Here is a 271,222-nt window from a genome sequence, read left to right as displayed (position 1 = left end):
CCTCCCACCCACCGATAGCCCCACTGATCAGCATCTCCCCCTCCCTCCCCACACCTCCCGATCAGCTGTTTCGTGGCATGCAGGAGGCTCTGGGTAGGAGGGGGGAGGAGTGAGGGCACGGCAGGCTGAGGGGAGGGAGCGGGAAGGTGTGGAGTGGGGGCAGAGCCTGTGGCAGAGCCAGAGGTTGAGTAGTGAGCAGCCCCCAGCACATTGGAAAGTTGGCACCTGTCACTCCAATCCTGGAGTCGGTGCCTATACATGGAGCCGCATATTAACTTCTGAAGAGCCGCATGTGGCTCCAGAGCCACAGGTTGGCCACCCCTGGTCACGAGGGTATTTTTAATAGACAAAGCAGGAGCAATAATTTTACTGAATCCTGGAGTCTCCTTTCACTTTTGAAAAGTAGTCCTATTTTTTTTTGTTCTCTCCACACCCATGAGCTTTGACAGCAAATCACATCTAATTCTCCAGTAACGGCATTTTCATAAGCATTTTATTATTGAAAACTGCCTCTTGCACAAACTGATCATTATTATTATTATTTTAAATCCATCTATCCAGATTTTCTGGTATAATGTGATTTCAGTTGGTAGGTAGAGGCAGTTAAGTTGCAACTATTACAACAAGGAGCCATGTTAATGGGATTTTCAACGAAGCCTAAGTAAGGCAGGTACATAAATCCCACTGAAAATGCCAGCCCTATGCATTTAGTCAATTTATTAGAAATCAGTGATACTTAATTCTAATCTGAAGGCACGGTTGTTTTGTTTTGTTTTGTTTTATTTGGGGGTTCAAAATCAGTCTTATTAGAACAGGATTAGTGGCTTGAACATTAAATAAGGAAAGACTATACTTCCAATACTAAAACAGCACACACCTGAAGAGCTGGGACTAGCAGCTGGCTCTCTAATGCCACACACCACACTTTACCCACTTGAGCTAAAGTAAGATCTTTGTCAGTTGTAGAAATAACCTTAATCTCTAAACTATAACCAGCCCTTAACACACATTACCTGAAGTCACTAGGAGTAGGAATTGTGCCCATAACTATACACAACAACAATCATTCATAACTTTGCTCAATTACAATCTATTTTGATCACCTATAGCCAGAGCACAGGTTTTAAAGACAACTTAACTAGGTGGAAAGTTTGAAGAGGTAATAAGCCCCTTTTGAGCAAGAGGGAGAAGCAAAAAACATTTAAAATCAATGTAATTTTTAATGATCTGTATTTCAACAATACTTTGAACTACATTGAAGCTTTCAGAAATACTCTCTTGTCTTTAGTGTAAATTATGCAACTCTTAAGCCACTCCAATTTTCTATGCCAAAGTTAGAAGAACTAGAATTGGGCTTTACAATGGAAACAGGTTGCAGCTATCTCTTCTCTGTAATAATCTGAATGCTGGAAAGGTAAATGTGATTGTCATAGGTGGGACTGCTCCATAGCACCTCCAGGGGAGCCAAATGTTGTACTGCAGCCATGCCCTGCCTTAGTCCAAAAAGTTACAGCTGCCTGCTTGAAACTGGGTGGCCTGTGCTGTAAATTCAGCATCAGTCTCTAAACAGTTAAATAAAGAGAAGATCAGAATGTGGCTGTCTGCACTTTTAAATAAACACAAATCCTGAAAGGCAAGGGCTTGTTTGAAGCACTTGAAGACAAGGCCCTGACCTGACTCTGGGGTTCCAGGTTAGCACTCAGTTGCTCCTTCTCTGTTCCAGTCTCACACAGCACTGCTCTTGAGAAGAAGCAAGCATGCCTTCTTAACTGGCCTGCTAAGTCCCAAGTGGTCAGGGTCTCCTCCTGGCCCTTCTAGGCCTCTGGAGGACGAAAGTCTTATTGGTAGCTCAACTTGAGTAGGTGGGCATCAGGGTGCCAATGCCTTCAGCAGGTGGCAGAAAAGCCCCAATAGACTCCATCACATTGGTTTTGTTGAAAGAACAAGCTCCTGAATAGCCACTGGCTGATACTGTGAAACCATAGCACTACAGTTTAGATTGAAGAATCCTTAGGAATTGGACAAAGAGTCATGCCAGGGATGCATGTCCACAGTCTTCCTCCCGTGAAAATGTTCTATATATTTAACCATTGCCAGGAGTTCCTTTTGGATGATGTAAAGATTTCTCTCTGGAGAACTTACATTTTTTCTGAAATAAGCCACCACTCTCTCAAGTCCTTTGTTCTTGTGTCAATAATGTCCTAAAACGATAAGCACTAGCACATGCGATGTGTCCAACATGACTAGAGTTTTGAAACATGGTGTCATAAATATAAAGGGAAGGGTAACAACCTTTATATATGCAGTAACATAAATACCTTCTGGCCAGAAGTACAGACAGAGGTACAGAATCATTTTACCTGTAAGGGGTTAATCAGTTCAATTAACCTAGTTGGCACCTGACCAGAAGGACCAATGGGAAAAGAAAATACTTTCAAATCGGGGGGAGGGGCATTGTTTGTGCTCTCTTTGTTGGTTCCCTCTCAGAACAGAGTGAGAGACCAAGCAGGTAAACCAGCTCCTAAAAAGATCCTGGAATGATACATCTAAAATTACAGAAATTGTAAGTAATAGCAAGGAAATCATAGAATATCAGGGTTGGAAGGGACCTCAGGATGTCATCTAGTCCAACCCCCTGCTCAAAGCAGGACCAATCCCCAACTAAATCATCCCAGCCAGGGCTTTCTCAAGCCTGACTTTAAAAATATCTAAGGAAGGAGATTCCACCACCTCCCCAGGTAACGCATTCCAGTGTTTCACCACCCTCCTAGTGAAAAACTTTTTCCTAATATCCAACCTAAACCTCCCCCACTGCAACTTGAGACCATTACTCCTTGTTCTGTCATCTGCTACCACTGAGAACAGTCTAGATCCATCCTCTTTGGAACCCCCTTTCAGGTGGCTGAAAGCAGCTATCAAATCCCCCCTCATTCTTCTCTTCCGCAGACTAAACAATCCCAGTTCCCTCAGCCTCTCCTCATAAGTCATGTGTTCCAGTCCCCTAATCATTTTTGTTGCCCTCCGCTGGACTCTTTCCAATTTTTCCACATCCTTCTTGTAGTGTGGGGCCCAAAACTGGACACAGTACTCCAGATGAGGCCTCACCAATGTCGAATAGAGGGGAACGATCACGTCCCTCGATCTGCTGGCAATGCCCCTACATATACATCCCCAAATGCCATTGGCCTTCTTGGCAACAAGGGCACACTGTTGACTCATATCCAGCTTCTCGTCCACTGTCACCCCTAGGTCCTTTTCCACAGAACTGCTGCCGAGCCATTCGGTCCCTAGTCTCTAGCAGTGCATGGGATTCTTCCGTCCTAAGTGCAGGACTCTGCACTTGTCCTTGTTGAACCTCATCAGATTTCTTTTGGCCCAATCCTCTTATTTGTCTAGGGCCCTCTGTATCCTATCCCTACCCTCCAGCATATCTACCTCTCCTCCCAGTTTAGTGTCATCTGCAAAATTGCTGAGGGTGCAATCCACTCCATCCTCCAGATCATTTATGAAGATATTGAACAAAACCAGCCCGAGGACCGACCCTTAATCATAGAATATCAGGCTTGGAAGGGACCTCAGGAGGTCATCTAGTCCAACCCCCTGCTCAAAAGCAGGACCCATCCCCAATTAAATCATCCCAGCCAGGGCTTTGTCAAGCCTGACCTTAAAAACTTCTAAGGAAGGAGATTCCACCACCTCCCTAGGCAACGCATTCCAGTGTTTCACCACCCTCCTAGTGAAAAACTTTTTCCTAATATCCAACGTAAACCTCCCCCAGTGCAACTTGAGACCATTACTCCTTGTCCTGTCCTCTTCCACCACTGAGAATAGTCTAGAACCATCCTCTCTGGAACCACCTCTCAGGTAGTTGAAAGCAGCTATCAAATCCCCCCTCATTGTTCTCTTCCGCAGACTAAACAATCCCAGTTCCCTCAGCCTCTCCTCATAAGTCATGTGTTCCAGCCCCCAATCATTTTTGTTGCCCTTCGCTGGACTCTCTCCAATTTATCCACATCCTTCTTGTAGTGTGCGGCCCAAAACTGGACACATTACTCCAGATGAGGCCTCACCAATGTCGAATAGAGGGGAACGATCACGTCCCTCGATCTGCTGGCTATGCCCCTACTTATACATCCCAAAATGCCATTGGCCTTCTTGGCAACAAGGGCACACTGTTGACTCATATCCAGCTTCTCGTCCACTGTCACCCCTAGGTCCTTTTCCGCAGAACTGCTGCCTAGCCATTCGGTCCCTAGTCTGTAGCTGTGCATTGGGTTCTTCCGTCCTAAGTGCAGGACGCTGCACTTATCCTTGTTGAACCTCATCAGATTTCTTTTGGCCCAATCCTCCAATTTGTCTAGGTCCTTCTGTATCCTATCCCTCTCCTCCAGCGTATCTACCACTCCTCCCAGTTTAGTATCATCCGCAGGACTCCAGTCATGTGAGTTATCCCACCAAGTCTCTGTTATTCCAATCACGTCATAATTCCTTGACATCACCAGGACCTCCAGTTCTCCCTGCTTGTTTCCAAGGCTTTGTGCATTCGTATATAAGCACTTGAGATAACCTGCTGATTGCCCCTCATTCTCAGTATGAGGCAGGAGCCCTCCCCTCACAGACATTCCTGCCTGTGCTTCCTCCCGGTATCCCGCTTTCCCACTTACCTCAGGGCTTTGGTCTCCTTCCCCCCGTGAACCTAGTTTAAAGCCCTCCTCACTAGGTTAGCCAGCCTGCTCACAAAGATGCTCTTCCCTCTCTTCCTAAGGTGGAGCCCGTCTCTGCCCAGCACTCTTCCTTCATGGAACACCATCCCATGGTCAAAGAATCCAAAGCCTTCTCTCCGACACCACCTGCGTAGCCATTCGTTGACTTCCACGATTCGACGGTCCCTACCCAGGCCTTTTCCTTCCACGGGGAGGATGGACGAGAACACCACTTGCGCCTCAAACTCCTTTATCCTTCTTCCCAGAGCCACGTAGTCCACAGTGATCCGTTCAAGGTCATTCTTGGCAGTATCATTGGTGCCCACATGGAGAAGCAGGAAGGGGTAGCGATCCGAGGGCTTGATGAATCTCGGCAGTCTCTCCGTCACATCGCGAATCTTATCCCCCAGCAAGCAGCAGACTTCTCGGTTTTCCCCGTCAGGACGGCAGATAGATGACTCAGTCCCGCGGAGTAGAGAGTCCCCGACCACCACCACCCGCCTCCTTCTCTTGGGAGTGGTGGTCGTGGAACCCCCCATCTCAGGACAGCGCATCTCATGCCTTCCAACCAGCGGAGTCTCCTTCTGCTTTCTCCCCCCAGACATATCATCTGGTCCACTCTCCGCAATGGTACCTGTGGAGAGAACATGAAAGCGGTTAGTTACCTGTGTCCGCGTTGCTGGAACCCGGACATTCCCCCTTCTTCTTCTGGAGGTCACATGTTGCCAAGCTTCTTCACTGGCCTCTTGGCTCCGCTGTGCAACCTGCTCTAAATCTTTAGAGCTTTGTGCCCGTAGAAGCATATCCTGACTTTTGTCCAGAAAATCCTCCGTTTCTCATATGCAACGCAGGGTCGTTATCTGTTGCTCCAGACCTTCAATCTTCTCTTCCAGTATGGAGACCAGCTTGCACTTTGTACACACAAAGTCGCTTCTGTCCTGTGGAAGAAACACAAACATGGCACATCCAATGCAGGTCACAACAGCTGAACCCCCCGCTTCCATATCACCTTCCTACTATGAGCTTCCTCAGAGCAGTTTGCAAGACGTAAGCCTCACTGGGCTCACTCCAGGCGAACTCCCAGGCAAACTCCTGCTGTGTGCTGCTCTGCTGTCCCCTGCTGCTCAGCCGCCACTCAGCTGGTTCGCGAAGCTCTGGCTATTTTTAAACTGCCAGGCTCCCCTGAAACAGACAAACAGACAGCCCCAGTGCCCGCCCCCTGCAGGCTACCAGCCAATCAGACACTCGCTCAGGCTCTCACACTGCCCTCCCAGCAAACACACACTCGGATACTTACTCAGCAAACACGCACTTGGATACTCACCAATCCCAGGCAAACTCCTGCTGTGTGCTGCTCTGCTGTCCCCCGCTGCTCAGCTTGGGGCACTTCACTTGATACCGGCTGCCAACTAGACATGGAGCCATGGAGCCATTGATCACTATCTTAGATTATCTTTTGATTTAGCATGTGAATTTTCCCTATGCTAAAAGGGAGGTTTATTCCTGTTTTTGTAACTTTAAAGTTGAGCCTAGAGAGGAATCCTCTGTGTTTTAAATCTTTTATTACCCTGTAAAGTTACCTTCCATCCTGATTTTGCAGGTGTGATTCTTTTACTTTTTTCTTTATTATAAAGTTCTTCTTTTAAGAACTTGATTGGTTTTTAGTGTCCTAAAAACCAAAGGGTTTGGTCTGTGCTCACTTTGTTAATCTATTCGTTAGTATATTATTCTCAAGCCTCCCCAGGAAAGGGGGTGAAGGGCCTTGGGGGAATATTTTGGGGAAATAGGGACTCCAAGTGGTCTTTTTCCTGAATCTTTGTCTAAATCACTTGGTGGTGGAAGCAATACCATCCAAGGACAAGGAAAGGATTTGTGCCTTGGGGAAGTTTTTAATCTAAGCTGGTAGAAATAAGCTAGGGGGGTCTTTCATGCACTCTCCACATCTGAACCCCAGAGTTCAGAATTGGGAGGGAACCCTGACAGATGGGTAGGCCAAGAAAGTCACAAAAGCCTCTTTGCACTGAAAATTCTAAATCACTCTTTCAACCGCTGAAATGGTTTCCTTTTCTCACCCAACCTATTCAATGGTTTTGCAGTATTGGCAAACCCACAAATCAGCCTTCTGTAATAGAAACAGGGCCCTACCAAACTCTACACATCTGAGTGTGGGGAGTCAGCCAGTTTTGTACAGCCTTTTTCTTTTTTTATTTTGAGTGGAAATGTCCCCCTCTCTGACTCTGTACCCAAAGTTAATTACCTCTTTTTGAAAGAACTCCCATTTCTTTTGGTTCAATTTCAGACTGGCATCCTTAAATTTATCATGAACCATTTGTAAATGTACTCTTCCTGTTCAAAGGTTTAGCATTCACCAAGATATCTTCTAGGTATAACAAATAGGCTGAGGGTGGAATGCAATAAAATACTCTCCTTTAGCCTTTCAGACATGGCTTGTGATTTACACAGGCCAAAAATAAACATGTTAAATTGCCACAGGTTTTTGTCCTGCTCTGAAAGCAGCCGTCTCTCTCATGTGGATCTACTTGCATTTGCCAATACCCACTAAGCTCAAGTATGGAAAACAAGATTGAACCTACAACAATATCTGGATGACCTTGTAAACTGGAGTAATAGGATGAAATTTAATAGTGAGAAGTGTAAGGTCATGCATTTAGGGATTAATAACAAGAATTTTAGTTATAAGCTGGGGATGCAGCAATTAGAAGTAACGGAGGAGGAAAAGAACCTTGGAGTATTGGTTGATCATAGGATGACTATGAGCTGCCAATGTGATATGGCCGTGAAAAAAGCTAATGCGGTCTTGGGATGCATCAGGAGAGGTATTTCCAGTAGGGATAAGAAGGTTTTAGTACCGTTATACAAGGCACTGGTGAGACCTCACCTGGAATACTGTGTGCAGTTCTGGTCCACCATGTTTAAGAAGGATGAATTCAAACTGGAACAGGTACAGAAAAGGGCTACTAGGATGATCCGAGGAATGGAAAACCTGTCTTATGAAAGGAGACTCAAGGAGCTTGGCTTGTTTAGCCTAACCAAAAGAAGGTTGAGGGGAGATATGATTGCTCTCTATAAATATATCAGAGGGATAAATACCGGAGAGGGAGAGGAATTATTTAAGCTCAGTACCAATGTGGACACAAGAACAAATGGATATAAACTGGCCACCAGGAAATTTAGACTAGAAATTAGACAAAGGTTTCTAACCATCAGAGGAGTGAAGTTTTGGAATAGCCTTCTAAGGGAAGCAGTGGGGGCAAAAGATCTATCTGGCTTTAAGATTAAACTTGATAAGTTTATGGAGGAGATGGTATGATGGGATAACATGGTTTTGGTAATTAAATATTCATGGTAAATAGGCCCAATGGCCTGTGATGGGATATTAGATGGGGTGGGATCCGAGTTACTCAGGAAAGAATTTTCTGTCGTATCTGGCTGATGAATCTTGCCCATATGCTCAGGGTTTAGCTGATCGCCATATTTGGGGTCGGGAAGGAATTTTCCTCCAGGGCAGATTGGAAGAGGCCCTGGAGGTTTTTTGCCTTCCTCTGTAGCATGGGGCACGGGTCACTTGCTGGAGGATTCTCTGCTCCTTGAAGTCTTTAAACTACGATTTGAGGACTTCAATAGCACAGATATAGGTGTGAGGTTTTTTGCAGGAGTGGTAGGTGAAATTCTGTGGCCTGCGTTGTGCAGGAGGTCAGACTAGATGATCATAATGGTCCCTTCTGACCTAAATGTCTATGAATCTATGGTATCATCTACTCATGGTGATGGATAAGAATCCCTTAAAGCAAGGATCTCAAACTCAAATCACCACAAGGGCCACATGAGGACAAGTACATTGGCCCGAGGGCCACATCACTGAAACCTTTTCATACAACAATACAAAAGTATAGTGAAAAATGAAAAAAATGAAGAGTAATATAGTATGCTATTAAAAGTCAATGTATTAACTTTTTAAAAAGTGTAATGCAAAGAGGGGTTTTAATAAAATATAAACACTCAATAATGCACCTCACTCAAATGACAAAACATGCATTTACTTTTAGAATTACTTCATTTAAAGCCCCCCCTCTGATCCCAGCCCCGCCCCCACTCCATCCCTCCATGAGGCCCAGCCCCTGCCCTACCTCGCACCACCCCTTCCTCACCCCCATTCCAACCCCTTCCCCAAAGTCCCTGCCCCAACTCCGCCCCCTCCCTGTCCCTATTCCCCAAATCCCCGCCCTGGCCTTGCCTCTTCTCCACCTCCACCCCTAAGCGCGCCACATCCCTGCTTCTCCCTGCTCCCTCCTGGAAAGTCCTAAGCGCCGCCAAACAGCTGTTTGGCAGTGGGAAGCGCTGGGAGGTAGGCGGAGGAGCGGGATGTGGCGCGCTTGGAAGGGGGAGGACAGCTTGGCTGTCAGCACCTATGGCAGGCCGCATGTTTGAGACCCCTGCTTTAAAGTGACTTCATTTAGTTTTATATGATCCACACAGAATCTGCTGCTGCCATTTTTTTCTTAACAAGAATTATGGGTAAGGCCCCATGACTGGTTAAAAACTGAATTATTTTACTTATTTTACATTAAATTCAGCAAATATACATTATAAACAGCAAATAAAAAGCTTATTTCTACCAGCTTAGGTTAAAAACGTCCTGCTTCAGACCTACAAGGTCTCTAGCAACTACGATTTCCCCCAAGACCCTTGTTCGTAAAGTAGGTCTTAACCCTTCCTAGCTTTCTGTTACTGGAAAGCTACTACAGCATATAGCTGTTATAATCATCTCTGCTCCGGGGCAGGACAATTTGTTCACCTGGAACCAATTACCCACAAATCACTTGCTTCACCTGGGTCACATCTTTAAAGGAAATTGCCATAGACGGAATTTGTCAGACAACTTTTCCTGGCATGTATTATACATTTACTAATCCTAATGAAATTCAAATGGACCATTAGCTCATCCACTACCTTGGCTGCCCAGACTTCTTTCTCAAATTCCAGAGATCACTTTCTGTATTTGAGACCAATTAGGTGGTTCAGTTTTGGATCCCTTATTCCCTAGAATTTTGTAACATGTCGCATATAATGTTGATGTAAGCAGAGTCTGAATAAGCTTTCCCCTGACATCTAGTGGCAAGCTGTGGAAAAAGACTTCAGGAGCTGATTTCGTCTGCATGGTCACACCCACCCTGCCTAGGTGCTCAGCATGATGGGCTGGGATGATTTAGTTGGGGATTGGTCCTGCTTTCAGCAGGGGGTTGGACTAGATGACCTCCTGAGGTCCCTTCCAATCCTGAAATTCTATGATTCTATAATGGGATTGCTTGCCCAAATGGTCACTTTTAGCTTGTGTGGGATCCCCAGTCTCCTGGTTATTGGGGCAGGAGTAATAAAGGGTTGTAATCCTTGTTGTATGAATCAAGGGCAGCAGAACCGTACTTGGCATTTCCTGATTGAAGGACCCACCCTCAACTAAACAGCACTCGCTAGGCAGGGGGCATGGATTCCAAAGCCCAGTGAGTTGAGAGAAGAAGGGGAAGTGGGTGCCTTTTGCCCCAGATGCTATTTGATCCTTTCTCTCTCCACTGTATAACAACAGAGCTAATTTAGACTCAACTGAGAGTCTTGTTACATACTGCAGAGCTGAAATCACTGATACCTAGTTTAAGTATTAGACCTGCTTTGGGATAGTGTCTCTGATGCAAGAGACTTTCCAGTGTACACCAGCAGTGAGGCTCCTCCACTAACAGCTGAAATCACTAAGAGTTATGTTAAGTGGGCGGCCCTGAAGACATCTTGGCCCAGGCAGCTGGTGGAGAGTGCCAGAGGAGAGCCCATCAGAGAGTGGTGGTGAATGAGAGCTTGAGCAGCAGAGTGAGTAAGGTGCCTCCTAACCGCCTGCCCCCGCTCCATCCAGGGTGGGAGGCAAACTCTGCAGATGCACCTCTAAACTCTGGGTCTGCACTGTCCAAGGGCAGCAGTTGGGAGAGGGGTGTAGAGAAGCGATGGGCATGTTGTCAATGTTCCTTCCCCATGCTGAACTCTAGGATACAGATGTGGGGACTTGCATGAAAACCTCCTAAGCTTACTTTTACCAGCTTAGGTTAAAACTTTCCCAAGGTACAAACTATTTTACCTGTGGACTTCCACTGCAACCACCAAACTTTATCAGGGTTCCTGAAAACACATAGTTTGGACACATCTTTCCCCCCAAAATCCTCCCAACCCTTGCACCCCACTTCCTGGGGAAGGTTTGGTAAAAATCCTCACCAATTTTCATAGGTGACCACAGACCCAAACCCTTGGATCTTAAGAACAATGAAAAAGCATTCAGTTTCTGAAAAGAAGACTTTTAATATAAGTAGAAAAGAATCATCTCTGTAAAATCAGGATTACCCTTACAGGGTAATTAGATTCAAAACATAGAGAATCTCTCTAGGCAAAACCTTAAGTTACAAAAAAGACACACAGACAGAAATAGTCATTCTATTCAGCACAATTCTTTTCTCAGCCATTTAAAGAAATCATAATCTAATACATACCTAGCTAGATTACTTACTAAGTTCTAAGACTCCATTCCTGTTCTGTCTCTGGCAAAAGCATCACACAGACACAGACCTTTTGTTTTTCTCCCTCCTCCCAGCTTTTGAAAGTATCTTGTCTCCCCATTGGTCATTTTGGTCAGGTGCCAGCGAGGTTACCTTTAGCTTCTTAACCCTTTACAGGTGAGAGGATTTTTCCTCTGGCCAGGAGGGATTTTAAAGGGGTTTACCCTTCCCTTTATATTTATGACACACGTTAAAGGGAATTTTGGGTTGCTGGATTTAAGAACATGAGGGGAAAAGGACACTGCCCAACTTACTTGGTGGTGGGTCTTTTGCTCATGGTTTATGTTTATAAACCCTGTTTGCAGTGTTTCCCCCAAATTAATGCCGCATTATTTCCCTCCTTTTATGAAAAGTTTTGTGCTACACTCAGACTCTGTTCTTGCAGGAGGGGAAGGCACCCTCTTAAAGGCGCCCAGAGGGTGGTGTGTAATTGTCCCAGGTCACTGGGTGTGCGCTCGAGCCGGTTTGTGTTGTATTGTTGAAAAGGAACCCCTAGATGCTGAACCCAGCCCTTGTTGCTGCCAAATCTGACTGGTAGAAGGGTTACATTATGTTTGAGCCAGTACCCACTACTTATTTCCTGTACTCTTTTTTCAAATTGGGTGAGAGCCTTTCACTAGACACTTGTGACATTCTGTCCTGGCCTACCTTATATTTATAACAATCCTATTTATGCCATTTTTTTTTCACAGTACCAATATTTAACGGAACTGCTTTCCCTTAGTTTTTGCATTATTGGCTTTTTTTAATAAAGTGAATTTCACTTTTTGTAATAAAAAAATGTCATGGATGAGATTAGAATCCCCTCTTGCATTCTACATATTAGACACAGAACTGTACTTGCAGAAAGCTGATCACCACAAGTCCATCTTCCTCAATAGTGACTGCTTCCTCTTCTGGTGCACTGCTGCCAAGAACATGTGTCTTTGCAGGTCTTTTGCCAGTGCAGGTGGCATCTCCTCTTTCCCACTCTTTCTAGCGCTGGGCTCTGCCCTGGCCAGCTCACATTGATGGCTGGCTCCAAACTGCACATTAAGTACTTGTACCAGATCTGAATAACTGAGTCTCTTTTTGAGGATAAGTTTTGCAGCACCATCAGAGTTGGGCCACTCAAGCTGGCGGCTAGAAATCCCCCTTTCTGTTCACCTTCTCAACCATTTATTTGGGCTATGATTTTGAACTGAGCCAAATAAGTGTCCAGGGGAGTTTCCCACTGGAAGACTGTGGGGTTTTGCATTATTTGAGCGGGGAGAGATTGACGTCTCACCTCTGGGCCTTGGGGTGGAAGTTTACAAATCAGGTAGAAAAGTTTGTAAATGTCTGGTCTTAACCAAGTCCTCTGACTGGCCCAGTTCCACATCCAGGCAGCTGACCACTGTGGTTTCTGATTCTGATTTCCTTCTCTAGGTGATATCTCAGCTCTTTAAGTCCCTGCTGCAACTCATCTCTGTTAGCAAGTTCCAGTTTAGCTAAGGCTTTCCTGACCTCCTCTCTTTCATAGAAAACCTTCTGATCTCATGGATCCATCTTGCTCATCATCTTGCTGAGATCTTTGTAGCTGGGCTTCCCAATCTGTCCAGATACTTCGTAGTTGCTGCTCCAACAGAGATTTTTCTTCGATTAGTGTGCCTGTAAGTGCTCTACTCTAGGTGTATCCACGTCCTTGCATCTCAGATTGAGATTGTGTCCGTTTGGCCCGCACATGCGCTCTTCTCATCTCATGCCCTGCCTCAGGGCTATATAGCGCTGCACAAGCTAGCAGCTTTCAGTACCTTCTCAACCGCCTTTGGCCTGAGATGGAGCCTCAGCAGGGTCCGATTTGAGAATTCCTCATCTATATCTTGCTTTCTGTTCTTGATTAATAATGTTAGCTCATAGAGTTTCCATTAGTTAGTTGTAATACACCTCCCTTCTTTTCCATTTTCCCCCTAAAAAACAAACAAACAAACAAACAAACAAATAAATACATTTTCCTTTATTTTGTTGATAGAATAGCCAACTACCTGTCCTTAGTTAGTTTGTTGTCTCTTCCCTCTGGGGAAGTGACTCGTGGAGCGGGTACGCCCAGCTCTCCTGGGTTTAAGTGTTGCCTTTCCTACTGAAACAACAAGGAGTCCGGTGCCACCTTAAAGACTAACAGATTTATTTGGGCATAAGATTTTGTGGGTAAAAAACCCACTTCTTCAGATGCATGAAGTGAAAATTACAGATGCAGGAATGTTTTTGTGGATACAGACTAACACGGCTACCCCCTAATACTTTCCTACTGAGAAGCAATTCCAGTCAGCGATGGACATTCTTGCTGCATTCACTGCCTCAGAGAGTCACATGTGCCTCAAAAGTGCATTTTCTGGATGAAACTAAAATCGAGAGCTAGGAAGAACCACGTACTAAACCCTAAGACTTCTAATGACGGAAATTTCACTCAGACCAGCTCCAGGACAAGCCCCCTTCCCTTGTTACAACAGCCCCCAACAAGTCTGATTCCATCTATGTCCTCAGCTCAACATTCTCCAGCGGGTTCGAGAAAATGTTTGGATTCCTCTAAAAAGAGTTGGAGGGGGGACACCTACAAGTCTCCTGAGTAGAGAATCTACCGTAAAGAGACAATCCCTGAGAAGGTTGATTACCTTGGTACCATCCAACCTATGACTGGATACCCATGAAGCTGCAGGCTTCTCAGGTACTGGTACCACTAGTAAACCCGAAGACCTTGAGGGCACAGGCTCACAGAGATTGGTACCATCGAGGGAAAGGAGCAGTAGAGAGCAAAGCAGCTCTTCTAAGACAGCACTGACAGAATCCTCTAAGGCCTTGGTACCGAGTACTTTGGGCCTGCAGAAGATCAAAATGACACCTCCTGGCCATCCATCAGGATGCAGAAGACTCCTGGTACGGTCAGTTTCCATCTACATCACATGCTCCCACTCAGCTTGCCTCAACGATACCAACTGCTATTCTGGTACTGCAGAAATTTCATTTCTCCAAAGACTTAATAGTCTGAGAGACACTTGACTCACCCTTACTCGGCACCAACACAATCTCAGTACCTGCCACATCTCAGTCCCTTGACATACATATAGTACCAAGAGAGTCTCACTCAGCATACATGATGGCTCCACCTCTGTCAAGCAGCTATAAAGGGGATGATGATGACAATTTATATTCAGTCTCTGTGGAAGGTTCTCCATTCCAATACCAAGGAGCGAGCCAACCAGTAACCTCTAAAGAACCAATTTACCACCACGAGAGAAACCCAGTTGGTACAGACACCCTTGGATGCCCCCACACATGCCACTCAGTGGCCATAGTGGGACCTCTGGGTGGCCTATAGGCACCAATTCTCAAGGGCCCCCAGTGTCGCTCATTGGGATAGGGGAAGACAATCTCCTTCAGCTTCTCTATCAGACCTCATGATCCACAAGAGGAGATGTCTGAGGAACAGGAAGTGAGGCTAGACAAAGATTACTCAAACAACTAACTTCATCCTCTCCTGATGAAGCCATTATATCTTCTCCACCAACCTTGGCAGATGACTTCAAACAGTTTCAAGATCTCATTAAGAGTAGTAGATTTTCTACAAATTCCAGCTGAAGAGGTGAAGGAACACAAGCTGCTCAACATCCTACATACACCATCATGGACTCGCATTGCACTCCCTATCAACGAGACCTTGCTGGACTCAGCAAAAACGCTATGGCAGACATCAGCCATAATAACTCCTACATTCAAAAGACCAGACAAAAATTATTATGTTCCCTCTAAGGACCCGGATGTTTTATTTTCCCACCCATCCACAAATTTCCTTGTTGTCAATGCTATGTGGCAGAGAGCACCACACTAAAATCAAAACCCTATGATAAGGGCTAGAAACAACTGTATTTATTTGGACAAAAATCATATTCATCGGCAACCCTACAATTTAGGATCACTAATTACCAAGCATTTATGGCAAAACACAATCATATAATTAATTTTTCTAAATGAAACACCTTCATTGAACACCTTCCAGCTGATCAAAAGGAACAGTTTCAGGCGGTCATTTCTGCGGGTCAGCTTCTCACAAAGACATTGTTGCAGGCCTTTCTAGACTCCACTGACACAGATGCTTGCTCCATCTCAACAGCAGTGGTCATGTGCAGAGCTTCCTGGCTTCACCCTTCTGGCTTTCCGAGAGAGATTAAGACTACCGTGGAAGAACTTCCATTCAAAGGATCCAAGTTGTTTACAGAAAAAATTGATGAATCCCTCCACACACTAAAAGACTCTAGAGCCACATTGCATTCCCTGGGAATTTACACACCTACACAAAAAAGGAGATATAGTAAATCCCAGAGCACAGAGATCATAGAATCATAGAAGATTAGGGTTGGAAGAGATCTCAGGACAACCCCCTGCTCAAAGCAGGACCAGCCCCAACTAAATCATCCCAGCCAGGGTTTTGTTCAGCTGGGCCTTGAAATCTCCATCCTTAAAGGTTTTACCACCCTCCTAGTGAAAAAGTTTTTCCTAATATCCACCCTAGACCTCCCCCACTGCCACTTGAGACCATTGCTCCATGTCCTGTCATCTGCCACCATGGAGAACAGCCAAGCTCCATCCTCTTTGGAACCCCCCTTCAGGAATTTGAAGGCTGCTAACAAATCATAGAATCATAGAATCATAGAATATCAGGGTTGGAAGGGACCCCAGAAGGTCATCTAGTCCAACCCCCTGCTCAAAGCAGGACCAATTCCCAGTTAAATCATCCTAGCCAGGGCTTTGTCAAGCCTGACCTTAAAAACCTCTAAGGAAGGAGATTCTACCACCTCCCTAGGTAACGCATTCCAGTGTTTCCCCCCTCACTCTTCTCTTCTGCAGACTAAATAACCCCAGCTCCCTCAGCCTCTCCTCATAAGTCATGTGCTCCAGCCCCCTAATCATTTTTGTTGCTTTCTGCTGAACTCTCTCCAATTTGTCCACATTCTTTTTGTAGTGAGGGGATCAAAACTGGACGCAGTACTCCAGGTGTATCCTCACCAGTGCCGAATAGAGGGGAATAATCACTTCCCTCGGTCTGCTGGCAATGCTCCTCCTAATGCAGACAAATATGCCATTAGCCTTCTTGGCAACAAGGGCACACTGCTGACTCATATCCAGCTTCTTGTCCACTATAATCCCCAGTTCCTTTTCTGCAGAACTCTTGCTTAGCCAGGTGGTCCCCAGCCTGTAGCAGTGCATGGGATTCTTCCTTCCTAAGTGCAGGAGTCTGCACTTGTCCTTGTTGAACCTCACCAGATTTCTTTTGGCCCAATCCTCCAATTTGTCTAGGTCCCTTTGTAACCTATCCCTACCCTGCAGCATATCTACCTCTCCCCCCAATTTAGTGTCATCTGCAAACTTGCTGAAGGTGCAATCCAGCCCATCATCCAGATCATTAATAAAGATGTTGAAGAAAACCGGCCCCAGGAATGATCCCTGGGGAACTCCGCTTGATACCGGCTGCCAAGTAGACATCTAGCTGTTGATTACTACCCATTGAGCCTGATGATCTAGCTAGATTTCTATCCATTTTATAGTCCATTGATTCAAGCCATTTTTTTTCACTTGTTGGCAAGAATACTGTGGGAGACCGTATCAAAAGCTTTGCTAAAGTCAAGGTATATCACATCCACCACTTTACCCATATCCACAGAGCCAGTTATCTCATCAGAGAAGGCAATCAGGTTGGTCAGGCATGACTTGCCCTTGGTGAATCCATGTTGACTGTTCCTGATGCTGGCCTGCTCAAGTTCCTCCTGCCCACAGGCATTATGAACCCCAAAGAAAAAGACTACAAAAGCGGAAACCAGCTGCCTCACAGTCATCAACATCACAGCTATCTACATCTAAACACCAATTTTCATGTGTTACCACCCCCACATTTATTTGCTGCAACAATCCAAACATCTTTGGCAACCGCCTTATTCTTTTTCTTCAAAACTGGGAGCATAGAACAACAAACAAGTGGGTATTGGAGATCATCTTCACAGGATAAGCAATCTACTTGACCTCTCTTCCCATCCCACTTCAGGGACCCTTCCCATGAGCACTTTTTACATCAAGAAACAAACCATCTTCTGAACCTAGGTGCTATAGAACCAGTTCCCACTAAACACAGAGGGAAGGGCTTCTATTCCAAATACTTCTTGCTATATAAAAGGAATGGTGGTTGGAGAACCATTCTGTATCTAAGGTCATTCAATAGATTGGTAAAGATACAATGCTTCAAGATGGTTACTTTGGCAGCAATAATCATATATTTAAACCAGGGGCACTGGTTCTTGGCCTTGACCTACAAGATGCTTACTTTCACATCACAATCCACACATCCCACAGGACTGTTAGCATATAAGCCTATTTGTCAGCCTGAGATAGAATTTTGGGTTTGACCTTTTGATACTCTTATATCTCATACTAATATATGTAAACAAAGGACAAAGACACTGGGTTACATCTGCCCACAAGCAGATGGGGTGAAAAGAGATAAGAGATGGAACTAAAGTGTTACAGGGTGTCAAGGCTGAATCCCCACTCTGGCACCTCGAGTAAAGCAAGGTAAAGTAAGCAGAGAACAGACATCAAGAGGGATTTTACAGCTAATTGGCTGGCCATAAGGGAGCTCCCCCACTTCAGTTATCACACAGGGTATGGTGGGAGTGTAATATATGAGTCAACAGTGTGCCCTTGTTGCCAAGAAGGCTCACGGCATTTGGGGCTGTATAAGTAGGGGCATTGCCAGCAGATTGAGGGACATGATCGTTCCCCTCTATTCGACATTGGTGAGGCCTCATCTGGAGTACTGTGTCCAGTTTTGGGCTCCACACTACAAGAAGGATGTGGAAAAATTGGAAAGAGTCCAGCGGAGGGCAACAAAAATGATTAGGGGGCTGGAACATATGACTTATGAGGAGAGGCTGAGGGAACTGGGATTGTTTAGTCTGCAGAAGAGAAGAATGAGGGGGATTTGATAGCTGCTTTCAACTGCCTGAAAGGGGGTTTCAAAGAAGATGGATCTAGACTGTTTTCAGTGGTAGCAGATGACAGAACAAGGAGTAGTGGTCTCAAGTTGCAGTGGGTTTAGGTTGGATATTAGGAAAAACTTTTTCACTAGGAGGGTGGTGAAGCACTGGAATGTTTTACCTAGGAAGTGGTGGAATCTCCTTGTGTCATAACCATACAGCGAAGGGTAGCCTAGAATTCCTCCTTACCTATAAGGGGTTAAGAAGCTCCAATAACCTGGTTGGCACCTGACCAACAGGACCAATGGGGAAAGAAGATACTTTCAAATCTTCGGGGGTGGGGAGGAGAGGCTTTGTTTTGTGTGTCCTCTTGGGAAGCAGAGAAGCATCAGGTCAGAAAACTCCTTCTCCTATAAACCATCCTAAAAGTCACTCTTATTACAAAAATTGTAAGTAAAAGCCAGACAAGGCGTGTTAGATTATCTTTTGTTCTGCTTGTGAATTTTTCCTTTGCTGGAGGGAGGTTTATTCCTGTTTTTTGTAACTTTGAAACTAAGCCTAGAGGAAGTTCTGCTGTGTTTTTGAATCTTTTGTTACCCTGTAAAGTTATTTTCCATCCTGATTTTCCAGAGGTGATTTTTATTTAAAAAAAAAAATAAAATCCTTCTTTTAAGAACCTGACTGATTTCTCTATAGTCCTAAGACCCCAGGTTTGGGTCTGTGATCACTTTGTAACCAATTGGTTAGGATATTAGGAATTATTCTATTATTCTCAAGCCTCGCCAGGAAAGGGGATGTAATGGCTTGGGGGGATATTTTGGGGGAATAGGAACTCCAAGTGGTCCTTTCCCTGATTCTTTGTTAAATCACTTAGTGGTGGCAGCATACCCTCCAAGGGCAAAGAATTTGTGCCTTGGGGAAGTTTTAACCTAAGCTGGTAGAAATAAGCTTAGGGGGTCTTTCATGCTAGTCCCCACATCTGTATCCTAGAATTCAGAGTGGGGAGGGAACCCTGACACCTATCTTTGAGGTTTTTAAGGTCAGGCTTGACAAAGCCCTGGATGGGATGATTTAGTTGGGGATTGGTCCTGCTTTGAGCAGGGGTTTGGAATAGATGACCTCCTGAGGTCCCTTCCAACCCTGATATTCTATGATTCTATGATATACTGAAAGGCTGCCTGGCTCCTTTCTCATGTAACCCTTCTGCCCGTCAGAGTTGGCAGCAACAAGGGCCGGGTTCAATATCTAGGGGTTCCATTCCAATAACACAATGCAAACCGGCTCGAGCCCCCACCCAGTGACCTGGGACAAATATATACCACCCCCGCTGGGTGCCTCCAAGAGGCAATACTTCCCCTCTCGCAAGCACATAGTCTGAGTGTAGCAAAAGTCTTTTAATAACAGAGAGAAACAATGTGGCATTATGTTGGGGAAACACCACCAACAGGATTCATAACACAACCCATGAGCAAAAACAACCCCACCCCAGGCAAATTGGGGCATGCCCTTTTCCCTTTGGTTCTTGAGTCCAGCAACCCCAAATCACCCAAAGTCCCAAAAGTCCAATGCCCCAAAAGTCTCTGTCCCTGGTCAGGGCAGCCCCAGAGTTTGAAAGTTTATCGGCGGAGCTTTACCTCCCAACCTGGGTGGAAATGGGATGGGGGTAAGAGGCACCTTACGTGATCTGAAGCTGACCGCCCCATAGCTCCATAGCGGCGCTCCGCTCCGCCAGCCGCCCCACAAAACTCCTTCGCTCAGCTGCACTCCGCTCCACCAGCCGCCCCACGAACTCCTTCGCTCAGCTGCGCTCCGCTCCGCCAGCCGCCCCACGAACTCCTTCGCTCAGCTGCGCTCCGCTCCGCTCCGCTCCACCAGCCGCCCCACGAACTCCTTCGCTCAGCTGCGCTCCGCTCCGCCAGCCGCCCCACGAACTCCTTCACTCAGCTCCACGGCCCACAAGCAGCTCCTGCCATCCACACACTGCTCCGTGTCGAACCAGCCATCCCGCAACCTGCTCCACAATATATCTTCAGGCTCCCCCACTACTTAACACAACACTCAGTGATTTCAGCTCTTAGGTGAATTCAGCTTATAGTAGGGGAGCCCCAGTGATGGTGCACTGTCAGCCCAAAGTGAGCTCAGCAGCCTATAACTAGACTTCTAATGAAATCAAAATTAGCTCTGATATTCCACAGTGGAGAGAGGAGGAAGTGCAATCAGCATGTAAGGCCCTCACCAAGGGGCCCATGCCACCAAGTATTAATACTTGTCCCCAGCCTCTCTCCATTCACACAGTTTTGGAACCCATGACCCTTGCCTAGCGAGTGCTACTTAGTTGATGGTGAATCTCTCCATCATAACAAAAGGCCACGTACAGTTCCAAGCACAGTTCCCATAATCAGGGTAATAACAATTTATTCTTCCTGCCCCAATAACAGAGACACTGGGGATCCCACAGCAGCCAAAGTGACCATTTGGGCAGCTATGGTCTCATTCTAGGCGTGGTGGGTGTGCCTATGCAAATGAGATCAGCCCCTGAAGTTCTTTTCCACAACTTGCCACACCTCACCACCAGATGTCAGGGTGGAGCTCATCCTGACACTGCTTACACTCAAGCTAAGGTCAAGCAACCAGTTAGGAGGGGAAATGGGGGAAGCAGGAGGCATAAGAAACACTAAAAGGCCAAATAAATGCCTGGCCTTCACCAGAACACAACCTCACTCCTTACCCCTTCCATGGGGTACAAAAGAGGTGGGATGAAGACCCTAGACTCATGACCCTCCAAAGCAGAACATAACCATAAATTTTAAGGGGTGGGACTGTGGGCGTGCATTGCAGGTATGTATGGGCCTGCTAAGAAGGAGGAAATGGGAATGGGGAGAGGGGGCAATGGGGACACAGGTAAGGCTCTGTGGTGTCAGAGCTGTGAATCGAACATGGGAAAACAAGACTTTCATAGAATATCAGGGTTGGAAGGGACCTCAGGAGGTCATCTAGTCCAACCCCCTGCTCAAAGCAGGACAAATCCCCAATTAAATTATCCCAGCCAGGGCTTTGTCAAGCCTGACCTTAATAACTTCTAAGGAAGGAGATTCTACCACCTCCCTAGGTAACGCATTCCAGTGTTTCACCACCCTCCTAGTGAAAAAGTTTTTCCTAATATCCAACCTAAACCTCCCCCACTGCAACTTGAGACCATTACTCCTTGTTCTGTCCTCTTCCACCACTGAGAATAGTCTGGAACCATCCTCTCTGGAACCACCTCTCAGGTAGTTAAAAGCAGCTATCAAATCCCCCTTCATTCTTCTCTTCTGCAGACTAAACAATCCCAGTTCCCTCAGCCTCTCCTCATAAGTCATGTGCTCCAGACCCCTAATCATTTTTGTTGTCCTTCGCTGGACTCTCTCCAATTTATCCACATCCTTCTTGTAGTATGGGGCCCAAAACTGGACACAGTACTCCAGATGAGGCCTCACCAATGTCGAATAGAGGGGAACGATCACGTCCCTCGATCTGCTCGCTATGCCCCTACTTATACATCCCAAAATGCCATTGGCCTTCTTGGCAACAAGGGCACACTGTTGACTCATATCCAGCTTCTCGTCCACTGTCACCCCTAGGTCCTTTTCCGCAGAACTGCTGCCTACCCATTCGGTCCCTAGTCTGTAGCGGTGCATTGGGTTCTTCCATTCTAAGTGCAGGACCCTGCACTTACCCTGTCTAGGTCCCTCTGTATCCTATCCCTGCCCTCCAGCGTATCTACCACTCCTCCTAGTTTAGTATCATCCGCAAATTTGCTGAGAGTGCAATCCACACCATCCTCCAGATCATTTATGAAGATATTGAACAAAACCGGCCCCAGGACCGACCCCTGGGGCACTCCACTTGACACCGGCTGCCAACTAGACATGGAGCCATTGATCACTACCCGTTGAGCCCGACAATCTAGCCAACTTTCTACCCACCTTATAGTGCATTCATCCAGCCCATACTTCTTTAACTTGCTGACAAGAATACTGTGGGAGACCATGTCAAAAGCTTTGCTAAAGTCAAGAAACAATACATCCACTGCTTTTCCTTCATCCACAGAACCAGTAATCAGAAACCAGAACTTTGCCAGCATGTAGAGCTATAACTATACTTGCTTGGAATTAACTCTAATAAACATTGCATTGCCTGCACTTTGGACTTCTGGTCTTCTGCTTTCTGTCTGCATGACAAGAACCAGGGAAGACGGTGAAGGGAAAGTCCTCTAACAAGGAGGTTTCTAAGATTCATTCTGGGTCAAGACCACTTTCACTACAAGATGCTCTCATTCAGTCTATCATCTGCATCCAGAGTGCTCTTAAAGGTCATTTCTGTGGTAGCAGCACACCTTTGCAAACAAGGAATTAGGATATTCCCATATCAAGATGATTGCCTGTTCAAAGCACATTCCTTCAACAAGGCCTTGAGAGCTACACAAAACACTACTGATTTATTCCTACATATGGGACTACAACTAAGTGTCGAAAAGGCTACTTTAACTCCAGTACAACATCTGGAATTCATAAGGGCCTACTTAGATGCAGTAGAGGCCAAAGCCTTCCTCCCCTCACAGAGTTTTCAACACTTAGCCAACTTAATCTCGACAGTCCAGGCCAGTCCTCAGACCTTCACCAACAACTGTCTTCAACTACTGGGACACATGGTGGCAGGCACCATTTTAATAAGTCTCATGAGACTCCACATGTGCTGCTTTCAAAAGTGGCTCAGAACGGTGTATGTACCAAGCAGACAGGCTTAAACAAACTTCTATCAATGCCCTCAACAGTCAAAAACTTCTTCTACTGGTGGTAAGAGCCCCACAATGTCTGGGCAATGTCTACCCTTCACTCAACCATCCCCAACATTAAAATTGGCAACAGATGCTCCCCTCTTCGGATAGGAAGCCCATCTGGACACCCACACTACTCAAGGCAAATGGTCCCTGTTGCAGGGCAAGTGCACCCCATCTCCCCTTTGGCACGGGGAAGGAGCATTATAGCTCTGTGGCTGAGCCCACCCTTTGACCACCCTTTGCCTCAAGGCTCTATGGCCTAGTGGCCAGAGTCAATATGGCTGCCTTTCCTTGCAGGGCTGTGTGGACAAGTGGCCAGAGCCAATAGGCTGCCCTTTGCAGGGCTTTGTATAGCTTAATGGCCAGAGTCAATATGGAAAAGAAGGAGCCAGGTTATTCTTTTAGCTCCCAAGTGGCCAAAACAGACATGGTTTCCGTTATTCCTCACCTGACTCCACTACTGTGTTCCCTCTAAGCTGTACAGTTAGGCAGCCACCCAGGAGTGATTCAAGTGCTGTGCACTTGATTAGTGGAGCTGAACACATCTGGCAGTGTGTGGTCAGGTGCCCCTTCCCCCGTTGCTTTTCAGCCACGTTGCTCCTGCAGCTGCTCCTGGGACCCTTCTGCTGGCTGTGCAGAGCGTGCGGGATCGTGATATCAGGATGTCCCCTTCCCCTACCCCTGCATCCCATCTTCACAGAGCAGGAGACAGGGGACAGGGCTCAGGACTTGGAGTAGGAGAGAGCTTCTGAGGTCTGAACAAACCTTCCAGGTGGTGAGTAAATGCCTTAAATAGACAGCACACAGTCTCTCAGAAACTTCCCCAGCACCAGTACACACACTGTCTGTGTGTGTGTGTGTCTGTCTCTCTCTCACACAGAGAGAGAGAGAAAGAGTCTTTCACACTCACCTCCCAACACACACTTGCATTATTGTTGTTACTTGGTACTTCTTACAATGCACATATATTCTCTGTAATTTTATTCTTTTTATTATTTATTTTAGTGTTTTGACTGGTCTATGCATTTCATAATTTTTATTTCTCTCTTACACTTAACTTTAATTCTTTGAGTAGTGAATTCTAAAATGCCTAACCTGTCCTGGCTGGAGTAATTATCCCTATGGAAACTTTTTAAAAATATATATATTATATCTAAGTTTTTTGTTTCTACTGGTGGTGCACATCCACATGTTACCTCAGTGCACACAACAAAATTAATTCTGCACCATGGATGGAAAAAATTGGAGGGAACATTGCTCCACTAGTGATTTAACTGCCAATCACTCTCCAGCCTGCTCCTCATCTTCTCTCTCAGGACACTGACCAGATCTGTCACCCTAATCTAGAGGTTCTTTGATTTAAGGCATGGCTCCTCAATGGTTCCAAAGTTTAGAAAATATCTGCTCTGAAGATGTACAAGAGTTGGTGTTGCATAGCAGGAAACAAACTACTCGTCATACGTATTCAGACTAGATGATCTGAATACGTCATACGTCACTTCTGAATACGTCATACGTATTCAGAAGTGGAAGAAATTCCAATTCTGGTGTGACTCAAGACACATTAATGCTACCATCCTCTCCAGTACTGCTTGTGCTAGATTACATCCTAGAACTAAAAATATCAGGATTAGCTCTAAGCTCCATAAAAGTGCCTCTTGCAGCCATCACTGTCTTCCATCATAAGATAGATGGTTATTTTGTTTTCGCTCATCCTACAACAAGAAGGTTTCTCAAGGATATGGGTAACCTCTTCCCACAAAGCAGATGTCCTACATTGGCATGGGACCTCAACCTTGTCCTCAAGTTCCTTACAAGGCCTCCCTTCAAACCCCTGGCCACTACTCTCTTCTACACCTCTATGAAAACTACATTCATACCTCTGCTTGGAGAGTAGAAGAGTTAAGAGCTCTAAGGTTGTACCATCCTATACAATCTTTTTCAAAGACAAAGTTGCATTATGATCCCAAATTCCTACCAAAAATATTTTTAGACTTCCACATAAATCAGCTTATTCTCTTCCCTGCTTTCTTTCCCAAACCACACAGGGACAGAAGGGAGGTGGCACTATACACACTCAGTCAAGAGAGCACTGGTCTTCTTTTTGGATAGGACAGGACAAAACCTTTTAGAAAATCTCCTAGACTATTCCTCTCCATTGTAGACAGATGCAAGGGATCTGCAATCTCTAATCAAAGACTCTCTAGTTGGATATTGGACTGCATCACCTTTGCTATCATGCTCACAATCTTCAACCTCCTTCTGGAGTTCAAAATCACTCCACGAGATGTCTTTACATTTCCATAGCCTTCCTCAAGAATGTTCCGATCCCAGAAATATGCAGAATCACAACTTGGACATCTGCTCATACATTTGCTCAACATTATAGAGTATTGTGATTAAATTGTACAAAACTATTATCAATGTTAGGCCTCAAACTTCCAGATGCTTCAAAAAGCAAGCCTTGCAAAATTAAGCTTAAACTTGTAGTCAGGATGCGCTGCAACCAGATAACATTTTATGCGACTCCCATGTACTTATCAAACCCACATTTAAGACACAATTGGCTACAGAAGATAAATAGGCCTAAATTATACGACTAACTGATAATTGCCTACAAGGAAATAAATATGCATCAATTATACAATTAAGGCAACCACAATAACAATGTGGTCCACTCTGATTGGCTGGTCTGTTTTAAAACACGGCCATCAGACCAGATAAAAATTACTAAGGCACAGAACCAGTGTGTGTTTTCGGTCACAAGGAAAACCTGACCCACACCTCCTGAACTGAAGGGACGTGCACTTCTCGACTGTCTGTACCTGGCCAGTGCGGAAAACGGCCGACTGAAGGGTAATATATTTTCAGACAAATGCAGAGTAAGATTATGGAGTAAAGAAGTCTGGTCGCTCAAACTGATTTGATCTTATAGTACTGATACTGTAGTGTAAAACCAGTGATAGGTAATTGGTGGATAATAGCTTTACTTATGCTTGTCTTCAGGGCTTCTATTATAACCTGCCAGGACCAGCATATGTAGGGATCCTAGTCATTAACTTCCAAATGGTCCACAACTTTACATGTACTTCTGCTTGTCTTCAGTATAACCTGCCATTTATATTTATTATTCAATGCTGGTATTTTCTTTTGCTTTTCTTGTTTTGCCTGTGTTGTGTTTATAGTAGAAAATCATTAAAAACCTTTTCGAGGAATAGCCAGTAGTTCTTGTTTATCTTATACGGACACTACTCGACCTCATTACATCTGTGTTGGGTGGTGGGAAGTAGCAAACACCTAGGGCTGAATTAGGGCTCCAAGGCGTGTCTCTTTTTTCCTTTATCTCCCCAAGTATCACATGACTTAGTTTCCAAAGCCATATTTGGCTTCACAGTCTTATCCTCAATTTTAGACTTGTCTCTGAAGCTCAACCTCTCCATTAGGGGGGTACTACCACAGAGTCACTTAGAGTGAAGCATCCATAGGATACAAGAAGAAGAAGAAGAAGAAGATGAGTTACTCACCTTATGCAGTAACTGTGGTTCTTCAAGGTGTGTCCCACTATGGGTGCTCCACTACCCACTCTCCTTCCCTCTGCTTTGGAGTTGCCTTGTTATTCACATTCTAAGATGAAATGATGCTCACTACATGAGGAGAACAGGTATAATCCTTTCTCAAATGGTACCTTCATGGTAGATGGGCATGCATAATCTAAAGTCAACAGAAAAAGAGTACTTGTGGCACCTTAGAGACTAACCAATTTATCTGAGCATAAGCTTTCGTGAGCTACAGCTCACTTCATCGGATGCATAAAGTGGAAAATACAGTGAGGAGATTTATATACACACAGACCATGAAAAAATACACATTGTAAGGAGAGTGATCACTTAAAATGAGCTATTACCAGCAGGAGAGTGGGGTGGGGGGAGAGAAAACCTTTTGAATTGATAATCAAGGTGGGTCATTTCCAGCACATTTCCAGGAGTTAACAAGAACGTCTGAGGAACAGTTGGGGGGGGAGAGGAATAAACAAGGGGAAATAAAGAAACTACAGCATTTGCTCAAGAAACTCCCTGAAAAAGCACAAAAACAAATCCGCACAGACACACCCCTGGAACCCCGAGCTGGGATATTCTACCTGCTACCCAAGATCCATAAACCTGGAAATCCTCCCAGGCATCATCTCAGGCATTGGCACCCTGACAGCAGGATTGTCTGGCTATGTAGACTCCCTCCTCAGGCCCTACGCTACCAGCACTCCCAGCTATCTTTGAGACACCACTGATTTCCTGAGGAAACTACAATCCATCGGTGATCTTCCTGAAAACACCATCCTGGCCACTATGGATGTAGAAGCCCTCTATACCAACATTCCACACAAAGATGGACTACAAGCCATCAAGAACACTATCCCCGATAATGTCACGGCTAACCTGGTGGCTGGACTTTGTCCTCACCCATAACTATTTCACATTTGGGGACAATGTATACTTTCAAATCAGCAGCACTGCTATGGGTGCCCGCATGGCCCCACAGTATGCCAACATTTTTATGGCTAACTTAGGACAATGCTTCCTCAGCTCTTGTCCCCTAATGCCCCTACTCTACTTGCGCTATATTGATGACATCTTCATCATCTGGACCCATGGAAAAGAAGCCCTTGAGGAATTCCACCATGATTTCAACAATTTCCATCCCACCATCAACCTCAGCCTGGACCAGTCCACACAAGACATCCACTTCCTGGACACTACAGTACTAATAAGCGATGGTCACATAAACACCACCCTATACCGGAAACCTACTGACCGCTATTCCTACCTACATGTCTCCAGCTTTCATCCAGACCACACCACACGATCCATTGTCTACAGCCAAGCTCTACGGTACAACCGCATTTGCTCCAACCCCTCAGACAGAGACAAATGCCTACAAGATCTCTATCAGGCATTCTTAGAACTACAATATCCACCTGCTGAAGTGAAGAAACAGATTGACAGAGCCAGAAGAGTACCCAGAAGTCACCTACTACAGGACAGGCCCAACAAAGAAAATAACAGAACGCCACTAGCCGTCACCTTCAGCCCCCAACTAAAACCTCTCCAACGCATCATCAAGGATCTACAACCTATCCTGAAGGGCGACCCATCACTCTCACAAATCCTGGGAGACAGGCCAGTCCTTGCCTACAGACAGCCCCCAACCTGAAGCAAATACTCACCAGCAACCACACACCACACAACAGAACCACTAACCCAGGAACCTATCCTTGCAACAAAGCTCGTTGCCAACTGTGCCCACATATCTATTCAGGAGACACCATCATAGGGCCTAATCACATCAGCCACACTATCAGGGGCTCATTCACCTGCGCATCTACCAATGTGATATATGCCATCATGTGCCAGCAATGCCCCTCTGCCATGTACATTGGTCAAACTGGACAGTCTCTACATAAAAGAAAAAATGGACACAAATCAGATGTCAAGAATTATAACATTCATAAACCAGTCAGAGAACACTTCAATCTCTCTGGTCACTCAATTTCTGATCTAAAAGTGACTATTCTTCAACAAAAAAACTTTGAAAACAGACTCCAACGAGAGAATGATGAATTGGAATTAATTTGCAAATTGGATACAATTAACTTAGGCTTGAATAGAGACTGGGAGTGGTTGAGTCATTATACAAAGTAAAACTATTTCCCCTGGTTTATTCCTCCCCCACTGTTCCTCAGTTAACTCCTGGAAATGTGCTGGAAATGGCCCACCTTGATTATCACTTCAAAAGGTTTTCTCTCCCCTCACCCCACTCTCCTGCTGGTAATAGCTCATCTTAAGTGATCACTCTCCTTACAATGTGTATTTTTTCATGGTCTGTGTGTATATAAGTCTCCTCACTGTATTTTCCACTTTATGCATCCGATGAAGTGAGCTGCAGCTCACGAAAGCTTATGCTCAAATAAATTGGTTAGTCTCTAAGGTGCCACAAGTCCTCCTTTTCTTTTTGCGAATACAGACTAACACGGTTGCTACTCTGAAACCAATCTAAAGTCAGTGTGCTATCCTTTTGATATTCAGTTATAACAATATGTCTATTTGGGCCAAGAAATTAACATGCACCACCATCAGAAAGGTGAACTTGCGCAAAGAAAGAAAGCTGGTTGACGCACATGCAAGTCTATCAAGGATGTCCTCCAAGGAAAAATCAACAAGGCAATACACGCCAACCTCTTCAACTTAACAGTGCTGCCGGCTATGTTGTATGGCAGCGAAACATGGGTGCTGACAAAGATAGAGGAGTAACAACTGAATGTTGTGGAGAGGCCAATGGAAAGAAGAACTCTGAGGATTTCAGTACGTGACTGAGTGCTCAATGAAGTGATCAGACAGCAGAGTAGAGTGCAGGATGTTGTTGTTGAGAGCAGGTACAGTAAAATGTGATGGGCTGGGCATATAGCCAGGCTCACTGACAATTGATGGACTATAGCTGTCACCGAGTAGTACCCACAGGAACTGAAACAACCACTCGGCCAACCTCCAAAGAGATGGGAAAATTTGATCATGAAAAAAACATGGCCACACATGGAGAAGGAAGGCCAGGATAAGAGAAGAATGAAAGATGAGTTGTAATCAGCGCAATCCATATGAGGACTGAAGGACCGACTGATAAAGGTGATCAAGGTTATAACAAAACCCCCTTAATAATTAACATTAAATCCACCTTTTACCATAGCTATATTCTTGTTACAATAATTAAATATTTTGTACTTTCTCATTGGCTATTCAACATTAAATTTGATCCTAATTAAAATCAGTGTAAATTCCATACCAGTATAGATAGCATTTTCCAAAACATTAACATTTTATCTAAGACACTTGTAAAAACCATTTAAGACCAAAACATGTTTACAACATGAACTGGGGTTATGATCTGCCTTATCTTCAACTTGCTTCTTAACTGCCTTACTTCACTTTACTCATATTTTACCAGGCCTCACTTGACTATTGTCAAACCTATTTTTAGGAAATAGATTTTGGGCCTACTTACATTTCATAGATTCATAGATATTTAGGTCAGAAGGGACCATTATGATCATCTAGTCTGACCTCCTGCACAACGCAGGCCACAGAATTTCACCCACCACTCCTGCAAAAAACCTCTCACCTATGTCTGAGCTATTGAAGTCCTCAGATCGTGGTTTAAAGACTTCAAGGAGCAGAGAATCCTCCAGCAAGTGACCCGTGCCCCATGCTACAGAGGAAGGCGAAAACCCTCCAGGGCCTCTTCCAGTCTGCCCTGGAGGAAAATTCCTTCCCGACCCCAAATATGGCGATCAGCTAAACCCTGAGCATATGGGCAAGATTCACCAGCCAGATAACCAGGAAAGAATTCTCTGTAGTAACTCAGATCCCACCCCATCTAACATCCCATCACAGGCCATTGGGCTTATTTACCATGAATATTTAATTACCAAACCCATCATACCATCTCCTCCATAAACTTATCGAGTTTAATCTTAAAGCCAGATAGATCTTTTGCCCCTACTGCTTCCCTTGGAAGGCTATTCCAAAACTTTACTCCTCTAATGGTTAGAAACCTTCATCTAATTTCAAGTCTAAACTTCCTGGTGTCCAGTTTATATCCATTTGTTCTTGTGTCCACATTGGTACTGAGCTTAAATAATTCCTCTCCCTCTCCGGTATTTATCCCTCTGATATATTTATAGAGAGCAATCATATCTCCCCTCAACCTTCTTTTAGATGGCTAAACAAGCCAAGCTCCTTGAGTCTCCTTTCATAAGACAAGTTTCCATTCCTCGGATCATCCTCGTAGCCCTTCTCTGTACCTGTTCCAGTTTGAATTCATCCTTCTTAAACATGGGAGACCAGAACTGCACACAGTATTCCAGGTGAGGTCTCACCAGTGCCTTGTATAACGGTGCTAAAACCTCCTTATCCCTACTGGAAATACCTCTCCTGATGCATCCCAAGACCGCATTAGCTTTTTTCACAGCCATATCACATTGGCAGCTCATAGTCATCCTATGATCAACCAATACTCCAAGGTCCTTCTCCTCCTCCGTTACTTCTAATTGCTGCGTCCCCAGCTTATAACTAAAATTCTTGTTATTAATCCCTAAATGCATGACCTTACACTTCTCACTATTAAATTTCATCCTATTACTATTACTCCAACACATTTCTATATAACATAAGCAAGAACCATCTCTATAGGCTACATAGCTGGTCACTAATTCAATTACCTGGCTTATTCTTGACTGTTCATCAGTCCTGGATGATCATCATGAATCCAGTAACTGATCCTTCAGTACTTTGGGGATGCCATAATTTCATTTAAGATCGTGTCAATTTCACCACCCCCAAGATTTTCAGATTTTATCAGCTCCTGATTATGAGTATATTCCGGGAAACTTTAAAGAAAGTTCTTTTTTGTAATCTGTCATATAGACTCTTACTATCTTATTCTGATCATAAGACTCTCTTGGATATGATCCTAATTGCTCTCCTCAGACTCACAAGAATCAGTTACTTTATACAGATTTGTAGCAAAGACTTCATATGTCTCCTTGTCCTTTAGCCAATGCAGTTAAAGTCATGCTCTCCCATTTAGTTCTCTTTGGGACAAAATACACATTATATTTTGGTACAACTTCATCATTATCACCCTCATTCTTTTCTAGTGAAGTGTATTGATATTAAAATATACTTCCCTTCATATTGCAAGAGGTGCAAGAGCTTATCTAAGCAACTCCTGTTTCTTTGTAAATGGATTAAAGCTGACCAATCTTTGTTGCCATCCTAGCCACTCTGAAGGATGAGAAAAAATGAAGGATTTTCAAAATTCTCTTTAGTCAGTCACCACAGGCACCAGGCCACGGGGGAAAGAAAAAAAAAAAAGAGGTACTCTGTTTTTTAGCAACCATAGCTTTCTTGCAGTACAAAAGATTCTTCACACACACACACACACGATTGCAGCATATAACCTCTAATTAGCTATACTGTAAACCATCATTTGATGGCAATCATTAGTACAGCATATGGTGCTTTTATTGACTAGGTCCTATTTGTCTGATAACACAATTCTGAACTGCATGAATCCAAGAGTTAGCTATCTGAACAAAAGTGTGATAATATGACTTTGCCACAGGAGTTTTTTCTGAAGTATTCCATTGCCCCAGTGTTCACTATGGAAAGATTTTATCACTCAGGAAATAAAGCTATAATAGTTTTTTCAAATATTGGTTATCACTTCAGCCCTTAAATGATGTTGGATGAGAGGGCTTTCTGTGATGCTCCAACTCGAAAGGTCACTACTGATTTTCATTCAGAGTGGAGGTTGGATGGTGTGCAATGAATGAAGCTAGGTCCACTCCCTGAACAGAAAGGATAAACATAAATACTGAACAGTTTCTTCATACATTGCAACTTATCAATCTTGTGCCTGGAATGAGGTAGGGGTCTGCAGAAATAATAGAATGATCATTCCTTAAAGACCGCATCCTAATGCATATGCATAAGGGGGCAGAATTAAAGTCACCTATGCAGTTTCAACTTAGGCATTTTCTGCTTAGCCATGAAACCTTACAGTTCTTTTAACTCAGATATTTTTAAAGTCAATTTTAAACAGTCCCCTACAATGGTTTGTCACTTACTGAGGATATTAAAAGCCTGGTTTTTATATTTAGATCTATATTTTCTTTGTGCATCTAGTTCACCATCAGCTATGAAGGAAAGGCCTGGGTTGCTTAGTTTTTGTTTTTTTAAACACAGCAATTAGGTAATGAGTGAATCTCCAAGAGTCTTCACATGATGTAATTTTAAGGGCTTCGGTGATAACCCATCTGTGGATAATGATGTTTTTATTCCCCTCAGATAAACAGAATAACCTGCTTTTAAAATCAAAGATCACCTCCTTTTAACAACTAAACTATATAATTACAGCAAGGCTTATCAATACACTCTTGTTTCAAAAGCATCGGTTTTCTTAGCTAATCCTACTTTCTAATGAAGCTAGAAATAAACAAACAAACTTAGGATCCAACTAAAAACTGCCCTCTCCATGGTTCCCATCAAGGGCATCATGGGGTCAGTTGCACACCAAAGACTTTGATTTGCTCTCCCCTCCCAGACTTTTCATAGGTCTATACATTCCGCTCCCCTGACTTAGCAGGATATAATATAATCACATAGAATATTATATGTGCTGACAACTGCCCCCTCCTACCCACCAAAAAGATCTGAAATGGCAATGCTGGTTCTCATAGATCTCATCTCTTCCAACTCATTTTCCCTCTGCTCATCTAGCTCTAAACTCCTCTCTGTTCCTTCACACAGTCTAACCACTGTTCGTGCAAGACCCTCTTCCTCTAACCTCCTTTCCTTTTGGAAATTATCCCCATCTCTCTCTGCTTCATTAATTTGCCAACTATTTTCAGATCTCTTTGGAAAACATTTCTTTTCTCCCCCACCTCAATCCTCAAAAGGATTCTAAAGGGAGCGGGAAAGAATCCCCTAATTATCCTTCATGTGGGAACAAATGATACGGCTAGATTCTCACTGGAAAGTATTAAGGGAGACTATGTTAGGCTGGGGAGGACGCTTAAGGAAATTGAGGCTCAGGTGATCTTTAGTGGGATTTTGCCTGTTCCTAGAGAAGGGCAACAAAGGTGTGACAAGATTATGACTATCAATAGATGGCTTAGGCAGTGGTGCTATAAGGAGGGCTTTGGGATGTATGGCCATTGGGAGGCATTCATGGATAGAGGACAGTTCTCTCGGGATGGACTTCATCTGAGTAGGGAAGGAAATAGACTTCTAGGATGGAGGCTGGCACAACTGATTAAGAGAGCTTTAAACTAGGAATTTGGGGGAGATGGTTGGGAGATGTCCAGGTAATCTCCACGCCAGAATTTAGCATAGAGTGGAAAGAAAATGAAGTAAGAGTGGATACAGCTGTAGGTAGGAGGAAGGGCAGTGTAGATACAAGTCTAATAGGTTATACTGGTAGTAAAATAACCGTGCCTAATAGGGTACAGAATGTGAGTGAGGCCAAACAGCAAAAATTAAGATGTTTGTACACTAATGCAAGGAGCCTAGGTAACAAAATGGAGGAACTAGAGTTACTGGTGCAGGAAGTGAAACCAGATATTATAGGTATAACAGAGACCTGGTGGAATAGTAGTCATGACTGGGCTACAGGTATTGAAGGGTATGTGCTGTTTAGGAAAGACCGAAATAAAGGTAAAGGTGGTGGAGTAGCACTGTATATCAATGATGAGATAGAATGTAAAGAAATAAGAAGCGATGAAATGGATATGACTGAGTCTGTCTGGGCAATAATTAAATTGGGGAAGAAAACTATTAGAGCCTCCCCTAGGATAGTGCTTGGGGTGTGCTATAGACCACCGGGATCTAATTTGGATATGGATAGAGCCCTTTTTAATGTTTTTAATAAAGTAAATACTAATGAAAACTGTGTGATCATGGGAGACTTTAACTTCCCAGATATAGACTGGAGGATGAGTGCTAGTAATAATAATAGGGCTCAGATTTTCCTAGATGCGATAGCTGATGGATTCCTTCAACAAGTAGTTGCTGAACCGACTAGAGGGGATGCCATTTTAGATCTGGTCTTGGCGAGTAATGAGGATCTCATAGAGGAAATGGTTGTAGGGGATAATCTTGGCTCAAGTGATCATGAGCTAATTCAGTTCAAACTGAATGGAAGGATTAACAAAAATAAATCTGCAACTAGGGTTTTTGATTTCAAAAGGGCTGACTTTCAAAAATTAAGGAAATTAGTTAGGGAAGTGGATTGGACTGAAGAATTTATGGGTTTAAAGGTAGAGGAGGCCTGGGATTATTTTAAATTAAAGCTGCAGAAGCTATCGGAAGCCTGCATCCCAAGAAAGGGGAAAAAATTCATAGGCAGGAGTTGTAGACCAAGCTGGATGAGCAAGCATCTTAGTGAGGTAATTAAGAAAAAGCAGAAAGCATATAGGGAGTGGAAGAAGGGAGGGATCAGTAAGGAAAGCTACCTTATTGAGGTCAGAATATGTAGGGATAAAGTGAGACAGGCTAAAAGTCAAGTAGAGTTGGACCTTGCAAAGGGAATTAAAACCAATAGTAAAAGGTTCTATAGTCATATAAATAGGAAAAAAACAAAGAAAGAAGAAGTGGGACCGCTAAAAACTGAGGATGGAGTGGAGGTCAAGGATAATCTAGGCATGGCCCAATATCTAAACAAATACTTTGCCTCAGTCTTTAATAAGACTAAAGAGGATCTTAGGGATAATGGTAGCATGATAAATGGGAATGAGGATATGGAGGTAGACATCACCATATCTGAGGTAGAAGCGAAACTCAAACAGCTTAATGGGGCTAAATCGGGGGGCCCAGATAATCTTCATCCAAGAATATTAAAAGAATTGGCACAAGAAATTGCAAGCCCATTAGCAAGAATTTTTAATGAATCTGTAAATTCAGGGGTTGTACCATATGATTGGAGAATTGCTAACATATTTCCTATTTTTAAGAAAGGGAAAAATGTGATCCAAGTAATTATAGGCCTGTTAGTTTGACATCTGTAGTATGCAAGGTCTTGGAAAAAATTTTGAAGGAGAAGGTAGTTAAGGACATTGAAGTCAATGGTAAATGGGACAAAATACAACATGGTTTTACAAAAGGTAGATCGTGCCAAACCAACCTGATTTCCTTCTTTGAGAGAGTAACAGATTTTTTAGATAAAGGAAACGCAGTGGATCTAATTTATTTAGATTTTAGTAAGGCGTTTGATACTGTGCCACATGGGGAATTATTAGTTAAATTGGATAAGATGGGCATCAATAGGAAAATTGAAAGGTGGATAGGGAATTGGTTAAAGGGGAGACTACAACGGGTCCTACTGAAAGGTGAACTGTCAAGTTGGAGGGAGGTTACCAGTGGAGTTCCTCAAGGATCAGTTTTGGGACCAATCTTATTTAATCTTTTTATTACTGACCTGGGCACAAAAAGTGGGAGTGTGCTAATAAAGTTTGCAGATGATACAAAGCTGGGAGGTATTGCTAATTTAGAGAAGGACAGGGATACCCTACAGGAGGATCTGGATGACCTTGTAAACTGCAGTAATAGGAATAGGATGAAATTTAATAGTGAGAAGTGTAAGGTCATGCATTTAGGGATTAATAACAAGAATTTTAGTTATAAGCTAGGGACGCATCAACTAGAAGTAACGGAGGAGGAAAAGGACCTTGGAGTATTGGTTGATCATAGGTTGACTATGAGCTGCCAATGTGATATGGCTGTGAAAAAAGCTAATGTCGTCTTGGGATGCATCAGGAGAGGTATTTCCAGTAGGGATAAGGAGGTTTTAGTACCGTTATATAAGGCACTGGTGAGACCTCACCTGGAATACTGTGTGCAGTTCTGGTCTCCCATGTTTAAGAAGGATGAATTCAAACTGGAACAGGTACAGAGGAGGGCTACTAGGATGATCCGAGGAATGGAAAACTTGTCTTATGAAAGGAGACTCAGGGAGCTTGGCTTGTTTAGCCTAACTAAAAGAAGGTTGAGGGGAGATATGATTGCTCTCTATAAATATATCAGAGGGATAAATACCAGAAAGGGAGAGGAATTATTTAAACTCAATACCAATGTGGACACAAGAACAAATGGATATAAACTGGCCACTAGGAAATTTAGATTAGAAATTAGACGAAGGTTTCTAACCATCAGAGGAGTGAAGTTTTGGAATAGCCTTCCGAGGGAAGTAGTGGGGGCAAAAGATCTATCTTGCTTTAAGATTAAACTCGATAAGTTTATGGAGGAGATGGTATGATGGGATAACATGGTTTTGGTAATTAAATATTCATGGTAAATAGGCCCAATGGCCTGTGATGGGTTTTTAGATGGGGTAAGATCCAAGTTACCCGGGAAAGAATTTTCTGTAGTATCTGGCTGATGAATCTTGCCCATATGCTCAGGGTTTAGCTGATCGCCATATTTGGGGTCGGGAAGGAATTTTCCTCCAGGGCAGATTGGAAGGCCCTGGAGGTTTTTCGCCTTCCTCTGTAGCATGGGGCACGGGTCACTTGCTGGAGGATTCTCTGCTCCTTGAGGTCTTCAAACTACAATTTGAGGACTTCAATAGCACAGATATAGGTGTGAGGTCTTTTTTAGGAGTGGTGGGTGAAATTCTGTGGCCTGCATTGTGCAGGAGGTCAGACTAGATGATCATAATGGTCCCTTCTGACCTAAATATCTATGAAACCTCCTTAATCTAGGTTTTTATACTACCCTGGTCACCATACAACTTCAGCCCACCATCAGAGGTCACCTTCAAAGCTGATTGTTTCATGTCTACACCATGCCCTGCCTCCACTGTCCTATGCAGGCATCCCAAGTTAAAATCTGGATTTCCAACACAGCATAATATGCAGCTGCTAAATAACTAGGTTACTTTTGCTACTTATCTTGAATATTTTCTATTTCTGATGTAGAAACAAAAAAGTTGAAATCACAGTATATGAAAAAGCAACAACTTCCTACTGTGCTGCTAAAAGCAGCACCTTTTAACGCTTGGTGTCAGCACTAGTAGCAGGTCCGTCAGGAAGCCAGCAATGGCTATGAAATCTGCAACAGATTTATGGCTCCCAGAAGGAACAACATTTATCACGTCTACACATCTTGAACTACTCTACATTAAAATTCACATGGATCTGTTCATCCTATTGTGACCCTAGGCACCCCTGTATTCACACTCTACACATTACTGCAATGATTTTTGTACAAAATAGGCCTTGTGAGGTATAATTTGAAAATAACAAGCTTGTCAATAATATCAGTATTTATATATATATATATATATATATAAATAAATAAAATAATACTATATGTGAAATTATGAATACTCACTTATGCCCTGGCATCTGTGGCTAAAAGATTTTTAAATCAGGCTGTGATGGGATATCCACCACACATAGGACTGGAGGGGTTAAGATGGCCAGGTGGGCCAATAACTTAACAGGCTGTACCTGGAGGAGGAGCCAGGGAGCAGGGAATTGATTGAAAACCACCTCAGCTGTAGGGGCCTATATAACCCAGGAAGCTGGCAACATAAGGGGGTACAAAAAGGTGGGTAGCAGTCACCCCTGGGAGGAGTGTTGGGATGATAGAGGTATTCTACAGTTGGTCCCTGGGAGGAAGTTAGAGGCTAGTAATCCAAAGAGGAGGGGAAGCTAGGAGAAGGCTCTGGGGAATAGCAGCAAGGACTAGCAGTGCAGTCCTTGGCTGCTAACCAGAGGGCCCCTGAGCTGGAACCTGGAGTACAGAGTGGGCCTGGGTTCCCCTATGAGCCACTGGGGATGTGGCAGATACCAGGCAGAGGACTGCCTGGGATGATTTGATTCCCCTGCCTGTGATAAGGGGGAACTATGTTGTGACCTGGCCAGAGGACTGAGTCACGAAAAGGTGGTTGTAGTTTCTTGAGAAAGAGGGGCTGCAGGATGAGAGGATGGTGGGAGAGATACCACCCATAGAGGGTGCACCAACTGGCCAGAACTAATTCTCAGAGGGACCAGGAGGAGGTCTCACCTGCAGTTAGTAGAACCCATGACATAGGCATGTCCGCAGGAGTACGATAAAAAGGTTTTCTCCAAAGGAAAGAGGCCAGCACCTCAACCAGGTGTGGCCCAAAGTCAATGGGCTATTGCTTTGTATCAAAGGTTGCAGCAGGAAGAGATAATTTGCATAGTAGCAACAACTAGCAGGGAAGGAGCCAGCATTGAACTTTATCTTCCAGACCTCTTGGCTCCTTTATTTGAGGATACCCTTCAGAAGAATACATTTCAAAGGTTCACTGTACTATAAAAGAGAGGGTCAAAGAACGGGTCAAAGAACCCAGTTATCTTTCACCTAAGAAGACAAAGGAACTGAGCACCTTGGACTTTGTGAGAGATACTGACCAAGGGATTGGTCAGCCATCTTGATGGTAGGAGGTGTTGTGAGAATCTTACCTTGAACCAAGATTAGTTTTCTCAAGTCTTGGTCAGTAAAAAGCATTTTTCACTTGTTTGTAACTATTTCTGACTTTATCCCCTTATAGAATCATAGGACTGGAAGGCACCTTGACAGGTCATCTAGTCCAGTCCCTACACTCAAGGGGAGTCACTTAAAACCACTTTATTATTAAATGAACTTATTTTGCTTTTATTCTAAATCAGCCTAGTGCTGTGTTTGACTTGCAGTGATTAACTCCAGTAAAAGCAACAAGCTGCTGTGTTTTTTCTCTTTAAAGGAGTAATGGACCTTTATTACTCTTTTTCAAATGTTCCAGGAGAGGGCTAGACATTTCAGGGCAATGGTTTTGGGAAAATTCAGGACTGGGAGTGTGTTGGAGTCATTTGGTTAGTGATTAACCAATGCTGGTGGAGACCAGAGTGTGGCTGTGGTGTAACAAGCAGGCTGCTGGAATAAAAACTGCTGAACCAGGGCTGCCCAACACACAGGCACTCAGTGCATGCTTTATGCTGACTAGGAGCATCCAGAGAGGGAGCTACAGGAGCAGTGGATTTTAAGGCACGAAGGGCTACAGAACAAGCAGTGACACAACCTCACACTGGGTTGAACCCCCATATGCAACAGCTGTGTTGTATACAAAAGCTTTACTAGAGCGTTCTGCTCAATCGGTGAGATCCATCCCAACATCCAATATAAAAAAGATTGATTTGTATGCTGTGTTGGTGAAACATTCATGGTCTGTGTATGTTGGTAAGAATAACAGTGTGTATACATGTGTACAGTAAGGGTCAATACATTTATTATAATGCTAGTCAAATGAACTGTGACACACAAAAACAAGCGTAAACATTACATGTGGTGGCCTTTTTGGAAACAATTTGCTTCTTCTCTTGGAATGAGACACTAGTACAAAACTAAAATGGTAGGCATGTTGCCAGAAATTTAGGCATTTTATTGGTCTCAAAAGAAATGTTAGAAGTATTGTCCCATTTTGTTGACCTCTGAAGCTGTGTAATACATATATTTTTCACTTTCCAGTCCTTGAGTGAAATAAAATAGAGTGCACTCTACAATCTCAGATCACATCTGTTTAGATAAATAAATGCTGAATGAATAAATGTTAGTTACTACATCAAGTGTTTGTTTTCTTGTTTCCTAATGCCTTCTCTAATTTTGTGTTTCTTAAGAAGAGATTGATGATGGCATGTCTAAGAACAGCTTCCACAAACACCAGAGGTTAACTCAGTTGTTTAGGCTGCTGGAAGTCTGCTCAGTTTAGAATAACTGAAAACAAGGAGAGAATGACTCTTACAAGTTTTTAAGAACAAAGCTCTTGGAAGGAAAAAAATAATCTTGGTAAGTTTGAAAAATACCTTAAGTAGAAATTGAATTGGCTGTTTGGGTCATAGGACTGCGAAAGTGTGGCCAGAATTTTAATTGTGAAAGATTATCCAATCAAGATTCTCAGGCAAGCTTTTTGGCATGAGGGAATGTCACACTGCAAGGGTGAAACTGGCTTGCTCATGAAACAGAGAATGAATATGTATTTGGAAGAAGTTGTTTGACCCCAATGGCAAATACACAACAAGCTGTTTTCTTCCCATCTGTAGTGTACTTTCTCCCACCTAATAAGTGTTTCCAAAAAGCAATAATACTTCAAAGTATCCTAATGTCTAAGGAGTTTATTCTGGACTTTCAGATCTGGCCTACATAAGGTATTTGGATAGAAGAGGGGATGCAGAGGTGCTCTACCCAAGCAGGTGTACTTGATCAGGGGGTATCAAAAGGAATGCAGTGCATTGGGGTTTGTGACTTTCAAGGGTATCCTCCTTCCTACAGAGTGGGTTTTGAGAAATCTCCCTTCTGGGCTTCTAAGTCAGGTTTAGTCTGTCTGGCTCACTTTGGGAGTTCACTGCATTCTCCCTAGGGTCAGGATGAAGGTCTCCTGCCTAGGAATTCTCTCCATGGCTTCAGGAGTCACTCCTACAGTCTGCTGTTAAAGGCAATCCTGCTCCTCCATCTCCCCCTCTCCAGCTGACTACAGTTACCTCCCTTTTTAATAGTTTCCCTCCTATCATGGGTGATTGACAGGGCCAGGAGGTGGGGCTAGCCCTGCCCCAAGCACCTCTGGCACCTTCCTTGTCTGTGTGGGATCTATACACCCCATCACAGTAATGTTTAACACCAACTTTGTACTGGTGTAAGTGACTCCAGAAGGTGCAGAGTAACAGTAAATTAGGGTCTTATGAGCAGCAGAATAGCAAATGCTAGTACAAGAGATACTGCCCTTTGAAGGGCTGTGCAATGTGGGCTATGAGCATGCACAAACAGCTTCTTACTGCATTTTGATCTACTCTTGTTTGAAAGCTCATTTGGGAACTGTTAGTGCACATCAGTAGGGGCCACATGGACAGATAATTTGAAGCAGGGTTGTGTGGGGTAAAATTACAGCTTGCCGTGAACTAAATGGTCATGTAGACAAGCCCATATGTCTGCTGTGTCTGCCCAGTTGTGAATGGTTAATGCAGAAGGGGATAATTTAAACTAAGTGTATTAAACCAAACAATCTTATGTGCAAAATAAGATAAAAGCAATAATGGTTTAGAATAAGTTAACAAATAGTAATGACCCAGCTCCACCCTACCTATGTTACTCTTTCATATTATATGAGCTAGACACACCAATAACCATGCTTTTAGAGTGTCTCTCTCAACATGCTAGCCCAATGAGTATTTAGGCTTGACCTCCATACATGGTAATATTTATCCTGACTTCACTATGAGCCCACAGAGCAAGGCATAAACATTTTGTTCCAAGACTTTTCAATTACATTTTCATTGCAACTAGATCCTCATCCTCTGGTTTGATTGCTTTACACTGAAGAAGCAAAGAACAACAAATCTGTGGTGTTCATTTTTATCAATATGAACTGTAACAACTTTACCAGATAGATTTGGTGCTAATTAGAGATGGGCTTGAATTAAATCTCCAGACCAAAGCAAATGCAGACTCTGAATTTTGGACTCTACATGGCATTTTGTAGCTTGAATCAACCCCTCTTATTGATCTTCTCTCTCATCTCAAGAAAATTTAGATGCTAACTCTTCTGCCAGTCTGGCCCTAGGATATAATAAAGCTATGCTTTTTTTTTTAATAAATAGTTTGCTTACTGTTACTATGCTGCAATATCATTTAAGGTCTGGTAACACCCTGAATTTGGTCAAACACTACAGATGGGTTGTCTGTTTTAGGCATGTCGATGCTCTGCATGAAAGGAAAGGTCCGAGTGCAGTCCTCACTATACTCACCCCATTGAGCATTTGCCCTCACCATTTTTTTATTGCAAAGATTAAACAACAAGTGATACAGAATGTTTAGTATTTAATGTTGTCATGAAAAAAGGTACCAGGAAAGACTTCCTCTTCTGTTCGGCTTTTTCTGGAGCACTACTTTAAAAAAAAAAAAAAAAAAAAAAAAGAAGGGTCAATCATGATCACCAACACATTTTCAGGAGTGTAGAATCCTGTCTATACTTGTGTTTTAAAACATTCTGAAAGCCATTAATCATACAGGATCGACTTATGAGTATAGGATTCCCACCAATGGCTCTGGCAAGAAGGTAACATCTATATTTTTTATAAGACACTTAAGCCTTGATCCTGCAAGTTGTTCAGTGTAGGCAGAACCTTGCACTTGTGGTGACCTCATTAACTTCAGTGTTGCTCCATCTGGGCACAGAGATTCATCTAAGTTCAGGGCCAAAAACTGTAGCCCTCTTCATGCCCTGCAGATCGGTCTTTGAATTAGTTTGTGGGAAGTCTGGGGGAGGATTTCAAATTAATGTCTAGTTTGCTGGAAAGCAGAAAGTGATCCCCTTTAAAAAAACAGATTAAATCATAAACTCAGATAAAGCCATAGTGCTAATATATTTAAGAAAGATTCATGATGGGCCTACATAAAACCTCACCATCTTCAATGTGCACTAATTCTATCATCAAATTTTAAAAGGCACAGGAAGTTATTTGGCATCGTCATCACCCTTTCCCCATCAATTTTGTCAGTGGGATAGAAAAAAAATAATGTTCAGCCAAGTCAGTCCAAAACACATCCATCATATAATATTAAGCAGGATATTTACACTTTCAATAAAAAAATTTGTCCTTTAAGCCTACCTTAAAAAAACCCTGAAGAAAAACCTGGTTGATAAGAGTAATTTTACACATATCAGGAAGGCCTCAGGGTGTGACTTTATTTCAATGTAGGCACACCTCGTTGCCTCCGGGCTACCTCTGTGCCCAGAGACAGCTTTGCTGGCCGCTTGCCACCCCCGCTTCCCACCCCCGCTTCCTCTGCAGACCACACATTCAGTCTCAAGGATAAGCCCTGGCCCAGCCATCCTCTGGCCTCTCTGCCAGGGTCTTCTGCAGCTCAGCCCCCTGGCCAAGTCACATACAGTTCAGTACCCTTCAGGGTTAATTAAAAGGTCTAATGTAAAGTCCAAAACCAAATACCCCAAACTAATGGTCTTTCTGCCTGTGTGGCTCCACCAAAACCTCCTGTTTCTTCTCCAGTAGGATTCCCCTGCTACCTCCCTTCCCCAGGGATTCCAACTGTTTTCCTTAGTGTTCTCCCTACTGCAAAGATTCTCTTATAACTACTAGCTATTCTGCCCCATCTCAGCTGCCCTTCCAGTCTCTTCCCATTTTAGGCCCTAGCTCCAGGAGCCTACTCTGCTCCCTAAAAGTTTCTCAACCTGTCTTCCTCAGGCTTCACCAAAGGGTCTCCTCCCTTCTGCTAAGTTCTCAGCTCTATTTAAGGCATAGCTCCATCTCTTCTGAGCAGGAGGCAATCAATCAATTGACAGATACAGAGCATGACTAAATGGGGTTAGTTTCTAAATAGGCCCCATTACACTCAGCTGGAGTCACTAATTAGCTCCAAGGCTGCCAGCTCATGGGAGAGGCTGAGGGATAGCTGCTAATGAATTTATGATGACGTGGGTCAGAGCAATTCCCAAAGTCTGTTAGGTACCCATCATGGTTATTTGCATGTTATGGGCTTGCTGGCCCTTTGAGGCAACCTGGGCTCAGCCTGGGCCATAACTTAGTAGCTATCCCTCAGCCTCTCCCATCAGCTGGCAGCCTTAAAGCTAATTAGTGACTCCAGCTGGATGTAATGCAGTGTAAATTCAGCTTCAGTCTCCAGTGTCCCCAGATTTGTGACATTTGGTATTGGGGTCTGAGCATTCTCCCTCTCACATGCTGATGTTATGATTTCATATATCTACAGATATGCATTGGGGATCTGAATTAAAAACCTAATGATGAGTTAGTCACTAGCCAGGCCCAGTATTGATTTTGTAAACACATAACTTTGTGGTTTCAAATCAATTTTCTTCAAGCAAGTCAAGGGTTCCAATCCTCATCAAAATGCTGGATCTAGTGCACTGCTAACAATTTGCAATAAACAATGTATATTTCTGTTCACAAATTATCTCTAAACATACTATGTTTTTTTTAAAAAAATTGTTTACAAATTGCATGCATTCAGCAAATAACATTTGGAAAATATTTTCCAAAAATTAGCTTATGGATTTCTTGTAAACTGTTTGCTACAAGTATTCCTTCGAATATCTGATATTTGCAAGTCACTTTGTGTGCTTGATCAGCTAAAATATTATTTTTGTTTCGTCCCTGGAAAATCTAACCCAGATTCTTCATTATTGGCAAGCTTTAAGTGAAGAATGGATGTTTTTCTAAGAGATATAGTTCAAACAGGAATTAATTCAGGGAATTGCCATGGCATGTTTTACTCATGAGGATGTATGATCACAGTGGGCCAGATCCTCTGAGTAAATACTTTTGAGGATCTGGGCCAATGGTCACTTCCGGCCTTATAATCTATGAAAAATATTTTTACCCAAAATGAATTTCATTTTGTCACAATGTGTTTCAGTTAGTGATTATTTGAATCTCAGGGACAAAGTTCACTTTCTGCAACCATTCAGATAAACCAAATTACCTGATGGTGGCCACTAATAGGAGCTTGTTTGCTTGGACGTGGGCTGAAGGCTGACAAGTGCCCACCATTAGACTTGAGCATTTGTGCTAGCTGCCCTCTTTGTTTGCAGTTCTAGCCAAGGCTACACGAATATTCATTAAAAGGAAATCAAAGGAGGCATGCAAATGATCAAAACAAAATGTAATTTAGAAGTTACCCAAATGTTCTCAAATAATTTTTCCATGTTCTCCTAACTGAATCTATAGCTTAACCCTGAAGAGATGAAGCTTTACTGCTGCTAAAGTTGTTGATATCATGCTTTTTAAAATCAAAGTGATGTTTCTGCAGGGATGTTACTGTGGGAGAAGACAGCAATGTTTATATGAGGCATTCAAAGGGAGTTGCCAGGTACTTAGTTGAAGAAGAATTTGGCCTTACATTTGATAATAATTTACTTTTAAAGTATGTTCTGGAGGGCCAGATAATGGCTCAAGACACAGCTTTTTGAGCTGCTTTGTTGCCATAGGGGCCATAAAGCAAATCTAATTGGCCAGCCAAGGAATCTCCAGCAGGTATACAGCCACCTCTTACCTTTACTCTACTTTTTCCCAGCCTCTCGCTCTATCAGGCATGGCCCAAATACTGCTGAATAGTTCTCATTCCCCATATATGGAGATGGGGTGTCATCTGTGGTAGTGTCCCCAGCCCCTTCCAGATTTTTCTGAAGAAATACTTGGGGACTGTTGTTTTATATTCAAATAATCAAATGAAAATTCATTGCTAGCAACTTAACAGCCACCTTTATTAGAGATGTAATTACCACGTATACAGAACATCTGAACTTGCTCAATCTAACCTAAAACCAAGAGCATCCTCCAGCTGTCAGCTCCCACACCCTGGAGATTCTAGTCCAGCTCTTAAAGCCACAGTAACACCACAGGGACTTTTTCCTTGGTCATCTCAAAAGGTCTCCAGTCCAACATCTCCCCACATAGAGAAAGGGGATTTCATCAATGCACAGTTCACCACAGTCACTTTATAGATGTCCGAGTAAACAGAAACCCTGAGTATTTCTCAGGATAGGTCTCATGCCGGCATCCATGTATAGGTCCAGACAGCTGTTTCGGTGAAGCTAGTATTTTTTTCCCTGCCAGTTGCAGGAAGACTGGGAATGAAAGAAAGAAGGTGGCAAGCGAATCAACTACTGTGCAGCTTTGATGGCTGATGATTTATTTCCAATAGACATTAATCCATGCTTTGAGTTTACTCCAAACTGTTGGTGGCAAAGATCCCCCTCTCCCCCCAGACACACACATAAGCCAATCCTCCAGAAGAAAGCTCACATTCCCAGGCTGTGATTGGTATTTTCTGCCTACCTGATATGGCCTTCTGCAGCTGGTGGTAACATCAGCTCTTATTATTCACTTGCACAACTCAAATGCATGTTTTGTAGTACTTGGACAAATATACTGAAGATCATCTTCTTGAGGCAGGGGGAACATTGATGATTGCTGGGGGAATTAGGTGAGGGTTTCTGTTGCCTTTTAGTCCATATGGACATATACTATGCATCAACATAAAGATTGAAAGAATTGGATATGTTTAGTCTAGAGAAGAGGGACATGACAACAGTCTTCACAGTGAAGCTGGAAGGGCATATTGAATGGGGTCCTATAGGAATCTGTCCTGGGGCTGGTTTTAACCAATATCCTCAAATCACTTGAATAGTGGCATAGAGAATATACTTCTAAAGTTTGTGGATGATACCAATCTGGGAGGCGATGCAAATGCTTTGAAGGACAGGATTATAATTCAAAAAAGATCTTGAAAAACTGGAGAAATGATATGAAATCAACAAGATGAAGTTCAAGGACAAATGAAAAATACAATACTTAGGAAGGAACAATCAATTGAACAAATACAAAATAGTGAATGACTGCCTAGAAAGGAGTACTGCAGAAATGATCTGGAGTTATAATGGATCACAGACTAAATGAGTCAATGTAATACTGTTGCAAAAAAACAAAACAAAACAAAACAAAAAGATCATCATTCTGGGATGTTGTAGTCAGGAAGCAGGGTCTCCTACCTAGTGGTTAGCACAAATGGCAGTGGTCGCCGCTAATGGGTGTGGTTCAGGTGGCACAACTCCACCTAGTTGTGGGGTAGGGAAACTCAGGCCCTCTCATTTCATTGGGTTCCAACCCAAGGCACTGGAACACTGGTTTGGCTCCTCATCTGACAGCCTCAAGTCAATTTCCTTGAGGCACTTCCTGCATCGGTCTGCACCCCCTCTAGAGACCGCTTATCCCTAGGGAGCATTGCCTTTGGGTTTCCAGCTCCAGTCCCATATCTGGGTGCTTGGCTCCTCTGCTCCCCAGCTCAGTATGGGCTCAACTCATGTTCTACACTGGAGCTCCCAGGGCATGCCCTTCCCCCTGGCTTGCCAGCCCCTGACTGAGCTGCCTGGCTGGCTTTTAAACTCCACCTCCAATTTCAGCATGTTTGGCATGGGCAGAAAGGCAGGGCCTCCTTGGCCCAGAATTGCTCCTTAACACCTTCCTGTCCAGTGAAGTGTTTATACACTCCTTCAGAGATGTATTAGCAGAAGTGGTGTAAACAAGACAAGAAATAATTCTTCCACTCTACTCAGCACTGATAAGATCTCAGGTGGAGTACTGTGTTCAGTTTTGGGCACCACACTTCAAGAAAGAGGTGGACAAACTGGAGAAAGTCCAGAGAAGAGCAACAAAACTGATTAAAAGTATATAAAACATGAGCTATGGAGAAAGATTGAAAAAACTGGGTTTGTATAATTTAGAGAAGAGAAGACTGAGGAGGGACATGATAGTAGAAACACAAGTGGGTGAGAGAGACAAGCATTCAAGCTACACAAAGCTCTCTTTCACCAACAGAAGTTGGTCCAACAAAAGATATTACCTCACCCGCTGCCTTTCTAATGTCCTGGGACCCACATGACTACAACTACACAGGGGACATGATAACAGTCTTAAAGTTGTTATAAAGATGATGGTGATAAATTGTTCTCCTTATCCACTGAGGACAGGACGAAAAATTATATGTTTATATGCAGGAAGGGAGATTTAGGTTAGAGATTATGAAAAGCTTCTTAACGGTAAGGGCATTTAAGCACTGGAACAAATTACTTAGGGATGTTGGGCAATGTCCATCAGTGGAGGTTTTTAAGAACAGGTTAGATAAACACCTGTCAGGAATGATCTAAATATACTTAATCCCACCTCAAAACAGGCGAATGGACTAGACAACTGAGTCCCTTCCAGACCTATATTTTTATGAGTCTACATCTCTCATCTCTTCCATCTGCCAATGAAGTCATACAGTAAAGATTATGCTTATATTAATAAATTAAGTCTCACCTTTGTACAGAAGTACTTAATCCCAGAGCAGAGATAGGTTACTTTCTGCAGCTCTTCCATAAGATTTGTGAGAAAAATTATCTGTAAACATTTCTACTCTAGCAACAAACCACATAAAATAATGAAAGGCACCATTAATTTTGTTGTGTCTGTCAAGGATTCAGGAAACAACTGAAAAACAGAAAAACCCACACCCACATACAGAGAACCAGAGTGCCAGAAAATTACTCAGGATCATGAAATTCAATGGAATGCAAGCTCTTAAGTCATGTAGGACCAGATCTGTAAAGGTATTTAGGCACCTAACTCTGGAATTAGTATTTTTAAAAAGTTAGTACCTTAAACATCAACTTATTACAAGTAGATCTTTTCTAAAAAAAATCATTTAATGGTAAAATTCAACATTTCAAAATTACTTTCCATTCTAAATTAGAACAAAAAGTTTTAAATTTTCACATGACAAAAACTGAACTGAAAATGTCAAAATGGAAATTTGAAACAGAACATTTCAACATCTTTGAATAAAGTGCTTGTTTGAAATCAACATTTCAAACTTGAGATTGTTTTGATTCACTCAACAGGAAGATTGAAAAAGTTTATTGAAATTGACATTTCCCCCTGGAAAACCACATTTGCTCTCAGGGAAAAAAAAGTCATTTAAAAAAAATTCAACCAGCTCTAATAAGAATCCTAGAGAAACACTACTACTCTACTGTCACAAACCTTTCTGAAAATGCTAGTTTCCCATCTGCTCAGTTTCTGCCCTCACTGTCACTGGTATATATATATATATATTTGTGTGAATTTGCAAAACAGATAATTGATTAAAAACACCCATAAACATTCCTAATCAAAACTTCATCTGGAAAACTCTGCACACATCTAGTGGTTTAGGTGTAGAGAACTATCATTTTGAAAATTGTCTGTATGTTCATTTGATGGTATTATGTGTTATCATTTAATTTAATCTACTCTCTCCACAAGAGCCTGCAATTACTATATCTGCAGTGGTTGATATAAGGACCTTCCAGCCCACTTTTCTGCCCCAAACCTATTGGGACCAAAGGATTTCACCCATGGTGCCTAGCCTTACCCTACTCCCTCAACATAGAGAGGAGCAGCAGAAGAAGACAGGAAGAGCTTTCATAATTTTGATATAAGATTATATTTCAATGACATCAGTTTGTTAGTATCATTTAGTAAGTATTAACCCTTTTCATCCTTGTTTAGAATCTTTAGGATATTAACAAAGAGCATGTTGAATTCTAAGGCCCAGAACATGGTCCTTAACCAATAAGTAACCATACTCAAGAATTCGATGTGTTAGAATGTATTTAACAATCTTGGGTATCTCTATGTCCATAGAACTCTAGATAGACTGGGAAACCATTCCTTTAATGTATATATTGGTTACATAAGCATATAAACCTGGGAAACTGATAAGGGATAATTGTTACATCAGATAGAGTAATTATGGGACAAGAAAGACCCACTGAAATATATTATCTTGATAGTCCTCTCAGCTGTAAATAATTATGCTTCAACAAATAAATCAGGTAAATGGAAAACAAATAGAAACGACATCAAAACTTGGGTTTCTTTGGCAACAGAGTTTTTCTTTGTTTGGAAACCCTATATAATTAGACTGGAATAGCAATTTAGTTGGGAAATTGATCTGCTGCATCCTTCCAGCTTCAGTGAAGGAGAGACACAGACACAGCTCTTTATCATCATCACATCAAAGGGTGGTAATGTATCTATTATTTCTGTATAATGCTGTACTAATCTCTGATTATTCAATCAAAGATTATCAATTCCAATTGAGCCTGTTATTTGACAATCTTGAGTTGTAATTAATTCAGACATGCAACAAGTTTTTAAAAACTGTATCAATAGATTTCAGAGTAGCAGCCGTGTTAGTCTGTATTCGCAAAAAGAAAAGGAGTACTAGTGGCACCTTAGAGACTAACATGAAGTCTTCATCGGACATCCGATTAAGTGAGCTGTAGCTCACAAAAGCATATGCTCAAATAAATTGGTTAGTCTCTAAGGTGCCACAAGTACTCCTTTTCTTTGTATCAATAGAATGCATCTTGCAATCATTTTCCAAACAAATGTCATCTGGTAAAGAAAACGTTGTAAGTAGGCTTTGAAGGACTTGACTTTATCAGTAATTGTCAGTAAATGTTGATTTCACGGTAAAACAAACCAATGAAAAATATTTCCATAAATAATCAAAATTTAGAGATAGGCAAAGTAAGAAAAATGCCACCTGAGAATTTAGAATTTGATGTACAGTAGAGATCCATTTACGCGTGAATCTGCTTAACACACGGTAGCGCCATGCCTCCCAGTGCTACCTATTTAAAAAGTGAGACTTGTTAACACGCGGTACAGGAACTTGCTATGTAGTGCTACAGATTTGCTCACTAACTCACTGACATAGAAATTGACAGGAAGTGCGGAGTGGAAGCGTGTTGTCCATCTTTACCAATATTGGTAAAGACGCATCATGCACACTTAGTCATTGTCACGCTAGAGAGATGTATAATATACAGTAGTTATATAGTAATATATATGTACTACATTAGAAAATTTTAACCATAGGCCTAATATAATGGCAGAGGGCAAGTGTCAGTGTTCCTATACCGTAGAAGAAAAGCTAGCTGCAATAGATTGAGTAAATAGCAGAGAAACCCAGTCCAAAGTTTCAAAAGATACTGGGATTGCCGAATCTACTCTGCAAGCATGGCTAAAAAATTAATCTAAACTGAATGGCTTTGTACAAAATATTGATTCTGCTGCAGGGCTTAAGTGAAAACGTGTGCGCTATTCAGCAAAACCCACAATAAACAAAGCCATGCGCATGTGGTTTGCTCAGGAAAGGCTGAAAGGAATGCTGCTAAGTGGGCCAATTCTTCAAGCACAAACGACAAAATTTGGAAATTTAATGGGGGATGAATCATTCCAAGCCAGCAAGGGGTTTATAAGTCGTTTTAAAAAGCATCATGGCATAGCACAGGTATTGATTTCTGGAGAAAGCCGATCAGCTGATGAATCGGTCATGAACGCGTTTCATCTGAGGTGAATGACAGACTTCATAAGAAAGAAAAAAAAAATGTGAGCCAGAAAGAGCAGAAAATAATGGCGTTTTTTTCTAAGAGAATCTTAGATACTTTTTTCAGCATGGACCTCTTAACCCGCAGTCTGTTAACATGCGATTGTGACGGCTTGACTCCTGACAGCGGCGCGTAAATGGGTCTGTACTGTAGTGCCCACCTGTGTGGTTCCAAATGCAGTCTGTGTCTCATGACTGGTTTGTTTTTTTGTTTGTTTTTGTGGGCTTTCCTAAAACACAAGGCAGGCGCAGCATAAATTGGAGAAGAGAAACCCATTAGCTACAAAAAGCCGTAACATTGTTACTGTTCTTTTCCCTCATTATCCTCACCCAGAGACTCTCAGTAGGTTTGTCAGGGTTCCCTCCCCACTCTGAACTCTAGGGTACAGATGTGGGGACCTGCCTGAAAGACCCCCTAAGCTTATTTCTACCAGCTTAGATTAAAAACTTCCCCAGGGCAAAAATCCTTTCCTTGTCCTTGGACAGTATTGCTGCCACCACCAAGTGATTTAGACAAAAATTCAGGAAAAGGACCACTTGGAGTCCGTATTTCTCAAAATATCCCTCCAAACCCCTTTACACCCTTTCCTGGGGAGGCTTGAGAATAACATACCAACCAATTGGCTTTAATATAAGTACAGACCAGACCCTTTATCTTAAGACACTAAAATCAATCAGGTTCTGAAAAGAAGAACTTTATTATAAAGAAAAAAGTAAAAGAAGCACCTCTGTAAAATCAGGATGGAAGGTAACTTTACAGGGTGATAAAAAAGATCTAAAACATAGAGGATTCCCCTCTAGGCTCAGCTTCAAAGTTACCAAAAAACAAACAAACCCCAAAACAAAAAAACCAGGAACAAAACTCACTCTTAGCATAGGAAAAATTCACAAGCTAAAACAAAGGCTAATCTAATGCATTTCCTTGCCTTACTTACAATTTTTGTAAACTTAGATGCTCATTTCAGGTATGTTTCTAGGAGATGTTTTTCCTGCCTGGACCCTCTCTCTCTGTCCAGAGAGGGAACAAACAAAGAGAGCACAAACAAAACCTTCCCCCATCCCAGATTTGAAAGTATCTTCTTTCTCCATTGGTCCTTCTGGTCAGGTGCCAACTAGGTTAATTGAACTGATTAACCCCTTACAGGAAAGGCAATTCAGTACAGCTTCCCTGTGTATATTTATGACAAGGTCCCTCACCAAAGGCTCTTAAGCAAAGTAAGCTGTAACAGGATAAGAGGGAAGGTCCTCTCATGGATTGGTAACTGGTTAAAAGACAGGAAATGAAGGGTAGGAATAAATGGTCAGTTTTCAGAATGGAGAGAGGTAAATAGTGGTGTCCCTCAGGGATCTGTGCTGGGACCAATCTTATTCAACATATTCATAAATGATCTGGAAAAAGGGGTAAACAGTGAGGTGGCAAAATTTGCACATGATACAAAACTACTCAAGATAGTTAAGTCCAAAGCAGACTGTGAAAAACTACAAAAGGGTCTCTCAAAACTGGGTGACTGGGCAACAAAATGGCAGATGAAATTCAATGATAATAAATGCAAAGTAATGCACATTAGAAAACATAATCCCAACTATACATATAAAATGATGGGGTCTAAATTAGCTGTTACCACTCAAGAAAGAGATCTTGGAGTCACTGTGGACAGTTCTCTGAAAACATCCACTCAATGTGCAGCGGTAGTCAAAAAAGCAAACAGAATGTTGGGAACCATTTAGAAAGGGATAGATAATAATACAGAAAATATCATATTGCCTCTATATAAATCCATGATATGCCAACATCTTGAATACTGCATGCAGATGCGGTCACCCCATCTCAAAAAAGATATATGGGAATTGGAAAAGGTTCAGAAAAGGGCAACAAAAATGGAACAGCTGTCATATGAGGAGAGATGAATAAGACTGGGACTTTTCAGCTTGAAAAAGAGAAGACTAAGGTAGGATATGATGGAGGTCTATACAATCATGACTGGTATGGAGAAAGTAAATAAGGACGTGTTATTTACTCCTTCTCATAACACAAGTACTAGGGGTCACCAACTGAAATTAATAGGCAGCAGGTTTAAAACAAACAAAAGGAAGTATGTTTTCACAGAACACACAATCAGTCTGTGGAACTTTTTGCCAGAGGATGTTGTGAAGGCCAAGACTATAACAGGGTTCAAAAAAGAATTAGATAAGTTAATGGAAGATAGGTCCACCAATGCCTATTAGCCAGAATGGGCAGGCATGGTGTCCCTAGCCTCTGTTTCCCAGAAGCTGGGAATGGGCTACAGGAGATAGATCACTTGATTACCTGTTCTGTTCATTCCCTCTGGGGCACCTGGCATTGGCCACTGTCAGAAGACAGGATACTGGGCTAGATGGACCTTTGGTTGGACCCAGTATGGCTGCTTTCATATTCTTATATTCTAAGAGATTAAGGGGGAATATAATAACAGTCTTCAGATACTTGACAGGCTGACGTAAAAACGATGGAGAAAAGTTGTTCTCTTTTCCCACAGAAGGCAGAGCAAGAGGCAATAGGTTCAAACTACAGCATAGCAGATTTAGATTAAATCTCAGGAAAAACTTCCTAATTGTAAGAACAGTAGGACAATGGAACAGACTGCCTAGGGAGGTTGTGGAAGATCCTTCACTGGAGATTTTCCAAAGGAGGCTGGATCGCCCTCTATTTTGGATAGTTTAAACACAACAAATCCTGCATCTTGGCAGGGATTTAGACTGGATAACCCTTGCAGTCCCTCTTACCCCTATGATTCTATGACTTTGTCAAAGACTTTCTCTAAGTCCAAGTTCTCAACACCACTGGATCACCCTTATCCACATTTGTTGACACCCCCGAAGAATTCTAATAGATTGGTAAGGCATGATTTTCCTTTACAAAAGCAGTGTTGACTCTTCCCCAACAAATCATCTTCATCTATGTTTGAAAATTCTGTTCTTTACTATAGTTTCAACTAATTGGCCTGGTACTGAATTTAGGCTTACTGGCCTGTAATTGCCAGGATCACCTCTGCAGCCTTTTTAAAAAAAATAAATTGTCATTACATTAGCTATCCTCCAGTCATCTAGTACAGAAACTGATTTAAGTGACAGGTTACACACTACAATTAGTAGTTCTGCAATTTCATTTTTTAGTTCCTTCATTACTCTTGGGTGAATACCATCTGGTCCTGGTGACATATTACTGTTTAATTTCTTGATTTGTTCCAAAACCTTCTCTATGGCCACCTGAATCTGAGACTGTTCCTCAGATTTGTTACCTAAAAAGAATGGCTCAGGTGTGGAAATTTCCCTCACAACTTCTGCAGTAAAGACCAATGCAAAGAATTCATTTAGCTCCTCTGCAATGGCTTTGTCTTCCTAGAGTGCTCCTTTAGTACCTCAATCATCCAGTGGCTCCACTGTTTGGCAGGCTTCCTGCTTCTGATGTACTTAAAAGAAGCCAAACACTGGATGTTAAATTACCAAGCGATTCAGCTATATTCAGCTCTTGGACCAGATTCTATGCTCCACTTAGGACTAAAATCAACAATTGCCTCCCCTTTTGGGTTCCAGGAATAGTTGTTTCAAGATGCAGTCACTAACGGTGTTTAGAAATTTTCTCTCTGCATCCTGTCCTGAGGTGACGTACCCATTTCAATATGGGGATAGTTTAATTCCCCCATTATTACTGACTTGTCTATTTTTATGGCCTCTCTTATCTCCCAGAGCATTTCACGGTCACCATCACCATCCTGGTCAGGTGGCCAATAGTATATTCCTACTGCTATATTCTTATTATTCAAGAATGGAATTTCTATCCGTAGAGATTCTATGGTACAGCTTGATTCATTTATGATTTTAGTCTATTTTATTCTATGCTTTCTTTTATATATAGTGCCACTTCACCCCCAGCATGACCTACTCTGTCATCCCTATATGTTTTGTACCCTGGTATTACCATGTCTCATTGATTATCTTTGTTCCACCAAGTTTCTGTGACGCCTATTATGTAACTATCCTCATTTAATACCAGGCACTCAAGTTCACCCATCTTAGTATTTAGACTTCTAGCATTTCTATATGAGTATTTACAAAATTTGTCACTTTTTAGCTGTCTACTATATGTTATGCAATTGAATGGGACTCGTTTGAATTTTTCTCTTCAGTTCCTACCTATACTTTATCTCCTCCTTACTAGGATATAGAGAATCCCCATTGTTAGATTCTCCACAACGGATGTCTCTGTTTGAACCAAGTGCTCCTCTGCACCTGTCGGCTTTCTCCCAGCCCTTATTTTAAAAACTCCTCTACAACCTTTTAGATTACTACAATAGTGTGTAGGACGTGAATGTAGTGTTGCATTCTGTCACATTGGAGCTTGCATAGGAGGGGAGGTGATAAAAGAAAAGAAAAATAGGAGAATAAAAGTAGGGGACTGGGAAGTGAGAAGGAGGAAAAAAGGAAAACAGGAAAGGTTTCAGAGGACAAGCAGAAAAAAAAATAGACTTGAGCATTTGAGCAGATACTGTTAGAAAAGAGAAGCAGAGGGAAATAAAATCTTCAGACTTACCAGGGAGCTGATATCAATGGCAAAAACTGAAAGGAAATATAATTGGTGACAAGGGAGATTGATCAAAAAGCTCTGGACAGAAGCGGTAAATGAAAAGCCCATCCACAATGGACCTGAAGATTATGAACAGAGAGAATGACTGAACATCTATTGACAGAATACAGTTCAAAGGTGCCTAATGGACAAGGGAGGGCCCACTAAATGAAGAAACCGCACTTGTGAATAAACTTGGTAAAGAGGTACAGCCACAGGAACATCAGATCTAAGGAGCACTTCAAGCTGAAGAGAAGCAAAGAACAGGACAGCAAGAGTGGAGCTGGACTTACAGCCAGGGACAGGAAATATTGATTCTTCTGAAATGACAGAATATTGTAGAGCAATCTCTTGTGTTCTTGTTAATCACAATGCGTTTGGTACTAATTGCATAGCGTGCACAAGCTCACAAAGGTTAATGAGTTGGTAACATATAGCTTATTATTATGAACAGTAAGTCTTTGGTAATGTTCTATATCATTTACGCTCCTGGTACAATTTGGGGGTTTTCTCTTACAAAGTACAAAAAAATTAAAATGTTCCCTTTTGTCTTGGTTTGCCTTTCCTCAGAGTTAATATAACCTAGCCTAGCTGGGTCACCACCGTTTCACTAGCATATCAGATAGACCTGCTACAAATCACTCTCACAGTCACTGTTTAGACTAGAATGCACTTTAAGAATTAGAGGTTGTGGAAGTGTAGACTCATCACTGGAATGCCCCCTTGTGGCTAAGCATGGCATAATAGGCTCTTTCATTTCTAGAAATCCTTTCCAAGGGTTACTCTGGTAGTCTCTCCTTGTGTGACTTGGCCCTCCAGCGAGGTCAGGTTTTGTCCCACTCCTTCCAGAATAACAGAAAGTCCAACAAATAATTTCAAAACATTGTGTCAGGTCTCTGGCTCCTGACACACTCTCCAGCAGTCTGGCCCCACACTACGGTCCCAGCAGTCATCATGTCCTTTGGTCCAGGTTCTGAATTGTCCTTATCCCTTTACACCAGGAAGCTTCATGCTACTTTCCTAATGACTGATAGGGGAAACACAGGCCCACCTGCTACACTGAGTTCCAGTGCAGGGATCCTACAACAAGTAGCCAAGGTCTGCTCCATTCAACACCTTGCTGCTGCCTCCCTGGACTCCTTCCTACCATTAACCTTTCTTCAGGCTTTCATCCTTTCCCCCTTCCTGGGCTCTTTAGAGTAAGCAACACTTACCCAGGCTTCTCCCCAGAGGTTTAGTTCCTACCCTTGTATCAGGGCCAGCCACAGAATTTTATCCTAATCCAGAGGTTCCAAAACTTGGTTCGTGGCTTGTTCAGGGTAAGCCCCTGGTGGGCCGCGAAATGCTTTGTTTACTTGAGCGTCCGCAGGTATGGCCGCTCGCAGCTCCCAGTGGCCGCGGTTCACCATTCCCAAGTTTGGGAACCCCTGCCCTAATCCTGTGTGTTCTAAGCATCTTCCCTCATGAGCCTGTCTATTCCCCACAGGTCTCTCCACTTTTAACTACTCTACTTCCCAGAAAGTGACTGCAGAGTTCTTCTTCCTCTCCCTGCAGCCCTTCAAACTTCAATCCCAAATGCAACCTTAAGTTTTATCATCACAGCTTCGTGGGCATTACTGCCTGCAGTTTCCTATGACAGAGGGCCTCACTAGCTCAGGCTTCTCTCTGCCTTTAATTCAAGTGAGGAAACTCCCAGCTGCCCCTCTCCTGAGTTTTCTCCCTGGTCTCTGTCCCGATGCTCTGTGCTCCTCCCTTTATGAAGACCCAGCTCCTGCCACCACTACAGATGCCACCCAGTGGCCTAATTGGGCTCAAGCTCCTGTTAACCCTTTCGTTGCATGTGTGGGATACACACCCTATCACATATGTTAATAATACATTTCCATTCATACAATAATTCTTGTTCAGCTGTGTACATTTAGGCTCAGCTGTGTAAATGAAACCCCAGTGTCCTTGGGTGAGAGATGCTGTATTATTGTCTTTGAGTGGAAGGAGTACACAGGTAAATAAATGAAGAGTTTTTTCCTGCTGTCTTTTCAATTAATGGCCTTCATGTATTTCTGCAAATATTTTATTGGTTATAACATTTTATTAGGAATAATTTTTAAAAATAGAAGCAAAAATATTGTAGTTAGACTTCTCAGAAATTTTATCACTGGAGATGGCTGTTTTCTTGGGCTTCTTTTAGGAAAAAAGGCAAAATGAGAAATTATATTAAAAGGTTACTTTGACATAATTCTATTTGGAGTTATGCCACAAGAGTCTATTGTGTATTGTTGATTCTCCTATCATACATATAAATGAAAATATTTAACTTATAATCTGTATTCCCTGTAGAAATATTTCACTGACTATTGAAGGGAGCCTCAAAGTATCATATTGGGATTCACAAGGGAACTGGCATAATGACAAACCATGTTGTGAATATGAATGTGCTTTTCCTCTCCAATTTGTATTCTTAAAATATGGATTCCTAAGTAAGTGTTGTATAAAGTCTCCTCTAAGGAATCATTATAGTGGCACTGCTGCACTATAAGGTTGCATCACAACTTCTGTTTAAAGGTTGATCTTTGTAAATTTGGGGTCATTTGAGCTTGAGGTTGTGGAGATATAAGTCATGAAAAAAGGCATTTTTCAAAAAGTTTCTAGGTGTTTTTTGTTTTTGTTTTTTGCAGAGCTGGAGATCAAACTAAAAATGTGATGTGGGTAAAAATATCTCAGTTGGTCAAGTTTTATATAAGATAGTGCATGGCACTCACTAAATCTTTGGGGAATCCAAGAGAATGGTATTTATGAAAATGTATATTTTATTTCTTGCATGTGCCACAATTAAACAGCTAAAAGGTCTTCCTTCTAGACATTTTATATGCTTTAAAGCTTGACTTTTGTAAGTGCTCTAAAATTTAAATGGTTACTCAGATTGCTTTGAAATTTGTGGTGCTTCATGGGGGCACAAGATAGCATTATTGATAGAACCCTCAGGGGTTCCTGAATTCCATCCCCCCACTCCTCTCCAAAAAACCTGGTTCCCTTCTGCTACTTTCTACTGTTAAATTGAGAGGTACTAATGACTGGATAAATCACAAGACCTCTTGATGCCTTTGAACTCACCCTTCAATCAACATAACTAAGAATAAAGTAATCATAACCACCCACTAACACAAAAAGAATTTTGGACTTAAGGTATGTCTATACTACAATTAAACACCCATGGCAGGCCCATGCCAGCTGAAATGGGCTTGTGGGACTCAGGCTAAGGGACTGTTTAATTGCCAGTGGGCTCCAGAGCCTGGGCTCCAGTCTAAGCCTGAACTTCTATACTACAATTAAACAGCCCCTCAGCTCAAGTCCTGAGTCAGCTGGCATGGGCCAGCCCGGGGTGTTTAATTGCAGTATAAACATACCCTGACTGGCTGGTGATTTTTACAATTTGTGAGTCATGGGGGGTAATTTTAGTTTGGGAGGAATGTAATCCAAGTCTTTGTGGGGAAATTGGGTGGGTGACTGCTTCCTAGGAAGGGATGGGTATTAGGGGGCAAAGGAGTTGGGAAATAGGGGGAGAGGGATTTGGGGCTTCAGCAAGGGAAGGGAGGTTATGGAAAGGGAGGGGGATAAATGGAGATGGGTGGTAGGGGAGGGGAGAGAAGTTGGGGACTTGGGGGGCGGGGAAGAGACTTGGCATCCCAAAGGTCTCCCAGTGCTCGAGAGCAGTCCCTGGCCCATGTCCCCACCCCTTGGGGTGCACCACCCAGGACAGGTGGAAGGTTCGGGGCTCCCTACAGTGGCCTGGGCTCCCTGGGCAGCTCTTACCACTGCCCAGCTCCAACTTCTGACCTGGCCAGGGCATGGGGTGAGGGGACGGGGGAGCAGAGGTGGGGCCATGGAGAGGGGCCAGGCCTCATGGTGAGGGGCAGCTAAGGCCCACCTCATTCCCACCACTGGGAATTAGCTCCCCCACCATGAAGCACAGCCCCTGTCGGCACCACTCTGTGCTAGCCTGAGGCTTGCAGTTTGAGGGGGCAATGTGGCCCCCTGCCCCCCAAACTACACCCATGTTAAAAAGTGGATGGGCATGGCCCCCCGGTCCCAACACCCCTGTCTGCAGCTAATCCTGGAACTGGGGGTTGCTGATTCAATAAGCTGCAACCCAAGGCTGGAGCTCTGCCAATCAGGCTTCAAAGTGAAAGTGGAGAAACATAGCAGGGGCAGGGAGGAGTGGAGAGGAGTGGGGAAGGAAGCAGGTCTTCTGGATCTTTTCTCTACAAAGCACTGACCTTTCAGGTGACTAAAGGGAGCTAGGCAGGGAGAGGAATAAAAATAATAAAGTGGGAAAGAGGATAGTCAAAGAAAAGTAGAAACATTAATTGTAGATATAGCTGATATTATTGCCTATACTTACAGTTGCCCAGCATTTTTCTTTATAAGACCCTATTTTCAGTTGCTTATAATTTTGCCAAACTGTAACTATTTTGTGCTGAAATTCTCCATGCTGGGTGTTTGTCTCCCATTGAATTTATTATTTGTTTATTGTTGAATTCAGGTAAAATGGTTCACCCATTTCCAAGGAGAAGACTTGGGGAAAATACTGTTTTGCCAAGGTTAAAAAAATTCATTAATTATTTCACAGAGAAGCTCTAGCACTTCTGTGCTTTGGAGCAGGGACTTGAAATTCAGCAGTACGGTTGCACTGTGTCAGGGATATGCCTTAGTTGCTCATATGAACAACTGCCAAATTTGGTTAAGCTATAAATTTCAAAGAAAAAAAATCTCTGTTCACTCATGCTCAGTAGAGACTTGTTAGAATTTGCCTGTTAAATCCCCCAAAGATTCTATGCACACACAGCATGCTCCAGCCCTTCATAGTTCCCATCTTCTGACTGAACAGAGTATGTGCCACCCTCTTAGAGCAACTGAGGAACACCAGCATCTGTGATGCTCTGTACCTCGGGGGAACACCCTACACACCCATGTTCATCTTTATAAAATGATGGTGTGATATCCAATACAAAGTTTGTCATGTTGGGTGTCTTCGGAAGGCTCATAATGCACTGAGCATGGTTGTTACAGTGATGTTATCGTAATTGTTACAGTAATGTTGTAATAAGGTTATAATTTCATGTGTTATGAGGCTAAAAGTGTATCCTCATGGCTTAAAGCAAGCCCAGACAAAAACTCTCCAAGAGCAGAGAGGCGGTTCACACCTCGGCAGGGCAGGTATGGGAAAAACCCAGCCCAGCTTCACAGGAACAAAAGATGCTGGCCTAGGCAGCAACAAAAGAATCCGTTAGACTCTCGAAGGAGTCATCCCCCTTCCTTCGGTCAATTTGGAACTGCAATGAGATAATGCTCACCTGACTCTGAAAGAGGGGGGCAAAGCCAAGAGGGAAGAAAGGACATAATAAAAGGGAGAGACATTTGCCATGCTCTTCCTCTCTATTCCACCTACCTCTACAGACACCACACCAAGCAACTGAAGGGCTGATCAAAGGGGAGATTCTGGCTGAAGTGCAACCTAGGGGCAAAGAGGCAGAATGTTCTATGTTGACTAGAATACATTCCCCTAGAGAATCTGGAATTCAACCCAGGAATCTCAGTCTTGACATTCCTTTACTGTCAGCAAATAGCTGTGAAAATCACTGGCAAAGTGCCTCTCTCTTGCTTTAGTGACTGGTCCACAAGGTGAATAACAGGTACCTACTGTAGTTCTGGGAGACAGCAGGCCTAAACCTGTCCATAGCTAAAGTCCCTCCCACAGTGGAGCTGACAGACAACAAATGAAAAAACAGCGATGTGAGCGACGATCACAGGGCAAAAATCAGGTAAACAGCTGGAGAAACTGAGCAGAGAGGCCCCAACAGCACCCAATGCTCCTCAAAGGCTTCTAGGGAGTTAGTGGACACTGCCCAGAGGAGCTCTACTCGCAGGAGTGATTGGACAAGAAAACAGAAATAGACCCCACAGTCACAAAACCAACTTCCTCCTCCTGGTGTGATGGATGGCCATCTTGGCCAGCACCAGGAGGAGGTTGACGAAGAGGTCCCATGATTTGATGTGCCCATGGATGGGGTATGCCAGGATGAGGAGCTGCAGGGAAAAGTGAAGCCAGAACATTAGTAAAAGATTCTGGAGAAGCTGGAAGAGGGGCTGCAACCTGATGCACTCTATGTAAATCTGCACCAGGGTCTTCCTCTCACTGCAAAAGGGACAAGTATCGGGTGAGTTTGTGAACTGCCCCGGGTACATCCCCGTGCTCATAGCTCCATGAAGGAGCTGCCAGCTGATGTCCTCTGCAGGCCATGGGACCAGAGTGGAGTACAGGCTGTCCCACTGGGGATCCTCTTCCTCCTCAGGTTGCAGCAGGTCCTGCCACTTGGGGTGGGACACAAAGGTGAGGAAATGAATAGAATGAAGCATGAGTTTGTATAGATGTTTCCTGGGTGCAGTTCAGAGGTGGATCATCTGGATGACATTCAGTCAACTTAGATTTTGTGTTAGGGCGGCTGGGGAGGCTCCAGGGGCAGGAACCCGATGACAAGTTCCCAGAAGGCCTCAGGTAAGAAGGGGGTAGGGAACACCCTCATGCAGGACCCTCTAGAGGAAAACAAGAGAGGAAGGAGGCAAGGTTGCCCTCCCCTCCTGGAGCACACAATGGGGGATGTACAAGGTGGGCAGCCCCATGCACTGGCTAAGTGCCATGGGATCCACCCAGTCCCTCTGACCATAGTCCAGGAGGTCTCCAACTCTGGTGGTACCAGCCCTGACCAACCTCCAGAACACTGGGATTATTTTTCCACCTGCACAAGTAGATGGGGGTTGTGTAGCAGGGGTTCTGCAAGGAGATTCTCCCCCTCAACAGCTGCTCTAGACCTGGTCTCTGAGACTAGCTTCCAGGTCCTGAGGAGGTCCTGGTAGAAGACTAGTGGCTTAGGAGAGACCTCTCAGGTAGTGATAAAAGAGCTGCTGGTCATATTGTAGCCCGTGGAGGTGGTGGAGGAAGGCATGCACCAGCACACTCAACACCAGACTACCTGCAGGGTGAAGGAGCCACTGAAGGGCCTGAAGGCAGAAGGCTTGGACCTGGCTGCGGATGCAACCAGGCCCTGTTTGCCCTCCCACCCAGGGGGAGAATCAGGAACTCCACAAAGAATCAGTGCATTCCTGGCCAGAAAAACTCCAGGATTTTCTTATGGAGACTGGCCAGAGCTTCCAGGGATGGGCTCAGGGTGTTGGATAGGTACCAGAGCACGGACAGGACCAGCTGGGAAAGGCACCAGAGCATCCCTGTCCTCCTTCGCAATCAGTCAGCCACCCTGGCCTCGAGATCACTCCAGTTCTCCAGCCAGGATTGGTGGCAGAAGGATTGGTGGCAGAAAAGTAGATGCTCAGATAGAGCAATGGACCTGCACCCAACTGGATGGCCTGGTGCAGGTGGGAGGGAGCTAACCTGTCACCCATCCCCAACCATCAGGCCAGAGCTTTTGACCAGTTGACCCAGGTGGAGGAGGCCACCAAACAGATAGTTTGGCAAGCCTCCATCCATATCAGGTCTCCTGGGCCATGAGGAGCATGCTGTCAGCATACACCAACAGGACCACCCACAAGCCAGTTCTCAAAGCATCAAACACATCATCCTCTTACAGTAAAGATAGAGAAAGGGCTCCCTTGTTATGGTATGGAGCTGGCCAGACAGCAGACAGCCCTAATGCACCCCTCGACCAAAAGTGACGAGTTCGCTCAAGGCCCAGTTGAGCTTGACCAGACACCCCACAGAGGCATACAGAACCTAGAGAAAGCCCACGAACAGGGCCTGACGCCAAAAGCCCACAGAGTGCCCATGAGATACCCATGCTCCATCCTGTCAAACCACCTTCTTCTGGTCCAGAGAGAGGAGGGTGAGAAACAGACTATCCCTACATGCTAGAAGGAGTATGTATTGGACCGGAGAGAGGTTATCAAAGATGGTCTGATCTGGGATGATGTAGGTCTGGATGGGGTAGATGACATCCACCAGCACAGACCCCAGATGCTGTGAGATGGCTTTCACTATGACATTGTAGTCCATGCTGACAAGCAAGACTGGGTGCCAATTCCTTAGTCACATAGGTCCCCCTTCTTAGGCAGCAGAGCAAGCACAGCCTACCAGCACAACTCCCTATGGACTCGGCCCTGTACATGGCAAGGTACAGGCTGAGGATGTTCCAGAATATGCCGTAGAACTCCATGGTCAGCCCATTGATGCCCAGAGATTTATTAGTTGGCATCATACGGAAGTCTTCCAAGAACTTGGCCAGATTGAAAGGTTCGTCTAGCTGGTCCCCGTCACCCATATGGACCATAGTGAGTTCATCCCACAGAGCCCCACAGGTGTTGGTTGGATCCAGGGAGAAGAGGCTGTCATAGGTCCTGGCTCTTCCCTGTATTTCCACTGGATCCGTGAGAGAGCGGGGCGGTCCTCTGGTAGGTGATGTGCTTTTTGGACCCCATCTTTTTCTTCATGGCATAGAAGAAGCAGGACCTGCAATCCATCTCCTTAAGGATTGGGCACCCTGGGCCCAATGGTCATGAAGGGCCCAGAGCTCATCCCACTTCCCCTGATGCTCTCTGCAGAGGAATGGATCATAAGGTGAGTGACCAGTTCCAAAATCTCCCATTGCAACTGCTCTATCACCATGTCCTTCCTTCAGCTAGCCACCCCCCACTCCCAGTGTAGTTGCAGCAGAAGAGCCAGGCACATAGTTGCCCCACGTCCCACCACCCCCTCACTGAATGAAAAGCATACCTCCACCTCTGCCAGGCCACCCAGAATACCTGGAAGGATGCCACAAAGCCCACATCCTCCATCAGGCTGTTACTGAAATGCCAGTAGGCCCACCCCAGCCTCTAGGGTGTTAGCAAGGCCATCATAGTCACCAGATAGTGGTCTGAGAAGTTACTCACCTTGTGCAGCAGAGATGGTTCTTTGAGATGTGCGTCCCTATGGGTGCTCCACTGTAAATGTGCTTGCATCCCTGTGCTACAGATTGGAGAACTTTGGTCCCAGCGTCCATTGGGCCTGCACATGTGCTGTCTCTCCTTGTGCTCCACCATGAGGCTAACCAGTGCATGTGAGCTAACCCCCTTTAGTTCCTTCTCTACCACAGAGCCAAAGACAAGAACTTCCAAAGTAGAGGGGAGGAGGATGGGTTTTGGAGCACCCACAGGGACACACATCTCGAAGAACCATCGTTACTGCACAAGGTGACTTCTTTTTCTTTGAGCAGTGTCCCTTTAAGTGCTCCACTGTATGTGACTTCCAAGCAGTATCCCCCACTCTATCTGGAGGTGTCATGTTGTGAAACTGGTAACATTGTCTAATGCAGTTTGAGACCCACTTGGAGAGTCTCTGGGCTCATATTGCTTAGGGGACTTCTTAAAAGCCTTTCTCCTGTCGAGATAAAAGGCTAGGGCTCTCCTAACATCTCGCTTGTGTATAGAATAGCCTCCCTACTATCATGAAAAGAAAAGGAGTACTTGTTGCACCTTAGAGACTAACCAATTTATTTGAGCATAAGCTTTCGTGAGTAACCTACAGCTCACTTCATCGGATGCATTCAGTGGAAAATACAGTGAGGAGATTTATATACACACAGAACATGAAAAAATGGGTGTTTATCATGCACACTGTAAGGAGAGTGATCACTTAAGATGAGCTATTACCAACAGGAGAGTGGGGGGAGGAGGGGAGAAAACCCTTTGTAACCAGAGTGCTAATTTGATGATTTTAAATATCATTGATGAACAAAGAGATAAAGAACGATTGATATGTGGAACCCAGTAATTGTTGGTCATTGCGTAGCTTGACCAAAAGGAGGGATTGTGAAAGTAGAATGAATTATATTGAAATTATAATTCATTAAAGAAACGCTGCTTGAAGGGTTTGTTGAAATATAGTTGTCAGGAAGAGAAACATTAAAGAGTGTGAGACAATGGGTCCTCAAACTAATTAACTTAGAGCTCCTACTGAGCTAGGACATTGGTAAATGTTAGTATGCAAATACGATATGTATGTATATTTGTCAGTTTCTGCTTCCTTTTGTCTCTTATGTTAAATTGGCTTTCCCTTATCTGTTTAAATAAGTTAGCTTGAGCTTTTGCGGGAGGCTCACATATCTGGGTGCATTGGCAAAGCGCTTTCCTAATAAACAGAGTGGTCTGACAAATTTTGTGAGTCTTGAATCTGACTTCCTCAGACGTTCTTGTTAACTGCTGGAAATGGCCCACCTTGATTATCACTACAAAGGGTTTTCTCTGCCCCCTCACCCCCCACTCTCCTGCTGGTAATAGCTCATCTTAAGTGATCACTCTCCTTACAGTGTGCATGATAAACACCCATTTTTTCATGTTCTGTGTGTATATAAATCTCCTCACTGTATTTTCCACTGAATGCAGCCGATGAAGTGAGCTGTAGCTCACGAAAGCTTATGCTCAAATAAATTGGTTAGTCTCTAAGGTGCCACAAGTACTCCTTTTCTTTTTGTGAATACAAACTAACACGGCTGCTACTCTGAAACCTGCTATCATGGTGAGCCTTGGGATAAAAGGTCAGAAGATGTATCAGCTGGTTCATGTGAAAGAGGAGGGTGAATTTCAAGTGTAGCCTGAGTGTGATTTTGTCCTGTAAGAATACTGTGTAGGGGTTATGTACCATCATAGATGCTATTTCCCCTATTCTCCTGGCCGAAGTGATCTCCACCAGGAAGGCTCTTTTCATTGACAAGTATGTAAGAGTCACCATGGTTTCAGAGGGAGGTCTAGTCAGGGTTTTCAGCACCAGGTTATGTCCCATGTAGGGATGGGAAGTTAGGGTTGTGGAAAAAGGTTTACTATACCCCTTAAGAATCGTTTTGTGATTGGGTGTGATAGCACTGAGTATCCCTCTACTGATTGGTGGAAGGCTGTTATAGCTACTTAGTGGACCCTGAGCGAACTGAGAGACTGTATGGACTCTTAAAAAATCAGGACTTAGTCTAGGATCTTTGGAAGAGTCACAGATATCTGATAAATTTGTTGAGAATTACACCAAACCTGAAACCTGGACCACTTTTGTATGTAAGTATGATGTGTTGAGGACTGTCTACAGTGTAGTAATACCTCTTGTACCTCCTTCATGCTTTCTATGCACTCGAACCATGAAGGAGCCAAGCTTTGAGGCAGAGAATCCCTGGGCTGGGATGTAGAGTGCATCCTTCATTCTGGGAGAGGAGTTATCAAGTGGATAGGAGAGAGATCAGTGGGCACCTCACAAATTGTGACAGGTAATGGTACCAAGTCTGTCTCGGCCAAGTGGGAGCAATCAGTATGATGTGTACGCCTTCTCTTTTTAATAGGACTTTCAACAGTGGGGAAACAAGAGGAAAGCCATAGAGAAAGCCCCTGTCCCAGGGAAGATCATCGCCCAGGGAGTGTTGCCCAATCCCAGCTCTGGAGCAATAGCATGGACATTTCTTGTTCAGATAAGTAATGAACAGGTCTGTGGTTGGTGTGACCCAGTATCTGAATAGGTTGTGAAGTACTGCTGGGTTTATCTCATATTTGTGATCGTGTGGGAACTTGCGACTGAGACTGTCCGCTATCGAGCACTGTGTGCCCATGTCACAAATATAAAGGGAAGGGTAACCACCTTTCCGTATACAGTGCTATAAAATCCCTCCTGGCCAGAGGCAAAGTCCTCTTACCTGTAAAGGGTTAAGAACTTCAGATAACCTGGCTGGCACATGACCAAAAATGACCAATGAGGGGACAAGATACTTTCAAATCTGGAGGGGGGAAAAGGCTTGTCTGTCTGTGTGATACCTTTGCTGGGAACAGATCAAGGATGCAAGCCCTCCAACTCCTGTAAAGTTAGTAAGTAATCTAGCTAGAAAATGCATTAGGTTTTCTTTGTTTTGGCTTGTGAAATCACCGTGCTAGAGGAAATGTGTATTCCTGCTTTTGTGTCTTTTTGAACGTAAGGTTTTGCCTACAGTTCAGAGTGGGGAGGGAACCCTGATTTAGTGGCAGAGTGCTGGGATCATTTTGAATCAGAGATCATTTTGAATCAAAAGCACAGACCTGAAGAGGTTTTATTTTTTTACTGAGAGCAGCTAGAGGGTTTTCTGTCTCTTTGTCTGGAGGCAGAGGTGTTAGTTTTTTAACAAAAGGATTTTTCTGTAGGCTGGGAACAGCTATCAGAAGCAAAGGTATCAGGTTACAGCACAGCGAATTAGGAATTCACAAGCAGGTTTTTTTTTTCTTTCTAACTCTCGGGTACAGCTAGGTTAAACACAGAGAGGCTAGGATGACAGAAAGCAATGTCCAACAGAAACTGGAATTAGCCAGATTTGAAGCTGAAGAAAGACCGAAGGAATATGAAAGACAGGTAGAACTCAGACAGATGGAGATTGATGCACAAGCAGCCAAAGAAAAAGCAGCTAGGGAGGCAGAAGCAGCCAAAGAAAAAGCTGCTAGGGAGACAGAAACGGACAGAGAAAAAGCCAGGGCTAAGACAGAGGAAGCTACCCAAGAGGCTGCCCACAGGAGAGCTATGGAGACAAAAGAAATGGAGAAGAGGGAAAAAGAGAGGAAGCATGCCCTGGAGATAGAGAAGGCAAGGGCTCAGCAGAATATACCGAATAACCCTAACAATCCTTCCCCAACAATCCACAAATATCACTGGATATCCACAAATGGGAGCGACTATGTCCACAGTATGATGAATCCAGTGATATTGCTGAATATTTTCTCACCTTTGAGAGACGGTGCACACATGCCAGAGAGTGTTCCTTTCAAGTAGGAGACCAGGTCATGGTCTTGAAGGCACTCCAGGCCCATAAAATGGAAGCCTCGTGGGAAGGGCCATTCACGGTCCAAGAGCGCCTGGGAGCTGTTAATTATCTCATAGCATTCCCCACCTCCAACCAAAAGCCTAAGGTTTACCATATTAATTCTCTAAGCCCTTCTATTCCAGAGAATTAAAGGTTTGTCAGTTTACAGTCCAGGGAGGAGATGATGCTGAGTGGCCTGAAAGTGTCTACTACAAAGGGAAAAATGATGGTGGCGTGGAAGAGGTGAACCTCTCCATGACCCTTGGGCGTATGCAGCGACAGCAGATCAAGGAGCTGTGCACTAGCTATGAGCTGACATTCTCAGCCACCCCAAGACTGACTGAACGGGCATACCACTCCATTGACACAAGGTAATGCTCACCCAATTAGAGCTCAACCTTATCGGGCGTCTCCTCAAGCTAAAACTGCTATAGAACAGGAGATCCAGGAGATCCTACAGATGGGTGTAATCCGCCCCTCTGAAAGTGCATGGGCATCTCCAGTGGTTTTAGTTCCCAAACCAGATGGGGAAATACGTTTTTGCGTGGACTACCGTAAGCTAAATGCTGTAACTCACCCAGAAAACTATCCAATGCCACGCACACATGAACTATTGGAAAAACTGGGAAGGGCCCAGTTCATCTCTACCTTGGACTTAACCAAGGGGTACTGGCAGGTACCGCTAGATGAATCCGCCAAGGAAAGGTCAGCCTTCATCACACATGTCAGGCTGTAATAATTTAATGTGCTCCCTTTCGGTCTGCAGAATGCACCCGCCACCTTCCAAAAACGTGTAGATGGTCTTCTAGCCACAGGCAGGTGCAGTATAAACTCATGGGGCATTGCTCTATTAAGATGTTTCCAAAAGTTAAATGATTTATTCCAAGTTTGGTGAATTGCAACAAGTAAGTAACCTATATTACAGAAAATAATCTAGATTTTTCTACAATTGTTTCAATTGTTGTATTCAAAAGTTGGTATAACGAAGTAAGAACATACTTTAAAATTTTAAACTGAAGCAGCATCCCTTAAGTGACCTGCCACAAGATGTCAGAATATGTTAGAATTAGAGTTGAGTGGGTCTAATATTTATTAAGGCTGTCAACTAATTGCAAGTAACTCACACAATTAACTCAAAAAAATTAATCACGATTAATCACAGTTTTAATTGCACTGTTAAACAATAGAATACCAATTGAAATTTATTAAATATTTTTGGATGTTTTTCTACATTTTCAAATGTATTGATTTCAGTTACAGCACAGAATACAAAGTGTCCAGTGCTCACTTTATATTATTATTTTTGATTACAAATATTTGCACTGTTAAAAAGATAAACAAAAGAAATAGTATTTTTCAATTCATCTCATGCAAGTACTGTAGTGCAATCTCTTTATCATGAAAGGGCAACTTGCAAATGTACGGGTTTTTTTGTTACATAACTGCACTCATAAACAAAACATTGTAAACCTTTAGTGCCTAAAAGACCACTCAGTCCTACTTCTTATTCAGCCAATCGCTAAGAGAAACAAGTTTGTTTACATTTCCAGGAGATAATGCTGACTGTTCCTTATTTACAATGTCACCTGAAATTAGAACAGGCGTTCGCATGGAACTTTTGTAGCCGACATTGCAAGATATTTACATACCAAATATGCTAAACATTCGTATGCCCCTTTATGCTTCAGACACCATTCCAGAGGACATGCTTCCGTGCTGATGATGCAAGATAAAAAAATAATGCATTGATTAAATTTTGCCTGAACTCATTGGGGGAGAATAGTATGTCTCCTGCTCTGTTTTACCTGCATTCTGCCATGTATTTCACATTATAGACGTCTCAGATGATGACCCAGAAGGTTGTTCGTTTTAAGAACACTTGCACTGCAGATTTGGCAAAATACAAAGAAGGTACTAATGTGAGATTTCTAAAGATAGCTACAGCACTCGACCCAAGGTTTAAGAATCTGAAGTGCCTTCCAAAATCTGAGAGGGATAAGGTGAGGAGCATGCTTTCAGAAGTCTTAAAAGAGCAACACTCCGATGTGGAAATTACAGAACCTGAAACACCAAAAAAGAAAATCAATCTTCTGCTGGTGGCATCTGACTCAGATGATGAAAATGAACATGCGTCAGTCCGCACTGCTTTGGATTGTTCTTGAGCAGAACCCGTCATCAGCATGGATGCATGTCCTCTGGAATGGTGGTTGAAGCATGAAGGTACATATGAACCTTTAGTGCATCTGGCATATAAATATCTTGTGGCGTTGGCTACAATAGTGCTATGCGAACACCTGTTCTCACTTTCAGGTGACATTGTGAACAAGAAGCGGACAGCATTATCTCCTGAAAATGTAAACAAACTTGTTTGTCTCAGCGATTGGCTGAACAAGAAGTACAGCTGAGTGGACTTGTAGGCTATAAAGTTTTAAATTGTTTTATTTTTGAGTGCAGTTTTTTTGGTACATAATTCTACACTTGTAAGTTCAACTTTCATGACAAAGAGATTGCACTACCATACTTGTATTAGATGAATTAAAAAATAGAATTTATTTTGTTTTTAAGAGCGCAAATATATGTAATAAAAATAAATATAAAGTGAGCACTGTACATTTTGTGTTCTGTATTGTAATTGAAATCAATATATTTTAAAATGTAGAAAACATTCAAAAATATTTAAATAAATGGTATTCTATTATTGTTTAACAGTTTGATTACTAAAGCTGTCTCACAGCATGATTTTACATGTGGTTTAGCTATGTAGAGGCTGGGTTACTCTCTGTTTCCATATGTGGTTTGGCTAGGGTGAGGTTAGTTTAGTGTATACTCTTACATATAATGTAAGGTTGACAAAGGAGGTGCTGTTGTCATCATGAATAGGTCGGAATATGAACAAGAGGCTGCTCGGCAGCTCTCCAACACCACTTTCTACAAGCCATTACCCTATGATCCCACTGAGAGTTACCAAAAGAAACTACAGCATTTGCTCAAGAAACTCCCTGAAAAAGCACAAGATCAAATCCGCACAGACTCACCCCTGGAACCTCGACCTGGGATATTCTATCTACTACCCAAGATCCATAAACCTGGAAATCCTGGATGCCCCATCATCTCAGGCATTGGTACCCTGACAGCAGGATCGTCTGGCTATGTAGACTCCCTCCTCAGGCCTTACGCTACCAGCACTCCCAGCTATCTTTGAGACACCACTGACTTCCTGAGGAAACTACAATCCATCGGTGATCTTCCTTATAACACCATCCTGGCCACTATGGATGTAGAAGCCCTCTACACCAACATTCCACACAAAGATGGACTACAAGCCATCAAGAACACTATCCCCGATAATGTCACGGCTAACCTGGTGGCTGAACTTTGTGACTTTGTCCTTACCCATAACTATTTTAGATTTGGGTACAATGTATACCTTCACATCAGCGGCACTGCTATGGGTACCCGCATAGCCCCACAGTATGCCAACATTTTTATGGCTGACTTAGAACAATGCTTCCTCTGCTCTCGTCCCCTAACACCCTACTCTACTTGTGCTATATTGATGACATCTTCATCATCTGGGCCCATGGAAAAGAAGCCCTTGAGGAATTCCACCATGATTTCAATAATTTCCATCCCACCATCAACCTCAGCCAGGTCCAGTCCACACAAGAGATCCACTTCCTGGACACTACAGTGCTAATAAACAATGGTCACATAAACACCACCCTATACCGGAAACCTACTGACTGCTATTCCTACCTACATGCCCTCAGCTTTCACCCTGACCACACCACACGATCCATCGCCTACAGCCAAGCTCTGCGATACAACCGCATTTGCTCCAACCCCTCAGACAGAGACAAACACCTACAAGATCTCTATCAAGCATTCTTACAACTACAATACCCACCTGCGGAAGTGAAGAAACAGATTGATAGAGCCAGAAGAGTTCCCAGAAGTCACCTACTACAGGACAGGCCTAACAAAGAAAATAACAGAACGCCACTAGCCATCACCTTCAGCCCCCAACTAAAACCCCTCCAACGCATTATTAAGGATCTACAACCTATCCTGAAGGATGACCCAACACTCTCACAAATCTTGGGAGACAGGCCAGTCCTTGCCTACAGACAGCCCCCCAACCTGAAGCGAATACTCACCAGCAACCACATACCACACAACAGAACTACTAACCCAGGAACCTATCCTTGCAACAAAGGTCGTTGCCAACTGTGCCCACATATCTATTCAGGGGACACCATCACAGGGCCTAATAACATCAGCCACACTATCAGAGGGTCGTTCACCTGCACATCCACCAGTGTGATATATGCCATCATGTGCCAGCAATGCCCCTCTGCCATGTACATTGGTCAAACTGGACAGTCTCTACGTAAAAGAATAAATGGACACAAATCAGATGTCAAGAATTATAACATTCATAAACCAGTCGGAGAACACTTCAATCTCTCTGGTCACGCGATTACAGACATGAAAGTTGCTATATTACAACAAAAAAACTTCAAATCCAGACTCCAGCGAGAAACTGTTGAATTGGAATTCATTTGCAAATTGGATACAATTAACTTAGGCTTGAATAGAGACTGGGAGTGGCCAAGTCATTATGCAAGATAACCTATTTCCCCTTGTTTTTTCCTACACCGCCCCCCCCCAGACATTCCTGTTAAACCCTGGATTTGTGCTGGAAATGGCCCACCTTGATTATCATACACATTGTAAGGAGAGTGATCACTTTAGATAAGCTATTACCAGCAGGAGAGTGGGGTGGGAGGAGGTATTTTTTCATGCTTTGTGTGTATATACAAAGATCTTCTACACTTTCCACAGTATGCATCCGATGAAGTGAGCTGTAGCTCACGAAAGCTTATGCTCAAATAAATTGGCTAGTCTCTAAGGTGCCACAAGTACTCCTTTTCTTTCAGTGTATGTTTGTTTTTTACAGTATTCTCCTTCTAGTTATAGTTCACATGAATCAGCAATGCTTTGGAAACTGATGTAGTCCTAATGAGAAACAAGCTGACTTATCTAGTGCCACAAAATGACCAGCAACAAAAAACATTATAGCCTCAACCTCGCTTCTGTTGCTCATAATTCTGGTTTAAAGCCTCATATTCCTTAACTTGCAGGTGCAAGGTCTGATACAAACCACTGTCTTCTTTCTGCAGGTGGAACCAGAGGGCATCCATCCATCCCTGCCAGTCCATTTCTGGGAGAGACTTTTCAAAGGCACAAAAATCAGTTCAGCTCCCAGTCAATGTGAGCTGGGTGCTTCAACTGCCATTTAAGTATCTTTGAAAATTCCTACCCACCCACCCACCGCATTTGCATCGGACCAGATATGTCTGTGTATGATTATATATTATAAAGTATCTGACTACGGTGACTTCAATTTCTTTATGCTTAGAGTATGTTTTCAAGACTGTTTATAGGAAGAGCTGTGGATTAGGACTAGTGATTTATTTTGTTTAATAAAATCAGAGTCACAGAAATTGGTCAGAATTGACCCTTTGCCACAGAAGGGTCCTCTGAGAGAAGTGACTTGTCCTAGTCTCTTCAATGGGGAAACCTAAAGATATCAATTTAAATGTCAACATTGCTAACTATAAGTTCTGATGATTGTAACAGGAACATCCAGCTAATGTGTTTATCCCACAATCCCAAATTGTCTACATTACTTCTCAAGAGGTAAAAACCTCTGATTGTTGCTCCAATCCTAACTGCTTCTATCTAGCAGCTGTGTGTCAACCCAAAAATCTGCAGAGTTTTAAAAAAATGTGTGGACAGCATAAAATAAATTGAATCTTTTATCAAAATAAATAATACAGTATTAATTGTATTTAATATTTAATTCAATAAGTATAGATTTCTTAATTTAAATGAAACCCCCACAGAACATTCTGTATGCTGCAGAAACCAAAGGTGCTTGCAACAAAACATAGGTCCAGCTCACTATTAAGTATGCAAAGCCTTGAATAAAAGTTATTTTAAAAGGATAACTTGAGTAAATGGACAAGCTGCAGGCAAAGCTCCTCAGGACTGAGGGATGGAGGACTCTGAATTCCATTTAGTGTTGAAGTAATAAAATTAAATAAATTTTGAGTAGGGAAGGGAATACACAGGTGTAAACCCCAGTTGCTCATTAAACACCGACCATATTTGTCTTCAGCGTAGTTGCAGCCAAGTCAGTCATAAGAACATAAGAATAGCCGTACTGGCTCAGACTAAAAGTCCATCTAGCCCAGTATCCTCTCTTCTCACAGTGGCCAATGACAGGATATTAGAGACACAAAGTGGGTGAGGTAATATCTTTTATTGGACCAACTGTTGTTGGTGAGAAAGACAAGCTTGTCTGATACACAGAACTCTTCTTCAGGTCTGGGAAAGGTACTCTGAGCCTCATAGCTAAATGCAAGATGGAACAGATTGTTTATCATAAGTAGGTAGTACATATTCTAAGGGACTTTTCAAGATAGAGTGGCCTGTTAACCCCTCTGCAGTCATAGGACAAAAAGAGGTGGTTAGTGGATTACAGGTTGTTGTAATAAGCCATAACCAGTGTCAGTTCATTATTTTAGTGTCCCGAAGAACAGCTCTGTATGGCTTGAAAGCTTCTCTCTCTCACCAATAAAAGATATTACCTCACTCACCTTATCTCTCTCTTGGAAAGAGAAATGGGATCTAATAAGGAGTTTCCTGAATTATTAACTCTCTATGAGTAAATGGAACAAATTTCAAAGGAAAAATTGACCTATCTTTTTAGTTTTTTGCAAAGTCTGTATGAATCTTTGTATATATTTTTACTTCAGACAAATAATTCAATACTGTTCCCCTACATTCCCCCCACAAAAGAAAACAGTATATGTAGCTTAGCACATAAATACACAACAGACCAAACATATTTCAACAAGAAAATCACTGTATCAAGCCTACAACTACAAATTATTCAGAGTAGAAAAAAGGACTATAAAAATCTTGAATATTACATTGACTGTAAACTTTTATAGCTGAATTTCTTCACTTACTGAAATGAAATCTGAGTACAGCTGTCTTATTGAAGTCAATGGGGGTTTTGCCTTTGGCTTCAATGAGGCTACAATTTCACTATGACCTTTATAGCTGCTGAAATTGTGGAAGGGGAAGCAGATGTTTTCAGGAAATACGTCTTCCTGATGCTTAGTTTCCCTGTCCCTCCAAAATGTAGGTGACTCAGAGTTGGTAAGCTCCTTAGAGAGGAAAGCTCATATAAATATCTCTCCGCTTCCCCATAACCTTCTAGAACTATAGGTTGCTGTGAACAAAGTAAATGACTATGTAAGATTTCCTCTCTTTTAATGCAGCCCATCAAGCTATTCTCTTCTTCAAACTCCTCCCCCAAATCCACTTTGTTCTCTTCTCAGAGAAGGGAACGCCTACACAAAATAATCCCTCCAAAGAAAATATTCACGTGATAGCTCCATATTCTTCATAGAAATATTGTTATGATATGAATATGGGATAATTAAGATATGATCTATGCAAGATTGGTCATGTGAGATGTCATTGGAAAGGTTGTGATTGACTGACTGTGATTATACTATTTGTATGCATGCATTATTTATCTGAAGTTATGAATATGGACTATGTATCATTTACAAAAGTGCTTGCACGCCCACCAGACAGTAAGCAATCAGCCTGGATGGGCCATTAGGAAGGGCACTAGGACTTTGAAGATGCTAATCTCCCTCCTTCCTAAGAAGTTTCCTGGGATACTGCTTTAACAGGGTCAGGTCATCATGTCACCTGGTACTGGACATCATTTAGGACTTCTGGTATTTTTTCACTGACGGGGGTGAGGGTAAAATTAGGAAACAAAGGATTCCCGCCACATGTAAATCCAATTTAAGGCTGGGGAGTGAGTTAATCTAGGCTCTTCTCCACTGCCTCCCCGTCAAGATGGAAGACTGCTGAAAACACATGAAGAAACAAAGGAACTAAGCTGGTGGGGGGTGAGGGCAGGGGCTGAGCCAAGGCAAGAAAGGTCAGCCTGTGAAGGGAATACCTGGAGATTTAAGCTGCAAGCAGTGCAGTTTACCTTCAAGAAACTCTGCAACCTGCATAAAACAACATTTAGGGTTAGAAATTAATATTTATAGCCAAATTCTTTAAATTATTAAGGCTAATTTGCATGTTTGTTTTATTTGCTCAGTAATCTGCTTTAATCTGTTTGCTATCCCTTATAATCACATAAAATATATCTTTTGTAGTTAATAAACTTGTTTTTTTGTTTATTCTAAAACCCAGTTTGTACTACTCATAACTGGGGGTTGGGGCGGAGGAAGCTGTGCACATCTTCCTCCACAATGAGGGAGGGAGCCAACTTCATGAGGTTACGCTGTATAGGTCTCTGCAAGACAATATAATTTTGGGTTTACACTCCAAAGGGTGTGTGCACTTGAGTGCTAAGCAATCCCCGAGCTCAGACTTCCCACACAGAGCTGATTGCAGACTCTGTGTGATTCTACAACTGGATGTGTCCCTACCTGTGTCTGTGTGCCTGGCACAGCAGGGCACGGTGAGGGAGCCCAGGCTGGTGGAACGGGCGGGCTGAGTGGGAACCCAGCATATCAGGTGGCACCCTGAAAGGGGGGTCCAATCCCTCATAGCATGTTGAACTAACAAACTGGCTGCATTTTAAAGAAGCCTTATTGGGAGCACAGGAACATACCATCCCGATGTGCAGAAAGAATAGCAAATATGGCAGGCGACCAGCATGGCTTAACAGTGAAATCTTCAGTGAGCTTGAACACAAAAAGGAAGCTTACAAGAAGTGGAAACTTGGACAGATGACTATAGAATATAAAAATATCGCTTGAGCATGCAGGGGTATAATCAGGAAGGCCAAAACACAACTGCAGTTGCAGTTAGCAAGGGATGTGAAGGGTAACAAGAAGGGTTTCTACAGGTATGTTACCAACAAGAAAAAGGTCAGGGAAAGTATGGGACCCTTACTGAATGGGGGAGGCAACGTAGTGACAGATGATGTGGAAAAAGCTGAAGTACTCAATGCTTTTTTTGCCTTGGTCTTCACAGACAAGGTCAGCTCCCACACTGCTGTCCTGGGAAATACAGTATGGGGAGGAGGTGAGCAGCCCTCAGTGGTGAAAGAACAGGTTAAGAACGATTTAGAAAAGCTGGTCATGCACAAGTCCATGGGTCCAGATCTAATGCATCCAAGGGTGCTGTGGGAGTTGGCTGATGTGATTGCAGACCCATTGGCCATTATCTCTGAAAACTCGTGGCAATTGGGGGAGGTCTCGGACGATTGGAAAAAGGAAAATATAGTGCCCATCCTTAAAAAAGGGAAGAAGGAGAAACCGGAAAACTACAGACTGACCAGCCTCAACTCAGTCCATGGAAAAATCATGAATCAGGTCCTCAAGGAATCCATTTTGAAGCACTTGAAGGAGAGGAAGGTGATCAGGAACAGTCAACATGGATTCACCAAGGGCAAGTCATGCCTTACCAAACTGATTTCCTTCTCTCATGAGATAACTGGCTCTGTGGATATGGCGAAAGCAGTGGATGTGATATATCTTGACTTTAGCAAGGCTTTTGGTATGGTCTCCCACAGTATTCTTACAAGCAAGTTAAAAAAGTACAGATTGGATGAATGGACTATAAGGTGGATAGAAAGCTGGCTAGATTGTTGGACTCAACAGGTAGTGATCAATGGCTCGATGCCTAGTTGGCAGCCACTATCTAGCAGAGTGCCCCAAGGGTCAGTCCTGGGGCTGGTTTTGTTCAACATCTTTATTAATGATCTGGATGATGGGATGGATTGCACCCACAGCAAGTTCACAGATGACACTAAACTGGGGGGATAGGTAGATATGCTGAAGGGTAGGGATAGGGTCCAGAGTGACTTAGACAAATTGGAGGATTGGGCCAAAAGAAATCTGATGAGGTTCAACAAGGACAAGTGCAGAGTCCTGCACTTAGGATGGAAGAATCCCACCAGATTCAGGCTGGGGACCAACTGGCTAAGCAGCAGTTCTGCAGAAAAGGACCTGGGGATCACAGTGGATGAGAAGCTGCATATGAGTCAGCAGTGTGCCCTTGTTGCCATAGGAGCATTGCCAGCAGATTGAGGGAAGTGATTATTCCCCTCTATTCGGCACTGGTGAGGCCACATCTGGATTATTGCATCCAGTTTTGGACCCACCACTACAGAAAGGATGTGCTCAAATTGGAGAGTGTACAACAAAGGGTAACAAAAATGATGAGGGGGTGGGGCACATGACTTATGAGGAGAGGCTGAGGGAACTGGGCTTGTTTAGTCTGCAGAAGAGAAGAGTGAGGGGGGATTTAATAGCAGCCTTCAACTACCAAAATGGGGGTTCCAAAGAGGATGGAGTTCAGCTGTTCTCAGTGGTGGCAGATGACAGAACCAGAAGCAATAGTCTCAAGTTGCAGTGGGGGAGGTCTAGGTTGGATATTAGGAAACACTATTTCACTAGGAGGGTGGTGAAGCACTGGAATGGATTACCTGGGGAGGTGGTGGAATCTCCATTCTTAGAGGTTTTTAAGGCCCAGCTTGACAAAGCCCTGCCTGGGATGATTTAGTTGGCGTTGGTTCTGCTTTGAGCAGGGGGTTGGACTAGATGACCTCCTGAGGTCTCTTCCAATCCTAATCTTCTCTGTATCCTATCCCTACCCTCCAGCCTATCTACCTCTCCTCCCAGTTTAGTGACAACGGCGTCATCTACTGCCTATCAACACCTAGAAATGGTGCAGTATCTTGGGTATTTTTATTTTAGGTTTACTTGTTTATTGCCAGGGAACCTATTTGGTTGGGCCAGGGTTTTAAACTCAAACTGTCAAACCACATCTCACTGTTGTTTCTTATTAAGTTACCTGTTTAAATAAAAGCTGTTATCTGTTTACTTTATTCTTCTCTCTTCTCTATCCATTTGCATCATGGGATAGGGAGGCACACTATCTTTCCCTTCTAACCCCCAGGTGATAGATACTGGATAAAGGTCCAAGATCCTGCTAATTAGCTGCAAGGTATAGCTGGCCTATACCATCCTCACCAACATAGTTAACATTGCAGGGTTAACACTTTGCATCCCTAGTTTTGAACCTATGACCCCTCACTCCTGAACCTATTATTCCTTAGTTGTTCCCCATCATCAGTTTAGTCCTAGGTCCAGTGGCTCCTTCCTCAAGGCTGGGGGAGGGGCCTTTAGACACGGGTGGGCTTGCACCTGCCTGCCTCCCAGAATTTCAATAAGGCTGAATGAAGTCAAGGCTCCTCTCACCCACCTGTGTGTGTGTCACCACTCTGCAAAGATTGCTTCCCCAACCCCCATGGAATAAGCCATGGTCTAGGTAGGCCCTTTAAGTTCGTAAAAGTTCTGCATTAGTAAGGACTGTGACATTAGGTCAGCAAATTGTTTTAAATATAAATTTAGGCTGATACCATAATTACAACTTCTGATTTAAAGGAAAGACTCATTTATGTTTACTATGGTGCAATGCAGGAGGAACCTGCTCCTGGCTAATGCACCAGTCTCTTCCGGGGGCTCTGGCCCTGCCTCTCTCCCACCTCAGCTAGCAAAAGCTGGCGTGGGGCTGTAAGGTGTTTTTGGTACATGGTTATATTCTGTTATGAATGTTGCTACAATTCAAAATGGAGTTTAGAAATTCAAGATGGCGCATATGATAGGAAGGGTTTGAACTCCATCTTGGTACCCTTCTTCATGGCATTTTCCCACCAAAGCTCTGTTTCCCACCAGAACTTGAGGGACTGAGAACTGGCTGGAACTGGTTGGGAGCAGTGCCTGTCAGAGTGTGCCTCAGGAATATGTGCCACAGAGAGCATATAAGGGACTGTCAGTAGTGATGCAGGTGCTGTCTACCATCGAGGCAGCCATGTCCAGGTTCTTTGTGCAGCATCGGATCAAGACTTAGGCTACGAACATTTGTTAAGGACTCTGATACTTACCTGACTCCTGTAATCCACCAAAGGATCCAGTGAAGACTTTGCTATCAGCCCAGATCTGTTGATCTCCTGCTTTGGCAGTAGAAAGCCAGATCCTCCGATGTTCCAGAGATCCTGAGACACACCATCCGTTGCCACTGTCCTCCATCTGCAGCTAGAAGAGAGACAGTAATTATTTTTTGGGCATTTATTAGTTCAACCAAGGGACAGTTTAAGGGTCTGGGCTTTATGACCTCTTGCTGGAATCCATTTGTGGGTATTTGTAGTGTTCCCCACAGTGAATCTTTCCCCAGTTGTATCTATCCTTTAATAAATCTTCTTTCTGTTTAAGGTTATATTCTCTCTATCCTTTATTTCAATGCAACATGGGAAGGAAGCACACAGATTTCTAATTCTCCCAGTTGATAGATGCTGGTAGGAGTTGAACCTGTTGTATATGTCACCTCCTTATTATTCTACTCAGAGATTTTGGGGTAACAGGGCCATGAATACACTTATATGTTGCCCCTATGAGATTTGTACAGCATCTGAACTCCCTGAGGACTGGGGAAAACACTGAGCCTACCTTTCAGAATTGCTGCAGACCTCTGCAAACCAGCCCGTTGTGACTGTGGGAGGCTCAGTGCCTCCAAGAGCTGGTGCTGAAGGGTCATCGCCCCTGTCTGCAGGCTGCAGCTTAAAAGGCTGTTTGACTTAAAGTATGACAGGTTTCAGAGTAACAGCCGTGTTAGTCTGTCTTTGCAAAAAGAAAAGGAGTACTTGTGGCATCTTAGAGACTAACCAATTTATTTGAGCATGAGCTTTCGTGAGCTACAGCTCACTTCATCGATGCATACCGTGGAAACTGCAGTAGACATTATATACACACAGAGACCGTTTCATGGTTGTTGTTTTTTTTTCCCCCGGGGACACACACACACACAAACTCACTCTCCTGCTGGCAATAGCTCATCCAAACTGACCATTCTTCAAGTTTAAATCCAAGTTTAACCAGAACATCTGGGGGGGGGGGGGAGGAAAAAAATGGGGAAATAGGCTACCTTGCATAATAACTTAGCCACTCCCAGTCTCTACTTAAGCCTAAATTAATAGTATCCAATTTGCAAATGAATTCCAATTCAGCAGTTTCTCGCTGGAGTCTGGATTTGAAGTTTTTTTGTTTTAAGATAGCGACCTTCATGTCTGTGATTGCGTGACCAGAGAGATTGAAGTGTTCTCCGACTGGTTTATGAATGTTATAATTCTTGACATCTGATTTGTGTCCATTTATTCTTTTACGTAGAGACTGTCCAGTATGACCAATGTAAATGGCAGAGGGGCATTACTGGCACATGATGGCATATATCACATTGGTGGATGTGCAGGTGAACGAGCCTCTGATAGTGTGGCTGATGTTATTAGGCCCTGTGATGGTGTCCCCTGAATAGATATGTGGGCACAGTTGGCAACGGGCTTTGTTGCAAGGATAAGTTCCTGGGTTAGTGGTTCTGTTGTGTGGTATGTGGTTGTTGGTGAGTATTTGCTTCAGGTTGCGGGGCTGTCTGTAGGCAAGGACTGGCCTGTCTCCCAAGATTTGTGAGAGTGTTGGGTCATCCTTTAGGATAGGTTGTAGATCCTTAATAATGCATTGGAGGGGTTTTAGTTGGGGGCTGAAGGTGGAGGCTAGTGGCGTTCTGTTATTTTCTTTGTTAGGCCTGTCCTGTAGTTGGTAACTTCTGGGAACTCTTCTGGCTCTATCAATCTGTTTCTTCACTTCCGCAGGTGGGTATTGTAGTTGTAAGAAAGCTTGACAGAGATCTTGTAGGTGTTTGTCTCTGTCTGAGGGGTTGGAGCAAATGCGGTTGTATCGCAGAGCTTGGCTGTAGACGATGGATCGTGTGGTGTGGTCAGGGTGAAAGCTGGAGGCATGTAGGTAGGAATAGCAGTCAGTAGGTTTCCGGTATAGGGTGGTGTTTATGTGACCATTGTTTATTAGCACTGTAGTGTCCAGGAAATGGATCTCTTGTGTGGACTGGACCAGGCTGAGGTTGATGGTGGGATGGAAGTTGTTGAAATCATGGTGGAATTCCTCAAGGGCTTCTTTTCCATGGGTCCAGATGATGAAGATGTCATCAATATAGCGCAAGTAGAGTAGGGGCTTTAGGGGACGAGAGCTGAGGAAGCGTTGTGGAGGGGGGTGAGAGAACCTGGATTTGTGCAGGAAATGGCCCACCTTGATTATCATGCACATTATGTAGAGAGTTGTCACTTTGGATGGGCTATTACCAGCAGGAGAGTGAGTTTGTGTGTCGGTGGGTGGAGGGTGAGAAAACCTGGATTTGTGCTGGAAATGGCCCAACTTGATGATCACTTTAGATAAGCTATTACCAGCAGGACAGTGGGGTGGGAGGAGGTATTGTTTCATGATCTCTGTGTGTATATAATGTCTGCTGCAGTTTCCACGGTATGCATCCGATGAAGTGAGCTGTAACTCACGAAAGCTCATGCTCTAATAAATTGGTTAGTCTCTAAGGTGCCACAAGTACTCCTTTTCTTTTTGCGAATACAGACTAACACGGCTGCTACTCTGAAACCTGTATAGCTGCACTCCATTAAATGCTTAAACAGCTACTATGCCATTGAAAAACTTCAGCCTAAATAAGCACATGGTTTGGTAAGTTCGAGACAAAGAACTGGCTGGAACTGGTTGTTCCAGACAGTTCCAGCCTCCCTCCCTCACCACTTAAGCATCTCACCAAATAAAGGGACCCATCCTGCTTCCTTAAAGACAAAGGAATGTTTGCAACTGCTTTATCTGGGATGGGGGTGCGCCCTTATTTATCCAAATCTCAGAGTGGGGTTAATCTGGGAGCTCTCTCCAACATACCAGCCAAATTGCCAATGCACCTTCCTTTACTCACAGGAGGTGACTGAACAGATCGGACTGAAAAACCGTCCTTGCGTGTGGGAAGTGCAGTATAACGCCGACAGGCCGGCCTGGCAGCTCGGGCTACAGTGGGGCTGTTAGGCAGAGCGCTTGGTAGAGATGCTGCAGAAAGGCTCTCGTGAGTAGGGCGCATGGACCAGCCACGCTGAGGCTGCTGCTAGGGCCTGCCCTTGCTGAACACTGCGGAGGGGCTGGCTGTGCAGGCGCGCGCCACACCGCTGCCCCTCAGGGAGTCAGGGGAGCCCACGGCTGGAGCAGAGGAAACCCCGCAGCAGCAGCACGACAGGCCGGACTCCCTCCGGAGCTACATAAAGTTCCACGCGGCAGTGCGCAAGCGTAGTGGGGCAAAGACCCTCGGATTTTCTGAACAGTTCCAAAATTCCACGCGCCGGGAGCGCGCGGGGAGATGCTGAAGGAACGTTCCGAGCCACCTCCCTCAGCGAGGCAGCGCTGCTCCCAGTGCGCATGGTCGGTTGCCAGGGCGGCCGTATCCAGTGAAGGTTTAAAATCTGCTGCGCATGCGCACTACTGGTTCTGGCTCCGGCGAGGGGACGCCACATTAGGACAGCGACCGCCGCGCTTCAGGCAAAGCCGGGCCGGGCCGTTCCGCGCGGCCTCCCCTCTCCCGGGCACGGGGCGCCAGAGCCGGGCTCTCCCTGCCGAGCCTCCCTCCCGTTCCCTGCCAATGCCGCTGCCCGCGGCGCGTGTCTAGCGCCGCTCCGGACCCGGCGCCGGGCAGAGGAGCCGCGGTGAGCGGGGCCGGCCGGGGGCGCGGGCGGGGTGGATGGATCCCCGCGTGGCCTGGATTCAGCCCGAGCAGAAAGGCCCCGCCAATGCGCTGTGGATGCAGATCTGGGAGACCTCGCAGGGCGCGGGTGGCCGTGGCTTCCCTCATTACCTCTGCCTCAACTCCCCGGCGCTGGACCCCGTCGCCTCCCCGCCCACCGCCTGCAGCCACGCCAGGCTTGGGCCGCTCGGGGGCGGCGGCCTGTGCTGCTCCCCGCCGCCCTCACTCTCTCCCCCGGACCTGCTGACCGGGCTGGTCCCCGCCGCCGGCTCCGCGGGGCGCAGCAGCGAGGGAGGGAGGCGGCTGCAGAAATCCCCCTCCGTATCCTCCTCGTCCTCTTGCTCCTCTGTAGAATCGGGCACCGAGAGCCCCGGCTTCTCCTCCTCGGGCTCCTGCAGCAGCGGCTCCTCGTGCGGCCGGGCCGGGGCTCGCGGTAGCGGGGCTGGACCCGGGGAGTTTTTTAACTTCAACGAGAGCAAAGTGAGTAGCCAGCGCCCCGCGCACCAGCCCCCGCAGCCCGCGGCGAGCAGCCCGCACCAACCTCCGCCCGCCTCCCCGCAGCAGCAGCATCAGTATCACCCGGGCCGCAGGAAACGGGAGAATAAAGCTAGCACGTATGGGATGAATTACCTGCTATCCGGCAGTCGGGGGGCTGCGCTGAATAACTGTCCCCGCCAGCAGGCGCTTCGGCAGCCGCCACAGACAGCGCCGCAGAGCCCCGGCACACCCTGGAAAACCAGGCAATACAGCTCGGGGGTACAGGGGTGAGTACCCCCATCCGGGGGAGGGGATCAGCAGCCCCCCTAGGAGGGGAGAGCCTGGAGTGGTGGAGAAACGGGGCTCTGCCTCTTGTCGCCATAAACTGTAGGAAATGGCCTCTTCCCCTGTTGTAACCAATTCGGGGGGAAGAGAGAAGAGTGTTGGCTCCTGCCAGGGGTAGGAGTGGGAGGCACAAACTAGTCTGGAGCGGGCTCCGAGCCGGCTGTAAAAATAGTAAAAGGGCAGGAGGATTAAATGAACCTCTTATAAAAAGCATTTACATAAATTACTGTTTTGGGCCCTGTATTGCGATTATACGGATTTGAGGAGCTCCATGCTGGCAGGACAGCCCCTGAGAGGAGGCAGAATTAAATTTGTATGGCCTTCTTTGGCCACAGACATGAATATTGTAGAGTGGGCATTGGCAGCCAACCTGCGTATTGGCAGCCAACCAGAAGAACTGTCACAGTAGAAGCTGGGCCCCGTTTTCCAAATCCATGAAGGGAAAGGTTGAGATTGAAATGTCATGTCAAACCCAGTTTTGGATTAAAGGTGCATTGTAAGGAAATAATGGCAGTGTACTGAATGATTTGAAAAGCAATTCTGAGTTATGAACAACAATTGTAGATTATATAAAATAATTCATTATATTGCTTGAACAGTTGAATTGATGAATGTTTGAATGGAGTTCTCTTTTTTTTTTTCCCCCTTCAAAAATAGGAAAACACTTTAGCTAGAGAAGTCTCTACTACTCCATAATGCATATTTCTCTTAATAGGTTGATATTGCCATTGATAGGTTTTAAGGCAAGAAAGGGACCATTCGATCTTCTGGGCTCCTGCATAACTAGCTGTAGAATTTCACCTAGTTACCCTTGCACTGAGCCCAGTTACCTGTTGAATTAAAGTATACAATGCACATAAATTAATCTTTCACTTCATTTACTCAGCTTTCCTTCTCTCCCATCAATACTTTTTGTACAAATACATACATTTTTTCTGAACACACTTTTTTCATATCAGCTTCGGAGAAAGGGAATGAATAGTCTTTCATAAACTTACTTTTGGAATGTATGAAATCCAGAGCTGTTGAATGTAGATAGAAGTAACAGATGCAATTCATTTTTACAGAAGATTTAGAAAATAGATAAATGTCTCTTATTGTGGTTAATATACAATGAGAGACAAGGAAGGGGTGGCTGAATGCAATTTCTAGAGGTACAAAAGATTACTCATTAGTAAAGTTAGCAAGATCAAATTAATCTAGCAGCAAGAATAACATTTCCTTGGTTGTGTTATGACTCAACAAATTATGCATCTTGGCAGGGGGTTGGACTAGATAGCTCAGGGTTCCTTCTAACCTGATGATACTATGACTCAAAGTAGGAGGTTCTCATAGTGCTATAGTGCTTGTCAAAAATTGTGAAAGGACAACCTTAGGAGTGTTATTTCTTGTAACTTTAGAGAAGAACCATACAACTTAATTAAATTGAAATAGTTTCACTTATTTAATTTTCTGGGCCAATTTTAGATTTCTACTGAATGATGTTTATCAATGTTACTAAAACATGTTCTTCCTCTGTACCACCCACACTGACACTTGAAAAATAAAAATTCATTGCATGCACTGAAAACAGATAAGGGTGTTTCAGAAAGTATTCAGTTGTGTTCTGTGTTAGAGCTTTGGGTTTAGTTCAGACTTTCTTCACATTGAAAATGCAATTAGCTTCTATTTCAGTATTTCTTTTTACTCAGTCTCACCATTTAAATGTTTTCTGTCTTCGGGCATGTCTACACTTGCCGTTTAAAGCAGAAAAAGTCCTTTTTTGTGAAAAACTGTGGGAACATCCACACTCGCCAATGACTTTTTGTGGTGAAACGCCGAAGTTTCACCACAAAAAGAAAACCACTTCCACGAGAGGTGTGCACTTCTTACCAGTGATGCTTTTGTGGTCCTGTGCAAGTGAAGACATGTCCTTCCTGTTTACATAGCTTTTAGCCGCTGGAGGATATCCCATAGTGCCTAGGTGACCACTCTGGCCAGCAGTTCTGGTGCTCTGATGCCAGGTAAACAGACATTCACTCCTTCCTCCATAGAGCCCCGGGAACTTTGAAACTCCCCTTCCTGTTTTCTTGGCAAGTGCTCACTTATCTGGCCAGTTGACAATGCCTGCTCCACTGAGCATAGGGTCCCCTGCTTGGAGCAGTGCTGAGCTACTGGAGCTGATCAGTGTTCCGGGAGAGGAGGCTGTGCAAGGACCACGATGCCCCATGATGATTCCCCCCCACCACCACCGCCACTTTCCACAAGACCCATCCTCAAAATGGAGAGAGCTGCACTGTGGGATAGCTGACCTAGAGCGGATGGAAGTGCTGCTAATGTAAACACAGTCTGATGCTTGAGGAATTAAGTGAGTACACAAACCAGCGCTTTACTTTCAGTGGTTCCCTAACACCAGTGAAACTTACACTTGCAGAATTTTTGCACTGTAGACATACCCTCAGGCTTTAGCTACACTTGCACGTTATACCGCAATAAAGCCTCCCAGAGTGCTCTACCTTACTTCCCGTCCACACTGGTAGAGTGCTCTGACTCCCTGGCTGGAGTGCTCCTGGTACTCCACCTTCCCAAGAGGATTAACAGCTATTGCTCATTGGTGGAGATGCTCCAGTGTAAATGGGGAGTTACGTTATTATGCACTGATTGTCCTCCGGAAACTCCCCATAATCCTTTTAACTGAAGCATCCTGTCTTGTTTTGTGAACTCCGGATGCGGAAGTGCCCTTTCAGAGCTTCCTTTCAGGGGCTGCTTATCAAACAGCTACTGTTTTCTTTGAATGTGTGAGAGGCAGTCAGGGGACAGCTAATGTTCACTTGAGGGGGGGGAGGGGGAAGAATTGGGGTTTGTTTCCAGGAGTGGCTGCTTATCTCATCTATGACAAAAAAAAGTGGCTGCTTATCTCATCTGTGCCATTTGCTTTCAGTGAGTGTGTGTGGGGGGGAATGTCTGTACTTACGAGACAGTGTGTTGACACACTTGGTACCCCAAAAACCCAGTCTCTCTCCCCTCACGCTCCCTGTCACACTCCACCCCCCACCCCTCCATTTGAAAAGCACATTGCAGCCACTTGAATGCTGGGATAGCTGCCCATAATGCACAGCTCCCAATGCAGCTGCATATGTGGCCACGACAGTGCGCTCTCAGCTGTCGGTGTGGACAGACTGCAGCGCTTTCCCTATTCAGCTGTGCGAAGGCGGGTTTAACTCACAGCGCTGTACATCTGTAAGTGTAGCCAAGGCCTTAGTGTTAACTGCCTTATACTCTTCTTTCCCTCTCTTCTGGGTAATTCACTTTTATTCCTTGTGGGAGTGTGTGGTTTTTTTGGAAGAACCTTGTTAAGTTGACACTGATTCTTGAAAGGATGGGTGAGATATATTCTAACATCCTTTGTGTCTGTCTCTTCAGACTTACCAGTACTGTGAATACTATGCATGTAAGTAGGCATTCCACAGATTTGAATAGTCATATTCATGTAATATAGGATGTCTATAAAAACTTGTTAACTTCTATCAACATAATTTTTTAACTAGGAATAGTTCTTTGACAGGCGGTCAACTCTCCTTGTAAATAGAGAAACCACTACAGTAAAAGCTTTTTTTTTTTTTTTTAACTGGCATGCTGGGGCAAGTGGGGGTGCTGGTAAATTAAAAATGTGGGTTAACTCAGAGGGAGGAGTATGGAGTGTGTGGGGGGATATGGGTCACGGGCAGTGTGTCATGGGCTCTAGGAGGGAGTTTGGGTCTGGGAGGGGGCTCGGGGTGCCAGATGTGCGGGGGGGGGGAGTGCTCACCTTCGGTGGCTCCCTGTCCCTGTTGCTCCCGGCGGAGGCGCAGCTAGGCAGCTCTGCAAGCAGGCATGCTGCCTCTGTCTGCACCGCCCCCCGCAGCTCCCATTGGCTGCGGTTCTCGGCCAATGGGCTGGGAGCCGCAGAGTCTGTGCTCAGGGAGGTGGGATGGAGGCAGCTTGCCTGCAGAGCCTCCTGGCCGCGCCTCTGCCAGCAACAGCTGGTATGGGGAGCTGCTGGAGCGCCCCTCCCCACCATCCGGCACCCTGAGCCCCTCCTACACCCCAATCCTCTACCCCAAGCTCCCTCCCAGAGCGTGATGTGCCGCTCCTCCCACGCCCCAGCCCCCTGCCGGCCCCGCACCAACTGCACTATAAACCAGACTTTTAGTGCAGATCGGAAATGCTGGTTTATAGAGCTTGCTGGTTGAAGTGTTGGATAAAAGAGCTTTTACTGTATTTGTCTTACAGCAAGAGTGGATTAGGGCTGGTTCTAAAGTCTAGTGCAGATGGAAATCAAGTATTTTTACCAGTACGATAAAAATACTGCCCAAGTGAAAAAATATCTGAACCCTTTCTCTATTGTTGTTTACATGGTTGCCAAGATCGGTGCAGCTGCACCATTGGTGACAGAGGCTGTAAGACCGTACTAACATTTGCTGTGTAGACAAAGCTATTGAATTCAGTGTGTGTTGCATTCTAAGTATCTGAAGGTACAATTTGTCCTTTAATCTCTTTAAAGCATTGCAGTGATAGACTGGACCTATTTGGAGAATAATAGCATTTTACTATATAAATATTGAACATCCAATCTGCCTAGTTCATGTTTGTTTTCATAAATGGAGAATGGAATCACTGCAAGTGATGCAGCCACAAGTCTGGTGAAAAGCAGTACACAACTATATTCAATTTATGAAACAATACAATGAAATGTAAACACTAAAACTAAAGTAACTTAAACATGGTCTGAAATTTTGAATTTATGTCCATGTATTGTAATTGGAATAATCTCATTACTAGTAACTGAAAAGTAGCAAATGCCTAGCAACAATTCTTGCAATTTCATAGTTGCTCTTTTAAAATTAACATTTGATGCTTTCATTTATAAGCTTAGGCATATATATAAGGATAGGCATAATGTTCTCACCAGGCTGAAAAAGATCTAGTAGACTGCCCAAGAAAAAGCCAGGTTTCAGAGTAACAGCCGTGTTAGTCTGTATTCGCAAAAAGAAAAGGAGTACTTGTGGCATCTTAGAGACTAACCAATTTATTTGAGCATAAGCTTTCGTGAGCTATAGCTCACTTCATCGGATGCATACTGTGGAAAGTATAGAAGATCTTTTTATACACACAAAGCATGAAAAAATGGGTATAAAAAGATCTTCTATACTTTCCACAGTATGCATCTGATGAAGTGAGCTGTAGCTCACGAAAGCTTATGCTCAAATAAATTGGTTAGTCTCTAAGGTGCCACAAGTACTCCTTTTCTTTTCAAGAAAAAGCCTTTCAGCGTACTCTGCCACTCCTTATTGGAAAGAGAGACTCATTAGGTAAGGTTCTATTAATTCAGATGCCACTACATTATTATTTTTAACTGTTTATAATTGGGGCCTTACCAAATTCACAGCCATGAAAAACGTGTCACGGACAGTGAAATCTGGTCTCCTCCCATGAAATCTGTTTTTTTGTGTGTGCTTTTACCTTATACAATACAGATTTCACAGGGGAGACCAGCATTTCTCAAATTGGGGGCGTTTCCCAAATCTGAAGGTGGCGCCCTGCTAGCAGCTGTGCAGAATTAAAGGTGGCAATACCATGCCATGCCACCCTTACTTCTGTGCTGCTGCTGATGCACAGAGTAAGGATGGCATGGCATGGCATGGTATTGCCACCTTTTCTTCTGTGCTACTGCCTCCAGAGCTGGGCCCTCAGTCAGCAGCCACCCCTCTCCAGCTTCTCATCTCTGAAGGCAGCAGCACAGAAGTAAGGGAAGCAGTACCGCAAATCCGCCCCTTTCTCCCCCCCTCTTCTCCCAATAACTTTGCCGCTGCCCCACAACTCCTTTTTGTGTCAGGACCCCTACAGTTACAACACTGAAATTTCAGATTTAAATAGCTGAAATCATGAAATCTATCATTTTAAAAATCCTATGACCGTGAAATTGACTAAAATGGACTGTGAATTTGGTAGGGCCCTATTTATAATGGTAGTCATTGGTCATTTAAGGATTGCTGGTTAACCAGTAAGATCAGAATTTAAGTGTAAGAGTTCCAGAAAACTTACTTGTAACATTGTAAGAACTTCTGTTGATGACATTGAAGTTCTGGTGATGGAGAAAGTGTCCGGTTTTCTATTTTACTATTTTAATCATCTACTCTTACACTTCATTGGTTTGCATTTAATAGGATTTACTTGTGCCATTTATCAAACTTGTGTTTTAAAGAGAACTCATATAAAGTTTACAGTAAATTGGCCTAACTAAAGCTTGTAAAAATATTCAGTTGCATTTCTCAGATTGCAGTGTTCTAGTCAGACAACTTGGATGTTTCAGCGTTAACTTAAAATATTACATGGCAAGGCCTAGAGGCGTTAACTTAATTAAGTTAAGGGAATTAAGTTAATCAGAAAAGTTAAAAAATTAAAAAATAGATAGGGCCTAAAAGTCTATTTACTTACCCCTCAAACATATAAATTCAAAAAGAAAATCTTCAGCATCATGCGGAAGGTGTCCCAATATTCCTTTTCTTGTGAGTACACTCCAGAGTCATGAGGCCTTCAGCTGAAGAGTCTGCCTTGGTACCTTCTGTGAGGATGATCAAATTGTCCAAATACTATTGACAGGAGGAAGGTGATTCCTTACATAGGTTAGTCTCCTACTGTTTAAGGCATTATGAGGCCTCTAGTGCAGTGGTTTTCAAGGTTTGGGTCGCAACCCAGTACTGGGTCACGGAATGCAAGGCACTGAGTCGCCTTGCCCAGCCCCCAGGGACCCTGGTGGCCGGGCAGTAAAAAATAGTAGTAAAACTAGTAGTCCCTACCCAGAAGCAGACAGTGGCAGGCCCAGCTTGTAGGCAGGGGGCCATGGGGCTCCATGCACTGTCCCCGCCCTGAGCACCGGCTCCACACTCCAGGGGAGCTGGGGATGTTGGTGCCTGCGGGCAAGAGCTGTGTGGAGCTGCGTGCACGTCTCCACCCCTCCAGCTAGGATCTGGGCTTGCTGGCCACTTCCGGAATGCAGCGCAGTTCGCAGTGCCAGGACAGGCAGGAAGCCTGCCACTGCACCCTGGCTGCACTGCTGACCGGGAGCTGCTGGTGGTAACCCCGTGCCCCAATCCCAAGGAGCCCCTTCTTGCACCCCAGCCCCCTCATCCCTGGCCCCATCCCAGAGCCTGCACCCCCAGCCCAGAGTCCTAATCTCCTCCTGCACCACTGCCCCAGGCCTGAGTACCCCCAAACCTGGAGCCCCCTTCTGTACCCCAAACCCCTCAGCCCCACCCAGAGCCCTGACCCCCTCCCACACCCTGCCCCAGCCCAGGCAGGGCTCCCTCCAACATCCCAAACCCCTCATCCTCAGCTCCGTTTGGTCATGGGCATCAACAATTTTCTTCAACTGAGTCGCCAGAAAAAAAGTTTGAAAACCTGTCTAGTGCATTGAAGTTAACCAGTTAAGTTCAGAATCACCGAGTCCTGCCCTTCATAAGCATGTGAGAAACTCAGCTTTTGCACAATGCAATGGTAACAATCTACAACTAGTTTTCAAGTCATTTTATTTAACTTTATAAAACGTAGATAATTGAAGCCCCTGGTAGAGGCTGTGGTGGTAGTCTAGCCTAGAAGTCATGAAAACAAGGATCACCATGGTGCCTAGAAACAAAAGCTGCAACTTTGGAGCTGAGAAAAAGCTGCTTTGGACCACTTTTGAAGCCTAAGCCTACATATTTTGGCTTGTAGTTTAAAACAGGCACTAAGTTACTGTCTGCTTTTATAGGCTTTGCTTTAGTAAATGGAAAGCAGCTACTGAATAGACAAGAACCACCAGTGCTTTTCCTCAAACCTATTAACAATTTTCTCAACCAGTATTAGTCTTGGAAGAATTCTGCACAAGTGTAGAATTAATGTTCCCTGCTTATTTTACTCAATCCCCGCAGAACAAATGATTCACATGCCCCTCCTGGGCAGTGGTCCGAAGCATGTGTCTGCTTCTGGTGTCAGGAGCAGCCAGGGGAAATGTAAATCACTGCTTTGGGAGGCAGGGCTGGCTGGGTGTGCATGTGAGAGACTGTCCCTTTGGCTCGCTATTGCGGTGTGCTAGGGGTTCCCTGGCCGGTAGCTCCTAAAGTGTGCCAGGCTCCAGACCCAGTGTGTCAGACCCACCCCCAGAAACCTCCCCCGACTGCAGTAAGCTCCACCCCCCCACTTCCTGCCCCCCTTGATCCTCAGCTGTAGGGAGAGGGGTCACTGTATGGGGAGTGCACTGAGCCCTGCACTCGAGCCCCAACCCCACTAAGCCCCAACATTTTGCACCCAGACGCTCCCTCTGAGCCCCAGCCACCTTCACCTGGACACCCCTTTTCCTTCCCCTTCCCCCTGCAGAGTCCCATTCCCCTGTACCCAGAACCTTCCAACAAATCCCTGCGTATTCAGATTCCTGCTCCCCCACTGACTTGCCCACACCCAGATTGCCCCCCACAGAACTTTCTTACCCCACACTTGCGGCACACCTGGATTGGAGTGTGGGGGGGCAGGGGTGGAAGACTGTCCTCGCTATTGTGGTGCACCCTATGTGGAGGGGCAGGGCCCTGGGATGTTTCTGGGGTAGGCCCGGCCCTTGTGCTGTGTCAGGGTTGGGTGCAGCTGCACTGCCAAGCCTGTGTCCTGGGGGAGGGGAAGGGGGCTGCAGGGTGATCCCCACCCTCCTCCACCTCTGTGCTGCCAGTGGATCCCCATTACCATGCTGGAGCCTCCACTCCCATTGCCCTTCTGATCTACTGTCTGTAACAATTTCAATTCTAGTCAGGTGACTATACAGTGTCATATACTTAGCCATGTCATTCACTAAGGTCCCATTCTGGCAAAGCATTAGTTTCAGTGGGGATACTCAGGTGCTGCATGTTATGCACATATTTAAGTTCTGTCAGATTATGGCCTAACTTCATTCCTAAGGATGTGTTGCTCTTCAGGATATGTCTGTACAACAAAGAAAAACCCATGGCTGTCCCCTTCCAGCTAACTTGGACTTGCTGGGCTCAGGCTGTAGGCAGTTTCATTGTTGTGTAGACTTCTGGACTGGGGCTAGAGCCCAGGCTCTAGGACCCTTTTGGGCGGGAGGCCCAAGAGCATCAGTTCTGCACCACCTGACTGGAATCTACGCATACTAACTACTCTAAAGCAATCCTATCCAAGCAGTTGGTACAATATGCTCTAATAGGATTAAAAGCAATTGATGTAACAAACCAGTATGGAGCGTTGTCTCCTATCCATTTTAGATCAAGGTTCAACTTTTTTCTTCACTAATTCATTTCTACTTAAAAACAGCTTTCTGATTTAAGATACTGATATCCTTTGCCTGAGGTTGATCAATGTTTGCCTTCTCCCTTTTCCAGAGTGGTTCGGTGTCCAGAGTGTGTCAGGATGGGGTGGGGTGAGGAGAAGGATGGAAGCATATCTTTCTAATTCCAGATCTTCAACTGACTCATATGGCAATAGCGGAAGAATTCTTTACACAGTTTCCCATGTGCCTTCATATTTGATATTGTTACTTTCAGCCGTTACTACAATTGTGGAGAAACAATACAATATATGCCACTTAATAGAGAAATGCCTAACTGAGAATCACTTTATTGGGATGTGCCCAAGGGCAATTCTGCCTTTTAATACCATTAAGATATGCTCAGGACAGTAGTAGCAAAAACTTCACTTTCATAGGACACACTTGGCCAGTGCCAAAGGGTTATGTAATGTTTAAACAGCTGTTGAATCTTAAGATCTTGTATTCTAATGCATTAATAGATAAAATATGTTGACAGTTCACAGAATTTAATCTTTAAAGTGTCTGTAGAGATTTAAAATGGTCTTTTTGCTTTATCTAGAAGTGAAAGTAGGATGATACGCTCTCCACAAGATGTCCCAGTTAGAACGATTCTCTTGTAACATGTTAACAAATTGGCTCATTGTTTCCTTATTAATAATTTTAGTGCCAGACTTTGATGGTATCTGCTGCAAGAAAGAGTAAACTTGAATGAATAAATCAATTTGCTTTTCAGAGTCCCTGTCTTCTGAATGGTGAACTGATTTTAGTAGGTGTGGATTTTAAAGATTTAATGCTGTTTACACAATCCAATAGTAAATATAAGTGTTTAGTTTAAATTTAAGCGAACAAAGAACTAAGGTTCTTTTAAACTCTAACTCTGACTTTAATTTACTACTTAATTCCTCCAGAAACTAAATTTACATTATGCTCTAGTCATTTGAATTAGACTAGAAGTCCATGTCTGAGCACTCAAATCTATCTTTGCACTTCAATTTATCTCCTTCCAATTCATCCCACATTTTAGTCTGTCTTTGACAACCTTTTAATGTGGCAAGGTGCGTGAGGCAATCTTTTATTGGGCCAACTTCTATTGGCATAAGACAAGCTTTTGAGCTACACAGAGCTCTTCAGTTGCTTCTTCAGAGCTCTGTGTAGCTCAAAAGCTTGTATCTGTCATCAGCTGAAGTTGGCCAAATAAAAGATTATCTCACCCACCTTGTCTCATATGACATATTAAGCTAAAACCTTATGGCTTTTTTAATTTATTATTATTTAATCTTCTTCCCAAAACCTCTTCTCTCTAAAGCCAGTTCTGCCAGTGTTGGAACATACCATCTCTGCTGTCACTTAGTTTAGTAACCCAGGAGTTATTAGGTTCCTTCCTCTCCCCACATATTACCACTTCCAAGATGACTACCGTTCTCTCCATTTTTATACTGTTGAAATTTGTGTCAGACCTTAATTTCCTATTTTGATTACTCTGACCTCATCTTGGCTTCCCTGACATCTCTCCAGTTTGCTTGAGGCACAATTGCTAAGGGGCCAGATCCATAGAAGGACTTAAGTGCTTACTTGCCATTTAAGATGTCTATGTCCAATCTTTAGGCGCTTGTGAAATCCCCAAAACCTTTGCTCAGCTGCCGCCCAACCCTAGAAGTGCCAAAAATCCCTAGATGCTTGTGTTCTTGCCAGCGAGCACATGTGCAACCACCTCAGTCTCCACTTCAGCCCCAGGGGCATCCTCACACTAGGGTCTCCCTGCTTATTTTGCCTGCAGGGCCTGATTATGGTAGGTGTTGTTAGAGCGTGCCTAACCCCCCATGATAGCAGGGTGGATGGGGGTAGGGAGTTGCTCCCCAGGAAGCTTTAGCCCATTGATTAGAGTATTCAGGATGTGGGATACCTGGGTACTGTTCCCCACTCTGCCTAATGTGGAGAAGGGATTTGAACTTGCGTGTCCTACCTCTCAGGTGAGTTCCCTAACTCATTGGACTATAGTCATTTCTCTCTGGCCCAATACATGTTTAGTTAATTATACAGTGTGGAACAGCTTCAGCAGTAGAGCGAGAAACCCAGGCAAGAATATCCAGTAGCCCAGTGGTTTGGGTACTCCCATGAGTTGGAAAACCAAGGTAAAATCCCTTCCCCACATAATCAGTGGGGAAAATGAATCCAGGTTTCCTGCATGCCAGTGAGCACAGTGCTAAAAGTTGAGAGAAGCTATCACCATCTCCTCCCTTTCCCCCTGCGTTTATTGCAAAAAAAATGGCTTGGATGCTGAACTCCAGGAGAGGTTCCATGGCTAAGAATACCAAGCAGAGGTAGGCACCTCCCTTCTGCTTGGATTTAAGTACTTAACTCCCTAAGAGGGGTGTAGCTTAGGCTTTTTATCCTTCTCCTTGGCTTTTTCTATTGTCTTAGGTGACTCCCCATTTAGCATGCTGGCTTTTGTGGATCCCATTCTTAGGCACCTATCTCCAAGCACTACATAGGGATCCCGAGTGCCTAAATCAGGATGTAGATTCCATTTTGTGGCAAGTGACCTAAAAGTTAGGTGTAGTAACACCTAAGTCCTGTCGTGGATCTGGGTCCAGATCATTTTCCTACGTGGTTACTCTGTTTAAAATTCTCTATTTCCTTCTTTTCTACCATACCCATTTCTTTGCTTTATGTTCCTGCTTTCAAGATCCAGCCTAACTCTATCCTTCCCTACTTATCAACCTACATCTGTTACTTTGCTACTCTCCTTTGCAATGCCAAATGGTGCCAACTTCTGTGCCACCTAAGTAAGGGATATATCCTCCTTGATCTAATTGTACTGTTTGCATATTCTTACTTGTAGAGGCTACTTTAAAGAAAAACTACTTAACAGCAGCCCTGGTTCTTGAGGTGTTTCTTTTGCATATTCATATTACCTTAGCTTCCCCTCTGCCTCAATTTTGCTTTCATAGGACTCTGGGGTTTGGTTGAAGGAATTTCAAGTTTTGGGTCTGCATGATCTGTTTAACATCTGCTGAACATTCAGAGCCTTAAGAGGGTACTTTAATTCCAAAGGGCACTTTTCCTGGACCTCAACAGCACAGTTGTGTGTATTCCACAAGTGTGAATAATCAGAAATAACTCTATGGACAACAGTTCATTAACATGATGGCTTCATTGGTATGATAATGTTGACACACCAATGAGGAGTGAGGTCCTGTTGTGTTATACAGAGTCCCTATGCTTTTAGGCCCTAGTCTAGGGGCATGTCTAAACTTGCAGTGCTGCAGTTGTGAGCTGTACTGATACAGCTGTGCTGCTGCAGCGTATGTGGTGAAGACTCTCTATGCCAATGCGGTAGCTTTTCCATCTGCAAAACCATCCTTTTGAGTGGTAGAAACTGTCAGTGGGAGAAGCTCTCGCACCGTCATAGCTCTGTGCACATTAGCGCTTATGTCGGTGTAACGTATGTTGCTCAGGGAGGGTGGAATATTCACACCCCTGAGCAAGGTAAGGTTTGTTGACATAAGTGGTAGTGTAGACATAGCCCTTAAAGGCAAACGGGGTTGGAAATGGGGATATAGTGTGAGTTATTGAATATGGTGAAGAGTTAGTACAGCCTTGTTATATATTTTGTTGGCTTATGCATTATTTGGGGGGTAGAAACACGATGAGAATGGGATAATTAGTAAGTGATGAAGTAGGGGAAGGAAGGAAGGCAAAGAAGGGACAGTCACAGCTAGCCACATCCCTTGTCAGGATCAGCAGGTAAGTTTTGTTTTTGTTTTTTTGTAGGTGCCTTGGCAGAGGTGAATTTTAAAGAGGGACTTGGAGGAGGTGTGCCGAGTTAGTGGCTGAACAGATTTTGTCTGAGTCTTTCCCAGGTGTGTGGGAAAAGGTGGTATGGGAAAAAGCACACACTGTCTGAGGGGGAAACTGATTAGTAGGTAGGAAAGGCTGGGAACACTGGTAGAGCAAAGATAGCATTTAATTTGGTGGTAACTCATTAGGTTCTTTACTGTCATTCTTACCTAGCCAAACTTGTATTTGCAGAAGTGAAGGGGCAGCCCATGTAGGGGCCGAGAGAGGACTGATGCACTCTGAGCTATGAACCAGGAAGAAGATGTTAGCAGCAGCATTTTGAATAGACTTGAGAGAAATAACTTGGTGGTCATAGTAAAGACTGTAAAAGAAGATGCAGTAGTCAAGAACATGAAACGAGGGGGACTTGGGGGAGTTGTAGGTGTGTGGACAGGAAAAATGCTTGTTTGGAATGAGTGTTTAGGGAGGGCAAAGTCATAGAAAATGCCTGGGTGAAGAAATATCTTCCTAGTCACTGAGGCCATGTTCTAGTTGGTTATGGAGAAAGGAGGGTGTGGTGGTAGAGGGTGCAGTAAGATGAAGAGCTCAGTTTTTGGGTATGTTGAATTATTGGTGTACACCTCTTCTTGCAGTAGAGCCATGATCTTTTTTTCATAAGCATTGCAATAGAGCTTAACAGCTGCAATCAGGGACCCATTATATGAGGCATAGTATACAAACACATAGGAAGATCTTAAATGGAAGCATATTATCCATTTTGTGGTGTATTAACCTGGTGCTAAATTGTTATCAGGGTGGATTTGATTTAAATCACTAGCCAGGAAGACTCAATTTAATAATGGATTTCTACATAAAAGTACATTCTTGTTGTTTATAACCGTAATACATATTCTTCACAACTTGGAGATAGATGTAGGCTTCATTTTTAGAAGGTACACACTATACATTTTTAAAGTGATTTGTTTTGAAAACTTTTCAGATTAGTTTTACAGCTATATTAGAAAATGAATGATTGTTTGGTTATTTCATTTACCAAAGGTAATTGAAGCAGATATTTATGAAGTCATTGGGAGCTGAACTATCTCCAATTCAAGAGGTTAATCATCAATATTTGGAGGATTTTTTTGCCATGCTGTATTAGGAGGAGAACGTCACCAGACAGACATTTAAAGTGTTTTATTTAACTAAAACAACAATGTTATGTATTCTGGATTTTTTTTCTTCAACAGCAAACATATAATATTTTAACAAAACAAGCATATGAATTTTTGAATTTAGTTAAAGATTAAAGTTTTTAAAATCAGGTTTGTTTTTGTTAAAATTGTTTAACTAAAATAGTTAAAATATTTTTTTTAAAAAAAACAAAAATTAAATAGACTGTGTCAGCCAGGTCAACATGAGGAACTTAAAATACTGGCTTCTGCAGCTAACTCAGTCATCTTCACCTTCATTTTCCTGTTTGTTCATAATCTGGAAAAGAAAAACCAGCTTTCCTGCTTTTTCAGGTCCCAAACGATTTCTCAATTTGGAATGAATTAGTCCAAAGGAAGAAAACTGTCTTTCCACACCAGCAGAAGAAGCTACTGCTGTTAAAAGTGAGATTATCACTTCAACAGTCTCTGAATCCAAGTGCTTAAGTGACTTCCACCAGTTCACTGGTGTGACTTTCTTTAAAATATCATCAGCAAACAAACATATTTCTTGAATGGTTCACACTTGGCTCTGAAGTTTATTATAGTTGGCATTATGGAAGGATGATTGCTGGATGTCCATGTCATAGCCAACTCCTCTTCTTTAGCAGTTAAGGTTTAACCCTGCTACCGAGTATTGAGAATATTTGCAAGAAAATGAGCTGGGGGTAGTGCTTGTCCTATTCATTTTTTAATGCTTGTAATTTAACTCTGTCATTGCATATTTCTCTCTTTAGGATCTCACTCAGTTCCTTCCAAATTTCAACAGTGTCAGCAATAAAACCGCTTTTTCCCTGCATTTTGTTCAAGGCTACAGAAATAGGCTTCAGGGTGTATTCGGCATGTGTTCAACATTTCTCTTAAGCCCAATGTTGAGAACTTTGGCTGTGCCAGTGCCATCTATTTTTCAGGATTTTGTTCAAACTGTCATCCGATTAGGCCAGTTCTTGATATAGTGCTCAAAACCATCCACTGCTGAGTTCCATCGCACGTCTTGTGGGAGAGTTAGCTTGGTTCCTCCCACTTTTTTCAGAGCAGCTGCTGCAAAGTGTTTATTACCGAAATATTTTGCAATTTGAACATTAGCCTTTAGTTCTGGAACACTGAAGTCTTTGGCTAGGAGATGCATCAAATGAGCACTGCAACCATATGTTATTAGCTTGGGACTCTCTTCTAAATAATTTCTTCTCATCTTGAATACATTTGCAGCGTTGTCTGTGACAAAGCTGCGTACTAGACATTTGAATTTTTTTTCCACAGTTTGTTATAGCTTTTGCTGGTACTTCTTGTAAGTATTCTGCTGTGTGTGCATTTCCTGGTGTATCAGTTGTTTCTGTAAGGAAGACATTTCCTTCTGTTGTCACACAAGCACATACAACAGGATCGTTGTGGACATTGCTCCACCGATCAAGACTCAGGTTAACAATTTTATCCTCTAGACCTTTTTCACACTGCTCAATTTCTCTTTCATACACTTTATCCAGGAATTTGCCTGCGACATCTGCTCTGTTGGGTGGTCTGTATCCTGGTCTTAATGACTGAACCATGTTAATGAAGTGTGGGTTCTCAATCATACAAAAAGGAGAGTTTGTTGCATAAACAAACTGGACAATTTTTCCATCAATTACCTCTTTTTGTAATCTGCTGGTTCTTATCACACAAACTTACCTATGGTTGTTTCCGAATGATGGAGATTTTTTTTTTCTTTTTGCCACAGGTGATATACTGTGGCTATGTGACATACATGATGTGACTGAAACACTATCGTTGGCTGATAACTCTGAAACTATAGAAAATGATAGTGATCTTGAAGGTGGATAGTCTTCAGAATCCTGTATGTTGAGGATGGATTCTCCTAAATAAAATAAGTCAGTGCAGTTATTTAATTATTATTACCATACTGCTCATTTAATATGGTTCATTGCATTCACTGACACTGAGTACTACTTTAAAGGTGAAACTATAAAAGGAAGATCTGCCTATTTCAGCTATTTATTTTTTTATCACAACTGCATCTAAAATGATAGTACCATAGAGTAACAACTATATTTTTTGCTTAAACATGAGAATTCAAGAATAGTCCAGAAGGAAGACAGGCAGTCATTAAGAAAGAAGTATAAAATAAAAGTTTACCAACCTGAAGATCCTGCATGTTCAGACATGTTCCTTTCATCATCTTCAACACAGCTTCCTCCTCAGAAGGAACACTTCTCATGATGTTGTTTCATTCGGGAAACCAGGCCTTGCATTTCTTTGTTGCACTGTTTTCATTTTGCTCTCATGCCTGTCTAACCCACAGGTAGAGGAACTTCATTAAAATATTCTCAACTGGGTCTCTCTTACGGCCTGCTGCCATTGTAGGTTTTCCCTTCTAGTGAGAGACTGGTATGGTAGATCTCAAATCAATGAAGGCTACAGTCAGAAAGACCTCAAGACTTCTGGAATATGCTGCTCAAACAGTTTCACTTTTGTTTCTACTGCCTGTTTCTCCCTTCTCACATTTATCTCCAGACTTCTTCTCCGTGTCCAGATCTATTCCGCCCCCAACAATCATCTATTTATTTAACTTTTTGAAGCTTTGCACTTCTAGAGAGAGGTAAGGGATTGACTCTGTGTACTCAAATTTGCAGAGGGACAATAGGGTTGAGGTCTGTTATTTCTCTCCTTTATATATTATTTATTATTTATTTAAAAACATTTTCGCTGTTAACAAGCATGTTATCTCTGGCGACACAAATCAACAGTTTGAGAACTGCAAAACTAAGCACCCCGATAGTATCTTCTAGACTGAGCACTGAATCCCATTGGATAGATAGAAAGATTAACCTAAATAATCTATACAGTAGCCTCTGGAACCTACAAGATTGGGTCCCTAATCCATGAACTATTGGAACTCATTTACAAAACTTTTCTTAAACATTATATGAATATATTGTCTCATGGTATAGAATTAGAATTTATAATCCCTATTCCATGATGAGATATCTTTGAGCTATAATGTATGTTAATTAAAACTTTAGGCTTTTTTCCTCAAAAAGCTTTTCAGCAAAAAAAAATCATATTTAAATTAAAAAAATCTGATTTTTTAAAAAAAAAAAAATTGTAATTAATTGATCTTTTCCACCCTGGTGAGAATCCTGCTAGATGCCTTTAGAGAAGCCGAATTTACAAGGCAAGTACAGGAGAAATTTACATTTCCCATGCACAAATTAGAATCTCTGTAAGACTAAAACTAGCTTAAACTCTGTGGAGCTCACCATTTAAGAACCCCATTGTGTAATACCCAGGATTTTATGCATCTTGCCGTTTCCGCCTCATTATTTTGCAATAAATAACTAGCCAAAGTTGATCAGGATTAAATTAGTGAGCTAACGGGAATAGAAATAGGAATGTCTACCAACAAAAGTATTTGTTGTAACTTGCTTCTGTTAAACTTATACATGTTTCTGTTCTGAATGTATGGAGGCTATATAAACTATAAGGTACCAATACCTTGTGTCTAGACTGTTAGCGTACATAATTAAGGTGATAAAATACACATCAACTTAAATAAACTATTTTTGAAACAAGGGGTCTTTTTTTGGAGAGTAGTATCATAAAACTTAATTCCTAAAAATGATTTTTGGTTGAAAGGTAATTGACTTAAAAACAAAAATGCATACAAGTATGTGGTGTTGGGGTATAAACCATTTTGTTTATTTGTATTGGATAGAGAAGTTCTGTCACCACTGTCATTGCTGATGCTACTGTTTTATTCCCCACCCTCACCTTTAGGCTCCATGAAGAAATAATTGACTTTTATGACTTCATGTCCCCTCGTCCTGAAGAAGCAACGATGAGAAGAGAAGTGGTGAAAAGAATAGAGACTGTCATCAAAGATCTTTGGCCTACAGCTGATGTGAGTATATCTCAAGTTTCAAATCAAATTTACTAGTACGCTGAAGAACAGAGTTCATTTAAGTTACATTTTGTCTTCCTAATGCAACCTTTTTTGAGTTCTCTCTCCATTTAACTTTTTAAAGATGAAATTGTCACAACTCTTGTATTACAATGTAATAACCATTGCTGCGCTGGCGCTCACAACAAGCTACTCTTAATTGACACAATCAAAGGAGTTAGAAGCTTAATACAAGAATTTCAAACCTAGGCTTCAGGTTGCTGAAGCCTAGTAGTTATCTTGCTCTCTAAATCTTCAACAATAGCCAAACTGACTAAAGCAAAATTACATCCAAATAAGAAATTCTTGTGTGTATCATTTCTTGAGTAATAGCTTATGATTAAGTTGGTTACCGACATATGAACTTAATTCCTGATATTAGAGTGTAGACTTGCTTTCGCAACACTAACTAAATGTTGGACATTTGTTTTTTAGAACTTTTTAATTTTTGCAGGATTGGTATTGTAAACTATAAAAGAAACATGTAAAACCAAGCACTGATAGGCAGATAATTTTTATACACTATGTCTTGAAGATCCCTACAGATCTTCCTACATTATGGGAGCAGTAGGATATCAATATCCTGTGGGGAAAATGTGATACAAAAGTATGACTAAAATATGCTTAAGGATTATTGAGGGAAAAGGAGGTCAGAGGAACTAAATCACAATGTATAACCTCTACCAAGAAGCCTAAAGAAGGAAATTAGTAACACCAAGGTGAGATGCTCAATTGCTTGAGGCCATGTTTTGGACAAAATTCTAGGTCCCTTTCTTTTGCTTTTCAATAGCTTAAATAGTAACATTTTTACAAGCCCTTTCTGGAAGACTGTTCTTACTTTTGTAGTTCCTTTTGCTGTTACTTTTGCCTACTATCGGTGAGCCTTATAGGAAGCAGCCTTTAATCAGATTTATTTGCAGCTGTGATGGTCCACTGAAATGACCAAACATGAAGCAGAGAGACATTTTTATATAAAGTACATTAGTGTAATGGCAGGGAATGCAGGAAAAGTTAAGTGGCATATGTCTGAGAGAAGTTTGTCTCAGAAATGGTATTACACATCTACTGTTTGTCTAAGTTAATTATCCCTCTAAACAGATGGAGAAAATTTAACTGCTGTTGACTCTTCTGAATTTGATATGACAAGGTGGGCAAGGTAATATCTTTAATTGGACCAACTTCTGTTGGTGAGTGAGACATTACCCATACACCTTGTGTTTCCAATATCCTGGGACTGACACAGATACAACTACATTTCATACAACAGTTGAATTTGCTAAGTCAGTCTTACATTATAGGTGGTTTATTTTGTTTCTGTTAAACTGTTAGCATTCATGTATTGTGTTTCCTACTTAATACTCATGTGTATGCATAAAACTTAGACAAAACTACTTATTAGACAAGAACTTGTTTTTAATGTCTGTTTAAATTGGTTGTGTTTTCAGCATGTCTACAGCATTCTGAATTAGCTTTACACAGAAGAAATATGATCCTTAGAGTAGTTTCAAAAGAGATCCTGGTGAAAGTTAGGTCTTGGATACTATGTTCTTCATTGGTTTCACTTAAAGCCCATTTGAAGTAACCCCATTTACCAAAAATAACCAGTAACATATCCAGTTGATTAGTTCAACCCCAGGAATTGCCATAGCAGATCGGTGGTCCACCTAATCTAATCTTGCCTTGCTCGAGATTCTAATGGGGTGGCTTGCATATTTCAACCAATAAATATGGAGCTATAATGTGGATGTTTGAAGTCTTTCTACAGTTCACTGGCTATAGAATTAGTGTATTTGCTTTGCTCAAGGTATTTTAAATATCTATTCCAAGACTGGCTTCTTCTCTTGTTTTGTCTTTAAAATTCATTACTACTGTCTTCAGATTCTAGCATCACTGATTTAAAAGTAAAGCTATCCCTGAGACCTGTTTTCCTCTGACTCTCCAATTATGCTTTTCTAAAAGGAAGGGATTGTTCTTCATTAGCATAAACCTCTCTAGGTGGGGTTGAGAGTTAATGTGATAAATAACTTAGGCCAGGTCTACACTACAGATTTCTGCTGGCATGGTGTTTCTCAGGGGCGTGAAGAAGTCACCTCTGTCTGATGTAGCTGTTATAGCAGTAGTTGCTACTGTTTTTACAGTAATACTGGCAAAGCCACACTTTTACAAGTATAGCTTACTTTGCATGTAATGGGTGGCTTTACTGTAGTGGTACAAAGTACAACTTTGCCAGTATAGCTGTAAGCACACTAGGAGGGCTTTGCTGGTGTAGTATACTGGTATACCTTTACCATAAAGTGCTTCTGGAGTAGGCATGGCCTTGGTTGCACTAGTCTTTGTTCTGCTGCTTATGGTGCTAGGCATGGTTTTCCTGAACAGAAGTGACCACGCTTTCCTGTTAAGTCTCCTTACTTTTAAGTCTAAAGATAATATCAAAATTAACATTTTTAGACTTACTGTATTAAACTGCAAACTTCTCTCAACACTTGAGTGGGTTAGGTGGGGGACAGAGTGAGGCTAACTCCACACCACCTCTTCCTTTATGATGTATTAATCTAAACTTGAGAGAACTTGAGCTGGGGTGGGTTAACATTTGTTTACATTGGTCAGATGGAGTCTCAAGGAATAGTTTAAGTAAACTCATGTTTTTCTGGACCTATTAACAGTAAGACTTGTTTGACTGCATTTTGCTTTAATATTAATCATTGCAGGATGTGTTTTAGTATTTAACTTTTCCTTTCAGGTTCAGATATTTGGCAGCTTTAGTACAGGGCTTTACCTTCCAACTAGGTAAGTAACAAGTTACTTTGGTACATAACCTTTTTGGTCTGTCTTATGAAAGTGGTGATAAACCTCTAGAAGAGAATTGGTTTATTTTCAAATATTTGCAAACCAGAATGTGAAAGTGTAACAAACATTACTCAAAGTTTGTATCTAATGTCCCACCTAACCAGGGAAAAACCACTGAACATACTATGAACTTTGGGAAGTACATAAACATTTTAATATTCTTGGTGCCAGTATCCATACCCTCCACTGATTGCTGACTCTTGATTGAAAAAGCTTCTCCTAGATGCACTCTGGGATAACACTTGTTATCCTTTGAGATAATTCATGTCACTTACCCATACAAATTGAGCAGTATTGTGAAATATTTCATACTTGGTGGGATAGCTAATATTTACTGTCTAAGCCATATAATAACTGAGGTAATCATTGAACATTAATCATTAAACAGACAATCATTGAAAATTAATTTCCCTACCTCTTACCAATATATAAATCTTTTTAAAACTGAAATTTAGTTTGTAGAAATTATGCCATTTATCTTTTGCAATTCAGTCAACTCAGTGTTTAAAATTGTCTAGCTAGTTTCACTCGAGTCACTAGCACAATGCACTTGTATCTTTATTTACAATATTCCAGGCTCGTGCATACTTCCAAAGCTGCTGCTTCTAGTGTTTGTTTAAAACCTTTATATTCATTTCATATTATTTTTTATAAAGTCACATTAGTTGTTGAAAACATTTTGGACTCCACAATTCTGTAAACTGCTTGCTTAACAGCATAATTAAACCTGAGTCCGCAGCAGTAATGAACCATATCATTTTTATAGAACTGTATTGTTTGTTGTTTTCAAGTAGGCTTCAGTAGGAAACCATTGGAGAAATTGACTTAATTATTTTTATAGACTTAATTGACCATTCTTATATCCACTTAAGTTGCAGTATGCTAGAAAGTATTGCAGAACTACCATACTTAAAGATTTGAGCTTTTTGGGAGCTCTTTCAAAGTATTGTGCAGAAGGTTAGTGTTGCCATTTATCTACAGGGGAATATGACTCTCTCATTTCAGTGGACTTTATTGTTATATTTTGTTTCCTGTCTATAGTGATATTGATTTAGTTGTTTTTGGGAAATGGGAACGCCCACCTCTACAACTGCTGGAACAAGCACTAAGGAAACACAATGTGGCTGAGCCATATTCCATTAAAGTACTTGACAAAGCTACGGTGAGTAATGAGAAACAAAATTCCTATTTGGAAAAATAAACTGCTTTGATGATAAGGTGACATAAATACAACATAAAGAAAAAAACTTGTTAAAGATGGCACATGTACCTATTTTGGTGCTTCCTGCATATTGACTTGCTGTGTTCATTTATCCCATGTTTTCCTGTTTTCTGGATAATGCTTTTGTAGAGTATGTGTTTGACAGAATCCAGCTAATAATGACATTCATAACCACTGTTTCAGAGATCTAGCTTCTTAGGAATTTTATTTACAGTGCTTGAAAGTTGTTAAAGGACTTCCTCAATTACTGCTTGGCAGCTTGGCTTGCTATCATGTTGCCCTTGTTAAACTCCCTGTCTCTGAAGGTGGACCATTGTGTACTGATGGCACAATGCTCTTTTACTTCAGCAACCACCTTGTCTCTGGTCATAACTACTTGGCTAACTAATCTGCAAAGTCTTCTAGAATTCAGAGAACTGTGATCCTATAGACTGTACAACCTTGACTTTGTGGGCAGAGGGGAAACTGGACCAAGAGAAATGTGATGATGGTTCTAGGTGCTGATTAAACCTTTTTAGCACTACTACATTGGTTGTGTAGCAGTTAGTGTGGTAAGCAACTCAGAGAGTACCTTGGGGATGGATAACCATAGGCTCACTTCTTTTCCAATGTAGTTTGGTTTTAGTATAGCTGTCTCTTGCAAACCAGAGAGACACAGAAGGTGAGATAATATCTCTTACCAGACCAACTTTTTGGCTCTGCAGACATCTCTAAACACTAGTACTTCATTGCCTAAGTTTTGAAAGCTTTCACAAGAGTGAGTTAAGCTTAAGATGGAATCTTTGGTACAGTTATTCTGGCATGGAATGTTATTTCTTGAACTGATTTGAGAAACTTAACTAGTTGCCTCTCAAATGTTCCCTGTTTGTGGATAGTGGTATGGTCTACAACATGGGTGGGCAAATTTTGTGGCCCTTCGGCCACATCCGGGTATAAAAAGTGTATGGCAGGCCATGAAATTGAGGGTTGGGGTGCAGGGGGAGGGGGTATGAGGGCTCTGGCTGGGGGTGTGGGCTCTGCAGTGGGGCTGGGCATGAGGGGCTTGGGGTGTAGGCGGGTACTCCGGGCTGGGACCAAGGGGTTTGGAGGGTGAGAGGGGGATCAGAGCAGGGAGTCAGGTGGGCATGTCCCACCTCTGACTCCTACGCGGAGGCGCGGCCAGGTAGCTCTACGTGCTGCCACGTCTGCAGGTGCTGCCCCTGCACCTCCCATTGGCTGTGGTTCCTGGCTGCGGGGGCGGTGCTTGGGGCGGGGGTACCATGCAGAACTCCCTGGCCGTGCCTCTGCATAGGAGCCGGAAGGGGGACATGCAGCTGCTTCCGGGAGCTGTGCGGAAAGCCCCCAACTCTGCTTCCCGGAGGGAGCTCAAGGGCCGGATTAAAAGTTCTGATGGGCCGGACACAGCCCGCGGGCCGTAGTTTGCCCATCTCTGGTCTACGGGGCTTCTGTATCTAGTGCCTTTCAGGAGATATAAACTTACTGGAAAACACCTAAACGTCTAATACTATTTGTTTAGATTCTCTGTAGCAGATTTGAAGCCACTCAGTTTTAGATGCAGTGGTTGTTGTGTCTTTGCTATTTATGCAGGACTACAGAGTGGCCTTAAGCAAGGACACTTAGCAATCTTGTAATTCCAGGTGAAAACACTAAAATCAACAACTTATTTTTCAGAATGCTTCCTAATACCTATGGAATAGACAGGTGTTCCATAGTGATGGTTTAGCATTTCAGTGCATGATAATTTCTAGCAGCCAGCCGTTTACAAGGCATGTGTCTCACACTGTTCTTATAACCCTGATGAATCAGGTGTCATGCATGCAGAGAGACTTTCTGATGGAAATTATGTAATTGCATGATTGGACTGACTTTAGGGAAATACTGTACAAAAGTATAGATTAATTCTTCAGTGGATAAAATGTGAACTCCTAAATCCCCTCTGAAAATAAATGAGTTGGCAGTGTCAAAAGCAAATGCCGAGAAAGGTGTTATTACTGTACTGTGATAGCAGAGCTAGTGTAGCCCACTGAGGTTGTGGCATGTTATCTTAGTATTTTGAAACACTTTGGAAACTGTTAGGACTCCTTTTGCTGGTTAGAGGTGCTAAAGCTCCACCACTGCTTGGCATTTAGTAATCTAGAAGCCACTCTAATCTGCATGAGCCCTTCCTTAATTACTTCCTTCCACTATTAGTGTGGATTAATGAGGTTATAATTGAAAACTGGAAAATGATAAACCTCTAATTGAAAATGAACACATGCAAAGAAAAAAAAAATTCATTTTAGCATAGGAATGTTTTGTTAGTCTGGATTTAGTTGGTCTTCTAATCCAGTCACTTCAAGAAGTAATTGTCCACTTTAATTTAAGATAATAGTTCTCTATGAGTGTGTCTGCACTGCAGTCAGAGGTGGGACTAGGAGATGTAGACATACTCAATATAGCCAGTTTGAATCACAATAGTAGTGAAGCTGCCACGTCTTGAGTTAGCACTGGGTACCCAGGGAACCAGGTGGAGTTGTACAGCCTGTGCTGCCAGGGTTTCACTGTTTCTGCTTGAGCTAGCTAGATCAAAACTGTCTTAGTAATTTTTACATGTGCTGCATTCATACCCTCAATCAGCCCCTTGCAGACCTCCACCTGATGTTCAGTAACATAGTGTCTGTTTAGGCCTGTTGTGTCTGAATGTTGTAAATTAAGGAAATGTGTAACTAATCAAATATAGAAAAGCTTCAGCCTAGTGTTTGGGATGTATAAAATGTCTCTCTTCTACAAATATTTGCAGGTACCAATAATAAAACTTACAGACCAGGAGACAGAAGTGAAAGTTGACATAAGTTTTAATGTGGAAACTGGTGTGAAGGCAGCTCGATTTATCAAGGAGTACATGAAGGTACAAACTGCATAATTGATGCTACTAATCAATAAACATCAGTATACTGTTTTGTCCTTTACTTTACTCTAGGGCATGTAAATTTGTGTCTTAAGAACTCTAAAATATTTAAACACAGGGAAATGTTATGGGTCTCTACCTGGAAGAGAATAACATTAAATTCCATTGACTTTAACCAGTCTTGTGTTTTATAGATTGGAGATCAGCTGTGGAAACAGTTAAACTTTTAAAGGGCAGTGAGTTTTATGAAGGGGCCCTAATAAAATGGGACTAGAAACTGTTGGCTTTAGTTTTCTGGCTGTGTTGTTCTAAGCATTTGCCAGAGGTGGTTAAGAACATAAGAATATCCATACTGTCAGACCTAAGTTCCCTGTAAGCCTATTTAGTTCTGCACAGGTGCTCAGTGAACCCACCCGGCCGGGACCTGCTGCGGCCGGGGGAGAGGTGCCACTCCCCCTGCTGGGACCTACCCCGGCCCCTAATCTGCTGTAGCTGGGGAAAGGGTGGCCTGAACTGAGCCCTAGCCCGGACCTGCTATGCCTGGGGTGCCCAGTCCCTACTCAGCCCTGGACCTGCTGCGGCTGGGGGAGGGGTGGCTTGAATTCAGCCCTGGCCTGGACCTGTTGAGGCCGGAGCGCCCCTTCCCCAGACCGGCTGGGGCGCTTATCCCACGCCCCAGCCCTGGAGCTGCCACGGCAGGGAGAGGCACTTCTCCCACCCAGCCCAGGTGCTGCTGCGGGGAGAGAGCTGGGAGAAGTCCTCTCTCCCTGTTGTAGCCCTGGAGCACTCCCCTGCACCCCAACCCTCTGCCTGAGCCCCTCATCCCCTCCCCCACCCTGGACCCTGCACCCCAATCCTCTGCCCCAACCCTGAACCCTTTATCCATGGCCCCACCCCAGAGCCTGGACCCCTACTTGGAGCCCTCACATCCCTGCACTCTAACCTTCTGCCCCAGTCCTGAGCCCACTCCTACACTCCAAACCCCTTGGCGCCTCCCCCACCCCACACATGCATTTTGTTATGTGCACCGATATGAAGGTGATGTGTCACACGTCACCTCCATATTGGTGCATATAACAAAATTCAGTCCACACACGGGTGGTAAAAATGAGAGGGAACACTGTGTCAGACCAATGGACCATCTAGCCCAGTATCCCATCTTCCAACAGTGACCAGTGCCAGATGCTTCAGAGAGAATGAACAGAACAGGCCAATTATTGAGTGATTTATCCCCTGTTGTCCAGTCCTAGCTTCTGGCAGTTGGAGGTTTAGGGACATCCAGAGCATGGGTTTGGATGTCTGACCATCATGGCTAATAGCCATTGATGGACCTCTCCTCCAAGAACTTATCTAATTATTTTTTGAACCCAGTTTTACTTTTGGCCTTCATAACATTACCCTGCAACAAGTTCCACAGGTTGATTGTGCATTGTGTGAAGAAGTACTTCCTTAGGTTAGTTTCAACCTGCTGTCTATTAATGTCATTGGGTGACCTTGTGTTACTTACCCCTTCACATAACACTTCCCGATTCACTTTCTCTATACCATTCATGATTTTATAGACCTGTCATATCCCCCATCCTTAATCATCTCTTCTCTAAGATGAACAGTCCCAGTCTTTTTAATCTCTCCTCGTATGCACACTGCTCCATACCCCTAATCCTTTTTGTTACCCTTCTTTGTACCTTTCCCCATTCTAATATATCTTTTTTGAGATGGGGTGACCAGAGCTGTGCACAGTATTTAAAATGTGGGCATACCATGGATTTATATCATCTGCCTTGTCCTCATCCATCCTTCCACGAACGCAAGTCGATGCTACACCATTCCATTTTCTTGTGAGCATGTTCTTTCCATTTTTGGCCAAAGAGTTTTGCCATGTGATCCGCCCAACTCGTTTTCGTTCTGCCCAGCGGTCGCTTGTGGTCTCTGGGGATCCAGTCACTGATGCAGGTTGTTCACCTGTTGTCTTGCCTGTGGACTACATGACCCACCCATCTCATTGATCACCTCTGTACGCCTTCTGATCTCCTCATTTGTTGTATGATCATGGAGCAATGTCTTGCACATTTGCCTTTCCATTGCTCTCTGGGTGACCATCAATTTTTCTTCCTCCCCTTTTGTCGTTGACCACCTTTTTGCTCCATATATCATTGCTGGCAGAACAGTGGAGTAAGAAATGATCGCGGAGCATCTCTGGTTGCGTTCGCAGAGGCAAACCATCTCCATGTAATGAACATGTTTCAAAAAGAACAAAGGCAGTGGACATGGAAAAGCTGGGATGGAGTCTCACTGAATCAGATTGATTATGTATTGACAGATACTAGAAGAATCTTCAACGATGTACCAATAATAGGCGAATGAATCATTAGCACAGGCTCAGACCATCATATTTATATAGTAGCATTATGATATTTTATGTCTTCTCTTTCCTAATGATGCCTAGCGTTAGCTTTTTTGATTATTGCTGCATGTTGAGTAGACATTTCCAGAGAATTATCCATATTGACTCCAAGATATCTTTGAGTGGCAGAGCTAATTAGAACCCATCATTTTTATAGGTAGTTGAGATTGTTTTGCAATGTGCATTACTTTGCACTTATCAACATTGAATTTCATCTGCCATTTTGTTAACCAGTCACCCAGTTTTGTGAGATTCCTTTGTAACTCTTTGCAGTCTGCTTTGGACTTAATATATTAAGTAATTTTGTATTGTGTGCAGACTTTGCCACCTTGCTGTTTACCCCCCTTTCCAGATCAGTTATGAATGTGTTGAACAGCACAGGTCCTAGTACAAAACTGACCATTTATTCTGACCCTTTGTTTCCTATTTTTGAACTACTTACTGATCCATGAGAGGACCTTCTTTTACTGCCAGGGGCTGGAAGGACTGTCCACAAACATTCATTCTTCATATAATGTAGAAGCACAAGACCCTGATGTAAGACTATCAAGCCAGCTCCTTTATAGTGGAATCTTGTTACACAACTATAACTTTAAAATAAGATGTCCTAATTGGCTTGTAAGAGCTACCTTAATCTTATCAGAAAGTTTCAGTATAGTAGAATAAGACTTCTATCACAGTGAAAAAGTAGCCAACTTGAATATTATACTTACCTGAAAGTTTTGTGTCCCCTATGGTTACATGTAACATGTAAGGATACTATAAAAAGAAAATGAAATATCTTTCCCATTCTGTTTTGCTGTGCTTTGACAGCACTTCTTGTTTAGTCGGTTATTTGCTCATGTGTAGTCAATGTCTCTATTGCAGAAGAACCCTTAAACATAAAGCCTTTCTGCTCCACTGTTTCTTTAAAAAAACAAACAAAAAAACCCAAAATTTTCAAAACGAAAGGTGAACACTTTATACCATCTTATCAGAAATCAGATTTTTTTTTTTTAAACTGGTAATTTGAAGGGACTGTGCCAACTTGAATGTTAATGATGGGAGGTATTAGGTTAGCTAGAGGGAAAATACGTACACTGAAGAGATTTGCATGGTCACATTTTGATCTGCAGTCTTTTTTTACTTTGTTTAAAAACATTAGAGAACTTGAATCTCACTAAAATACTTGACTATTATATCTTAGATTCTAAAATCACATATTAGAATATTATTGTAATAGCATTCCCAGTGAAGGTTAAGAAAGTACTTCCTTGCCAAACCATATTTTCTTCTTCAAGTAGCGTCCCCATGGGTGCTCCACTGTAGGTCTTTGAGTGCTGTTCCCTATGTGGATTCCAAATATGGGTACGCTTGAGTGCCGTGCGCCACAGCTGGAACTGTTCGTAGTAGTGTCCTCTGACGGTTTGGATCACAGAAACCCCTTTGGGACTGCCATCTGATGTGCCTAGACTACATCTGAGCCCGTTTTCCCTGCCAGCTTGGGACTTCAGTACCTTGCCTTGTTTAAGCCAGACACGCTTTCCTGTTGCAAACAGAGGTCCAAGTCTGAACCACATCCCCCACAAGCTGCAGGCTTAACTGAAAATGGCTTAAGAAGAGCTTCTGTCTCCAGCACCCAGATACCCAGCTCCCAATGGGGTCCAAACCCTAAATAAATCCGTTTTACCTGTATAAAGCTTATACAGGGTAAACTTGTAAATTGCTCGCCCTCTATAACACTGATAGAGATATGAGCAACTGTTTGCCCCCCCAGGTATTAATACTTACTCTGGGTTAATTAATAAGGAAAAAGTGATTTTATTAAATGCAGAAAGTAGGATTTAAGTAGTTCCAAGTAATAACAGACAGAACAAAGTAAATTACCAAACAAAATAAAATAAAACACACAAATCTAAGCCTAATGCCGTGGGAAACTAAATGCAGGTAAATCTCACCCTCAGATGTTCCAATAAGCTTCTCTGACAGATTAGCCTCCTTCTAGTCTGGGTCCAGCAATCACTCACTCCCCTGTAGTTACTGTCCTTTGTTCCAGTTTCTTTCAGGCAGCCTCTCCACCCCCAAAGGATATCTCTTGAGCCAGCTGAAGACAAAATGGAGGGGTTTCCCAGGGGCTTATATAGCCTCCCTCTTGTGGGTGGAAACCCCTCTCTCCCCCTCTGTAGAATTACAGCTCCAAGATGGAGTTTTGGAGTCACATGGGCAAGTCACATGTCCATGCATGACTCAGTTCTTTACAGGCTGACGCCATGTTAGCCCGAACATTCTCAGGAAGGCTCAGATGTGGATTGGCGTGTATCAAGGTCCATTGTTGGCCACGTACTCCCAGTTACTTGAATAACCCCTTCACGCTATGTTGAACAAGTCTGCTGTAGGTACTTTCTACAGCAAACACTTGAAATACAAGCATAGAGCCAATACTCATAACTTCAGATATAAAAAATGATACATGCATACGAATAGGATGAATACATTCAGTAGAACATAACTTTTGCAAAGATACGTTACGTGGCATATGTAGCATAAAACATTCCAGTTATGTTACATTTACAGATAGCTCAGTGGTTTGAGCACTGGCCTGCTAAACCCAGGGTTGTGAGTTCAATCCTTGAGGGGGCCATTTAGGGATCTGGGGCAAAAATTGGGGATTGGCCCTGCTTTGAGCAGGGGGTTGGACTAGATGACCTCCTGAGGTCCCTTCCAACCCTGACATTCTGTATTTCTGTAAAGCATTATGGGGTGCAATGTCACATGTCCGTTGACCCGTATGGCTTTAAGAGGCTGTGCAGGTCGGCACCGCTCTAGTTCCTTCTTCCTGCTGAATGGCCGGAGTTGGAACCACTGTCCCTTAGTGCTCTTAGCTCGCTAAGAGAACTACTCTTTTCGTTGTATATAGTTTTCCCCATAGTTCTTAGTTGTCTGTTAGTTGTACCCCTTAGTTCTTAGGTTTCTGTTGCACTTTTCCCTTCCGGGGACCTTTCCCCAGCTCAGGGACTGTGCCCCAGTAAGCCAGTTTTAAATACTGTGTTTCCTGTCCATGCTCCATCTCTGTGAGTGACTAGCACCAGCACTGAATCTACTGTCTTGGTGAGAATCACATTTCCGCCTGCTGATCATCTGTCGCTCGTTCCTGCCACATACCTGGGAAGTCAGAGAACTTCACCTCTGCAAATTCCTTATTGGAATTGCACCCATGTGCACAATCGGATCTTGCAACCATGGATCTGTCAGCGACGCCCGGTACTGGCAGTCAAGTGCCTCCCCAGGCCTTTGCTGCCCGGCTTTGGTGACACTGGCCCATCTAGCCAAAGCCGACTGTGTGCACGAGAAGCATGCTCATGGGCAAAAAGGCAGCTCCCTGATGGGGACTACCTTTAAGCACAGTATTGCCTTATTGAGCCATGCCAGGTTGGATGAGAAATTGTGCATTGATCCAGATGCTCCTGCTCCAAAGAAGCCTCGCATGGAGCACAAGTCCAAGCACTATGCCCCATCGGTGCCACCGCTGGCCTTGGTGACTGATCCACCGCCAGAACCATTGGGACTTACAGCTCTGCCTACGCCAGGCAATCTTTCCCCTCTTAGGCCCACAGCTGAGTTCATGCTGCCATAAGCTAGGGCACCTCCATGTCTCTGTCCTTCAGGTGTCTTTTGTCTGCTGTCTTCCGAGGATGATGCTCCTGCTCTAGCTCTGTTCCACCTTTCTCCACAGTTGCCATCAGATGCACCCTGGCTTCTCTTGGACTGTGCGTCCTTCACTGCACTGATGGTACCACTGGGTCAGACAGCCCCACCCTTACCTGACCAGTCTTCAGGCCTCTAAACCGGACACTACCTTCAGGCCAGCGTACTCATACAGCCCGAATCCCCAGCACCAACCGTATCCTCCAATATATGCTCTGCCGGCTGATCCATGGTTCCACTACCCGTGAGCTCTGTCAGTGCCTACTGGGTCACTTGGGACCCCTACCATTCCTGCATTCCATCCCTCCACCCTTATCGTCGCCTTTCTCTAATGCATACCACTTCTTCCCACTCTGCCGGAACCTCTGACCATTCCCACTCCTTTCGCATCGGTGGTACCAACAGCGCCATCGTCTCCTCCAATCCATATGGGCACATCTGTCCCCTGATGAGCTTAAAATCATAGAATCATCCAATATCAGGGTTGGAAGGGACCTTAGCAGGTCATCTAGTCCAACCCCCTGCTCAAAGCAGGACCAATCCCCAACTAAATCATCCCAGCCAGGGCTTTGTCAAGCCTGACCTTAAAAACTTCTAAGGAAGGAGATTCCACCACCTCCCTCGGTAACCCACTCCAGTGTTTCACCACCCTCCCAGTGAAAAACTTTTTCCTAATATCCAACCTAAACCTCCCGTACTGCAACTTAAGACCATTGCTCCTTGTTCTGTCATCTGCTACCACTGAGAACAGTCTAGATCTATCCTCTTTGGAACCCCCTTTCAGGTAGTTGAAAGCAGCTATCAAATCCCCCCTCATTCTTCTCTTCCGCAGATTAAACAATCCAGTTCCCTCAGCCTCTCCTCGTAAGTCATGTGTTCCAGTCCCCTAATCATTTTTGTTGCCCTCCGCTGAACGCTTTCCAATTTTTCCACATCCTTCTTGTAGTGTGGGGCCCAAAACTGGACACAGTACTCCAGATGAGGCCTCACCAATGTCGAGTAGAGGGGAACGATCATGTCCCTTGATCTGCTGGCAATGTGCCCCTACTTATACATCCCAAAATGCCATTGGCCCTCTTGGCAACAAGGGCACACTGTTGACTCACATCCAGCTTCTCATCCACTGTAACCACTAGGTCCTTTTCTGCAGAACTGTTGCCGAGCTATTCGGTCCCTAGTCTGTAGCGGTGCATGGGATTCTTCCGTCCTAAGTGCAGGACTCTGCACTTGTCCTTGTTGAACCTCATCAGATTTCTTTTGGCCCAATCCTCTAATTTGTCTAGGTCCCTCTGTATCCTATCCCTACCCTCCAGTGTATCTACCTCTCCTCCCAGTTTACTGTCATCTGCAAACTTGCTGAGGGTGCAATCCATACCATCATCCAGATCATTAATGAAGATATTGAACAAAACCGGCCCCAGGACCGACCCTTGGAGCACTCCACTTGATACCGGCTGCCAACTAGACATGGAGCCATTGATCACTGCCCGTTGAGCCCGACAATCTAGCCAGCTTTCTATCCACCTTATAGTCCATTCATTCAGCCCATACTTCTTTAACTTGCTGACAAGAACATTGTGGGAGACTGAGGCCGAAAGCTTTGCTAAAGTCAAGGAACAACACGTCCACCGCTTTCCCCTCATCCACAGAGCCAGTTATCTCGTCATAGAAGGCAATTAGATTAGTCAGGAATGACTTGCCCTTGGTGAATCCATGCTGACTGTTCCTGATCACTTTCCTCTCCTCTAAGTGCTTCAGAATTGATTCCTTGAGGACCTGCTCCATGATTTTTCCAGGGACTGAGGTGAGGCTGACTGGCCTGTAGTTCCCAGGATCAACCTCCTTCCCTTATTTAAAGATGGGCACTACATTAGCCTTTTGCCCGTCGTCCGGGACTTCTCCCGATCGCCATGAGTTTTCAAAGGTAATGGCCAATGGCTCTGCAATCACATCCGCCAACTCCTTTAGCACTCTCGGATGCAGCACATCCGGCCCCATGGACTTGTGCTTGTCCAGCTTTTCTAAATAATCCCGAACCACTTCTTTCACCACAGAGGGCTAGTCACCTCCTCCCCATGCTGTGCTGCCTAGTGCAGTCGTCTGGGAGCTGACCTTGTTTGTGAAGACAGAGGCAAAAAAAGCATTGAGTACATTAGCTTTCTCCACATCCTCTGTCACTAGGTTGCCTCCCTCATTCAGTAAGGGGCCCACACTTTCCTTGACTTTCTTCTTGTTGCTAACATACCTGAAGAAACCCTTCTTGTTACTCTTGACATCTCTTGCTAGCTGCAACTCCAGGTGTGATTTGGCCTTCCTGCTTTCACTCCTGCATGCCCGAGCAATATTTTTATATTCTTCCCTGGTCATTTGTCCAATCTTCTACTTCTTGTAAGCTTCTTTTTTGTGTTTAAGATCAGTAAGGATTTCACTGTTAAGCCAAGCTGGTCACCTGCCATATTTACTATTCTTTCTACATATCGGGATGGTTTGTCCCTGTAACCTCAATAAGGATTCTTTAAAATACAGCAGGATCTCCTGGACTTCTTTCCCCCTCATGTTATTCTCCCAGGAGATCCTGCCCATCAGTTCCCTGAGGGAATCGGTCTGCTTTTCTGAAGTCCAGGGTCCGTATTCTGCTGCTCCCCTTTCTTCCTTGAGTCAGGATCCTCAACTCGACCATCTCATGGTCACTGCCTCCCAGGTTCCCATCCACTTTTGCTTCCCCTACTAATTCTTTCCGGTTTGTGAGCAGCAGGTCAAGAAGAGCTCTGCCCCTATTTGGTTCCTCCAACACTTGCACCAGGAAATTGTCCCCTACATTTTCCAAAAACTTCCTGGATTGTCTGTGCACTGCTGTATTGCTCTCCCAGCAGATATCAGGGTGATTGAAGTCTCCCATGAGAACCAGGGCCTGTGATCTAGTAACTTCTGCGAGTTGCTGGAAGAAAGCCTCGTTCACCTCATCCCTCTGGTCTGGTGGTCTATAGCAGACTCCCACCACGACATCACCCTTGTTGCTCACGCTTCTAAACTTAATCCAGAGACTCTCAGGTTTTTCTGCAGTTTCATACTTGAGCTCTGAGCAGTCATACTGCTCCCTTACATACAATGCAACTCCCCTACCTTTTCTGCCCTGCCTGTCCTTCCTGAACAGTTTATATCCATCCATGACAATACTCCAGTCATGTGAGTTATCTCACCAAGTCTCTGTTATTCCAATCGTATCATAATTCCTTGACTGTGCCAGGACTTCCAGTGCTCCCTGCTCCCTAATCATAGAATATTAGGGTTGTAAGAGACCTCAGGAGGTTATCTAGTCCAATCTCCTGCTCAAAACAGGATGAACACCAACTAAATCATCCCAGACAGGGCTTTGTCAAGCCGGGCCTTAAAAACCGCTAAGGATGGAGATTCACCACCTCCCTAGGTAACCCATTCCAGTGTTTCACCACTCTCCTAGTGAAATAGTGTTTCCTAATATCTAACCTCGACCTCCCTCACAGCAACTTGAGACCACTGCTTCTTATTCTGTCATCTGCCACCACTGAGAACAGCCTAGCTCCATCCTCTTTTGGTACCCCCGTTCAGGTACTTGAAGGCTGCTATTAAATCCCCCCTCACTCTTCTCTTCTGCAGACTAAATAATCCCAGTTCCCTCAGCCTCTCCTCATAAGTCATGTGCCCCAGCTCTCTAATCATTTTTGTTGCTCTTCGTTGGGCTCTCTCTAATTTGTCCACATCCATTCTGCAGTGGGGGGACCAAAACTGGACACAGTACTCCAGGTGTGGTCTCACCAGTGCCGAATAGAGGTGAATAATCATTTCCCTTGCTCTGTTGGCAATGCTCCTACTAATACAGCCCAATATGCCATTAGCCTTCTTGGCAACAAGGGCACACTGCTGACTCATATGCAGCTTCTCGTCCACTGTGATCCCCAGGTCTTTTTCTGGAGAACTGCTGCTTAGCGAGTCGATCCCCAGCCTGTAGCAGTGCATGGGATTCTTCCTTCCTAAGTGCAGGACTCTGCACTTGTCCTTGTTGAACCTCATCAGATTTCTTTTGGCCCAATCCTCCACTTTGTCTAGGTCACTCTGGACCCTATCCCTACCCTCCAGCATATTTACCTCTCCCCCCATCTTAGTGTCTTCTGCAAATTTTCTGAGGGTGCAATTAATCCCATCATCCAGATTATTAATAAAGATGTTGAAGAAAACCGGTCCCAGGACCGACCCCCGGGGCACTCCACTTTATACTGGCTGCCAACTAGACATCGAGCTTTTGATCACTACCCATTGAGCCCGACAATCTAGCCAGCTTTCTATCCACCTTATAGTCCATTCATCCAATCCATACTTTTTTAACTTGCTGGCAAGAATGCTGTGGGAGACCGTATCAAAAGCTTTGCTAAACTCAAGATGTATCTTACCCTGCCCACTCTCCTCCCAGCGACTACATGCAGCACCAGGACTTGCTTTAACACATGGCTACAGCCCTCAACCTGCCTGTCGAAGATGTCCATGATCCAGAAAACCAATTCCTGGACATCCTGCAACCCCCTTGACTCTCCTATACCGCCTTCCCTGTTCATGGTGCCCTCATGCAGCCAGCCCAAGCTATTCGTCCTAGCACAGCATCTTGTTCCCCTATCCCAAAACTGGCAGAGCACCATTATTTCATCTTCTCTAAGGGCACAGACTTTGTTTACAACCCTTTTCCCCCCAACTTGCTGGTCTTGCAAGCTGTGACCGAGTGCTCCTGCCAACAACATTTCCGCTCTACGCTGCCTGACCAGGCTGCGAAGAAGCTGGACCTGTGGGCTGCAAGGTCTACTCATCTGCTAAGCCTCTAATTTCGTATTGCCAGCTACCGGGCCATCCTGGCGAAGTACGAATTCCTTTCGTACTCTAAGCTGGCAGACTTTCATGCCTTGCTTTCCCTGGAAAAACAGCAGGACTTCCAATATCTTGTGGATGAGGGCAGGCTGGTAGCTAAAGTGTCTTTCTAGGCCGCAGTTTATGCCGCCGACACCACCTCCTGCTCCTTGGCATTTGGGGTCGTTGTCAGCTGGCTCTAGTTCAGTGACTTTCCGAAGGAGGTCCAAACTACTCTGGAGGACCTTCCCTTCGAGAATAATAATCTGTTCAGTGACAAAATGGATTAAATGCATTCTTCAAGGATTCTTGCCCCTCTCCAGTCCCTGGGCCTCTACTAAATTCCCCCACCCCCCACAGCTTACCACCAACAACAGTTGTCCTTCAGACCCATGCCATGTGCAGCATTACCCCCAGCGCCTGCCTGACTCTTCCCGCCATTGCCCATATTCACAACGGCCACGGTCCTCCACCACAGCTACTTCTTCCACATCTATCTTCCCGCATTGTCCTTCCAAGCAACCCTTTTGACTCTTTACTCAAGAGCTGCGAACCTTCCCCCAAAACCACCTGTACTAGGAGGGGTGGAGGATCACCTTGCCCCCTTAGCTTGCATTTGGGGCCAGAGTACCACCGACCGCTTGCTGTTGGACATTGTCCAGCAAGGCTATATTATTGAATACTTCTCCTTTCTGTCCCGCTACCCTACCCCAGCATTGCCTGGACACTCCCTTGTAGTGCCACCTTTTCAGAGAGGAAGCGGATACCCTCCTGCGGAAAGACTCCATAGAACTCGTATTGCACCGCTATTGGGGACGGGGCTTCTATTTTCTGGTACCAAAGAGAGGGGATGACCTACGCCCTATTCTGGACCTCAAAATCTTGAACAAATTTATCTGCAGATTCCATTTCTGGATGGTCATTCTTCCCCTCATTCTCCCCTCCGTGGAGCCTGGTTTGTGGCTCTCTACTAAACTCCCCCACCCCCCACAGCTTACCACCAACAACAGTTGTCCTTCAGACCCATGCCATGTGCAGCATTCCTTCGATTCACAGTGGGTCATTCCCACTCTCCTTCTGGGTCCTCCCCTTCGGGATCAGTACTGCCCCCTGCATGTTCACAAAGGTCTTTGCTGTTGTGGCAGCATACATGTGTTGACTGAGTCACTCGTTTCCTTATCTGGACGATTGGCTCCTTTTAGCACCATCCTGAACTGGCCTTCTGACTACCATTCAAACCCTATGTTCCCTCCTCGATGCCCTAGGAATCCTGATCAATGAGGACAAATCTGTCCTCATCCCTATCTGCCTTCTTACCCTCATAGGAGCTTGTCTGGACTCTGTCGCGGCACCTGTCTTCCTTCGTACTGCTCTCACCACACTCATTGCTCCGCTGCTGCCCGCGCGTGCATCAGTGCCTTTCTTTTCTGGGTCATATTACAGCATGCACCTCAGTTTTGCTGTATGCCCACTTCCATGCGCTCTGCCTCCAGTTGTGGCTCCGCTCTGTTAACAACCCAGTCAGACCAAGTCAGCAAGCTGGTTCTTTTCACCCCCGACTGTCCTTGCCCCTCTCACCTGGTGACGCAACCTGTCTTACAGTAGCCTCACGAAAGGCGCCTCCCTCATCGGCTGGGGAGCTCATCTGGACGGCCACACAGCTCAAAGCCTCTGGTCATCCGGGGATGACCATCAAGGCATACAGCCCACAGTTCCAGGAAGTTATCTGCCAACGCTTTCTACCCTTTCTCCACTCTTACCACGTCCAGCTGCTGTCCTACAACATGGTGGCAGTCATTTGTATAAACAAAGCAGTGCTCCATCCCTCTTTTTGTACAGAGGCCATCCTCCTTTGGAACTGGTGGCTCCAACGCAACATTACAGTACTTGCCGTTCACCTTCCATGCACCAGCAAGTCCCTGGTGGACATGCTCATTCGCTCCTTCCATGCCAACCACGAATGGGAACTCCACAATCCCATTCTCTGGATTCTCTTCTGTCTCTGGGGCACACTGTGCTGGCAATTCTTTTGCCACTCTGGAGAACCAGAAGCTGGGGCTTCCAGGGCTACTCTCACCTCTTGTCCTGGACCACCGACCTCCACTATGTATGCCTGCCCATTCCCCTGCTTCCCCAGGTGACCACGTGACTCTTCTCCTCATTGCCATCACCTGGCCTCGCCGGTACTGGTACACAGATCCCCTACATCTCTCCGCTTGCTTTCTGCTCCGTCTCCTGGATCTTCTTACGCAAGCTAACGCCTAGCTATGATACCCCAATCTGGGCCCTCTCCAGCTCGCAGCCTGGTATTTGGATGGGACTCATGCATAGATATTGCGTGCTCCTCCCCTGTCCATGACATCCTTACCCATTGCCTGCGCCCATCCACTCACGTGTTACTGAGCCAAATGGCTCCGCTTTCCCATCTGGGTGCAGCACCGCTGACACCACCTGCATTCCCGTCATCCTCAACTACCTGCTCTCTCTCCGGAGATCAGGCCTCATCCACTCCCATCCACATCCACCTGGCCGTGCTTAGTGCCTTCCTTCCACCTTTGGATGGGTTTTCCATCTTCACCCACACTACTAGCTCCTGCTTCCTTTGTGGCTTTCTCAATGCTTTCCCTGCCGTCCAGAAGCCTACTCCTTCCTGGCACCTTAACCTCGCCCTTTGCAGCTCACCAAGCCGCTCTTTGAACCACTTGCCCCCTGCTTCCTTGCTCATCTTTCCAGGAAGGTGATCTTTTTGGTGGCCATCACATCCATGAGACGCATTAACTAACAGACTGCAACGATAGCAGATACACCTTTCACTGTCTTCCACGAGCCAAGGTCTCCCTATGCCTCCATCCCAAATTTTTGCCCAAAGTGGTCTAGTCATTCTACCTTAATTAGTGCATATGCCTCCCGACCTTCTACCCCAAACCGCATGTCCCCCTCGAACATGCGCTCCAGACTCTTGATGTTTGGCGGGCACTAGCCTTTTATCTTCAGTGTACCTGCCATTCTCTTCACAGTGACTCTCTCTAAATAGGGGTAGTCAGTTATACTTTGTCCAGGTCCAAATTTCTTGGTCAAGGTATAGCTAAGGTCTAGACACCAGAGAATAAAATAAAAAGATTCTGGGGTCCATTCAGAAGCATCTGGTGGTCCAGATTTGGCCCAGCATCCACCTATTGACTGCCCTGCTCTAAATGAATCACCTAGTGATTTGCCAATTGCTAGGCGCTCTCCTCCCCCATTACCCCCAGGGGGGTCACGACCCACTCAGTGTGGGCATATGTTGCTATGTCTGCCTTCCTTGCAGATGTCCCATGGCATAAGATTTGTAGGGCAGCCACCTGGACCTCCATCCACATCTTTTCTGCCCATTATGCTATCGTCCCTGACACTGCAACGGATGTGGCAGTGTGTCATGCTGTCCTACAGACTGTCTCTTCTCGTGAGCCCCTGCTTCCACCTTCTCACTGCTACTCTCCCACCTTTGGAGTCCACATGGGGACCAGCACTTGAAGGAGAAGAACTTACTATAAGTGGAGATTCTTCAAGATGTATGGTCCCTATCTGGATTTCAATCCAACCTTCCATCTCTTCTACTCTGGGCTCCCCTTGCTTCTGGGTGGGAGGGAGTTGGAGCATTGTCAATTTGCACAGCTTCTTAGATCCTTGGACGTGCCACACAGTCAACACGTGTGCGGGTCAACAGACGTTACTGTGAACAGTTCTGGCTCCGGCACATGGCGTGCATGTGCACTCATGATTGGAATCCAGATAGGGACCACACATCTTAAAGAACTTCCAGTTACAGTAAGTAACCTCTTGCGTCCCTGCACTGTTGATCAGAGAACTTCGGTAGCAGAGTCCATTGGGCCTGTACATGTGCAGTCTCCTCGTGCTGTGCCAAACTGTCCTCAGTTCCTTCTGAACCACCCTGGCTAGAGACTGAACCATTAGCAGTCTGTTAAGAGTATCGTCTTAATCTATTTACCTATAGTTAGCCTCCGAGTTATAGTTGTAGTCCGCCCCCCCCCCCGCCTTTTTTTTGTTTTTAATGATAAAATAAACAACTTTTTTTTTTCTTCCTGCCTTTTTCTCCCTCCATCAGGGACCCTTTCCTCCAATGGGGTATGCTCGGTTTCTGGGCTTCAAGAAGTGCCTCAATTGTAAAAAGGCAATCCTGATTGTGGATAAGCACTCAGTGCATTTGCTGCTTTGGGGAAGGCCGCATACAACAGAAGTGTGGTCTTTGCCCACAGCTCCGTCCAAGATCCCGCAACAACAGAGAGCTCTGCTAGAAGATTATCTTAATGGAGGCAGCTCTTCAACCCCAGTTGCCTGGTAGACGCGAATCTTCCCCACTGCCTTCAACCCACAATCCTTAGACGTAGAAGAAGCAGGCTGCAAATCCCTCTCACACAAATCTTCTCAGAAGAGAGCGGGAATCTCCCATAGTGAGCCCCAAGATAGCTGCAAGCAATCACAATCTCACTTGGAATCTTCGGCACTGAGGCCATCTCAGTCCGGCACCCATGGTTTACAGAAACTGACAGTAACCGATACCACTGATTTGCATATGAACCTGATAGGCACCAAGTTCGGCGCCAAAGGACAGGAGTAAGCACTTTTCTAAAAAGACATTCCCGGTATGCAAGCCTGCATCATTACCTCCAGCGGTGGCTCAACCGGCGCAAGAGTGACTGGTACATATCAGATTCCTGTCCCCCTGGCACCGCCACCAATGCTGGGACAATCTGTAGAGGTGGAACTCTGCCATTCAAGAGACCTCAGCATGCCAGATGCACTGGAGTCCCCTCCTCTCGGTACACAGACCTCTGCACCAAACCATTACCAAACACAGGAAATATCCCTGTTGCCATGTCCTGCCCCTCCGCTCTTTAGTGAGAGTTCAGACAGTGAGCTTGAAGAGGTAGTGTTGCTGTACTCCTCCCAAGCTCCATATGGTGCGCGCTACCAACAGAACCCAAGGATATACCTGCAGATGGCCCAACCACCACCATCCTGGTATGTCCACCCATGGGCGCCACCGCGGGGCGGCACACTCCCTTGGCCACACCATCCAGGGCTTTGGGACTGCCTTGAGACTTAAAGGATCAGGAAGCCAGTACCAATGAGGGAGTGACTTCGAGGACCATATTGTCTTCCTCCAGACGAAGTTGCCATTCTCCATCATCTTTGGGGATACCCATCATCAACTCCTTAATATCTTCCATTCTTCTACCTCCTCAAAGATCACCCTCCTGATTAATGAGGCCATTTTAGACCTGGCAAAGACCGCGTGGCAAACCCTGGCATTAGTGGCCCTGACCTGCAAGCGGGTAGATAAAAAATACTATGTCCCTGCAAAAGAATATGAATTTCTATTCTCCCACCCGCCACTTAAACGCCATCATGGTGGAAGCTGTCAACTTTTGCGGCCCATATCAGTCAAGGATTTCTCCTACAACAGGGATTGGAAGTACCTTGATCTGTTCAGCAGAAAAGCTTACTCCTCAGCCACTCTGCAAGTTTGTATTACCAACTACTAGTCCCTCATGGCTAAATACTATTCTATAAAACGACTCAAAGCTGAATGACTTGATTGAAAAGATGCCAGAAGTACATCGTGAGTCATTCAAAGTGAAGACATTGCTACAATTTGCCCTCAACATGGCTACTAGGTCCATCTCCACGGCTGTGGTGATGCTACAATATCATGGCTTCATTTGTCGGGATTCCCGAAAAAGGTGCAGTCCGCAATTGAGGACTTTCCCTTTGATGGAACAAAACTCTTCGCCGAGAAGACTGACACCTCTCTTCACACCCTGAAGGTTTCTAGGGCTACCCTCTGTGTCACTGGGTATTTATACACCAGGGCAAAGACTAGTCCCCAACTCCAGAATAGATCACATGGATCTCAGTACCAACCTCAGCACCACTACAAGCCACAAAGAGAGGGAAACTCCCTAAATTAAAACCATCTTGCCCACAATCTTTGTCTATATCTAAACACCACTTTTGTCGGGCAGGTCAAGGTATCATTAGACCACTCCCCCTGACTGACATGGCTGACCATCATACCACATCCATTTGGCCACTGATTTGGCAGTGTTCCGCAGTGTCTGGGAATGCATAACATCGGACCAATGGGTCCTAGAGATTGTCCGAACCCAGTATTCCATTCAGTTTTGCCTCCCTACTTCCTGCACAGCACCCTTCCCAATCCCTTTTGTGGGGTCTTTCTCATGAGACTTTATTATGAGACCAGGTGGATTGCCTCCTCAAGCTGGGAGCCATAAAACCAGTACCTCAATATCTATGAGACAAGGGGTTCTATTCTTGTTACTTCCTAATACCTAAAAGGAAGGGAGGATGGAGACCCATACTAGACCTTGGAGCTCTCAACAAGTTTGTCAAGGCTCAAAATTCTAGATGGTTACCTTATCAATGATCATTGCAGCACTGGAACAGGGAGACTGGTTTTCCACCCTTGACCTCCAGGATGCCTATTTTCACATCTTGATGCTACCAGCTCAGACTGTTTCTCAGGTTCACTCTGGGACATGACCAATACCAATGCAGAGTGCTCCCCTTCAGGCTAACATCAGCCCTCAGGGTATTTTCCAAGGTTCTCTCAGTGGTGGCTGCTCATTGACTCTCTCAAGGGATAATGATTTACCCATATCTGGATGATTTTTCTCCTCAGAGCCCGATCTCTCTGGGAGGCTCACCAAGTAACCAATGCTATGATACATTTGTTTACAGAACTGAATCTACAGGTCAATGCCCAGAAGTCAACCCTCACTCCAGTGCAATGCCTGGAATTCATAGGGGCCAACCTCAATGCATTTATAAGCCAAAGCCCTAGTACCTCACAGGTTGCTATCCTTAGTCACACTCAGACACCGTTCAGAGTAGCCCACAAGTACCAGCCAGGCTTTGCCTCCAACTATTGGGACATATGGCAGTGGGCATGGTGGTGCTACTTCATGCCAGGCTCTATGTGTGATGCCTCCAGATGTAGTTTGGCTCAGTTTACAGACTGAGCAAGGATAGGTTGGACAATTCTGTCACTACCCACCAGGATAAACTCCTTAAACTGGTGGAAGGACCCAGCCAATGTTTGTAAAGGGATCCCCTTCTTGCAAACATCAGTCATTGCTCCTCACAACTGACACATCACTCATAGGGTGGGGCGTGCACCTAAACATCCTCGTGACATAAGGCAAATGGTTGCCTGTGGAGATATTCCTCCACATCTGTCTCCTCGAGCTGAGAATGGTCAGGAATGCCTGCGCCTCTCCTCCTGCTGACACAGGATCACATACAACGATCCTGACAGACCGCATTGCTTGTGTTTACATCAGTCAGAGGGGGGAGCCAGATTGCCCTCCCTTTAAGCAGAAGTGATGAGATTATGGAATTGGTGCAATCTCCCACAACGTTACACTGTCTGCGGTGTACCTCTCAGGTACACACAACTTAAAAGTAGACAGTCTCAGTCAGAAATTCTCTCACAACTGCAAGTGGGAGATACACCCGTCAGTACTCACAACCTATTCAGATGACACAGTCTGCAGATCTGTTCGCTGCTCGCCTGAACAAGAAGTGTCCACGCTACAGCTCTACAGAGGAGATGGGACAACACTCTAGGTGAGGCTCCCCCAATCCTCTGGCACACGGATCTTCTCTACGCCTTCTCTCCCTTTCCCTTACTTTCAAAGGTCTTGCTGAAAATAAAAAGGGATAGAGCTAATGTAATTTTGATCACTCCTACTTGGCCAAGACAGACCTGGTACCCTTACCTGTCACAGCTTGCGCTGATCTCTCTCCCGGCTATTCTGCACCTCCTCTCACCGAACAAAGGACATACCTTACGTGCAGAAATGGTCTAGGTTTCAGATTTGGTGCACGTCCCAACAAATCTCCCCAGAATCTGTGACTCTTCCACATATCCTAGACTGTGCTTTACCCTAAAACGATCTGGATTATCTCTAAGCTCAGGGTCCACCTAGCAGCTATTAGGGACTTTTACCAGCCTGTAGAGGGGTCCTGAAGGCCAAATAGAGGCTGCTAGGTAAAAGATTGAAGTCCAGGACCTCTGTGGTAGCATTCTCTGAAATACCTCCAGTTCCATGAGCAGGGTCTCAATGTGTGGATGAGACGATGGTGTAGGGAGGAGTTGAGATTTATTAGGAACTGGGGAAACTTTTGGCAAAGGGGGAACCTATACAGGAAGGATGGGCTCCATCTAAACCAAAATGGAACCAGATTGCTGGAACTTAGTTTAAAAACTGTTCTGTGACCTTCTTAATTTTAAGGGCTGGGGGAAAGCCGACAGGTGCAGAGGAGCACATGGTTTGGACAGAGACATCCCTTAAGGGAGGATCTATTAATGGAGTTTCCCTATGCCTTAGTAAGGAGGAGAGGATGGAAGATGATAAAATACGGGTAGGATCTGATGAGTAACAGTCAAATGAAAAAAGTCCCATTAAATTACATCATGTAATGGCACGCAGCTAAAAAGTGACAAGTTTTTAAAGTGCTTATATATAAATGCGAGAAGTCTAATTAATAAGATGTGTGAACTCTAGAGTGTCTTGTATTAAATGAGGATATTGATATAATAGGGATCACAGAAACTTGGTGGAGTGAGGATAATCAATGGGACACAGTAATACCAGGGAACAAAATATATCTGAAGAATAGAATAGGTCATGCTGGTTAGGGATTGGCGCTATATGTGAAAGAAAGCGTAGCATCCAATGAAGTAAAAATCTTAACTGAACCAAACTGTACCATAGAATCTCTATGGATGGTAATTCCATGCTCTAATAAGAAGAATATAGCAGTCGGGATATACTACCAACCACCTGACCAGGATGGTGATAGTGACTGTGAAATGCTCACGGAGATTAGAGAGGCTATAAAAATAAGAAAATAGGGGATTTCAGCTCTCCCCATATTGACTGGGCACATGTCACCTCAGGACGGGATGCAGAGAGAGTTTCTTTACACCTTAAATGACTGCTTCTTGGAGCAGCTAGTCCTGGAACCCCCAAGAAGAGAGGCAATTCTTGATTTAGTCCTTAGTGGAGCACAGGATCTGGTCCGAGAGGTGAATATAGCTGGACTACTTGGTAATAGTGACCATAATATAATTAAAATTAAAGGCCCTGTGGCGGGGAAAACACCACAGCAGCCCAACACTGTGTATCATTTAATTTCAAGAAGGGGAACTACACAAAAATGAAGACGTTAGTTAACTGGAAATTAAAAGTTACAGTGCCAAAAGTGAAATCCTTGCAAGCTGCACAGAAACTTTTTAAAGACTCCATAATGAGGCTCAACTGAAACGTATACCCCAAATTATAAAACATAATAAGAGAACCAAAAAAGTGCCACTGTGGCTAAACAACAAAGTAAAAGAAGCAGTAAGAGGCAAAAAGGCATCCTTTTAAAAAAATGTAAGTTAAATCCTAGTGAGGAAAATAGAAAGGAGCATAAACTCTGGCAAATGAAGTGTAAAAATATAATTAGGAACGCCAAAAAAGAATTTGAAGAACAGCTAGCTGTTCAAAGTAATAGCAACAAATTTTTAAGTACTCCAGAAGCAGGAAGCCTGCTAAGCAGCCAATGGGGCCACTGGACAATCGAAATGCTAAAGGAGCCCTCAAGGATAAGGCTATTGCGGAGAAACTAAATGAATTCTTTGCATCAGTCTTCACAGCTGAGGATGAGGGAGATTCCCAAATCTGTGCCATTCTTTTTAGGTGACAAATCTGAGGAACTGTCCCAGATTGAGGTGTCAGAGGAGGTTTTGGAACAAATTGATAACAATAATAAGTCACGAGGACCAGATGGTATTTACCCAAGAATTCTGCAATTTCACATCTGAATTCCTTCAGAAGTACTAACTGTAGTCTCAAAAAGAAAAGGAGTTCTTGTGGCACCTTAGAGATTAACAATTTATTTGAGCATAAGCTTTCGTGAGCTACAGCTCACTTCATTGGATGCATACTGTGGAAAATACAGAAGATGTTTTTATACACACAAACCATGAAAAAATGGGTGTTTATCGCTACAAAAGGTTGGGGGGCTGTCTTGCCTACAGGACAAGGAACCCTAACCCAGGAACCTATCCTTGTAACAAAGCCCGTTGCCAACAGTGCCCACATATCTATTCAGGGGACACCATCACAGGGCCTAATAACATCAGCCACACTATCAAAGGCTCGTTCACCTGCAGATCCACCAATGTGATATATGCCATCATGTGCCAGCAGTGCCCCTCTGCCATGTACATTGGTCAAACTGGACAGTCTCTACTTAAAAGAATAAATGGACACAAATCAGATGTCAAGAATTATAACATTCAAAAACCAGTCGGAGAACACTTCAATCTCTCTGGTCACTTGATTTCTGATCTCAAAGTGACTATCCTTCAACAAAAAAACTTCGAAAACAGACTCCAACGAGAGACTGCTGAATTGGAATTCATTTGCAAATTGGATACAATTAACTTAGGCTTGAATAGAGACTGGGAATGGTTGAGTTATTATAAAAAGTAACCTATTTCCCCTTGTTTATTCCTTCCCCCCCCACACCCACACTGTTCCTCAGGCGTTCTTGTTAAACCCTGGATTTGTGCTGGAAATGGCCCACCTTGATTATCATACACATTGTAAGGAGAGTGATCACTTTAGATAAGCTGTTACCAGCAGGAGAGTAGGGTGGTGGGAGATAAAACCTTTTGTAGTGATAAACACCCATTTTTTCATGGTTTGTGTGTATAAAAACATCTTATGTATTTTCCACAGTATGCATCTGATGAAATGAGCTGTAGCTCACGAAAGCTTATGCTCAAATAAATTGGTTAGTCTCTAAGGTGCCACAAGTCCTCCTTTTCTTTTTGCGAATACAGACTAAAACGGCTGTTACTCTGAAACCTAACTGTAGTCTGTAACCTATCATTTAGATCAGCTTCTGTACCAAATGACTGGAGGATAGGTAATGTAACGCCAATTTTAAAAAGGGCTCCAGAAGTGACCTTGGCAATTACAGGCCAGTAAGCCTGACTTCAGTATCAGGCAAACTGGTTGAAACTATAGTAAAGAACAAAATTGTCAGACACGTAGATGAAGATAATTTGTTGGGGAAGAGTCAACGTAGTTTTTATAGAGGGAAATCATGCCTCACCAAATCTACTAGAATTCTTTGAGGGGATCAACAAGCAAGTGGACAAGGGGGATCCAGTGGATATAGTATACTCTAGATTTTCAGAAAACGTTTGACAAGGTCCCTCACCAAAGGCTAGGTTAATTGAACTGATTAACCCCTTACAGGAAAGGCAATTCAGTACAGCTTCCCTGTGTATATTTATGACAAGGTCCCTCACCAAAGGCTCTTAAGCAAAGTAAGCTGTCATAGGATAAGAGGGAAGGTCCTCTCCTGGATTGGTAACTGGTTAAAAGATAGAAAACAAAGGGTAGGAATAAATGGTCAGTTTTCAGAATGGAGAGAGGTAAATAGTGGTGTCCCCTGCAGGTCTGTATGGGGCCCAGTCTTATTCAATATATTCATAAATGGTGTGGAAAAAGAGGTAAGCAGTGAGGTGGCAAAATTTGCAGATGTTGCTCAAGATAGTTAAGTCACAGGCAGATTGCGAAGAGTTACAAAAGGATCTCTCAAAACTGGGTGACTGGGCAATAAAATGGCAGATGAATTTCAATTTTGATAAATGCAAAGTAATGCACATTGGAAAACATAATCCCAACTATACACATACCACTCAAGAAAGAGTCATTTTGGATAGTTCTCTAAAAACATCCACTCAATGTGCAGCAGTTGTCAAAAAAGCAAACAGAATATTGGGAATCATTAAGGGATAGATAATAAGAGAGAATACCATATTGCCTCTATATATGAATCCATGGTATGCCTACATCTTGAATACTACGTGCAGAAAAGATTCAGAAAAAGGCAACAAAAATTATTAGGAATATCGAACAGCTTCCGTATGAGGAGAGAATAAGTGGAAAAGAGATGACTAAGGGGGGATATGATAGAGGTCTATAAAATCATGACTTATGTGGAGAAAGTAAATAAGGACGTGTTATTTACTCCTTCTCATAACACAAGGACTACAGGTCGCCCAATGAAATTAATAGGCAGCAGGTTGAAAATAAACAAAAGGAAGTATTTTTTCACACAACACACAGTCAGTGTGTGGAACTTTTTGCCAGAGGCAAAACTTTTTGTTGTGAAGTCAAAGACTATAACAGGGTTCAAAAAAGAACTAGATAAGTTAGTGGAGGCTCTGCCCATCAATGGCTATTAGCTAGGATAGGCAGGGATGGTATCCCTAGCCTCCATTAGTCAGACGCTCGGAATGGGTGATGGGATGGATCGCTTGATGAGTATCTGTTCTGTTCATTCCCTCTGGAGCACCTGGTATTGGCCACTGTCGGCAGACTGGATACTGGGTAGCTGGACCTTTGGTCTGACCCAGTATGGCCATTCTTATGTTCTTCTGCAAGGAGAATTGTTTGTTTGAAAAGGTCTGCTTTAAAATGGCATTTAGATGGTTGAGTAACAAGTGTAGCAAGAAGTCTCACTTGTTGAAATTTTGCATATATAGTACTCGTGTGTGCTTAGCCAAGTTTGTTTGGAGGAAACACTGTAATAAACTGTTCATTTCCAATGTTTGAAAAATTTAAACATGGACATTATCTCAGTTCTGTACAGAAGTGTAATTTGGAAAGGTGAAGGACAAATTTGTGTCAGTTTATTAAATCTTTGTGACCTCTTCTGCTGATGCCTTAAAATATGGTCTTTGTACTACATATTTGCCAAATTATGCAAATAAAAATTTCTTAATAATATACAGTAACTTACAGTGAAGTATATAATATCTTTGAATTTGGCTTAAGTTTTCATTAAAACTTTAAAAATAAACAGACCCTCCTCCCCCCACCCCCGAAAAAAACCTCCCCAAGAATCTGAACTTGTAGAAAACCGCAGTAGCTTTTAAGTTAAACATTTCTGACCCAGAACTTGTCACAATCCAGTTTGAAGTCACACTGTCTTTGAAGGTGCCTTAACTTTAAGATTTGAAATATCAACAATATCAGGCTTTCACTTTTTTCTTTATTGATGATCTGAATTGTGATGTCCCCTGTCTTAACCAGGGGTGCTGATTTACACCCACCTCTTTAGGCTTCAGAGCCTGAGCTGAACCTTGGAAGAGTTGTCCACACGGATACTTCTAGAGCACTAGGATGACCTTCAGTAGCCTGAGTCTGTTGCCCCAGGGTGGGAGGTTTGCTGCCATGGGCTATTTAGACGTACCCTTAGTGTTTTGTCTCTAAATCTTCAGTGCCCCAGTATTCCAAACTCCTGTAGGTTTTTAGGTTAATATAAAAAATTGATTGCAAATTTCTTTGATAAAAGTTAGTTTGATGACATTTTTGGTTTAATGTTTCAGTCAAAAATTGAGTTTTTTGTCAAAATAAATTTTCATGTGTTCAGTTTCTGATGAATTTTTGTTTTTTGATAAGCCTTTCAAATTTGTAGAACGGTTTCTAGAAAATCATTTTTTATTTCTGTTGAATTTTTCCCAAGAAGGGGAAACATTTCCCAACGAGCTCTAGTTAAAACTACCAAAACCAAATTAGGGTTTTTAATGCATTCAAAACTCAAACAGCTGAGCTGTCTATTCAAAACTAGCAATTGCTTGTAGCTTGAGAGCAAGCTTGGAAACTGTCAGCCCAAAATGAATTTGATAAAATTCCGAAGAACTTAAAAGGTGTGCTAGGATAGAAACTATAGCTCAGGATTTTTGTTTGTTTGTTTGTTTGTTTGTCATTTAAATAAATGGGATGGGTGTTTCACCCAGAATTGAAGTGAGCTGCACTGAAGTTAGTCTTAAGTGAGGCAAGGCTCCACATAATATGCTGCTTAAGAAACTATTAGCTAAATTAAGCATGTTGCACAGTAAAGATTACCATCATTCTGAACATTAATACTTTATTTCCCACCTTTCCATGAATGACATGCAAAAAGCCTAGCTTTTACAGAAGTGAATAGCTTCTGTATATGAAATATGTAAGGACTGAAAGGCAGTTCTTTCGTGCTGAAAAGCAATTTTTTTGCATGCTAGGTACTCTTCCTCTGTCTGTTAAAGAATTCAGCAGTGTGCCCACTGCGGTGCAACTTCAGTGTGCTAGCATGCTGCTTTAAAGTCTCTACCTTAATATGGTATCAGAAGGATAGCCATGTTAGTCTGGATCTGTAAAGGTGGCAAAGAGTCCTGTGGCACCTTATAGACTAACAGATGTATTGGAGCATAATCTGTTAGTCTGTCTATAAGGTGCCACAAGATTCTTTGCCGCTCCTACCTTAATATAGCCCTCCTTTGTATGGTGTCAACACAAGTCCTTAGGAGCTTTTATACTCCATGAACTGAACTGTTTTCCTGGAGAGCTTAAATAAATGTGAAGCTGGTATACTTTAATGCATTGTTTCTTCACAACTTTGTTACGATGCATAATAACTAACCAACTTTAGTGAAATGTTTATATTTTTGATCTGGTTTGGATTATTAGTTATACCTATACAGCAAAGCGTTAGCTGTCATCTAACTATTACTAAATCAGCTGTTGTAGTAGTTATTGCTGTTTATATCCCTCCTGCAATATAATTTGATGATCACTTTGGATAATAATGTCTTGGCTGATAAAGGAGTTTAAAAAAGTAGCTTTCTCTGTTATGTTAGGAAGAAACAATATGCCAAATTAAATACCGTACTTACGCAGAAATAAAATGTGAATAGAATAAAATAAAGCGTTAACTGTTCCTTTGGGTAAAGGGCTAGTAAAAAGACTTTTAAATAGCCTGATTAAAAAGTCCTATAGTCATGCTTTTGAGGATAGAATTTGACATGTTAATGCATCTTAAAATCTTTATAGAATTTGTAATAGATTATAACAGACCTATTTTTCTTATTTACAGAAATATTCATTGCTGCCTTACTTGATTTTAGTATTAAAACAGTTCCTTCTTCAGAGGGATTTGAATGAAGTTTTTACTGGTGGAATTAGCTCTTACAGCCTAATTTTAATGGCAATTAGTTTCCTGCAGGTAAGTTCTCTATTTTGTTTTAGTTACGCTGTTCTTAAATTTTAGTCTCTGCAGTGAATTCCCCAATTTTCAATTGGCTTTTAGTGACACACAGCTCTCCCTTTGTTAAGGCTTTGTGATCTCCATTCCCTGCAGGCTGCCTCTCGTAGCTCTGAGAGCTCTCCTCAGAGTATGGATGAGAACAGCAGCAGAGGCCTCTGAAAATATTATATGATATGATCAATGTGGAGAGTGGCATAATGGCCCTCTCTACATGTCCTTTTTGTCAAACCTGCTGCCTAGAACTGTCCCTTCTTCTGGCAGAGGCTGCCAGTCGTCTGCCCCACCCCCTATCTGGTTGGGCTGCAAGCCAGCAGGCCACCCAACATGGTAGTCATTTCGCTAGAAACACTGGAAACAAACTGTAGTCAAATTATGGTAATGTTAGAGAGCCTCACTGAGTTCTCCACGACTACTCCTCCCTGATCTCTTTGTTACTCCTTCCTCCCTGTTACCAGATCGAGGATGGATGGAGGGGTTTCCCTGAGGGTCCTTGCATGCCCCTGAATTCCTTTGGAATCTTCTCTGCATCCTTTGCTTTCTTGCTTCCCTTGTCAGCAGACCTCCTGCTGTGCTAATGGGAGTAGGGTTGGAACCAGGACAGCTGGGCCTGGCTGTTCTCTCACCCAAATGCCTGTTGTGATAAAGGCTACTTCTGACATACAAAGATGTATGTTTATGGAGCACACACAGAATTTTGATACCTTGTTAAAAAGGTAAATTTTATGTGTGAAACTTGTGTTCAGTATATTATAGGTGAGTCTGGTTGCCAAACACTTTCCATTATAAGACCTAGTTTTCAGTTGCTTATAGCTTTGATTGGGCTGAAACTTTTCCATTCTAGGGGTTTCCTTCAGACTGGCTCATTGCAAATTTCAGCTAAAATGATTTAAGCAGTTTCTTAGAACAAAGCTATGGAGAAATACAATCATAATTCAGGCCCTTTGTGTGGATGCACTATGATAGTCTTTAATTACATACTTTTTCCATATGGCTCATTTGTAAATGTTTGCAGAGTTTCTGGATTATTATAAAGACTAACTACAGTGAGTTGGCAGTCAGTTAACTCAGATTAAAAACAGGGCCTCACTCTGATCTAGGCATATGCTCCAGCATAGGCATTCTTTATGGGTAGCTTTGAAGTTTAGTTATTGGCTAGTTGTCTGCTGTGTGAGGTGTCTTCAAGTGTGTACATGTGGTAAAACATGGGGATGATGGTGAGAGGCCAGCTTTGCGTATCTGCTCTAGAATGCATAAGCATTTGCAGGGGAAACACGGAGTTCTATTTTCTGTCCACCTTCTGAAAACTGCCACCACTGCAGAATCCTTATGAAAACTTTAACCAATATTCCTTCATTAACTACGCATCAAATCTAAGTGGCAATTCTTCTCTGTTGCTTTTGGACTAGAAAACTAGACTAAGCAGAAAGATTCGGTTAAGTACCTATAGGTTCCATATAGTATTCAAGTGCTGCCCACTGTTGGTTACATTAGTGAAGCGAAGTTTAAGGAAAGCTTAGGAAAATTTAGTTGGGAAAGGTAATAGAATTTCAACTTTTAGGTTCATTCTGAGCTTTTTAATGAAGTGGCTGCAATGGACCAGTTTTATGTCTCACCATTAGTACATGGCTTGTCAGTTTGCTAGTATATGCCTATCATCTACCCTCACTCTTTTAGTAAGTATCAGACATTCTTCTTTACAGTTGCATCCAAGAATTGATGCCAGGAGAGCTGATGAAAACCTTGGAATGCTTCTAGTAGAATTTTTTGAACTGTATGGAAGAAATTTTAATTACTTGAAAACTGGTATTAGAATAAAAAATGGAGGTGCCTATATTGCCAAAGAAGAAATCATGAAAGCCATGACCAATGGATATAGACCATCCATGTTGTGCATAGAAGATCCTCTCCTCCCTGGTAAGATTACATAACTTTTTTTAAATACTTTTTTTTAAAATCAGAAATGTAGAGTATGATAAAAAGATCAAAGTTGTTCTTTGTTATGTGAAGGAACTACATTGTGTTGCTTTAAGATGTCCATGGGGGGAGGGAATAGCTCAGTGGTTTGAGTATTGGCCTGCTAAACCCAGGGTTGTGAGTTCAATCTTTGAGGGGGTCATTTAGGGATCTGGGGCAAAAATTGGGGATTGGCCCAGGGGGTTGGACTAGATAACCTCCTGAGCTCCCTTCCAACCCTGAGATTCTATGCTTCTATACCTTGTATTCAGTTAAGTTTACAAAGTGCTAGACTAAAAGCGCACACAAGAAAAAAATTACATATGATATGTAACATTCAGAATTATGTTGGTATATGTGAAGAAATGAGCTTACAATTTAGAATATTTACCTGTGTATGAATTTTACCTGAATTGTAGCTTCATCTGTTTGGTTATTGTATTTGTCTATTCAGTTTACCTGTTTCTGAGTCACTGACAAATCAGAAAATGACTGAATGTTTATGGATCAATGTCCTAAAAAAAGCACAAGATAGTCTTTTTGGGAGTACGCTGCATACCACCAGATCACACTAGAGAAGATGATGACTGGTTCCTTAAGCCCCTATCTGTAATATGTAGGAAAAAAAGATTATGGGGGACTTCAATCTGAGTGACACCTGCTGGAGATCTTGTGCTGCCAGTGCTAAACATCGTTGAAATTTCTAAATATTAAAGATGACAGTTTCCTAACTCAGAAAATTTTGCATCCAACTTGGGTTGGGGAATTTTATATCAGACCGTGCTTGACAGATAAATAGGAATTAATCACAAAATTAAATAGTGGTAGTTTAGGTACAAATGATCATGACTTCATTACATGTCATCACTACATTACTTAGTCTGCAGAAGAGAAGAATGAGGGGGGATTTGAGAGCTGCTTTCAACTACCTAAAGGGGGTTCCAAAGAGGATGGATCTCGACTGTTCTCAGTGGTAGCAGATGACAGAACAAGGAATAATGGTCTCAAGTTGCAGTGCGGGAAGTTTAGGTTGGATATTAGGAAAAACGTTTTCACTAGGAGGGTGGTGAAGCACTGGAATGGATCACCGAGGGAGGTGGTGGAATCTCCTTCCTTTGAGGTTTTTAAGATCAGGCTTGACAAAGCCCTGCTGGGATGATTTAGTTGGGGATTGGTCCTGCTTTGAGCAGGGGGTTGGACTAGATGACCTCCTGAGGTCCCTTCCAACCCTTATATTCTATGATTCATTTTTTATGCAAACAGAATAAAGTCCAAACCAGTTATGTATGTACAAAGGGGCCAGTTTCACAGAGCGGTAAATGATTGAGCCAAACCAGGTGAGAGGATTTAAATGTACAATTAGTAATGATTTATTAGCAACTGTTCTAGAGTATTTCACTAAATGCCTAGCAGGTCTGTCAAAAGAAGGCCATGCTAGTTAAAAACCAACATGGGTTGGAGGGGAAGTGAATGCAGCTATAAAAATTTAAACATATATAACAAATTGAAGCAAAAGGAAATGGATAGTAATAAATAAATTGGTAGCTACGAATTGTAGGAAAGTTAGAAGGGAAGCAAAAAGAACACAAATCTGCCAACAGAGCTGAGGATAATATCAGGAACTGAAAAGAATCTTAACAGTCCTGTTACTCAGTGGAAATGGTAGAATTGTCAATAATGCAGAAAAGGCAGAATGATTCAATTTGGGGGAAAAGCGAGATATATTTGTATGACAATATTGAGGATACACTTTATTTGAACAGTAACTTGGAAGAATGTTAAACAGTAGCTAGAAAAGTTAGACATCTTAAAACTAACTGCTCCACATCCAAGAGTTGCATCCAAGAGTTTTAAAAGAGCTGTCAGAGGAGTCTCTTGTTCATTAAAGTTGATTTTTAATGAGTCTTGGAACACAAAGTAAAGTTGTGCCAATATCTAAAAATGGTAAACAGGATGACATGGGTAATTATAAGCCTGTCAGCCTGATATTGGTCCTGAGCAAAATAATGGAATGACTGATATGGGACTCTATTAATAAAGAATTAAAGGAGGTTAATATAATAAATGCTACTCAATATGGGTTTATGGAATATAGGTCCTGTCAAAATAATTTGATCTTTTTTGACAAGATTACTAGTTTTGTTGATAAAGTAAAAGTGTTGTCATATACTTAAACATCTGTAAAGTATTGACTTGGTACCTCATGACCTTTTTTATTTAAAAACTGGAATGCAAAATCAACATGCACATTAAGTGAGTAAATAAAATATAACTGCAAATGAGGAATAGTCAAGTCGGGGATTTCTAGTCAGGGTTTCATAGGGATCAGTTCTTGACGCTACACTATTTAACACTGTTTATCAATGATCTGGAAGACAACAATTTCTAGTAACAAACTCTCTGAAGTTGCAACACTAGTTTACAGGCTTTCCTGCCTTTTTGTAAGGTTCTAATTACAGTGCATATCATTCCTTTCTTGGGTCACAAATAACTGAGGTTGTGTTGGTTTGGAGTTTTCTTGCTACGACAGTTGGCGGGTGATGGCAGTTCCCCATCTAACTTATGGACAACTACTAACCTTGTTTTGCTTTTCAATCTCTGTAGCATATTGAGTCTTCTGGTTAGTGTAGATGAGGTGAGAACAGGAGAGGCAGTGAACTCCAAAGTAACTAAAACTGTTAATTCAAAAAGAGAAGAGATTAGTCATGGGGGTATTCTGGTGTGCTTTATTATTCACATTAATATATAACTTATTTTAAGAAATTTCAGATACCTTCCCCATACAAATAATGCAGGGTAGATTGAAACTACTTTTAACAGGGATTACTTGAAATTTATTTTATAGATTTTATTCTAATCCTCTTTATTGGGATTGAGTTTTTTTTACGTTGCCACGCTTAAAAACTGGCATTCGTAAAGTGCCAGACGACAGTTACCTGACTGGCTGCCCTAATTCAGTTTGGCAGTTTTGTTAGCACACTTTGGTGTGCAAGAACAAATTTTCAGCATGAGATCCTTCGGATAATCAACTCATACCATCCGTGGTGAAGCTTCTTTGGTACTGAGCTTTCAGGCTGACAGGATTTTCTGGTTACTAGTTTAAAAATGTGTTAATCGATAATTGTCACATTGTTACAGGAAATGACGTTGGCAGAAGTTCTTACGGTGCCATGCAAGTGAAACAAGTTTTTGATTATGCCTACATTGTTCTTAGTCATGCAGTATCTCCGCTTGCAAGATCATATCCAAATAGAGATTCTGAGAGGTAATAGTCCACTTCTTAAATATGCATATGTTTATGTAATCAGATAGGAATATCTAAAAATACTTTTTAAAATCTTCTCAAATATAAGAAGGGGTATTTATTTGTTGTATACTACCATTCTATTGAAATTTGCACAGATTTATTCATACTAAACTTTGTGTTGTAAGAATGCATGTTTTGGTGCACATGACTTGAAGTGTCTGTTTAGGGAAATGTAGCAGACTGCCTAACAAATCTGGTGGGAGGTGGGGGCTTTTATTCCTTTATCTCCCTTTCCTCAGCATGGATGGAATCTAGTAGGTATGCTGGTCTCTGTTCTAGATACATCTTCTTCTTTTCCTCAAGCAATCTATTTTAAATATTACTCAACAGTGTGCACTGCTTTCTTAAGTTCAGTGGCATATTTGTGCATGTGTAGCTATAAGATGCAAAGAATGAGGAGTGATGGCTAAAACAGACCACCTGAACAAAGCCAGGCTAGTGTTTACGCAGTTTTTAAATATTGCTTTAATAAATCACTAAGATAACACTATTCATGCTGTATACGTAATTTTCAAATGGCCATAAGTTTACATGTACTCATTTTTAAGCTTTGATATTTATAATGCATGTAACCTATATAGCATTTTACAGCAAAGTGCTGATGATTCGTCTAAGCTCTCTGCATTTGCAACTCCAGATGGACCTTGTATGTGTTAATGTGTTGAAGTAAATCCCTTAGGCCAGATTGGAGGCAGCTCTGCTGAAGAGTCTTGCTTAAGGCTTACCTATATGGGGAAACTTGTTGGCACAATTATGAATATAATTATACCACTAGTTATGGAATAAGTGTCTATATGGGGAGTTACCCCTGTATAACAAGTGGAATCATGGTGGAAAATTTCCCCATGTAGTTAAGCTTTTTGATTGCAGTGTTGGTATGCTCTGAAAGGCTAGACGTGGCAAAATGCCTCTACTGTTTTGCTGTCAGCAGAAAGTCTTAGCATCTCTGCTCTCTACCACAAAGTGGATTCAGTCTTTCACATTTCTGGGCCTACTGCAAGTGGCCTAATTCTTGCTTTTAACATGGTGACTGTGGATCTCCAGGCTTTCTTTTCTGTCATCTGATGTGCAGTCATGACCTCCCTGCTCACTTGCTGCTAGACTGACCCAGCTGGTACTCAGATTAGACTTTCCCCTTATCACTAAGGCAGAGTCTGTCAAGGAGGGGAAGGTAACAAGAGTAGTGCATACACAGCTATACAAAGTTAACCCCTTTGTATTTCGAGGTAATTCTGGGAACTAGCTATCAAAGACTCTGCATCCAACAATCTCTCACTCCCTCTGCTTCGGTAGCAAGGGATGGAGCAGTTGAGGGGTCCTTGAGGTTTGTTAGGCCTTTGTGTGGTCATGTAGGGAGTTGCGTTCTGTGCTTGTGCTACAAGCTCTTGCCGATAATCTCTTACTTTGCCAGTGCATTTAGGCATACATGATAGAGGCACTCTAGACAAGGAAGCTTTAGATATCATTTTGTATTTCTTGGTCCTTTCAACTCCTAGCTGGAGAGAACAAATCACACAACCCATCCCTCTCAAACAAAGAACTGACATTTCTGAGGAAGGGGTAACTTCTTTGAATGCAGAAGTCTCGGATTTGGGAAGCACATGAAGGCTCTCCAAACTCAAACAAGACCTATAAGGCTTTGATTTTGGGACCAAACTCTAAAGCCTCAAGTCCATAAGATCATCTGTTAAAAACAAGGGGGTAGCTCAGTTTCCCTATCCCTAACTTCCATTCCTTAAGGCTTCATCCAGTTTTCTTTCCTAGGACAGAGTATCAGTATGGCTTTTCCTGCATTGTTTTTAGTGTGTTCCTCACTCTCTTGCCTTATCTTCCCCCCTGTTTATGGTATATGCTCTATCTCTTTCCCTTTCCAAATCTATCTCAAAAGTTCTCTTAATTCAGGCCACTCTCCGTCCCCTATACTCCTGCACATATTATTGTCCCAGTTTGATTAACACGCAAGCTTGCAAAATTTGCCAACATTAACAACCAGAGAACTAAACTTACTTACTATGTTCGATATTGAAGGACAAATGGTCAACCATTTATATAGAAGGGAAGCTTAATGTCTGAGCAGACTTGGGAGTGAGACTCAAAAGTTGGACCAGATTCTGAAGCTAGGCAGACTCTACCAGACAACTAGATCTCTTCAGATATTTGGATAAGATAAATAAGTTTTTTATTGTCGGACATCTTGGTATGCCTTCACCTCTCTTCTCTGGGCCATGGTGGAGCGAACAATTTATTGTGCTTTGACATACCAAACAAGGTATGCCTAGCCAACTTGTTGGTTTTACCACAGCTTGTGTATGAAAAGTGTCTCTGTGTCACCTAGTGTGGAGTCCAGTCTTGTTTTATATCCCAGGATGATTCTTACATGTAGAACTGAGTGCAGAAGAGTGAATTTAGTATACTTCAGGTAATTCCTTGGTTGATAGACACTCCAATGTTAGTAATTCTGTTACTATATACAAGTAGGTCTGGATAGTGTCTGATGCCAGGAGAGTGGATCTCAAAATTGCACACATTAGGTAGCCTATCCTAGTTCTTAAATTCCAGAAAGACCTTAGTCTCAACATCCTGAGTAAAGTTACCAGCAGTGGGAACACTATCTTTTCAGGAGGCAGGAATCTTCATGTATTCTGCTTTTTTAAAAGAAGTCTTCGTGAACAGGATCTGTGAACCTGGTTTTTCAAACACTGACTTTACCTTTCAAATGACTAGGTATGGTTTCCTTTGTTACCTATAAGGAAATATCTTTGGTGGTCATATCTGCCCTCAGGGTGTCATTTGTTAAAAGGACATTACATTCCTTTGTGCATGGCTGAGACTCAGTTGCTCCCCCTCCAAGGGCAATCATCATCTGAGGATATACCAGTCTTGGGAGAAATAAGATCTTCAGTACAGAGGCTATGAAGGAGAACAGATTCTTCAAGATGACCATTTGAGGAGAGGAGATTGTAATAGAGGCTTGCAAAAGCATTCCTCTGATGTGAGAACTTGCAGTTTATTCTGTTAACTTGATGGGTAGTAGAACCAACATCCCCTGTATTTGTATGCCAGTAACACTGGTGTTCCTAGGCTTTCCCCATTCATTACAAGATAGGCTGCTATTTGTTGTTTAAGAGTTTGGGTTATACAAGCATAATGTTTAATTACATCTAAGCTTGGAAGGATTAGATTTATTTATATCTAAATCTGGATAACTGTCGATTTCGCCATACACAAACTGATAAATATTTCCATCGATGATCAAAATTTACACGTAGGCAAAGAAAGACAATGCTGCTTGAGAACTTATTTGAGTTTGATTTAAGGCTATTTATTTTTTCTGTTTGGACATGACTGTTTGTGTTTTAATAGTTATACAGCGTTTACTTTTTGAACCTGTCTCTATTGTCTGACCCTCCCCCCATTATTTTGGGCCACCATGAAAATTTAGGTCAATAGAAAATTGGACTTCCTACTCTTGTCTTAATTTGTCACGAACCTATATCCATTCTGAGGTTACTTGCTGCTATCTGTTTTATTTGCTTAGCTTTACATGTTGAATTCTCTGGAAGCATTATTTGAGATGTATTGAAGGTCTAGTCTAAGCTCTATTCCCTTTGGAAAAAATCTTCAGAGCTGCTACAGATTGGTACTAAAGAACAGCTCTTGTTCAATAATGACATCTAATCCATCAATTGTTTCAATGTTGGAAATGACACACCAGGGTCTAGGCATAAATAGTAGGGTTTTAAAAACTATATTCTATTCCTTCATAAACACTTAAGGAAACAAACGGTTCCATTTTTCAATGACCACACCGTGATGTAAATGTTTCAAAATTTAAAAGTAGTACTTTAACACTCCATCTAATCACTTTAAAAACACTAATGGATCACCTGATGTAGACCTGATCCCTATTTTAATGATGAGGAAACTAAGACCTACTCTACACTGCGTGGTTAGGTTGACATAAGATGCCTTGCATTGACCTAGCTGTGGAAATGTCTTCACTTTAAATTTGGCTCCCACCATGTAAATGCCTCTGTCATTTTAGTAACACCACCTCCTCAAGCAGCATAGAGTTACAGTTGATGTAACTACATCTATGCGGTATCAGTGCATACACTGTTTTTTACATTGACAGTTACTAGCTTTCAGGAGCAGTCCCACAATGCCCACACTGACCATACACTTGATACAAGAGCTCTTGGTGAGGACGTGCATCACAGAAACAAGGAGCCAAGTCTGCACACACAACAATTTTATAACTGCATGGGCTGTATGCTGATGTAAGTTAGGTTAACATAATTTTGAAGGTTTCTGAGTAGCAGCCATGTTAATCTGTATCCAGAAAAAGAAAAGGAGTACTTGTGGCACCTTAGAGACTAACAAATTTATTTGAGCATAAGCTTTCGTGAGCTACAGCTCACTTCATCGACACAGCCTTAGGAATAGACTTGCCCAGTGCAACACATGGAGTCAGTGCTAGAGGAAAGATTTGTCTTTGGGTTCTGCTGTAGATCATGCTTTGAGTCTGTTTTTCTAAAATACTGTTCAGTCTTCTAAATTAGAGGGCTAAGTGACTGTGGACTGCTGCTAACTGAATCTTCTTAGTAAGATTGTTTACTCAGATGTATTTTTCCCCCTTTTCTCTAAACTTAAAAGAAAAAGCTACCACAAAAAGGTATGAGGATAGAGGGCAGGTGTGAAGTAGGGAGGACAAGCCTCTTGTATAGTACAGTGGTTTTTCAACCTTTTTTATTTGCTGACCACTACAAAATTTCAAATGATGGTGCAGACCCCTTTAGAAATTCAACTTGTGGCCCACAGACCCCTATTATAGAAGTCTTACTGTAATAGGGTCAGAGTCCACCTCTTGTGAGCACCCCTCTGGTTGGGTGTGTCTGCGTTCTTTCAGTTGTGACGACCCCTTTCGGTGGTTCTCAAGTGGCTTCCCCCCTGCAGCGTCTCAGCTTTCCAGCCAAGTCTCTCCCACACTGTCTGCATGAGAACCAGATCAGGCCTCTTCCAGGGTATACAGTCCACCAGGGCCTATCTCAGCACCCCTCTGGTGGTGTCTCTCTAGCCCTCCCTGGGCTCAGTCTTTAAGTAGTCACAGTCCTGGTATGGGGCCATATCCCTAGGGCTTCCTCCCCAGAGACACTATCTTCCTGCGGCCCTCCCCATGCTCTGTCCCTGCTTAGTCCCAGCAGCTTGCCAGGAGCTCCTTCATTGCTCCCCCAACCCCTGCCAGCAAATTGTCTTTGGCTCAGTCCTAGCAGCTAGGTAGGAGCCTCTCACTTCCCCAGTCCTTGCCCCAATTTAGCTGTCTGTGGTCCTGCTGCTCTTCCAGCCAGGCACTCAGTCCTTTCTTCTCCAGCTCCAAGCAGCAACTAGTAACTGCTGCTCCTTTTATATGACCCTCCTGGCCCCTGATTGGCTGTTGCAGAAGCCCCTCTGGTTGGTTGCTTCCTTGCAACTACTCTAGGCTGCTTGGAGGACTTCTCCACTGCTCCTTTGCTGGGATGGGTATGGCAGAACCATGAGGCCTCCAGCAGGGAGCCTTTGGTCTAGTCTACTCCATCTCACCCCTCCCCTCCCCAGGAGGATTTGGGTGGCAGTTGTACTAGTCTCTTGCCCCACTTTATCAGGGTCTTCTCTCTTCCTGACCTCTCTATCTAGAGAGTGTTTTTGTGTGTCCTTTTGCCCCCTTTAGTCAGGGTCTACTCTCCCAGGTCTCTCTTACCTGAGAGCATTTAAGAATCCTTTCAGTTCACCTTTGCCTCCTGGACTTCGGGGTCTCTGCACGCCACAGCTTGTCCATCCCTGTGTGCCGAGCTGTCTCGAGGTCGTATACCAAGTGGTGCAGGTGCTTTTCCTCCTCCTTAGCGAACTGGAGATCCATGGCCAGCTGCTCCCTTTGGCACTTAAGATCCTCTATTTCACTCCCTGTTGACTCCAGCCATTTGGTTAGCTCGTCAACACCTAGGAGGGAATTCGTAGAACTGGCCTGCTCTACCTTTTTCCCTTGGGGCGACCCTGTCTGAGACCCTATGCTAAACTGTTCACTGTGAGGTCCAGCTTGGGTTCCCACCATAACTGGTGACCTTGACAATCCGTTGGGGTCCCAACTGTATCCTGTTGTTCCTGAGAATCTGTCTGGGTCCCTATGTTATCCTGTACTTGAGGCTCCGTCTGAACCCCTTTTGCCATTCTTCCTCTGGTTCTCAGCTCCTCTGCCTCCTTACTTAGTTGGTTCCAAACCCTTCTGGTCCTAGGCTGCCATCTTGGCCTCTCCTGCATGAGGGCTGAGAAACCCACCCAGTCTCTCTTTTGACTGTCTCAGTCTTGCCTCAACCTTGGATATCCTTCTTTTCCCTTGTTGCCCCTCCTTTCTCTAAGAGGGCAATATCTCTTTAAATGCCCTGCTATCCTGCAGGCAAAACACACTGCCTTTTCCCTTGCTTTGGCCATGGGGTGTGTATTTCTTGGGGCCCTTGCAATAGCCCTACTGTCCTGCTGCCCAGAGTCACCCTTGCCTGGTTCCCCTGTCAGTTCTGGAGCACCTACTGCTAACTCATAGGGATTTGCACCCAGCATCCCCTTTTCGTCTGGTCTGTCACTGGGGTTCTTGCCTTTCCCCTTGCATTGAGCCCAGCTCTTTAAAGGGCAAAATCTTTTTATGTGGCCCAACTCTCCACAAAAGCAGTTAAACTTTGCAGTTCCTGCCAGGGCAAGCCCTTCTTAAATTCCCCAACTGTCCACACCCTAACATCTCAGTGGCTGGGCTTCAGGCCTCATGCCTGCTAAACCCACTAAGTTACCAGATGTGACGTGGCTGAAGTCTCTCTTTCCATTCCTGCTTCTTGGAGTGGATCTTACACCACTGCTGTTGTGTTGCAAACTTGGCCTCCTTTTGCCTCTGCAGATGCTCGATCAGATGCATCAGCAGGGTCTGGGTGCACTGCTGCTGTTCTTGCTGCTGTTGCATCGCAGCTATCTGTAGTCTGTTGGTCTGCACCAACAAGAGGATCACCTACTCCATGATCATGCCCCTTGTTAATCAGGGGTTGGTCCGAAGAATCCCACTGCTGGTACCAAATGTAACAGGGTCGGCACTCACCTCTCCTGAGCGCCCCGTCTGGTTGAGTGTATCTGCATTCTTTCAGGTCTGGTGACCCCTTTCAGTAGTTTTCAGGTGGTTTTTTTCAGGGACTCAGCCCTCCAAAAGAGTGTCTCTCACTGTCTTCATGTGAACCAGAACAGGCCTCTTTGGGGATATACAGTCCACCAGGGTCTCAGTACTCCTCTGGTGGTGACTCTCTAGCCCTCCTTGGGCTCAGTCTTTAAGTAGTCCTGGTCCTGGTGTATCCCCGTGGTCATCAAAGAAGCTTGTACGTGTTATCTCTGCAGTCTGAATCTCAAAGATTTAAGATTCGTTCTAATAAATGTAAATAGTATAGTTGCCAGAAATATAATTCTGCTTCTTGGAGTTCAGTAGCCAGGCAATCCCACATCACTTGTACCATTTTTTCCTCTATTCCTGATGTCTCCAAGCAACTGTATGCTGAACATTGTGCATTTTTTGTAGGGATTGAATATCCTTTAATTCCCCCATTTTTTAAATCTACAGCAAAAGATTGAGGGTCTTTCAGTGTCAAAACCAGTCTGAGACCAAGATGTGTATTAACTTTGAGGTTTCTATTCCATGAATTCCTTATAGTCTAATTGAGAGTCCATGAAGGATAAAAGGAAGCCATGATTATGTAGTTTCCCTAGGGAATGCTTGTAACCTCTGAGGTGCTCTTATTATCTAGTACAATTATTTTAATTATTAAAGGTGTTACTACGGACAAGTTTGGTTGAAACTTGTGCTTCTGACAGAGTCCATTTCAACTACAGTGTCACTAACACTAGTAAAGGTAGAAAGTGCAACAAATTTCACTTAATAGCAAGTCTGCATTTCCAGTGCTTAAACTGAATAGGAAGCAAACTAAGTCATAGAAGTTAAGATAGTGCCTTGGTTATTTCTTTAAATCTTAAATCAATCTAGTTCACTTGAGTAGTTGTACATGTAGAATAGAGTTTTTGAATATCTAACCTCTTTGTTTCCACACTAATTTTTTTTTTTTTGGTCTACAAGTATAACTTTGTTTCTAGTACATTAGGTAGAATCATCAAAGTGACACAGGAAGTGATTGATTACAGAGCATGGATTAAAAAGACATGGGGAGGCAAAAGTAGTCTGTCACCTGATATTGGTAAGTACAGGAGTTGATCTCAGAAGCTTCAAATTACTAAAATACTTTCCAAGAAACACAGAACAAGAACTTTCTTAGACTGATCCAATTGTAAATATGTTTTCTGTACTGAGCTATTCACGAAATTCAGGTGCATGAGACCTTACTGCAGAATTTTATTTCAAGATGGAGAGCTTGTGTATGTGGCTATGTATATTTGGACTATGGGGGTTTGAATAGCCATGCGCACCACAGTGCTGCACTGAAACTCCCCTGTGTGGATGCTGCAGGCATGAATTAAAAGGTTTCCAGTTCTCATTATTGTAGCCTTTGTTAAAGGTGACTGTGGTAATGTGAACTAGGAACCTTTTAGTTCATTCCCTTAGTGTCTTCATATGGAAGTTACCATAGCACTTTTGTGCGCACAGTTATTCACTCCCATGTAGTCCAAACAACAGGGCATCGTAGACGTAGCCTGAGACTCTTGCTGTTGAAAACTTTTAACATTAGCTAGTTAATGAAACTTTGCGAGATACTTTTTTCTAAACTACAAGGTGATGGGGTTTCATGTGCTTCTAAATGATGATCCTGTTTTTATCAACAGACAATAGAATGAAAGTAAGAGAGCACATAACGCCGTGCAGTGCAGAACAACAGAACAGAGGCTCTGAATCACCCTTCAACCAACACTTGGCTTTGTCATTAACTAGTACCCAACAGTTGTCCTCTGGTTCGTCTGCCTCTTCTGTATCATCACTCTCTGGCAGTGATATTGTAAGTTGTTTGGGGTTTTTTTCTTCCTTAATAGATTAAATTACCAGAAAGTTCCTCTACAAAGCTACAGTGGTCTATTAGCTAAAATGGCAGCACTTAGTGCACTACTTTATTTTTTTTAAAGTAAAGTTTCAATATATCATTCTAACCTGCCATAAGAAGTTGATATTCATTTGTGTTCTTGTGACTTCATCAAACTTACTAAAACATAAACTAGTCGTCAGTAATAAGCTGTTTTCCCCCCTTTTGTAACTAAGAATTAAACAGACTATCTGAAGCTCTAGGCACTCTTTGCAGTTTTCTTTAAAACGTCAGCAGATATAAAACCCCAAATCCATCAGTAAACTGTAAAGCAAAAAAGTGTGGGGAAAGTACCACTTCCTGATGTTGCCCATCAAGCAATATCTTCCTCATAAAACCCCACATGAGGAGATGAGCCTCACAGCATGCCATGAAAGTGAATAAACTTACTATTTTTGGACCAAGGGGTGGGGTGTAAATTCCAAAGCCAAGGGGCCCTCATGAATATAGCCATGCTATCTGCACCTTCTCATATGGAGATTTTGTGCAGCTGCTGAACTTAACTGCAACAGTATGACATGAAAAGAGATGGTTTGTCATTAGATAGCCCCTCATCCTTTTATGACTCTTTAGGTCAATAACAGTGCCTATAAACTCCACACCAAAACCCACAGGTGGACAGTATAGCTTATAAAGCAGTATTGTAATATGCTCATAGTGAGATGCTTCGCTCAAGCCCACTGCAGCATTCTGGGCGAGGTACAGATTTTGAATGGATTAAAGATGTAGTGCTTAAATAGAACACATTGCAGTAATCTAGTCTTGAAGTGTCAAAACCATGAACCATTGTAGATCTGTAGCTAGAGAGATGATTCAACCTCCTGGCCAGAAGCAAATGAAGAGCACCTATTCTGACTACCCCTAAAAGCTGCTAAAACAAATTTGGAATTTAGTGAGACTCCCAAGTTGCAAAAGAAATTAACACCTAGCAGACAAACCCACACTTCTTGTCACCATTGCCAAACAGAAATTCTAGAAGGCATTCTGAGATGGTAAGAGCCACAAAGGGCAGCACCATCCTTCTGCCTTGAGGTACATCACCTTGTCACCAACTGTATAAAAGGCAACTGATCTACATATCAGCAGATACTTGATCTTCATATGTTGTTAGGAGACTAAAGTAGTTTCTGTATCCTGTCCAGATTAACACAGATCAAGGAAATTAAGGCATCTAAGACAGCTGTCTTGTCACAGTCATCAATCTTAATCACACAGGAAAGATTAAGCACACAGCAAGTTAGTCAGGTTGTCATCAAATGGATGGCTCCCTTCAGCAGTAGTGCCAACCACAAGCATTCAGAAGCAGATGCCAAAAAATCAAACTTCAAAAGTTAATACATGGTTTTACATTTTTTTTCATCTCAAGCGTAAATAGCCCATCCCAGATTTGTGTTCATTTCAGGTTCAAAATTCAACCTTAAATTTATACACAACATGTATCTCCCTACTCTGGCCGCTTGGAATATTCCTTTCATTTTGGGTTTGGGGAAGGGGCTATACCTATCTTTCTCTCATTCTCTTGCCTTATGACTTCATAGTCACTTCTTCCCCTCAGTTTCCTACTCCTCACCTCGCCTCTGCAGTTTCCTCCCACATTTCCCTATTCCCTTACCTTGCCTGAGTGCAGTCTGTTACTTTAAATGTGAGACTGAAGTCAGAGCCCATTTTTAAATAAGAACAAAAATTCACAAGGCTTCAGAAGATCATGAGACTTAAAAAACCCCAAATAACATGATTCACAAGTAAACAGGTAATTCCGCAGCAGCATAGGATGTACTTAAGAAGTTGGCAGCCTGCCATTATTGGATGCACTGACAGTTTCCACTAGAAATGGGCTAAGCAATACACCAGCCAGGAAAGTTGTGGATCCAGGTGGTAGCACCAAACTTCCTCAATCCTGTGGAGCACTGCTGGCTGGAACTAAAATCAATGAAGAATTTGTTTCGTCTTCTCATGGACAGTCTGGTTGAACCCAATCAGTTTTTTTCTCTGCAAAATAATAGGTATTTTCTTCAAAATAGGAGGTAATGTAATCTGCTAATGAGCAGGGGCATCCACAATGAACCAAGCTGTTCACCTGAGATATATCTGTTTTAAGATCTGACAGAAGCTGTGGTGAAAGGCAAAATATTTCTCTTTGTCTTCCAAAAAACCACAGGAATTTTAAAGAACTTTTAAACAATTGATCACTGGATATTTTCAAATCAAAATTGGATGTTTTTCTAAAAGACATGCTCTGTTTTGCACAGGAATTAACTTGGGGGAAGTCCTGTAGCCTCTTATGTAGTCTGACCTCCTGTATGATCAGTCATCTCTGGCCTTATCTGCAAGTCTGTGATCAGATTCAAACAATTCTGCTACCCTGGCTCCACCCACCTTCCCTTCAGCTTCCTTGGTTGCAGATTAATTTCTCATCCAAGATGACCTGTGATGACTGAGCCTGAGAAGAGCGCTCCTGGGGATGGAGAACAAAAGGTTTTTTTTATAAGCCCACCCAAATAATTGATCGTCAAAAGAACTCTCTCTCCCTGTTGGTGATTAAACCATAGCATTTTCAGAGTGCTCTGAGGGCAGACTCTCCAATAGGTTTACTGCCCTGACACAGATGTGACCTAGCTTCAAAATAAAAGGTAGTGACCACTTCAGGCCATGGAAGAAATCCAAGTGCCTCACCTCAATCCCATCCCAATCACTATAGATCAAGAATGTGGCTGGCCATAGGAGTTGAGCTAATAACCACCTTGAGTACTCAATAATAGTCATGGTTTGGAGAGGGGTTGGGGGAACCACACTTGTCGTCTGGGGATGTTAATCAACAAGCAGAATTATCCTGGGCTATTGCAACACCATTGCAGTGAAGAGCTCACTAATTTATAAGAAGTCTTCGTGTCTTTGAGGTAATCTGAATGCCAAAACTACCTTCTTTTCCACCCTGTATCAAGGACACATGAGAAGGACACCATCCATTTCAGGGTGGGCAAGCATCTGCACTAAATGTACACCTAAATACATTACATTAAAACAATATTAAGCTTGCATTCAGGAGGTAGAGGTGAATTCTCTGTAACTTGAAGTCTTTAAAACATGATTTGAGAACTTCATTAACTCAGCCAGAAGTTAGGGATCTATTTCAGGAGTGGGTAAGGTTCAGTGGCCTGCAATTTGCAGGAGAGGGATACTAGATGAACACGATGGTCCCTTCTGACCTTAGAGTCTGAGAAGTTAACACTTGCACGGAAAAAGGAGAATGTGATACATGCAACACCTGTTGTAAACTTAACTAATTGAGTTCAATTGTACAGCTGTGATATTGGAATATGGCATCTTTATTCATTTTCTGTTGGTTCTGGGCTCTGTCTTCACAATGAAACATAATTTACTTGAATTAAAGCATAATATTTACAGAATATTGTGTAATGCAACAAATTGCAGAAATCCTTAAATTGAGGTGCACTGTTTTCCATGCCTGCAGATCTTTCCTTTTCCTAATATTAAGGTTTTTCACATATGTTGAATGTCAACAAAACAGCAGATGAGCTTAACAGCCCACATTCAGAACTGACAGAAGAGTGTGCAGTGAAATTAAAGGAGTATTATGCATATTTTTAAAATCTTAGTAGTGGCCAACTTGGTATATTCAGTAAACTTTCAGTTTAGTCTTCTTAATAATCCCCCCCACCCACCCCCCAAAAAAAACCCACCAAAAAACAAAGTAAAGGCACTAATCCTCAATGACTGACCAATTTCGGTCCCCAACTCTTGCTCCAGCCCTGCTACTTTTCAAAGTACTTTTTTCTTACAATGGTCCTTCCCATAATTTAAAAAATGACCAAAATCTTGTCCATTTGTCAGAAATTTAACTACAGGCAGAGAATTTACCTACAGTTGCAGTCCTAAATATGAAGGCTTTGTAAAATCGGGGGGGGGTTGTTTTTGTTTTTATTTTTTTTAAAAAGCATTTATAATGAAAACCATACAACATTAATGATAGCATATGTTCATAAAATCCACACCTCATAACTTACTGTGGATAGAAAAGCTTTCTTGGGTATCTCTCCTTCCCACTTTGCTCCAGTGGTGATTAGACAGTGTTATGGCTCCACTTACCAAGAAGGAAAGAGACATGATGATCCTGTATATCTCATAGAAATGATCCCTCAAAGCATATCTGAAGGAGAAATCCAATGCAGTGGCTAGTGCACTGAACTAGGAGTGAGGCCACCAAGGTTCTATTCCTGCTTGTCAGTGAACTCTTGTGAAGTAAATTGCCCAAAACTGCACATTGCTGCCTTGTAATACTTACCTTCCTCTATCAAGCACTCTGAGCTCTTGATATGAAAAATGCTATGTAATAACCGAGTATTAACATATAAACACCAGTGTGCTTGCTTTCTTTCCATTTTTTTTTTCCTCCCCCTTTCTGGGCTGGTAGCATGAAGTGCAGCCCTATGCCTCAATTAGCTCCCACTTGGCCTCTCTGGCTACTTATCACTCCTGTAAATAAGGGAAGAGGGAGGGAGGGAAAAATTCCAGTTCACAGGGTAATGTGGGCAATGGGGAAAGAATGGAGAAGGGCAACAAGGAAAAATCCTTTGGTACAGAGACCTCCTACCTATTCAGCCACTAAAAAGGGCCTACAGGGAATCAATAGGAAAATTCCATTTTCCCCAGTATATCTTCTTTTCTGGATCCTGACTTCTCCCTGAAGTGCACACATGAGCTGTACCCTTTTCCTGAAAACAGGCAGTCCCATCTAGTCCACAGGACTCAAGGGCTTGACCATACTCCTTTCACCCTCAGTCCAGATTATTTTCCTCTGGCGGCACAAGCAGCTTGGCAGTTCAGCACTCCTGGTTTTATACATTGCAGTGTTAGCTCTTACAGCTGATTTTTTTTGGAGCAGCAACACATGAAATCTCCAGTTCCTTTTAAGTGACCAAAATTTACAGATCTTAGTCCTTTTGGGAAATAAAGCAAGCTAAAGGTCAGTTCACCTGCAAGGAGTCCCTTTCAGGAACTGTGGAAGCGGGGAGTGTTGCTATAACTTCTTGACCACAAAAATCCACAATATTGAGGGGAACAGGTTTGGTCTGCATAGCTTCCTGGGGATTTTGTATTCTTCTACACCGTCTGATACTTCACAAGATGGTAATTTATCCTCATCTTTTGGGACTCAACAAACAGAATTTTCTGTGACAATTTGAAGACTTCTCAGGATTGGGTTCAAAACTATTTGTCTAGTCTACCTTTTAAAGGTCAAGCATCTCATTTCAGGCTTAAGTGGGTATTCTAATCATGTTTCAAGTACTCAAGCATCCTTTCTTTCTCTCATTCTCAACAGGAAGACCTCTGAAGCTCTTAACAGGTGTTTTTCTTAACTTTTTCTCCAAATATTAGATGAGGAATGCTGGGATTCAGGACCCCTTCACTAGGCTATTGGCTAAAACCCAAAAGCAGATTTTAGATAGTAAGTTAGTCTTCTGCTGAAGACAGCCCCCCTTCCCTCCCGCCCCCTTGAAAGACAAGGGAATAAAGATCTCCAAAAGCTAAAAATTTCACCAAGTTCTGGCGACTACTCTGAAAAAATTAAACCATTCAAATTTGGATCATAATACTGAGACAAGGAAACAGGAGACACTATTTCTCTGTTTCAAACCATGGAGGGGAAGTGGATGATTGCCATTGAGAGCCTGGCAGAAGATGGGAATGGCTGAACAGACTAACACAAAAGGCAAATATCTATCATCCAAAATTGAAGCGGAAGTTGCCATCCTCCCTTCATTTATCTTTTGAAGAATTTACTCAGGAGGGTGAGACACTCCCACCAAAGAAGATGGCTTACTCAAGCCCATAAGTCTTGCAGGGTACTAGGTCAAATAACTTTCTTGTCCTACCCAAGGTGGTTGTAGTAGTGGTATCCCTTTCAGAGACATGGTAATTCCCGTTGAGGGCATTCCTTCCCAGAAGGCTGTATGCAAAAAGCACCTGAGAAGGGACTTTAAAGCTGCTTTGGTCTGCCAGTGTACTTGCACAGCTGCAAGGTCCCAGTAAAAAAAACCTAAAATGCCTACACTCCCAAAACCAGGACAAACTTTTTTCCTAATTACTGTGGTGGTGGGGGACGAATCTATGGACTACATGGCCACATCTCACCAGGCAGAAAAGTGTGCTTTTTTTAAAATCATGTTAGCCTACATCTTAAACATCAAGAGCTTAACACAATTGAAAAACTAATATAATTGAAAACCTTCTTTTTCTGCCAGTCAAAGCAGGACTCCTGAGGCTGGTTGCAAGACCTGTTAGCTAACTCAGTAGCCAGGCACCAGTTCCAGAAAATCCGATGTGCCTCAGAATTCAAGTGGGATCCTGTCTGGAAGAAGTTTGACACAGTCATATCAGATAAGACAAGCCAGATTGTCTTCCCTACTCTTTTTTAAGGGAAGATGCTCCTTTTTTGTTCCTTGTTACAGATAAGGGACTCTTTCCATAAAGGAAAGATCTGGAACATGAGGGAAGTCTGTCATGGAAAGGATTCAGCCCTCCATCTAGTCAAAGTAGTTAGTATGACTATAACAAGGGGTTTGCCTTTGTCCAGACACAAGGACAAGTGATACCACGTTTTAAGAATAAATACATTCTGGAGCTCCATGATCCTTCCTCCAACTGCAAGAGTAATAAAAATCAGAGATCACACTTCCTTGAGCCAAGAGCAAAATAGAACTTGTCCCTCCAGATGATAGGTGCTTAGGGCCCTGTGCTTAGTCATAAGTGGCTGAACTGGTTGATGAAAGGTGAAATTCAGGCTGAAACTACTCTAATATTGCAGTAGACCATCTGACAGAAGTTTTATCCATCTATTCTGGTCAGGCCCAGTCCCTGGCAACTTCTGTTCACCAACAAAAAAAACTCAGACTAAATAGTAGTGTTTTATACTTTCTGGACTACCAGTGTTCATAAATGTGTTATTTTTTAATAAACTGACTGAGGGTTTAGGGACTCATGTATATACCTGTTTTTACACTGCATTCATCACAGCAAATGATGTGCAAGAAAAAACTTGCAAGTAGCAACTTAAAAGGCTCCTCTCCATGCTTCAGGAACATAAGTTGTGTTAGACTGAGTTCCTCAGGTTTTTTCTCCACTTAAGCTTGAGAGCCAGTGTCTTCCAGGCACAGGAATGGTTTGACAAGATCTAGGCATTGATTTGACGTGTCAACACAATATTATCCATATATCTTTACCTGCAGCTCATAGGCTATTTACACTAGTCTAGTGTCAAGTCAAGATGGCACATGAAAGCTTCAGGGATTTTGCTTGTGTCTACAACTGTTCCCAGCTGAAGTTGTAAAACAAAAGGGAATATACCATTCAGAGCTTCAATCCCTCAATTAATGGTGACAGCCCATGCAATAGGATCCTCCCTCTACAATCCAGTTCCCAGTAGTCTGACCACAAATGTCAGCCTTTCAGATTGAGGAAGACAATTGAAGTAACACAGTACCTAGGGAATGCAGTCAGTGCTGTAGGATCCAGCACATCAACTTCGTAGTGATGAGTACAGAGACAAGGTGGGTGAGGTAATATCTTTCATTGGACCAGCTTCTGTTAGAGATGAGTAGTCAGGTTGGCACTCAGGATCAACTGAGAGGGAATTCAATCACACAATATGAGCATGTCTTACATAAATCACCAAGGGGTCACAAGAAGTTGAAGTTTAAACATTGAACCAATAGAGTTTTTTTTCTCATGGGCTGATAGTCAACACAATCATATAAGGATGGGGACATTGTTTGGCCAGACTTTTTTTGCATTTAGCTGAAAACTTGAAGCGGCCCTTGAAAGATTAACTGTTTTAGCAGATACCTGGGGAGCTAGGCTACCTCAGATATTCTTGCATCCACAAAAGTGAGATTCTTTTTCCCCAAGGAACAGATGCTTTGGCTCACATGTCTATCTGCTGCTTGGGTTTTCTCATCGTCTGCTTAAAGATAAAAAGCTCATTGATTAGAAACCAGGTGCTCCAGCTCTTCTAGATTCTTAGCATAGATTCTTACTGAATCACCTAATCTTGGGATTACAACACGTCACAACTATTTTTTATGTCCCTTTGTTAAACTGCGTCAAAAGTGCAGGCCTGTTTAGGTGTCTTGTAGGTCATGTGGTGGTAGCCTCTGGTAGGGTAGTGTGTTGGTTTGGATCTGCCTATAGTGCTACAAGTTTGAGAACTTTTCCCTTCAAATTGGTCAGCTAACTCCCTGCACTTCCTTTGCATAAGGATGTGGTTCCTGGTCACAGTTGTTTTAGCAAGAATTCCCAAAATTTCTGCTTCCAGTCTAGGTTCTTGCCCTTCATCCTAATATCTGAGTGCTTCTGACACTAATGGGTTTATCTTCACAACTATGAGCTTTAGTATAGTCCCATTTTACAGATGAGGAGCTTAAGCAAAGTGACTTGCCCAAGGTCACACAGGAAGTCTGACAAAGCTGGGAATTGAACCCAGATCTCAGAATAAGGCCAGAAGGGAATCTCAAGAGTAACTCTAGCATCTTAAGGTGAAGTCAGTCTTTTTAGACAATAGAAGACTTAAGCCCTCCTACATCTTTCATGAGCACAGGGTAGTTCTTCTTCAGAATCCTTTGTGAAAGGTAGATTCTCTTGCTTCTATACTTAATGTGGAATATTCTTGTTTTTGTTCAAATTAACATCCACACTGTTATGTTACTTGCTATATATGAGAAGCAGTGAAAATATATCTTATGAGAGAGCTATATTTTATTAAAACATCTTTATTTCCATTCAACGTATCTGGGCTTGAAAATATCCAGTCTTCCATAGCTCGCTGAGTCAAGTGCTGTGTCACAAGCCTTTTCAGCTGCAGATAAACTGATTCCAAATGGCATAAGACCTCATTCAACAAACTTAACTGCAGCCTTCTGAGCAGAAAGGGCCTGGACGCCACAGTGGAAATCCTATTAAACTACTATATGGTCATCCACTAATCCCTAATAAAGTGCTACAGACTTTACTTTAATTCCTTGCAGAAGCATCCTGAGCAGTAAGGTGCTTTAAGCAGTGGTCATGACTAAAGCCTGATGATTTGTTGGTTGGGTACTTTTTACCTCCTGGTCTCTCTCTGCCTACTAATCTTTCTTTTATTACATCCCAAATATGTTGGTTTGGGAGAGAAGTCAGGATCAAAGAAAACGGGATGACAAATTTTCATTCCTGGAACCAATCTCTCCTCCAGTCTGTCTCACCCAGATTAAGTGCTTCAGGAAACTTACAGATCTCAGCCCATGTATTTAGTTAAGTTGCCAGTGTCTTTTAAAACAATTTCCATACAGCTTTGGAATAACTATTTTCATCACAGAGGTTGAAAGTGATGTGAGCAGGTCCCAGAATCCCATGGATAATTCTGAATGGCCTCTGAACTGATCTCTCCTCCAATTTGAAACACTTTGTCTGTGCCTTCCTGCAAATACCAAAGGGGAAATACTTATTTTCCCCTTCCCCCAACCCCTGTTGGGCTCTAAACTGACTGCTCAGAATCGGTCTTCTCTCATTCATAAAGTACTGTTCCAGAGTCTTGGCCTCATCTTTCTGCGTTGTCTGGTTTATGTCTATGTAACATGCTATGATAGCTTGAGAGCTCTTCATCTGGCTAGACCCCTCTGGAGCCTATAGATTTGAGTCTTGGCCACCATTAGCCACCAGTAAGACCCACTGTAGTGGCTCTGTTTTTGGAAGCTTTGTGTTTCCATATATTCCTTCTCTTCTGTATGTTGTCTGCAGTCTCTTTTGCCTCTCTCAGGAGAATGGGGCAATCTTTTTGGATTCCTGTAAGCCAAACAGCTGCCAAAATTTGGGAAACTCCCCTTTTGGCCATGGAACTACGTATCCTTTTAGTAGGCATTCCTGCATTGCTACTGGCTCCTCTCTCTCTCTCTCTCTCTCATCCCTCAGAGGTTGTCTGACTTCAAAAGGATTTCAAAGGAGTGTTCTAGTCCTGAGACAGGCTGCTATTTCTGTCCACCACTATTCCTACTTGATGGGTTGACTGCCCTGGAGTTTTGTTTCAGGTCCTCCCTTTGGAATGATCTGGCACTGACTGCAACTAGAACCTGCAATAGCACAGAGTTCAAACTCTGCATATCTTTTAAGGGTTGCAGGTCCAACAGTATCCACCCTCCCACCTGCTGCTTCTGCCTCCCTACCTAAATTAGTGTGATTTATGGTAGCTTCTGGTCCTTGCTTGGACTTATTGTCCATTGAAATTCTTCCACTCCCCAACACACACACACACCGCCTCTAATGCAACACCAAAGCTACGCATTGTGGGGGAGGGGGGAGTGTGAAATTTCATCTACCCATCCATATAGTCTAGCTGTTTTACCCGTTAGGATTATAGTGCTACATCACATAGGTTGCATGTTCAAAACTGCCTGAGAATTTCAGACTGCATTTGTTGCATGGCAGGTATCCATTACCATGTCTGTGATCTGGTAGATAGCCATCTGTGCACTGACTTATCACTAAACTATCTCCCTGTGGAATGCAAAGATCTTTCTTCAATGAGTGAATTCCTTCTGCCACTTTGCCTCAAGATGCAAACAGACCTGAAGATATAGCGGTTTTCTGTGCCTTCAGAAGTCTGCAACAGTAACTTCTTCCCACTGCTCAGAGGTGCTTGGGGAGTGTCTCTATTTTCCACTCCTTTTTCTGTGGCAGCCCATTCTTGTAGATAAGTGCTTTGTTCAATACATTCTCATAAAGAGATGACTGTACTCTTGTTCTGGATGTTGATAGGCTTCTCATCTTTATTTCCACGCCACCCAACATTGGGTTTTGAAGGTCTATTTTTATATCCCAGTCCACCCAGCTCATTGGCACTACTTTATATTGCCCTGGGATATGCTTGACTTAGTTCTGTAAACTTTGTTCCATTCTCTGTCAGAAGGGGATCAGCATACTGCTTAATTCTTATGTGGACAGCATTGTCATTCAGACCTCTCTACTGAAGAAATCAAAGGAGAGGATTCGTCACTATCTGGATTATGGAATTCTCATCATTTGGAGAAGATACATCTCTGACCCGCTTGATAACTTTCCAGGTGGGAATTCTTTTTAAACAGACTACTGGGGAATTTTTGCCTCCTAGCAAATCATCACACACCAGTCTTCACTTTAGTAAGCATGTCTGTCAGCCAAGAGTCTCTGGCTAATCCTCTCCTCACTCCAAGAAAAATGTGTTAGCATTATACTCCGGGAGCATCTGGTTATAAGACTGATTCTTCAGTCTGGGAACCTTTCAGTTCTTACAACATCCATGTGAGCTTACAGCTGGATAGTGACCCATGTTAAGAGGGAGTCCACTGCCTTGTTCACTTAGTCTGGTGTATCTGATGCACCTATATTTGTTTTCTCTTTTGAAATGGAGGAAGATTTTTTTCCCCCTGGATGTCAAGTAAGCCCTGAATTAAACCGTCTTACATTAACAATTTTAGAAAAACTACCTGTTCATTCTTTTTAACATTTGTCAAGACATCAGTGGATTAAAGATAGTCTTTTATGTCCAAATGACTAAAATCTTCTGTAAGATGCATGACAGTTTCTTGGACTCAAAGTAGAAGAATCAATCATTAATATTTGAGACAGCTACCTGGCTGTCTCCTCACATCTTCATCTGATATTAATAGGTGGAACTGTGCTTGTCTGCTTATTTTGTTGGCAGTTAAGTGCTCCAAGCACCATAGTAGTAAGACCACCGCCTCTGGCTCACCACTTGTCTGTAATTGATGTTGATCATGATGGGAGAAGAGGGCATATGGAAAGCAAATTACTGACAGGTAATTGTCATAGTATTCCTTTCTATCAACCTTAATGCTTCTCTCTTCCCCTAGTACAGTGTCATTGTCTTCCAAAGGAAAGTAGTAGATAAGATTAGAGAACTTTAACCAGAAAGGAAGTGGATGATTTGGTTCTTGTATTTTAGTCATGACTGGCAGATCGTCTGTCTCCTTGTTTCTTGGTAGGTGGAGCCCTAACTTTGCTGTTGCTGGGTAGGATGGGAGAAGACTATAACAATTACCAGTGAGTAACTTCTCTGTACAGATAAGTACAAATAACTTGAATTACCAGCAAACTGCTCAAAGTTCTGATCCTATACCAACGATTAAAATTCCAGATCCTGTGTATCTACCAGTGCTGCTCTCCTTGTTTTCTTCTTTCCTACCTTTGTCCCCATGACTTTTAACTTGGGAGAGTAGAGAATTTAATTTCACATATGGCTGTAGTCTGAGCTGAGAGGAAATTGATCTGAGATCACCACTGATATTGTTAAACTGTTTTTCTCAATGCAGATTTTTAGAGTTAACTCTTAAAACTGCTACATAAAGTAAATATAGTGCCAGCGTGTATTTAATTTCACACTGGCTTTAACCCAGATCTTACAGTATTTACACTATCAGTTATTGAATCATTGCATTTACAGATGCATAGTCTGTGTATACTGTACTTTCTGTAAAGTTGCTTTTCTTTTCCCCTTTTTCTTTGCCAAAAGGATTCTGATACGCCACCTTGCACAGCTCCTAATGTTTACCAGTTCAATCTGCAAGCACCGACTCAGCTTATGGCCAGTTTACCACCAGCATTGCCTATGCCAAGTGGTAAACCTCAGTCTGCACCTACGAGAACCTTGATAATGGCCGCCAGTAATCAGGTATGAGCCAACTAATTGGAGTAACTTTTTTAATGAGGTAGTATTCAAACCACAAGTATAGGCCATTTGCACTGTGCTGTACTAGTCTGATTTTAAAGAACTCTGAACACTGTAGAAGCATTTCATAAAAAGACTCGTTGGGCTTGCTGAAGGTGTTAACAAAAAAGTGCATTTCTAACAGCAAAATGAAAAGAAATGAATTATTTTAAGATGTGTCCCAATACGTGTGGCCCATCTTACAACATGCTCTTTGACTTTCATAAGAATAAGACTAAAATGGAAAGTGTCAAACTTCTTATTGCTTTTTGCAAGATCTGGGATTACCTGTGAGCTCTCCAAATTTTCAAGGCTTATTAACTTCCTGTTTTTAAAAATTGCAATTCTTCCTCCATACCACCTTTCTAAACTAGTATTTGGCTTATCTTAAGAACTATGAGTCTTGGAGTCTTGTTCTATCCAGGACTTGAGTGGTGTTCCTGAGAATTTTGGGTCACTACAAAAACTTCATATTTTCTATACTAAGTTTTGGAAGATGACTGCAAAGTTGTATGCTTGTCAACTGTTCTTTCTTCAGGGGGTTATTTGTAAAACACATTCTGGGTAGAACCCTTATCGGTTTCTTGTTTGTATTAAATCTATGCCAAAAATGTTGTACTGACAAGCAGATGATTACAATATGTGAAAACATACTATGTCTCCCCTACAGCCCAGTGCTCTCTAGTAAGGAGTAAGAGCTAATAAGCTGAAATGAAGACTGCCCTTCTAATGCTTGCAGTTATGGGCTAGTTGACATTTTACGGTTTTATGGGTTGTATTGAAAGCTGGTTGAGTGGTTGAGAGAGAGGAATCTGAAACTGTTGCAGAGTGGTGAACTTCAGGGATAGTATATTTGGCTGTGTAGTTACCTTTTCAGGGAAGAAGGGCTTTTGTGGTTTTTTTCCCCTTGGTTTTTGTTAGACTCAGAAGCCTGGTCCCAGTTACAGGACCACATCAGATAGTGTTTCTTGACTCTCTAGCAGGGATGAGAGGTCTGCTGTCTGTGGGATTTTTATGGTCGGAGGATAACTTTATCAGGGTTGAGGACATTAATTGGATTCATCTTGACAGTTCAGGTTTGTATTTCATGGCCCTGGTGTGTAATATATCTTGGTCTGGTATGACTCGGGTGGGAAGATAGCCTATGTGTTATGCTTTCAAGTCTACTTGTGCACCCAGTTATGCCACATGTTATGTGATGTTTATGGCTCTTCAGTGGCAATCACATGGTGACAGGGCTGATATCACTGTGGTCGCTTGGAGATATGAAGGAGCATAACAAGTCTGTAGTAACTACACTGAAACCATTTCCTTCAAATGGCGGGTGACCTAATGAGTACACCTGCTTGGCAGTGATGTCTATAGAAAGTACTCTGTAGATTAGACCGCTGTAGATATCTTTGTGAAATGAATCATTGCCCTCATAGCTCAAATGTGAGAGTTGTGCATAGTTGCACATTTCCCAAAGTAAATGCAGTGATCCAGTTTCTCTCAAACACGTTCCAGATTGAACAACTGCCAAACTACCATCTTTTCTTGAGCTTGTTTTTGTCAGTTTCTTGAAAGATTCTGCTGGCAGTCCCTAGACTTTAACTCTTGGGCATTCCAGAGTCAAGGCATTCTCAATTAAATGACTTTTGCTTTTTGGTCTCACGTGGCAGTAATTAGATCACATTCTTCGAGTGGTGTCCCTGTAGGCGCTCCACTTCATGTGTGCATTCACCTCTCTAGCCCTTGATCAGAGACTTTCCATTAGCAGTGTCAGTTCGGTTCATGCATGTGCTCTATACAACCTTGTGCTGCACACCGAGTGTGTAGAGGGCTGTTAGGGCAAATCGCTCTGTTCCTTCTCTACCACCTTCGCTTGAGGTGGAGCTCTATCATGTCAGCCTTGTGCATGCCTTAGCATGTTTTGCAGTTGTTCTGTAATTAGTTCAGTGTTTTTAGTTAGTGTTGGTTGTTAGTATAGAATTAGTTAGATAGTAGTGAGAGGTTTGGGATTTTTCCTTCTTCCTTTTTCCTCCCCTTTTTCCTAGGGAGCTTATTTGGCCTGGCTGGGCATGCCTGGCTTGCCAATCTTCAAATGCTGCCTCTCTTTTCAGAAGGCTAACCTGGTCAGCAGTGGACACACTGTGTATCTGTTGCTTGGGAGGGCCCATATCTCCCAAAAGTGTAACTTTTTTTGCCTGGCTCTCAAATCTAGGGCATGGAAGAATCAGGAAACCAAATTGAAGCTTCTGATGATGGAGTGCTCACTTTGACCAGCTAGGTTAGGAGACCCGTCAGTACATCTGGCTGTTGGCTGATCCAGTGCCCTTTTGACCTCAGCAAAGGACTCCCTTAAGATGGGGAGGACTACAGAAGGCTCCAGAGAAGAAGAGCTCAGTCTCCTACCACAAGGAACCGCCTCTAAAAAGATCCTGATCTCCCTCCAAGTCTATGATGTTGGAGGCCTCGATCTGGCAACTTACTACCATGGAGATGAAGGACTCTTCTTCCGGTACCAGCAAAGATCCCGGAGTATTTCAGAGAAGCACAGTTCCAGCAGACCCCCAGTGATGTCTGTGAAGGACAGGAAAGCCTAGGACATACACTCCTCTAGAAAGGCAACATCTAAATCAGACTTATCAGTGCCTTTGCTTCCACTTGTCTCCGTCAATACCAGCAAAATTGAAGTGCCAGATACCTTCATACCTGGCACATACGCGCTCCAGATCAGTAGTACCATTCACTTCAACTGCTGAGTTAGTATCAACCTGCTTAGTACCGCAGGAATTCTGCAACTCCAGAGACACTTCCGTGTGAGATGAGTAGGGCCCTACCAAATTCACAGTCCATTTTTGTTAATTTCACAGTCATAGGATTTAAGAAATTGTAAATTTCATGTTTTCAGCTATTTAAATCTGAAATGTCAGTGTTGTAATTGTAGCGGTCCTGACCCAAAAAGGATTTGTAGCGGGGGTTTGCGATACTGCTACCCTTACTTCTGCACTGCTGCTGACAGCGGCGCTGCCTTCAGAGCTGGGCAGCTGGAGAGCAGTGCCTGCTGCCTGGGATCCCAGATCTGAAGACGGCGCCACCGCCAGCAGCAGCACAGAAGTAAGAATGTAATGGTATGGGATTGTTACCCTTACTTCTGTGCTGCTGCTGGTAGGGCATCTCCTTCTGAGCTGGGCGTCCAGCCAACAGCCACCACTCTCCAGCCACCCAGCTCTTAAGGCAGCTTAGAAGTAAAGGTGGCAATATCGCAACTGCCTAAAATAACCTTGCAAACCCTCCACCCTCCCTCCCCCCCACACCTTCCTTTTGGATCAGGACCCCCAATTTGAGAAACGTTGGTGTCCCCTGTGAAATCTGTATAGTATAGGGTAAAATCACACAAAAGACCAGATTTAATGGGGGGAGACCAGATTTCACTGTCCCCTTTATGGAGAATACAATTAATAGGGGCATAAATGGATTAATTGGCAGCCAGGACTTTCATTCCTTTCCACAGACAGATTCATAACTTCAGTGAATCTGGTGGGGGACAATTAAAGGGAATCCCTCATACCGCAGTAAGGAAGTGATTGCAGCTCCTGGTTCATATGGCAGCTTACATCTTCATGACCAAGCATGCAACACTCTACCTCCACTGGTTCAGAAGGATCTATTTCTCAACCAGAGAGAGTTTGGACAAACAGTTCCCTTTCTGATGAAGAGCTCCTTAGATTGGTGTAAAAATCAACTCTGCGTGCAGGTGTTGATTTCATCTATCTAGTTCCAAAAATGTCTGTAAGAATGGACATGTCACTGTTGGGGTGTGGAGCACACCTCAAAACCCTCACAACTCAGGGCAGATGGTCACCTCAGGAAGTCTGTTTCCATGTTACCCTGTTGGAACTCAGTCAGGAACACATGCCTTCAGTTCCTATCACTTAGCAGGGGCAAATCAATCAAGATCATCACAGACAATATAACTTGCATGTTTTATATCATCAAACAGGGAGAAGCAAGATACCCCTTCCTGTGTGGTAAAGCTATGAAATTGTGGGACTGGTGTATAGCCCATCAGATTCAGATCTCAGCTGTTTACCTTCCTGGAGTCCAGAATGTCTCATCTGATATGCTCTGCAGGTGCTTCTCTCAGGACAACAAATAGGATTTGGACTGTCAAATTTTTCATGGGATGTTCCAAAGGTGAGGACTTCCAGAGGTGGACCTATTTGCCAATTCAGCAACAAGAAATATCCCTTATTCTGATCAACAGAAAGCATAGGTCATCACTCTTTGGGAGATGTTTTCTTCTTTCCTTGGATGAAGAGCCTGTTCTACGTATTCCTTCCAACACCACTAACTGTAAGAGTGATGAACAAGATCAGACAGAGCAAGGCCAGGGTTATCCTTGTAGTATCAACCTGGCTGGGGCAAGCTTGGTATCCTTACCTGTTTCACCTGAGTGTTCAATCAGCATTCAAGCTTCCAACCATCCTTCATCTCCTCTCTCAGGATGCAGGTTGTGTGCCTCACCGCAACCTAGGGATCTTCTGCCTCCAAGCATGGCTCCTTGATGGTTCATGGGATTAGATTCTGCCTGCTTGGCAGGTTTACAACAGGTATTACTAAACAGTAGAAGGGAGTTGGCTCTAATTGCTTACCTTCAGAAACGGAAAAGGTTCAACCACTGGTGTCGTCATTGTCATCGCCTTGTGCCTGAATAGTCTCCATTCTTGGATATCTTGGGTTATCTGCTGAACTTGATGAAATTCAGAGCTATCTGATAACTCTGAATTTCTCAAGGTTCATCTGACAGCAATATCCGCAATTAATTCCCTTTTAGAGGGGTTTTCTATATTTGCTTATCTTGTGTCATCTAGATTTATTAATTAATTTGGGAACCTTTTTCCCCAGGTTGAGGATCTTACTCCAACTTGGGATTTCAACCTTGTACTTAAATGGGACTTCCATTTGAGTCTGTGGCAACCTGCTTCTTGCTTCACTTATCTGTGAAGATGGCCTTTCTAGTAGCAATTTTGTCTGCCCGAAGGGTTGGAAAGGTTGGTGTCTTGATGGCAGACTCCCTGTTTATGGTATTTTTCAAGGACAAGGTGGTCTTATGGCTTCACCCAAAATTCCTAGCTAAGGTGTTGTTAGATTTCCATCTTAACCAGTCTGTTCATCTACTGGTATTTTTCCCTAAACCACATAAATCTCAGCATGAGACCTCCTTTCATAAATTAGATGTGAGACAGGCGTTGACCTTTTATCTGGATAGAACTCAACAGTTTCAGAAATAAGCCTTGCTTGTCTCCATCACAGAAAGATCCAATGGGTCCACAATTTATTCAGTGATTTTTGAGGGGGATCTCTGGGTGTATTATTTCTTTGCTACAATGCAGCTAGTGTTTTACCTTCCCAAAGGATAATAGCACACTTCCACATCTTTGTTCAAAAACATTCCAATATCTAAGAGATGCAGAGTTGCTACGTGGCCCATAGTGCATACTGTTTCTAAAGCACTATACCTTGGTTCATGCTATCAGATCTTATGCAGCACTTGGTTCTGCTTACTCAATCTTGGACTTGATTCCGAAGCTCCCTCCTCCCTGTTGGGGTACTGCTTGGGAGCTACTTGACGTAGAGCACCCATTGGGAAGCTACTCGAAGAAGAGGAGGCTACTCCTTTTGTGCAGGAACTGTGATTCTTTAAGATGTGTCCCCCTATGGATGCTCCACTACCTGCCCTCCTTGCCTTCTGCTTTGAATTGCTTTTTGTTGCATATTCAGATAAAGGATCTGAAGGCAATTTGCCCATGCAACCACCTGTAGCTTCGGTGCACAGCATGAGGTTGTATAGAGCACATGCACAGTCCAAATGGACACGGCTAGTGTAAAATCTCCAATCAAGGGCTTGAGATTCACATGTATCTTGAAGAAAGACAGTTACTGTGAAAGGTGAGTAACCTCCATTTTCTGAGTGTGATGCAAGGCTTGTTTTGGTTTCAGTTTGAGGAGGACTGCTTGAGTATTTTGATTTTGTATTTAGCTTAAGGGACAACTCTCTTTTCAGGTTTGTTTCTGTCAATTTGACTGTTATAAAGCTCACTAGTAATGTGTCCAGAAACTCTAATGTCCGCACTTCTGCAAATTGAAAAATAGAAACATACAACCCTGTAGATCAGGTGTTGGCAACCTTTCAGAAGTGGTGTGCCGAGTCTTCATTTATTCACTCTAATTTAAGGTTTTGCATGCCAGTAATACATTTTAATGTTTTTAGAAGGTCTCTTTCTATAAGTCTTTAATATATAACTAAACTATTGTTGTATGTAAAGTAAATAAGGTTTTTAAAATGTTTAAGAAGCTTCATTTAAAATTAAATTAAAATGCAGAGCCCCCTGGACCGGTAGCCAGGACCCAGGCAGTGTGAGTGTCACTGAAAATCAGCTCGCATTCAGCCTTTGGCACGCGTGCTATAGGTTGCCTACCCCTGCTTTAGACACTGGAAACCTTAAAGGAAATTGTGAATGAATGCCAAGAAATGTGTGTTTAAATGCGAGATGTAGTTAGTAGTAGTATTGGGTAATTACATATAGTATGCCATACTTTTTTAAATAGAATCTGTGCATTGAGTTCCTGTATAGTGTATTCTGGACACTTCACTGACATATTTTTCACCCCTCTTTCACTTAGACAAGGTTTACTGTCCCTCCACCTACCATCGCTGGTCCTCCACTTCCCTGCAGACAGGTTGACAGTGAAGGGGCACCATCTCTGAAAGCTGTTCACCACATGCCCTCTCCTGCTGTTCCCTCTGCATCCCCCAATCCTCTGCCAAGCCCCCACTTGTATCAGAAGGTACGTTTTTGTTTTACTTTAATTTTAATTTGATTCCATGAATTCTTTCCTTAAACTATCCTCCGCTGTATCTGGTGTTGGTCCTAGCCTGTGTAAACAACTTTCCTGATGGTGAATTCTTCATATCTTAACAAGAATGTAATAAGTATTTTGCTTTTTAATTAGACTATATAATTGATAACCCATACTGCAAAGTAAGACCTGTGATCATATCAAGTAAATTATTTATAAAAAAAAAAAAAAAATGAGCTATTTTAAGTAGCCCATTCTGGTTAATACATAAACTGCAATCCAGTCGGCCTTTTTCCTAACCATTCTTTTTGATAAAAGTAGATTAACATCTTAACCTTGCCAGCAGAGGATATAAATCTGAATCCAGTTTCCAAAGGAGCAGTTAGTGGTATAAATGTGGGTACAAGAGTTCATCTTTCAGTTACCAAATACTTGGAGGATTTTGTGCAAGACTGCAAAGAACAATTGTAAATTTTATGAATAGTTACCTCAGTGTCTTCCAGTAATTCAGGTATTCATGAGGCTATCCCCTCAAAACCATCTGTAATTTCTCCTTGCGCCTTAATTATAAGGAAACAGTTCAGACAATAAAATTCTGAGACTACTTTTTGTGCCTTTTTTTTTTTTTTCTTGAGAAGTTTGAGGGCAGTTGTTACCTAGATTCTGTTGAGATCTGAAGGATTTCCTGCAATAATTTGCATTCACAGTTTTTCACCTGTGACCAAGGACTATTAATCGCAGATACTCAGAGCTATATAGACTGACTAACTTGGGAATGTCTCTACAGATGTTTGCTCGTGTTCTATGAGTCTTTTTTTAAAGGATACTTCCTGTGGAAAATGACTCCTTTATTTTTTGGGGGTTCCCCCAGCAGTTTTCTCCCACTCAATATAGCTTGGCCTCCATCTGTAGAGGAGAGGGTCTTCACCAAAGCCCCAGGGTAGATTCCCAGCTCTTGTCAGTAGATAAGCTCCAGCAGCAGCAAAGGTTTACTGTTCCTGTACTCAAAAGAAATTTTGCACTTGGAATGGAAGACAGCTGCCCTTGGGGCAGATTTTCTTGGCACCAGAGCTTTCGTCTCATTTACCCCCTCTTGGAAAAACCTTGGTGCACTTCCTCTTATAACCAGGGGCATAACTGCTCCTGCTTTGTTGTTTGTAGATTGGGGTCATGCCAAGGATTTAGCAAGGCAGCTTTATTCCTGACATAGGCCTACCTCACTCTCAGGAACACAGTCATGCCTCTATTGCAACTAATTCTTTCACTTCGCTGGAAAACAGTTTGGAGATGCAGTTGGGGACAGCAGCAGACTGGCCTCTGAACCAACATTGTCTTTCTGATCACTGATGGAATCTGTATCAGAGCAAAAATCCTGCAAGCATGTTCAGATCAGGGGAGGAAAACTCCCTCAGTTGTCACCACAATGTCAACTACAACTCATATTCCCAGCTCCTGCCCATTTCCCTTCTCTCCCCAGGGCAAGATACACTTGCCTTCCATGTGCTCTGTCCTGAATCAACAGCTTACTGACTAGTTTTAATCTAGTCAGGAGAGGAGATGGGAGGAATCTGTCTGACTGCTTGGATGTGAGCTAGGATTCCATGGTTTCCTTAAAGCAACAGGTCCCTTCTAAATCTTAGACTCAAAGTACCGTGAAAGGAAGCAAGACTATTAGAAAACTCTAACTCTTAATTTTTGTCATATTCACATCTGGCCTGCCTCAGTCTTTCCAAATACAATGATGTGAAAAGACAAACTTGAAAGGACTTTGCTAGTATGTCTTTTGATTGAGCCCTCCTCTAAGAAAGGAAAATGGGAGAGGAATTGATACCTTAAGCTTGATTCTGAAGTAATTAATTGAATTGTTTTTATAATTGCAGACCAACTACAGATTGATTTCTTCATATAATTTATTCTGGCCTTGTCTGGCATCTGCCAGTGCTTCATTGTGCTAGTTACTCATACCATCAGCCCAGCAGTGATATTGCTGCTTTTTCCTAGGATAAACTCTGGCAGTAAAAATCAGGACTGACCAAATAAAATAAAATGATTCTGGAACAGTTCAATAGAGTCTGAAGCGGATAAGAAGAATTACTTTTACCAATCTCTTCCATTCTTAAGGCAGGTTTTAGTGGACATTGCCATCAGTCTTTCTTGGGCTTCTCCCAACAAGAGTTTAAAAAAAAAAAATCCTACAAAGATACCAGAGAAGATAGGTTTGAATTGGGGCCTAAAATCTGGGTTAGGATTGAATATATGTAAAAATGTTCTCTTCAAATGGTGTAGACATGTTAAATGTTTGTCAAGACTGTTTTGTGGGCTACTGTACAAAACATCACCTTTGAAAAGACCAAGAGAGTTGAGGCCATACCTTTCCTTAAAGATGTTGGAAAAGCATGCAGTACTTCAGCATTCCTATTTATAAATAAGTGAACATCAGTCAAGAAGTACTCTTGTTTCTTTCTTCAAGGGTATTAAGTTGTTGGGCAAAGACAGACCTCTCAGAGCCCACCAAGATGTATATGATTTCTAACTTAGTCCACTCATCCATCTGGGATGAAATGCCTCTGTACAGTATTTAGAGTTTCCTTTACTTTCCTATACCTTGTCAGGACAATGTCCTTCAGCCACCTTGTTCATGTGAATGCAGGGTTTCACTTTGACCTACAAAAGACTCTCTGAATTGATAGGCGACCTTGTTAAATGCAAGGTGAATCTTCTGGTTTGGGATTCCCTAAATCATTTTTTAAACTCTAATTCTGAGTTTTTCTCCCTCTTCAGACAGGTGCTTTCCAAATACTCTAATATAGTAGCTTTTACATTTTGCTGACATGGAGAACAGAAGGGAAGGGGAAAAGATGTAAAAACATATCAGAGTTTCAAGGGCATCCAGTGTCTTAAATGCCATCTAATATGGCAGCAGTTCTCAAACTTCAGCAACTCGAGGACCCCCATTTTTATTTTAAATTTTTCGCAGATCCCCAAGGCCCCACCCCAACTCTTCCCACCCCTGTCCTTCCCCTCCCCCGAGCGCACCCTGTCCCCACTCCTCCCCCTCCTTCCCAACACCTCCTGCATGTTAGGGGACCAAGTGTACTCCTGTGGGTCTGCGGACCCCAGTTTGAAAAACAATGTAATATGTCATAATCTTAGGGTACATCTACAGTGCGAAATTATTTAGAAATTATTCTATTCGAATTTCCGGAAGCCTTTTTGGCGTGCAGATGGTGGTGTTGGGTCAGGTTCATGCCGTGGAATGCTGATTCTGGCCCCGGGAAACAAGCACAGATTGGTGGGACTGCGTAGTGTTGCAGGTATGGGATGATTCCCAGTGGCTGAGAAACTTTCGTATGCGTAGCTCCACTTTCATGGAACTTTGTGACTTGCTGTCCCCTGCCCTGAAGCGTAAAGATACCAAAATGAGAGGAGCCCTCACAGTTGAGAAGCGAGTGGCCATAGCCCTGTGGAAGCTTGCAACGCCCGACAGCTACCGATCAGTCAGGAATCAGTTTGGAGTGGGCAAATCTACTGTGGGGGCTGCTGTGCTGCAAGTAGCCAACGCAATCATTGACCAGCTGCTATCAAGGGTAGTGACTTTGGGAAATGTGCAGACCATTGTGGATGGCTTTAATGCGCTGGGGTTCCCTAACTGCGGCAGGGCAATAGAACGCATATCCCTATCTTGGCCCCGGAACACCGGGGTGGCCAGTACATAAACCGCAAGGGGTACTTTTCCATGGTGCTGCAAGCACTGATGAATCAGAACGGACATTTCACCGACATCAACGTGGGATGGCCGGGAAAGGTGCATGACGCTGGCATCTTCAGAAACTCTGGTCTGTTTGAACAGCTGCAGGAAGGAACTTACTTCCCAGACCAGAAAATTACCGTTGGGGATGCTGAAATGCCTATAGTTATCCTCGGGGACCCAGCCTACCCCTTAATGCCATGGCTCATGAAGCCGTACGCAGGCACCCTGGACAGTAGTAAGGAGCAGTTCACCTATAGGCTGAGCAAGTGCAGAATGGTGGTAGAATGTGCTTTTGGATGTTTGAAAGCGCGCTGGCGCAGTTTACTGTCTTGGTTAGATCTCCGCATAACCAATATTCCAATTGTAATTGCTGCTTGTTGTGTGCTCCACAATATCTGTGAGAGAGTAAGGGGGAGACATTTATGGTGGGGTGGGAGGTTTAGGCAACTCGCCTGGTGGCCAGTTTCGCACAGCCAGACAACAGGGCCATTAGAAGAGCACAGTAGGGCACGCTGCACATCAGAGAAACTTTGAAAGCCAGTTTCATGACTGGCCAGGGTACGGTGTGAGAGTTGTGTTTGTTTCTCTTAAAGTTACCCGCTCCCTATATATATATGAAAGGAAATAAAGTCACAATTGTCACAAAAAACGTTCTTTATTATTTGTTGCACAAAAGATTGAGGAAAATCAGAAGCTGGTGGGGTGGTATTGTGTTCGGGGGTGGAGGAGGAGGGAAGGACAGGTCCAGAAACCAAATCAAAATTTAGGATATGTCAGCTTTCTGCTGCTTGTGCAATCCTCTGGGGTTGACTGTGTGCGTCCCCGTAGCCTCTCCCCGCCACCTCACCCCACCCTTGTGTTCTTGGGCGTCTGGGTGAGGAAGCTGTGGAACTTGGGGAGGAGGGAGGGCGGTTATACAGGGGCTGCAGCGGCAGTCTGTGGTCTTGCTGCTTTTCCCGCATTAGATCCACCATACAGCGGAGCATGTCAGTTTGCTCCCCCATGAGCTTGACCATAGCATCCTGCCTGCTCTCATCACGCACATCTCTCCTCTCTTCGTATTCATGTAATGGTTTATGCGACTCCGCAATTGTTTGCCACCGCGCATTCAGCTGGGCCCTATCCGTGTGGGAGGACTACATGAGCTCAGCAAACATGTCGTCCCGAGTTCGTTTTTTCTGCCTTCTAATCTGGACCAGCCTCTGGCACGGAGTAGATAGGAGCCGCGTTGAAACATTTGCACCTGCTGCGGGAGGAGAAAAAGGGAGGGTAGTATTTTAAAAGATATATATTTTAGAGAACAAAGGGGACACTCTTTCTCAGTGAAACAGGCAATTCATAGTACACAGCACATGTTCTTTCTGGACAAGGTCTCATTTTGCCTCTTATACTGAAGTGCTTGCCACTTTGGTGTGAGTAAGCCATCACATGCAGCTGGGCAACAGAATTCAACTTGCAGGCAGCTATGGTAAGCCCTAGGGGCATGCGGGGTTCTGCTTCTTCCGCATTCATTTCAGTGCTTTCAAACTGCCCGGCCCCTTTCCCATAGCAAGCAATGCCTGGTGGGTTTGCCATATAAAAGGAGGGCCTGTGGGCTCTCTGGGATGATCACTTCACACAACACCCTCCTCTCCCTTCCCCCCCCACCCTCCCAACACATACACCCACCCACCATGTGACTCCGATGAGGCTCTGAGCAGGGATGAGTCCTTTAAACTAAACACGAACAGCGCAGCGCGGCTGGGTTTCCAAAATAACCACGTACTGTAGACCGGGCCTTACTCCGACCTGATGCGTTCATTCATGCCTTATATTCACTTCCTCAATTTGCAGTTTCTCTTTGGTGGAAACTGGATAGCAACTTTCTTGGTGATAAATGCCATTGTTGTTGCGGCAAAGAGTCCTGTGGCACCTTATAGACTAACAGATGTATTTGAGCATAAGCTTTCATGGGTGAATACCCACTTTGTCAGATGCATGGTGTTTGTTTTGTTTGTAATGACCATATGTTCACTGTTACCGTCCCTAAATGATTAGTGTGCTATGGTTACTGTTTACTATTTCCCATGAGTACGAACTTCTATACAGAGCAGTGAGTTTATCATGGGAGAATAACAAACAGTTTGCCTGTAATTTTGATTACTCCCATATGAATCTACTGTACTAGACAGACGTATGTATACATACAGGATATGAAATACTAAGTTTGGTTTAACATGGGATTTGATTATCTTCCAGCTGTGGCAAGAGGGGATGGAGCCTGAAGTTAAAATGCCGCACTATCATAATGTCTCAAATTGTGTTCTAGTTTTCTCTTTAGTTTTGGCTGTATTAGTCTGGGGAAGAGAGTGGCCAGTTCATGCATATTGCCAACAGGCTTTTAATTTAAAAGAAGAGAAACTCTGCTTCTACTCAATTAGACTGGATAAGTGAACATGAATGAATATTTCTGTCCAGGGCGATGAATCTAAAGATGCCAAAATTACAGATAAAATTGATATTTTGTCTTTATCAAGCTACAAAGAAGGGACTTACTTCCTGACTTCTGGTCACTCTGTAGCCAGTACCTAATCACATGAGTCTTAACGTTTTCCATCACTCTTCAGCCCCTCTTGTGACACTAGGAGGCTTGCTTTTTAGGGGTAAGAAGCTACTCTTCAGGCTGACTGAAGACAGCAAGCTGTTTGTGATTAAGAGCCCAATACAATTACTCTTTATGACAGAAAATCTAGATTAACTTTGCATCTATTCATGATAAGATTTCTAGTGTTTTATATAGATCTTGGAAATGCTGTGAGAAGGACAATTGTGCCTGCCTTGGATCTCTCCAAACACTGCTATTTTTAATCTATTTGCATCTATAGCTCATTATGTAAATGCAGCAAACTTTGTACAGGTGAGGCCAAGAAGTGCAGCTAGAAGTTGTCGTCTTAACTTTTTGTAGGATTTTTCCACTCTCCAGCTAACAGAATTGCTATGTTTATGGTATATACTTTGGGTTTTTCCTTCAGCCTCAAGTCTTGGTGCTTCATTACCAGAAGTATTTCCTAAAGAGCCAGGATGAACTTTCTGCTCTCTTCTTGAGGATCTGTCTAGAGGGCAACTTTACTAACAAAAGAAACGGATTCATTTATTTACAAACTTTTTTAGAACAGAAAATTTACTGTGTAGGAGCCAAGAGCCTTGGCTTAATTCCTAATAAACATTACCTTGAGTTTGCTACTAATGAGAACACCACTGAACAGCATGACTTGCTTCAAAAGCAAACCACTAAAAATTTAGTGTCTCAGAAGCTGTCTGTTTTTTAAAAAAAAAAAAAACCCTAAAATTCACACGGTACGTTAGTAAAGTTCAGTGTTTGAGCCACAGTCCTTAGATTGATGAAGTAATACTTTTGGCAAATGCTTGATCTTTTGGTGATCGTATATTTGGGTAAACATTTGTTCACTCCAGTCTTCTCCAGAGTTGGTGCTTCAGGAGTTCTGTCTCATCTCCCTGTCTTTCCTGATTTTTTTAAATAAAGTGTAACCATTTCTAGTCTCTGGATTGCCAAAATGTCTTGTGCAAATAATAATGGGTGTATTATCAAGGTCAGGCTTTATTTGGCTAACTTAGGCTGAGACTATAATATGGTAATATCAAGCACCAAGTCACAAATCCAAGAACAAAGCTTTCTAGCTGCCTGATTAGGTTGACTCGCTTTTTTTATATCCTGAATTTTTCATGACACACAGACTTATTCTTTGTATTATCATAGCACCTAGGCCGGTGGTCTGAATGACTACTTCTGGATAAAGGCAGGAATATACATACTGCACCATAGTCCTACACTAGTTCCAAATGAGTTAGTTTAGATTAGGTAAAAATGTGTTTTCTGTTGGCATTATTAATGAGCCCTATCGTGCACTCATTGAAGGAGTCTTCCCATTTACTATTGACCTCAACAGGAGATGGAATGAGCTCTGTACTTCCTGCTACAGTTGCTTTCTTGCCACCCTGCAGCTCATTTTAAACTGCAGCTCGTTAATTTCCCCTTAGGTTTCTAAGTTCACTTTTTTCATCTTTTTCTACTAGATGCAGTCATGTTGGCCTCTCATCTATTTTAATATGTTGTTTGAATAATAAAATATGAGCTAGATAAACTTGATGCAGGCTTAGTTGTACAAATAGACACCGTTTCTAAGATTTACACAATTGCTGTTACTTCGGACTGATGTGGAAATATGTCGTCAATTAGTTGAAGAAACTTAATTATTCTAAGAAAGTAATGGACTAAGTCTTGTAGATCCTGTACACACATGTATGCAGGTGATTTATACTGGTAGTTAAAATTCTCTGCAATTATGAAAGCCTGTTGTGAAGATTTTCTTAAACTAAAATAGGTGGTAATAAAAGGTAATGAATAGATTTGATAACTTAGATTGATAGTGTCCTCCTTTTGAAGATATCCAAATGCACTATAAAATTATTTGTCTGCATGAAAAGGAGCCTCTGGTCATGCTTCATAGCATACTTATTTCCAAGGCCTTGTGATAAACTGACTTGAGCTGACGGTATTATCAAAAGTAATACCTTATTTTGTTTCAAGGCCTCCTTATTCAAGCAATATCTCACTTAACGTGGACACCTGTTCACAGTTAACTTACTATAGGTGAATAGACTATACCCATGTCACCCGAGATGGTAGCAGATTTACACTGTCTGCCATTAAAACTTTTGCCAGCAGTTACTATGCCATGGTATCTGAGAACATAGTTAACACCTATCCCAGGCACAAGGACTTTGTGTGGTATCTCAGATACCAGTGTGGAAACTGCTAGTAAAAAGTAAACATTTCACCAGCAGTAACTGATCCTATATTTAACATTTACTTGTATTCGTACTAAGTCTCTACAAAAAACTAACTAAATGTGAAACCAATTAATCACATCTCTAGTCAATATATTTAGATGAACTGTATATTTAATGCAAAACTAAAGGGTGCTTAGGACACTTGCCTTTGACCTAGTACCTTTACATTTGAGGAGTATACTTCAGAATACACTCCCTTCCGTAATGGTGGTAGTGCAAGCTAGTTTCCACATTTGACTAAAATATACAAGAAACACCCCATTGGAGAAAGATATTGTTACTTGTTTTGATACGTGTTCTGACAATGAGTAGCACATTGAGAAAGTACAGCTGGTTAGAGAATTGATGCACTTTGTTTCAGCTGACTATAGTACTTAACTGAACACTTCTGTATTTTTAGCAGCACAGTGGAATGAAATTCTCTATGAAAGGAGCTCATAATCCTAACCAAGGGAATGGCTACAGTCCAGTCAGCAGTGGAGGTGTGAGGCAGCCAGTTGGCAACAGAGGACACCACCAATATAATCGTAACATCTGGCGAAGAAAAAAACACAGAGACAGTTTGCCTATTAGTCTCAGCAGATAATGGCTAATGCCAGGATGATCTTCCCCCATTTTACAAACTGAAGCTGAGTGAACGATACTAGACGAGGGAATGGAGACCAGCATTCAGCACATCAGTTTGTGGGTGTTGCCAAATATCTGCAACTGACTTTTTGCATGTTTCTTCATGTGGTGGTGAAGTCCATCTTAAAGTAGTTGTGCTTATTTGTGAAGCCTTATTAAATGTGGAAGGGGTTTTTTTTTTGTTTTGTTTTTGGTTTTTTTGCCTTCCCGTTAATACTCAGACAGTGCTGAAGCAGCTCTGGCCTTAGAACTGCAAGGACATTATAAATACTGTAGCTTTTTTTCTGTAGCTACATCTGTTCCTTTGTGGGGATTTTGTTTTGCTCTTTTGTTTGAGGAGCAAAGGAGCTTCAGTCCTTGACATTTTTTTTATTGAGGATAAAATAGTTTTGCTGCCCCTCCTGTTTTAATTTCAAATTTCAGAACTTTTTTGCTCTGTAAATATTGAAAAAGTATAATTTGTGCAATAACTCAGAATTTTTAATTTAATTTCATTTTGTCACATAAGTTGTATCTAAAGGGAGGAGGTGTTTTTTTTGTTTAATTTACAGATCCTTTCCCAGGTTGTATTATCTAAGTTGGGTTCATAGTTTGGCAGTTTGTCTGAGCAGTGTTGCGAACATGACATCATTTTTGGTACTATTTGAGGCTTCTTGATTCACAATGAAAGTGCTGATTTGGCATATGGTTTTATGAAGGTATTAAGCTCCAAAGTGTTTTGACCATGCATTTTAGCTCATTGTCTGGCCTCTATCAGTTGTCTTGCTCTGACCAGTGGGTTTTAATTTATTCCTTGTAATAGACAACAAATCCAGCATTTAAAGTGCCAGAAATGTAACCTCTTGAGGTTGAAAAGGGGTTAAGTCCTGACATGAAATTTAAGAATTGTGAACTATATGCTTCTGTCGGATTTAGTAATGTAACCCATTAATGGTTGGGGCTGAACATCATTATTAAACAAAGGTACCCAGCTTGAAGAATGTGGAGAAAGGAAATATGTTGATTCCATTAAGGAATCTGTATAGCAGTATGCATTCGTTCTGTTAAGAGCAAATATATAAAGTACTTCAGCTGCTCTAAGCATTGCAAGAAGCATCTTTTAATGTATTGGAGGAGAGCACAGCCCAGTGTTGGACACAATCTGTGGCTGGCACTTAATTTACAGATGCATACAGGTATACTATGCAAGTGTGTATTGCCATGACAACCACTGTCTTTGTTAACTTTTTTGAACAAGGAAATATGCATCCTGCCTGACCCTGAGTTTTTAGAGCACCACAGTTGTCCTGGGGGTTAGTTGAATCTCACATGCCCTCTGACTTCCCATTTTTAAAATGAGGGTTCTTAATCCTGCTGAACACTACAGGTTAGTTATCTAAAGTCTAGTTAGTGGGGAAAGCTGAAAAAATTCTATTACCATGACATCCAAATGTATAGAAGTGGAATATTTTAAAACTGATATCTGAATGTTAAGATAAAAATGAGGCGTCTAACATGATGAAGCTTTATAAAGTGCAGTTTGCCTTTGAAGCAGGACTAAACCATATTGTTACTACATCTGTCAGTTGCAAACAGATCTCCTTGAGACAAGAGGGGGCAACATTCCAAAGTAGAGTAGCACATTTGTCTGCAGTACTTAATGATCCAGATTTACCACAAATTATTTTTAAAAAATTGTGAACATATTCATTAACCAATATTTAAGGGCTGATACGTAGGCCTGTACTACTAATCTTTACACACTAGCAATATTGAGCATAAACCTACATTACGGAAACTTCAGAGGCTTTAGTTGGTGTCTTAACTAGCGTTCGTTTTAAAGCAAAATTCATTTAAAAGGAAACAGGTATCATGTTCCATGTCAGTCATGGTGTACCAAATAAATTGGCCTGGCTACTGCTGTGGTTATGTGCTACAGGTTTAAAAAAAATCATGTTTAGATTTTTTTTTGTGTGGACAACAATGTGGAAGCTAAAATTGACATATTTTTATGTAAAATTTTCTATTCTTTGATTTTTAATAAACTTTGGAGACCAGTTGTTGTTGTTTTGTGTGTGTGTGTATAGCTAGGTAGATATTCACAAGAAATCTAATGGAAGGGTTTAATTCACTCTTAACCCCACATTTTAACCTTTATTTCAAACATCTGCTTCAAAATGCTCCTATAAAACAATACATCTATTGTCTTTTAAATGTCTCTTTTAAATGTCATACACCTTCCAAGAACAGTAGGAAGGGAAGATCTGGCTCAAAGGTGCTGAAATGTACTAGCACAAGTGTGTTACAGCATTGAACACTTAGTTGTATTTCAGCGTCTGTAGTGACAATGGTTTTTCATTAAAGCAACCATATATTATAACTTTGGCAAACTGTTCAGTAAATCTTCAGTTAAATTTCAGCTCTGTTTTCTTTGTCCCACTTCATTTGCATAGAATTATTTTGAAGGAAAAATACCTTGCTAACATATAGGTTTTTTTTAGCTTGCCATTTTGCTCTCAGCAACTGGTGCAAGGGTAGGGTTGTCCTGGCAGGCTAAAATAAACGTCAAAGAGAGGTTGCATGCTTAAGGTGAGGATGAAACACCTAGGGAAGGAGTATGGAAGGTATCTTGGTTTCTCATCCAAAGTGTTAACTTAAGATTCCACTGATCTAATGGAGATGGTGTTGCTGTAGTGTATCACATCACCTGTTCAGATGAAAATGCTTTTTGAGAGCAGGAAAACAATGTAATAGTAAATCTCATCAACCCATCTTGTGGTGGTAGCATCAGTGATAGCTATGATGGCAGTTTGAGTTAATTCTTCCTGCCATATGTCAGTTTGTTGCCATACACTCTTTTCTAAGTAAGTTGTCAGTTCTACTTGGACATTGCTTTTCTGTTCTCTTAATAGTTTTCTAATAGTACTGTAGATAGTCCCCTAAGAGATTTAGCCCAGGGGTGGGGCATGTCCCGATCCTTAGGCTTCAAGCATTATGATTGCTGCAAAAAGCCTATGCTGATCAGCAACCCTCATCAAAGCTGCTTGAAGTATTTGGGGGAAACCCATGTTAGCTATATGTGTTGTATCTGCAAGAGCTTAAAGCCAAGAAACAGAAAAGGAGCTGGACATAAGACTAAGAGTGATCCTCATGGAGTTGGCCCTCCCACCAGTCTTCGAGCCGCTGAGATCAGACTACACAAGGAGCACAGCAGCATTGGTGCAAAGTGCGCTGCCAGCACTGCCCTCCTGATGCTGGTCCCGGTCCCTGGTACCTGCTAAGAAGCAGAGGAACCACACCAAGAAAGGGCGTTCCCTGACATCCCATATTGGAAAAGGAAAGTCCAAAGAGGAGCATAGGCCCGTGCTGGGCAGCATGTCTCTGGAGCCCAGCCAGGCACCTGCATCGCCAGCTAAGCTATCTACCGATGCACCATCAAGACGTAGTCATCTCCAGAGGGAAGCCAGCACTGGGGCCCATGCAATGCTCTCCGTCTGTGCAGCATTGCTCCCTCGAACCGCGGTGGTCAACGCTGAAGCAGTGATCTCCAGAGATGCGCTTCCAACCTGCCCCATACCAACCAGAGTTCCCAGCACCGTTCGCCGGACTCTTAGCACTGGTCCCCTGTGGCATGGCATCACTCACCCAATGGTCAGCGCAAAGCCATAGTACGCCACCAGTCTCCAGAATCATAGCACCGGTTGTCAATGCAGGCATTGCTCCTCGGGGCAATGAGGTTCACCGGGACAGTGCTGATCCTGAGGACTTTGAGACCGGTCAGTCCCTAATGCCAAGACGTAGATCGCTGGACTCACAGCACCGATCCCCAGGGTCGAGGCAGTGTTCTCTGCCATCTCATTCAGTTGTCAGAGTTCCAGCACCATTCCCAGAGCGCTAGGTGTCAATCGCTGATGTACTGTCGCTGATTCGCTGAGCTCCACCCCCAGTCCCTGGACAGGCAGCACCAGGACCCCGAGCCCCAGCCGAGCCAAGCCGCAGACACCGGGATGGTAGGCGTGGAGGGGATATGGACGTAACATTGGCACCACAGTTGTCCTCAAGGCAGGAATTTTCCTCTTCTGTCTCTGAGGCTGAGGAGATAGTGGGTCCCTCAGGTCAGGCACACCCAACCAGATCTGGAGGGGCTCCTCCAGGGCCATCAGGCAGAGCATGGCCCCAGGGCCAGTGGCCTACCCCATGGCACTTTTGGAACCCATGGGGGTTCCCCCAGGTATTGAAGAGCCAGATGCAGTGTTTAGTGTCAGGGCCGTCAGGCAACAGACTCCCATCCCGCTCTGGACTCAGTGGAGGTCTCCCATACGCGGGGGATGCTGAGCCAGACCCTTCCCCGCCCTCATCTCCTCGTCGTCCTCACCTAATGAGGCAGTAGTGGGACCGTCCCAGACAGTGCCACAGGACGATGCTAAGGCACACCAGGAGCTGCTAAAGTGGGTGGCGGCACACCTAGGATTGGAGTTGGTAGAACCCTCTGACGCTATTTGACATTCTGGCCACAGTGGCCCCGTCTAGAGTGGTGCTCCCGGTACACTAAGGATTAGTAAAGCTGGTGAAAGCCTTATGGCAGACGCTGTCCTCTCTCCCACCTGTTTCCAAGTGTGCAGAGAGGAAGTATTACATCCTGGCAAAGGGGTTTGAATATTTATATTCCCACCCAGCCACAAACTCTTCAGTGGTCTCTGTGGCCAACGAGAGGGATGGGCAGGGGCCACCCAGCCCAACTCCCAAAAACAAAGATGAAAAGAGACTAGATTTATTTAGCAAAAAAGTTGATTTGTCAATTATTCATCTGACAGCTTCCAACTATTGAGTGGCAAACCATCAGGCCTTACTCAAGAGGTATGATTTCAACGTGTGGCAGTCTGTGGGCAAGTTCATGGACTCGCTGACGGAGGATTCCAGGCAAGAGTTCCTGGCTGTTTTAGATGAAAGGACAAATGTGGCAAGGGCCTCCCTTCAGGCCGCCTCCAACACAGCAGACTCAGCAACCAGATCCATTGCTACGGCCGTGTCAATGAGGCAAGCATTGTGGCTGCTGTCTTTCTGGCTGTCAGAGGCTCAACAATCAATCCAGGTCCTTCCCTTCGATGACCCAGCCCGGTTTGCAGAACAAACATACACAAGGTTACATGGGCTTAAGGACTCTCAGTCCTTGGGTCTCTATACACCGGCGCCTGCTAGAAGGAGGGTCAAGCTGCAGCAACATCAAAGACCAAGCAGTCAGGTGTGACCAAAGCCCTACCACAAGAAGGGCAAGGGCTATAAGCACCATAAAGACCAACAACCAGCCCCTTCTTCCTACTTCGGCTCTTCTCACTACCCTCCTGGAACAACTAGGCATTTTGAGGATGCACCAAAGGGTGACCTCCCAATCTGCAGCCAGGACCCTGCACGCCTCTTGTTTTCAAACCGCCTTTTTGCTTTCCTCCCCACTTGGGCTACTATATCCTGCAGTTTATTTCTATGCCCCCACCCCCCCACCCCGACCCCGCCTTCCCTGTCCCTCTACAGCAGGGGTGGGCAAACTTTTTGGCCTGAGGGCCACATCAGGGTTCCCATACTATATGGAGGGCTGGGTAGGGAAGGCTGTGCCTGCCCAAACAGCCTGCCCCCTGCCCCCGACTGCCCCCCTCAGAACTCCCAACCTATCGGGAAAAAAAAAAACCCTCCCTCCCCTCGCTCCTTGTCCCCTGACTGTCCCCTCATGGGACACCACCCGTACTCTTTGTCCCCTGACCACCCCTTCCCGGGAAACCCCGTTCCTAACTGCCTACCCCAGGACCTCACCCCCATCCAAACCCCCCTGACCCCATCCACACCACTGCTCCCCAACAGGCCCCCCAGGACTCCCACACCTATCCAACCGCCCCCTGTCCCCTGACAGGCCCCCTGGGACTCCCACGCCTATCCACATCCCCTGTTTCCTATCCCCAGACCGTGCCCCCCCAAAACCTCTGCCCCATCCAACCACCCCGACTGCCACCTGGGACTCCCTGCCCCTTATCCAATCCCCCCGCTCCCTTGCCCCTTACCATGCCGCTCAGAGCAGCAGGACAGAGCCGTGCTACCCAGAGCGCTGTCGGCAAGGCAAGCTGAGGCTGCAGGGGAGGAGGGACAGTAGGGGAGGGGCTGGGGGCTAGCTTGCCCGGTTGGGAGCTCAAGGGCCGGACAGGACGGTCCCATGGGGCAGATGGGGCCCACGGACTGTAGTTTGCCTACCTAGATTCATAGATATTAAGGTCAGAAGGGACCATTATGATCATCTAGTCTGACCTCCTGCGCAATGCAGGCCACAGAATCTCACCCATCCACTCCTGCAATAAACCTATCACCTAGTCTGAGCTACCGAAGTCCTCAAATCATGGTTTAAAGACATCAAGGTGCAGAGAATCCTCCAGCAAGTGACCTGTGCCCCATGCTACAGAGGAAGGCGAAAAACCCCCAGGGCCTCTTCCAGTCTGCCCTGGAGGAAAATTCCTTCCCAACCCCAAATATGGCAATCAGCTGAACCCTGAGCATGTGGGCAAGAGTCACCAGCCAGATACCCAGGAAAGAATTCTCTGTAGTAACTCAGATCCCACCCCATCTAACATCCCATCACAGGCCATTGGGCCTATTTACCATGAATATTTAAAGATCAATTAATTGCCAAAATCATATTGTCCCATCATACCATCTCCATAAACTTACTCAGTTTAATCTTGAAGCCAGACAAGTCTTTTTTGCCCCCACTGCTTCCCTTGGAAGGCTATTCCAGAACTTTACTCCTCTGATGGTTAGAAACCTTCGTCTAATTTCAAGTATAAACTTCCCAATGGCCAGTTTATATCCATTTGTTCTTGTGTCCACATTGGTACTGAGCTTAAATAATTCCTCTCCCTCTCTGGTATTTATCCCTCTGACACATTTATAGAGAGCAATCATATCTCCCCTCAACCTTCTTTTGGTTAGGCTAAACAAGCCAAGCTCCTGGACTCTCCTTTCATAAGACAGGTTTTCCATTCCTCGGATCATCCTAGTAGCCCTTCTCTGTACCTGTTCCAGTTTGAATTCATCCTTCTTAAACATGGGGGACCAGAACTGCACACAGTATTCCAGGTGATGTCTCACCAGTGCCTTGTATAACGGTACTAACACCTCCTTATCTCGACTGGAAATACCTTGCTTGATGCATCCCAAGACCGCATTAGCTTTTTTCACGGCCATATCACATTGGTGGCTCATAGTCATCCTATGATCAACCAATACTCCAAGGTCCTTCTCCTCCTCTGTTACTTCTAATTGATGCGTCCCCAATTTATAACTAAAATTCTTGTTGTTAATGCCTAAATGCATGACCTTGCACTTCTCACTATTAAATTTCATCCTATTACTATTACTCCAGTTTACAAGGTCATCCAGATCCTCCTGTCTGATATCCCAGTCCTTCTCTAAATTGGCAATACCTCCCAGCTTTGTATCGTCTGCAAACTTTATTAGCACACTCCCACTTTTTGTGCTGAGGTGAGTAATAAAAAGAATAAATAAGATTGGTCCCCAAACTGATCCCTGAGGAACTCCACTGATAATCTCCCTCCAGTCTGACAGTTCACCTTTCAGTATGACCTGCTGTAGTCTCCCTTTTAACCAATTCCTTATCCACTTTTCAATTTTCATATTGATCACCATCTTTTCGAACTTAACTAATAATTCCCCGTGTGGCACGGTATCAAACGCCTTACCAAAATCTAGGTAAATTAGATCCACTGCGTTTCCTTTGTCTAAAAAAATCTGTTACTTTCTCAAAGAAGGAGATCAGGTTGGTTTGGCATGACCTACCTTTTGTAAAACCATGTTGTATTTTGTCCCATTTACCATTGACCTCGGTGTCCTTCACTACTTTCTCCTTCAAAATTTTTTCCAAGACCTTGCATACTACAGATGTCAAACTAACAGGCCTGTAGTTACCCGGATCACTTTTTTTCCGTTTCTTAGTTCCTATTTTTATGTTAGCAATTCTCCAGTCATACGGTACAATCCCTGTGTTCACTGATTCATTAAAAATTCTTGCTGATGGGCTTGCAATTTCATGTGCCAATTCCTTTAATATTCTTGGATGAAAGTTAACTGCCCCACCCCCCCAGATTTAGTCCCATTAAGCTGTTTGAGTTTCGCTTCTACCTCAGATATGGTAATATCTACCTACATATCCTCATTCCCATTTGTCATGCTACCATTATCCTTAAGATTCTCATTAGCCTTATTAAAGACTGAGGCAAAGTATTTGTTTAGATCTTGGGCCATGCTTAGATTATCCTTAACCTCCACTCCATCCTCAGTGTTTAGCGGTCCCACTTCTTCTTTCTTTGTTTTCTTCTTATTTATATGGCTATAGAAGCCTTTACTATTGTTTTAATTCCCTTTGCAAGGTCCAACTCTACTTGGCTTTTAGCCTGTCTCACTTTATCCCTACATTTTCTACATACCTCTGCTCTACAGGGACCCTTCTCACAAGCAACTTCTCACCCGACAGGTGCAAGCCCTCCTGCGAGTAGGGGCTGTACAGGAAGTCCCCCATACATTAGATAATGGCATAGAGAGTACACTTATAAAGTTTGTGGACGATACCAAGCTGGGAGGGGTTTCAAGTGCTTCGGAGGACAGGATTAGAATTCTGAATGATCTGGACAAACTGGAGAAATGGCCTGAAGTAAATAGGATGAAATTCAATAAGGACAAATACAATCAGTTGCACACATTCAAAATGGGAAATGGCTGCCTATGAAGGAGTAGTGCGGAAAGGGATCTGGGGATCGTAGTGGATCACAAGCTAAATATGAGTCAACAGTGTAACACTGTTGCAAAAAAGCAAATATTCTGGAATGTATTAGCAGGAGTATTGTCAGACAGCATGAGAAGTAATTCTTCTGCTCTACTCCATGCTGATTAGGCCTCAGCTAAAGTATTGTGTCCAGTTCTGGGTGCCATATTTCAGGAAAGATGTGGACAAATTGGAGAAAGTCCAGAGAAGAGCAACAAAAATGATTAGCGGTCTAAAAAAACATGACCTATGAAGAAAGATTTGAAAAAAAATGGGTTTGTTTAGTGTGGAGAAGAGAAGACTGAGAGGGGACATAACTGTTTAAGTACATAAAAGGTTGTTGCAAGGAGGAGGAAGATAAATTGTGCTTCTTGACTTCTGAAGATAGGACAAGAAGCAATGGGCTTATGTTGCAGCAAGGGCGGTTTAGATTGGACGTTAGGAAAAACTTCCTAAATGTCAGAGTGGTTATGCACTGGAATAAATTGCTTAGAGAGGTTGTGGAATCTCCATCATTGGGGATTTTTAAGAGCAGGTTGGACAAACACCTGCAAGGGATGATCCAGATCATAGTTAGTCCTGTCTTGAGTGCAGGGGACTGAACAAGATGACCTCTCGAGGTTCCTTCCAGTTCTATGATTCTATCTAAAGGGGAAAGGATTTTACTCTTGGTACTTTGATACCGAATAGCAAGAGTGGTCTGCACCCCATATTGGACCTGTGAGGCCTCAACAAATATCTCAAGATGTTGAAGTCCCGTATGGTCTCCCAGGCCTCCATTATCACTTCCCTGGAGACTGGTATGCCGTTCTCAAGTAGAAGGACGCATATTTTAATATTTCCATTTTCCATAGACACACAAAGTTCCTGCACTTGTAGTGGGACAAACCCACTTCCAGTTTGCAGTGCTTCCATTCGGCTTGGCTACAGTGCCAAGGGTATTCATGAAATGCATGGCAGTGGTCGCAGCCTGCCTGAAGTGTCAGGGTGTTCAAATCTAACCAGACCTAGACGTTTGGCTCATCAAGTCGTTTGTGGACACAAGTCCCGTGCAGTATCCGGTTGGTGCAAACTACATGTCAAGCACTGGGTTTTTTGATAAACGAACAAAAATCCACATTGGTCCCAGCAGAGTTCATCGGGGGCAGTTCTGGACTCTACCTGAGCTAGTGCCTTTTTCCCAGGACCCAGATTCAAAGCAATGGCAGGTCTCATTGCCCAACTCACCCACCATTCTGTCACCGCAGCCAGAGTGTGCTTCAGGCTGCTAGGGCATATGGCGGTGTGCACTTATGTAGTTCAATATGCATGACTACATCTCAGGCCCCTACAGATGTGGCTGGTGTCGGTCTATACCCTAGCCAGGCAGAGTCCTCACAATTCTGCCGCAAGTACTTATCACTCTGGAATGGTGGTCCAACCCAGTATGCTCAAAGGAATACCTTCTGTGATCCCAAAACCCACAATGGTTCTAATGTCACATGTCTGACCTGGGATGGGGAGCCCAGCTCTGATCACTCAAGACCCAGAGGCTGTGGTCCCAGAAAGAGCTGGCACTGCACATCAACATCAGGGAGCACAGAGCCATTCATTTGGCCTGCGTAGTGTTCCTTCTGCAACTATCCCATCAGGTGGTACAGGTGTTGGACTGTACAACCTCCATGTTCCATTTGAACAGATGAGGAGCACAGTCCTCGGCCCTCTGTCAAAAAGCCTTCTGACTGTGGGACTTCAGTGTCCGGCACGCCATACACATCGAAACCCTACATCTCCCCAGCATCCGAAACACGGTGGTGGATTGCCTCAGCAGGTCATTCTTTTTTCACCACGAGTAGTCCCTTCACTCGGACGTCATCAGAATGATCTTCAAGAGGTGGGATACTCCTCAAGTGGACCTGTTTGCCATCAGACAATGCCATTCTCGCATGACATGACTGACTATCTGGTTTCTTAAGGGCCTTTGAAAGGCTTTTTCCGCTGATCTGGGATCTGGTTCCCCAGTTGGACCTCAACCTAGTTTTCTTCTTTGAGTGCTTGTTCTCTTCCATTCCACTTTAGGTGTGTGCGCGCCATGTACACGAGTGTTGGAAACTTTTTCCCTTAGCAGTTCCTGGCGGGCCCGCCGAGTGGCGCCACTGTGCCCTACATATATACCCCCACCAGCCTGACCCACTCCAGTTCCTTCTTACCGTCCGTGGCAGCGTTGGAACAACTCTCTCTCTCTCTCTCGTAGAAGAGCAGTCCCTTAGCCTTAGAGTAGCTGTTATCAGTTCGTTTACATATAGATTGTGAACACTTAAGTGATTAAGTCCTTGGAGGCCTCCAGCACTGGCCCTGGGCCGCGGGGCATGCTGCAGGCCCACAGCTTCAAGGCTTGCGCCATGTGCCGCAAACCTATGACAGTTAGTGACTCCCACAACTTGAGTCTACGTTGCCTGGGGGATGGACATCAAACTGAAAAGTGTAGGATTTGCAAGGTGTTCAAGCCAAGGACAATGAGAGAAAGACTTTTGCCTAAAGCAACAGTTGATGGAGGCCGCATTGCAGCCGCCGGGCCCGGAGCATCCAATGCCAGCTCAGGTTACCTTGGTGCGTAGTGCCCCGGAGCCGTCGGCAGACCCAGCACTGGTGAAGCACTGTAAACTGTTGGCCCCGGAGCGCTAGGCGAGGCCCCGGCACTGATCATCCTCCCCGGTGCGGCCCCCGGTGCAGCCTAAGGGAAGGTATCGTTGTTCCCCACACAGGAGGCTGGCGCCTCCCAAGGCACCAAGCAACGACAAGAGCGGGAAGGCCACAGTACCAGTGCTGACACAGGCGGTCCCAGCGGCACAAGCCCCACTGAGCCCAGACCTAAGTGAGCTCAGTGCGGACGATGGGCTTGAGGGCATAACAGATCAGCCCTCTACACCTGGCACATTTGAGGCCGCAAAGGACCTCATTGAGCTGTCGGCGGCAAGCCCCCTCCCGTATGGGGAGAGCCCTCCGGCACCCATGCCTTGGGCGCCGTCAATGGGTAAGCCAACAATGGTGTGCTGCTCGAAGACACCGTCCCGGCACCGCTCCCAGAGTTGGTCCCGTTCGAGCTCCGACTCCGCAGACTCGCACTTGCCAACGGCCCAGAAGGAGGTTGCAGCACCAGCAGCGGGTCAACGTGAAGAAGCGCCAGGAAGGGCACACCCCTCTCTGGCACTGCCCAGAGACCGGCACCGGGAGGAGTTGAGACGGCCCTCACCAGAGGTCTCCCGCAGATGGTTCCGGTCCAGGGAAAGCTGATCCCGGTCCCAGTCCCAGGGGTTCCGGTACCACTCCCGGTCCCACTCAGCTGGGAGCCGCTCATTCTCCCACCAGCGCAGATCATTGGCACCGCCATAGCCTTCGTGATCAGCTTGGCCACAGTCCGGCGCCAGCTCCGGCCGCTATAGCTACCCGCACCGGGGCCTGGACAGTAGGGACCTTCAGGGGAGCTGGCAACCTCAATGTGGGCTGCCAGGCCATTGGCCCTTCTGGACCTTCTGGGCCTATGAGGAGCACCAAGGGGCCCTTTCCAGGGCAAGTTACTCGGTGCAGCGGTCCCGGTCCCTGCACCTACGCCAGATGGTGCCAGAGACAACAGTATCCAAGCCTCCAGCATCTCTCCAGCTTAGACTGGAGAGTCCGGCACCGAGACCGGTGCCGTCCCATGGACTCCCGCCCCAGCCTGAGCCGGGGGCCCCTGCCACGGGAGATGGGGAGCAGGAGGACCAACCACAGGGGGTCAAGCAGCAGCTAACCTCCTCCTCTTCCCCTGATGAGGCGGTGGTGGGTACAGAGGTATCCGGCCCTTTGCCAATAGACCATAGAGCCCACCAGGAACTGCTGTGCAGAGTTGCCCAAAATTTGGGCTTGCAGGCCGAGGAGACTGTTGAGCAGGAGGACCCCATGGTGGACATTTTGAGCCCCAAAGGGCCATCCAGAATAGCGCTCCCGCTCATTAAGACTATTCAGTCTAACTATAAGACTATATGGCAGACCCCGGCCTTCAGCGCTTCAACAGCTAAAGGAGTGGAGCGTAAATGCTTTGACCCATCTAAGGGCTATGAGTTCCTATTCTGCCACTTGAGTCCATGCTCCCTAATGGTTTCGGCGGTGAACGAAAGGGAGCGCCATGGATAGCAGGCCCTGACCCCTAAGGCCAAGGAGGCAAAATGCCTGGACCTTTTTGGTAGAAAGGTGTACTCATCTGGGGGCCTTCAGTTGAGGATTGCTAACCAGCAGACCATCCTCAACAGGCACAATTTCAACTCCTGGGCAGCGGTGGGGAAGTTTAAGGACAACCTCCCGCAAGGTTCCCAACAGGAGTTCATGGCCCTGGTGGACGAGGGCAAGGCAGTAGCCAAGACCTCTCTCCAGGCCTCCTTGGATTCGGCAGATGCGGCGGCTAGAACAATCGTGTCAGGGGTGGTCATGAGGTGCTTGGCGTGGCTCCAGGAGTCAGGCCTGCCCCCCGAGGTCCAGAATACGCTCTAGGACCTCCCCTTCGAAGGGTCCACACTCTTCTCGGATCAGACAGACACGAGGCTGCATAGCCTCAAAGACTCGCGGGCTATGCTCAAGTCGCTGGGTATGCACACCCCAGCGACCCAGAGGAAGCCCTTTAAGCTGCAGCCTCCCCCTCAATGCCAGTACCAGCATCGCCATAGGCATGAGCCTTACCATAGGTGAGGCAGGGATAACAGGCGACGGGGCAACAACAATAGCAATAATGCGCCGGGCCAGAACCAAGGCCAGCACAAACCCCATCCGGGCGCTAAGCCAGACTTTTGAAGATGCATTTGGGGATAGCATACCAGACCAGTCACTGGATCCATCCCTTTGTTTCCTGAATCACCTGTCCCGTTTCTCCTGTGCGTGGTCCACCATTATGTCGGACCATTGGGTCTTACGCATGGTGTGGAACGGGTACTCGCTGCAGTTTGCCTCCACCCCCCCCCCTTCCCTCTTCAAGGACCCCTCTCATGAGCATCTCCTAGAGGAGGAAGTCTGCTCACTGCTACGGGTGGGGGCAGCAGAGGCAGTGCCTCACAGCCTAGGGGGAAAAGGGTTCTACTCCCGGTACTTCCTCATCCCCAAGGCCAAAGGGGGCCTTCGCCCAATCCTAGACCTGCACAGGCTCAACAAATTACTGGTCAAGGCCCGGTTCCACATGGTCTCTCTGGGCACCATTATCCCTTCCCTGGATCCGGGGGACTGGTATGCCGCCCTCGACATGAAGGACGTGTACTTTCATATCGCCATTTTCCCAGCACATCGGCGATTCCTACTCTTCACCATGAGCCGAGAATATTATCAGTTTGCGGTTCCCCTGTTTGGTCCAGCCGTGGCCCCAAGGTTGTTCACGAAGTGAATGGCAGTGGTGGCGGCCTTCTTATGGAGGAAGAGAATCCAGGTGTACCCCGTACCTCAATGACTGGCTCCTGGTGGGCTGATCCGAGGCGGAGGTGTGGAACAATCTTAGGGTCACCTCCACATGGCCCTGAGATTGTTCCGCGAGCTAGGGCTCCTGGTCAACATCCCCAAGTCCACGCTCGTACCCACACAGACAGTGGAATTCATAGGGGCGGTCCTGGATGTGGTGCAGGCCATGGCAAGCCTTCCGGTATCCCAATTCTGGGCTATCCAACAAGCAGTGGCCTCTCTGCGCCAGTTTCCAACAATGGCCAGGTGCTGCCTGCAGCTGCTGGGCCACATGGCAACATGCACGCACGTAGTCAGGCATGCCAGACTGAGACTCAGAACTCTGCAGGTGTGGCTCTCTCAGGTGTACCGCTTAGGCAGGGACCCCCTGGACTTGGTAGTGACAGCCCCAAGGGACGTGCTAGACTCCCTGCTGTGGTGGCAGTCCCAGCCTGTGGTTTGTGAAGGCATCCCCTTTGCTGTCCCACTTCCAGACCTGACGCTGGTGACGGATGCATCAGACCACGGATGGGGGGCTCACCTAGGGGACCTTATGACACAGGGGTTGTGGTCCGAGGCAGAACGGTCACTCCATATCAACGTGAAGGAGCTCAGGGCAGTTTGTCTCGCCTGCCGGACCTTTCACGCCACTCTGAGTGGTCACATCATGACAGTTCTGACAGACAACACTACTGCCATGTTTTATATAAACAAGCAGGGTGGGGCTCATTCCTTGCCACTCCGTCGCGAGGCTCTCCTCCTCTGGGACCTTTCCATAGCCCATGCGATTCACCTCGAGGTGTCCTATCTCCCGGGGGTGCGGAACGAGCTGGCAGACTCCCTCAGCAGGTCGTACCGCATGCAAGAGTGGACGCTCAGGGTGGACGTCTTACTTTCGCTCTTCCGCAGGTGGGGGTTTCCCCGGGTAGATCTGTTTGCCACCAGGGCCAACACCAAGTGCCCATGGTTTTGCTCGTTCCAGGACTGCAGCCCTAGCTCACTCACGGACGCATTTGCGATCCCTTGGAGAGGGGGCTTGATGTATGCCTTCCCCCTGCTCCCCTTGGTGCACAAGGTCCTGCTCAAGGTGTGCAGGGACAGGGCAGCAGTGATCCTCATCGCCCCAGCCTAGGCCTGCCAACACTGGTACACATCACTCCTAGAGCTGTTGGTGGACACCCCAGTAGTCCTGCCCCTACACTGGGACCTCATTACACAGGACGGCGGGTGGCTTCTCCACCCTGACCTGCAGTCACTGCACCTGACAGCATGGAGGCTCTGTGGCTAAATGCCCTGGAGAGCCAATGCTCCCTTCCTGTGCAGCAGATTCTGCTTGGCAGTAGAAAGCCCTCTACCAGGGCGGCCTATATGGCCAAGTGGAAAAGGTTCTCGTGTTGGTATGAACCCTGACAGGTGCGGCTGGGCCAGGCCATTCTGGAGTACCTCCTGCACCTCAAGCAGCAAGGGCTAGCCCCGTCCTCACTCAGAGTGCACCTGGCAGCCATCTCCGCCTTCCATCCGGGGTTCTCAGGGGGCTAGGTGTTTTCCCACCCAATAGTGGGGCGGTTCCTTAAAGGGTTGGAGAGGGTGTTTCCGTACTCCCGCCCCCAGTTCCTCCATGGAACCTTAACCTGGTCCTTTCTAAACTCATGGGACCCCCCTGTCAAGCCCCTCACTACCTGTTCTCTCCTCCACCTTTCCTGGAAGGTGGCGTTTCTGGTTGCCATTACCTCAGCCAGAAGGGTGTCCGAACTGAGGGCCCTCACCTCTGAGCCACCATACACAGTATTTCACAAGGACAAGGTGCAGCTCCAGCTGCACCCCAAGTTCCTCCCTAAGGTGGCCAGGACATTTGTCTGCCAGTGTTCTTCCTGAAACCCCATACGGACCCGAGTCACGGCAGCTTGTACATCTTGGATGTGCGTTGAGCGCTGGCATTCTATCTGGAGCACACCAAGCCCTTTTGAAAATCCATGCAGCTGTTTGTGGCTGGCCGAGAGGTTAAAAGGCCTCCCAGTGTCCGCACAGCAGATTTCGTCTTGGATTACAAGCTGTATCCAGGCGTGCTATGAGCTCGCAGGTGTTCCGGCCCCGGCGGTCACAGCCCACTCGACCAGGGCGCAGGAGACTTCCATGGCGTTCCTGGCACAGGTCCTGATCCAGGAGATCTGCAGAGCAGCCATCTGGTCCTTGGTGCACACCTTCACGACCCACTATGTGGTCAACCAGCAGGCCAGAGAGTACGCGGCAGTTGGCAGAGTGGCCCTCCGAGCAGTTGTTCTGTGACTCTTACCCTCCTCTAGAGGTAAGCTTGTAATTCACCTAATGTGGAATGGACATGAACAAGCACTCGAAGAAGAAAAACGGTTACTTATTTTCTTGTAACTGTTGTTCTTCGAGATGTGTTGTTCACGTCCATTCCACCACCCACCCTCCTACCCCTCTGCTGGAGTTGCCAGCAAGAAGGAACTGGAGGGGGTTGGGCCAGCAGGGGTATATATGCGGGGTGCAGTGGCGCCACTCGGTGGGCCCCAGGGAAAAAGTTTCCAATGCTCGTGCACACAGCGCGTGCACACCTGATGTGGAATGGACGTGAACACCACATCTCGAAGAACAACAGTTACGAGAAAAAAGAAAAGGAGGACTTGTGGCACCTTAGAGACTAACCAATTTATTTGAGCATGAGCTTTCGTGAGCTACAGCTCACTTCATCAGAAAGTAAATAACCATTTTTTCTCTAGGCTCACTGGCCCTCCTTTGAGCCTCTAGCCTCCTGTTCTCTTTCCCATCTGTTGTGGAAAGTTGTTTTCCTTGTGGCTATCACTTCAGCAAGGTGAGTCTCCAAGATTAAAGACCTTATTTCAGAACCCCCATATACGGTGTTCTACAAGGACAAGGTTCAGTTGCGTCCCTATCCTGCTTTCCTGCCAAAGGTGGTGGTGTCTTTTCATATTAACTAGGACATTTTCCTCCTGGTATTCTGCCCAAAGCCTCATGTGTCCAATGAGGAGAGGTGCTTTGCACACCCTACATGTCCCAGGGGCTCTGGTTTTCTACATAGAGCATACTAAGTCCTTCTGTAGATCAATTCAACTCATCGTCGTGGTGGCTGACAGGATATCTTCTCAAAGGCTTTCATCTTGGATTGCTTCCTGCATCCGTACTTGCTATGAGTTGACGCAGGTCTTACCTCTACCGATAGTGATGGCCCATTTAACTAGAGCTCAGGTGTTGTCAGAAGCCTTCCTAACAAAAGTCCCTATCCAGGACATCTACAGGGCTGCAATGTGGTTGTCAGTACACACCTTCATGACCCACTAAGCCATCACCCAGAAGGCCAGAGCTGAGACTGGCTTTGGCAGAGCTGTGTTGGAATTGACATGTCCATGAACTCCTACCCGGCTCCAGATACTGCTTGGGAATCACCTAACATGGAATGAACATGAGCAAGCACTCAAAGAAGAAAAGACTGTTAATAACCTTCCATAATTGTTGTTCAAGTCCATTCCATGACCTGTCCTCCTTCCCCTCTGTCAGAGTTCTGGCAAGAAGGAACTGGTGTGGGCAGCGGCACCCCTTATACGAGCGCATATATGTACCATTCTAGAGGGCACCAGAACCAATCCCCTACAAATACCACTGAGGGAAAAAGCTTCCAATACCAGTGCATGTGGTGAGCGCACACACCTAACATGGAATGGACATGAAGAACTCATATCGAAGAACAGTTATGGAAGGTTAGCAAACTTTTTTTCCATCACTTCTGTCTTCAACTACTGTTGATTTTTTTATAAACAGTAACTATTTCATAAGTTTGGTAAAAAGATTCCCGATATCAGTTTTAGCAAGGTTCCTGGCCTATAGACTTTTAACACAATAGTACCACTTTATTACAATGTATCTACCACAAGCAAGTTCCTCAATTGTCTTGCCTGATTAGTGCACCGTTCTACTGAAATATTGTTAGTCTATTGCTCCTATGGTCCTCTTGGATACTGACAGTAGTGTGAGCAATTGCACTGACTTTGTCATTTTGCTATTTTGACTTTATATAGAAAGAAAATTTAGAAAATTCCCTAGTTACATTTACAAAACTTCAAAGTGCAAAAATCCAGAAATATTAGGATATATTAAACTGAGAAGTAGAAGGGATTTTTTGTTTTGTTTTTTTGTTCATCTCCTCCTGTCCAGGAAAACAATTTCTACAGTGTCATGCTCTTCACATTTGAGACGGAATGAGCTGTTACCCATCACAATCTGAAGAAAACTTTTTGCACATTTTGACACGTAAATATTATGACAGGTTTCAGAGTAACAGCCGTGTTAGTCTGTATTCGCAAAAAGAAAAGGAGTACTTGTGGCACCTTAGAGACTAACCAATTTATTTGAGCATGAGCTTTCGTGAGCTCGTGAGTAAATATTATGGGTTAAGTCGTAAGTCATCATGAACTCTACACATCTTACTTTAGAAATGTTAGTTTTTAGTTACTAATTCCCTACCAGTTTTTTCAAGTGACATTAAGTAATCACTAAACACCTCTTTGCAGTCATAATAAAAACTTTCACTAAATAGAGCAAGAATGAAAAACCAGTTAAGACTCAGCTCTATGAACATTTAGTATGCAGCAATCTGGTATGAGAGATTCAAAGATGACTAGACTAGATCAAAGCACATTAATGCATATCAGCAGAGTCCAGATGGACTGTTCATTGCAGGCTAGTGCGGGGTATATTAACACTCCAGCTTGCCACAAACTAAGTGTTCATATAGACAAGCCCTTAGTAAATATAACACCATGAAGAATGAAAAAATATCATGTGTTCAGGTGTCTTACCTTTCAAAAGGTAGAATCTAGCAATCCAAGCTTTGCTAACAGTTCAAAGCATTGTCTGCTCCCCTCTCCAGCATCCAATGGCAATTGATTCCCACCAATTGCCATGTCCCATTCCAATCATCAATCATTCCGCCCGTTTCCCTTACCAACGAGGCTGCCAGATAGCGCGAAGCTTCTTGTTGCTTAATAGGCCTAGTAAGAAGCTTTATCTTCTCATCACTTTAAAATGTTGAGAGGCTGTAGTTAGTCAAATATTTGAAAACTTTCAAGCATGGTCATGTAAATAGTTTAGTGACTGAAATGCCAAAATTAAAAGCAGTAAAACTGTTGGGGCTGAAAGTTCTTGTTTCCCCTGATGAAATTCAGGTTTTTTGGGGGACATAATGTGTTCTTGGTCTCCCATGTTGCAGGAGAATGCCATAACTACCAGGCTATAGAGTATACTGGTGTGGGGCTTGTCTCAATTCTATTAAACCTGTTGCACTGGGTATATTCACTGGGCTAGAGATGGAACTAGAATGACTATTGCCCAGTTATTTTTCAGCTGAAGTGTAAGAGACCCAGGTTCCAGTCCCCCTGCTCCAATGACGTTATATATACTCAAATAGCTTCAACCAGAGAGATTGATACCTGTCTTAGAGCAACCCATCGCCCCATGATCAGAGTACTCACCTAGGAGTAGGAGACCCAAATTCAAATCACTTCTGCAGATCAGCTAGAGGGTCTGAACCTGGGTCTACCCCATCCCAGGAGAGTATGCTAACCACTGGGCTATCGGTTATGAGGGAGACACCTCCTACTCTTGCCATTTGGTGACCGTTCCAATTTTAAAAAAAATTAATTTGTGAACTTGTATCAAATTCACAAATAGTTTTAGGTCAATTGAAACTCCACTTTTCAGCACAAATTATTTGTCCAAAAAAATGTGCCCAGCTCTGCAAAGGAATTCTAAAGGAGGACATGTTTTATGTTCACATATTGATGAACTGGCTTTGTTCTCTAAAGATACAATAGAAGATCTTTCTAGGTCTTTCACTATCCTGACAAAGGGGGAGCAGAATGAATGGCTGCTCATGTTTTGTGCCCGAGGATGCTTCTCAAAACATATTTAGGGCTTGTTCCTGCACAACAGAGGCCTAGAATCCTCAGTCCTTAAGCAGGAGTTAACAAGGAAAGAGGTAGATAGGGTGCTGGGGAGAACTCTATCCTGCTTAATTATTATGCTGTTTTATTGTTCATGAGCTGCTACTGCCAATTAGGTTTAGAAGTGAAACAAGAGAGGAATGTATAGTTGAGGATGGTTCTTATGGGTGTGCCCCCTACAAACCTTTTCTTCAGTCTAACCCAATCCACGTTTTACTCTGTATTCTTAAGCGCAAGAGAGCCAGCATGCAAGAAACAGACACTTTCTTCTTTTCAGTGTGAAGGATGACACCAAGTGATGCATCACTTGTGCACATGTAGCCTTTACTAAGATTCACACTGGGACACAGTAACCTTAAGCTCCCTGTTACCACCCAAGCAAAATATCAAGTATTTCTTTTAGTATTTCACAGTATTTCTTTAAGTATTAGGGCTTCTAGCTACTGACCCAGATAGCTAGAGCTTATGCACAGAGGATGCCTTGGTTAGAAGCTATTTATTATTTGTTTTCTGATAGCACCCAGGAAGATTAGTCATGGATAGGATCCAATTAGTCTAGGCCCTGTACAAATACAGAACAAAACTAGTCCCAGCCCCAAAGGGCTTACAGAAAGAAGAGATGACGGTGGATACACACTGATGGGGGAGTACAAGGAAATAATAAAACCGACGATGTCAGCTTGATAGGCAGTGGACTCAGCACATGGGCAGCCTAATTATTATTGTTTTTTTTGACCATTTGAAAAAAGGCAATGAAGTGGCTTTGCAGAGGTTTATGGGAAAGCAAGGGAGAAAACACAAAGGCTTATTTGAAATTTTTACAAGTAGGGGAAGAAGTCTAGCATTATTGGCAGAGCAGAAGTGGGAGCTGACAACTTGCTAGTGTATGAGAGATGATAGGCCACAAAGGGTCTTGAAAGTGACTACATTTCTATTTGAGGCAACTGAGAAGGGGTAGTCAATGGAGGGATACAAAGAGAGGGAGATGGTATTAAAGCCAGCAATCTGCTTGAGCCAGGAACATTTTCAGGGTGGCAGTGTTTTAAATGGATCTAAATGGGGCAAGACTGCATTTGCCAATGCCGGTGAAAAGGATGTTGCGGGATTTGAAACAAGGGATGAGAACCTGGGCAAGAGTTTTAGCTGTGTGGATTGAGAGGAAAGGCCACATTTTGGAGATGTTATGCAGCAACATTTATGGGCAGTTTAAATGTGAGGATCTGGACCAAGGACTAGGTGAAGGTGAAGCCCACTATACAGGTCTGAGAGGTCCCTGGTGACAGAGAGGAGGTGGCGATTAAGAGCTCTGATTTGGTCATGTTGATGTGAAGATGACAGCTGGACATCCGCAAGGAGATATCAGAGAGGCAGGCTGAGATCTTAGTTTGGACAGAAGGAAGTTGATCTGTGAGTCAGCCGCCTAGAGACAGAAGTTACATTTGTGTTTGTGGGTGAGATTGTCCAGAGATAAGGTGTAGAGGGAGAAAAGAAAGGGAACCACCACAGAAACTGGAGTGGGGAGGAGGAGGATTCTCAAAAGGAGACAGTGTGGGAGTGATTAGAGAGGGAGGAGAATGTCATGGAACCCAAAGGGCAAGGCTTCAAGACGAGTATAAAAAACTATGTCAAAGCTTGCTGACAGGTCAATGAGGATGGAGCTCTGGTTTTGAGTATTGACCTGGAATGAATCAATAGAGTCTTTGGCAAGAGATTTTTCAGTGGAATGCAAGGGGTGGAAGCTAGATTGGAGAGGGTCTAGGGATGAAACTGAAGGAGAGGAACTCCAGAAAGTGAGTGTTGACAGCAGAGTCAATGAGTTTAGAAATGAAAGAGAGGGGCAAAGGGGTGATAATTAGAGAGGCAAGTGGGATCAAGGGTGGTTTTTGTTTTTTTGAAGATGAGGGAGAGTAAAGGTGTTGGGACAGTGTTCCAAGAAGGAGTGCTAGGCAGAGACGGGCTCCACCTAACGAAGAGAGGGAAGAGCATCTTCGCAAGCAGGCTGGCTAACCTAGTGAGGAGGGCTTTAAACTAGGTTCACCAGGGGAAGGAGACCAAAGCCCTGAGGTAAGTGGGGAAGTGGAATACCGGGAGGAGGCACGAGCAGGAGCGCATGAGAGGGGAGAGCTCCTGCCTCATACTGAGAAAGAGGGGCAATCAGCAGGTTACCTCAAGTGCCTATATAGAAATGCACGAAGCCTGAGAAACAAGCAGGGAGAACTGGAAGTCCTGGCACAGTCAAGGAGTTATGATGTGATTGGAATAACAGAGACTTGGTGGGATAACTCACATGACTGGAGTACTGTCATGGATGGATATAAGCTGTTCAGGAAGGACAGGAAGGGCAGAAAAGGTGGGGGAGTTGACTCAACACTCTCACAAATCTTGGGAGACAGGCCAGTCCTTGCTTACAGACAGCCCCCCAACCTGAAGTGAATACTCACCAGCAACCACATACCACACAACAGAACCACTAACCCAGGAACCTATCCTTGCAACAAAGCCCGTTGCCAACTGTGCCCACATATCTATTCAGGGGACACCATCACAGGGCCTAATAACATCAGCCACACTATCCGAGGCTCATTCGCCTGCACATCCACCAATGTGATATATGCCATCATGTGCCAGCAATACCCCTCTGCCATGTACATTGGTCAAACTGGACAGTCTCTACGTAAAAGAATAAATGGACACAAATCAGACGTCAAGAATTATAACATTCATAAACCAGTCAGAGAACACTTCAATCTCTCTGGTCATGCAATTACAGACATGAAAGTTGCGATATTACACAGAAAAACTTCAAATCCAGACTCCAGCGAGAGACTGCTGAATTGGAATTCATTTGCAAATTGGATACAATTAACTTAGGCTTGAATAGAGACTGGGAGTGGCTAAGTCATTATGCAAGGTAACCTATTTCCCCTTGTTTTCTTAACCCCCTCTCCCCCCTTCCTCAGACGTTCTTGTTAAACCCTGGATTTGTGCTGGAAATGGCCCACCTTGATTATCATACACATTGTAAGGAGAGTGATCACTTTACATAAGCAGGAGAGTGGGGTGGGGGGAGAGAAAACTTTTTGTAGTGATAAACACCTATTTTTTCATGATTTGTGTGTAGAAAAACAAACATCTTTTGTATTTTCCACAGTATGTATCCGATGAAGTGAGCTGTAGCTCACGAAAGCTTATGCTCAAATAAATTGGTTAGTCTCTAAGGTGTCACAAGTCCTCCTTTTCTTTTTACTGTATGTAACAGAGCCGTATGACTGCTCAGAGCTCAAGTATGAAACTGCAGAAAAACCTGAGAGTCTCTGGATTAAGTTTAGAAGTGTGAGCACCAAGCTGATGTCTTGGTAGGAGTCTACTATAGACCACTTGTCCAGGTGGATGAGGTGGACGAGGCTTTCTTCCGGCAACTCGCAGAAGTTACTACATCGCAGGCCCTGGTTCTCATGGGAGACTTCAATCACCCTGATATCTGCTGGGAGAGCAATACAGCAGTGCACAGGCAATCCAGGAAGTTTTTGGAAAATGTAGGGGACAATTTCCTGGTGCAAGTGCTGGAGGAACCAACTAGGGGTAGAGCTCTTCTTGACCTGCTGCTCACAAACCGGGAAGAATTAGTAGGGGAAGCAAAAGTGGATGGGAACCTGGGAGGCAGTGACCATGAAATGGTCGAGTTCAGGATCCTAACACAAGGAAGAAAGGAAAGCAGCAGAATACAGACCCTGGACTTCAGAAAAGCAGACTTTGACTCCCTCAGGGAACTGATGGGCAAGATCCCCTGGGAGAATAACGTGAGGGGAAAAGGAGTCCAGGAGAGCTGGCTGTATTTTAAAGAATCCTTATTGAGGTTACAGGGACAAACCATCCCGATGTGTAGAAAGAATAGTAAATATGGCAGGCGACTAGCTTGGCTTAACAGTGAAATCCTCGCTGCTCTTAAATCCAAAAAAGAAGCTTACAAGAAGTGGAAGATTGGACAAATGACCAGGGATGAGTATAAAAATATTGCTCGGGCTTGCAGGAGTGAAATCAGGAAGGCCAAATCACACCTGGAGTTGCAGTAGCAAGAGATGTTAAGAGTAACAAGAAGGGTTTCTTCAGGTATGTTAGCAACAAGAAGAAAGTCAAGGAAAGTGTGGGCCCCTTACTGAATGAGGGAGGCAACCTAGTGACAGAGGATGTGGAAAAAGCTAATGTACTCAATGCTTTTTTTGCCTCTGTCTTCACGAACAAGGTCAGCTCCCAGATTACTGCACTGGGCAGCACAGCATGGGGTGGAGGTGACCAGCCCTCTGTGGAGAAAGAAGTGGTTTGGGACTATTTAGAAAAGCTGGACGAGCACAAGTCCATGGGGCCGGATACGTTGCATCTGAGAGTGCTAAAGGAGTTGGCGGATGTGGTTGCAGAGCCATTGGCCATTATCTTTGAAAACTCATGGAGATTGGGAGAGGTCCCAGATGACTGGAAAAAGGTTAATGTAGTGCCCATCTTTAAAAAAGGGAAGAAGGAAGATCCTGGGAACTACGGGCCAGTCAGCCTCACCTCAGTCCCTGGAAAAATCATGGAGCAGGTCCTCAAGGAATCAATTCTGAAGCACTTAGAGGAGAGGAAAGTGATCAGGAACAGTCAGCATGGATTCATGACAGGGGAAAGTCATGCCTGACTAATCTAATTGCCTTCTATGATGAGTTGACTGGCTCTGTGGATGAAGGGAAAGCAGTGGACGTGTTGTTCCTTGACTTTAGCAAAGCTTTTGACACGGTCTCCCACAGTATTCTTGCCAGCAAGTTAAAGTAGTATGGGCTGGATGAATGGACTATAAGGTGGATAGAAAACTGGATAGATTGTTGGGCACAACGGGTATGATCAATGGCTCCATGTCTAGTTGGCAGCCGGTAACAAGTGGAGTGCCCCAGGGGTCGGTCCTGGGGCTGCTTTTGTTCAATATCTTCATAAATGATCTGGAGGATGGTGTGGATTGCACCCTCAGCAAGTTTGCAGATGACACTAAACTGGGAGGAGTGGTAGATATGCTGGAGGATAAGGATAGGATACAGAGGGACCTAGACAAATTGGAGGATTGGGCCCAAAGAAATCTGATGAGGTTCAACAAGGACAAGTGCAGAGTCCTGCTCTTAGGACAGAAGAATCCAATGCACCGCTATAGACTAGGGACTGAATGGCTCGACAGCAGTTCTGCAGAAAAGGACCTAGGGGTTACAGCGGATGAGAAGTTGGATAGGAGTCAACAGCGTGCCCTTTTTGCCAAGAAGGCCAATGGCATTTTGGGATGTATATGTAGAGGCATTGCCAGCAGATCGAGGGACGTGATCATTCCTCTCTAGTCGACATTGGTGAGGCCTCATCTGGAGTACTGTGTCCAGTTTTGGGCCCCACACTACAAGAAGGATGTGGAAAAATTGGAAAGCATCCAGCGGAGGGCAACAAAAATGATTAGGGGACTGGAACACATGACTTATGAGGAGAGGCTGAGGGAACTGGGATTGTTTAGCCTGCAGAAGAGAAGAATGAGGGGGGATTTGATAGCTGCTTTCAACTACCTGAAAGGGGGTTCCAAAGAGGATGGATCTAGACTGTTCTCAGTGGTAGCAGATGACAGAACAAGAAGTAATGGTCTCAAGTTGCAGTGCGGGAGGTTTAGATTGGATATTAGGAAAAAGTTTTTCACTAGGAGGGTGGTGAAACACTGGAATGCGTTACCTAGGGAGGTGGTGGAATCTCCTTCTTTAGAAGATTTTAAGGTCAGGCTTGAGAAAGCCTTGGCTGGGATGATTTAGTTGGGGATTTGTCCTGCTTTGAGCAGGGGGTTGGACTAGATGACCTCCTGAGGTCCCTTCCAATCCTGATATTCTATTGTGGCAGCCTCCAAAATGTATGGCAAGGGCGTCTTTTTCTTAGCATTGGAGGCCACCACCCAGGAGGCAATGGAAAAGGGCCTGGCAGTGGGGGGGATGTTCGTCCCCCTGGAGCCGCTAGAGGACCTGGGTGTCCGCCTGGTCCTGACATCTGTCCCTCCCTTTTTTTCCCAATGCCGCCCTGTTACCCACCCTCTCCACCCTGGGGAAACCCATCTCTGTCATCATCCCTCTCCCGTTGGGCTGCAAAGACCCCACCCTCCATCACATCCTCTCATTCCGCCGGCAAGTGCAGCTTCAACTGCTGCTGCCGCCGGCACGTGACAGAGAGGCGCTCCAGGGTTCCTTCTTGGTCCCCTACCATGGGTCCCATTACCGGGTGCATTATTCTATGGGGGAGGCCCGGTGCTACCTCTGCCGGGCGATGGGGCACGTCTGGAGGGACTGCCCCTTGGCCCGGCAAGAAAGGGCATCGGGGCCCCCGAGCCCCAGCAGGGCACCGGCCCCGTCATCGCCGGCGCCCCTGGCTGCCCAGCCCCCGAAGCCACCCCTCCTCCTTCCCAGTCCACCACTGGATCCGCTCGGGCCCAAGTGGCAGGCCCAGATGAGCGGGAGAGCCCTGCCCCCTGCTGCTTGGAATCTGGCGGGGCCTGTGGAGGAGGGTGCAGCAGGGATACCGCTGGGTATGGGAGAAGGCCCGCCTCAGGGGGAATCCTCCCTCCCTCATGAGTCCCTGAGCCATCGCCTCTGCCCCCTGACATGACCCCTGCTAGCCAGCCCTCGGATGATGACATGGAGGGCTGGGGCAAGCAGAAGGCTCGAGCTCCGCTCCTCCCATCCGATGAGGAGGCCCCCCGGAAGACCAAGAAGGGGGGCACCGATGCCGAGCCTTCCGCTTTGCCCACGGGTGTATTCCATCCAACAGTGCCAGCTGGGGAAGACGTGGCAGCACCGGAAGGCAGTATCTCCCCTCCATGGGAGTCCCTCCCCTCCAAGACTCCTGAGGGAGCCCCTTCTGCCCTGGTACCATCTAAAACCTCTGTAAGCCCTGAGGCGACCATCGCATCAGGTGCCAGTGGGGAGAACCCCGTGGTGGCAGAAAGCGATCTCCCCTCCATATACGAGGAGATCGAGGCCCTGGGTCTGACCCCGGTCACCCAGGGGGAGGATGACCCTATGCCAGTGGGCCTCGATCTGGGCGACCTCACTCCAGCCCCCCTTTTCCCATGCTCCCTTCCCCTAACCGTTGCTTCCACTCCCACCACCGAGGAGCCCCTGGACTCCTCCATCAACCCGGCCGCAGAAGGCACCCTGCTGACGGCCACTGAGCCTGTTCAGGCGACAGCCAGTGCCACGTGGCCAGGACCCGAGCCACCAGGGGCACCCCCCGTTGGTGTGGAGCAATCTACTTCCTTCCCGGGCGGGGGCCCTACAGAAGATAGTCCACCTCCTGATGCCGTGGCTGCCAAATCCACCATAGAGCCTGCACCCTGCATCGCTGAGAGCTCCCTCCCCATCTCCTCAACCCTTGAGCCTGATCAGGAGGTGCCACTATTCTGCTGCTTGGCCTCTGAAGCCCAGAATTTCATCTCTGCCCCTGCCCCTATCCCGTCCACCTCCCGTGATGTTATTGTCGCCCTGGGGCTGTCTCCTTCCCTTTTCCAATAAATGACCCCCAGGGAGTGGCCTTTGTGTTTCCCTGTCCTGACCCACTAGGGGCTGCTATCCTCCCTCTGCCGCCCCCTACTGCCCCAGGATTCGAGGCGGGCCTAGTGGTGCCAGCCCATCAGATGCCCCGTCGGGTGTCCACACCCTGTCTTCCCGTCTCGGTGGGCCACGGGGCTGTATGAAGGGCCCTGTCAGGGGATAAGCAGGAGACCGTAACCCCAGCCCCACATGCGCTGTGAGAGGAGTTGCGGGAGTTTTTAGAAGACGTCCGTGGCTCCCGCAACAAGGTACAGCTTGCTCTCCAGCAATGGGGGGACTTTCATCAAATCCTCTGGTCTGCGAGGGCCCTCACGGGGGAGGGTAAGAGGACCGGGAAGCAAGGCGCTGTGGCCTACCGGCGGGTCCGCATCTTCCGTGACTCCTTACTCACTTACGGGGTAGGTCACGGACTGTTGCGCGGCCTGTCAGGAGACACGAGCATCCCTGCCGGCGAGGATCCCCCCCAGCCCTCCTCATGGCACCACTCACCATTGCAACATTGAACACTTGTGGCTGTAGGATGGGTCTCCGCAGGTCCTAGGTGCTCTCCTTCCTTCGGGGGGGGGGGTACTCTGTGGTTTTCCTGAAGGAGACCCATACGGATCCGACCGCCAAAGACAGCTGGCGGCTGGACTGGGGGGACAGGGTCTACTTTAGCCATCTCACAGTTCGTACGGCTGGAGTGGCGACCCTGTTCTCCCCGACCTATGGCCCGAGGTGCTGGGGGTCGCTGAGGCTGTGCCGGGCTGCCTGCTGCACCTCTGGGTCCGTATGGAGGGGCTCGTGGTCAACCTCGTTAACGTCTATGCCCCAACATCGGGCCCGGAGAGGCTGCAATTCTATGAACAGGCGTCCGCCTTCCTCGGCACCTTGGATCCTCGCGAGTGCTGGTCATGGGCAGGGACTTTAATACTACCCTTGAGGAGCGGGACCACTCGGGGACCGAGCAGTGCCTGGCCGCAGTGGACATCTGGCGTGACCACCACCCGGATGACGTCTCAAAGTTCACCTTTGTCCGGGTGGAGACCCATCAGTCGCACCACTCCTGGTTGGACTGCATCTACTTATCATGTTTCCACCGTTCACAGGCCCACTCCTCGAGCATCCGTTCTCCGATCATCACTTAGCCACCGTGACGGCCTCTCTCTGCGCAGAGAGGCCCGGGCTGGCCTATTGGCATTTTAACAACAGCTTGTTGGAGGATGTGGGCTTCCTGGCATCCTTCCGGGAGTTCTGGCTGGCCTGGCGAGGGCAGCAGCATGCCTTTCCCTCAGCGCGGCAGTGGTGGGACCTGGGGAAGGTGCGCTCCCAGCTCTTCTGCTGTGACTACACCCGGGGCGCCAGCCGACGGAGGGATGCGGTGATAGGGCAGTTGGAACGGGAGGTCTTAGAGCTGGAGAGGAGTTTGACCATCAGCCCTGAGGATCCATCCCTCTGCGGGATGTGCCGGGAGAAGTGGGAGGAGCTCCAGGCCCTCAAGGACCATCAGGCCCGGGGTGCCTTTGTTCGATCCCACATCCTCCTCCTTTAGGAGATGGATCATGGCTCCCGCTTCTTCTACACCTTGGAGTAAAGGAGGGGGGCCAAGAAGCGTGTCACCTGCCTCCTAGGAGAGGCCGGCACCCCCTTCAAGGATCAGACGGAGATTTGCGGGAGGGCCAGGGCCTTCTACGCAGGCCTTTTCTCCCCTGATCCGACTGATCCTAACGCTTTCAGAGTGCTCTGGGACAAACTTCTGATTGTCAGCACGGGCGACCGAGACCGGCTAGAGCTGCCTCTCACTCTGGCTGAGTTCTCCGAAGCCTTTCGCCGCATGCCCACCAATAAATCTCTGGGCATGGACGGGTTGACCGTGGAGATCTATCGCGTGTTCTGGGACGTCCTTGGCCCAGACCTAGTCACCATCTGGGCCGAGTCTTTGCAGAGCGGGGTCCACCCTCTTTTGTGCAGGCTAGCTGTGCTCACCTTATTGCCAAAGAAGGGGGACCTCCGCGATTTACGAAATTGGCGTCCCATCTCACTCCTCAGCACGGACTACAAGGTCGTAGCGAAAGCCATCTCACTGCAGCTAGGGTCCGTGGTGGCGGGCGTGGTCCACCCAGACCAGACCTACACCATCCCAGGCCGCAGCATCTTTGACAACCTATATCTGGTCTGGGACCTCTTGGAACTCGGGTGTAGGGACAGTCTGTCATTCGCCCTCCTGTCCCTGGATCAGGAGAAGGTGTTTGATAGGGTAGGTCATGGGTATCTCCTGAGAACTCTGTGAGCGTTTGGCTTTGGACCCCAGTTTGTGGGTTTTCTCCAGGTGCTGTACGCCTCCGCAGAGTGTCTGGTCAGGCTCAACTGGACCCTGACTGAACCAGTCAGCTTCGGGTGAGGAGTATGGCAGGGGTGCCCCCTCTCAGGCCAGCTGTACGCTCTGGCGATTGAGCCCTTCCTCTCTCTTCTATAGGAGGTTGACGGGGTTGGCGCTGCGGGAGCCAGAGCTGCGGCTGGTCCTGTTGGCGTACGCTGATGACGTGCTTCTCGTGGTCCAGAACCCGGGCGACTTGGCGTGGGTGGAGGCTTGCCAAACCATTTACTCGGCAGCCTCCTCCGCCCGGGTCAACTGGGTGAAGAGCTCTGGCTTGGTGGTCTGGGACTGGTGGCAGGCGAGCTCCCTCCCACCCGCGCTTCAGGCCATCCGGTGGAGCATGGGTCTGCTGCTCTATCTCAGCGTTTACCTTTCTGCCACGCATCCGTCTCCACCGGAGAACTGGCATGGTTTAGAGGGCAGGGTGGTAGAGCAGCTCTGGAGATGGACAGGACTACTCCGGTGTCTATTCCTTTGAGGGAGGGCACTGGTGCTTAATCAACTAGTCCTGTCCATGCTCTGGTACCCAGCTCAACACCCTGGTCCCGGCCCCGGGTTTCCTGGACAACCTCCGGACATCGATTCTGGAGTTCTTCTGGTCAGGACTGCACTGGATCTCTGCAGGGGTTCTCCATCTACCACTGGAGGAGAGAGGGTACGGCCTAAAGTGTCTGCACACTCAGGTCCATGTCTTCCGCTTCCAGGCCCTGCAGAGGCTCCTTTATGGTAGTCTGGTGTGGAGAGTACTGGCGCATGCCTTCCTGCGCCGTTTCCGAGGGCTCAGATATCACCAGCAGCTCCTTTATCTCCTGCGAGACCTCTCTGGGCTGCCGGTCTTCTACCAGGACCTCCTCCAGACCTGGAAACTGTTTTCAATGACCAGGTCCATGGCTGCCACCGAGGGGGCAGATCTCCTTGAGGAGCCCCTGCTACACAACCCCCAGATCCTTGTGCAGGTGGCAGAGTCCCCCTCGGTGCACCAGAGGTTGGTCCTGGCAGAAGTGACAAGAGTCAGAGACCTCCTGGACTATGACCGGGGAGACTGGCTGGATCCCCTGATGCTTGCTCAGCGTATGGGGCTCTCCAGACCTTGAACTCCCCTTTGCGTACTTCAGGAGGTGAAGGCTGCTTTGCTGCCCGCTGCTTGGGTTTACCTCGACCGGTCCCTAAGGGAGGGCATACCCCGCCCACCCTCCACCCCAGACCCTCCTGACCTTTTCATTGGCCCCTGTCGCGTGGACCCGACCGACCCCCGTGCCCCTTCACCGTGAGCTGGCTAAACGAGCTGCAGCCAGTCTGTTTCCAGACCTCACCAAGGAAACATCTATACAGACTCGTGCTCCACACCCTTCACGTCCTCACCCTCACGTCCTGCCCTGACACAAAGTGACAGGACCTCCCCGGTGGGCAGCCTATATTCCACCCTGGTCCCGAGGCCCACCGAGGATATCAGTTGGCAGCTCCTACACGGAGCCGTGAGCACGGGCGTGTACTTGGCGTGGTTCACCCCAATCCCAGACACCTGCCCCTTTTGCAGCATGAGGGAAACCCTGGCGCACGTCTATCTGGAGTGCGCCAGGCTGCAGCCCCTATTCCGGCTCCTCACGAATATTTTGTTAAGATTTTGGTTGTACTTTTCCCCTCATCTCCTTATCTATGCATTCCCTGTCCGTGGCCCCACTAAGTCACTGGACCTCCTGGTCAACCTCCTCCTGGCTCTGGCGAAAGTGGCCATCTATAAAACCAGAGTGAGGAGGTTGGCCGATGGAGTCTCCTGTGACTGTGGGGCCTATTTCCGATCCTCGGTCTGTTCACGCCTCCGGGCAGAGTTCCTCTGGGAGGCGTCCACTGACTCCCTTGACGCCTTTGAGGAGCAGTGGGCACTGTCCGGGGTTCTCTGCTTGGTGTCCCTGTCCGGTTCCCTTTGTTTGACCCTTTACCGCTCTCCTGTCCCTGTTGTTCATTAGTTGTCCCCCGTAATTATTTGGTTTTCCAGGTCCTGTGGACCCCCCTGTTAGGCTAAAGGATTCCACCCCCGCCCCCTAAGCCTAACAGGGGGGTCCACAGGAAAAGCCCCACCACAAAGCCCACCCACTTCCTGGATCCCAATAAGATCACTCTCCTGTAGCCATCTGGCCTGACCCTGTCACAGCTGGTATTGAGGCTCTCTTTGGATAATAGATTCATTTTGAAAAACTGGGCTAGGCATTATTATAGCATGCCCCACAGCACAAAGTACATGAGGAATAAAACAGAAATTTGGAGTAGTGACATTACAGGTGAGGCCATGATATATAAATTCCTTGTAATCAGTCACTGCACCAGTACACGTTTCAAAGTGGTTGCCTTGTTAGTCTGTATCAGCAAAAACAAGGAGGAGTCCTTGTGGCATCTTAGAGACTAACAAATGTATTTGGGCATAAGCTTTCATAGGCTAAACCCACTTCATCAGATGCATGGAGTGAAAAATACAGTAAGCAGTATATATATGACAGCACATGAAAAGATGGGAGTAGCCTTACCAAGTGAGGGGTCAGTGCTAACAAGGCCAATGCAATGAAGGTGGATGTCTCCCATTTCCAACAGTTGACAAGAAGGTGTGAGTATCAGCAGAGGGAAAATTACATTTTGTAGTGACCCATCCACTCCTAGTTTTTATTCAGGCCTAATTTGATGGTGTTCAGTTTGGAAATTAATTCCAATTCTGCAGTTTCTCATTGAAGTCTGTTTTTGAAGTTTTTTTGTTGAAGAATGGCCACTTTTAAGTCTGTTATTGAGTGACCAGGAAGATTGAAGTGTTCTCCTACTGGTTTTTGAATGTTGCAATTCTTTGTCTGATTTGTGTCCATTTATTATTTTGCGTAGGGACTGTCCAGTTTGGCCAATGTACATGGCAGAGGGGCATTGCTGACATATGATGGCACTAGTACAGTCCATCCACATTATAGGCCACCCTTACTGCTGGTTGTTACATCTAGTACACTTCATTCATCAGGAGACAGGAGCTGCTAGCTTCTCTGTCCCATTGTATTTGTTTAAGCCATTGTGGCTACACAGTGGAGTTGTGATGTCAGAAACATTCCTGGCACAAGAAGCCTCATGCAGTGTTTTTCAGATTTGCATTGCTGCATGATGCACCAGTAATTGAAGAAGGTCCAATTGTTCCTTGCCAGATGCTGCCTTTCAGATAGCTACTGTCTACTCAGTGTTAATTTGTCAAATATTATTGTGTCAGGATCCAATGTTGGTATACCTGAAACCGGACATTGAGCATGATTGTTTTGAATAAATAACATGTGCCTCGATTTAGGATGTGGTGTCACTGACCACATATTACAAATGGCACCAAAGGGGATCTGTCTACATAATTTAACACATTACCAATTTACCACTGTTTCTATTATATAAGGAGGACAATACCATTTAGCTAACTGCTTCTCACTTATACAGTTAAGTAATTTCCCCTTTTCCCCAGAGAGCTGGTTATGGTAGTTGACATATAACTCCTATAAGCAGCACAAATAATTTCTTTATCTTCCTGATTTTCGTTTACCTTTTTATTATTTGTTGTGATTAGTTTATTAAGTTTTGCTTGTTTTTGGTTCAACAGTTTAGCAAAGTTAGGCATATTATACACTGTATATTATTTTTAGTAGCTAGTCCACAATGTGTTACCAGATTTGCACATTACTTTGGGGTATGTTCATTTTTTAAGGTTACTCTTCTCGGGGGGAGTTCTGTACTTCTATCAGTGTACTGATTATGTCACTTGAGTTCTCATACAGAGCTCTACTTCTCCCTGCTGCAAGTTCCCTCCCAATGGAGCTATCGTGCAGGACCTAGGTTCCCCAGGGCTGGTTTTTCCAGCCCCAGAATCAGATGAACACACACACACACACACACACATTAACAGAGAGCGTTTGAGAAGAGCGGGTTAATCAGCACTCCCAAACTGACCCCTTCTATGTCCCTGAACTCAGCAGGCTGGGTCGAACAGCACCTCCAAGCTGCCACCCTCATATGCCCCAGGTTCAGTACATCCCTCTCCCCACTTTCACATTACAATTGTTCTGGTAGTAATCCACTTGATGAGCAAATCCCACAAGATTTTTGGGTACTGCAGGGATCTTTAGCTTAGGTGTGAGGACGTTGCTGCAGAGTGAATAGGGAAGCCAAAAAACACCCACACGGGGGGGGGGGGGAGGAGGGAGAGGGAGAAGAGAGAGAGAAGCTACCAGTTTAACCATGAAAGTTATTCATTGCCAGGTAATAACCATACCGGGGAGCCCAACAAACAAAAGTTATAATATTAAATCTAACTTAAATTTGATTATAAAAGTCAGTTTTAGAAAACTAAAACTGATCACACAAGTCAGGGTCAGAATGCTATACCTAGAGAGAGATAGCTGGGTTCTCACCACTCCGCGAAGCTTGAATCGATCAGGGGTCCCAGGTGGTGGTGGTAGCTGAGGGTCCGTAGTACTGGAGACAGGCAGATCCCCCAGCACAATCAGTCAGGAGAAGATGAAGTCCCAATGGAACTGATAGGTTTCAGAGTAGCAGCCGTGTTAGTCTGTATTCGCAAAAAGAAAAGGAGTACTTGTGGCACCTTAGAGACTAACAAATTTATTAGTACTCCTTTCTTAATGGAACTGATGCAGATTTTTGATCCAGGTGTCAGAGCACTTGAGCACGGGTAGGGGTTTTTGTAGAGAAAGAACAGTGGATCAAGGGAGAACACTAGATTTGTTTATGGGTAAACTGATGGCTCAAGGGAGTATACCAAAGTTGTTTTGTTCAGGCTAGACAATAGGAACTGATAATTCCTGGCTATGGGTGGTGTTCCTTTGAGGGAGCTCACAATGCATTTAGGTAGCTTCAGGATTTTGGATACCAATAAAAGATTTATTACTAGAATTGGTCTGATAACTACTGAGCTGGGTGAATGTAGGTGTGAGTTCATTAACACCTGGAGCAGATTACCCATCATGCATTGCTTTCCTGGTCCCACTGTTCACTGCAGTTCTTGCCTTGGAATCTCTGTTCTCCATTCTGTATGCTAATAGAGATGTCTCCCTGTCCCATCTTTGATGCAAATGAGGCTAGGGGAGTTTCCTTAATCCTGACACCCTTGTCTGGAGGGGTTTAGGTATGTCTTCCACTGCCTTTTCATTGCTTTTTGTAAGTCTTTCTTCTGATTGAATTTGGTTCAAGCAGAGGGTGTGTGTGTGTGTGTGTGTGTGTGTGTGTGTGTGGCAGAGGTCTTTCGTGAGTCACACAGGCTGGGTACTGTGCCCTGATTCCCCAAAAACGGAGCTGATAGGTAACAAATGCCATGAATTCTGGCTTTAGAGATGCTCAAAATAATTTTTATAATTTAAATATATTTTTAATATTATTCCTGTTCTAAATATACTTCCCAGGTTCAAATAATCCTGAAATGTAACAAATAATTCCATCTAGACTTTGGAGTCTCCTATTTTGAGAGATACCAGATTGTGGAATGGTCTTTTGACTAGCCATAGAGTTTTGTGCACATTCCTGATAAGATGCTATTATATTAATTAACAAAGTATACAGTAATGATACATTTTGCTTTACATGATAACCAAATTCAGCCATATTCCAAAGAGAGATTTAAAACCTCAAGTAAATGAATAAACTCATTTTGCTTAATAATATACAGTTTAAATAACAGTTAGATCTGGCCCAGCTAGTGGTCTTAATACAGTAAAACCTCAGATTTATGAACACCAGAGTTACAAACTGACCAGTCAACCACACACCTCATCTGGAACCAGAAATATGCAATCTGGCAGCAGCAGAGACCCTCTCTCTTCCCCCCCTCACCCCCGGACACCCAAAAGTAGGGCTGTTGATTTAACCACAGTTAACTCACACGATTAACTCAAAAAAATTAATCGCAATTAAAAGAATTAATTGTGATTGATCAGTTTTAATCGCACTGTTAAACAATAGAATAACAATTGAAATTTATCAAATATTTTGGATGTTTTTCTATATTTTCATATATATTGTATCCTGTGCTGTAATTGAAATCAGTGTATGTTATTTTTATTACAAATATTTGCACCATAAAAATGATGAAAAATATAATTTCTTTTGTTTAATTCACCTTATACAAGTACTGTAGTGCAATTTATTTGTTGTGAAAGTGGAACTGGAAGATGTAGATTTTTTTGTTTTGTTATGTAGCTGCACTCAAAAACAAAACAATATGAAACTTCAGAGCCTACAAGTCCACTCAGTCCTACTTATTGTTCAGCCAATCACTAAGACAAACAAGCTTGTTTACATTTACAGGAGATAATGCTGCCCTCTTCTTATTTACAATGTCACCAGAAAGTGAGAACAGGCATTTGCATGGCACTTTTGTAGCCAGCATTGCAAGGTATTTCCATGCTAGATATGCTAAACATTCGTATGCGCCTTCATGCTTCGGCAACCCTTCCACAGGACATGATTCCATGCTGATGGCATTTGTTAAAAAAATAATGCATTAATTACATTTGTGACTGAACTTCTTGGGCGAGAATTGTATGTTCCCTGCTCTGTTTTACCCTCATTCTGCCATATATTTCATGTTATAGCAGTTTCAGATGATGACTTAGTACACGCTGTTTATTTCAAGAACACTTTCACCGCAGATTTCTCAAACTCAAAGAAGGTACCAATGTGAGGTTTCTAAAGATAGCTACAGCACTCGACCCAAGGTTTAAGAATCTGAAGTGCCATCCAAAATCTGAGAGGAATGAGGTGTAGAGCATGCTTTCAGAAGTTTTAAAAGAGTAACACTCCAATGTGGAAACTACAGAACCTGAACCACCGTAAAAGAAAATCAACCTTCTGCTGGTGGCATCTGACTCAGAGAATGAAAATGAACATGTGTCATCAGCATGGACACATGTCCCCTAGAATGGTGGTTGAAGCATGAAGGGACTTATGAATCTTTAGTGCATCTGGCACGTAAATATCTGCTGTAGCTGGCAATGCGAATGCCTGTTCTCACTTTCAGATGACGTTGTAAACAAGAAGCGGGCAGCATTATCTCCTGCAAGTGTAAACAAACTTCTTTGTCTGAGCAATTTACTGGACAAGAAGTAGGACTGAGTGGACTTGCAGGCTCTAAAATTTTACATTGTTTTATTTTTTAATGCAGGTCTTTTTTTTTAAACAAAAAGAAAAGGAGTACTTGTGGCACCTTAGAGACTAACCAATTTATCTGAGCATGAGCTTTCGTGAGCTACAGCTCACTTCATCGGATGCATACCGTGGAAACTGCAGCAGACTTTATATATACACAGAGAATATGAAACAATACCTCCTCCCACCCCACCGTCCTGCTGGTAATAGCTTATCTAAAGTGATCATCAGGTTGGGCCATTTCCAGCACAAATCCAGGTTTTCTTACCCTCCATCCCCCCACACAAATTCACTCTCCTGCTGGTGATAGTCCATCCAAAGTGACAACTCTTTACACAATGTGCATGATAATCAAGTTGGGCTATTTCCTGCACAAATCCAGGTTTTCTCACATCCCCCCCACCCCCATACACACACAAACTCACTCTAGCAGGAGAGTGATTTTGTGTGTGTATGGGGGTGGGAGGGATGTGAGAAAACCTGGATTTGTGCAGGAAATAGCCCAACTTGATTATCATGCACATTGTGTAAAGAGTTGTCACTTTGGATGGGCTATCACCAGCAGGAGAGTGAATTTGTGTGGGGGGGTGGAGGGTGAGAAAACCTGGATTTGTGCTGGAAATGGCCCAACCTGATGATCACTTTAGATAAGCTATTACCAGCAGGACGGTGGGGTGGGAGGAGGTATTGTTTCATATTCTCTGTGTATATATAAAGTCTGCTGCAGTTTCCACGGTATGCATCCGATGAAGTGAGCTGTAGCTCACGAAAGCTCATGCTCAAATAAATTGGTTAGTCTCTAAGGTGCCACAAGTACTCCTTTTCTTTTTGCGAATACAGACTAACACGGCTGTTACTCTGAAACCTTTTTTTTTTAAACATAATTCTACAGCTGTAAGTTCAACTTTCATGATAAAGAGAGTGCACTACGGTACTTGTATTAGGTGACTTGAAAAATACCATTTCTTTTTTTTTTCCCACAGGGCAAATACTTCTAATCAAAAATAAATATAAAGTGAGCACTATACACTTTGTATTCTCTTTTGTAATTGAAATCAATATATTTGAAAACGTAGAAACATCCATAAATATTTAAATATATATTATTCTATTATTGTTTAACAGTACGATTAATCACGATATTACCTTTTTTAATGGCACAACAGCTCTAAAAAAAAAAAGCAAATACAGTACAATACTGTGTTAAACATAAACTACTATAAACTAAAGGAAAAGCAGCATTTTTCTTCTGCATGGTAAAGTTTCAAAGCTGTATTAAGTCAATGTTCAATTGTAAACTTTTGAAAGAACAACTGTAACATTTTGTTCAGCATTCTGACATTTCAGAGTTATGAACAACCTCCCTCCTTCCCAAGTTCCACAGCTTCCTCACCCAGATGCCCAAGAACACGGGGGTGGGGTGAGGTGGGGGGGAGAGGCTATGGGGACGCACACAGTCAACCCCAGAGGATTGCACAAGCAGCAGAAAGCTGACATATCCTAAATTTTGATTTGGTTTCTGGACTTGTCCTTCCCTCCTCCTCCACCCCCTAACACAATACCCCTCCTCCACCATCTAGCTTCTGATTTTTCTCAATCTTTTGTGCAACAAATAATAAAGAACGTTTTTTGTGACAATTGTGACTTTATTTCCTTTCATATATATATAGGGGGCGGGTAACTTTAAGAGAAACAAACACAACTCTCACACCGTACCCTGGCCAGTCATGAAACTGGCTTTCAAAGTTTCTCTGATGTGCAGCGTGCCCTACTGCGCTTTTCTAATGGCCCTGTTATCTGGCTGTGCGAAACTGGCCACCTGGCGAGTTGCCTCAACCTCCCATCCCACCATAAATGTCTCCCCCTTACTCTCTCACAGATATTGTGGAGCACACAACAAGCAGCAATTACAATTGGAATATTGGTTGTGCGGAGATTTAACAGAATCAGTAAACTCTGCCAGCACGCTTTCAAATATCCAAAAGCACATTCTACCATCATTCTGCACTTGCTCAGCCTGTAGGTGAACTGTGCCTTACTACTATCCAAGGTGCCTGTGTATGGCTTCATGAGCCATGTCATTAAGGGGTAGGCTGGGTATCCAAGGATAACTATAGGCATTTCAACAGCCCCAACGGTAATTTTCTGGTCTGGGAAGTAAGTTCCTTCCTGCAGCTGTTCAAACAGACCAGAGTTCCTGAAGATGCGAGCGGCATGCACCTTTCCCAACCATCCTACGCTGATGTTGGTGAAACGTCCCTTCTGATCCATCAGTGCTTGCAGCACTATGGAAAAGTACCCCTTGCGGTTTATGTACTGGCCACCCCGGTGTTCCGGGGCCAAGATAGGGATATGCGTTCCGTCTATTGCCCTGCCGCAGTTAGGGAACCCCAGCGCATTAAAGCCATCCACTATGGTCTGCACAGTTCCCAGAGTCACTACCCTTGATAGCAGCTGGTCAATGATTGCGTTGGCTACTTGCAGCACAGCAGCCCCCACAGTAGATTTGCCCACTCCAAACTGATTCCCGACTGTCGGGTAGCTGTCAGGCATTGCAAGCTTCCACAGGGCTATGACCACTCGCTTCTCAACTGTGAGGGCTGCTCTCATTTTGGTGTCTTTGCGCTTCAGGGCAGGGGACAGCAAGTCACAAAGTTCCATGAAAGTGGCCCTATGCATACGAAAGTTTCTCAGCCACTGGGAATCATCCCAGACCTGCAACACTATGTGGTCCCACCAGTCTGTGCTTGTCTCCTGGGGCCAGAATTGGCGTTCCACGGCATGAACCTGGCCCAACCCCACCATGATCTCCCAATCGCCACATGCCATGCTTCTAGGAACGTCTGTGTCCGTGTCTCATTACTATCATAATCATGCTGTTGTCGCATCCTTGCCTGTTTTTGCAGGTACTGCACATACTGCTGGATAAAGTTCAATGTATTTACAATGGTCAAAACTGCAGTGGAGATCTGAGCGGGCTCCATGGCTATGGCGCCTGCATGGGTAATCCTGGAAAAAGGGCGCGAAATGTAGGAGAGCAGAGTGGCAGCGGAAGCTGTACTGTTTGGTTCACAGTAGCCAAACTAAAGCAGGAAATGGTTGTTTTCTGTAGCTTTCACGGAGGTGGAAGCCCAGGACAGACAACATGGAGAAGCTCAGAAGCACGGCAATAGCAGGAGAGCAGAGTTGGCAGTGGAAGCTGTGCTGCTTGGTTCACAATGGCCGAGCAGAGTTGGCAGCGTAAGCGTTCGATGAAGGAGAGAGAAGTAGATAGTAAAGATTACATAGGAAGATGAGAGGAAATGAGAGGTGGATTCATGGTAGCAGGAGAGCAGCGGTGCACCGTCTGCTGAAAGCAGTATGGTGTCTGCACACCAAAAAGGCACGAAAAGATTGTCTGTCGTAGCTTTCTGATGACACACACCCAGAAGCACCCATGAGAATGTTTTTGCCCTATCATGCACTGGGAGCTTAACCCAGAATTCCAGTGGGCGGCGGAAACTGTGGGATAGCTACTCTCAGTGCACCACTCTGACATTCGATGCTAGCCTTGTTACTGTGGATGCACTCTGCTGAATTCACGCTCTCTAGTGGGGACACAGAAGACTGAATGTATAAAATAGCTTCTGAATATTCAAATAGAATAATTTCGAAATAATTTTGTACTGTAGATGTACCCTAAATTAAAGGTGCATCCCACAGACTGGAGATCCCAGAAGACATCAGTGTACTTAAGCAGTTGGCTAACATGATGATAAAACATTTTTGTTTTTTAAATTTCTCTTGTTTTTAGTAACCCTAATTTATACACAGATGAACTTCATTTATTTACAAAGTTAATGTATTTAAAATGTAATAGGGGCCAAATCATCTTTAGCACAAGATATGCTTTTGCTGTTGTTTTTCCCAATTCTTTAGCATAAATAGACCTATTTTAAATGCTTTTCCAGTTTTTGTGTAGCCATTATTTTTACTTCCTTAACATGTTACTATTTTTCGTAATAAATATAGTACTTGACTGTTAAAACAGTCATTCACAATCTTCTTTCAAAAGATGTATTGCTCCCCCCCACTGAGTACTCTGTTTTAGCAAGAAAGTTAGCAACAGAATTTTTATCCAAGCTCTTTAGAGTTAATTTACTTGTGCTTGGAGACAAAGGTAGAAACCTGTTTAGATGTGTTCAGTTAATTTTAAACCTTTGTAACATAACCAGACATAATATATATTGTTATTTTTAAAGATTTTGGTTATAACATACTTATAACTATATTTTAACATTTGATAAAGGCAAAACCAAGTTTATAAACAACTAAAAAAAGTTACGAGTTTATCAATATTACCTTTGGACTAATGTTGAGGGTTTTCCCATAAAGTTTTTTCCTTTGAACAAAAAGCATTTTATTAAATCAAAGGAAAAAAAATATTTTCATTTGTGTTATTTATTAAAGCAGAAATATATGTATGTATATTTATAACAAATGTTTTCGAACTGTGCAAACAAATTAAATTTGGTGTTATGATTGTTATGACTGAACCATAAGAAAATAGTGTGATACCATTTATGTTAAGAAAGGATTTTTTTATAATTGAGTGTAAAATTTGCGTTTTTTGGAACAAAATTAAACCAAAAATTAGGCGTGTCCCATAACATGCGACAACATAGGACAAAACATATAGGAAAAACTTACAATCGAAGATGAATGTTACCAAAATTATATTATATTGTAACAAAAGGCAATAAGAGCTTAAAGTTATTAAGGAAATGCATTTTAGAAAACAAAAGTTAAAAAAATTAAACATTTAATTAGGCATGTTATTTGTTACTGTTTTATTTAAAATGTTTAATAAGAACTGATAAAATTGCTAAGTTATTGGCCCACTTTATTGTATGTATTTAATTAACTTAAGTTACTTTACATTACTTTTTATTACATTTACCTTAAGAATAGGGCGTTGATTAATCGCAGTTAATTCATGCGATTAACTAAAAAAAATCATGATTAATCACAGTTTTAATCGCACTGTTAAACAATAGAATACAATTGAAATTTATTAAATATTTTGGATTTTTTTCTACACTTTCAAATATATTGATTTCTATTAAAACACAGAATACAAAGTACATGGTGCTCACCTTATATTATTTTTATTACAAATATTTGCACTGTAAAAATGATAAAAGAAATAGTATTTTTCAATTCACCTCATACAAGTCATACAGGGGGTTGGACACCTCATACAGGGGGTTGGACTAGATGACCTCTTGAGCTCCCTTCCAACCCTGATATTCTATGATTCTATGATTCTAAGTACTGTAGTGCAATCTCTTCATTGTGTAAGTGTAACTTACAAATGCAGATTGATGAGGTGTGGACCATGGACAAAAAGCATGGATCAGGTGTGGAGCATGCTTTCAAAATTTTTAAAAGAGTAACACTCCAGTATGGAAACTATAGCACCCGAACCACCAGAAAAGAAAATCAACCTTCTGCTGGTGGTATCTGACTCAGGTGATAAAAATGAGCATGCATCAATTCGCACTGCTTTGGATCATTATTGAAGATCATTTTGGATCATTATTGAAGAGAACTCATCAGCTGCATGGAAAAGCATGTGCTCTGGGGTGATTGAAGATGTCTGTGTGCAAAAAAAGGGAAGGAGAATCCAGGGAACTACTGACCTGTCAGCATCACTTCAGTCCCTGGAAAAATCATGGAGCAGGTTCTCAAGGAATCCATTTTGAAGCACTTGGAGGAGAGGAAAGTGATCAGGAACAGTCAACATGGATTCACCAAGGGAAAGTCATGCCTGACCAACCTGATTGTCTTCTATGACAAGACAATGGGCTCTGTGAATATGGGGAAAGTGGTGGATGTGATAATTCTTGACTTTAGCAAAGCTTTTGATATGGCCTCCCACAGTATTCTTGCCAGCAAATTAAAAAAGTATGGACTGGATGAATGGACTATAAGGTTGATAGAAAGCTGGCTAAATTGTCAGGCTCAACGGGTAGTGATCAACAGCTTGATGTCTAGTTGGCAGCTGGTATCAAGCATAGTGCCCCAGGGGTCGGTCTTGGGGCTGGTTTTGTTCAACATCTTTATTAATGATCTGCATGATGGAATGAATTGCACTCTCAGCAAGTTTGCAGATGACACGAAGCTGGAGGGAGAGGCAGATACGCTGGAGGGTAGGGATAGGGTCCAGAGTGACCTAGACAAATTGGAGGATTGGGCCAAAAGAAATCTGATGAGGTTCAACAAGGATAAGTGCAGAGTCCTGCACTTAGGACAGAAGAATCCCATGCACCGCTATAGGCTGGGGACCGACTGGCTAAGCAGCAGTTCTTCAGAAAAAAGGACCTGGGGATAACAGTGGACGAGACGCTGCATATGAGTCAGCACTCAGCATATGAGTCAGCAGTGTGCCCTTGTTACTAAGAAGGCCGATGGAACATTGGGCTGCATTAGTAGGAGCATTGCCAGCAGATCAAGGGAAGTGATTATTCCCCTCTATTCGGCACTGGTGAGACCACATCTGGAGTATTGTGTCCAGTTTTGGGTCCCCGCCACAAAAAGGATGTGGACAAATTGGAGAGAGTCCAGCAAAGGGCACCAAAAATTATCAAGGGGCTGGCACACATGACTTACGAAGAGAGGCTGAGGGAACTGGGCTTGTTTAGTCTGCAGAAGAGAAGAGTAAAGGGGGTTTGATAGCAGCCTTCAACTACCTGAAGGGGGGTTCCAAAGAGGATGGAGCTCAGCTGTTCTCAGTGGTGGCAGATGACAGAACAAGAAGCAATGGTCTCAAGAGGCAGTGCGGGAGGTCTAGGTTGGATATTAGGAAACACTATTTCACTAGGAGGGTGGTGAAGCACTGGAATGGGTTATGTAGGGAGGTGGTGGAATCTCCATCCTTAGCGGTTTTTAAGGCCCAGCTTGACAAAGCCCTGGCTGGGATGATTTAGTTGGTGGTGTTCCTGCTTTGAGCTGGGGGTTGGACGAGATGACCTCCTGAGGTCTCTTCCAACTCAATACAGCGGCGCATAGACAATCCAGGAAGTTTTTGGAAAGCGTAGGGGACAATTTCCTGGCGCAAGTGCTAGAGGAGCCAACTAGGGGGGGCGCTTTTCTTGACCTGCTGCTCACAAACCGGGTAGAATTAGTGGGGGAAGCAAAAGTGGATGGGAATCTGGGAGGCAGTGACCATGAGTTGGTTGAGTTCAGGATCCTGACGCAGGGAAGAAAGGTAAGCAGCAGGATACGGACCCTGGACTTCAGGAAAGCAGACTTCGACTCCCTCAGGGAACGGATAGCCAGGATCCCCTGGGGGACTAACTTGAAGGGGAAAGGAGTCCAGGAGAGCTGGCTGTATTTCAAGGAATCCCTGTTGAGGTTACAGGGACAAACCATCCCGATGAGTCGAAAGAATAGTAAATATGGCAGGCGACCAGCTTGGCTTAACGGTGAAATCCTAGCGGATCTTAAACATAAAAAAGAAGCTTACAAGAAGTGGAAGGTTGGACATATGACCAGGGAAGAGTATAAAAATATTGCTCGGGCATGTAGGAATGTTATCAGGAGGGCCAAATCGCACCTGGAGCTGCAGCTAGCCAGAGATGTCAAGAGTAACAAGAAGGGTTTCTTCAGGTATGTTGGCAACAAGAAGAAAGCCAAGGAATGTGTGGGCCCCTTACTGAATGAGGGAGGCAACCTAGTGACAGAGGATGTGGAAAAAGCTAATGTACTCAATGCTTTTTTTGCCTCTGTTTTCACTAACAAGGTCAGCTCCCAGACTGCTGCGCTGGGCATCACAAAATGGGGAAGAGATGGCCAGACCTCTGTGGAGATAGAGGTGGTTAGGGACTATTTAGAAAAGCTGGACGTGCACAAGTCCATGGGGCCAGACGAATTGCATCCGAGAGTGCTGAAGGAATTGGCGGCTGTGATTGCAGAGCCATTGGCCATTATCTTTGAAAACTCGTGGGGAACCGGGGAAGTCCCGGATGACTGGAAAAAGGCTAATGTAGTGCCAATCTTTAAAAAAGGGAAGAAGGAGGATCCTGGGAACTACAGGCCAGTCAGCCTCACTTCAGTCCCTGGAAAAATCATGGAGCAGGTCCTCAAAGAATCAATCCTGAAGCACTTGCATGAGAGGAAAGTGATCAGGAACAGCCAGCATGGATTCACCAAGGGAAGGTCATGCCTGACTAATTTAATTGCCTTCTATGATGAGATTACTGGTTCTGTGGATGAAGGAAAAGCAGTGGATGTATTGTTTCTTGACTTTAGCAAAGCTTTTGACACGGTCTCCCACAGTATTCTTGTCAGCAAGTTAAGGAAGTATGGGCTGGATGAATGCACTACAAGGTGGGTAGAAAGCTGGCTAGATTGTCGGGCTCAACGGGTAGTGATCAATGGCTCCATATCTAGTTGGCAGCCGGTATCAAGTGGAGTACCCCAAGGGTCGGTCCTGGGGCCGGTTTTGTTCAATATCTTCATAAATGATCTGGAGGATGGTGTGGATTGCACTCTCAGCAAATTTGCGGATGATACTAAACTGGGAGGAGTGGTAGATACGCTGGAGGGGAGGGATAGGATACAGAAAGACCTAGACAAATTGGAGGATTGGGCCAAAAGAAATCTGATGAGGTTTAATAAGGATAAGTGCAGGGTCCTGCACTTAGGACGGAAGAACCCAATGCACAGCTACAGACTAGGGACCGAATGGCTAGGCAGCAGTTCTGCGGAAAAAGACCTAGGGGTGACAGTGGACGAGAAGCTGGATATGAGCCAGCAGTGTGCCCTTGTTGCCAAGAAGGCCAATGGCATTTTGGGATGTATAAGTAGGGGCATAGCGAGCAGATCGAGGGACGTGATCGTTCCCCTCTGTTCGACATTGGTGAGGCCTCATCTGGAGTACTGTGTCCAGTTTTGGGCCCCACACTTCAAGAAGGATGTGGATAAATTGGAGAGAGTCCAGCGAAGGGCAACAAAAATGATTAGGGGACTGGAACACATGAGTTATGAGGAGAGGCTGAGGGAGCTGGGATTGTTTAGCCTGCAAAAGAGAAGAATGAGGGGGGATTTGATAGCTGCTTTCAACTACCTGAAAGGGGGTTCCAAAGAGGATGGCTCTAGACTGTTCTCAATGGTAGCAGATGACAGAACGAGGAGTAATGGTCTCAAGTTGCAGTGGGGAAGGTTTAGATTGGATATTAGGAAAAACTTTTTCACTAAGAGGGTGGTGAAACACTGGAATGCATTACCTAGGGAGGTGGTAGAATCTCCTTCCTTAGAGGTTTTTAAGGTCAGGCTTGACAAAGCCCTGGCTGGGATGATTTAACTGGGAATTGGTCCTGCTTTGAGCAGGGGGTTGGACTAGATGACCTTCTGAGGTCCCTTCCAACCCTGATATTCTATGATTCTATGAACTCTAATCTTCTATGATTCTATGATATTTTCAGGTTGGGAGACTCTGTCTTGGGAAGCAGTGACTCTGAAAAAGATTTGGGAGTCATCGAGGATAATCACCTGAACATGAGCTTCCAGTGTTTAATATGCTTCATGTATGTTTTATTAAAGAAAAGGGCTTTACTGGATTCTTCAGTTGTAAGGTTTGGTTTATCACTGTTGGATAACTCCAGAACAGTGAAATTCATTTTACATAAACTTTTGAGGCACACATTTGCTCACAATTAAATAATCACTAAAAACATCACCTTCAGAAACAAAATCCCAAACAAACCTTTAACTTCTAGTCTAAAAACAACGCTGAGAAATTTTACCCCAAAATAATAATTTTAGGAAAGTTATAATACAGTGTAAATTCCTGTAAATGGATGCTTAAAATATAAATCTCACCTCAATTCTAAGTGCATCATAATATTGTGACATCTCAAATATCTTTAACCCTTTTAATTTAATATGTCTCAAGTAGTTTTTATTAAGGAAAAGGGCTTTACTGGATGTTCTGATTATGTTGTGTTTACAATAGTCAGTGCACAATATGCCACAGTCTTATAGTAAGATGGATGTTAGGATGTTAGTAAGTAGGATGTTAGATGGGGTGGGATCTGAGTTACTACAGAGAATTCTTTCCTGGGTATCTGGCTGATGAATCTTGCCCACATGCTCAGGGTTCAGCTGATCACCATATTTGGGGTCTGGAAGGAATTTTCCTCCAGGACAGACTGGAAGAGGCCCTCGGGGGGGGAGGAAGGTTGCCTTCCTCTGTAGCATGGGGCACAGGTCACTTGCTGGAGGATTCTCTGCACCTTGAAGTCTTTAAACCATGATTTGAGGACTTCAATAGCTCAGACATAGGTGAGAGGTTTATTGCAGGAGTGGGTGGGTGAGAATCTGTGGCCTGCATTATGCAGGAGGTCAGACTAGATGTTCATAATGGTCCCTTCTGACCTTAATATCTATGAGTAACGATGGGATGACTGAAATCTACTTTTACAGTTTACAATTACTTTTGCTGCTTAGTCTCCATTTAGGCAATTGTTGGATTTGCAAAGGAACTTTCCCCTCTACATACAAAATCAGCATTTAAAAAATGGAACATTGCACATAACAATAATTTTGTTAATTGCAATATTTTTAATTTGCCTGAGTTGGAGTGGCTTGTTACTTGGTTTGTTTTTAGTTATCTCTGCACCGGCTTAAAAGCGTTTCTACATCATTTGCTAGAGGAAATTCTACTCTTGCTGAGCTGTCTTGCTGTAGATAGGGGGCACTCTTGCATCAGAGTTTAATCCCTACCACACAATAAATACTAAATGCCCATTTCTATTCATTTTGGTCATGTGAAGCATGTTGAATATTCTTTTCTGAGGCAGGGGATAGCTTTCAAAGTACTTTCATTTTATAACTTAAATTGATGTTTGAATATGTAGAGAACATTTTATTTACAGTAACCACTCTAATGGCGAAGTGACTGAAGCAATTGTTTTCGTTTTGAGGGGGCATCTGTGAAGCCTTACCTTTGATTCATAATATGCTGATAATCATAACATTTTATAGTTACAGATACCAAAATATTGCTTCCTTCTTGCGCGTCCCTGAGACGATTAACTACATAAATTCAGCTCAGGTGCTCAGATTCATAATTATGTTAGCATCCAGTGAAGATTATTTTTGTTACCCTTGTGAAAAGTGCTGTGTGATACTGACAGCTTTGCTAGCTAATGAGAAATAGCTGTTTTGTCCAAACTTGAGAATGTTGTCAGCAGAAAATATTATAATACACTAACACTGGAATGTAAAGGACTCTCTTGAAAACAGCCCTTAATGCCTCTCAACCATTAGGGTCCGCTGCTTTTGCAACCACATACTAACAATTTTGCATGATCCCGCTCTATTAAATTCACTATTAAAATATTAATGTTCTACAGGATAAATACAAAGGTAAAGTACACAATGGGACTCTGACCTCTGGTTTGGGCCTCCAGGTACTACTGTAACATAAATAGCAATAATTAGCATATATCTATCCACTGAGAGTCTAGAATAAGAATGGGCAGGACTGGTGTTTTAAAGGGGGGAATGGTGGCCTATCATGAATCAATGGAAAATGTAGGAAGCTATCATGTAGACAGCAGTCAATCCTTTCACTCAGTCCAGGCCAGGACACAGGGAGATTTGCTAGGATGTGTAAGTCACTTAGGAGCTTAAGGCTATATGTGGAAGCCTCAATTAAGAATGTCCTTTATATTCCCTGTAAGCAAGTACTATTTCTTCCCTTTCACAAGAGAGAGAACAGGATGGATGAACCTCAAAAGGTTCCATGCAGATAAACACCCCAAAGGTTAGATGCTCATTCTGATGCATGGTGGTTGTCCAGAAATGTCCAGTTTTGTTTTTGATAACTAGATAACCTTAGAGCAGTGTTCCCAAGTAAGGTTGCCAGCTTTCTACTAGCACAAAACCAAACACCCTTGATCCGCCCCTTGACCTGCCCCTCCTCTGAGGCCCTGCCTCACTCCTTCTCGAAGGCCCCGCCCCCCCACTCATTCCTTCCTCCTCATTCCATCCCCCACTCCCGCTGTTGCTCACGCTCCCTCTCACTCACTCATTTTTACCTGGCTGGCTCAGGGGGTTTGGGTGCTGGAGGGGGTGCGGGCTCCAGTTGGGGCCGTGGGGTGGGGTCAGGGTGAGTTCAGGAGGAGTTCAGGGGACTCTGGGCTGAGGCAGTGGGTTGGATTGTGAAAGGGGGTGAGGGCTCTGTCTGGGGTTGTGGGCTCTGGGGTGGAGCCAGGGATGAGAGGTTTGGGGTGCAGAAGGGGGCTCCAGGCTGAGGCAGGGGACTGGGGTCCCGGGGAGTAAGGGCTCTGTCTGGGCATGAGGGATTTGGGGTACAGGAGGAGGCTCTGGGCTGGGGCAGCGTGTTGAGGTACAGGGGAGTGAGGGCTCTGTCTGGGGGTGGGGATGGGGATGAGAGGTTTGGGGTGCAGGGGGGGTGCTCGAGGGTGGGAGGGGGCTCCGGGATGGGGCAGAGGGTTGGGGCACCGGGGAGGTGAGGGCTCTGCATGGGGGTGTGGACTCTGGGGTTGGGCCAGGGATGAGGGGTTTGGGATGCAGGAGGGGACTCCAGGTTGGGACCCAGGGGTTCAGAGGGTGGGACGGGGATCAGGGCTGGGGCACGGGACAGGGTCCAGGGTGCAGGCTCTGGGTGGCGCTTACCTCAATCAGCTCCCAGAAGTAGTGGCATGTCCCCCCGTGGCTCCTATGTGGAGATGTGGACAGGCGGCTCTGCGCGCTGCCCCGTCCTCAGGCACAGCCCCCACAGCTCCCATTGGCTGCAGTTCCCAAAGGGCGCAGTGACCACAGGGTGCTCATTTATCCCAAACTTCCTTTCAATAAGTGTTTATCATTTGGATCCAGCAAATGATCTGTAACATTTTTGTTCCAAGAACGTAAGATGTTTAATATTACTCCTAGGTTTTTTTAAAAAAAGTTATTGACCTACTTTTCATAGTTACAATCTTTATTTGTAGTTTGGGCTTGTAGTTCAACTTGCCACTCTTGCCACTAAACTATAGACGCTGTGGAGAAGTTTTTTGAGACTGGAGGATGTAGGCCAGTTGCTAAAAAGTACTGATATAGACATCAGAAGGGCAGAGTTCTAGTCCTACTACAGGCAATAAATCATGATATGATCATGTACATGTAGCTAACACTGTCTATAAATAATGACAGGTTTCAGAGTAACAGCCGTGTTAGTCTGTATTTGCAAAAAGAAAAGGAGTACTTGTGGCACCTTAGAGACTAACCAATTTATTTGAGCATAAGCTTTCGTGAGCTACAGCTCACTTCATCGAATGCATCTGATGAAGTGAGCTGTAGCTCACAAAAGCTTATGCTCAAATAAATTGGTTAGTCTCTAAGGTGCCACAAGTACTCCTTTTCTTTTTACTGTCTATAAAATTAGGATAACGATACCTTCCCACCTTTAGTAAAGTGCACTGAACTCCTTGAATCATAGAAAATTAGGGTTGGAAGAGACCTCAGGAGGTCATCTAGTCCAATCCCCTGCTCAACGCAGGACCAACACCAACTAAATCATCCCAGCCAGGGCGCTGTCAAGCTGAGCCTTAAAAACTGCTAAGGATGGAGATTCCACCAACTCCCTAGGTAACCCATTCCAGTGCTTCACCACCCTCCTAGTGAAATAGTGTTTCCTAATATCCAACCTAGACCTCCCCCACTGCAACTTGAGACTATTGCTTCTTGTTCTGTCATTTGGCACCACTGAGAACAGCTGAGCTCCATCCTCTTTGGAACCCCCCTTCAGGGAGTTGAAGGCTGCTATCAAATCTCCCCTCACTCTTCTCTTCTGCAGACTAAATAACCCCAGTTCCCTCAGCCTCTCCTCATGAGTCATGTGCCCCAGCCCCCTAATCATTTTCATTGTCCTCCTCTGGAATCTCCCCAATTTGTCCACATCCCTTCTGTAGTGGGGGGGCCAAAACTGGACACAATGCCTCACCAGTGCCGAGTAGAGCGGAATAATCACTTCCCTTGATCTGCTGGCAATGCTCCTACTAATGAAGCCCAATATACCATTAGCCTTCTTAGCAACAAGGGCACACTACTGACTCATATCCAGCTTCTCGTTCACCGTAATCCCCAGGTCCTTTTCTGAAGAACTGCTGCTTAGTCAGTTGGTCCCCAGCCTGTAGCAGTGCATGGGATTCTTCCTTCCTAAGTGCAGGACTCTGCACTTGTCCTTGTTGAACCTCATCAGATTTCTTTTGGCCCAATCCTCCAATTTGTTTAGGTCACTCTGGACCCTATCCCTACCCTCCAGCGTATCTGCCTCTCCCTCCAGCTTAGTGTCATCTGCAAACTTGCTGAGGGTGCAATTCATTCCATCATGCAGATCATTAATAAAGATGTAGAACAAAACCAGCCCCAAGACTGACCCCTGGGGCACTCTGCTTGATATCAGCTACCAACTAGACATTGATCACTACCCATTGAGCCTGATGATCTAGCCAGCTTTCTATCCACCTTATAATCCATTCATCCAATCCATACTTCTTTAACTTGCTGGCAAGAATGTCAAGATCATTGTGGGGGAGGTTTAGATTGGATATTAGGAAAAACTTTTTCATTAAGAGGGTGGTGAAACACTGGAATGCGTTACCTAGGGAGGTGGTAGAATCTCCTTCCTTAGAGGTTTTTAAGGTCAGGCTTGACAAAGCCCTGGCTGGGATGATTTAACTGGGAATTGGTCCTGCTTTGAGCAGGGGGTTGGACTAGATGACCTTCTGGGGTCCCTTCCAACCCTGATATTCTATGATTCTATGATTCAAGCACTATATAAATGCTGAGTATCAAAATGTAATCCGGAGGAATGTGTTACAGGAAGAAACACAAAATGAAAATACAAATATAATTTAGTGGGCAATTCATGGAACACTTTGAAACTCAACTAGGTTTGTTCCTTTTTGTCCATAAGAGGCAGAACTGTCCATAAGCTTCTCTTTCTTTTTGTCTTTCAGAAATCAGGATGCCTTCCAGCTGCTTCTATGTGGAATTTTTTGGAATTAACCCTTTACCTGCATTGTTCTCTGCCACCCTTCTGTAACTCTTAATTTCCTGATTGAAACAAACTTACTGTTTTTCTTTATTACTGTAGCAGAAAAGAGCCAAAAGATAAATATACTGTATCTGATCTCACTTGCACCAGTTTTATGCTGATGTAACTCTGTTGACTTTAGTGAAGTGATATCTGGTTTACACTGGTGTAAGTCGGAGGACACTCATTCCGAAAGCATATAGAAACTTTATATTGGGGTTTTTTTTTTATTTATTGGCATGAGAGCAGAATGCTGCTTCACTCTTGCATTTCCTGCCTCTCAATTCCAGAGGTTGGAGTTTACTACCCTGGAGTAGAGGGGGCATCCATTCTGCTCACCATCTGTTACTCCTTATCCAAAGCAACATCCCAGATCTTAATGGAAGTTCCCAAGTCTGATCCTGCTTTCAACTCTTCTCCAGGCCATATGTCAACTGTTCCTCCCAATAAAACATATGGATTAACACAACATAGCAGCAAGCCTTTTGCTTTATGTCTATAAGGTGTGCTATAATTTTTTAGTGTCTGCCTGTTTATGGTACAATATTTTTATAATGAAATCAATACAATAATACAAATTAGACAAAGTAATTTGAGAAAGATATACGAAAGTGAAAAGCTACCCTACCAAACAGCTTCCAGCAGGTCAGTCCAGTTGCCACCTGCACATCCCCTCACTTCCCAGCAGCTATTTCCTCCACCTCAATGGTTCAATTTAGATTAGCCCAGCAATTTGCCATCTATACAAAATATGGGTTATAATCTCCTGAATTTGGCTAATTTCTTTTTGGTAGCAAAATCTATTTAACTCACTGGATCTTGACCCATCTCCATTGTTGGGAGATCCATTTTTTTAATCTGAAATTTGTCCTGCCTTCAAATTTCTGTAATCTGGTGTACCTATATTTTAACCCCTACTTCTCTCTGGAGATATATATTTATATGTACCTACTAATTGGAGATTATTTTAGATTTGGTCTGGCACTTGCCTTCTGATTGCTGCTGTCTGGTTCTGCTATTGCCACAAGCTCAAACTAGTAAGCGGTAGTTACATGGAGGATGCACTGGGAGAAGCTGGTGGTGTTATTTTTTTCATAATAATTAGTTGTATTTCTGGAACCTGGGAATGAAACTAGGGCTAGAAGGTGGGATTCAGTGAGGAGCAGAGAATGGAGATCACAGCTTGTATCTTAATTTCTTCAACTGTTGTGGTTTTTGGAACTGGAAGGTCAAGGGTAAAGACAGAGGGTAAAATCCCGGCATTACAGAATGGCAAAACTCCTATTGACTTTAATGGGTCCAGGTTTTCACCCAGAGAGTTTTAGGACTTGTCATTAAACAATGCACCTGCTTTTTTATTCAATTGGGCACACCGCAGTGTCAGCACAACAAGCTCTCTTTGGATGCCTCAGCCTGCTAGACAGAAGATATATTTTTATATTTATTTAAAGTTAACTGAGCTGATTGCAGTTGGGACAGTTTCTTGCATTTGATCCTGTTCTCTTTAGCATCTGTGCTTGAGGAAAAAGGAGAGCACTTACCATACAGCATCTGTGGGAATCACACTCTTTTCAGAACAATCCTGTTTTGCACAGCACCTTTTTAAATGATTCAGTAACTGGAATGACACCCAAGGGTCTGTTCTCCAGAATTCACAATGCATCTTCTCATACCCCTGGTCACAGGGTGACACAGAAGCCAAGTCAGGAATGCAGCATTCTAACGGGGGAAGAGAAATGGAAAGGGACAAACTGGTTTATTCACTCAGGAATTGTTTTGCACCTTTCTCCTTCAGCTTTCCCATCAGCATTACCTACAGCATCTTGTGCTTTTCTCACCTTTACAAAGCTTGAAGATTCAGGCACATCCTGAGCAGGTATATGGCCTGGCGGATGGAACATGGGGCTGGGATCAGGATTCCTGCATTTATGACTCTGCTACCATGTTGTGTGACTGGGAGCTAGTTGCGCCCTCTGTGTCTTCGGATAGTGATCTGTCAATCAGTTAGTTAATACTTTATCACCACGATGTGAGGATCAATTAAAGTTTTGTAAACACGCAGTAGGTGTCATAAATATAAAGGGAAGGGTAACCACCTTTCTGTATACAGTGCTATAAAATCCCTCCTGGCCAGAGGCAAAATCCTTTCACCTGTAAAGGGTTAAGAAACTAAGGTAACCTCGCTGGCACCTGACCCAAAATGACCAATGAGGGGACAAGATACTTTCAAATCTGGAGGGGGGGAAAAGGCTTTTGTCTGTCTGTCTGTGTGATACCTTTGCCGGGAACAGATCAAGAATGCAAACCCTCCAACTCCTGTAAAGTTAGTAAGTAATCTAACTAGAAAATGCATTAGGTTTTTCTTTGTTTTGGCTTGTGAAATTCTCTGTGCTGGAGGAAATGTGTATTCCTGTTTTTGTGTCTTTTTGTAACTTAAGGTTTTGCCTAGAGGGATTCTCTATGTTTTGAATCTGACTGCCTGTAAGATTATCTTCCATTCTGATCTTACCGAGTTGTTCCTTTATCTTTTTTTTTTTGTTCTTCTAATAAATTTCTGATTTTTAAGAATCTGATTGGGTTTTTTGGGTGTTAAAAATCCAAAGCTGGTCTGTGCTCATCTTATTTATTCTCAAGCCTCCTCAGGAAAGGAGGTGTAAGGGTTTGGGGGGATATTTTGGGGAAATAGGAAGTGGTCCTTTCCCTGTTCTTTGTCTAAAACACTTGGTGGTGGCAGTGTTTTTCCTAATCCAAGGGCAAAGACTTTGTGCCTTGGGGAAGTTTTAACCTAAGCTGGTAGAAATAAGCTTACGGGGTCTTTCATGCGGGTCCCCACATCTGTATCCTAGAGTTCAGAGTGGGGAAGGAACCTTGAAAGTAGGCAATACAAAGTATTACTATTTCTCTGGTCACAATTTAATGTCTTTCCTGGCATACACCGTATTTACTAATAAGGAAGAATCTCTTTTTAAAGAAGTCACCTGCTACAGGACAGGCCCAGCAAAGAAAGTAACAGAACACCACTAGCCATCACCTTCAGCCCCCAACTGAAACCTCTCCAGCGCATCATCAAGGATCTACAACTTATCTTGGAGGATGATCCCTCACTCTCATAGACCTTGGGAGACAGGCCAGTCCTCGCTTACAGACAGCCCCCCAACCTGAAGCAAATACTCACCACCAACTACACACCACACAACAGATACACTAACCCAGGAACCAATCCCTCCAACAAACCCCGTTGCCAACTCTGTCCACATATCTATTCAAGGGACACCATCATAGGATCTAACCACATCAGCCACACCATCAGGGACTTGTTCACCTGCACATTTACCAATGTGATATATGCCATTATGTGCCAGCAATGCCCCTTTGCCATGTACATTGGCCAAACTGGACAGTCTCTACACAAAAGAATAAATGGACACAAATCCGACATAAAGAATTGTAATGTTCAAAAACCAGGAGGAGAGCCCTTCAATCTCCCTGGATACTCAATAACAGACTTAAAAGTGGCCGTTCTTCAACAATTTTTTTTTTTAAAACAGACTTCAATGAGAAACTGCAGAACTGGAATTAATTTGCAAACTTGACACCATCAAATTAGGCCTGAATAGAGACTGGGAGTGGCTGGGTCACTACAAAAAGTAATTTTCCCTCTGTTGATACTCACACCTTCCTGTCAACTGTTGGGAATGGGCCACATCCTTCCTGATTGAATTGGCTTTGTTAGCACTGATCCCCTACTTGGTAAATCAACTCCCATCTTTTCATGTGCTATATATTTATACTTGCCTACTGTATTTTTCACTCCATGCATCTGATGAAGTGGGTTATAGCCACGAAAGCTTATGCCCAAATAAATCGGTTAGTCTCTAAGGTGCCACAAGGACTCCTCATTGTTTTCTCTTTTAAAAGTGAATATTTACCATTTTCAGACTATAGTCTCCTGCAACATGACCCTAGTTTGAAGTATTCTGTTGGGATTTAAAGGCTATCCCGGTTTTGTAAATATGCCAGTTGTGAAGATTTTATATATTTAATAGCAAATAAAATAAATATCCTTAGATTTTCCAAATGTTGGCAGGTAACACTGTTTTCACTATTTGACATAGATACCATGTTTTTCCTTTTCAAAGTTTCTGATTATTGTGGTTATTTGCTTTGTCCTATCTCCATTCATTCGAAAACAATTTCCAGTTAGTAACATGGGAACAAAACATATGGGCCTTAATGACTGTAAAGTTATTTTGGTTCATCAATGAGGTTGAGAATAGGAGGGTAATGTGCTTTATGGGGAGAATTTCAGTCCCTAAAAGTGGAATGTTTACAGTGAAATCAAAATTTCTAGATAATCAGGGAGAATGTTCTTCTTTACATTTTATACATTCTTTATCATGCATAGAAAGAAATGTACAGAATACCTGATTTTCAATCTAAAAGGCCTGTCCTTGTTTTATTTGACTTTTGTTCATTCAATATCTTTGCCTATGATCTTGACTAGGGAGAATGTTGTTCCTTGTTTACATTATAAAGGACAGTTACGTTAGTTACCAATTTAGTCTCTAAGGTGCCACAAGTACTCCTTTTCTTTTTGCGAATACAGACTAACACGACTGTTACTCTGAAACCTGTCATTATAAAGAAGTTAGATTTTTATTTTTAATCACTTTTACAAGAATGTATTGCTCAGATAGAAATGCCTGCATATTGCTATCACATTTGCTGTGGGTGATCTATCCTGTGTTTCCTCCAAGGCTACTCCGCTTTTCGCTGCCATGTCTTGTCCAAACTCCTCTGGGAAAGGCAAACCAGACAGAAACATTGCATTTAAACAGGTTAAATTTTGCTGGGACCATATGGGAACACACATGCTGGGAATATATGTGTTATGCTATGCATAGATGCTATTAATTGAGGAAAGCACAATACAGTCAAGTAAAAGCACTAATAGCAGTAGTAATAACCAACTGTTGGGTAAATGGTGTCAAAGGTTTCCTCACAGTAGAAAAAATGGTTGCCTGTGGATAGTCTATTAGCTTTTATGGAGAAGTTGGCTTTAAAATGACCTTATTGTTAGAACACTTTAATAACACTTTAATCATAGAATCATAGAATCTCAGGGTTGGAAGGGACCTCAGGAGGTCATCTAGTCCAACCCCCTGCTCAAAGCAGGACCAATCCCCAATTAAATCATCCCATCATCATCACTTGATTATTTGCACAGAGGCTTGTAACGTTATGAATTCTTTTTATGAAATCCCTGTTATATAAACTAAAACTAGCATAAAATATGCTCCAGGCATTTTTCTTTTAAGATAAGGAGGATGATAACAGAAGGCAACATGAATTAGTCCATCAAGCCAGAGAATTTCATATTATATCGCTTTTTCTTACTCTTGGGTGTGTGATTTTTTGTTGCTGTTTTATATTTGAAGGGATAAAGTCTTTTTTTGGCAATTAACCTTTGAAGCACATTTTCATTATCCATATTTGATTTCATTACATTTGTAATTACCATACACTGTGTGGGTAGGGCTGAGGACTTTGTACATTTCTGAGTACTTCAGCAGTGAACTGCGAATGGCACATTCCATCAATGATCAAATTTTAGAGTAATACAATCTCAGTTCAAGGGCTTCTCAAGACTATTAGGTGTTGCATAGCATACCTCTGAATTAGTTTCTAACTGCTTTCTATTGTGCAGCATTTTTAAGATGTACTTCCTTGACACAGTTACTTAAAAGGACTCAGATGGAAAATAAATTTCAGATTAAGGATGACTTTCATTCTCCAGGAAATGTTCAAGGGGTGCTTTATCTGATCAAAAAACAAATCTTGTTATTCGTGGCAACTGCTAACTTGGTTGTACAATCTTGCCTCTAATTATGAAACTGTAAAATATTGTGCCAGAGTCCCTTTTGTCCTCTCTCTGAGTATGGAATGATATTTTTGGAACTGATGCAGGCACAATGATTTTTCAAATGAAAATGTTGTTAATTTTAATTTTATTTAAAAATCCTTTTTTTCTATACATTATTTTGCATAGTACAGTGAAAATAATAGAGTGTAGGCTAAGAGTTACAATAAGCAATAGCTCATGAGTAGAGATAGCAAATATCAAATGAAATTGTCCTGACATACAGTTCAGTGCCTATGAGGGGTCTGAATTAATATGGGATTTAATATTTTTCTTGTCAGCCACAACAAACTGCATAAATCTGTCATCAATGAGCCAATTTTACATAGCCCTGAAATTATTAGGAAGGGAAAAGTTATCCCACCAGAACAAATATATGAATGTTACTTGTTCCAAATATTGGCAGGAATAATTGAATTAAGTGGAAGAAATGCATAAACATCAGCTTCATGACTGGTCTTAAGACATAGCTCAACCTTATGGACAGGTCTTGAGCCCATTAAAGTCCATGCAACTACTCATTTGCTTAAATATATGTGCTTAAGTGCTTTGTTGAATCAGGCCAGAGTGTTCAGCACCTTGCAGAATCAAACCCATGGTCCATAAGCTAACTTCATGTCAGGTCATAGGCGGAAGCCCATCTCACAAAAAGATGGCTTAGGTGCTTAACTCCAGGAGAGTTTTTACAGTCGTGAACTCCAAACAGAGGGAGTCACTTCCTGTCAGATACTCAAAAGAAACCTGATAATGGTATTGGTCCATTACTAGATGAAAATAGTAGAATTATCAATAATAATTCAGAAAATACAGAAATATATTCAATAAATATTTCTGTTCTGTATTCAGGTAAGAAACAGATGCTACAGTCTTATGATATTGTGATAACACTCTTTCCATTCCACTAGTTGCTCTGGTTAAAGCAGAAGCTACTAAAGTCAGACATTTTAAAACCAGCAGGTCCTGATAACTTGCTTTCAAGATTTTAAAAGAGCTGGCTGAGGAGCTCACTCGACCATTAATGTTGATTTCCAATAAGTCTCGGTGCACTGGGGAAGTTCCAGAAGACTAGAAGAAAGCTAATGTTCTGCCAATTTTAAAAAAAGTTAAACAAGATGACCCAGGTCATTATAAGGCTAACAGTCTGACATTGATCCCAGGCAAGATAGTGGAGCAGCTGATTGTAGACTCGATTAATAGTGAACTAAAGGAGGGTAATGTAATTAGTGCAAATCAACATGGGTTTATGGAAAATCAATCCTATCAGCCTAACTTGATATCTTTTTTTGATAAAATTACAAATTTGGCTGATAAAGGTAAAAGTCTTCATGCAATATACTTAGACTTCTGTAAGATGTTTGACTTTGTACTGCACAATATTTTGATTAAAAAACTAGAATGATATACAGTAAACAAGGCACATTCTAAAGGGATTAAAAACCGATTAACTTAAGGGTCTCAAAATGTAATTGTAAATGGGAAATTATCATACAGCAGGTCTATTTCCAGTGGGGTACCATAGGGAATGGTTCTTGTCTCTATGCTATTGAACATTTTTATCAATGACCTGGAAGAAAACACAAAAACATCACTGATGAAGTTTGCAGATGACACAAACATTGGGGGAGTGGTAAATAATCAAAAGAACAAGTTACAAATTTAGAAAGATCTGGATCATTTGGAAAGCAAGGCTTAAGCAAACAATATGCATAAATGTATATATCTTGGGACAAAGAATGTAGGCCGTACTTACAGGATGGGGGAATCTATCTTGGGAAGCAGTGACTCTGAAAAAGATTTGGGGGCTGTGGTGGATAACCAGCTGAACATGATCTCGCAGTGTAACTCTGTGGCCAAAAGAGCTAATGCAATCCTAGGATTCATACACAAGGGAATCTCGAATAGGAGTAGATAGGTTATTTTATATCTGTATTTGGCACTGGTGCAACTGCTAATGGAATACTGTGTCCATTTCTGGTGTCCACAATTCAAGAAGGATATAGATAAATTGGAGAGGGTTCAGAGAAGAGCTATGAGAATGATGAAGGGATTGGAACACATACCTTATAGCGATAGAGTCAAAGAGATGAATTTATTTAGATTAAAGGGTGATTTGATTACAGCCTATAAGTAACTACCTGGGGAACAAATATTTAATAGTGGGCTCTTCAATCTAGGAGAGAAAAGGTATAGCATGATTCAATGGCTAGAAGTTGAAACTACGCAAATTCAAACTAGAAATAAGGAAAAACTTCTAACAGTGAAGGTAATTAACCATTGGCACAATTTACCAAGGGCTGTGGTGAATTCTCCATCACTCATCACTTTAAAATCAAGATCGGATGTTTTTCTTAAAGCTGCACTCTAGGAATTATTGTGTGGGATTTCTATGGCCTGTACACGAGGTCAGACTAGGTAATGTATGGCCTATACACGAGGTCAGACTAGGTAATCACAGTGTTCCCTTCTGGCCTTGGAATCTATGAATCTATCAAACTCCCTTTGTAGGACAGGTCTTAGGCCCCATCCCTCTTCTTGGCATTTTCTACTGGCTACCTTAGGTGACTTCCTGCTCAGGTTTCTGGCTTCTATTCCTATAGGCCTAGCTCTCCCCATACTTGGGGCTGTGCATTCCGCTAGGCAGCAGGGCACTAAACATTAGGTACTACAACACTGAGCCTAAGTCTCCATTGTGGATCTAATCTACAGTGGTTACTACAAGAAAAGTGGGAACATTTTTGTGGGACACCCCTTGCTGAACTCTTTGTAGCACATCACTGAAAGAAGGCCTGTAAATTGGTTAGTCTCTAAGGTGCCACAAGTACTCCTTTTCTTTTTGCGAATACAGACTAACACGGCTGTTACTCTGAAACCTGTAATTCACGGGGCACACATGATACCATATACTCATCATTTTGAAAATTGGTGCAATGGTATTTACTAGGTGGCAATCATACAGTTTGAAGTTTACAAAAAATAAAGATTTTTTCAATGAAACCTTGTACCAGCATTTCAGTTTATTATTATGTGCAGTGTGGTAATGTGGGCATGATTTTTTCCCCAGTGAATGGTAGGAAATTAGTAGCTATTCTGAGAGAAAGTGCTATAGCAAACTGCTGTGCAGAGTCAAATTATTAACATGGATTTGAATTGTTAAAAGACTTATTAATTCATATGCTTATCAAGGTTATGACTAAAGATTTTTCTTCACAAAATGTTTGATTTCACATGCTTGGAATAGTAATGATCCTATTTCTACATGAACTTTGAGAAATGGAGTCTAGGTGACTATTATAGCTTCATTATAAAAATATGCAGTATGTTTCCATATGGAAGGAAAAAACAGACCAACCTGATTTTCTGATGCAGTACAATAATTCTGTTGCTCTTAGCTGTAATTAATAATCATTTACTTTTCAATGAAGTATTCAAAATTGGGGACAGTTCCTCAGCTGATGTAAATTAACATGCATTAATAAAATCAATGTAGCTCTATTGATTTACACCAGCTATTTTAAAATACAGTAATTAATATTTAGCATTTTACATTTTCAAGGCATTTTACAAACATTAATAAGTCTCACAAAAAATCTAAGCAGTAGGTATTCTTAAAGGCTGCAAATCTTACCAGTCAGAAAAACTGCACAACTCACCTCTTTGACATACATTTCCTAAAATAAATAGATAATTAAAGTTATTAATATATTTAAAATCTGTATGGGACAGAGAAAATTAAGTTGTTTGTAAAGAAATATTGTGTGGTGCTTAGAGACCATAGCAGATGAGCACAATATAAAAATTTAGGACTAGATCCCCAATATGAAGAAGATGCAGCCAAACCAATTTACACCAGCTGAGGATCTGGATTTTACAACACTCGTTTTACAACTGTGAAAACCAAGGTACAAAGAGAGTAGGTGACTCATCTAGTAATTAATTTCTATGATTCTGATCATCATGTGTTTTCCTTTTTCCTTTTGCATCTTTTAAATAGATGATCATATTTTCAGCCATCATTATTTGTCCTTATTTCCCATTCACCTCCTGATAGGAGCCATGCAAAAGAAAAGCAGTGGCCCCTATGTGGCCTGACTGCCTTGTGTATCAGTTTGTGGTCTCCAGTCATTTTCAATTCTCCATTAAAAGAACCCCAAAACTTTTAAAAACTCCCAATCCAAAATTTTTTGAAAGTGACTATTTAGTGTGGGGTTGTATTCCTGGTTGTGCCGATGACTTGATGTAAGATCTTGAGCAAGTCATTTTGCCTCTCTAAGCCTGTGTTTCCCTTGCCACCCTTTGTCTATTTAGACTGTAAACTCTTTGGATGAGGACTGTCTTTCACTAGGTGTGTCATAAATATAAAGGGAAGGGTAACCACCTTTCTGTATACAGAACTAAAAAATCCCTCCTGGCCAGAGACAAAACCCTTTCACCTGTAAAGGGTTAAGAAGCTAAGATAACTTTGCTGGCACCTGACCAAAATGACCAATGAGGAGACAAGATACTTTCAAAGCTGGGGGGGTGGGAACAAAGGGTCTGTCTGTCTGTGTGATGCTTTTGCCGGGAACAGAACAGGAATGGAGTATTAGAACTTGTTAGTAAGTAATCTAGCTAGAAATGCATTAGATTTCCTTTTGTTTAAATGGGTGGTAAATAATCTGTGGTGAATGGAAAGTATATTTCTGTTTTTGTGTCTTTTTGTAACTTAAGGTTTTGCCTAGAGGGATTCTCTATGTTTTGAATCTGATTACCCTTTAAGGTATTTACCATCCTGATTTTACAGAGGTGATTCTTTTACATTTTCTTTAATTAAAATTCTTCTTTTAAGATCCTGCTTGCTTTTTCATTGTTCTTAAGATCCAAGGGTTTGGGTCTGTGTTCACCTGTACAAATTGGTGAGGATTTTTATCAAGCCTTCCCCAGGAAAGGGGGTGTAGGGCTTGGGGGGATATTTTGGGGGAAAGACGTCTCCAAGTGGGCTCTTTCCCTGTTCTTTGTTTAACACGCTTGGTGGTGGCAGTATAGGGTTCAAGGACAAGGCAAAGTTTGTACCTTGGGGAAGTTTTTAACCTAAGCTGGTAAGAATAAGCTTAGGGGGTCTTTCATGCAGGTCCCCACATCTGTACCCTAGAGTTCAGACTGGGGAAGGAACCTTGACAAGGTGTTTGTGTAATGCCTACTGGAATGGAATCTTGGTTGCAGCTCGAGCCACTAGCCGCTGCTGTATTACAAAAAATAAATAACAACAAGAAGCCACAAATCTTTGCTGAAAGAGCAGCCAGGCACATTGGGCAGAGAAGGAATAAGACACCTGAAGAGAGTCTAGGAAACCTTAAAAAATGGTGATAAATATTAACATGTATTCAAAAGTGTAGGGAAAGTGTTTTGAACATAACAGCCTTCCATCTCCTTCACCACACTGGTTGTTAAAAGGATTTTTGAAAGAAATGTATTTTAAAGTTGCTATACTCTAACAACAAAAGGGCAACTCAATTTTGGCATTAATAGGTTGCTAGTGCAAGCATCTGAGACATTATCAAGAGGCCACCAAAGTCAATGGAAGTCTTCAGTGGCCTCTTTATTAGCTCCCAAATATACAATATATACAAGAAGTGTGTGATGAATGTGTTACTGCATACCCAGTTGTGGCAGAGCGACACATTTGCCAGTGGTTCTCAAACCTTTGTACTGGTGACCCCTTTCACATAGCAAGCTTCTGAGTGTGACCCCCCTTATAAATTAAAAACACTTCTTTATTTATTTAATACCATTTATAAATGCTGGGTGCAAAGCAGGGCTTGGGGTTGAGGCTGACAGCTTGCACCCCACCCCATGTAATAAACTCACAACCCCCTGATGGGTCCCAACCCCTGGTTTGAGAACCCCTGTTCTATACTAACTGATGATGTCCCACTGTGAGAAACATGACCATATCCAAAAGCAAATGGGACAAAGTCAATATTTAAAAACATACTGTGTTAGAAAACACTTGCAGATCTCTTGAGTGTGCTCTCATTCTTACAACCCACTGAGCTGCAGTTCTTCATGTCTGTGCTTCTGACAAATATCAAGATTTGAAAGTAGATAAGATTTTGATCAAATGTGGTTCACTCTCAATTGTCGCCACAGGGATGTTCTGTGTAGCTTCCTAATTTAAATCCTGCTGCTGCTGAGGCTGTCAGCTAGTCAGCTCTATGATACTTTAGTCTAAAAATTATAGTTCACCATGGGAAGTCCCAGAATATGAAACGTCCAAACACAGGATGCTAATTAAGCAGAAATAACTAATGTATATTTTGTCAAATCATCTACTGGAAATAGTTCAAGCTACTTTGGCTTGGATTTTTATTCTGTGCAGCTAGCAAAAGTTATTTTTATAACTAAAAGCTGAAAACCACTTATTTTCTCTCTGAAAGGGTCACACAGAAATGACTTGGATTGAGTTGGGCAATGTTGAATAAAACTCATCAAGCAGGCCTTTGTGTTTGCTTCTCACTCCAGGTGTGGAACAATGGGCAGATGTAATCATTGTCATGCAAATGCAGAAGCAATCTTTTAAACGGAACACGGCAATATAAAGCTTGCAATTCAAATTTATTCGATTTAATTACATAGCCTACAACCAAAATAATTTTCTTTGGTTTGCTCAGAACTAAAGGCATAATCTGACCCTTATCAACAGGACAAGGCCTCTACAGGATTGGGGGTATCACGGTTATCAATTCATGCATGCCTTTCTGACTCATACTAGCTGAAGGCAAGGGAATGTGGACTTTTTACATGAGAAATTAAAGCAGAAAGTCACCTCTGTCTTACTATTAGTTCTTCAAAAGTCTGCAAGGGGCTTGTGCACTCCTGTGAAGTATTGAGTTCCCTGAACTTCCCCAACTTCAGTAGTCACTCACCTGACAGGAGTGTTCAGCAATTACTGGATGAGCTCTGAAGGAGCAGGCTTTTCTCTACAGCATTGATCAGATAAATATATGCCTCTCAAAATACAAAATGAAGGAAATTGGGTACTGACCTGCAGTTGTACATTACCTTGTTTAGGGCTGGGGACTCCATTTTGCTACACGTGAACCTGAAAAAGTCTGAGCTATTAGTCCTGGCTTCCTGTTTTGGGCCATCTCCTTTCTTTGTGACCCTGTCACAGGTGCTTTGAGCACTCTTAGGTGGTGTGGGTTTACTATATTCTGTTCTCCTGCACTACTGTGATTTTTGTACTGTAATAGGAACATGGTTGTTCTGGGTACAACTTGTCAAAAAACAGGGCAAAAACTTTGCAAAGGAAGTCTTGATTTTTTTTACGTTGACTAAATTTTTCTGGCCAGCCAGCCAGAGGCTTAGAAATACTTTTATGCACAATGTGCAATTAGCCTATGAAAATCTTTAAGTTCTTGACCTCAATGATATCTTGAGGCAGAGTCCAAAAAAGGATTGAATATATAGGTATTAAGAAATCTACAGTAACATTATATAAGATTGTGAAAATGCATCTAAACAAAAGCTTGGCAGGACACACCATCAGGTCTCAGGACATGAGCCAACCTCTAAGAGAAGGGGTTAGGAAGAGACCTCCCCTATGGGCAACTTAGCCCATAATTGCCTAGTTGAGTGTTTCTTGCACCTTCCTCTGAAGCATCTGGATACTTGCTACGGTCAGAGACGGGATATTGGACCAGATGGACCATCGGCCTGTTCCAGTACAAAGATTCAAGTAAGTTGTTCCTGGATTATTAGAAAATGGAGAACAAATATTTTGTAACCATTTAATGATTTTTCTCACCCTCTTCTAATTCATTTTTCACTGGGAAATATAATCTGATGGCAATTTTCTGAGCAGCTCTAATATGGAGTAGATTAAAGCACAAAGCAGAAGGCCCTGAGTCACAAAGTGTGGATGATAAGTAAACTTATTGACGTTTTCTTTAATGTAATGGGTTTTTCAATTTTTTAATGCAGTTAATGGAGTCCCAGCCTCTGGTTCATAGAATCATAGAATATCAGGGTTGGACGTCAACTAGTCCAACCCCCTGCTCAAAGCAGGACCAATCCCCAACTAAATCATCCCAGCCAGGGCTTTGTCAAGCCTGACCTTAAAAACCTGTAAGGAAGGAGATTCCGCCACCTCCCTAGGTAACCCATTCCAGTGCTTCACTACCCTCCTAGTGAAAAAGTTTTTCCTAACATCCAACCTCCCAGGTGTTTTGATGTAAAGTCACTTTTCCCTGACTGGGGTTATGCTGGATATTGGTAGAGTCAGAGTTTCATAAACTGATTACTAAAATAGGGCCAAAGATGTGTACATGAAACTCCCACTGAATGTAGTAGAAAACCCATGCATATGTCTCAGATTAGAATTTGTCCATTAATGCCTATTTTATTATTTTATTATATTATTCAAGAGCCTGAATCACCACCGTGAATCAGTGTGTTCTGAACAAAAAAGTATACTTTAGAATGTGTAAGACTTCCAGTGCAGGGGGCAACTACACCGAAAGAAACTTAGTAGGACTGGCACAGGAAATAGACTTTTAAAATTGATATGTTGCTGACATAGAGATACTGTGGGAATATGACCAAGCATTTCAACAGATGATAACAGCAGAAGTACTGCATCCATTGAATGGGAAAAACCAGACTCATGAATGAAGCTTTGTTAACTGTATATAATATACATAATGTTGTGATTGCTTTTAACGAAATATGGAATTAAGTCAATGTATTCTAATAACAACAGCATGTGTAGTATGTGTGGGATACATGTTATGCAAAGTAAAAGGAACCTTAAGTGATATGGAGCAAGAAAACTTGCCTTCTTCTATCACCACAGAAAAGTTAAACATTTGGTACAAGAGACATGACAGCATGACATACTGTTGCAAGACAATGCAAGGCCCCAGACTTCTACTGCTGTTTGCACCTGGGGGACACTTACATGTGCAGGTGTAATGTTTTAGAGTAAGAGTAGTCGGCATGTGGGTTTACTTTGGGGGAACAGTCTCCAAATTGCGGAGAACCGTTGAGATACTAGGATGTTGGTAAACTAAAAGCTGCCTATGATGGTGATAGCAATTATTGTGCAGTGGCTGAAAAGTACAACCTCTGGTTTGGACCCAGGTAATGTTATTGTAATTGGACTATGTTCTGTTTCACATCTAAATTTCCTGTGGTGATAAAAGATCTTTTCTATGGAAAGATTTTTATATTTTGTACTAGTTTTTTTTATAAGTAATAAAAGCAAAATTAAAATTACAAAGGATGCTTTAAAGACAGAGCAAGCTTATAATGTGGAATTATACCCTGGTAGGCTATACTATAGGAGGTGATCTTGCACCTCCTTGTTCATAATTCGAGCCTAGTATTAATGGTGGTTCAAATGATTACAACTACCTTGGTTTTGGAAATGTGTTGCTGGGTAGTGAATTTAAAAAGAAAGCTCAGAAAGACAGGAATATGATGTAAATGAAACAAATGATAATACAAAAAAGAAAAACAAAAGCAGTGGAATGTAGGGCTGACTTGATATAAGGAATTGGACATGTATGAGGCCTCATTTCTTGCAGGACAGGAGTAAGCAGGCTGGAAACAGAATGTCTTTATTAGCTAAGGTCAGAGGGAACACCAAGGAACCATTCACAATGGACAAGATAACAATGCATCAGAGGTGTGCTCAGGAATTCAAATTTCACATCTTTTGGAGGGGCACGTTCCATGCCCACACTGTGGCCCTGGGCTGGAGGAGCTGTCAGCTCCCACTGCTGCCCCCGGGCCAGAGAAGCTTGTTGCCCTTTGCTGTGGCTCCTTGGCCAGAGGAGCTTGCTGCCCACTCTGCTTCCCTGGGGACAGAAGTGCTCTGTGCCCCAGCCAATTGGGGTGGAGGGGAGGGCTGTGACCCTGCTTGCCCCCACTTGTGCACTCTCCTTGATCAGATAAGCCTAGAATGTAAAATAAGGTAACAGGTCAGTCATATGTAGACAGTGTGTGGACAGAACATGCTCTACAGGGACTGGTTCCTCCAGAATGACCAAGCCATCTTACCGGGAAATAACTGACTGAATGTCTGCTACATTCTACCCAAAAGCAGCCTGTCAGAGGCAAGTCACCTCCTGGTGACCTGCCTTACTTTCAAGACTCTAAGAACATAATTTTTTGCATAGATACTTACCTCCTTAAATATTTTCTGTACATACATTATGCAATGGATTATGATATCTAGTGGACACTGGCTCTCAGTAGAGACCTCATGTGCTACCCTTTGGTGAACTAATATATACATCTGACACAGGCAATCCCTGTAAAACCCTGTAAACCCTTGTACCCACTGCCAGCTGGCACCAAGCAGTCCTGGGTCACACTCACAGACTGTCTTTTTGTTCTGTGTTTGTACATCACCCAGCATAGTGGGGTCCAGGTGCATGACTAGGGCTCCTAGACACTATATTAATATAAATAATAAAAGCACCGTCGCTACCACCACAGTAATGGACCCCATATAATTGTCAACAACAAGAACAACTAATAGGTAACTGTTTCCATAATTGTGATATTATATTTTTAAATCCTTTGATTTTACTGAAGATAGTCACAAAGATGACTATGAAATGGTTCTGGCTCTGTTTGAGGCATACTATATACCACCAAGACATGTGGTTTATTAAAGAGCACATTTTCACCAGAGAATTCAGGAAGCAGGAGAAAATGTTGAGTCTTTTACAAGGACTCTGCATGCATTGGCTGAAAAGCGATTTTGGAACTGCAAAACGAAGATATCAGAGACCGTCTGGTTATTGGATTAACAGACAAAAACCTCTCACAGCAATTATAATTAAAGGCACACTTAAATCCATCTACAGCTATACAGATAGAAAAGCAGTCTGGACTAGTCAAACAGCAGAACAAAAGGCAGGAGTAACTTGAAAAACCTGAAACTATCTTAGAAGTTGTAAACAGACACAGCATGATTGCTGAAAGTCATTACTGTAAAAGTCCTGAGGCTATGGGGGAGACCCAGGGTAACTACACAACTTTTCAGACTAAATGCACAAAATGTAGAAAATTTCTTAGCTCAAGATGTGTGACCACATAAAGGTGCAAGATGTATTAAATGAGCAAAACATGGACATTCAGTCAGGGAAGTGAATACTACGGACAGTCAAAAGCCATTGTTCCTGAGATCTACCACGTGTGATGACGCAGCCTGCCTGGAGAATGAAATATTAATGGAAAGACTCTTGACTTTAAAATTGACTCAGGAGCAGTGATCATCATCTCAGAGGGGACTTACAATCATCTTCATCCCCTGCCAGAGCTGAAATCACCTGACACAGCCTTGAGTAGCCGTGGAGATATTCTGAACTGTATGGGCCAGTTCACCACAGAAACAACTTACAAAGATAAAAGCTTTGCATACAGAGTGCATGTGATCAAAGACCAACAACCTTCTCAGTGCAGCATGGCAGCCATAATGGGTCTAGTGAGGAAGGTGGAAGAACTAGCAGAAGTTGGTGATATTGGACTTTTGAAGCAAGATTCAGAACAAATAACTTCAAAAAACAATATTGAACTATATAGTGTAAAAACACCTCTCCCACATAGCCCTTGGAAGAGACTCGATGCAGATTTATGCAAAGTCAGAGGCCATCATTACCTGGTCATAGTGGACTATTTTTCTAGGTACATGGAAATAATGTACTTGAAAGAAATTACATGCCTAGCGCTATTGAGAAACTGAAGTGCACTTTTGCTCATTTCCGTATTCCTGATCAAGTCGTGGCAGACAACAGACCACAATTCACTGTAGCAGAATGTAAATAATTTTGAACAAAATATAATTTTGATCATATTACTAGCAGCCCACATTATCCACCAGCAAATGGAGAAGCTGACAGAACTGTACAGAAATCTTGAAAATCTTACAGCAGAAAGATCCATTCCTAGCTCTTCTGAGCTACAGATCAACATCATTAGCAGCTACTGGATATAGTCCAGCACATCTCCTGATGGGAAAACAACTGAGAATGACTGTTCCAACTTTGGAAAAGAACCTTTCTCCAAAGTGGCCAGACTTGGAGAGTAGCCAGATTGGATTAAGAGGCAAAAATAATTTACAAACACTTCTACAATAGTTCAAGATCTTCTATACCTAGAACCTGGTGACTCTGTTTGTCTCAAACTGGCTGGAGAAAAAGGATGGACATCTCCAGCTGTTTTAAAGAAAAAGTATTAATTGTCCATATCAAATGTGATTGAGCCTGACACTGGAACGTTCAACAGAAACTGTAGACATTTTCAGTTTGTTCCTCAGAATGACCAATTAACAGAGGAAACTCTACAGATGGCAGATGTAGAACAAGACGACTAAAAGATTCCAAACCGACCAGGGACAGTTGCAACTAATGGACCATGAAGGCCAAATTGGTACACTTTGAGGTGTAATTAGAAAACCAATGTGATTCAGAGACACTTAACAGACTGATGCATATTGAACTTTAAAGGTAGTGTGATAGTGTAAATTTTGTAAATGGTAGGAATGTAAAACTTCAAGGGGGAGAAGTAATGAAATGCTAAATTATATTATACTGTTCAGCCACGATGTGGTGCAATGTGTAACATACTTCAGCCATTTTCACAGTGCATTAAAGGAATGGGGCCAAAAGAATGGGGGGGAATAATCCTTGACTGGGGGGGAATATTCCTTTACTTTAGGAAAGCTTTTGATACAGTCTCCCACAGTATTCTTGCAATCAAGTTAAAGAAGTATGGGCTGGATGAATGGACTATAAGGTGGATAGAAAGCTGGCTAGATCATCGGGCTCAACGGGTAGTGATCAATGGCTCCATGTCTAGTTGGCAGCCGGTATCAAGAGGAGTGCCTCAAGGGTTGGTCCCGGGGCGGGTTTTGTTCAATATCTTCATTAACGATCTGGAGGATGGCGTGGATTGCACCCTCAGCAAGTTTGCAGATGGCACTAAACTGGAAGGAGTGGTAGATACGCTGGAAGGTAAGGATTGGTAGATACGCTGGAAGGTAAGGATAGGATACAGAGGAACCTAAACAAATTAGAGGATTGGTCCAAAAGAAATCTGATGAGGTTCAACAAGGACAAGTGCAGAGTCCTGCACTCAGAATGGAAGAATCTCATGCACTGCTACCAGATTAGGGACCATGTGGCTAGGCAGCAGTTCTGTAGAAAAGGACCTAGGGGTTACAGTGGACGAGAAGCTGGATATGAGTCAACAGTATGCCTTTGTTGCCAAGAAGGCTAACGGAATTTTAGGCTGTATAAGTAGGAGCATTGCCAGTGGATGAAGGGATGTGATCATTCCCCTCTATTTGGCATTGGTGAGGCCTCATCTGGAGTACTGTCTAGTTTTGGGCCCCACACTACAAGAAGGATGTGGAAAAATTGGAAAGAGTCCAGTGGAGGGCAACAAAAATGATTAGGGGGCTAGAGCACATGACTTATGAGAAGAGGCTGAGGAAACTGGGATTGTTTAGTCTACAGAAGAGAAGAATGTTATAAACTGTTATAAACTGTTCAGGAAGGACAGGCAGGGCAGAAAAGGTGGGGGAGTAGCACTGTATGTAAGGGAGCAGTATGACTGCTCAGAGCTCCGGTACGAAACTGCAGAAAAACCTGAGTGTCTCTGGATTAAGTTTAGAAGTGTGTGCAACAAGAGTGATGTAGTGGTGGGAGTCTGCTATAGACCACCGGACCAGGGGGATGAGGTAGATGAGGCTTTCTTCCGGCAGCTCACGGAAGCTACTAGATCGCATGCCCTGATTCTCATGCGTGACTTTAATTTTCCTGATATCTGCTGGGAGAGCAATACAGCGGTGGATAGACAATCCAGGAAGTTTTTGGAAAGCGTAGGGGACAATTTCCTGGCGCAAGTGCTAGAGGAGCCAACTAGGGGGGGAGCTTTTCTTGACCTGCTGCTCACAAACCGGGTAGAATTAGTGGGGGAAGCAAAAGTGGATGGGAATCTGGGAGGCAGTGACCATGAGTTGGTTGAGTTCAGGATCCTGACGCAGGGAAGAAAGGTAAGCAGCAGGATACGGACCCTGGACTTCAGGAAAGCAGACTTCAACTCCCTCAGGGAACGGATGGCCAGGATCCCCTGGGGGACTAACTTGAAGGGGAAAGGAGTCCAGGAGAGCTGGCTGTATTTCAAGGAATCCCTGTTGAGGTTACAGGGACAAACCATCCCAATGAGTCGAAAGAATAGTAAATATGGCAGGCGACCAGCTTGGCTTAATGGTGAAATCCTAGCGGATCTTAAACATAAAAAAGAAGCTTGCAAGAAGTGGAAGGTTGGACATATGACCAGGGAAGTGTATAAAAATATTGCTCGGGCATGTAGGAATGTTATCAGGAGGGCCAAATCGCACCTGGAGCTGCAGCTAGCCAGAGATGTCAAGAGTAACAAGAAGGGTTTCTTCAGGTATGTTGGCAACAAGAAGAAAGCCAAGGAATGTGTGGGCCCCTTACTGAATGAGGGAGGCAACCTAGTGACAGAGGATGTGGAAAAAGCTAATGTACTCAATGCTTTTTTTGCCTCTGTTTTCACTAACAAGGTCAGCTCCCAGACTGCTGCGCTGGGCATCACAAAATGGGGAAGAGATGGCCAGCCCTCTGTGGAGATAGAGGTGGTTAGGGACTATTTAGAAAAGCTGGACGTGCACAAGTCCATGGGGCCGGACGAGTTGCATCTGAAAGTGCTGAAGGAATTGGCGGCTGTGATTGCAGAGCCATTGGCCATTATCTTTGAAAACTCGTGGGGAACCGGGGAAGTCCCGGATGACTGGAAAAAGGCTAATGTGGTGCCAATCTTTAAAAAAGGGAAGAAGGAGGATCCTGGGAACTACAGGCCAGTCAGCCTCACCTCAGTCCCTGGAAAAATCATGGAGCAGGTCCTCAAAGAATCAATCCTGAAGCACTTGCATGAGAGGAAAGTGATCAGGAACAGCCAGCATGGATTCACCAAGGGAAGGTCATGCCTGACTAATCTAATCGCCTTTTATGATGAGATTACTGGTTCTGTGGATGAAGGGAAAGCAGTGGATGTATTGTTTCTTGACTTTAGCAAAGCTTTTGACACGGTCTCCCACAGTATTCTTGTCAGCAAGTTAAGGAAGTATGGGCTGGATGAATGCACTATAAGGTGGATAGAAAGCTGGCTAGATTGTCGGGCTCAACAGGTAGTGGTCGGTCCTGGGGCCGGTTTTGTTCAATATCTTCATAAATGATCTGGAGGATGGTGTGGATTGCACTCTCAGCAAATTTGCGGATGATACTAAACTGGGAGGAGTGGTAGATACGCTGGAGGGGAGGGATAGGATACAGAAGGACCTAGACAAATTGGAGGATTGGGCCAAAAGAAATCTGATGAGGTTCAATAAGGATAAGTGCAGGGTCCTGCACTTAGGACGGAAGAACCCAATGCATAGCTACAGACTAGGGACCGAATGGCTAGGCAGCAGTTCTGCGGAAAAGGACCTAGGGGTGACAGTGGACGAGAACCTGGATATGAGTCAGCAGTGTGCCCTTGTTGCCAAGAAGGCCAATGGCATTTTGGGATGTATAAGTAGGGGCATAGCGAGCAGATCGAGGGACGTGATCGTTCCCCTCTATTCGACATTGGTGAGGCCTCATCTGGAGTACTGTGTCCAGTTTTGGGCCCCACACTTCAAGAAGGATGTGGATAAATTGGAGAGAGTCCAGCGAAGGGCAACAAAAATGATTAGGGGACTGGAACACATGAGTTATGAGGAGAGGCTGAGGGAGCTGGGATTGTTTAGCCTGCAGAAGAGAGGAATGAGGGGGGATTTGATAGCTGCTTTCAACTACCTGAAAGGGGGTTCCAAAGAGGATGGCTCTAGACTGTTCTCAATGGTAGCAGATGACAGAACGAGGAGTAATGGTCTCAAGTTGCAGTGGGGGAGGTTTAGATTGGATATTAGGAAAAACTTTTTCACTAAGAGGGTGGTGAAACACTGGAATGCGTTACCTAGGGAGGTGGTAGAATCTCCTTCCTTAGAAGTTTTTAAGGTCAGGCTTGACAAAGCCCTGGCTGGGATGATTTAGTTGGGGATCGGTCCTGCTTTGAGCAGGGGGTTGGATGAGATGACCTCCTGAGGTCCCTTCCAACCCGATATTCTATGAATGTATAGAAATACATCAGTGTTCAATCTGGGTAGGAACTTCATCTCTGTAGCCAGTCCATACCTGGCACAGAAGCCTGACCTGTTAGTAAATCTTGCAACCTGCTGTGTACAAGGGATACAACAAGTTGTGCAATCTGCAAGAGAAGAACCAAGAAATTGCTTTCTTCATTAAGGTCTGATTAGAGTCAATTCTTATGGCAGAGTTGATGTCTGGGAACTGAGCACTGATGTGTGTCTGAGTTTCCAAAAAGAAGGGATTGCCTGCATGTTTTTTGACCATCTCTGTTTCAGGACTGGTGTATATGTTTAAATAAAGCAAGTTATACTTTTAATGTACTCAGAGTCTGCATCACTGACTGGGAAACCAATCTACAAGGTCTTGGACACCTACCATCACTCAAGAGAAGGGCAACACTGGTGTCAGAATGGGACAAGGATGTTGGAAGAAGGGGAAACAAATACACACACGCTTACACACAGGGCTGGGTTTCCAATTAGGCACAGTAGCGGGTTGCCAAGTATGTGATTTTCTAGCTCAGTTGGGCAGTTGTGAGTTGTGGTATTTTGGGATATTTTTCTGCCCTGCTGCTGGTGGCCACACTGCTCAGGAGTTCTCAGGAGAGAGGGAGCCTCCTGATCTGTCCTGCCTCCTGTGAAAATGCCCCACATGCCACTTGTCTCACGCCATGCCCCCTCCCTTTAGGTGACGCTTGCAGTATGAGCAGAAATCGTGTCCAAGGGAGGCAGAATTTTTTTTTCTGCAGAAAATGTGCTGCAGTTCTGCCTTTCACCCACCAGAGGCTGCTGTTGTGCCAGAACAGCTGGAGCTGACTGGTCTGGTGGGCGTCGGCAAACAGCTAACAGGCATGTGGCGGGTGCATTTTTTCCTCAAGTGAAAAGTCACAGCAGCCTTCTTCGAGTCAGGAGGCAGAGCGGGCCACACACTGCTGGGGAGCCACAGGGCCACATGGGGATGCGGGGTGAGGAGGGATCTGGGCAGGGCCACATGGGGAGGCGGGGGTGGGGTGGGGGTGGTGGCTCTGAAGATTCTGTGCTTAGGGTTGCATAAGGTGTAAATCTGGCCCTGCTTACACATCCATATATCCCTTTTACCAATTAATTCTTTCTCGTCATACATGCTGTGTGCTTCCCCATTGCCTTTCTCTATTCACATTGTCCTTTCCTGTTCTCCTAGCACAATGTGTCTCCTTTGTCGCTAATTTTTCTTTTGCTATTTTTTCTCTCATTTCTTTCCTGATTGCTGTTTTCTGATATTTACTCCTTTTTCTGTCTCCTTTATTCTCATTTATTTCTTCCATTTTTCCCTCCCTGACCCCCTTCCTGTCTCTGGCTGCTTCCCTTCCACTTATGTTCCCAACTGTTTTTTCTTTCAATATTGCAATCAGTTTGTTTCTTCTTTTCATCTATTGTTGTTTTCCTTCTCCTTCTCCTGTTGATCATCCTGCCACTATCTTGCTCCTGCTGAGCCTTTCTCCCTCCCCAGCAGCTGCTCAACCCTAAATTGCTCCACTTTCCAGCTTTTCAGAGTGGAGCAAAGTGAGAGGGGTGCTGTATTATGGTCAAAATTATCAGCTAAATTCTATCTCCAGATTCTTTACAATTGATGATGATGCAAGAAGAAAAAAACAGTTTGATCTTAGAGTTGGAAGGGACCTCAGGAGGTCATCTAGTCCAACCTCCTGCTCAAAGCAGGGCCAATCTCCAATTTTTGCCCCAGATCCCTAAATGGCCTCCTCAAAGATTGAACTCACAACACTGGGTGTAGCAGGCCAATACTCAAACCACTGAGCTATCCCTCCTATACTGAATTTACTGGGCTAGCACTTAGGAAAGCTCTCCTTTGCCATGTAAACTACAGTTATTTTTCAAAGTACAAGTACACTGCAAATATTAGTAATTTTACTGTAAATAAGACAGCCATTTGTGAATCTCTTCCGTTTTGATTTATCCAATGAAGGAGTTTGTGTAGGATTGAAAGTGACCTGTTATTAATCTTTAACATTTTTTTGTTATTATGATTTCAGTTACTTTTATTTTTGTGCATGTACTCTGTCACTGACAAAAGTACAATGTCTGATATTTGTAGGGAGTAGAAAAATGATTTTTCAATACCTGATAAAGCTGCTCAAAGAAAGTCCTAAGCATCTGTGCAGTAAAAATGGACACAATTGATCACCATCCCAGGAAGATTATGGAGTTTACTGATCTGTCACAGAGAAACAAGCAAACATAGAAAAACACTCACCACAAAAAGTATAAATTAGCCAGATTATTGGGACATGTATGTAGAGTTGGGGTAGGGATTATGTTTCCAAAGAACTGTATATGAAATGTCACATACAAAAACTACATTGAAAGACTGTTAAATTTTCAAAGTCAAGCATTCAGAAGTTAGGATACGGCAGAATTAAGATTCCCTTAACCATTAAATTGTGCTCTTGTGCATACGCATTATGACATACTCTTTAATCACATGCTATTTTTTCCTTAGAACCCCTGCTTCATTCTGTGCACAGAATGGGCAGTATGCAATTAATGAGCAGGTATTCAATATTTTGCTTTCTCGTTACTGTTGAATGTGTGGCCTTGTCTTATTCACTGCCTACTATTGAAACACAACCCTGATTCATTTCCAGAGCATAAAGTTTTGTAACCATCTAGTGCTCTATTGGTTGATTGTGAACTGGCTAAATAGACGGATGATTCTTCTGGTCCACGGAGAAAAAGTCCTGAGTTGACTAGGGATTCGGACAGGGGAATACACATTCATAATGTTTTTGTCCTGACTCTTGTACAACTACCAAATTCTGTACTTATCCGGCTCCTTTATGATAGCAGACTAATGGGAGTATGTTAGTTATGTGGGGCAGCCCCACAACTGTGAGGCTTCTGATCACTTTGTTGTCTCTTGCCATCTGGCATAAAGTTACTGCTATAGGCAGCAGAGCCACTTAGTAGTTGTGTGTCCACATTGCATCAGATGTGGATGATGTGGGAATTGGGGGCACAGGGAGGAAATATGTGCCAAGGGAGCACACGGGGTGGGTAGGATTGTATTAGAAAGAAGCAGAGTAATGGGGATGGCAGTCTGCCTCTAGAAGCAAGTAGTAGGCAAAATACGATGTCTGAGAGACAGATGAAAAGGGGAAGGGGAAAAGTGATATTGCAATGATACACTGCTCCCTCCCCAGTTGCAGTTAGAGGAGGTAGAAAGAACTTGCCAAAGATGCTCCTTTTCTAGGGGTGGGTGGTGGCACATGGGCAAAGGTGGTAGAGGATAGGTGCGAGATGCTACAGAAAACACCTTTCCAGCAGAAGGAGAGGAAGGTAGAGCAGAAAGGTAATCCTCACATGGTAGTGGAGAGGCCTCAGGCAATGCATAGTTTACAAAGGATGAGGAAGGGAAAAGGGTTGTGGTCGAGGGCAAGGTTCCTAAAGTCTTATGTCTTTTGGTAAAGAAGCAGGGGACTGAAGGGGAAGGAATGTTGCTCTCTCAATGTCTGCTAGCAAACAGGTATGGAGTATGTTTAGATGAGCTGGGAATCACACCCCTAGCTCCAAGTGTAGACATAGCCTTCATGTAAGGAAGTGCTGCACTGAGTCTAGACACATCACTTTCCTTTGTTACAGTAGACATTCATCCAGCTAGCTACTTAATTTTGGTAGATGTGCTTTAGCAGAGAAGAGAAAAATAATGGCTGAAAGGAGAGACAGTAAGAAGGAAAACAGAGTGCAGCAGAGAGAAATTTGGGGCCTGATTTTTCAGGTGCACATTTCTGAGGCATAAGCCTAAGCGTTGGGTCTCTTCAACCTCCTGAATTGCCAGTGCCCAGCATACCACACTACGTGAAGTGAGCATTTATAAAATATATTGTGGCAAAATACCTTGTTCGTCTCAGTAGGCTCAGTCTTTTTTTAGCCTTGGAGACTCAGGTTTGGGGCAAGGCAAATCCTTATAGGTGGCACAGGGTCCTGCTACTCCTCTCCTCAGTCAGTCCCTTGTGCTTATTTTCCTTCCCTTCTGGGAAGCAAGTGCAGCCTCCCTACTGGGAAGGTTTGGTGTCTTGCTGCAAACAGCCTACTGGCAACTTCCCTACTCCTCACTCTCCCTCTCCTACCACCCAGGGGAGGGTTTAAAAAGGTCCCAAGTAGTTGGAGTCAGCTGAACCTAATTGATTCCCTAGCAATCCATTTTCCAGCTGAACCTTATTTCCCCATGGTTCTCTCCCCTCAGTGGATAGAGAGGAGCCTTTTAAACCCCTCGGACTAATTACTACCCTCCTTTTGTAGCTGTTGTCCTGGGTTTACCACAATATATTAAACAATTTTAAATAAAAGCCCTAAATACTTCACACTGCACAGAACTTTGGCACAAGAGTTATAATATACACATTTAGGGTGATGCCACAGAATGTCTAAAGGGTCCTTCATACCAGAAGTTTGCACTTCTTTGTCCCCTAGATGTTGATAAATTGGAGAGGATTCAGAGAAGAGCCATGAGAATGATTAAAGGATTATAAAATATGTTTTATAGATTGAGTTTTCTGAGTCTATTTAGCTCAACAAAGAGAAGGTTCAGTGGTGACTTGATTATAATCAATAAGTATCCACAGGAGGAACAAATGTTTAATTACTAGTTTTTCAAGCTAGTAGAAAAAGGTATAACGCAATCCAATGACAAGAAGTTGAAGATAAAGAAATTCAGACTGGAAATAAGGTGTAAATTTTTAACCATGAGAGTAATTAACCTTTGGAACAACTTACCAAGGGTCGTGGTGGGTTTACCATCACTGATAATTTTTTAAATCAAGACTGGATGTTTGTCTAAGAGGTCTGCTCTAGGAATTATTGTGGGGAAGTTCTATGGCCTGAGCTATACAGGACGACAGACTAGATGATCACAAAGATTCCAAGGCCAGAAGGAACCAGTAAATCTGGATATGGCCTGCCTCTACTCATGCCATACTTTTTGGAATGCACAGTTATACTAAAGTATACTTCCACCCCTTATACACACCTTGCCAGTGGCACTGACTGTTGGCTTTATTCACTTTAGAGTTTTTCCTAGATACAACGGTGACTCCATTTCCGCCTACAACACTTGGCAACATAGCCTACGGAATGCATTAGAGGCAAAGACTACATTAGTACTGCCCAGGTTGGAGCCTGCCAGAATGTCCTCTTAGACATGGTGCTAACTGATTACATCCCACTGACCGTCCTTCTCTCTCATTATTGAGATGTATATGTAATTTAAAGATCTGCACACGAAGTTGCACCACATGAACTAAAACTATTTTTACAGTGATATTAGTTTAAATTCATGGTGTGTTGGAGCCGTGTTAATCCCAGGATATTAGAGAGATGAGGTGGCTGAGGTAATATCTTTTATTGAAACAACTTCTGTTGGTGAGAGAGACAAGCTTTCAAGCCACACAGAGGTCTTTTTCAGGTCTGGGAAACTAATACAAAGTGTTAAATTAGTGCAAAATCCTGTGGGAACACACTTAAGTAAATTTAAACCAAAGACTTAGCCTTGTTGATTTGTGCTAAATCTATATAAGCCAAGCTCAACTTGATTCAAGAGTGTCCATGTAGGAGTTTGTGTAACCCACACACCTTCTGGGTGTGGTGTTCTGTCCCATCTAGTGGCACCAAGATCACTTAGAGAGAGAGATAAATGACTCTGCTCTACAGCCTTAGCTAACAGACAATTGGCTTTTAGCTCATGCAGTAGAGGCTCATGAACTTAGGTCCCAGGTTCAATCCCACCCACCGATGACTGGGGTCTGTTGGTGTTACATTTGCACCAATTTAACTAAATCAATTTAAGTTAAGCCAGTGCAACCAGTGAAGACAAGCACTTAGTCTTCTTTTGTACATACACTTGATGCACAATCATCCCAGAAGTTCTTTATATAAAGAACGGAAGTTCAAACTTTATTTGCAAGCATTTCTTTGGGTCTGTCCTGGTGCCATGTTAGTGATGTAGGTGAATAACAATTTATAGAAAAATATTGTGCCTTTATTCCCTTCAAGGTATTACCATTATCATCATTATTAAATTTAACATTTATATTACCATGGCTTCCAAAGGCTACAGACAAGACCATTATGCAGAATCCCTGCCCTGACGAGTTTACAATTTAATTAAAGACAAGAAACAAGTGGCTTTTAAAAAAAGAAATCAGAAGAAATGGGAGGGTGGACGAGAGTGTTAGTGCGAGGAACAAAAAGTTACATAGACTGGGTCTATGAACAATAAGACTCCAAATTGAGTACTCATGGTGCTAAAGTTAAGCAGATATATTTGTCTTTGCAGGATCAGGACCTTAAATAGTACTGAGCCATTTATTTATTAATGTATTTGTTACTGATTAGTTGTAAACATATATATAAAATAAATAGCAGCAAAAAACCCAGAATGACTTGTTCTTAAAATCAAAGGTGATCTGCTTTATTTACAAGCAGTTTAGGTGTAACGACACCTTGTTATTTTATTTTATTTTAAATTAAAGCTCGAGAGATGTTAGGAGCCAAAGGCAGTTCATGTCCAGGCAATGCTATGGAAATTGGCACTTCACTGATGAGTTGGCTGCTGATGAGAGTCCAGTGAGAGACAAATAAAAGTACTTACTCACGGGCAAAGACATAAGGAGCTAAGCCTTAATTGGACTATCTATCCCTCTTAATGTTTGGTCTTATTTCTCAAACAGTCGGATTGAAGTTATAGTGCTCTCTCCCATGGTAGCTACATCAGACTTTTATTGCTTCCTGTGGCCATGCTCATAGGTGCTAGCTGCTCTTCTATCCTTGTTCTAAGGACAAGAACATTGGATCAGTAAGGTGGGGGTAGGGGGTGGGAACACAAAACAAAACAAAATCTCCTTCTTTCAAATGATGATTTTAAAAGAACTCTCACTTATGATACCTCATAATCTCTGATTCAGAAACTGGTTTTATATGCAGAAAGACAATATATACAGTTACACTGTACATTTTTTTATGCTATAGAAATTGCCAGAAGCTGGGTTTGGATGACAGGGGGATCAGCTGAAATTGCCCTGTTCTGTTCATTCTCTGTGAAGCATCTGGTACTGTCCACGGTCAGATGACAGAATACTGAGCTAGATGGACTATGGGTCTGACCCAGTATGGCTGTTCTTATGTTCTTATAAAGGATATAAACCTGCGTGCTTCTGGGCATGCGTTAACTGCTACCTTGTGTTATAGATTCATAGATTCATAGATACTAAGGTCAGAAGGGACCATTATGATCATCTAGTCCGAGCTCCTGCACAACGCAGGCCACAGAATCTCACCCACCCACTCCTGCGAAAAAACCTCTCACCTCAATGAGCTATTGAAATCCTCAAATTGTGGTTTAAAGACTTCAAGGAGCAGAGAATTCTCCAGCAAGTGACCAGTGCTCCATGCTACAGAGGAAGGCGAAAAACCTCCAGGGCCTCTTCCAATCTGCCCTGGAGAAAAATTCCTTCCCGACCCCAAATATGGCGATCAGCTAAACCCTGAGCATATGGGCAAAATTCGCCAGCCAGATACTACAGAAAATTCTTTATGAAGAATCTTCCTTTATGGTGAGAAGAAAAGGAGTACTTGTGGCACCTTAGAGACTAACCAATTTATTTGAGCATAAGCTTTTGTGAGCTACAGCTCACTTCATGAAAGCTTATGCTCAAATAAATTGGTTAGTCTCTAAGGTGCCACAAGTACTCCTTTTCTTTTTGCGAATACAGACTAACACGGCTGTTACTCTGAAACCTGTCTTTATGGTGAGGTTATTTCACAATGACCTATTACAGGTTTTTTGCAACTTCCTCCGAAGCATCCATTAGAGGCTAATGTCAGAGTCAGAACACCAAACTAGACAGATCACTGGTCTGATCCTGTAGGGCAATCCCTGTGTTCCTAATACGTGACCTATATTTACACCGAAGGAGAAATGTACAGGACTCTGACAGCCAACACCTGAAAGTGAAAACTTCCTTTCATTCCTTGCACCTGCTCACTATCTGCTGAGCTGGGAACTTGCCAGTTCACACCCAGATTTTAGGAGCCTCTGTGTATGCCTCCAAACTGACTTTAAATCCCTACTTTTTATATACACAGGCTGGGTACCCACATCTCCTCTGAACTTCCCAAACTGTACATCTCAGCCAGATGTTCAAGATCTGATGACTCAACTACTCTCTTATTTTCTAAGGCAAGATGCTGACCTTGTGACTGGTCTACTTGGGGTATGGCTCAGTGTTGGGAATCACTGCTACAGACTCTGAGGGAAGCTCTTTGTCTCACTATTTCTAAGACTAAGGATAAGACTTTTTGTTCTAGCATGATGTTCAGGTTAGCAATGTGACCAGGGCTGTGGGTTTTTTTTCCCTTCTGATTATAAAATGGCTTAAGATCTTTGTATGCGAAAATGCTCTATTAACTCTTTGTGCCGAATGTAAATTCAGTATATTTTCATTCCCTTTAAAAACACAGTGCCACTCCTTCAGCTGACCATTCTGGACATCTTAGCCTATGCATGTTTACTCTTTTTGGCTGCAGGAAGACTATTCCCACAGCTATTCTTCAATGGGCTCTGAATATTTCAATATCACGTCATTCAATTAACTCCCACTAAAGAACTAACCTCCAGAAGAGTCTGCTGGGAAGGTTTGAGGCTGCCTGCTGCAGTTGGTTATGGATCTGAATTAAAATCTGCCAGTTAAGAGCAAGCAGGAGGACAGTTGGAAAGATTAAATTATAGCCAACAGTTACATAAGATGCAGTTACACTGAGAAATTAGGTGCAGATCTGCCTATAAATACATTGAAAACTTTTGAAAAAAAGATAATTAAACTTTGTGACTTATTATTTTAATATAATAGAAAATTCTTTTTCTCTAAAAGTTTTCTCTAGTTTAAGTCTTCCACTTCCCAAAATTTATCAGAAAGGCTGATACCTTCAGTTTAAATGAGGTGGCTTCTATATGCATATGAATTTACAGATGAGGAAAAAGACACAGAGGTTGAGGAATTTACCCAAGGTCATACAGAAGGTCAATGAAACAGCCAGAATTAGAACTCAGGAGTCCTGATTTCCAGATCATGGTGTAACGATGCTGTCTTTTGTGGGACACTTCTGAGAGTGCCAATTCAGGACAAATCACTTAAAGCTGGGCAAGTACAGCCCAAGGCTGAGGTTCCTTTGCACACCACGGCAAACCAAACCAGACAGACAGAAAAGACTTTGGTTTTACCCCACTGGCTAACCATAAGTCACACAAGCAATTCCCTTAGACACTCCAGTTTCCCAGTATCACCACCAGTGCCACTTGTTATGTGGATGTTTGGTTATGAAAACCAATACCCCAGTAAAAGAAAAAAGGTTCTTCTGATCCCAAAGGACCAAGCCCCAGATCAATATACAAATTAGATCTTACCCACAAATCACGCTGTTGCCAATCCTTTAAAATCTAAAATCTAAAGGTTTATTCATAAAAGGAAAAAGATATAGATGAGAGCTAGAATTGGTTAAACGGAATCAATTACATACAGTAATGGCAAAGTTCTTGGTTCAGGCTTGTAGCAGTGATGGAATAAACTGCAGGCACAAATCAAGTCTCTGGAGTACATCCACAGCTGGGATGGGTCTTTCAGTCCTTTGTTCAGAGCTTCAGTTTGTAGCGAAGTTCCTCCAGAAGCAAGAAACAGAACTGAAGACCAGGTGGAGGTGAGGCATCAGCCTTTTATAGTCTCTTACCATGTGGTCTTTGCTTTCTTTGTCCCAAGGACATGCTATCCAGCACATGGCATAGAAAAACCTTAGAGTTCTGTCCATAGGCAGGTCCCTGCATACCTTGCTGAGTCACAAGGTGTGTCTGCTTTCTCTCAATGGGTCAGTTGTACAGCTGATGGTCCTTAATGGACCATCAAGTGGGCTAGGCAGAGCTGACACCAACTTGTCTGGGGTGACACCCAGAAGCATAGCCTAAGTTTGTAATACAGAAAGTATAGAGCCAATATTCATAACTTCAACTACAAAAATGATACACATGTACAGATAGCATAATTATAACCAGCAAATCATAACCTTCCCATAGACACCTCACACGGCAACCTTTGTATAGTATTTGCTGCAAATATATAACAGTGGTTGCAACAATGATATACATGGTCCCAGTTCACGTCAATAACGTCACACATGGTTTCTAGGGGAAGAAGGTGTAGAGATATGCACAGAATGAAGGACTTTACCCTCTATGGTGAATTATTCATTTTCTCCCTTCCTCTTAAATTAGGCTTCCTGGGTAAGAATCTGCCTCCTGTACCCACGTACACAGGCTTCTCCTCTCTTTTCTTTTATCTGGCTCATTGGGTTCCTGAAACAGGAGATGTCTTCCTACTTCTCCTCCCTAGGTGAGTGAGATGTTGGTCGGGCTGGGATCTCCCATCTTTTATTCTCCCCTTCACTTGGAGAGGGGAGATGCTTGGGGGAAGCTTTTCTGCATTATGTTCTAGTAGATCAGATGCTACACTAGCAGCTAGGACTCATGGCTTTGCCATTGACCTTCTGTATGATCATGGGCTAGTCACTTAACCTCTCTGTCACAAATGTTTTAGAGATTGATATATAATGAATCATTTTTGCAACTGTCCTGGAAAACCAGATGACTAAGTTTGTGTTTGCTTGTTTGTTTATTTAATTTATTTCAATTTTAAATAAATAAAAAGCTGTGTACCGAAGGCTCTAGGTACCTTGATACATGAATTAAGTCTCAAGCAACATTAAAATAATAATTCAGCAGGAACTCAGCCAGTAAGCCTGCCACAAAAATACCTTTATGCCCCTTCATTGTTGTGGGCAGCACACCTCAGTCCTCGAAAACCCCTCTTAAACAGACGTCTTTTGCTGCATTACCAAGTCCAAACGTTCAGGGCATGCTGAAGGTAATAAATACCTCCATGAATGACTTAAAATATCCTTTCTATATATAACAATGTCACAAATTTAAAGTCTGTCATCTCAGGAACTCCCCGGGCTAGGAGGAAGTGCTGAATGTCTCACTGAAAAGTTGGGATTATCCCTTTCCACTAGTGTAATATTCCTGCATGAAAATTCCACATGCTAGCCCTGCAGAGACTCAGGATAATGGACTTTAAAGTCAGTACATTTTTATGTACAGAAAAACTCTTATAGTCCTTAACTGAATCTTACCTCTCCTGGACCCCAGGCTGGTGTAATTTTGGAGGAAAAATTCCATATTTGGGGAGAAAGACTTCAAGGAGCAGAGAATCCTCCAGCAAGTGACCAGTGCTCCATGCTACAGAGGAAGGCGAAAAACCTCCAGGGCCTCTTCCAATCTGCCCTGGAGGAAAATTCCTTCCCGACCCCAAATATGGCGATCAGCTAAACCCTGAGCATATGGGCAAGATTCGCCAGCCAGATACTACAGAAAATTCTTTATGAAGAATCTTCCTTTATGTTGAGAAGAAAAGGAGGACTTGTGGCACCTTAGAGACTAACCAATTTATTTGAGCATAAGCTTTCGTGAGCTACAGCTCACTTCATGAAAGCTCATGCTCAAATAAATTGGTTAGTCTCTAAGGTGCCACAAGTCCTCCTTTTCTTTTTGCAAATACAGACTAACACGGCTGTTACGCTGAAACCTGTCATTATTTATAGACAGTGTTAGCTACATGTACATTTTACATCCCTAACATGATCAGACATTTTGAACCCAAAATCTTCACATACACAGCCCAGACCTCTACCATTTCAACTAGAAGTAACTAGTAAAGCTTGAGACACTACTCATTACTCTAAAGGACTGGGGTTTATATGCACAGTATAGTGTAAAAGTACCTGGTAGATCTTGGGATACTATGAAAAAAAGGCTTGTGTATATATATATATATAGATTCATAGATTATAATGACAGAAGGGACATCTGGATGATTTTATTTGACCTCCTGCAGAATACAATACTTCCCCAGAATAATTCTTGTTTAAACTGAGCATAATTTTTAGAAAAAAAATCCAACATTGATTTAAAAATTACCAGTGATGAGGAATCCACCACAACCCTTGCTATTATTGTTCAACAGTAAATAATCCTCATGTTAGAACTTTGTACCACATTTCCAGTCTGATTTTGTTTAGCTTCATTTTCCAGGCATTGGATCTTATTATACCTATCTGCTAGATTTAAGAGTCCATTATCAAATATTTGTTCTTTATATAGGTACTTATAGATTATGATCAAGTCACCCCATAACTTTCTCTTTGATAATCTAAATAGATTGAATTCCTGGAGTCTCTCATTATAAACCAATCTTTTAATCATTCTTGTGGCTCTTTTCTGAACCCTCTCCAATTTATCAACAGCCTTTTTGAACTGTGGACACCAGAACTGGACACAGTATTTCAGTAGCGGTGGAGGAAAAATAATCTCATACTTCTACTTGAGAGTTCCCTGTTTATGTGAATTGTTGCATGCATTAATCTCACTTATAGCTTCTGTATCCCATAATGCAAGGTAATATTTAAACATTTGTATTGTAAGCCTCTATGACATTGTAAATGACTAGACAGGAGAGACATTAACTAGTGTAAAGTGTTGGTCTCCAATGGCAGGTGTTATGTCCTGGACAACACGGAAGGCCCACTGACACCAGATGGACTGTTGTGGAACATTAAAGAGAACAAAACACTTTGTTGTTCTGCTGTTCCTCCCTCTCCTCCCCCTCCCCACAACACATGAAGATGGATAATGCAAGTGGATTCCTGCTCAGAGCACATGAGTGGAAGGGAATAAAAAGCCCTAACAAGAAGAAACTGTATCTATATGCTGCTTGGTCTCTGGGGGGCAAGATTTCGAGACAAAAGCAAGGGATCCCCAGTTGCTTAGCGTATGTTAGTCTAAAAGATACTTATTAGAGAAGCTTCTATTATTTTTTGAAATGTAAGATTGGAACTCATTTGTGTACCTGCTTAACCTTGTAAAATAACTCTTTTATTTCCTTTTCCTAATTAATAAATCTTTAGACAGTGTATTATAGGATTGGCCACAAGGGCTGTCTTTGGTGTGAGATCTAAGGTGCAATTGATCTGGGGTAAGTGACGGTTCCTTTGGAACTGGGGAGTAACCTGAATATTGCTGTGGTTCTTGGTGTAAGGGACCATCTATCACAAAGCTAGACTTACCTGGGTGGTGAGACAGATCAGAAAGGAACTGTATGTGACTCCATGAAAAGGCTATTCTGATGCCTGAGGAGTTTACACTTAACAATTGGTTGGTGAAATCTAAGTATAGAACTCACAACCAATTGGAGTTTGTGTCCTGGTTTTTAACAGTCTGTGCTGTGGTTGGTGCTAATGCTCTTGAGTGACTGCAGGACAGCTCGACACTGGTGTAGTCTCAGCAGGATTCACATACGCAGGTCAATAAGGTTTATAGGTCATAACCCCAGTGCTGTTAAAGTTTAAACTTGATATAGAGAGTTTTAAAGGTTAAAGAATAGACACAAAGAGTGCACCAGAGTCACATGATGGTCTTATGAGAAAAGACCTCATACAGTTATGTTTCCAGTGGGGAATATCTTATAAAAAGAAAGCCCCAGTTCAGGAGCTGAGAGCTTTGCTCCTAAGTTCTGACCAGGTGGAGCCCAATGTAGAGAGAGGACCCTTCTGCACCAGACACCTCAGAGGAGATAACCACAGTGGAACTGGACTGATTGCAGCATCTGAGAGCCTAAAAGAATGCGAGCACCAGAGACTGATGGCAGAACTGTGGATCAGGGAGACTGAAGCAGCCGAGGCAGATGAGGAGAAAGCCAGTGAAAGACACATGAAGCAAATAGCAGCAGTCAAAGCCAACGAAGAAGCTAAGGAGAAGGCATGCAGAAGGTAGATGGAAGCTCAAATGACTGGAACTACAAATGGAGCTTCCCTATCCAGTAAGTATACCCCCTGCAACACAAGGGAGAGGGAAAAAGTCTGCCCAATTTATAAAGAAAGTGACTCTATAGAAGAGTACCTGTTCAACTTTGAGAGACTATGTGGGATTCACAATATCCCAGCAGATAAACAGATTCCCAATATCTTAATCAGATTAACTGGGAATGCCAGACAAGCTTTTAATGATAAGGAGGAAGATGATGCTAAACTGTATAAGAAATTTAAAGAAAACATATGGAAAGACTTAAGATTATCCTTGAGACCTAATGATTAAAGTAGAGAAACCTCAGAATATTTGGCAATGTCACTCATGTTGAATATAAAATGTGTGATTTTATGAGAAAATGGATAACAGGGACAGGGGCTGAGGATGGTTAGGGAAAACTGTTTGATCTGATGGCCCAGGAAGAGTTGTTATGAGCAAAGGCAGCCATCTGTGACAAAAACCAACAACAATTCAAAGTTTGAGAGGCTGCAGTAATTGATGAAAAATATGTTGAATCAAGGGCCCATGGAGTGGTGCAAATCTCAGGGGAATGGAAATCTCCATGTCACCCAAATTAAGAGGGAAGAGGGGACTGGAAATAAGCCTAACCCCAACTTTGATTAAAAAAACAATCAAACAAACAAACCAACCAAAGAACCAAGGGAACCCAGGATTTAAAGCCCCATACCAAAAGGGAAGGCAAGTACTAATTGCCCCAAAATTAAGGTAACTCCATGATCCACCCTCCCACCTCCTACCATAGTGAATGCTACTACCATTACTCCAGAGGCAGCAGCAGAGCAGGAGAAAATCATAGTGAACTATACTATGACTTAGCCTTGGGAGTGTAGTGAAAAAAATATTTAAAATGCCAAGGTAAATGGCATAGATTGTAAAGACTAGAGGGATACCACATCCCAAGTCACTTTGGTCAAGGAAAGTTTGGTAAGGGAGGAAGACAGACGTCATCGTAAAAGTTTAAATATATTAGCTTTGGCTGACTTCTTTGTAACTGCATCTTTGGTCAAGATCTACCTTGAGTGAGAGGATTTTAAAGGACATATTGTTGTGGGCATTAGGAATCTACTCCCCACTGATGTTTTAATAGGTAATGATATTGAAACTACAGGGCCATGCCCTGTCCCTAGCAGAGCATACTGTGCTAAGGGAAAATGTAAAGGCAGATTCAGGATGAGGTGGAAAGGCAAGCTAGGTATGGGGGGTGATTACTAAATCAAAAAGCCCCTGGGCACCTCCAGTTATGATGGTACCTAAAAGGGATAAAACCATGAGATTTTGTATGAATTATAGAAGGGTAAATGACATCACCTGATCCTTACCACACACCTCAGATAAAGACCTACTGGATCTATTGGGGGATACAGAATTCTTAAATTCTTTGGATTTGATTTGAAGATATTGGCAAATTCCTATAGAAGCTGATGCCCAGGACAAATCAGCGTTCATAGTGGAATCTGGCCTGTATGAGTTGAAGGTTTATGCCTTTTGGATTAATTAATGTAGGGGCTACCTTTTAAAGACTTGTCAATGAGGTGCTGCAGGGTTTACAGACCTTTGTCAGGGTGTAGGTAGACAACTGAGCTATTTTTAGTGACTCCTGGCAAGACCACCTGAACCATGTGGGAATTATATTGCAGAGGATAGGAGAAGCTACCCTCATTGTTAAGTTGTCCAAGTGGAAGACAGGAGGCAGAGAGGTACCTTATTTAGGATACAGGATGGGCAGTGGGTTTGTCTCCCTGTTCCTTTTAAAATAGAAGCCATTCAGAACTGGCCTGCCTCCTAGACCAAGAGGCTGGACCAATCCTTTATCTGTCCGGTCAATTATTACCTGAGGTTTGTAAAGAGGTTTAGCTACATTACAGCCTCCATAATGGACTTTACAACTTAGGGTGCGGCCACAGGGTTATTTTGTCTTAAGAAAATTGCATGCAAAGGGCTCTGCCATCAAAGGCTGCAACTCACCAACCCTCCTTGCACACATCACCTGGGTGTGCAGGACCAATCCTCAACTAAATCATCCCAGCCAGGGCTTTGTCAAGCCTGACCTTAAAAACCTCTAAGGAAGGAGATTCCACCACCTCCCTAGGTAACCCATTCTAATGCTTCACCACCCTCCTACTGAAAAAGTTTTTCCTAATATCGAACCTAAACCTCCCGCACTGCAACTTGAGACCGTTACTTGTTGTTCTGTCATCTGGTGCCACTGAGAACAGTCATTTCCCATTCCCAGGCAGTCATTTCCCATTTTGTATGTGTGCAACTGATTGTTCCTTCCTAAGTGGAGTACTTTCCATTTGTCCTTATTGAATTTCATCCTATGTCCTTCAGACCATTTCTCCAGTTTGTCCTATACTCCTATTTTAATTCTATACTCCAAAGCACTTGCAACCCCTCCCAGATTGGTACTGTCTGCAAACTTTATAAATGTACTCTCTATGACATTATCGAAATCACTGATGAACATATTGAACAGAACTGGACTCAGGACCAATCCCTGAGAGACCTCACTTGATGTGCCCTTTTAGCTGGTCTGTGAATCACTGATAGCTGTTCTCTGGGAATGGTTTTCCA

At 43.6% G+C, this 271,222-nt stretch overlaps 1 protein-coding gene across 4 annotated transcripts; it reads left to right on the top strand.

Moving 5' to 3' along the window:
- Positions 1–84,555: 84,555 nt before the first annotated feature.
- On the top strand, positions 84,556–233,357 carry TENT4A (terminal nucleotidyltransferase 4A). Of its 4 annotated transcripts, none has more exons than XM_073332401.1 (13): positions 84,556–85,592; positions 103,726–103,849; positions 106,629–106,675; positions 107,777–107,897; positions 110,737–110,844; positions 136,814–136,942; positions 138,685–138,898; positions 142,076–142,202; positions 150,396–150,496; positions 151,080–151,249; positions 163,890–164,048; positions 170,754–170,918; positions 232,491–233,357. In XM_073332401.1, exons 1-13 carry the CDS (start codon positions 84,826–84,828, stop codon positions 232,581–232,583), a joined length of 2,325 nt encoding a protein of 774 aa, XP_073188502.1. In that variant the 5' UTR covers positions 84,556–84,825; the 3' UTR covers positions 232,584–233,357. The 4 variants fall into 4 exon arrangements, with proteins under 4 accessions (XP_073188502.1, XP_073188501.1, XP_073188500.1 ...); XM_073332400.1 differs by lacking the exon at positions 232,491–233,357 and adding an exon at positions 179,936–182,190 and having other exon boundaries at positions 84,557–85,592; XM_073332399.1 differs by lacking the exon at positions 232,491–233,357 and adding an exon at positions 179,933–182,190 and having other exon boundaries at positions 84,557–85,592.
- Positions 233,358–271,222: the final 37,865 nt, after the last annotated feature.

The sequence above is a fragment of the Lepidochelys kempii genome, chromosome 2 (genome assembly GCF_965140265.1).
Source record: "Lepidochelys kempii isolate rLepKem1 chromosome 2, rLepKem1.hap2, whole genome shotgun sequence".
NCBI classification, from domain to species: Eukaryota; Metazoa; Chordata; order Testudines; family Cheloniidae; genus Lepidochelys; species Lepidochelys kempii.
Note: the sequence above shows the minus strand (reverse complement) of the source record. Positions and strands in the feature narration are given on the sequence as shown.

Excerpts from the sequence above, each read along its gene's own strand:
- TENT4A (XM_073332399.1), top strand. The coding sequence starts at position 84,826 with ATGGATCCCCGCGTGGCCTGGATTCAGCCCGAGCAGAAAGGCCCCGCC. Across the intron at positions 138,899-142,075 it reads AGAAGATCCTCTCCTCCCTG|GAAATGACGTTGGCAGAAGT; the intron begins GTAAGATTACAT and ends ACATTGTTACAG. Across the intron at positions 142,203-150,395 it reads CCAAATAGAGATTCTGAGAG|TACATTAGGTAGAATCATCA; the intron begins GTAATAGTCCAC and ends CTTTGTTTCTAG.